At 46.0% G+C, this 213323-nt stretch overlaps 27 protein-coding genes and 1 long non-coding RNA gene across 96 annotated transcripts; 14 read left to right on the forward strand and 14 right to left on the reverse strand.

Annotated features, from left to right (window-relative positions):
• Positions 1-6876: 6876 nt before the first annotated feature.
• LOC6733346 (odorant receptor 43a) lies at positions 6877-9281 on the reverse strand. Of its 2 annotated transcripts, XM_002080367.4 has the most exons (6): positions 8483-9201; positions 8121-8391; positions 7958-8057; positions 7711-7812; positions 7537-7644; positions 6877-7445 (listed from the first exon to the last, which is right to left on the reverse strand). In XM_002080367.4, the coding sequence occupies exons 1-6, from the start codon at positions 8925-8927 to the stop codon at positions 7341-7343; spliced, it is 1131 nt and encodes a 376-aa protein (XP_002080403.2). In that variant the 5' UTR covers positions 8928-9201; the 3' UTR covers positions 6877-7340. The 2 variants fall into 2 exon arrangements, with proteins under 2 accessions (XP_002080403.2, XP_039147437.1); XM_039291503.2 differs by lacking the exon at positions 6877-7445 and having other exon boundaries at positions 7547-7644; positions 8129-8391; positions 8483-9281.
• Positions 9282-15166: 5885 nt separating this feature from the next.
• On the reverse strand, positions 15167-19322 carry LOC6733347 (adenosine kinase). The gene is made up of 3 exons (XM_016167371.3): positions 18721-19322; positions 18485-18640; positions 15167-17926 (listed from the first exon to the last, which is right to left on the reverse strand). Exons 1-3 carry the CDS (start codon positions 18798-18800, stop codon positions 17062-17064), a joined length of 1101 nt encoding a protein of 366 aa, XP_016026251.1. The 5' UTR covers positions 18801-19322; the 3' UTR covers positions 15167-17061.
• A 3476-nt stretch (positions 19323-22798) lies between these two features.
• Positions 22799-24177, forward strand: LOC27206322 (growth arrest and DNA damage-inducible protein GADD45 alpha). Its single transcript, XM_016172165.3, has one exon. The coding sequence runs from the start codon at positions 23071-23073 to the stop codon at positions 23557-23559; it is 489 nt and encodes a 162-aa protein (XP_016026252.1). The 5' UTR covers positions 22799-23070; the 3' UTR covers positions 23560-24177.
• A 3658-nt stretch (positions 24178-27835) lies between these two features.
• LOC120284478 lies at positions 27836-29983 on the forward strand. The gene is made up of 2 exons (XR_005543758.1): positions 27836-28266; positions 28336-29983. It is a non-coding gene; the product is annotated as an uncharacterized LOC120284478 (long non-coding RNA).
• A 2233-nt stretch (positions 29984-32216) lies between these two features.
• Positions 32217-34668, reverse strand: LOC6739281 (inner centromere protein). Its single transcript, XM_002076153.4, has one exon. It carries the CDS (start codon positions 34530-34532, stop codon positions 32478-32480), a length of 2055 nt encoding a protein of 684 aa, XP_002076189.2. The 5' UTR covers positions 34533-34668; the 3' UTR covers positions 32217-32477.
• A 4191-nt stretch (positions 34669-38859) lies between these two features.
• On the reverse strand, positions 38860-44527 carry LOC6739284 (peregrin). Its single transcript, XM_002076155.4, has 4 exons — positions 43106-44527; positions 41781-43039; positions 41452-41723; positions 38860-41210 (listed from the first exon to the last, which is right to left on the reverse strand). The coding sequence occupies exons 1-4, from the start codon at positions 44247-44249 to the stop codon at positions 39593-39595; spliced, it is 4293 nt and encodes a 1430-aa protein (XP_002076191.3). The 5' UTR covers positions 44250-44527; the 3' UTR covers positions 38860-39592.
• A 340-nt stretch (positions 44528-44867) lies between these two features.
• On the forward strand, positions 44868-47915 carry LOC6739283 (inner centromere protein). The gene is made up of 6 exons (XM_016172166.3): positions 44868-45163; positions 45227-45407; positions 45473-46538; positions 46602-46698; positions 46836-47502; positions 47645-47915. Exons 1-6 carry the CDS (start codon positions 45095-45097, stop codon positions 47836-47838), a joined length of 2274 nt encoding a protein of 757 aa, XP_016026253.1. The 5' UTR covers positions 44868-45094; the 3' UTR covers positions 47839-47915.
• Positions 47916-48871: 956 nt separating this feature from the next.
• LOC6733349 lies at positions 48872-66974 on the forward strand. Of its 9 annotated transcripts, none has more exons than XM_039292836.2 (10): positions 48872-49174; positions 49975-50138; positions 52039-52402; positions 62046-64460; positions 64528-64691; positions 64820-64942; positions 65002-65670; positions 65856-66013; positions 66078-66219; positions 66399-66974. In XM_039292836.2, the coding sequence occupies exons 3-10, from the start codon at positions 52192-52194 to the stop codon at positions 66597-66599; spliced, it is 4083 nt and encodes a 1360-aa protein (XP_039148770.1). In that variant the 5' UTR covers positions 48872-49174; positions 49975-50138; positions 52039-52191; the 3' UTR covers positions 66600-66974. The 9 variants fall into 9 exon arrangements, with proteins under 9 accessions (XP_039148770.1, XP_039148777.1, XP_039148771.1 ...); XM_039292843.2 differs by lacking the exon at positions 49975-50138 and having other exon boundaries at positions 62046-63980; positions 64047-64460; XM_039292837.2 differs by lacking the exon at positions 49975-50138 and having other exon boundaries at positions 48872-49239.
• A 10217-nt stretch (positions 66975-77191) lies between these two features.
• On the forward strand, positions 77192-79143 carry LOC6739285. The gene is made up of 4 exons (XM_002076157.4): positions 77192-77317; positions 77728-77907; positions 77972-78247; positions 78303-79143. The coding sequence occupies exons 1-4, from the start codon at positions 77297-77299 to the stop codon at positions 78813-78815; spliced, it is 990 nt and encodes a 329-aa protein (XP_002076193.1). The 5' UTR covers positions 77192-77296; the 3' UTR covers positions 78816-79143.
• A 6168-nt stretch (positions 79144-85311) lies between these two features.
• LOC6733350 (Down syndrome cell adhesion molecule-like protein Dscam2) lies at positions 85312-147684 on the reverse strand. Of its 50 annotated transcripts, none has more exons than XM_039292209.2 (26): positions 147229-147684; positions 143149-143329; positions 133806-134150; positions 128326-128496; positions 126989-127138; positions 125133-125265; positions 113543-114387; positions 113299-113460; positions 108049-108348; positions 97915-98034; positions 96629-97855; positions 96368-96523; positions 95626-96309; positions 95444-95552; positions 95214-95390; positions 94990-95156; positions 91878-92090; positions 90330-90485; positions 89569-89718; positions 88775-89085; positions 88527-88707; positions 88311-88469; positions 88136-88150; positions 87328-87394; positions 87109-87120; positions 85312-86514 (listed from the first exon to the last, which is right to left on the reverse strand). In XM_039292209.2, exons 2-26 carry the CDS (start codon positions 143207-143209, stop codon positions 86433-86435), a joined length of 6153 nt encoding a protein of 2050 aa, XP_039148143.1. In that variant the 5' UTR covers positions 143210-143329; positions 147229-147684; the 3' UTR covers positions 85312-86432. The 50 variants fall into 50 exon arrangements, with proteins under 50 accessions (XP_039148143.1, XP_039148180.1, XP_039148145.1 ...); XM_039292246.2 differs by lacking the exon at positions 128326-128496 and adding an exon at positions 128634-128792; XM_039292211.2 differs by lacking the exon at positions 128326-128496 and adding an exon at positions 128896-129066.
• A 222-nt stretch (positions 147685-147906) lies between these two features.
• Positions 147907-152938, reverse strand: LOC6733351 (kinesin-like protein costa). The gene is made up of 4 exons (XM_016167361.3): positions 152019-152938; positions 151248-151959; positions 150774-151192; positions 147907-150709 (listed from the first exon to the last, which is right to left on the reverse strand). Exons 1-4 carry the CDS (start codon positions 152662-152664, stop codon positions 148887-148889), a joined length of 3600 nt encoding a protein of 1199 aa, XP_016026264.1. The 5' UTR covers positions 152665-152938; the 3' UTR covers positions 147907-148886.
• A 139-nt stretch (positions 152939-153077) lies between these two features.
• Positions 153078-156755, forward strand: LOC6733353 (putative pre-mRNA-splicing factor ATP-dependent RNA helicase PRP1). Of its 2 annotated transcripts, XM_016167575.3 has the most exons (7): positions 153085-153268; positions 153323-154116; positions 154451-154924; positions 154990-155253; positions 155815-155937; positions 155999-156352; positions 156411-156755. In XM_016167575.3, exons 1-7 carry the CDS (start codon positions 153216-153218, stop codon positions 156536-156538), a joined length of 2190 nt encoding a protein of 729 aa, XP_016026265.1. In that variant the 5' UTR covers positions 153085-153215; the 3' UTR covers positions 156539-156755. The 2 variants fall into 2 exon arrangements, with proteins under 2 accessions (XP_016026266.1, XP_016026265.1); XM_016167576.3 differs by lacking the exons at positions 155815-155937; positions 155999-156352; positions 156411-156755 and adding an exon at positions 155706-155783 and having other exon boundaries at positions 153078-153268.
• LOC6733354 (gustatory receptor for sugar taste 43a) lies at positions 156693-159122 on the reverse strand. 6 transcript variants are annotated; one of them, XM_002080375.4, is made up of 9 exons: positions 158721-159122; positions 158604-158658; positions 158106-158238; positions 157877-158039; positions 157633-157776; positions 157437-157577; positions 157292-157370; positions 156883-157234; positions 156693-156820 (listed from the first exon to the last, which is right to left on the reverse strand). In XM_002080375.4, exons 1-9 carry the CDS (start codon positions 158872-158874, stop codon positions 156758-156760), a joined length of 1284 nt encoding a protein of 427 aa, XP_002080411.1. In that variant the 5' UTR covers positions 158875-159122; the 3' UTR covers positions 156693-156757. The 6 variants fall into 6 exon arrangements, with proteins under 6 accessions (XP_002080411.1, XP_016026268.1, XP_016026270.1 ...); XM_016167358.3 differs by having other exon boundaries at positions 157292-157577; XM_016167360.3 differs by having other exon boundaries at positions 157292-157577; positions 158106-158250.
• A 146-nt stretch (positions 159123-159268) lies between these two features.
• LOC6733355 (lactoylglutathione lyase) lies at positions 159269-160614 on the reverse strand. Its single transcript, XM_002080376.4, has 5 exons — positions 160456-160614; positions 160248-160384; positions 160091-160177; positions 159570-159683; positions 159269-159511 (listed from the first exon to the last, which is right to left on the reverse strand). The coding sequence occupies exons 1-5, from the start codon at positions 160525-160527 to the stop codon at positions 159391-159393; spliced, it is 531 nt and encodes a 176-aa protein (XP_002080412.1). The 5' UTR covers positions 160528-160614; the 3' UTR covers positions 159269-159390.
• A 1586-nt stretch (positions 160615-162200) lies between these two features.
• On the reverse strand, positions 162201-172564 carry LOC6733356 (ell-associated factor Eaf). 4 transcript variants are annotated; one of them, XM_016167355.2, is made up of 8 exons: positions 172442-172564; positions 170933-171765; positions 170778-170870; positions 164626-164764; positions 164361-164566; positions 164151-164238; positions 163643-164096; positions 162201-163581 (listed from the first exon to the last, which is right to left on the reverse strand). In XM_016167355.2, the coding sequence occupies exons 2-8, from the start codon at positions 171057-171059 to the stop codon at positions 163174-163176; spliced, it is 1515 nt and encodes a 504-aa protein (XP_016026272.1). In that variant the 5' UTR covers positions 171060-171765; positions 172442-172564; the 3' UTR covers positions 162201-163173. The 4 variants fall into 4 exon arrangements, with proteins under 4 accessions (XP_016026272.1, XP_039147406.1, XP_039147407.1 ...); XM_039291472.2 differs by having other exon boundaries at positions 170933-171790; XM_039291473.2 differs by having other exon boundaries at positions 172478-172544.
• Positions 165495-166290, forward strand: LOC6733357. Its single transcript, XM_016167577.3, has 2 exons — positions 165495-165589; positions 165654-166290. The coding sequence occupies exons 1-2, from the start codon at positions 165514-165516 to the stop codon at positions 166256-166258; spliced, it is 681 nt and encodes a 226-aa protein (XP_016026274.1). The 5' UTR covers positions 165495-165513; the 3' UTR covers positions 166259-166290.
• On the forward strand, positions 166540-167128 carry LOC6733358. Its single transcript, XM_016167579.3, has 2 exons — positions 166540-166668; positions 166720-167128. Exons 1-2 carry the CDS (start codon positions 166644-166646, stop codon positions 167109-167111), a joined length of 417 nt encoding a protein of 138 aa, XP_016026276.1. The 5' UTR covers positions 166540-166643; the 3' UTR covers positions 167112-167128.
• LOC6733359 (extensin) lies at positions 167507-168571 on the forward strand. The gene is made up of 2 exons (XM_016167580.2): positions 167507-167578; positions 167653-168571. The coding sequence occupies exons 1-2, from the start codon at positions 167542-167544 to the stop codon at positions 168453-168455; spliced, it is 840 nt and encodes a 279-aa protein (XP_016026277.1). The 5' UTR covers positions 167507-167541; the 3' UTR covers positions 168456-168571.
• Positions 168673-169166, forward strand: LOC27209169. The gene is made up of 2 exons (XM_016184655.3): positions 168673-168783; positions 168833-169166. Exons 1-2 carry the CDS (start codon positions 168759-168761, stop codon positions 169054-169056), a joined length of 249 nt encoding a protein of 82 aa, XP_016026278.1. The 5' UTR covers positions 168673-168758; the 3' UTR covers positions 169057-169166.
• A 1251-nt stretch (positions 172565-173815) lies between the features above and the next one.
• Positions 173816-174434, reverse strand: LOC6733360. Its single transcript, XM_016167353.3, has 2 exons — positions 174306-174434; positions 173816-174242 (listed from the first exon to the last, which is right to left on the reverse strand). The coding sequence occupies exons 1-2, from the start codon at positions 174328-174330 to the stop codon at positions 173863-173865; spliced, it is 405 nt and encodes a 134-aa protein (XP_016026279.1). The 5' UTR covers positions 174331-174434; the 3' UTR covers positions 173816-173862.
• A 9725-nt stretch (positions 174435-184159) lies between these two features.
• Positions 184160-199345, forward strand: LOC6733362 (protein sine oculis). The gene is made up of 7 exons (XM_016167581.3): positions 184160-184822; positions 188949-189421; positions 189537-189747; positions 189861-189988; positions 190633-190737; positions 190937-190992; positions 198205-199345. Exons 2-7 carry the CDS (start codon positions 189095-189097, stop codon positions 198614-198616), a joined length of 1239 nt encoding a protein of 412 aa, XP_016026280.1. The 5' UTR covers positions 184160-184822; positions 188949-189094; the 3' UTR covers positions 198617-199345.
• Positions 192566-193336, reverse strand: LOC6733363. Its single transcript, XM_016167352.3, has 3 exons — positions 193184-193336; positions 192823-193127; positions 192566-192763 (listed from the first exon to the last, which is right to left on the reverse strand). The coding sequence occupies exons 1-3, from the start codon at positions 193223-193225 to the stop codon at positions 192661-192663; spliced, it is 450 nt and encodes a 149-aa protein (XP_016026281.1). The 5' UTR covers positions 193226-193336; the 3' UTR covers positions 192566-192660.
• A 1630-nt stretch (positions 199346-200975) lies between the features above and the next one.
• LOC6733365 (nucleolar protein 9) lies at positions 200976-203234 on the forward strand. Its single transcript, XM_002080386.4, has 2 exons — positions 200976-201255; positions 201314-203234. The coding sequence occupies exons 1-2, from the start codon at positions 201066-201068 to the stop codon at positions 203116-203118; spliced, it is 1995 nt and encodes a 664-aa protein (XP_002080422.1). The 5' UTR covers positions 200976-201065; the 3' UTR covers positions 203119-203234.
• A 106-nt stretch (positions 203235-203340) lies between these two features.
• On the forward strand, positions 203341-204123 carry LOC6733366 (phospholipase A2). Its single transcript, XM_002080387.4, has 2 exons — positions 203341-203642; positions 203710-204123. The coding sequence occupies exons 1-2, from the start codon at positions 203341-203343 to the stop codon at positions 203966-203968; spliced, it is 561 nt and encodes a 186-aa protein (XP_002080423.1). The 3' UTR covers positions 203969-204123.
• A 9-nt stretch (positions 204124-204132) lies between these two features.
• On the reverse strand, positions 204133-204897 carry LOC6733368 (phospholipase A2 large subunit). The gene is made up of 2 exons (XM_016167351.3): positions 204641-204897; positions 204133-204577 (listed from the first exon to the last, which is right to left on the reverse strand). The coding sequence occupies exons 1-2, from the start codon at positions 204886-204888 to the stop codon at positions 204304-204306; spliced, it is 522 nt and encodes a 173-aa protein (XP_016026282.1). The 5' UTR covers positions 204889-204897; the 3' UTR covers positions 204133-204303.
• A 146-nt stretch (positions 204898-205043) lies between these two features.
• On the reverse strand, positions 205044-206085 carry LOC27207618 (NF-kappa-B inhibitor-interacting Ras-like protein). The gene is made up of 2 exons (XM_002080389.4): positions 205874-206085; positions 205044-205809 (listed from the first exon to the last, which is right to left on the reverse strand). The coding sequence occupies exons 1-2, from the start codon at positions 205985-205987 to the stop codon at positions 205318-205320; spliced, it is 606 nt and encodes a 201-aa protein (XP_002080425.1). The 5' UTR covers positions 205988-206085; the 3' UTR covers positions 205044-205317.
• A 363-nt stretch (positions 206086-206448) lies between these two features.
• LOC6733369 (dihydroceramide fatty acyl 2-hydroxylase FAH2) lies at positions 206449-211841 on the reverse strand. Of its 2 annotated transcripts, XM_016167350.2 has the most exons (4): positions 211702-211841; positions 209674-210035; positions 207223-207450; positions 206449-207158 (listed from the first exon to the last, which is right to left on the reverse strand). In XM_016167350.2, the coding sequence occupies exons 2-4, from the start codon at positions 210022-210024 to the stop codon at positions 206670-206672; spliced, it is 1068 nt and encodes a 355-aa protein (XP_016026283.1). In that variant the 5' UTR covers positions 210025-210035; positions 211702-211841; the 3' UTR covers positions 206449-206669. The 2 variants fall into 2 exon arrangements, with proteins under 2 accessions (XP_016026283.1, XP_039147322.1); XM_039291388.2 differs by lacking the exon at positions 211702-211841 and having other exon boundaries at positions 209674-210278.
• On the forward strand, positions 207769-209672 carry LOC6733370. The gene is made up of 5 exons (XM_002080391.4): positions 207769-207967; positions 208043-208511; positions 208568-208875; positions 209048-209206; positions 209259-209672. Exons 1-5 carry the CDS (start codon positions 207910-207912, stop codon positions 209429-209431), a joined length of 1167 nt encoding a protein of 388 aa, XP_002080427.1. The 5' UTR covers positions 207769-207909; the 3' UTR covers positions 209432-209672.
• Positions 211842-213323: the final 1482 nt, after the last annotated feature.

Below are 213323 nucleotides of genomic sequence, written 5' to 3' on the forward strand. Positions count from 1 at the left end.
GCAATTGTTTACTGGCCCATTAATTAATACAAATATAAATTGGCAATATGAGTGCGTGCTGCTCACACTCGGCCAAAACAGCACGGGCAGCAAAAACAATGAATCAAGCGTAGGCCCGGATCCGGTCCGGTGAAGTGCGTCCGGAGAGCGGGGGATTGGTCGAGCCTGTCGCATAAATAACCACGAAATGGCCGGCAAAAACAGAAATGAAAAAAATATGTACGCATCACACACATATATTTATATATATACATGTATATTTTTATGCCCTTCGCCTAGAACGTTTAATTAATTTTTAGCGTGTTTCGCAGCCCCCAAAAGCCAGGCAGCAAAAAAGAAACAATTATTAATATTTGCCAGGCCCAAAGTCCCCGCCCATTCACCATATCCACCGGTCACGTCCACACTCCCCATTCGGAACCATTAAAGGGATACATCATCATAACTAATAATAATCATGTGCGGACGCAGTGGCTCCCTCGACTTAAAGAGATAGCGCAAGTCGTCCAGCGAAAGTGGGAGTAACTGCGCTCGGCTCGAATCAAATTAAGCATTATTGATGGTGGGACACATGTCCTGGTCGAGCTCTCCGAGCAACTATATCCGCCTGGTATTTATCGCGCCGCAGTCCCTGCAGCCAGCGAGTCCAACAAGTCAGCCATAAAGAGGCAGCCGAGCCGGCACAGTGGGACGAAATCGTTAATTATTGGCAATATATGAGTACCAATGGGAGTACCAATCGTTTCGAAATTTATCCTCACTTCTTTCATCTAGAATTCGGTTTGTGGAAAATCCAATAGATTTACCATTAGATTACTTCCGATAAGGCGATTATACTATAGATATCTGTATGGCACTTTATTCCTCTTAAGCTTACCTCATCCCACTGTAAGAACACTGCCGTGTGTGGAATGTCAATCCGACTTGCCCCCGTATCATTAGCCGAACTGACTGCGTCTTTGTCTAATGTGCAAATCTAATTAAAGCTGCACTGAGCGGAAAATTTGGAGCCCATGTGTGAGTCCCTCCCGGGTGGAGGTGGTTGGTAACTAGCCAGTGTCCCCGCAATATATGCCACAAATAATCATAAAACTAATGTTGCAGACGCTCCGGTTCCCCTTCCTCCAGTTCCCGGGGGCTGCTGGCCAAAACCAGACTGGGGTCTGTTTCTCACTTTGCAGCGCATTTATTGTGGTTATATTTTCCTTCTCCGGCTGGCAGGACTTTATTTGGTCTTGGTCTGGCCACGGCATTTGTATCTGTTTCGCATTCGGTCGTGGCTTTTCCTTGGCTTCGCCTGGGTTAGCCCCATAATTCATTATGAATTTATGATCGGCGGGCTGCAATGTGTTTATTGGCCAAGCATGAGGTGATTTGTAAAATGTTTATCAAATTTAAATCCACAAAGGAAGTGATAAACTGTAGCTTCTTAAATAGAAAAGTTAGGATTAAAGCTTCAGTAGTCATGTTGCATTAAATCACTGACATATGCTCCCACTATTCATATCGAATGTTTCGAAGGCTCTTGCCATTGAAAAAAAGTCCGCAGAGTGTAGCCTTTTAATTAAGTCGGGACTTCCGCTTCCGTTTCGCTGCCTCTGCGCCTAAGTAGCTCGGCACAACAATCTAAATAATTAAAATATGCAAATGCCGCCTAATCCTGCCCAGCGACACGTACACGCAGACACAGCAGTCCGGAACGAAATGGAGGGGATCGACCAGAATGGCGGTCCTATACCCGTTCCTCTGGAGCGGAGCGATTTGGGGAATGGACACGAGGACATTCAGACAGCCAGCGATTTACTTAAATTATTCATGGCAATGCAGTTCGACTCGGGGGGATAACGATGGTCTCAGTCCCACTATAGCAGGTAGTAAATTAAGCAAATGACTCCGTCGAATCGTCGGCGTAACAAAAGTTTGAACAGCACTTTGCAGCAATTAAAGGCCCTCGACGCTCAGATGTATGCTACGATTTTTTCTCTAGCCAGGATAACCCCAAGCTGCCCGCTCAGGTTTTCCATTGGTCCTTCGGTCTGACGGCAGCTGATCCGCTCGCTAAAATATTCAATTATCGAAGTGGTGCATAGGCCTCCATGGTTTTTGCCTAATTGCAAAAGTTTTATGAGCAGCGCTTTTAAAGCCGGGAATTTTATTCGTGTTTTACAACTTTTTCGGCGGCACTTTGGAATGTTTGTTTCCGTTTGTTGTTGCAAGAGGGAAAACATAATTTTTAATTTCGTTGCCCGCAGCGTTTTTATTGGTTTTTAATTTCGCTGCTGCAGACATGGTCCGCTGCTTGTCCTTTTCCAGCGAATGTAAACAGCATCCTTAGAACTTGCCAGCGCAAGGGACGCCGGGAAACGTGCTCCTCGCTCCGATTCCGCATCCTGATGCTCCTGCGGCCCATTGGGCGGCTGTCATAAAGCGTTAGCGTTGCTTTGTGTGCTGCGTCGTCAACGATATCATCATCATTTTCATCATCGGCAGGATGGTGGAATGGTGGGATGGCGGGATGGCCGAATGGAGGATGCATGATGCAGGATGGAGTCCTTCCCGCTGCGTGCAAATATGCTTTGTCTATGGCATTCGTTTTTTAATTTTTGCTCCTTTTTTTTGCTCCTTGCGCTCCGTGTTCCTTTGACTGTTGTTGTTACTTTTTCATTACTTTGGCTTAAAATTGATATGAAACTTTTTGCCCACTCTCGCCGGGCAGAAGGAGTCCTTGCCATCAATACGCTTCGTTTCGTGTTTATTTTGCCACACACACGCAAACCCCTGGGTCCTTCTGTCTGTCCTTCTGTTTCTGCTCGTGCGATTGTGGCCAGTTGTTTGGTCTTCGTCCTTGCTTTCATGGGTTTTTAATTACGACAAGAATAACAATATCATGTGGTCCATGCTAACCGATTCGGACAGGTTCTTAACTTCCTCAAAGCCACATTCTCCCGCTTTAACCAACCGAAATCAATCCAGTTTGTGACTGGATGAATAAATTTCAAATTGAAAGTGGAAATATGTACCTGCGACATAAATAAAATCAAGTCTCCTGGTCTGGGGAGCATAATTCGATTGCCAGGCCGCTTATCTGTAAACTTTATTATCGTCCGCAGACATTCCTTCAGATTTGACTCATTGTCGGCATAGCTAAAATATCGCTTAAATATTTGATGTATCATGCATATGCCATGAGGCCCCTTCCCAGCCGACGACGAGTAATGCACAGCCCCTGAAAAACAACCACTGAGCGCTGAAAAAACGAAGAAAAATGCAAAGTAAACATTGCGCATACGCCGTGATGGCCCCCAAGGCAGCGCAGCCACACTTCTGCCAGCTTTCAGGTGGCGTGGCAAAGCGCTAAACGCTGTTTGCCATTCGGATATCGAAAGTTATAAAGCATGAAATCAGTGCCAGCCACCGCCATGCGATGATGATAACGAGGGTCTGGGATTTGGGCCTTTCCAGGGGGCGTCGAAGCGAAGGTACAACTTGGCGGCATATTTAAATGTGGCTGCAGGGCAGACAAAAGGGCCGGGGTGATGGGGTTGCCGAGGTGGCTGGAGTAGATGGGGCTGGGCTCCGTGTTTGCATTTCGCTTACAGGCACTGGCAGACAGTCAAAAATGTGGAAAATGTCTCCGCAGTTTCCCAGCTGCTCGGGCGGGTGGAATTTTCGGCAACAGGAATTTCCCATTTGCAGTGATAATCAAAGGACCGATCAAGTTGCAGGCCTACGGCAGCCACTCGAAGACGAACTTGGAGTTTGGCCCAAGTTGGGCCACAAACAAATGGAGTTGCTCCCCCATCGTCTGCCCTTCTGGTCCGCAGGCTTTGGCTCTTAATTTTCCGCTTGTGGTTTTTTATTTTTGTAATTTTCTACTTTGTGGCCGCGGGAAAAGGGAAGCGGCCGAGATGCACGGAGATAGTTGCTCGCCTGTGTAATTATCTGCTTATGCTTTCCCTTTACCGTCATTACTGTTGCCTTTGTGGCCATATAAAGTTGTCGCTGTTTTGACGTTTTCCAGAAAAGCTGCTTAGGCAACTCCAACTCCAGCTTCTAACCTAGGCAAGCGGAAATTGCACAGAGGCGGAAGTAATTGGCAGTGGCATCGGGATGGCGCAAGGAGCACCAGGGAAGCCTCTCTAATTTGGTCTTGTAATTAGCGCAGCTGTAATGACCTCTTTCTGGGCCAGCCTCGCAACTCCAATCGAAATGTGGTCGACGTGCGGCGGGAGCAGCTCCTGGCCACACGAAGTTGGCAATCTGTTTGGCTTGCACTTCAATTACTTGTTCCAATGCCGCAATTACCATTCGTTTGGCCAAACATAATGTGTCCTTGTCATCGCTGGCTGCTTCTATGCTCCTTCTGCGGCTCCTGCTATTGCTCCTCCAGCTGCAGCTACAGCTGCAGTGCTGGCCGGGAGTCCTGGAAGGTACTTGCCGTAGACCTTGTTGTTTGCACCTTTGCTTTGGCAATTTACACATGGCAATGGCAATAATAAATCAAAAGTGAAAATGCAAATATTTTCCAGGCACCAGGCGGCAGACGGCCACCAGCAGCCAGACAAACATCCTGCAGGAAGCTAGACAATGTGGTTGTCCATGGACGCGCAGCAGGAGGGGGAGTAGGAAGGACCAGGGTCGGGTTGGGACGGGGCTCTAGAGATTTATAGCAGGTGCCGATGTAGTTGCTGCGAGTGTTGTAGCTGCTGCAGTGGGGGAGTTCGACACAGAGGCATCAATAAATAATTGGAAAATGAATGCTTTGCTTATGAGAGATTTCGCAAATGACCCGACAGACAATGGATGGAATATTTGATGGGACAGCCAAGGGGTTGGCTGCGCATAAGTGATGGTTAGACCAAACACACTCGACGGATGTGCATCCAGTCCACTTTAACTGGCTCCCAACTTCCGGCACTTAAAGTTGACCCTCGCCCGCCTTCCATCTCCCGGAAGGGATTCCAAATTCAGTTCCCTGATTCGACCGCAAAATACCCAACAAAGTCGCAGCATCAACTGTCACCGAATGCCACAATTAAAATGGAAATTAACAGGGAAAGCACACTGTCAATACGACTGTCACCTCTGACAGCCAGTTGACAATTGCAAATGAGCACGGGCCACACAGCCCGCAGAGATCCATGGTGTCCGGATTGCCGGATTGGCATACACATGGACACGGAGAGACGCCAACGAAGCCACTTGGAGGGCTGCGAAATAAACTCATTATAGCAATTTATGCAAAACGCGGCCACCGCAATTGAAAATCCATTTAAAATTGAAAATGCCGCCGAAAAAGTGGGCCACCCAACCCGGAAAAACCCTCCAACCCCCCAAATCCGCCCGTTTGCCATGTTGCGGTTGCCACCCCCACATCACCCACCACTGGGTTTTGTGTTGTGTTGTGTTTGTTGAGCTGCCTTCATTGATGCATATGAATTCAATTATAAAACAACGTAACCTTCGGATGGTTGGTCGTTTGGGCGTCGCAGGGGGCGTGGCAGGCGACCGCGACCACGAACTGTTCTCTAATGAAACAGTTTTTTGCGAAGCGAGAACGAAACTTGTTAATTTTATGCAGCAGACAATGAGGACTCGCAGGATACGATACGCCAGGGTGTCTCTCCTTCATTCGGAGTGGCGCATTTACATTTCCGGCGGCATTTGCATATTGCCTGCATAAAAATCAAAGGACCTGCTGGCAGCGGACGCCAAGGAACTATAGGTCCTATACACAGAAAGAAAAAGGCAGTTAAAATACAAAGTAGTTACATGGGAAATCTATTTGACTCTCTATATCTATTGATCTGGTCCTCGGCTAGACACGTTTTTCTTTAATTTGGTGAAACGAAGTATACATTAATTATTTGAAATTAGTCTTTTCTTGGACTGAATTTGTATGAATTATTAAATTGCAGTATTTTGTTGCCTATTATTAAGTAGTATATAGTACACAACGAATTAGAACCTAGTTTTAGTAGGCATTTATTTATTTAATGAATACCATAAGAACTCTTCTGTATGTGGGGAAATATAAATATTGAGGATTAATTTGTTGCAGTGCAGCAAGAAAAAGTGGAAGCCCAGAGGAAGTTCACATTTTGCTGTCCAGTGGGCGGGGCGCGTAGGCGTTCACCTGCCACCAAATGGCGAACAGCAGGCAACATAAATAACGGGCCAGAGCACAGCGAAGTTCAACACAAAAGGCGTTCGGCCGGGCAAGTCAACTGGTCCGCACTTGACACCTCATAATAAAATTAAGTATACGCCACTCGAGCCGAGCCGTGCGATAGGCGCTCCCAGCCCAGGAGCTCCTCCTCCGGCCGCGCTCCATTGTTATTTATGCGCTCGGCAGGACATCCAGCGGAAAACACAGCGTGCAGTCGTCCTTCTTTGAAGTTTATTTGCGTATTTCGAGAGCGCCTGCCGCCGCTCATTTCAATTTTCGAGGGGCGCCTTCGTCCTTCGTCCTTGTTGTGCACCCGCTTAGTTGTCCTTTGGTGCTGTTGATGTTTATGCTGCTGTTCCTGCTGCCGCCGGCAATTGTTTAACTAGTTGGTGTCAGTTATAATGAATTTTAAATTAAGTTGTTATTGCTGTCGGGCCGGCATTAAACGATCCTGCTCACAGCAGCAGTAGCAGTTTATTTGCATAATAAAGGACATGACTAATGTTAATTAAATTGCAGCAGACAACGACGACTAGTTTTTGGGCATTTTAATTAAAAGCGCAGAGGACGACCCTCGGATATTCAAATTCGATGGGTTAGCCTGAAAGTATGCGGCGCAAATGGAGCAATGAAAAATGCATAGGGCATAAGGCACCAACTAATTCCACTCAATCAATATCAACACTAATTGCCTGGAATACCAAATATTTACTTATTCATATCGCTGTGGCACATCCTTCTTGCCCAAATTGAAAGCCACCGTCGCCGCAAATCCGAATGCTTTGATATTTGTGAATCATACTTTCGGGCATCCGGAGCAAACAGAATGGGCAGAGCCGTGGACCTACTCCACATCCTTTTGACTTTATTCCAAGCACAACATTCTGCTGCAATCTACAATCTATTTTGTGTAACAATCTAAGAAGCCAACTATTTGCATGCCAGGATCCAGGAGCCAGGATGCCGACTCCTTGCCAGCAGTCCGATTAAATCCTTTCAAACGACAAGCATATGCAAATGCCAAACAAGCAGCCAGGACCACAGCCAGCAACAACTTTTTGCATTACCCGGATTGCTGGAAAAGGGATGGGGAATGGGGAATGGGGAAAGGGAAAAAGGAGGAGCAGGGAGAGCATGGAAGGGGCAACCCCGGTTTTTTCGGTCTTTCAGCTCATTTGCCGGTGACGCCACGCAGCATGGTGAAGTAGGAGTAGGATGCATTCAACAGACTCTGGAACATGGCCAAAGTCATGGGGTAAACGTTGCCGACTCTTATCTGCAAGATGAAATGGAGCGCACCGCACCCGGAATGGAAATGGATTACAGTCCTCGCAATGACTCGCAAATGAAATGCACCCAATGCCCACCTCCATCGGGTGTTGTGTTTGCATCAAGAAGATCAGGAGGGTTTTGCGAAACCGAGTTCCTGCCTCGTACCAGGGCACATTGTAAACGGCCTCCGCCACCCGGTTGTTCTGCAGGGATACGAGTTAAAAGGAGTCATGGATAGCTATCAAATTGAATGGAGTTGGTGGGATCACCTCGAGGCATATTTCATTGGCGCGATTGTAGTAGGTGAAGAGAACGTACAGCATGGTGAGGATGTACATCACAATCGAGATCACCTGGGTGGGTGATGTTATCTGGAATGGTAATGGTATTCTTAAAAAGGATTACAGTCTTAGCTGTAGGAGTGCCACAGTGCCATAGAAGACCGCCATCCCAAAGATTTGGTTCTTCCAATTTATGGAGGCTCTGTGGCACCCGCACTCAAAAGCAGTGGCCTACAATGTTCAGACAGAAGAGCAGTGAGCAGATTATCGAGCCAAAAATAATTGCTTCCACCGCCACAATGTTGGCCACCAGTTTGTTGAGCTCCCACACATAGCTGTAATGGAAATGAGCAGCTTAGAGATCTCCTCGACCCCCAGTTCATTCCCTTGCGGCTCACCGCATCACCTGCGTGTGGTACGCAATGCAGGAGGCCAGCCTTTGGAGGCGCTCCTCCTCCGACTGCTCCGCTCCGCCAATCTGGCCAAGCCTGTGCACCAGGATCTGCAGCATGGCCTTCCCAAAGATGGCCAGGCCGGCAAAGAGGCTGACGAAAGGCATGTACATCATGGACAGCAGCAGGGGCGTGGGCAGCTGGGCCAAGTAGATGACCTCGTAGACGGGCGAGCTGGTCATGCTCACTCCTGGTAGAGCTACACCAAAGGGATGGGCTGGAAGGAGGAAACATAGTCGATGCTTATCACGAATATCCTTTCGATTTGGATGACGGTTATTTTAATCCCATTCTGTGAGTGCACTAACCTCGTTCCTCCCTGAAAAGCGGCGAGACCAGAGCACCGACAATGTCCAGGAAGGAGGCACTCAAATTAAGAATGGCCAGGTTCCGAGCCTCCCGTTCCGCCCTCCGCAGGATGCCACGCCCCCACTCGTCGGTGGAGTCGAGAATCGAGTGGAACAGAGTGCCCAGTTGGTCGAGGAACTCCTCGAACTGGCCCCGCTTGATTATGACCAGCCACGTGCGCATCAGGGCGTTGAAAATGGCCGAGAAGAAGAACATGTTCAGGATGAAGGCGGGCAGGTCGCCCCACATCCGCAGCAGGTAGACGAACTGCATCAGATTCATCGCAGTCACCGGCAGCACGAATGCGAACTTGCGCCAGCTGGAGCCCGGAGTGGGGTACAGCACGGCCAAGTGCCGCCACATCCGCACGTTGATGCCCACCAGGCCGATATCCTCGATTGCCATTGCTCCGCACTTTCTATAAGCTCCTTACGGGCAGATCCACTCCAGACTGTGCCGCAAAGTGCTGAGCAAATGTCTTTTATTCTGCACCAATTGTCGCCATCAAGGAGGGCAATCTGCGGGCTAGCGATTGACACTACAAACGGAAGTGGCAATGCGATTCAAAAAGGGAAGTGGAAATGGGAATGGGATTGGGTAGTGGGAAATGGGCATTGGGATTGGGAACTGAGGCCATTTGGCACTTGTCGTCGCGCAGCCTATAATTTAGCTAATTGGCTAATGATGAGTGTAATGTAATTGAAGTGCGATTGCGATTGCCATTCCCATGGGGCACAGAACTGGGCTGATTGGAAATCCAGCCGAAGAGATTTGCATTTCCAATTGCATTAATGCCCTCAATCGGGTTATCTAATAATCGAATTCAAATTAAATCGTTTTTATTGGAAATTTTAGATATTACGTCAGCAGAGCTTACTGCCAGTATTGCTGTTTAAATATTTCATATTTTAAAAATATAAGTAAGAGGGATATTTAAATGGCCTTTATAAGCGTATTAAAGGAATCAAATATGTACATTAAATTTAAATTTACATATACGAGTAAATGAGTCTGAAGGCAAATATAATTGAAATCGTTCTACCTACTCCTTAAAATCGTCATAATTGAATAGATATTTATCCATATACGTATATTACTTACATATATATACTTAAATGTTTACAACATGAGACCATCGGACCATATGAGTGGACATCCTCCCCAGAGAATCCAGTGGCATCTTAAGGCTAGTCTTCTTCACCTCGATGTCAATCAAGTGATTAATTTAAAAACTTAGAATGTTCCCCGCAAAACAGGCTGGTATTGAATTGCTTGAAAATATATATAGATGTTATAAGATGTTTTTGCTTGCTTATAGAGTAAGCAACTTAGAATAATGAAATGTAGAAAGTAATAGAAATAAGAATGATTTTATCCTGATCGTCGTGGTTGTATCCATGGTGTAGTTTGGTTATACACTTAGATACTCTTTAAAAGAGATGGAAAAGTATCTCAGCGACAAATAAATATTTTTACCAGCAAGCAATGAGTCAACCGAGTGTTCCCTTTAAACTAAAGCTCTCGCCGCCGAACGAATATGTAAATCCCCATTTAATTTGGCCATCGATTTTGCCATGCTCCTCCGAGCCCGAGCCGGAAATCCCCGACCCGAAAAGAGGGCTCCATGCTCCGCCGCACAGGCAGTCAAAAAGCCAACGAGCCGCTAACGTTTTCAGTCAGACACTCTGGGAAAATCGGGAGGGGTCGGTCCGGCTGGACGGGCAGTCTGGAGCGCGATGGCCGGCATGACTTATTAAACAATAAAACCGGATTATCCGCAAACAACTGAGCAAACATGCCGGAGCCAAATATTCTGGCCGGTCGCTTATCATGCGGACGAGGACAACAGAAAGTCCAGGAGGGCAGGCGCAGGATCTGAACGGAAACCAGTCCCATTCAGACACAAAAAAAAAACAATATAAAAATCAACAAGCGACCGACCGACTGGCATAACATAATTCAGCAACAATGCTGGCTCAGCAAATATGGCAAAGGAATTAAAATGGGGCAAGGGCCGCCAAGCCACCAAGCCACCGAGATACCAAGCCGAAAAGGAGTCCGATGCCAATGCCAATGCCAAGCCCATAAAGGCACACATTATGGCCACTTAACCGCGCGTTATGCCGCAAAAGGCAAAAGGACAAAACCGAGCGGCAAAGAAGGTTGCCCACTGGCGGCGTATGCGCAATATTTTGTGCAAACATGCTCCACAGAGAAGCTACGGTGCAGGGGGGGACGTGGGGCAAGGGGCAAGGGCAGTGGGAGGACAAATATGCAATGTCAGTTACAGCTGCCCCATTTGGTTGCTCATACGCAGCGTTGCACATAAATCAAATGGGTCGCAAAAAGCTTTTGTGCACTTGCCACACTGAAAGAGAATTATATACTTAGTTCGCTGAGAGAAACCTATTTTAAAATTCATTCCTACATTAACTCCTTGTATTTCAAAGTCTTAGCATCATTGATCATTAAAGAATATATAATCAGTTTTATAAATAATATAACCATTTCAGATAACTTTTCTCAGTCTTCGACTAGCTCTTGTCGAACGCGGTTGTAAAAATTGAACGCTGCGATCGTTATCTTCTGTTCTCTCTGAGAACATTTTGGTGTACATTAGATATTTTCTGTTTTCTTCTTTAATTGTGATATTCGCAAAGGACTACAATCAAACGTTCAAGTGATGCAATTGGTGATGCTGAAGCATCTGCCGTTGAAAAAATGCGTACTAAAAGGAATAAACCACTAGTGGAGCGCCAGAACGAACGGGGCTCCAAGCAATTTACAAATTATTTTCGTCCACTACAAACTTTAGACGATGATAATGATGATAAACCTATTGAAACGGACACACTTGATGAAATAATAATCAAACCACCTCCTATAACATTAATTAAACAAAATACAAAATTTGTACACGAGCTAATGGCTAAAATTAAAACTGATGATTACTTTATTAAAACCATCTCAATTGGAATTAAAATATTTTTACCAAATATGGACTGTTTCAATGCAGCTTGTAACCAACTCAAGGAACATAACTGTGAGTTCTACACGTACGATACTAGATCAAACAAGCCATACAAAGCCATTTTATCCGGGCTGGATAAACTACCAATTGAAACTGTCAAATCCATGCTACAAAACCTAGGATTACAATGCACCGAAGTCAAAATTGTGGAAAAGAAAACTAAGTCTGATCATGAATTATTACTGTACATTGTTTATTTCGTAAACAAAAGTATCACAGTAAAGGAACTGCGCAAAAACTTTATGTATGTCAACCACACTAAAGTACGCTGGGAGTATAAAGTGAAATTGCAGAATAAAATTACTCAATGCTACAATTGCCAACTATTTGGACATGGATCAAATAATTGTTCAGTTAAAACATCATGTGCCCATTGTGCTGGATCACACCAGACTGCCGTATGTATGGACGTAAACAACAAAAAATGCGCTAACTGTAAAGGCGACCATCCATCGACAGAACTGACATGCCCATGCCGAATTTCTTATCTCAATTTACTTTCCAAACGCTCATCACAACGCATTGGAAGAAATAACTTGGAAGCTCATGGAATGAGGAATTCTAAGCAACACATCGCTCCATCTGCTCTCTTTGGAAATCAACCCCAGATCTCATTGCCTACTCAAACTAAGAGAGTGCAACAACTCAACTTTGGTAGCTATAGTAATGCACTCACCAATATTCATACTTTGCCTAATCCCAAAGCAAATATCACAAATGAAACTAATCTCTTTTCATGTGAAGAGATAAATTCTCTTTTGTCTGAATTAATAACAAGACTTAATGAATGCTCCAATAAGGGAGAGCAATTTCAAGCAATTTCTCAGTTAGCGATTAAGTATGTTTACACAAACAAATAATTTTATTGATAATTTGAATATTATGGCATGGAATGCTCGTGCCGTTAGAAACAAACGTATAGAACTAATCAAGTTCTTAGAAAATAATCACATTCACATAGCACTTATAAATGAAACGTGGCTGACTCATAGTGACCGTTTTAATATACCCGAATACACTATATACAGAAATGACAGGAAGGAAAGTAGGGGAGGCGGCGTTGCCATTGCAGTTAGTAACACATTGATACATGAACAAATACCCTGCATTAAAAGTCATGTTATTGAAAATGTAGGTATACAAATCAACACTGACTCTAATTCCAGTCTAAAAATTTACTCTATTTACTTTGCTGGAAATACTTCAAAATGTATTCCTAGTTCATGTGACTTATCTTGGGACCATAATCATTTAAAAAGTTTGTATAGATCTGATCTCCTTAAGATCTCACAAATAAATGGAAATTTTCTAATTTGCGGGGACTTCAACTCGCGCCACAGAGCATGGAAGTGTACCCGAGCCAATGGTTGGGGCAAAATTCTCAATGAACTTTCAGATCTGGGAAAATTCAGTATTTTGTACCCTACGCAACCCACATATATTCCGCATAACCATAAAGCAAAAGCATCAACATTGGACCTATGCCTCACTAATATCCCTAACCAGCTGGCTAATCCAGCAGTAATGCAAGAGCTTTCCTCTGATCACCTACCAGTGGTTATTAAATACTCTACAAATTTTATGCGCAATGTAAAAACATATCCGATTTTGGGAAGGGCAAATTGGGCGCTTTTTAAGAGAATTATAAATGAAAGGCTGATGGTTGAAGAGGTGGTTGTCAACTGCTCACAGATATCGACTTTGGATATTGATAATTTAATCGGCTCTTTCGCTAGAGTAATCAATTATGCCTTTCTTAAAGCAGTCCCTCATAAACCTATACATCACTCCAAGCTTACACTCCCTGTACATATAACTGAATTATTTAAAACAAGAAATATTATCCAAAGACAATGGTTTAGGTCACGTCATCCATTATTAAAATCAAGATGTGATCATTTAAATTACATCATACGAAAAGAGCTTTTCATTTATAATAATGCAAAATGGAACAATAAACTTCAAAAGCTGGATAAATGCAGCAAACCCTTTTGGAATATAACCAAAGCAATTAAAAAAAGAAAACAAATTGTTCCGTGTCTAAGTAAAGCTGATGAAATATACGCTTCTGGAAAAGAAAAAGCGAATATTCTTGCTGATGTCTTTCAACTGAAGCATAATCTGACACATTCATATTCAAACCAAAATACAATTGACCAAGTCAAAATATCTTTACAATCTATAGCTGAAACCCCAAACAACATCGCAGAAATTTGTAGAGTCACTTATCCAGAGGTTTTTTCAATTGTAAAAGCTCTCCATACTAGAAAATCTCCTGGAATTGATGGAATACCTAATATATCCTTGAAAAACCTTCCTACAAGCGCCATTAATCATATTGTTAACATTGCCAATCACTGTCTTCAGGCAGGCTATTTCCCACGGGATTGGAAGATAGCAAAAATAGTTCCAATTCTCAAACCAGGAAAACCTCCTGATAACCCTGAAAGCTACCGACCAATAAGCCTATTAAGCGGATTGTCCAAGATTCTGGAAAAATTAATTAAATTGAGATTGGTGAAATTTTTGGACATACACAACACACTACCAACGGTACAGTATGGTTTTAGAAATGGTCTAAATACCATACTGCCGACCTTAAAACTAAGAAATTATATTAAAGAAAGTATCCAATCCAAACAATCTGTAGGGCTGGTTACACTTGATATTGAGGCTGCATTTGATACTGTATGGCATGACGGACTGTTGCACAAACTAAAGATGATTGGAACTCCCATATACCTCATTAAAATAGTTCAAAATTTTTTGACACATCGATACTTTAGCGTTAATTTGGACAGTAGTCAATCTGCTAGACGAATTTTAAATGCAGGTGTGCCACAGGGTTCTGTCTTAGGACCTACATTGTTTAATATTTTTACACACGATATTCCACAAGCTACAAACTGTGTACTTTCACTGTTTGCTGACGACGCCGCTGTCTACAGTGCTGGTTTCTCGTACAGCGAGATAAATCAATCCATGCAGAGTTACTTAAATGAATTAGACATATATTACAAAAAATGGAAAATTAAAATTAACCCTAATAAAACGAATGCTATATTTTTTACAAAAAGAAGGAAACCTCGTTATCTTCCTGATAGACAGTTGCGAATACTAGACTCTCCAATACAATGGGTTGACAACATTCGATATTTGGGTATAATTTTTGATAAAAAACTAACATTTAAATACCACATCAACAACACAATTATGAAAGTTAATAAAATTATTTGCACACTGTACCCTCTAATAAATCGTAAATCTAAATTATCAATATCCAATAAGATCATAATTTTTAAAACAATTTTTAATCCAATATTAATGTATGGGTCACCTGTTTGGGGTAGATGTGCTCAAACTCATATCAAAAAACTTCAAATATGCCAAAACAAGCTGTTAAAATTAATAATGAACTTACCTTATTACACAAACACTAAGTACCTACATATAAAAGTAGGTGTACAAAAAGTTCAACAAAAAATACAATATTAACAATCTTTTGTTTCAAGTCTTAGTTTTTTAAGTTAGTTGTAAGTCAATTAAGGTTTTTCTTCTCCCTTGTTTTCCTTAATAAATAATAAATATTGTTATACAAAAAACTAAAAACAGGTCAACTAGACATAATTAATAAATATTTCAGATGAAAGCCTTAGCTAAACACTGTAAATACCTAATTATACCATTAGCTTTAATGAAATGTACATATATATATAAGGGATAAAGCACAAATAAATTAAAATTAAAATTAAAATTAAAGATAACTTTTCTTTCAGTGTACTCCTTCGTTGATTACCTAGAAGGCAGCCGCTTCCGAAGCACAATTTATTGTAAATTAAAATGCTAAACAGGGCAAATGAGGACATTTAATTATCACATGCTGGCGAGGATCTTAGTCGAGCCTTGGGATAGTCTGAAATCGGCCATTACCCACACGCAGACATCGAAGGAAGGGGGTCGCCCGAGTGGCTGCTAACCCCGTAAACCACACGATGACATTAATTACGGACCCGACAAAGGACTGGCGTTGGCCAACCCAGTGGCCAGTGGCCACAGCATAGAAGGCAATCGAAGTGGCGTGGAAGGAAGGGTTCTCCGGATGCCTCACAGGCGGTATAAAATTAATATCGAGTAATTAACAGGGCGAGTGCTGAGACTTAAGTAGGTGGGACACTCGATTAGGTGGGTGGGTGTGTCAATATTGACTTTGCCACATTCGCATTGCCACTGCCACTTGACTCGCTTAAGCGGCTCCTTGCCAATTAGCCAGCTCACTACGCTGATCCGGGAATTGGCCTTTAAAGTGCGGAATTGCTTTCGGCCTAAGCCCGGACTTCTTTATGGTTTCGGGGGGCTTCCCATCCACAACTCCTCCTCCGGCAGCAGCTGGCTTAGGCCCAGACCTTGGCCTGCTTACACAAGCATGCCAAATGCGGCTTAGTTTTTGTTAACGATTCGCAAACATGTGGCCCAAACCCCAAGCCAACCCCACTGCCAGCACAAAGGCGGAATTCGCTTTGATGGCATCTGGGCATGCGAGTTCTCTTTGGGCCAAGTCGTCACTTATTATTGACTGACTTGTGTGTGGGATGTACGCGGTCCATATAAGATGGATGAGTAAGCCGGCGTAGGAAACGAGAATCGCTTCTTTGCGGATAATAAAGCATCTCGAGGAATGCGCATAAAGATGTGTACTAGGGCATCTCAGGGGGAATTAAGTGTGTGATAACGGATTCGGATGACGATTCACACAATGCCACAGTCCAGTGGGAACTTCGGCGATCGAGTGAATAACACGGACGTATTAATAAGGCTATCGAGGTCGAACAATCACCAGCTGTACATGCATATATAAGATCTCATTTCTCTGGCGAATACTTAATACGTGATTTTACATATGAAGGTATATACCTAAATAACGACGACCTGTGTCATAAATGATTTATTTATGTTTGCTCAACTAATGAAGTCTATCATACTGAATAGTATATTAATAATTAGTACGCATTCAACCCACTGTGCACAAAACAATTCTCTCGAATCTATATTTAACCATTAAAAAGAGTCTTCCGGTGATTTCATCCCATGGCTTGATTAGACGTGGGCACATTTTTCACTATTTCACTTTTTATCTTTGCGCTCTTGCGAAGGTCAACGCAAATGCTTAGTGGCAATGTGCCACAAATAGATACATATGTACTGGCTTCAGATAAAGCTGTTTCGAAATACATTTAAATGTTAAAAAACAATATAAAATAGGGATCCCTCTATATATATTATAAAATGTGATTGCTGCAGTCACTCAGTATTATTATTATCTTTCATAGGACGATGTATAAATCATTTTTATTTAATCACATAACGACTAAGTTCATTGCTTGGGTGAAATGGTGGACAAATGTTTGACTAAGCCTAAGGTTTGCGGAGATTACCAGAATAATTACAAGCTAAGAGTCTACTTTGGTGCTTTGTTGTGCGCTATCTGAGGTGGCGATGCACTGCGTCCGTCTAGGGCAGATTGCAGCCCACCTGGGTGACGACCTTGGCGGCCACGCTGGAGGCCATTCGGATGCACTCGCCCAGCGAGCGCTTCTCCAGCCAGGCGTGCAGGAATCCGGCCACAAAGGCATCTCCGGCCCCAGTGGCATCCACCAGCTGATCTACGCGTTGCGCCCTGAAGTCCTCAAAGCTGACGGGTCCGGGAGGAGCCAGCTCCTCCACGTAGTTGGTGATCACCTGGACGCCGGCACTGCCGTTGGTGACGAAGATGGCCTTGGTGCCACCGGATTGCAGGAGATGATCCGCCAGTTCGTCGACGTTTCGGAACCCACCCGCAGCCTCTGCCAGCGCCTCGAACTCCTGGCGGTTTCCGAACAGGAAGAAGGCTGCCCGGGCCAGCTTCATCATAGCCTGGTGATTTTTTTTCACAATGTAGGGAGCACTGAGATTGAGGGCCAGGCGTCGCCGCTCCCGCACCAGGTGCTGCACTATGTAGTCGCACACATCACTCCTCTGGGGCACGAAGAAGCCCTCCACGTACAGGATTTGCTTTCGCTCTACGGGACGCAGGAAGCTCTGGCCTTCGTGGCTGACGGCGTGGCTCAGGGTCTGCACCTCGAACTGAGCCGAGGCGCCGATGTTAGCGTACAGCGTGGGGTTGTCCTGATACATGAGGCACACGCACTGCCCGGTGTGCGCATCCTCGACGGTCTGCAGCCTGGCCTCGATGCCGCGATCCCGAAGGATCTGACGCAGCTCCTCGGCGTGCTTGTCGGCTCCCACGGCGCCAAAGAAGAGCGCGTCTGTGCCCAGCTGCTTCAGGATGCGGGCCGTGTTGAGGGCAGAGCCACCCGGATTTGTAAGACATCGAGAGCTGAATTGGATTTAAGTCGGATTAGTACGGATTAGCTTTGTAAAGGCTGTTTATTATAATTTATGTTGGTACCAACTAAACCCTGGTCTTTGTAGAATAACCATGTAACTTTGCCATTTTCCATGTTCTACTTCTTAAAAAGATTTCGTACAGGTAGGGTATTCGAACAATGACGTGCCAAATGTATATACATATCTACTGAATCTTCAGAACTTCCTCAACATGAGTATCTACTGCGAAAACCAGTTTTGCTGCCATTAGGGATTAGAAAGAAGGCCCATTTTACGTAGTAACTTTTTAAGTAAAGATTGATTTTTGTGCACAAAAGTGCTACGTATAAAGAGCCTTTGTTGCCCAAGTCCTATTTGTTGCTCATTCTTTGTATCTTTTCGCAATTTCTATGAAAGGTGATACTAATTATACCCTCAAGACTATAACTATACTACTTATTTGTGAAATCAGTCTAACTAAAGCCAAAACTTTGATCTACTTGTATAATTTCTAACAATCAGTCATTGAAGATAAAGAAACAATCGGGGAAGATACAAAGGTGCTCACCTCTCAGAAGCCTCCGCTGTCAGCTGGTTGAGTTTCTCCATGTCCAGTTCGCCCTTGGAGCCCAGTTCCAGGCCGAACCGCTCCAGGAGTTCGGGGTCCTCGAGCTGGACGAGTCGGTCGAGCAGGACGTTGCCGAAGCAGATGACCTTGCGGGGCCTGAAAGTGGAAAAGCCCAAGGGTCAGGGGGTTTTCTGCCGGGGTTTTCCGCCTCTGGTGCTGCTGCTGCTGATACTCACGTGTGGAAAGCCCCTTGCGTGTCGTCCGTGGGAGGATTGCCCCCGAAGATTTTCTCGTACACGTAGCTCAGGTACTCCATTGTATGCAAAAACTAACGCTTGCTCGGGACTTTCGCGTTCTATTCGCAGTGCTCCGGATGAAACGAAATCCAACAATGATCCGCCGCTTGTCTCGTCCGGCAGAGAACTGAACGCTCGGTCCGGTTTGTCCCGGTGTTTTTATCTCGCTCTCGCCAGCGTGCTCGGTTTGTTTTTTCCCATTTCGGGCAATTAGTTTGGACCAACTTCTTTTTACCTTTTTATCGAGCGGCCTACAAAGAGCAGCTCTTTGTTGTTTTTCTGCCACAACTTCCCATTTCGCTTGACTTTTTCGACTTTTTTGACTTTGCCTAGTTTTTCAATAACACAGAGCTTTTGGCACTGCGCTCAGATTGTGGCTATCGTACTTGTCGGCGGCACTATGGTGATTCAAAGTCGCTCCACAAATGCCATCGAGTTATCATCCCTAATGACTATTTTATAATTTATGCGACTTAATTGTTTAGCGAATTACATAAATATTGCGTGTAATATTCACACGTTTACCAACACTACCGTGCGGCAGAAACAGCTGTGCGCGTGTTTTGTTTACAAGGAAGTAGAAGCACAAGCGAGTGCAAGAGCGTGGGAAAAGCTCTGCCGGCAAAAAAAGCACTCATCGGGTAAAAGCTCAGGCAGCGAGAGAGCCAGAGAGAACTTGACAGAGTTGCCATCCGTCGCGAACAATTCGAACCGGTTATGTCAGTTAGAAATTTCAAAAATGCTCTTTAATAATAAATGAAAATCTAAGTATTTGTAAAAATACTGAGATTATTGTAAATAGATCTTCGAAAATCATTTCTACTTACGCGAAAACGACAAGTTGAGAACATAACAATTGAAATAAATATATAACGAATTATATACATTTTACAGAAATTTGATGGATGGTCTTCTTTCAGTTTCAGCTTTGTTTGCACTCCTTTTCTTTAATTTCACCATGTTCTTGAAACAGGTTTGCCGAGGTGCAAAGAATTCGCCCTGCAAATTATGTACACCTGCCCACCAGCGAGCAGCTGAATCATTTCGCCATAATTTGAAAGGCGCTGGCAAATGTTTCGCAATATTATTTAATGCGAGACAAGACCCAATTATTTGGGAAGAACGTTGCTCGCTCAGATAACCGAAACTCCCTTGCCTAAAGCCCCGCAATAAATAAGAGAATACATTATGGTATCTGGCTTGGAGTGGGAAAAACCACGTATCGACAAAAAACTTTACTGCATTGGGGTTTTTCGCAGAGAACTCTTTTGGAAACTGGGTTTTCCCTGCAGCCAGTCGCAGCCAACTGGGAATTCCCCCAGCATAGCCGCACTGCATACGAAATTGCACCTTGGAGACCTCCAAGCCGGCGCGAGAAATCTCGTTTTCCAGCGTGATACTGGTGCACGTGAGGATTCGGGCGGCATTCGTCGGCCAGATTGGTGGCTTGGTGACCGGTTGCAGGTACTCAGACCGGCGGACTTTGGACCGGCCTGAAATGGAATGCCAGATAGCCGAATGCCGAATGTGGGGGAACTCTTCAAAAACCAGTTCGCACTCTCTTTTGACTTTGACTCACTTGGCTCTTCGCTTGGCATTTGGGTTTCGGTTTGGGCTTGGGCCCAGTTTAGTGCTGCGCCGGCGTGACTCAGCAGTGGGGCATCCGCCGGCGAAGTGCCACCGATCCATGCACGATCACTCCGTGGCCTCCACGATTGCCCCTCGAAATAAGCCATCCGATGTGGTGGCTTCACATGTGCTGGGCGCATGTTGCACACACCACTGGGTGGCATGGCACACACACAAGCAGCGGACAGAGGTGCCATTGGAGTCCCACGCAAAAGGCTAAAAATATCAGAATTCCTTGCCCGGGGAATGGGTTCGATTGTGACGTGCGGATCAAGCTGGATGGAGAACCAAAACTTCTAATCCGCACGTTCGCCGCAGCAATAGAAAATGCTGTAGTGGTGCCCTTTTTGCACTTGTGACAACTCGAATTCCGCGCTGGAATGACAATTCAATAGTTTCATTGCAGTCAATGCAAATGCGTATTTAATAGATACGAATATTTGTAATGAAACAAGCTAAAATTCTAATCACTAGTAGGATTATCTTGAAATGATATCACACGGTTTTTGAAGCTCTTTAATTTTGAAAAAGTATTAAATGCGATAAGCAGTTGCTTAAGTTTTCTATATAAGCAACTTTGTATGAAAAGTCAATGATAAAGCATAACAAATATAAAATATGCTGATTATAATCGGACCTAAGATCTTTGTATAATTACAAGTATTCAGCGATCAGGTGATCGAATCATTCTAGCCGGATCTAGCTAGAAAACCCCCAAATTGCCACTGGATTCCCGCGGTTCATTGGCCACTTTCGAGGCGAATTTGGCGCGCAAATTCGGAGCTGAGTTGGCGATTTCCAGCTTTCAGCACTTCCTCGGCTGATCCACTTTACTACAGGTATGCCCCTCGTAAGCACGACAGTTGTTTATGTTTTCGGGTCTAAATACATGCATAGGTCAGTAATTTGAATCAGCCTACTCTTATTCATAGTATTGTAAAACCAGAAGCTTCTTCCAATTGCATGCACATATGTACATAAATATGTACATACATATATTATTGTTATGATCATGGGCTGATCATCAGCTTAGATGGGTTGAGTTGACCACTGACTAGTTTCACCAACTGGTTAAGGGTTAAGCACCACATCACCTGCCCAAGATGCACAGATAAAAACAAGTGATCTTAACGCATATAGTATATACCCTTTATATTTGCCTTCTCTAGGGTTATATACTCTTCATACTAGCAGCCTGTTGTTTTCGTCGTAAATCTTGCTGAATTACATGCTGCAGCTGCCCAGGAATTGTTTTCAATTCTACGCTGCCCAATCAGCAGTTTGTTCAACTCCAAAACACCAAATCACATACGTATGTACATATGTACATACATTGTACATACATATGTATGTAAGCATCGATTTGCAGGTGCTATTTATAGCCATAACAGAATATTTTGCAAGCCCGAACTATGCTGATTCGGCGATTAACGCAATAATTAATCACTAAAGTGCACGGCCAGCGGTAGTTGAACCCCCTGCGAGTAGCGAGCTGGAAATTCCGCCGGATGGCGTAGTTCGCGGGTTCAATTGATAAAAACTCAGTGGCGATCTCGACTGGCGATTCCAACACGTTCCCACGTGCCGAATGTGCAGCGTGAGGGGGGGGAATTTAAAATTGGAATGCCGCGATAAATTGATTAGCAGCTCCCTTTGTGTTTGGCCATGCGATTCTGTTTGTCCGAACGTCTGGCCAAATCCAAAAAGAATAATGTATCCAAATCCAGAGAGAATAAGATCGTGCGAAGCCTGGCCAGAAATAAAATTCGGGTTAACTTGGCTAGGTAAGGTCATCCGTTAATCATACGCCTAGTATACGCGAGTTGCGCATACGCCGCGTTGGTCGCCGAGATGGACCTGTTGCTCGCCATCGGCCATCAGGTATCAGGCATCATTGAGTGGTCCATTCACGGGATTCTGGCGAAATGTATGTACTTAAATTAAGAAAACCGTTCAAGTGAAATTTATTTACGGATTTTTGTTCGAATTTTGATGAGCAAATTGCGATTTACTCAAAACATGTTCGCACACGATTTTTTCACGCGAAAGATAATGAAAGCGAAGCTCTTACTTAAGGGAGCCACTTTCTCTGCCTTCGCGAGTGGGAGAGCCGAGTTTCCGGGGGAGCCAAGTTTCCTGACCCCATTTGGTGCGTCCAAAACTGCAGATTGCAGTTTCAGTGTGATGGAAAGAAACCCCCAATCTGCTAATTGCCGCGACATCAACGGAAATCTTTCGGATCCCCAAAAAGTAATGAAAAAACCCGATTTGGCCGAAAGAGCGCGAGAGCGGGAGAGCGAGCCCCCCTAAAAAGCTCCCGCTCTCGCATTTCTGATGAAATTCAGTGGAATTCGCAGGCGGCGGAGAGCGCGGCTATAAAAGCGCTCGCTCGCCAACCGAAAGCATTCATTGTGAAATTGCCACTCAAAATTGAAACAGCGCGGACAAACGGTTGAAGAAACGCAGAGCCCAGTGCGAAAAGAATTTCATAAGCAAAAGTTAATCGGGTGCTAAACAAAAACACTCGAAAGCAAAGCAAAGCAAAAGCGAAAGCAACAACAAACAGTGCCAGCTGAAAGTGCCCAAAAAGTGGAAGCCAACGGCTCGAAAATTACACAAAACTCAAAGCAAACGCACAACCAAACGGATAACACCCACAACATGGTCGTCGAGGAGAACTGCAGCATGCACCTGGAGCGCGAACTGGACCTCGAGCTAGAGATCGATCTGGCCATGGAGTGCGCCCCCATCGGACGCACCATCAAGTCGGCCCTTCTGAGGGCCCAGAGCGAGGCGCGTGTGATCGTGGGCCTGTCCGCCGCCATCAACGTGCTCTCCAAGTCGCCGGAGGGATCCCTCTTTTGCCTGATGGCCCAGCCCAAGGACGGCGACTCCGCCACCCACATGCACGAGGTGCTGCTGGAGGCCTTCTGCTACGAGAACGACATCTACGTGATCAAGGTGGACGACGCCACCAAGCTGAGCCGCATCCTCGGCCAGGACTCCGTCGAGTCGTGCTGCCTGGTCCAGAAGGTCTGGGCCGACGCCCCCGAGGAGCAACTGACCAAGGCCGAGAACCAGCTGGTCGACTACTGCGAGGCCCACTGGGACGCCCCCCAGCAGCCCATTGTCCAGCTGCCGGCTGTGTAGGCGCGTGTGAGCGGGACAGCCAGATGTCACAGAATTGAACGGCCCCGCACAGTGGGCGCAAACAAACTCTAATGGAAACCAGTTGCTGGGGGTTGATGGCCCCGAACGTCTTGGAGAGTTCCCGAGGGAATCCGACGTTTCGTGGCGCTGCCAGAAGCCCACCGGCACATGTACACCTACATAGGATATATAGAATACGACATATGTATATACCCTAACCAACTGTATTCAGGAAGCAGGAGAGGGAGGAGGGGAGCAGAGATGGATAAGCCGGCGCCTTGGCGGATAATTGAAACTGAAAGGCGACCTTCGAGGCGGCAGAAACTGCAGCTGAGATACCCGCGGAAGTCGCACACAGATACTCACGCACACAGCCAGGGAGCAGCATCACACACAAGCGCGTGACCAGCTGCCGAACCAACCACACAGATGTGCACATATGTACACAGATCCATACATAAATATAGCCAATTTGTTTCTGTATAATTTTCGCTTTAAGCGTCGCGCAAATTTACTGATAATGACAATTATTCTGTACGCCGTAAATTGTAAATTATACTTAAAAGGAGAGCAGCCAATTGCATGTATACATTAAAGTTTTGTTATGTTAGCTTTTCCCCAAAAACATGAGATGAAAACACACAAAAAAAATGTTATCTAACTTAAGCAAAAAAGAAAATTGAGGTTTTGAAAAAACCGATAAAAAATGAAAAATAAAAATCTTGTATGAAAACCAAACTTTCTCCGTCTTGTTATTTGCCCATCCCTTTCAGCACTCTCTTCCAGCAATCCAAACTGACGTCAATGGGTGCAAATCCCTCGGATTTGGAACGGGAGCCCGCCCGACTCATCAATCTTTGCATAACTGCCGGGGTTTCCCCAACGAGCGTGCCCTGCATATAGAGCCCCATCGGACGTCTTATCAATGAATTCTCGGAACCCAGTGGAATGGAAACCACGCGTGAACGCCAAAATCGGGGCCATCCATCTGGGAGAAGCCCTCGGATGGAAGTATGCAGTTTTATCAACTCAGATAATGGGTGCGAGAATAGTCAGTTTGCCTAGTTAATTGTCGCCATCATCACTGATCAGTGGGAAAGTCAGTTAGAAGTATGGTCATGCTTATAGGGGGAAAAAAGTAAAGCACCGAGCACTTGAGCTAATCAGAGTCGTACTGGGATATTTACGATCCAATGAACGAGGCAATGCTCTAATTTCATACGAGACCCACTTTGTTTCATTTGCGAACACGCTCGCGATCATGCCAATTGACTTGGCCAACCAGACAGATGTTGAGCATCGAGACACGTTAATGTAATCAATGCCAGACATCGCGCAATGTTGGCCTAATGGATGGACCGGCCAGCAGAGACAATGGATAGATAGCCCATCGCACGGAGGAGCTGCTGCCATGCGAGCAGCTCGTGCCGTGGGAAAATCACTGGGAAGAGTTCGCCACTGATTAGGACCATTAGCATGGATCCATGTGGGCAAGACATAGGTCAGTTCGGCGGATGTCTGGACACGACGCGATCGGAGATAATTTGAAACAGTTTAGCGCCTGTTCCAGTCAAATTTTCCGTCTTTCCGAAACAAGACTTTAAAATTTGGTTATGGCCCTAACGTGATAATCATAATCATCCTAGTAGTAGGACCAATAACTCTATTTGGAGTAGCAATTGGAGTAGCAATGCCAAGTCATCTGTGATAATCTAATGTGTTAGCATAATTACATAATAATGAGCAACTTAATCGGTTTTTTCAATTGCATACTTCGATATTTATTGTTCCACTTAAGAGAATATTGTTTAATTAGCTTGTGCATTGCACAATGGGAGAACTGCATCGGTTCGAGGCGGTTTCAGATCGCTTATGCCCTTCTAATTATCACTATTGTCCTATTGTCTCAGTGCATTTCAGCGACCTGGTGCGACATCCAATTGGGCTAATTGCCGGGTGTTCGGCAAAATCCAGGTGATCTGTTAGCGCTACTTACACAAGCCATCCCCACTTAATCATCGCCGCGTGTACTTTACCCCGATCCAGCGAATCGAGCGTGAATTCCAAAGAACGGCCCGAGTGCTCAATGCCAATTCCGATTCGGCCAAGTCATTGCGAGTTGGGTAACGAGCCATGCGGCCATTGACTGGCTTTGGCTTGGGGCCAAGCTTTCCCCGCCAGCTGGACAGCTGGAAAAGGGGAAGTTTGGACCCGCGACCAGACTCATGCAAACATGATCATCTGCGAGCGTGACTTGCCGGATTCCCGGGGGCGGACGGAGTGCAAGCTTCAGAGATTCGCCTCCACCGGCGACGTCGTCGAAGGTAAATATGATTCATATCGATTAATAGCGGTGCTAGCCCCGCCAGCTGGAAATTAGCATAATTCTCAATGCGAATCAAAACGATTCGGAATGCCCCGCTAGATACTCGTACTCATACTCACACTCGCACTCGACTTACAACCTGTTGGCAAACTAGTTTCGGATTCGTGCGACAGGCCAAAGTTTCTGTTTCTGCCGACCTGCACATGTGATTGTCATGAGCGCGTGCTGAAGGCCCAGCGTGAAAACCCCTCCTCCTCCTCCTCCATCTTTTCTAAGTGGTGGCAAGCCGATGCAATGGTGGTATCTGGCCGAGATCGGGAGCAAACATGTTGTCTTCGGCCGAATCGAAAACAAGGCGTTGTTATTATTATTAATTCGATTTACGCGTTAGCTGGCATTTAAGCGCGTTTTGAGCGACGCGGATTTCCCCGTAGGCGGGTAGCACCATGGTTATGCGGAATCACAGCCGCTTATCACTCTGTTTTGAGTTCCAGTCCGGCGGATTATGCGGCGTAGAATTATCAGCCGGGCCTTACGCAGAACCAACTGCGCATGGGAGTGGGACGACGGATGGGCTGGGATAAAGGTACGTGGCGTTCGGGAGTGGAAATCTCCGGCACTCCACTGATAAGTTGCCAGAATTTCCACATTTTCGGGAGCCATTAAGCACATTTGTTTACTGCGTTTCACTTAACCGCAAAAGCATTGAACTTTTCCACCGCCAATCGATTAGATTGATTGTGGGGCGTGGAGGGAAGTCAGGGCTTGTCCGTCCGCTCATGAATGAATATTGCAGTGGAAAACGGGTTTTCCAGCGGGGCTTTTCAATTCCCAAGCTGCTTGGGATATACCTACCAGGCCAGCAAACAAACGTAAACTCTACCCGCTTTACACACTCGATTGTGATTATTGCACAATATTTCCCCCGGAGTCGTCTCGCTGCGAATATTAAGCATGATGTCGCAAAATCTGCCTGAGTTTGCTGATAAGAAGGTGCTGATTGTGGCGCCCGCTTCGTCGTGATTCTAACAGTTTTGAGTAATTGAACTTGCTCGGATTCAAATGTTTAATTGTTCCCGGCAAACTGATTATATTTCAAAGAAACTGATGCAGAGCACAATGACTTCCAAATAATTAGATAACTAAGTAGTATAAGTATATGATAGACTTCAAACATAGTGGTTTGCGATTTGATTTAGTTAGAACCTCGACCTCCAAGCAGTGGCCCACTAAAGTAGGCGATTTTCACACCTATCCGGTTTGGTCTGGTTCCTCACATGATCCGTGATTTTCAGCAGGAGCTCCTCCTCGCACATCTCGGCGGGAAACTAATCGGAAAGCCAAACATAGTTCCATACAACAGTTAAGTAAGCCGCGTAAAACGCAATTGCACTTTCCGGCGAGCCACACCCCCCACACAAACAACAGCCCCCGCCCCGAAATGGGTTAACTATTTACACAAACATGTTGGCGCGAAATTAGCGCCTCAATTATAATTGAACGGCATAGACAGGTACGGTCGAACTCCAATATTTAATTGCTGTTTATCGCGGCCATAAAGCGAATTTGATAACGCTCTCTCTCTCTATCAGAAGGCGCCCACCTCTGTTATCTCTTTCGCACGCCGATTGGCTCTCTCTCTCTCTCTCGCTCCGACTCTCTATGGGAAAGTTAGCGCCGACTTGGTGAATTTCACAAGAACGCAGACTGCCTTTTTTCTCTCTTTTACTTTGGATTCTCTCTATATAGAACATGAACCGAAAAAAATTGTATAACCTATGAATAATATGTTCCAAAATATATTTTCTTTTAAATTTTAATTAAGTATAACATACCTTTATTTTAAAAAAATAGCTATGATATTAATACATTCAGTTTAATTACCATTTACTCCAACTATAATCAACTGTATAAACAAAAGATATAATTTTGTGGTACCTAGTAACTGCTCTTATCAACTTTTTTTCTTCCAGTGCACAGTCCCCACTCAACGCGTGCCGAACGAAGCTGATTAGATTCGCTGCGGGGGATCTCCGACCGAGATTCTGGTTGGAAGGGCCAAGTGCACCTGGCGATTCGACCGTCGACGTGCTCGAGCACGTTTCGTATTGATACGAGTAGGAGCTACATACGTACACACACACGGTTGCGGTTGCGCCACATACCTGGCGAACTTTGGGGCCGCATGTCCTCCGTCTCCATCTCACCTGCTTACGTAAGTAGTGCGGCAATCCGTCGCTCAGCGTGTCGCCGTGTACCGTTATGGTGCCAGAGCAGCGCCCCGACACCCAAGCACCCTTAGGCACACCACCCACCACCTGCCCCCCACCCGCCCATCGGAAAGCTGCTCGAGTTGCGTCAAAGTCGTAAAACTTTCTCACGTAAGTCAAAGCCCAGAGTCCCGCTATCTTGTCAGCCGAATCTGGGCTTATCCTTTGTTGCAACTGCAGCTCAGCCCCCAAACGGCGAAAGTGCACATATTCAGATTATAAATACGAGTTTATGGCGGCGTAAAAAATGATTCTTAACGATCCCCAGTGCTCATAATGAAGTTATCGCATGATCGACGCTCGGAAACATCCAAACATCCGCGCACCGCACCGACTGATCGGAAAGATCAAGGAGGCCTTGCCGCCCACCCAACTCGCCCACACAACGGATTGTGTATAAAAATAATATAATTATGCTCGTGTTAGCCAGTGCAGCCGTAATAGTGACGAAGGCGCATGTCTTTGTGACGTCAGTCTTCACGGGAAACTTCTTCAACTTCTGGCGATAGCGCAACAAACGTGGCGCACCACTGACTGGACTCCGAATGGAAGCGTGTGGCAAATCTGGAAAATCACATCCAGCGAGACTTATGCTACGCTTCCCACGCGTGGATGCTGCGATAAAGTTCTGTTTTCGAAGGAGCCTCTTGTGTTGTTTACTGTTTAATCTGATTAGGAACACACTTTCCTTGTGATTCAGTTGCTCGGGGGTTTCCAAGCCGAGCAAACAGTATTGAAGACAACTGGAAGTGAGTAAGCATGGTACTGCTATGGTATGGGCTGGAAAATGGAATAGTTTTGGAAAAGACGCGTTGATATCTAGTTTATTATGTATATAGTACTCATGACTTGCCTGTAATCCATGCCAGCGCTGCTCCACTTGTTTGTTATGGGATCCGAAAACTTTATCGCAAAACGTGATAATCGCACGCATGTGACAATCATGTCACGTTTTCGCTTTCATAAGCCGTTACTAAGTGGCTGCCCAGAATTTTTTGGCCTGGCAACAAACTTTTAGTGTCACCCAATATCTCATATATGCAAGTGTATTTATGGTATATTTATGGTATATTTGTATATTTGCGATACTAGCGGAGGAAATAATAAAAAACTTGAACATATGGAGCACCGCAGACAACAATATCAATTGGCTACGGTTTCAGGAAGGGAAAGTGCCTAAAAATAAGTGATCGTTAAATATGGCGATTTACTACTATTCCCCACTATCTTATCGGTTACGTAGTGAAAACATTGAAAACAACCCGTGGTGTCGGGGTGAAAATAAACCAAGGTCCGCCGAGGAGAACCCTCCTGCTGCAACGCTCCTCCACCTGATGAGCAAGACCCACTTTCTCGCCTTATCTTCCCAATTGGACTTATCGCTAATTGGATGTTCTAGCCGGAATTTGCGGGCTTATAGCCAAAAGCGCTTGACAGTTGCTTGGTTGGATGATCGGCTGACAGGAGCACGAGTGCTTCTTTGTCATTATCGCTGGCGGCGCACTAACCGCGGTCCGAAAATAACCCGGAATGTTAAAAATAACTCGCCGCCCTGCTGAAATTGCCGGCGACAATAACAATAACACATATTCTGCATAAATATCAAGGCAAATAGCTGTTGGAAAATTTGTATCAGCAGTTCTGTTTGTTTTTCTGGGCTCTCATATTATCGCTATCAGTACTTCCAAAGAAAACAGAGTTTAGGCGACAATGGCAGAGACTGCGACTCCCAGCCATTTGTTGGCTCGCCACTTGATGACTTGATGGGGGAACTACCGGACTGACATTTCCTTTTATGGCCAAGGAGACGGCTGAAAGAGGGGTGTTGATACTCTATTTATGGCAAGGTCGTAAAGTGCGATTTGATAGGGATTTCTGGCGAAATCAAGCACTTGCAGAATGGATTGGGGTTGTGGAAGTGGTTAGGTGCAATTAACACATGTAGTTATAAAATAAATGTGGTTAAACTATGAATAATATACTATAATGTCTTACAAACATTCTATAGAAGGCAGTCTGATAACAAAGTCAAGTATTTATTACTTAATAGCCGAAATAGATATTTGGGAATATTTGTAACTGAATTTTATACTCATTGTTAATAATCACAATTAAAAGGTAATTGAATATATAATTGTCCAAATTATATATGTAAGTGTTTTTGAACAAAAATCCCAAGTTAAAGCCACTTTGGAATATCCTAAATGAAGGCAGCTATAAAATCCCCCACGCAGATTTGGTAACATTGATGCTGGAGTCCAAAGCAGATGAATCAAAGGCATGATTCCCGGAACTGGCCATCATGAACTAGCGAGCTAATCCAAATAATTATGCACATATAACCAGGCGCAGGAATCCCCGGGCATTGTATTTATTAGCTTAAGCAATTGATGTAGCATTTTGGCAACACATTCTTGGCCATTATTTGTGTTTGAAATATTTCCCGCTTCGGGGAATTCGATTCGAAAGGTGTTTCGGCCAATCACTTCCCGCTACATTGTTCCATTGAGGGCCGCCCGCCTGCAAAAGGTAAACACAAGCTCCAATTTGCTTAGCGGTTGCTATAAATACGCAGACATAATTCGCACATAGCCGGTCCAGAAACTGCGCACTTGCCTAACTCTCGTTTGGATATCGTTGGCCCTGGAACTGGTGGAATGGCCCAAATCCGCCGAGTTATCATTGCTCCGGCCGTAACCCCATCATTTACACTGTCTAGCCGGCGCAGATCCAAAAGTTGCATCAGCCATATCAGCGCTGAACAGTGAAGGGTTCAATCAGAGCGATTGATTCGATTGGCATTAGATAAGCCAGCCCCAAAGGAAGGTGGAGGGGGGTGGATGTTCCACACAAAACTCCCCCTCAGACTTTGAACCGCGCCAGCGAATAATCATGTGACCGATTCGGTAGCAGCCACGTTCCGCCCCCAAGTGTGATTCATGGGTTGGGTGAAGTGATCTTTGGACTCAGCAGAAAAAGCGCATCTTGGAGCGGGGCAAATCTTCTGTAAGTGTGTGTCTTATCAAGTGTCTCCGCATCCGCCACCAGCGAGCACAGATATCAGATGCCATACATATGGCCATGGCTGGAACACATCTTCCGTTGCCACATTAGTCACTTTCGCCACGCTTCCATTACTCATACGCCACGTAATCGCATGGAGAAATCTAATCAGGTGGGCGGCTAGTCGGAAGGGGTGGTGGGGTGCCAGTCTTCGAACGGTAATTTCATCAATTCCAACGGCGATTAACGGTCGGCTGGGTTCGGTGGGTTCGCTTTGCGATAGGTCAGTAAGGACGCTAAGTGGATGGCGTTCTGAATTGATTGGAGGAGCATTTTCATAAGCCGCTACGCGGACCGCAAGGCTGCGGCAATTTGTCGGATTTATGGAGATTTGTGTAACGGGCCTAAAGAGGCGGTGCATACATATGGATCGCCGATCAGGGTCAATAGCGGAGTTTGTATAAACAGCTAGAAGTGTGACACCATTCGCTGGCTGCAGTTACCAAATTTGTTATGCAGATTGGCCGGCGAACTGTCGGCCTTATTTTGAATTATAGCTACACTTTCTTGGTGCTGAAATGCAAATATCACTTGCTATTTGCAGCATTGAAAATTCTAATTTTAGGCTTACCTTTACCTAAATATGCCCGACTGACTGGCTTATCGCTGCGACTGCACTCGGAACTCCCGTATTATCCGATCATTCAGATGGTGATCCCCCGTAGAGTATCCTCGGGATGGAGTATCCATCCCCCTCCCCCTGAAAAACCCTAGCCATATAACAGCAACTTGTTATTTATGCGTCAAGTGCTGAGAGATCTGAATCGATCAGAAACGAATTCGAGCGGATCAGATAACATCTTCATCTGTGCCAGTTTGCGGCGCATTTTAGCATTTTATGCGCATTCTGATCGATCCGACAATCTGGCGACTCGAAATTAGCATGGCAAGCATGGCAGCGTTCTATAACAGTAAAGTCGAGAAAGCCATTTCCTTTGTTCCGCCCCCTTTGCCCCACCACCCACCACCAACCACCAGCACCACCCACCACCATTCCGATCCCACAGTCATTTGGGCGCTGTTTTTTGCGTTGTTTCTCAACTGAATGCATTTTGAATCGGGAGTCGGCGTGAATCGCCAAGCTATGTATACAGGTGTACGAGTATGAGTATGAGTACCTATGAGGGGTGTTATGGATGTACGTGTTGTGGGTGAGAGGAGGGAGATGTGGGCATGTGATCTAACCTAGGGCAATGCAAGTGATTCGAATTCGTGCTCGGATACGGGGGTTTTCGGGCGGAGGAGGACTTTCCAGCTGCCTAGTGCTGGCAGTCGGGGGTCCAGGGGTTCCGCAGGTTGGCCAGACGCAGCTGCTCCAGGGCGATCTCGTGGGCCCGGAAGTGCTCCCGGGTGGCTTTGTCCAGCTCACTGGAGGACGTGGAGCTGTAAGTGACCTGCTGCTTCAGTTCGGAGGCAATGGGAGTGGGCAGAGGCTGAAGCGTCTGCAGAGGAAGCGGCACCGCTGCTGACTTGGTGGTGTATCGAACCAGGAAGGGATTGGAGCCCGGCTCGGCGAGCACTAGGCCAGGAGTGCTCACTGGCACCGGGGATGGCTGGATGGCGTTGGGCTGGTTGGTTTGGATGCGCAGGAAGAAGCCATTTTGCACCTGCTGCTGCTGGGTCACGATGTTGGGTTGCTGCTGGGGCTGCACCTGGTTGTTGATGACCTTGAACTGCTCCGCCTTGCGCAGGTATTCCGGAGTGTCCTTCTCGGGCACGGTGGCAGCGAAGGTGGCCTTCGACTGGAGGAGCTCCTGCTTTTCGCTCTCCAACCGCAGGCGATCTTCTTGCTCGATCTTCAGACGGTCGGCCTCCAGAATGCGGATTTCCTCGAGCCGACGATCTGCCTCCTTCTGGCGCTCTATTTCGGCTTCCTTCTCCTCCTGCTTGCGCAGTTCCAGCTCCTGCAGACGCTCCTTCTCCGCCTCGCGCTCCTCCAGGCGAATCATGTCGGCAATGTCGGCCACCTTGTCCTCCGCCTGTATCTTCGCTTGGTTGAGGAGCAGCAGGTGCTGCTCACGGGCCAGCTTGACTTCCGGAGTGTCCTCGACGGGCTGTGGTACCTCGGCAATGGGGCTCTTGAAAATGGGTTGAGGAGCAAACGGAACAATGGATGCGGTTGAAAGCAGGGGCTGCTGTTGGATGTCGACTGGCTGTCGCAGGATGGCCTCGTTGAACTGCTTCAGATGCTCCTCCCGAGCGCGCAGAACCTCTGGAGTTTCCTGGATAGGTTGAGGAGCTTTTTTTTCTGGGAAGGTGAAGGCTTGGGGCTGATCTTGCTTAGTGGTCGTCGTCTTCAGAATGGTTTCTGCTGGGGCGGCTGGTTGACGGAGGAGGGCCTCATTGAACAGCTTGAGGTGCTCCTCGCGAGCTTTCTTCACTTCTGGAGTTTCGTCAATGGGCTGTGGGGTCTGCTGATCTGTGAAGCTGCCTCTTTGGAAGATTCCTTGGGGTTGAGCAGCTGTCTGGGTCTCAAAGGTGGTTGTGGTGCTCTTGATGATCGGCTGATGCTGGCTCGCGATTGGCTGCTTAATTCCAGGAACGGCCTTAAGGATGATGGATTCCTGGGCAGGCTGTCGGAGGAGGGCCTCGTTGAACTGCTTCAGATGTTCCTGGCGGGCCAGTTTCACTTCCGGGGTCTCCTCAACGGGTTGAGGCGCATCTTGAGTGGTGGTTTTGATCAGTATGTTCTCCTGGCTAGGGACAATCTGCTGCTGCAGAGGCTGGGCGTACATGGCAGGGATCTTCTCCTTCTTGTACTGATACTCCGGGGACTGGCCGAGCAGCTGCTGAGCCTGTTCGGCGCGCAGCACCTCCAGCCTGGCCTCGTTCCAGATGCGTAGCTGCTCATCCCGGGCCCGCTGGACCTCCGGCGTCAGTCCGGGAACGGCTTCGAAGGCGGAAAATTTGACGATCTGCTCCAGGGGCTCGAACTGAGCCAGCATGCTGGGTGTGGGCTTCAGACCCTGGGCCTTCAGGCGATCCAGTTCTACGCGCATGGCCTGGTAGCGCTGCTCGCACCAGGCACGGAACAGGGCGATCTGTTGGCTCTCCTGCTCCTCACCGGAGCGGACTAGACTAGAGGTGGACAGATCCCGGATGCCGTTCAGCGGTTCCGGGTAGTTGTAGGGCAGCAGTCGCTCTGCTCCCGTGCCATCGTAGTAGCGGACGTAGCCCTGGGCTAAGCCACTCACCACCGGGAACTCGCCTCTGGCCGGGGCGTAGGCCACCAGTTGCGGATGCGGCTGGGTGCGGATCACAGAGAAGGCCCTCGCGGAACCCAGGGCCAGCAAACCGATCAGGAAAAGCCGCATCTTGCTTGGACTGTGCTTGGGTTGCTTTCAACTCGTTGGGTTTGACTTTGGGTAGCGACTGGTAGGACTTCTGGAACTCGGGTGCTCCAAAACTTCGCTACAACTTCGACTACTGCTGCTGGAAGACTGATGCTGTTGGACACCGCGTCCGAGGGCTTTTATACCCGCATCCCGGCGAGTGGAAAAGAACCGCAAGTGGAAGCGGTTGTGGATGTCCTTGGACGAACGGCTAGCCGGCCCTACAGGATGTGTCAATAAATATTCTGTTGGCCCAGGTCGCTGGGATTCTTTATCTCGAACTTAATTGGCCAGCGGCCTCTAGCCCCTCTCCTGGACCATGACCACCCCGCCCCGCCCCCTTCCTCCCAGCGAAACAGGACCAGCCTTCGGTTGGCTTCTTCCGTTATGCTCCAAGGTCGAGTCTGGCTTTATTTTTAGCCCAGGCTGCTGGGAATTTATGGCCATTGGCCCGTTCCGATCGAGTGAAGGGACTTTGGGACCCTTGGAGCTGTGGGGCTCCAACGCCTGACTATCGATTCATCAATGACACGCTCTATGCGAGGAACAATTAATTGAATTTGTCAAAGGAGCTCAATAATGGTGGCACTTGGCTGGCTCGATCATCCCCTTCCTGGCTGCCAAATTTGGCCAGCGGGAGTTCATTTGTATTTTTGTACAGTCGCCGTCTGGTCGCGCCTGAAATCGATTGTGTGGGTGGCCAAGGGACGGATCGGGCGGGCAGAGGCAGTCACTCGATATGGCCCGATATGGAGCCCCTTCTTCAGCTGCTTCCTTCAACCGGTTTGCCGATCCAGCCGCTGCCCAATAAATTCAAGTTAATTCCAGTCGGCGCCGTTATATGGCCGATCCAAGGCGCTGGACGGAGGCAAATGTGCATTAAGGTTAAACAATGTCAATCAGGCAAATTATATCACTGCTCGCCGGCATTATATCCCAGCACATTTTTGTGGTTTCGCCGGAGGAGGAGTCGCCTCCAGTTGCGAACCAGCTTTTTATTTAAATCAATTCGCAGGCAATATAACATATATGGGAAAAGAGGCTCGTTTGGATGTAGAAAGGAGCTACAAAGAACTGCATTCCCCAGGTGAAGATATATATATTTGGATTCTCATCGCAGAGGACTCACATCTGGTGCTGAATCATATCGGGGCGGTCAGTTCAAACAGTTGGGAGTTCCGATTGGAGAACCTGTTTTGTGGGTAATTCAAATGGGTCTAAAAGCTTAGCTGGAATTTCGCAACAGTATGTTGCTTATATTCACTATTCGGACTAATTCATCAGAAAACTAGTGGTTGATACTGATACGTCTATATAGAAAAGAAGCATGAACTGATAATACTAATACATGTAGAACATGAAGACCGACTGTGCTGGAACTATCTCATCGTAAGAACAGTGGCTTATCTTGGCAATACTGATTATTTTCTCCGTGATGGCAATTTCCAGTCGGAAAGAGTCATTCATTAATCACATGCTGGCCCAATTACCCGCTCCATTTGCTAGACCTCGCAGCTTGTCAAGATTTTCACAAGCAATTCACCTTGGCAGCTTTGGAGGTTTTCGCATTTCGCACTCCGAGGAAGGAGCGTGGCTCCAAAGTCACACGGCGCCCAACTTTCCCGATCCGCAATATATATATATGGATTTCATAACATTCCGTGGGTGCTGACATAAATGTGGGGACTAATATCTTGTTGCCAGGCGAGGCGAATGGCGACGTCTAGTACCCATCGCTTTCTTTCTTGAACTGACCACAGTCACGTTGGCCATGTGACGTACGTGGGTCTGCTGATGAAGCTTCTAGGATGATGATGATGATGATCATCGGGCGGCGAAAGCATCATCGCCACTTGGCTCTTTTTTTTTTGGGGGCTAGAGATGTCGGCGCGTGCGTCAGGAACAATTGATTCGATTCTTTAATGATTTTGTTGATAGCAATGAATGGAAACGGAGGCACGTCCGCGCTAATTAAAGCAGCTCAAAGTGCTAACGGCCGGCTAGCCACGTTGCTGCTTATCTTATCTGCCGCACAGAGCCATTTGCATACGAAACTGCGGCGAGTGGGTATCGGTGGCGGATACGCAATCTGCGAACGCTGCACTCATCAGGTGTTAATTGGCTGTTGATTAGCGCGTCCCGGTGTTCATTAAGATGTCTGAGCATGGTGTGGCACCCATCACGCCACTGAGAAAGATACGAATTCAAACTTTAATATCTTATTGAGTGCTAAGAATATGTTGGATCCCAGCACGATTATATCACGATGGTTTCAACTGTGAGTCAATAATTCCCAGAGCTCAAACACAGCGGCTTGGCAACGGAAGCGAGAGACGAAAGTTTACGGCCAACAAACGCACTTGAACCGCAGATCCGCCGAAAATTCCAAAACTCCAATGAAACCAAGATATTCGGTGCACGCTGGCCAAATCACGTGCGAGTGGTGGCGTGGAAATAACCCAAGACGTCATTTCATCTGGGTGCGAATTCAAATTAATTTACCAGCGAAAACCCAATAGCTGTCCAATCGACGGCTTGCGAACTGATTGAACTACGTTTTCGCTATTTCGATGGTTCCTTTCATCACTTACCAACGTCAGCGAAAATGTATGGCGTCCAACGCAAATACTTTGCTGGTTCACAGTCAAGGTGAGGAAATCCAATCCCCGATCAAAATTGCTGAGCAGCTTATGGAGGCCAAACTGGAGCAGAAGCATGGTGATTCCTTGTTGTATATATAAAGAATCTGAAGCAAAGAATCAAAAGCCTATTATTCATCTTACGTTCTTTCCCCAAGTCTTCCGAATATGCAGCGTATGAGACTAGCTAGGATTTGGAGCAGTTTGGAGTCGAACTCCATGGAATGTTTTTCCTCATCATTTGATGCCGGCACTCATTGAGCAGCCAGCACCAAGGCCGTTTATTTCCAAACCGCAATATTCTTTTTTTAAACTCTTTTATCCAATTCGGAGCAACGTCTTTGACGTCACATGGCCCCACATACGGAATCCGGTTTGTGGGAACTTCCCGCGCGGCCAGTTCCGTTCGAAGGGGCCAATAGATAGATAGTAATTATGCGCGTAATGAAAACATCAATTGGTGCGCCAACGCAATGACCTACACCAGGCACTTGGCCAACTTGCAGTGGTCCTCCAAGCCGGATAGTCCAGCAGGGTTGATAAATATGCATTGCTAATTGAGGTCAGCAGCTGGCCGTTTGGGCGTTCTATCATCTACAGTTAAATTCAAATTGAGTTGTTTAATAGCCCCTCGATTGCCGCCAATGAACGGTAGCTGTGAATAAGCCCGGTCTGACAACTTTGAGCCGGGCTTAGCACTTGAGTTGTTTGCGAACTGTGGCCCAAACACAATTGGCGCGGTTTCTCAAGTCTGAGCACGTGAAAAATGCGTAGAGAATATTTCAAGATTTATTTTCGCTGTGCGTTGCAGTTGTCACGCAAACAACTTAATTTTTCACAGAAAACACTTTGTTTACGCCGTGCTTTGACCGTCTATTCAATCGCTTCGCTCAATCTTATGGGTTTGTTTGCTCCTCAAATTAATTGGCCTAATCATGTCTCCGAGCCGTGACGTGTGGGTTTTGAACGAAAGATACCATGAATACTATGAATACCCATATGAATTTAACAATTTATGGCTTAACATTAAGCTGCATCTCCAAGTTTGTACAGTTTGTTGCAGTAAATCAGATACATGCAATCTATCTAAGATTTCATAAGAGTGTTTAGCCGGACTGCTGGGATGAAATCGAAAGCCAATTACCGGGGAGATCAGGTGAATCACGTGTCATGTGCCCGGGCTAAAACCGTACTGCCGAAAAACTGTAAAACAAAACATCTGCCGGGGTGATAATTGATGTGGGGTGAATATGACACTGTTAGCGGACCCCTCAAAACCCGGTGAACGAACTGGGGATACTCAAAGTAAATATAAGTCAATTCCTGTCGAACTCCACTGACGCACTTTTGGTGCGAAGCGAAGCTGCCAAAACTGTGGGCCAGTCGAGTGCATCTCAAACTGACGAGTACAAGGGGTATTAAAGGTGAAATTAAAGTGAAATCATTTCGTTTAAAACATTTATTTTTCTGCTTTGATTTACCATTAGGTTTAAACAATGTTCGATCTTTTTAAGGGACTGGTGAGGATTGAGTTTGGGGTGGCGGAGCTGGGGGATATGGGAGCCAACTACTTCAATACTTAATTGTCTACGCGTTCCACTTAGGCATACGAAAGTGTTGCATTAATTACACACAGTAATTATAATAATAATAATAATAATCCGCATCTCTTTAATACATCGCAATAATCAAATGGTTTATTTGTTCATGTGGAAATCAAGACGTACACTATTTGCATATAGATTTATATCGATTTATGGAGACTCACGCGCACACACACACACTCACATCTATACAATTTGTAATGCTATTTGTAAATGTTTATAATCATCTCTAGTCCCTCAAAATAGCGGCTAGTTTTTACACGACTTTAACTTGAGGCGACTGCTTGCTTGGTTTTAGCGGTTGGTTTTGTGCTTATTATGTTGATTCCGGGCTTAACAGTAGAGAGCTTAAAACTATTTAACTTAAACATTGATTTGATTTCGCGTGAATCGTCTTGAGGTTATAAATTCCACGTTGCTGTAGTTCGAGCGATTCCTGGATCTACTTAACATTTCACAATCGAAGTCTCAAAAGCCAAATAATGTACAAAGGGGGTAGGATCCTCCAACGAGTTCGCCAACTGCGCCTATTACAAAAACTGTACTGTACATAATGGTATAGGGGTAAACGATCCTTGCTGACTTGGCTGGCCAACAAACGAAAATAAAGACACTTGCAGTGCAAATTGGAAATTCGCCAACGAAATACTCTAGTGGAGGGCCTTCTTCAACTGCGTCATCTTCGAGTATCAAGTAACAACAACGAGATATAAAAATACGGCGATCCCTTGTGGGGGAGCTAACTAAATGGCTGAATTCTTTCGAGTGGCGCCTACAGTTGCAATCGGGCCATCAGCTTTCACATGATCGGATCGGGTCCTTGGCCCTCCAAGTCGGAGACTTGGCTCTGGTAGTGTAGTGCGTCCTGGTACGCCTTCTTTACGGCCTTCCGCTCCGCCGGCTTTCGCGACTCGACCAGCTTTTGCTGGTCGAGCTGCTTGTCGATCCCGAGGATGTCCAGCTTGTTGGCCGGCAGCCACTGCCAGGTGCGCTTCACGTCGAAGAAAAGCACCAGGAACACAATCTCGTCCAGGCAGTTCTTCCGCAGCGCCAGCACATCGGTGGGAGGGGCGGGCAGCGGCACTCCGTTGTACACAAATCCCTTGGGCGTCTTGGGATCTAGGATGAGTGCGGGATACCAGGGATAGCCGCGGCACTTGGCCCAAACCAGCTGAAGCGGCTCCAGCGCCGGCTTCTGGCCGTGCGAGTGGTTATTGTGCCTCTCCGACGAGGCGGAATCCTCACTGTGCTTGCTGCGGTTATTATTCGTGAGAGGGGCACTGCCAACCGCCGTGGTGTTCCTACGCGCCTTGATGTTGTTCACCAGAGGAGAGGCGTTGGGCGTGGCCGACCGCAGCTTGCCAGCTCTTCGCAGTGGCGGGGGCGTGGCCGTGGAGCTGGTGGACTCGCTTAGATTGTTTCGCCGCTTGCCACGTCCCCGTCCGGCTGACAAAGCTACTGCTCGTGCCATTGTCGTAGGAGTGGCCGTGCCTCGCGTTCCCACCTTCAACGACTTGTTCTGCCGCGCGCTCAGTGGCCGCTCCTCATCCTCGTCATCGTCGCTGGAGCTGCCACCACTTCCTCCGCTGCTGCTGCTAATGGCCATGTTGCCGTTGTTTCCCTGAACATTGTTAAGGCTGGCGTGCTGCAGGTCCATGGCGTCGGTGGTGCCCTCCTGAGATGTGGAGTCCCTCTCCTCGCTGCGACTCCTTCCGCCATCTCTGTCAGGATCTCCATCCGCATCGCCTTCGCTAGCCTCATCGCTGTCAAAGTCGGAGCAGCTGCCCGACATGCTGAAGTCTGAGCAACTGCTGCACGGACTGCTCGACTGCGAGGGAGCGTCGTCGCTGTCACTAACGTCGCGCTGATTGTTGGCTCTATACACCCGAAAGCTGTCCGGTATTCGTTCAAAGGGTAGGGTCTCGGGAATGGGTAGCGCCTGGCTGACTGTCACCGCCGGATTGGGCGACTTCTTTGGTGACATGGAGGAGCTGTGCCTCACTTCCGGCACCCGACGATAGCGTCCTGGTCTTTTGGGCGACTTGACAGGCAGATTCGCGCTTAGCTTGCTGTTCATTGCGAGGGCCGTAGAGGTCAAGCTCGCCGCTGCAGCGGCTCCCGCTGAGGACGACCCTCCTATTCCAGGTCCCGATGCCAGAGCGCCACCGCCACTGCTGTTGTTCTGCGTCAACGCGAAGCTGGAGACAGTTGGCGGTGCGGAGGACAGGACGTGATTCAGGGTGCCCGCTCCACTTGACGCGGCCGTGGCCGCCGTGGTGGCGGAGGATGAGCTACCGCTGGTGGATTGCGTGTTGGACGACTGCGAATTGTGCTGCTCCTCTTTCACAGGCGTCGTCAAAGGCTCCGACGGTCTCTTTAGGGCAGCCTGTGCCTTGCGCGTTAACAATATGGCGGTTCTGAAACGGATTTTAGAGATTTTAAGTATTGGATTGTGCACCAAATAAAGAATATTTAAAATTGAAGAGCATCCATCACTGATAGCTAGAAACCTAAAGGTTACGATTTCGACTGGAAAAACTCTTGTATGCTTATTCACCAAGACTATTTGCCTGGTGCAAAAGTACCAGGAAGGTCAAGGGTCGAGTGACTTATTAATTATTCTTGTAATTTAACAGGTATATCCATCAAGTTACTCACCTTCGATTGATGCCTACGGGAGAGCTGCTGTTGTTTAAACTCTTAATGGGGCTGCAGGGCGGTGTTTGCGTGGAATTGAGCAGTTCCTTAGACACATTATCCTCACCCATTGAGTCCTCATCCGAATCCTCTTCTTCATCATCATCATCGTGCCCCAGTTCCATGTCCACCCCACTGCTATTGAATCGCTTCCGGGTGCGCTTCTTAGAAGGTGAACCGCCCAAGTTGTCTTCATCGTCGCTTTGGGATTGGTTAGCGTGCGAGGAGTGACGCTGTGGAAAAATACGAATTAGTATTGGAACCATGTAGGGAAGAACACCAATACTCACTGATGCGAATCTCGCCTTCTGGAGGCTTTTGCGCATTCGAGAAATCTCCAACCGAATCTGCTTTATTTTCTTGGTGCGATACGTCGGGTTTTTCAGCACCTGCGACTTGTCGGCTAGAATGAGCAGCTTCTGAACGATGTCCTCGCTGGCCGGCGCCGCCAGCAGCAAGCGTAGCTCCTGTTCCACCTCCTCTTCTACGTGGTCGACGTGGTAGCGCTGTGATCGCGCCAGCAGGCCATCCCGCTGCAGCTCCTTCCTTACCTGGACAAAGAGCGGCGCAGCCTGGTCGCGCATCCGGATTCCAGCACGATAGAACACCGTATCCTTGTTGTTGTACGCCAAGCAGTTCTGAATCATCAGGTCAAAGTCAGCTTCTAACTGCTCCAGCGACGTGTACTGACACTCCTTCAGCTTAGCCCTCATCGTGCCCAGGTCCATGGGTTGTTTCACAATGTCGGTGTAGTCGGGCACCTCGCTGGTGTCCACCGGCTCTCGGAAAATCTGCATGCTGTCTCGCGCCTCCAGAGCATCGAGCAGCTTGTTCAGTGCCGCCTCCAGCGGATTGAGCTGCAGCATGACCACCTCCTCGGAAATGCGTACAAAAGCCACTTTCAGCTTCTCGCGCTTGCGCACCAACTCGCACAGGAGGCGCGCTCGCTCCAGATCCTGCCGAAGGCACTGCCAGTACTTAAGCTGGCGGTACAGCTCGCCGGTGTCCGGCGATCCTTCAATGCCGTTGCGCTGAATCACGCCGTGGTTGTTCCCTTGGCTCTGCAAACGTCGTAGGAGGGGAACCCCGTTGCGGTAGTGTCGCTTAAGCGTCCAATAGGCGATAATGCGGTCAAGGAACTCCTTCTTGCGCTGCATCGTCACCATGGTGGCTATCTCCTGAACGCGGTCCGGCGGAATAGTCGGAATCAGCACCACGGGCGCTGTGGAGCGCTTCTTGGCCAAAGCCTTGCGCGCCTCCTTCATCTTGTGGCGCGTGTCCTCGAAGTCAGGCACATTCATCTTCAGCTTGGCGTCCGCCGGCGTGTGGGCGTGGCAGTAGGCAAACTTCTGAACATGCATGGACGAATCGTTGTGCCCGTCCTTAACCGTGTCCATGGTCATGTAGAGGCCCGCTTGCTGTGCGCATGTAACGTGGAAGGCGGCGTAGCAGCTGTTCCGGTGGCACTGGATGCAGGCCCCCAGGCCCTTCTCCTTGCACACGTAGCAGGTGAGTCGCCAACGAGCGGGGGGAATGGTCTCAATTGAATCTACAAAAAGAACTCAGCTGTTATATGGAACTGGGATCAAGGAAACTGGGAGATCGAGCTACGCACCTATTGGCTCCAGGAAGACGGTGTTGGCGAACCGCACTTCCGGTATCCACAGCGCACACACCACGTGCGCCCACTGGCCGTGGTCCGTCTGTTTGAATGCGCCGCCCGCATTGGGACAGAGCACACAGTTCACAGGCTTACTGGGTGACTGCAAGCATCGGCGGCACAGCCACTGGCCCTCCGGGATATAGGGGACACCGTAGCAGTCCTGGTGTACCGCCAGGTTGCACATGTCGCAGAAAAGTATCACGTTGGTGTTTTGGCACTCGCCGTCGAGGCAAATGCAGCAGACTGCGTCGTCGTCCACCTCGACGCCTGTGGGTGTGCCGTTGGCCGCCGCCTGGAAGTGCGACTCCTTCTCCAGCCGGTCCATCAGCAGCTCCATCGTGTCGATGCCCACGGCGTTCAGGCCGAGTCGCTGGCGCTCCTCGTTCATGTGCTCCAGCCAGGCGGAGTCCTCCTCGTCCACGTCGTACTCCACCTCGCCGTCCAGTTCCTCCAGCGACTTCTCGATGAAGCGATAGTAGGCCAGCGGGCGTGGCGGGGCGTCGGACACTCGGTAGTCCGGAATCTCGACCACCCTGGCCACGGGCACCTGGACCCTTGCCCAGGGCGCGTTCTCCTCCAGCGGTGGTGCGTCGGCATTCAGAATACAGCCCCTGGCCACCAGGGCGGCGAACTCCTCGTCCTCCACAAGCGGCAAGGCGTCGTCGATGCCCAGGCGCACGCTTTTCCCGTCCAGATTAAACGTCACCGTGGCCTCCTCCTCGTTGTAGGACACAAGAGACTCTGGATTGGCGTACTGCCGGGCGCTGACTCCGCTCGCTGATCCACCTCCTGCGCTGGCCGAGGAGCATCCGTTTCTGGCTTCAGCTCCGCCGCCACCCGGCGTAGGGTGATCCTTGTGCGGACGAGGCGTGGAGTGGTGGCCGCCGGAGCGTGAGCGCGCCTTCTTGCGGCTCGGAGTCAGCACGGGCGTGAGCGGCTGTGGGTTGTCGTGGTCGTACTTCATAAGATGGTACTGCAGACCCATGATGGTCTTGTAGCTGCGGTCGCAGCCGCGGACGGGACAGGCGAAAGGCGGCTGGGACTGCTGGGTCTTCACCCCCTTGCAGTACTCCACTGCGTCGAAGTCGAGGCCCATGATCTGGATCTGCGGCGCGATCTGTGGATCTGCTGCAGCTGGCTTCTCGGGGTTTGGCGGTTCGCTGGTCGCGGATCGCGGGCACTGTGTCTACTCCGCGGCACGGGTGCGCATACGTATGTGCATCCCACGGTGGTCGTCGCAGAGCGCGCGGTTTTGGCTGTCCACCGTTCCTGGTCGATTTTCGTTGGCTTGTTGCAAATTTTTTAACAAATGTGCTAGAGATGGGCTTGCTGCTCAGCTCGTCATGGCGATACTATCGTCGGCGGTGATTGTGCAGCACTGGACGTTTACTGAAACTTCTTTGAACTATTTTCAGTCATTTACGCATTTAATTCGCTTTGGTAATCTATATTTATAATTAAAAAGTTCTTTTTTATTCTTTCCCTAACCGATTTCCCCCAAATTTGTTTAGAATATGTTTATTGGGGAGCCTTGCAGCACTGCTTGCTAGAGATGGTAGTGGCGGGAGCGTAATGGAACTGGTTCACCTTATGTTATACGTTGAAAATTTACAGGGCCATAAATCCAGTACGTAACTATTGAAGTAACCCAATAATATTATTTTAAAGAATTCAAATAAATATCTCTCAATATTCACTCAAAAAACAAGTTTTGGTTGTGTTTTTCATTTTGCGCGGGAACTTTATCGCCCGTGCAGTGTTGGAAAGCAGAGGCATAAATGCGCCTTACAGCACCCGATGCGCTGTTAACTGTCAACAGTGCGCAAGTAAAGGCATGTTATCAAATGCTGACGCGCGTTTCAATTGCCGCCATTTGAAAAAAACGATAAAGTCGAAGGAACCGAATCCGGATTTGCAGTTTGTCAGATACAGTCGCTAGATATGGAGGACATCTTGGGCGTGCTGGGCTCGCTATCGGACCTGCGCAGGGAGCTCGAGGTCCTGCGCAAGGTAAGCCAGGATCAGGAGGCGAAATTCCGACACAGTCAACATGGCGTCATCTGTGTTTTTTAGGCCCACTTTGAGGAGCTGGACCACCTCTTCTACGGCACAGGCCAGCCGGAGGCGGAGGTCAAACCTAGGGACAGTGCTCCGGCAGCGAAGAGTCAGGAGAACTCATCGGTGACGCCGCAGCAGACGAAAAAGCGCCCCAAGCGACTCACCTCACTGGCCGAGGATCAGAATGAGCCCGAGGGTGAGTATCCTGGCCATTTTAAAGCGTTAACGACCAACTACCCCTGTGATATTCCATTTGAGCAGCTCCAGACGCCACGGCCAACAACACGTCGGCCCGTCAAAGCACTCGGGTCAGCAACTCCCAGCTGCTGGCTATCGCCGAGGACGAGCACAACTCTACGGCTTCGCTGATGCCGCCTCCGCCTGTGCCCGTCTCGGCAGACACCACCTTCGGCTCCGGAAGGCCACAGCGCGCCGCTAAGCTGAAGACTGAGAAATTACTCAAGGAACCCTCGCTCAACCGTAAGATGCGGCGGCCCAGCAGCGAGGAGCTCGTAAAGGTCAAGGTTGAGAGCGAGCAGCGAGTCTCCCAGTTCAACAGCTCCACCAGTGCACAGGCGTCAGAGGAAATTAAACTGGCGGAGCCAGAACTAGAAGAGCCAGCAGAAGCCGCAGAAACCGCAGAGGAGCAAAAGCCTCCGGAGGAGGCCTCAGTCACAGAGGACGTGAACACCACGAAGACACTCCGCGTGAAGGTAAAGCGCGAGAAACTCAGCACCGAAGCAGTGGCCCCGTTAACCAATGCGGTCTCCGCGGCAAATGTGACCACCGTCTCCTCTGTAACAACGGAGGCAGCGCGACCGGACGATACGGTGGCCAGCAACACAACAACATCCACGGAGGTCTCCAAGAAGGTCCGCAAGAAGAAGAAGGACGTGGAAAGCCACCGACCGATCAAGGTGGAACGATTCAGCGACCTGGACAAGAGCTCACCAGTCTCGTCGCGCACGCGCAAGTGTAGCACCGATTCGCGAACGGTTCAGGAGCGATCCATATACAAGGACGCACTCGAGGATCCGCCCGTTGCAGAGCCCTCAGTGGCTGCAGTTGCTCCGCCTGCTGTCAATGAGACCGTGACGATTTCCAACGCCACCCTGGTACTGGGTCCCGCACCGACGAGCGATAGTCCCATAGGACCTGCTGGAGATGCCACTTTTGAGGTGCACTCCAGCGACAAGAAGCAACCTTTGAGTAAGCAGGACAGCCTTCTAACGGAGGACGAGTCAGTGGAGGAGAAGCTGCCGACGACCAAGCTGCTCTCGAGCATCAAGGCTATAAAACTGCCTACCCGTACACATGAGCTCTTCAAGTGAGTAGATCCCCTGCCTCTTCATGCAAGTGATCCTTCTAAACAAACTTCGCACTTCTACAGCCCACTGCTTCAGAGTCCGGTGAAAATGCGCGTGGAGGCGTTCGAGAATGCGGCAAACGCACAGAACAGCATGCGCCCTAAGCGGGGAAAAGATGTGGTAGGTACAGTATAGTTGCACCCTATAGCAAGCAGAATTAGGCTAAACTATTCACAAAGACCAATCCTGTACCAACTGAGGCTTTCTTAAAGTGTTTGATAATTTATTTATTTATTGTTCTTTTCTTCAATCTTCAGCAAAGCACGCCAGGATCAAACAACACTCCCAAGATTGGCAAGCTGCCTGCTCCGACTGTTGGACGCTTTTTCACGCCCACTCAAACGACCAGCACGCTGCCATTAAGCTCGGCGCAGCCCAAGAAAGGACCTGCCAGTGCGTCTAAGGCCACTAGTCTGCTAAAGACCGCCACCGGTACGAACCTAAGGTCGGTCAACTCCACGTCCACAAAAACGCTGTCGCGCGAAAACAGCGGAGACGACTTCCGCAAGGGCCTGCATAACCTGGCGGAGGAGCGCAAGAAGCTGCGCGAGCAAAAGCACCAGCAGGCTGCGCAGCAGCGCGAAGCCAAGGAGCGGGAGCGGGCAGAGCGTATGGCCAAGCTGGCCGCCGAGCGCGCCAAGAAGCAGGAGGAGCGAAAGCGAATTGAGGAGCGCAAACGACAAGAGCTGGAGGAGCTGCAACGGAAGATGCGCCAGCAAGAGGAAGCCGAGGCGCTCAAGAAGGCCAAGCTCAAGGAACTGGAGCAGCAGAAGCTGCAGCAGCTAACCGGCGCCAAGCCCAAGAAGATGCTGCCGCCGCCGCCGAAAACCAAGTACACCTGGGAGATGCTGCACGAAGACGACTCGACAGACGACGAGGGAAAGGTCACCCACAAGCGTCCCCCAGCGCCCACCTGGAGTCGAAGTAAGTTGGTGGATCATTTCGAAGAGTTGTTTTCGAGATACCTTTTTATCGTAAATATATACAAGTATATTTCCACTAGGACCTTTCCTTTTCCTTTAAGTTCTTGTAGATAGATTCTGACTAACGATGCGTTTATTTGCAGGCCACGTAAGGGGAGAGGCAATTGCCATGCAGAGCCACTGCCCAACCGACATCATCGACAGCTTCTTCTCGGTGGCGCCCACCACCCCGGACCTGAAGCAGATATTCCCGAACATCGATCCCAGCCAGCTGAAGCGAAACTCCAGCGTGCTGTGGTCCACGCCGCCGCGCTATTCCGAGCTGCCGAAATACTAGCCAAGTAGTCCTGCTCTCTTCTCCCGTAAATGCACATGTTTATGATCGAATAAATAAAGTTAATTGTGAAAATTAAAGCGGAGTACCGCTGCGCGATTCACTGCGACTCTGACACTAATACCCAGCTGCTTTAGAACTATTAAAGCCGCCAGCGTGCTCAATTAATGGTTCGCTAGTGGCTGCTTGCCGATTCCATTAGCCAAGCTGCCCAACAATGGATACGTCGATTCGTGAAAAGTGTGAAAACGCAGAGGAGGCAGGTAAACGAAATAAAAGAAAACAAGCCCGGCAAACACAATTTCACTGGTCATGGGGCATGGTTTTGTGGCATGATGCGCAGACGATCGAACAGACTGCCTCGATTCGATTCTCCTCCATCATGTTTCCATTGCTGCTAATCCCACTTTTCCAACGAGCCATTCTCATTTTCAATCGAAAGCCGAAATCAGCGGAATCGGCATGGGCAATTGGCACAGTAATTGCTGCTGATTGGAGTCGACTCCACCTGAAAGTCGCCGCGGATGCACCCGTGAATATGATTCGATGGGACCATCCTAATCCGCAATCTAATTAAGGCGCGTACGCTCCCCAAATTGCCACTTTCAATTGTTACTGTTTCCGTTTAAGTGCACTCTGTTAGTAGCTCCACTTCCCCCACGGATCCAAGTCGCTTGGGGCTGCATCTATGTGAATTCCATGTGGCACATTGGATACTCTAGAAAAAAACTAAGGAATGGGAGTAACTCACCTAATGTCATTTTTATGATGCATCACTTTGCAATTCTTTAGAAATTTCAGAAAAACGAACTTCTATATTATCCGATATAAGTCTTCAACCTGTGCTTGAGTAATAGTAATATTACTATAATAATATATAATATATAGTAATTTATTATATTTAGTTAATAAATCTTATGGGTATTACTGCCCAACAGAGTTGCCATCCTCATGCAGAGTAAAAGAAACTTTTTGCTAAGTATTGCTTTGCACTGCCAAATCAAAAACCTATTTTGAAGAATCGAACTGAAGACTGTCTGCGGCGTCTTCCACTCGCGGGCACTCTTCCGAAGAGCGGCCAAGCGAGCTGCGGTTTCTCGTTTCTTCGGCTCTGCGCGTAGTCTTCGGGCTTCGCACGAGTCAGTTTGAGTCGAGCGTTCGAACGGTGCGCACCTGTTGACGGTTTTCGGTAGGAGAGGAGCGTGAATTGTGGCCAGAAATTGAAGAAGCCATCGCCGGGTTAGCCGACATCGCGGCCGTGTGCGTGTGTGAGTGCGTTCGAGTCTATGAAAAGTGAATAAGTTAACTTGGGAGGCTCAGGCCAGTGCTGCGCATGCGTGTGAGTGAGCCAGAGAAAGAAATGAGTGTTTTTCTCGAAGTGAAGCAAACGGCCAATATGTAAACGTATGCCGAATAAATGATATTTGTGCGACGTGCGTCTGTGTGTGTAGACAAGCGAAATACATACATACATGCATATATATGTATAGTACGAACCCCAAGGCGGCAGCAACGAAAACTTCAAAAACTTTCTTTTTTTCGCGCTACCTTTTTGCTCGGCTGGCTTAGTTGGTTTTGTCTGCGGCCTTTGTTTACTGGGCTGCTGTGAAATTGCTTGCAAATTTATAATTTGTCCGCCGTTTCACTCCCAATTAGAGAGAGCCACTCGGGCCCAGGAGTGCCGAGCATTAATTGGGCTCTTTTCGCCCAAGAATCAGCGAGGCTGCGCATCGCACATCGCGCATCCGCCAGGTTGCCCCAACCGGATACGTGGTCCGCTGCAACCTGTCGGACGGCCTACACACGTCCGTCGACTGCAACGCGACCCGCTACATTGCTCCAGGCCAAGTCCAAGACCAAGTCCAAGTCCAAGACCAAGTATACTGCCCACTCCCGGTTCCCGTTCCAGCACTTGATACTGTTAGTTGTGCCATTTCGAGAGCACTTGTGCCAATTTTCCAGGGGGCAGCTGTCGCTTGATTTTGCTTTTCGATTATTCAGAGTTAAGCGTTTTGCATTCCTCGAAGCCACAAAACCGCATTTCCACTGGGTTACCCGGTCCGGTTGGGGCCGAATCCGAAGCTGGATTTGGCTGCGTCGGCCAGATCCTCAATTCGGTGTGCCTTGTCGTCTTTGCAGTTTGCAGCTTGCAGTTTAGGCCGCAGCCAACTGGTGAAATTTTCCATTATTGGCGTTATTTATGTGCAAAATCTAATTGAAAATAACGTGCATTAGCGTTGCACGCAGAAACATCAATCAAATCTCGGGGATTTCAATCGTGTGATTAATGGTAACACTTTGAGGTGAGTCCGAAATGGAAAAGCCAGATACTTGGTTAAAGCAGTGAAAAGAGTCTTGCGGTGGGAAATGGGCAGTACTAAAGGATGTAGCGCACAACCTTCCGACAGTCGTAAAGATCAAGGCTTATGCAATTTTCGATTTCTTGACTCGCACACTCTCATTTTCTCTTTCTCCGTCGATAAATCCCAACTCCCTTTTTCATATTTACCTTTTCTTACACCTTCACCTTCCTTGGGCGCTCTGCCGGCTCAGAAATCGGTTACGCAACGGACGAGCTCCGAAAAAAGTGGCTTATGAAAAATCACATGAGTCATTTAACTGCAGAAGACTGAAGAAGGCGAAAGAAATGAAAACTAATTACCAGCCGCAACTTCCGCTGGGAGCTGGGAGTCCAAGGCCCGGGCTGAAAAGAAAGCAAAGTTGATAAAACCAAAAATTATTCCAATGAAAATGTAAACAACCGCCTGCGTGGGCGAGTCGCTCAATGGAAAAGCACAACAATCCGCTGAAAAGTGGAGTCGTTTAATGACAGCCCAGAAAGCCACAGAAACAGAGACACACAGCAAATAGAGTTTGTTGTGGTTTTGCTCTTCTGGCTGCTCACGTTGAACTTTCTATTTCACTGGGATTCTTCAAGCGTACAGAGCAGATATTTCAAGGTTCCTTGCGAGCCCGAAACGCGGGGTAAACAAAAGCAAAGGCCACAAGCAAAGATCTGCCAAAATATCAGACTCAGACCTGGACTCGCGTCATGACTCAACTGCAGGCGGGCTAAGTCCGACCGGTCCGATGCGATCCGGTCTGAGATCACGTACACATATACTCGTACGTTGTATATTCACTCGCATGCTGCAGAGGCAACCTTTACCTTTCCTTTCCATTCGCTACCTCCGTCGCCGCTGCTCTGGATGCTTTCACTTTCCATCTAATGCCCGGCAATTGCCTCAGTTACTGCGGTTTGCGATACGGGCCTGTTTTGGCTTCTGATTAGCACGCCGGCCATTGGGTAATCTCGGGCAGCTGGCATCGATTAGGGCACGGACAACTGGCGACAGATTATCTGCTCCAGTTGATAGCGCTTGTGCTCCGTGCTCGCTGCGGAATTTCACTTTTGCTTTCTGGCACCTCGAATTGAGACCGGACTTTCGCTGCAGCCAATTTCGGAGCGTCTTGGACATCAATCAAAATTATCATTTCAATCAGCCGAGTTCGGTTAGTTGCCTGAATGGAACGCTTCAGTTTGCGTAACTGGCAAACAGATCCGAGGTTTTTCTGAAACTGTTTTCTTTTCCAGCCGTTTGAATGGCCGGGTTTATTGACTTACTAAGTCGCTGCTTATGTAAATGCTAATGCCACCATTGTGGAGTACTGCTGGTTAATGGGGGTTCGACCCATGGCTCTCTGACGCAATTTAGACATCCAAACCCGTACATTTAACTTTTGGAGCCCTTGAAGGGCGAAGCGATAAGACCTATGTACATATCTATTTCCAACGAACAGTGCAAAAAAGATGTTCCGAACTAGAATACTTCATACGAATAGTGCTAAAGATTCCACCAAATCAAAAGACTTAAGGCACGAACTTTATTATTATTTTTGAATAAATGAGTGAAAGGGCCATACATTCCCCAAGAACAAGTGCGAAAACTCTTCCAAATCGAAAGACGTTAAGCAAAAACTTCAAAGGCATATTTAACTTTTGTGTGTGATTAGACAAAAACTAATTCCCTACCATATTTGCCGCAAACAAAACACTATAGCCACAAAAAGCTTAGCATTTATTTTAGTTTTTGTGCTTTTTGACTGCCAACCGCTCTCCTAAATCAAAAGACTTAAGGCACAAACCTTAGAATTATTTTCGACCCTAACGTCTCTGTTGACCACCTTTCTCCTTCCTATCAGCATAAATACACTCGGTCAAAGCAAAACATGCCTTGCCAAAGCACGGTTGATCAATAAAACAACGAAACACCGAAAATAAATAAAGTAAACGCCTGAAAATAACCATAAAAAAAGAAAAAGAGTGTGCCCGCGGAACTCGTAGTTTATGCAAACATGCGACGAAAGCCACAGAACTTAACACACTCTATAGCATCGAGTAGAGGCGGAGACAGAGGCGGAGGCGGAGGAGGAGGCGGAGGTCGGGGCACCTCCCGGCCGTCAGCAATTTCCAACAATAGAATGCCAAGAGACCATCGACACTTGATGGCCATGATTGTGTCGACGTTGCCACTGGCTCTTCTGCTGCTCCTCGTTCAAACAACAGGTAAGTCTTGGCCAGAAGGGGGGTACAGTCAGGGGAAAGGGGGTGGGCAGCACGACAGTGACATGCCCAACAAAAGAATTTCACATGCATTCAGTTAATAAATTGAACTTTAATTGTGAGGCCTGTGCCAGCAGCCAACTTTCACGGGTTCGAACAAAGTGGGAGGATGAAAGTTGAGATAAGGCCAAGATCTTGTGCTGATATTTGCATAGATTTTTCAATTGACGCTAAATTGACTGGATATGTCCTCATTGGAAATTGCCCTATTGGTTGGGAAGTTATTTAGAAACCAAATGCACTCTTGTGCAACAAGAACCCACTCCATCCTGCGGTCATCTGAATCGAATCTTCCCACTTTTCTCCCACCTCTGCATCATCCAAGCGAATCTCTCGCACTTGTTCTCAGTGGATCTTATCTCAAGTAACCATATGTTTTCACCGAGGGTTCTGCTCAAGCGAGCATTTAGTTATTACAAGCGAGCAGCTTTTTCCACACGTGAGCATAATTTTAATTTTTAATTTGATACATTTCCGAGGAATGTCGGTTCACAAAAAGCACAAAATCAGAAAGAATTCTCCCGACGTGCCAGCACTTGATGAAGATGCTCCAGGCAGCCACAGGCATTCCTCGCCAGCACTCGTACGTGATTGTTCTTCTCATTTTCGTCTGCTGGCTTTTAGAAAGCTTGCGTTTGCTGCATAATTTATTAGGCGTTACTGAGAATGCATAGTTTGGGGGGGAATCGGATGGGTACCTGGTACTTGGGTGCCTACCTGCCTAACTGTGCCAAACGTAATGAAGTGTGCTAACTGTACTGAGTTGGAGGTGTCAGCACCCCCGCACAAGTGCGTTCAATTGTCGAGCACGCCAAGAAGTTAGCTGCTTCTCTTTTTTTGCCACTGAAATACGGGCTTGACCTACTAAAAGCCCAGATATGCCATCTAGGTGACACTTTTCAAACGGCTTTGCAGCCCTCAAACTGGGTCGATCGCATCTGCAGCTGGGTTTCTAGTGAAGATCGAATCTGCGCGGCTGTGATTCATTGGCCAGTGCCCACGGAGGGTTAGCTCGAGTTGCACAATTGCGATTATTCATACCGGATTCATTGACTTTTGCCGGGGCTCGTCTTGGGTTTTTTGCCTTTGGTTTGTTTGGCTCCACTTCGCTTTGTCGCTTACGAAGTGCGTGACGTGCGTGAATCGAAGTTAATTAAAGTTTATTATGACTTGGGCTGCGTGGCTTATAATCGTTAAGTGACTCGGAGCTGAGCTTATGCAATATGCGAAAATGAAGGCGTCATCAGGCGCTGTAATTGGGCACGTAAAAACTAATTAGAATGATGGAGGGTAATGTAAATATCATGCATTCCTAACCAGAATCTGCAAAAACCAGAATGATAAATACACAATTAGTTGGATGACATGACTTAAGCAAAGTGGACACTATTATGACAATTCTCAACAATTAAGCATTTTAAAGCGATGTCCATTCTAAGTGAGAAACAGCTTGTAAATATAATTTGATAATTCGATAAGCTCATAAATATGTGTAGATTCTCTACAGCACTTTTTACAACGTTTGCTACAAAAATGCATTATAAAATGAAACATTTTGAACGGTAGCTATTCAAGTGAAAATAGTGGTGTGTATTTTGAATAAATAAAAGGCATTTACTACCACGTATTTGTGGTTAAAGCTTTGCTAGGATTTCATTGCTGCTTTGTTGTTTGCTAAACTGCATTGAGTGCCTGCTTCCCATGTGAGCTGTACAATTAGGCCCAAATGGCCCTAACCAGGAGTACAGTGGAGTGGATTCCGAGGCACGGCTGCCATATACTTATGCATTCCATTGAATACCTGCTATTTCCTCCGCCAGAGGGAGCCACTCCACTGAAACCGCTTAATTGCACGAATCCGGCCAACTGAGGCGGGCAGCTCTCGGCGGTCTGGAATCAATTAAAGCTAACTGCACTGTTTACTGGGCCATTTGAAGCCGGGCCCAAACCTTTCATGCAGCTAATAAGCCGCATTAGCATGGGGAATGGCGTATGGAATTTACATAGAGCCGGGCGGGAAAATTGGGTGAAGTGAAAATTATTTTACAGCAAGCTTAATTAAAAGAAAACAGAATCTCGCGGCGCCGGACCGCTCAGTTATGGCTTAGTGAGACAGAAAGAAGCGCAGCAATGCCACGGTTAACAGTTACACCCAGTTAACGGCTTTTCGGGGCTTTCGATACGATACTCGCAGCGAATTGAGCCACTGGAGGCACTGGAAAAGTGTCAAAGAAAGCGCCATGAGTTGGAGCTTTGCGGCCCGTCTTCCCGGGTCCGCACTTCCAGCATCACTGAGTCAGCGAATCGCCGCAGATCGATGGATTCGATCGGGTTCGGTGGGGACACTGTAACCATGACACCGTAGCTATGACACTCTAACCCGCTGACTTACTACCGCAGCCCGATGGGTTTTTCGATTTCATTCCCCTTTTTCTTCTGCGCGCCCCCTTCCCGGAGAGCCCCTCTTCTCACGCAGCTGCTAAGCTGATTAAGTTTTCAGATTAGCTGGTTCCACGAGCAATTTTCCCTCGCATTTTTGAGTTCTCATTTTATTTTTCGGCACATTTCGGTTACATGGCCCACTTGCCCCAGGTGGCTCCGAAGAGCGAGAGGTACGTATAAATAATCAAAAATCCACTGCCCGATGCGAAAGAGGTGGAAGAAAGAAGCCGCCATCGTTGCAGGCTGAGCAGAAATTTATCGCTTGACTCTTAATTGGGTCAAGAGGCAGGTTCGTTCGGCAGGTTTCTCACATATTCTCGATCTTGGCTCGAATTTCTGGGGGTTCCTGGTGGCCTGTTCACCTGTTCACAGACTGCCAATGCTGACGCAATTAATAATTGAATTTTTCGAACGCTTATGAAGACGGTACAGAAAGATGGTGGCAGCTGCCAGAATGGTCGAAAAAAGGTACTGACTGATTGGAAAGCAGTTGGTTTTATTTTTGTATGTAGTTCTCTTCAGTATCCATAATCTTTAAGAACTCATTGGCATACCAAAAATAGTAATGAACGAGGTTTCAGTCTCAGAAGAAACCAAGCTACAACAATATCACCAAATTTCATTTGGCTGATTTTACATTTGGTCTAAACAGACCGGCTTTATAGCTTTGGAGTTTTTTAAGCTTCCCTTCTCACCCAGACTATATTGGATGCTCCAAGTTCGTAATCAGCTCACATGCTGATCGCCAATAATCAATTTACTCCAGCTCTTCCCCACCCTGACCTGAGCATTCAATTAGAGCCGAGCACCGACTGATCTTGAGCTGGGTTCCGATTGCCCAATCAAAGCGTGAAACCGAAGCCGTATCAATAACTGCGTACTTTCCCTTTCCCGTGAGAAGAGCAGTGGCTCTCCGATCGGGATGTCCAAAATTGTACAATGAAATTCAGCACATCGAAAGTTGCCAGGCACGATCGCACATTCAGACACACACCCATCGGCAGGTAAAGCCAACTGAACCCACAATTTATCTCGTTTTGCGTGTCTCTCCTCTTTTATTTTATTTCTTTGGCCCCCTCCGATCTTCTTTAATGGTCGTCCTGGGGCGCTGTGAACCCATATTAAATTGCGGTGGGCTGTGGGAGAACAGAGAGGCTGGCCGCCCGAAAGGGGGTGGGCTGGGGTCCCTTACCTGGTGTCCCTCACATGTTTTGGCGTGGACTATCAATGGCAATCAATGAAATTCTCTTTTTGTACTCTTACAGTATTTTATTCGGGAGACCGCCGCAAACCGGTTCCCAATGGAATTTTATAATCGCAGACTCTCCATGATTTTGGACCCAGCTAGTGAATTTGGCCAAAAAAAAAGAACATGAAACCCATGTCACAGGAAATGTCAGACAAACAGCCGTTAGGGATTTCATATGATTTACTCTTTAACAGGCAATATTAAAACTATAAAATGTAAAAGAACCTAACAAAATTACGTAGGAAACAAGTTACAATTATACAATAGTGGGTAATTAATATTTTTCCAGGCTTGCAAGAGCTACAAAGATTTTCACGTACATATACTTCCCATAGCAAAATCGAAAGACTTAGACAACGAACTTGACCACTTCAAGCTTGCAGAGTATATAAATTTCCCTACACATTCCAACCTCAATTAATAAGCCAAAATAAAAAGAAATGACAAAAAGAATCAAGCATAAAGTCCGTTAAATGGGTGCAGTTAGCTGACTATCCAAACAAAACAGAGACCCGAATGACACAATAATACCCACGCTCACTCACACTGGCGCAGCTCCCCCTTTCTATTTGGCACGCAGTTGGAAATAGTCCAATAAAAAGCTGGCTGACTGACAGTTTGTATATAAAGTGGCGTTCTTCTGTGCAGAGAGCCGGTTCTGATGACCACTTGTTGTGGACTCTTATTTGACACACACACACAGGCAGTCCTGAACTTGTCACAGACCATTAAGACCATATTGGCTGGCAACTAGTTTCCGTTTGGCGACTATACTTAAGCCGGCTTCTGTGGGTACAATGACCCAGTTTCGCTGGAGCTGTAGAGATGAGAAATATTGCTATGGGAAAACGCATTGAGAGAGAGAGAGGTATCCATTTACCTTTCAATCAATATGTTTCCAGCTCGGCTCAACTCGGCGTTAAATTTGACGCGAATGTTGGCCAGCGTTTGCCTGGGGCGAGACCATCATCTGTTTTCCGACTCTAATACGCTATTACATATCCAGTGCTCCATTTCAACTCTCTCAAGAGAATCTCTACAATGGATTATTGGGATCTTGGGCTACACCACCTTTCGTAGCACTGGGTTACTGACCCAGGCCAAGTTATTGACTGCTAAAGTATTCTCATGGCGTGTTTAGGGGGCTGCACCGAATGCGATTTCAACTATTTACCAGCATTCCCCAGGAGATCGTGCAGATCGCTTATCGCCAGCTAAATTGCAGCTAGTTACAGGGCTTAGTCTGGTTCTGGCCCGGCTATTAGAGGCCTCGGCTCCGTTCGCTACCACCTGCGACTTAATTAAACATGTGAGACAATTAGATTTCATAAGTGGAGGCCATTAAATCGGGCCTGGGATCCCTGCGCCTGCCCCGGATTGTCTATTGATATCCGAGGATTTCTTCCAGCTTCTTCGCACTGCCGCACTATTAAAGCCAGCAGAGCGCGTCCAGGCTATAAATTTCCCCGTTCAGTTTGGGATTTCGGCCTGGCTTAGACTCGGCCCGCAGCAGGCAGCAGAGCGAAACCAACTGCAACAGCTGCATCTGCGGAAGCCTGACCAAAACAGAAACGCAGCCGGACTGCAACCGCCTTTAGCTGTGGCTTCCACTTCTACCACGACTTTGGCTTCGTCTTTGGCTCCGAGCTTAAGGCGGTTAGATCAGAGCTAGACCTTGATTAAGGTCATTCGCTTTGGAGCCACGTCTGAGGGGCTAATACAAAGGATGCAGCCTGAGCACCGAGAGAAAATCTATGGTCAAGTGGGAAGATCAAAGAATTAAGAAATATTCCAGGGAGATACAGTTTCAATTTGGCTTCGTCGCACGATTATATAAATTATTTCTCAGTGCAAACAAAAAATGCACTTGGATAAAATTGTTTAAACATTTCGAACTGGCATTCACGCGTGCAAAGGAAAAACGCTCGTGCAGTACCAAAGGCCAAACGTCATGGTCACGGTGGCTGGAAAAGAAAAACCACAGAATATGGATACGGAAAATCGGTTTTCCAGCGAAATGCTTCAATTTCACCAGACTCTACTTTGGGTCGAGTGGAGTGCAGGCTGTCCCAGGCTGCCATGTGTCGGTTGTCGTCGTCACTTTGTTAATTGCAGCTCATGCATCTCGGCCCGACTTCCCAGAGACGGAGAAAAGTCTGGCCAAGACGCTCTTCAAGTTCTAGCCTGGCCAATTGTTGGTGCCGACGACTCTTGAGCAGCAACACCAGCCAGTTGACGGTTTGATTGCACAAGTGTTCGGGCCCGGGCCACAGATACTTTATTTGCTTTGCTAATGAAAAGCGCGAGGAATGACTCGACAGCTCCCACGGATCGGACGAGGGCAATCTGGACAGGTCGCACTAGAACCCACTGCTCCACGGCTTTCCCTGGCCATTGGGTTTCACTGGCGACCACTTCCTCAGCCTTGGCCACGACGCCCACAACGAAAGTCGAACGCCCAGGAAATCAATTAGCACTAAATCAAATTTTTAATGCTCCACTCGGACGTTAGAGATCGTCGTGTATTGGATTGGATTCAGTTCAGCCCGTCCCGGCGGTTCTAGAGCTCTCCATTCGGGGCGTGGCTGGTGCGATGGCATTCCGAGATAAGGGACTGACCACATCTCTTCTTTAATGGATGTCTTCGCCGCGGGGTCCGCGGAATTCACAATTGGGCGGCTGAGTTATGTTTACGGGCCAATTCAAAAAGATGAAAGAAGCTTAGGATGGAAAAGCATAAAAATAGAGAGGTGAGAGATGTGTTTGGGATTTCTTTCGATTTGTTTCCTTAGATGGAAAACAGTGAGCTGGGATGGGACTGAATGTAATAAAAGATGTGAATGAATCAGATTGTGTTCGGATTACTTGAAAAATGCAAATCACTGCATAGATGAAGTTTAAAATAGGCATATCAAAGCCCTTTTTACATATTATAAACAAAAAGTATTCCGACTTTATACCTTTCATTATTTTATGCCTTATAGAAATGACTTTTAAAGGTAGGCCCTTAAAAATGTTAATAATAAAACGCTAAATAAGAGTCACATCATGTTTTCCAAATACATTTTATTCTCATTGAAATTCGCCTTCCGGCACAACTTCTTCATTTAAAAGCAATTACATAATTCTATTTATGGTGAAAACATAACGAATTGTCGCCTCCCTTCCGAGCAACCCATTAAGTGATATCATTGCATAATCGAGCCAGCCTTCTACGCCTGCGCAATTGCACACCGAAAGTGGCCAGGGCATACATGTCGTATGCGCAACGTTTTGGGACGTGTGTTAAACTCTGAAGTCAAAACGGAAAATTGTCGTATTTCATAAGCAATTATTTGCGCCAGCTTTGCCCACATTAGAGGCGAGCAGGCGGACTTAATTTCTGTTTTGCTTTTGGCCACGTTGGGAAACAGTTGAAAAGTGCAGCGAAATAGAAAGTGATTTCTTGTCGGCGAGTTGGAGGCGCTGAAATCGCCAATTTGAGTGGAATTGGAATTGGAGTGTCGTGCTTGGCGTTGGCCCAAAGCAGAAGGAATGGGCGCCCGTGTGGGTTGGTCCGGAGCTGGAAGAGCAGAAAAGAGCCCGAAAAGAGACGGGGCACAAGTCGTGCGTCCTCGCCGGAGTAGCAATCGAGTTAGTGTGGGCAAGCACTGGAACTAATGACGACTGTTGCTGGTGTCCCCATGCCGTTGTCAGATCGGGTGCATTCAACCCAGCCCGTCTGGATTTAATGGCCAAGAGATCCGGACGCCAAGTGGTTTTACTTTCGTTGCGGCCTGGCCGTGAAAGTGTTGCATGCCCCGCTCCGAAATGGAATTCAATTTTCGTTCGCCAAATTGCGTTACACATTTAGCCAGCTTTGTCCATGTCTGGCAGTTTCAGAGCCGCCGGCTCACTTTTACCGCCAGCCCAATCAAAATCGCAATCCCAGAGCCACTCACTTAGGCCCGAAATCAATAAAATCAAAAGGAAAACTGGAAAATGAGCAATTCAAGGCGAGGAAAGTGAAAACTGTGTCGCCGCCTTTTGTTTTTTGTTTCGCCTGCCCAAAAGGAAGCGCTAATTATATCAAAATCGCAACAAATAGCTGGCGCGAAGAAAGTGAAACAAATATTGTGTATTTCAATCAGGGGCGAGCCAGTTTAGCGACAGGTGAAAGTAAAATCTGTGCCAAACTTAATCAAAAAACCTCGAAACTCACCAAGAGGCCCCAATGCAGCTCGGCAATTGGGTTAAGCTCAATAGCTAAACGTGTTTCTTCGCGCGAGTGTGAATTATGATTGTTGTCCCAACCTAAACTGGTTCTGGCCCAAAAGATGACATGCACCTGACACCCGAAAAATGGGGGAGAAAAGTACAAAGTCGTAGAAAGCCAACGGCAAATAAATCTCATCGGAAGGTGTCAAAGAATAGCTGGGTCACACTCGAGTGCTCAGTGAGATGTGAGTTTGTTCGGGAGGAAAAATTCACAGCTTGAGTGCTGATGGATTCAAATGCGGAAGCAATAAAATGTTTCACTGTGACCTCGTTTACTGGGAACCCCTTGTACATGTACATGTACTACTCCTGGCCATCTATAAGTCTTTGCATTCAATTATAACTTATAACCAATGCAAAGAAGACATGCAAAGTTACTTCGATCTGATCGTATAGATTGCACACTCGATGCATTTCTCTCTGTGTGATTGGCGACTGGATGAGAGTGGAAAATTGCAGTAACGATGCGATAAGGGGTGCCCATTCGCGATCTCAGCTATCGACTAGGTGGGTTTGAGTGCTTGTCCCCATTCGATTGCCATCTGCATTCTACAAGTCAACAATCTATATTTAAGTTGCTTGTGGCGGGCTCTGCTCATTTATCTGCCATATCCGAGGAAATGATGAAAATCAGGCAACAACAACTCGGCCTGGCATCTTTTCAACGCTTGACGTAGCAATTTGTGAAATTCTTCCTAGGCTGCCTGCCAAGCGAGTGCAGATCTGGCCCGAGGCCACCAAACCAAGTACGAGTATCTATGTGGCCAAGAGCTGGTGCATCTGTGTGCGCCGCGCACCCAGGGTAATCAACAATATAACCCTAGCATTGTGACAGATATGCAGCCATCAGCTTGCATCCACACACACTGGGTGCGCAAACCCACAATTTTGAAGGAAAACAAACACAATTATATGCAAAGAGAGTGAAAAGAATCCGAGAGGTGGGGCAGAAAACAGACAAAGACTGCGGCTCAGACTTGACATCGAAAACAAATGATGCCTGGCAAGCCTGCGACAGAGATTGAAACTGATCCGAGCCGACTTTGGATGGGCTGGGCATTGTTTCCCCCCACATGGAAATGAGTCGCGTTGACAATGACGGAGTGGCAGCTGGACGGGATCGGGAGGCAGCGCGAGGGAAAGGGCAGGTGCATGGGCAAGTGAAAAGTGAAACCCCAATGTGAAGATTCTGTCGATGCGATGATGGATTCGAGGGAAAACGAACGTCGGAATTCAACGCTCTTTTCACTCAACTCTTTCCCTTTCTTCTCGTTTTCTTGCGGTATAGCATATTGTACCCATATTTTGAAATCGCTTTGATTGAATATTTTGAAAAAGCGGCCCATTAAATTTGATTTCTTACTGGTTCGTAACAAGTGTGGCTCTCTTTTACGATCGAACATAACTTTTAAATATGCATGTTCCATAAAGATGTAAATATCTCCAAGTGATTGTATATTAAGTAGCAATCAATTATATTTACGGTACAGGATCAACGCCTGATTTTAAAATAATAATACCATTGTATGATCGTCTCGATAAGGAAAGGTATACTATACTTAGTATACAAAATTGTTTAAAAAACTGATTTTAGATTGGTATCATATTATCTAACATATTTCCTATCAATTTTTCCAGCTGGTCAGCACGAGAGCGTCTCACAGATCTCGCCGAAATCGAGCAGCAACCGCAGTCCGGACCGTCAGAGGATCGAGAGCACCATGGCGGACTCCGTAAACGGTCTGGCCGAGGGCCAATCATCGCCCCTGGACGTGAACGATAACGAAACGCGGGCGGAGCGAGTGGAGCGCTCGGCGTCGCCCATTCTGCATGACCGGCAGCCAATCGGACCGAACGACGTGCACTTTCCGGAGGATCTGGAAAAGGACGTGTCCGCCGGACGGTACTTCCACTACAACATCAAGCCCACAGGCACCTTCGACAACCAGGATGAGCAACCGGAGCGCACGCACCAGGGGATCAGGGCTGGGAAGACCCTGTCGCAAGGTGGCAGCAGCTCAGAGCAGTCTTTTTTAGGGCGGGGGGACCTGCGACCGCTAGTGTCGGGGTCCCCGATTCGGCCGAGTCCGAGCAGTACTGCCACCTCAGCGACGGCAGCCAGTGCCACCCAGGCGCCGCATAGTCCGCGCCAGAACGGAAACCCCGACATCCAGGACATCATCACAGGCATCGTAAAGCTGCTGAACGGCAATGTCAATGTCCACGCCAATACGCAGGGCATTAGGCGTCCCTCGGCCAGCAGGATCAATAATCGAGGTCCACCGCGAATCTCCGAGGCCCAGAACCTGCCAATTGACTACGAGGCTCAGAAGCCCGGGACTTCGATGCGTCCGCCGCCATATCCCTTTGATCGTCCGGAACGACCCTTCATTACCGGCGTGCCCATTCCCGAGCAGATTGTGCCCGTTCGACCGGGATTCGTGAGCAATCGTCCGCCGTGGTACCGCAACAAGCCACGCCCACCCATTGCCACTAGTGTGGGCGGCAATCGGAGACCCCTGCCCCAATATAAACCTCTTCCAGCTCCGCCAGTGCAAGCGCATCTTCAGCCGCAGGATCCACTGGATAGAAAGAACGAGCAGGAAAAGGAGCAGAATCATCAGGAGCAGCCGCAACCAACTGATGATGCTGTGCTGCCCACCGACACTACTTACGACTCGGAGTTCTCCAATGAAGATGCCAATGCCCAGTACATCGAAGTGTCCGATCAGGATACGGATGCCACTGGCGGAGAAGTAGAAGACGAACTGCAGCCGCCTCCTCCTCCACCGTCCACAACCAACAATCCACCAACTCCTCCAACAAATCCCCCAAAGAAGAAGCACAAGCCAAAGCCAGGAAGCGAGAAAAAGAAGCTACCAGAGGAGTCTCCACAGGATGAGGGCTTCAGCACCATTATTGAGACCAGTTCCGTGGTGCACACCGTGATGGGCATGTCCTCCACTTATGTGCCCATGTCCATGGACAGTTCGGAGAGCCTTGGTCTGGATCCCTCCACCGAGGAGGTGATCTTCATGACCGCCAATCGAACGCCCACTTTGGAACCAAGTGTCACATCCTCGATGGGCACCTCCTCGTCCTCCAACCCGGCCTCAGCCATTCAACCTACGTCCTCCAAAGAACATACCACAACCACCACTACCACTACTACCACCACCAGCAGTTCCACCTCAACCACAACCTCAACCACTACCCCGCCATCTACTGAAAGTGTGTCGCCTAATAGTTCCAATGCTAACACCAATGCCACTCCGCCCGCCCCCTACCATCCCCGTCCTGGGATAGTCCTCGATGATCCCGAGTTTAAGCCCGGCGGTCGGCCACGCCCACCTGTCCAGCGACCGCCCGCCCAGCAGACCCTTCCCTTGCCAGCGGTGCAGCCCACTCGCCAGCATCTGCCCCCCGGTTACGGGGAGATCTTCGACGTCACCCTGTCCGCCATCCAGGGACCAGGTCCCAAGGGCAGTGGATCCCAGCAGACGATCAACATCAAGCCATACGGAAGCTATGCGGCGGGCGGAGGTCAGGGCGACATCATCGTGTCGGCATCAGGTGACGACGGCTTTGTCTCGATCGACGGCAAGCGCACTTACATCAATCTCTTTGGTGACCCCACAGATCCCCCAGCGGGCGCCACAACTCCAGCCACGCGCTTGCCCCAGTTGCCGGGCTCCGGATCCGGATCAGGTTCAGGAGGTGCATCCACGCCGGGGGTTGGCGTCAGCAGTGGTGGTGGTGGTGGTAGTGGTTCCTCCATCTCTCCTGCTGCTCCTGCCAACGCTGTCACCCAGAGCAGTGGTGGCTACGTTGTGCCCGAAACGGAGGTGGTGGACCTTCAGGGGCACAGCAAGCCCCAAGGCGGAGCGCCCACAACGAATGCCGGACCCACGAGGCCCCACTACCGTCAGAGACCAACGCCGCCGCCGGTGAGGATTGACACCTGTATTGTGGGCGATGATTCCACCTGCGATCAGGCGCAGCACGAGCGATGCAAGACGGACAACGGCGTTTCCAGCTGTCACTGCAGACCAGGTGAGATCCAATGCGAATGTATGGAGTTGGATGATCTAAATATGCTTATTAAATTGGAATTCTTTAGGATACTCCCGGCGAAAGCATCGGGAGCCGTGCCGACGGGTCATCTCCTTCCATCTGGGCATGCGCGTGGACCGCATCTACGAGCACCGAATTGTGTGGGACACCAAGCTCATGGACAAGCACAGCGAACCCTTTGGACAACTCAGCTACGAATCAATAAGAGCGGTTAGTTATTGCATATACTTAAGTAAGCTGAATCTACAGCTGAGGACTGAATTAATCAATAAAAGCGATCGATTGCTTTACTTAATACTTAAAGACTTAAAACATAACTTAAATGTAATCTCTTCCAGCTGGACTCTGCCATGTCCATGACGCCCTACTCGGATGAGTTCATGGAGGCGAAGGTGAACAACATCTACCGGGGCGATCCCAATCTGGGCGGCAGCGGCGTCTACGTGAACATGACCATCAAGGTGTGTAATCTCTAAGCAGTGCTAATGGAATCGTACTGATTATCTTCCTCCTTCTCCAGCTGGATGAAAGTGTGGAAACTTTGCGACCCAATCTGCGCAGTGACGTTCAGAAGCATCTTCTCGGTGTGCTCCACCGGCGGAACAACAACATCGGCAACTCCGTGCTGTACGTGAGTTCCCCGGAGGGCGCAGTGTCTGCTCTGCAGGATCTGGATGAGTGTCAGTCACCGGAGCTAAATGACTGCCACTCCGGCGCCAGTTGCAGCAACACCTGGGGCAGCTTCCGCTGCGCCTGCGAGGCGGGACTCCGTGATCCGTGGGCCGACCAGCCGGCGCGGTCTGGACGCGAGTGCCAGGCCTGTGCCGACTCCGTCTGCAACAACCACGGCACCTGCAGCTACGCCGAGGATGGTGCTCAGCTGTGCACCTGCGACTCCAGTCACTATGGCGCCCAATGCGAGATCGACGGCGAGGTGTTGGGCGTGGCTATTGGCGCCTCCGTGGCGGCCATTATCATCATCGTCCTGACCCTGGTGTGCCTGATCATGTGGTCGCGGCGCTGGCAGCGCGAGCAGAAGAACGCCATGGGATCACCTGTGTTTGGATACATGAACACCGCACCTCTGAAGTCCGCCGGATTGCCACAGGCGGGTTACCAAGTGACCTTGGAGGACCGCATGCGCTGGGCACAAATAGCCGATGTCATGGCGCAGACGAATCACTACGGGGTAGGTACCTGCCACTCAGCCATGGAGTGAATCTAGATCTTAAGATGTATCCGAATCAGAGATTCTGAAAATCTACAAATCTTACCAAATCTTTTTGCATCAAGAATGTGAAGCATCCTGATAACTTTTGTTTGCTAACTTTTGCCATACGAATATACTAATTACTATTCCATATTCTGTACCAGCAGGCTGAGCCCATCGGACCCACTAGACCTTCGTCGGCGATGTTTGCCTACCCGAACCTGGGCGCCATGGGAATGGGCACCCTGGGCGGGATGTCTCTGCAGAGCACCATGCAGATGCACCCCAGTGCCACTCTGGCTCCTCCAGTGCCATTGCCCAGGTATGAATCGCCGTGGTTAACCAACAATCGTAGCGCCTACTGAGTATGCTTTTCTTTGACTTAGAAGACTTGGCCTGGGTCCCCGCTCGAATGGAATGCGCACACTGGAGAACTCCAGTTCCAGCGAGGAGGAGGATCGCGCCGATCTGCTGGGACGCAACTTCCAAGTGCCACGTCCCAAGAGTCGCAGCAATGGCAGCATAGCGGTAGGAATCTAAGCATTACCTCCAGTTATCCAAATAGAGTAACATATGTATCGTGACTTGAACTTCATTCGGATGTCATTTTATATGTATTAAACTACTGGAAATATCTTAAGCTCCTCCAAATCATTTTGATGTACCCCTACTAATTCTTCCTCCTCTGTTCTCTCCATTTCGAACAGAACCAATCTGGCATCTACTACGATGTGGACTACGAGCCGTCCGGAAATGGAATCGGCAACTCCAGCGTGGACCACCTGTACGGGTCGCAGAATCAGTCCGTGACGCACTCATCGGGCCACAGCCACATCCCGGGACCCCAGGGCATCCCGATGAGCACGTACACCTCCGGGCGAGCTCCCAGCAGCTACTACATGAAGTGACCCCTGGCCGAAGAGAACCCACAACCCCAACCTTGTACATATGCAATCTAGATCTAAAGTAAGGCGACTAAAACACTTTTCCACTGCCAGTCCCCGCGGCGACTGCAGCTGAGACGCGTTTTTGAGGATGAGAAAGTAGACTTAGGACTATACGTAGGCTCCATCTAGGTTTAAGCGATGCAAACAACAACTAATCATTACATTTAAAGCTATATTAAACGTTTAAATTATTTCACTGCTGTCCACTCGAAGTCAAGACCCGTAAAGTAGCCTAGCTTATTTCACTATGTTAATATCTGTAAACTAGTTAAGTTCGCACAGTAGGAATGTCTATTTATGTATATAAATGAATAAAAGATCAAAATTTACCAACGACATGGGCTTACACAGTGACTGCAAAACTGTGAGACATTGCAGTGCATGGCTCTATCTCGCTCTAACGTGGAGTCTTAGTGCTGCATAAATCAATGGGCCTGCTAGAGCGGGACGACTACTGGTTGAGTGAAAGAACGAGACAGCTATTGTAGTGCCACAGTTGCATTGGCGCGCACTTTTGAATCGTAAATTCAAAATTTGGAAAGTTCAAGTTTAAAGAAGACCCTTTGTGATATCAACTATTTAAATTTAGAACAAACATTTTCCGAATGGGAATAAAATATATTCTCTTTGGACCTTTTGGGCATTAAATTTCGTCATATAATTTAAATATTGGGAATTAGAACCGAAATTATATATTAAATAGATTAAATTGCTATTCTGAACATTTACATAACTTTTCGCACTGTTTAATACGTCGTTAATTTTTATACCAGTTATTTTTATACTGGGTGGTAAAAGTATGTAAATGGTAAAAGAACGCCTTTCCGACCCTACAAAGTTTACATGTTCTTGATGAGGATAACTACCCAAGTCGATCCGGCCATGTCCGTCTGTTCGTCCGTACGAACGCAGAGATGTAAGGAGCTATTAAATATAGAAATAACGCAGATTGCAATTTGTGTCCTAATTTTCCTGGAATTTTGCAAGTTCTTCTGATAGTCTGATGATCTCGGCAATATAGTTTTATCTTTTTCTTTTTTTAAATTGAAGTCACTTCATGACATGTGTTTGTTTAAAGAGCTACAGCACTTTCTTAACAAACTCAATAAATTGTACGACATACATTTATATGAACTGAACTTTTCTTTTTTTTTTTAATTACTTTGTCGTTTCTCTTCTTTTTCATTTCTCTCTTCCTGTTTGAATTCTCTGGCAAAGGGTATACCTACCTCTATATAATAATAAATAATATATATAAAAAAAACAATCAGACGCGTATTACATAGCTGTTATAGGAACATTGGGAAATTAAGTTAAATGGCAAAAAATCATATTTTTTTGTATTTGATCATAAAGTGCTCTTATTAAGTTTGTTTTATTTTAATAAAAATTTCAGGGTATATAAGCAACGACTTGACGAAGCTAGCTTTCATCTTGTTAGTATATGAATTTTCACATTTTTTGAAGAAAGAGAAAAGTCACGCATTAATTTATGACAATTTTCAGTCGCTGTCTTCGCCGCAGTTCACACGCATAAATAAGTTAAGGTAGCTGATAGAATGATGAAAATAATGTTTGTGCGACTGCGTGAGGCACATTGACCATTTTGACAATTTTTTGAAGAAATGCGGAGGCGTTGAAGTCTCCTTATGCAACTCATCAGTGGTTGTGGTTGTGCCTCGGGTCGAGAAGCGGATTGCCACTTAAAATGGGGATTTGCGTTGTGAAGTGTTGATCCAACATCAAGTAAAATAATTAATGAGACTATTTGGGTACACATATGTAAATATTTTTAATTAAGCTGTTCTTTGGTTAAGTTGAATTAAGTTATGAATCATGATATTTTGAAATGGCAATACAAAATTGAATATCCATCCATTCCATTGCATTTCAGTAGTCTTAAAAAGTGATATCTATCGCATGTTGCGCTAGTCGACGTGTTACAGATATGTCACTCGGCTTGCTCCGAAACCTGCGGGGGGCAAATGGACTTGACAAGTCCGCTGCCGAGGCAAACACTTCGTCCGCCGAGAGATGATCATCAATATTTGGCCATTATGTGACGCTAATTCGCGCGTGGATGCGTGCGAAGTTCAATGCCGCGCGGGGCTTCAAAGTGGCGCTGCCTAATTAATCGACATTCGCCAATTGTTGCTGCCTTTTTGGGAGGTCGAGTCCGTCGCTCTGGGCCAGCGGCGCCTCGAATCGCTTTAATTACGCTTATTTAATAATTATCCGTTTGCGGTGACTAGTAGCGAATTGCACAAAAGTGGGCTCAAAGCGATCGTTTCATTACATCTGCATGTGCAAATGGTGCTCCACCACCACGGCTGACCCATTTTCCTTTCTTTTCACTTTTACGCGCTGCTTCTCCTCTTTTCGTAGCAATGACGCTGCAATCTTCCAGTTCGTGCCATCCGCCATCCGGCCAATCCATTCATCCATCCACTCAGGCGCCGTGCCAAGCAAATCACGTAGATGTAAAAAATGAAATAAAATAGCTCGCTCACATTCCATTAGGTTCGATTTGCCATTGTCGGTCAGTTTTTGGCCATTTGCGCTTGTTATTGGGCCACATTATGTCACGGAGCCAGCATTTATTGATTGCGAATCCACTCGGCCTTCGCGCCAGCGGAGGTGTCAATTCGAAAGATACCATAGCTACGAGGAGGATTGCGGCACTTGTGAAGTTCTGATGCGGGCTAACACCTCTGCAGTATGAATATTCATGGGGTAATCCGCATTTTGTGGTCAAGAGCAGTGGGGAAAGATCATCCATTTGAGGCATTTCCTGGTAAGATGACTGGCAGGGAAAGATAAAATGCTTGGAATATTTGTAGTTAGTATAGTTGTGTCAAAAAGTTCATGATTGAAAGGTAATATTAACATTGAACCATATAAGAGGAATGTGCCATAAATTATTAAAATAGCAATTGAACTAAGCAAATCAACTTTCCGTACAAGCAACTAACTTTACGTCCAACGTCCATACTCGCAAATTTCACGAATCAATTAAATTGGACTGGATCTCTGTAGCTTTTCCTACCCATAAAGTGCATTTAGAGGCAGCCCAACCAAGGCAGTATTCCCCGATTTGCCACGCCCACTTTTTGTGTCGCATGCCTTTTAGAGGGGCTCCTGGCAAACGGCGTCTGCCGAATCGCTGTGCAGAATTCCACAAAGAGCGCCGTTAAGGCCGCAGCCGCATAAAGACGGCAATTACCTGTTGACTAGGGGCTGTTACCCGGGGCCATTCGGAGCTCCACTTACATTGTTGCGTCTTCGAAACGGCAATGACAATGCCGAAAGTCCGCAGGTGTTGCAAGCAATAACTCAATGCCTCAGTTCCTCAAATCGTGTGGCAAGTAGGGGGGCTTCAGCTCCGTGGTTGCGCCGTGGGTGTGGGGAATCCCCTCCTGCTTTCGCACCGCAGTCGTTTGTCATATTTGGGCGCGCGTGGAAGATGCGCCTCCGACTTCCTTGTTGGCATTGCTGGCATTGTTGTCACTGGCCGCCAGTCGCGGGCTGTCATCATGTCGCCAGCCTGTCAATCTGAGCCAAATGAGCAAATAGCCGCAAAGCGCGAAAATATCAAGAAAATACTTTAAAAATGTTTGACAAATAGAGCTCATTGAATTTGAAGTAGTTAACCGTTCAAGGAATTTGAATCAGTTCAAAATGAGTGATTTTAATAAACAATTCTCATCTTACATTTTAATGTAGCTTATTATGTTAGGAATTTTGAACTTTTGCCTAGTTTTAGAGAATAAATAAGTTAACAAGTCTATTGCGACAAGTATTATTTCACCATCGACGTAATACTTTATTTCCTTTATAAGGCTGGTTAAATCAAGCTTTTGGGATACAATAATTCATATCCGTCGTACCATTGTCAGTTCTTGACCTCCAACAGAAGCTGCGTGGTTTCAATTAGCCAAGTCAGCCCGCACTTGCTGGCATCCATAGTAGCCACAACCGGACAGATCTTGACGGCAATTCACAGGGCTAACAAGTGGAAGTTCAGGCCGCATAAATTTGCCACAACGCAAACAGATCTCACATGTCGTTATATAAGGCCGACAAGCTGGTGGCGGCGGAGCGAGTGGAAAGTGAGATAATTGGTGTGGAAAACTGGGAAAATGATTGCGCGGCGGAGGAGGAGTTATAGTTACACAGACCCACTGTGCCTGGGAGACTGTCTTTCGGCCCGAATCGGTTTCTTCTCTCTTCTATGTACCGTCTTCTGCAGGCGGAACAGCCGCAATGACATGCCTCAGTACAACGAGGCAAGAAAAAAGCTCCTGGGCGCGCGACAAAATCCAAATGCAATTGCAACTGCAACCGCAAGACAAATAAAAGCAGTAAAATGAATGCATTTACGTATTAATGAGCAAAAAGAGATTCGCACGCATGCCAATTACTTTATTTTTTCATAGCCTGCCACTTGCCGCCTGCCACTTGCCACTTGGCACTTCCTCTACGCCCACCTGGGCCATCACTCATCCGCCGTGGGGACATTCAATTGGGCAGCTCGCGAAGAAACAACGGCGATTAATGTGGCTGTGATCGTCAAAACGACGATGATAGTACCCAGTGCAAGAAGAGTGAAAGGGGAGCTGACGTAACGCGGAGGCATCTTCTCTTTTGGCCCCTCCATTACCATCTCGGTCCACCTCAAATCGATGGGTAAGTCACGGCCCGATTGCGCAATATCTAATTGTCTTGCAGGAAACCGAAGATGTCTCCCCAGCAGTTCCGCCTTGATCGAGTCGACCCACCGACCCGCCGATCCGCCGATCCGCCGATCCCGGCCGCTCCTCCGATCCCGTTTCATCTCGCCCAGCCCGACGATGGCCCACTCTTGGCCAGTCGGCGGCCAGGTGGCAGCCAAAAATGCAGTTTAATTAGCAATATTTGTCAAAGTGTTATAAAATACTGCCTAGGCAGGTCTCATTTCGCGTGTCGGTGTCTTCATCTCAAATTGCAGCTGAGCCCCAGCTTACCTACACTGCGCGAAAACGGAGGCAGTAGAGTATTGCGGCCGGGTCAATCTGGATGGGTGAGTATGGGCCAAGAGGTAGCCATATCCTTATATGACTATTATTTAAAAGTCCTTAAGTGAGCCTTCCAAAAAGGAAGGTTAATGTTATCCTTTTTCTAAAGAAATTTTATCTATACCTTTTTTTAAAAACTAAGCTGCTTAAATTGGGTAATACATGTAATACTTGGAAAGCGAGTCATATATCAGATGATGGTATTACTTAACACTAGCAATTTTTTATTTTATATACAGATGTTTTAAATAAGAGAGTGGGCTTTAGCAGATTTCCTCGACACATTTCAACATTTCGTTGTCATAGCAATAGAAATTGGCAAGTCAAATAATAAAATGAAAAAAAAGTTCAATACATTTTAAAAAGTATGGGCGCGGCAGCTTTGGGCGGTGCGTGGACGTTAGAGTGGGCGTGGGCAAAAATTTTCGATAGATATTGGCAAGACAAGTAATAAAATGGGAAACATTGACAAATTTTTTAAAGATGTGGGCGTGGCAGTTTTGGGCGGTTTGTGTGCGTTAAAGTGGGCGTGTTAGTCTTCTAAGTAAACAAGCATTGCGTCTATGCTTCTACAATCTGTATATTTAGTCTTAACTTTCTTGCTTTTATACATAGTAGTTCCCGAGATCACAGTGTTCATGGACAAACTGACGGACAGACGGAACTACAAACGGACACGTCCAAATTGACTCAGCTGCTCATCCTGATTAAGAATGTATACATTATATGGTCGAAAACTCTACCTTCTAACATATAAAAAAATGTCTTAAATACCAGTTACTGATAAAGGTTTATTGTACAGGCAAGATTGTAGTTTATGTATTACTTAAAGGATAAAATGATCCTCATTGAAGGAGAAGTTAACGATAACCCCTTGAAGTCTCCTGACCATGGCACCATTTACCCCCATTTCCTGTTCCCCCACACACTTAATATCCAAGTCAGAGGTCAGGTGACATGCAAATATTTTTTGCGCCGTGTAGCAATGAGGAAATCAACTGCAGCGGGTGCAGCTGCCTACCTGACTGTCAACTTGGAGCAGGCAATGGCCAACAGCAAGCGAAGTTTGGAGCAGGAGTGGGCAGCATCTCCGACTCCGAGTCCAACTTTTGCGACGAGTCTACGCAAATTGGAATGCGAGACCTCTGACTGTGTGAATAAAACGGCTGGCTGGCCTGGCTTAGCTTCGCTTTTTGGCCAGAAGTTGCGTAACAGCCACTGAGCCGGTTTCGGCCACACTCGGCCACCAAATTGCACATACGTACGAGTATCTGTAGCAAAGGACGACTGGGGATTGGCCACAATCAATGTTCCGTCTGCAAGTCTGCAAGTCAGCATCTTCTGGCTTAATGGCCATTGCAACAGAGCAGCAGCAACAAAGGCGCACTGGCTGTGGCCATTAATAAGCGTTAATACCCGTTGGCGGTGTCCAACATGTTGTTAACTTGCGGCCGGATGACCTTGGCGTAAGCAAGTGAACGAGGTGCCGCTCATCTGCCGATCGGATCTCGAATCTCGGCCAGCTCCTCGACTCTTGGCCACCTGCTGCTTAATCCAATGTGGCCACTGGGGCTAACTGTGCACGCACTTTCAACTCCGATTACCGGGCCAATCAATTTGGCGTTCCGTTTAAGCCGACTAAACGCACCCACCGAATCGAATGCGTGATGCAACTGCAATGAATTCAATTTACCTGCCTGCAATTAGCGCCGCTTCATTTGCCATGCAAGTGGGTCAGCTGCACCGTGGCAACAATGACATTAACGTCGACACTCGCGCACCACCTGCAGCTTCAGTTTCGGGTCCAGTGCGGTCCAGCTCCACGCAACAAATTGGAGCAGCCCAAGTGCCAAGTGCCAAGCGCCAAGTGTCGAGCGGCAGTGAAGAAAGCCACAGTCAATTACCGCTGGAATGATGACGGTGACGTTGCAGACCGCCGTGGAGAGCTCCTCCTCCCAGCCTCCCGTCGTCCGCCTCGTTCGGATTAGGCCTGATCCACGAGAGCCTGATTGAAGGTTAGCCATGTGTGAACGTGAGTGTTTTGTTATGGCTTATTGTTCGGCGGATAAGTGCCTGCTATTTCTAGCTGTCGCATTGCAACAGCGTCGCGTCCAATGAGGCGTATGCGCAATAAAATTAAGCATACGCCGCCCGCGGATGGGAAATGCATTCGACTAACAAGAAATGCATTAAAAGTGAAACAAAGAATTTGTGAATCGTCATGAGGCTATGATTAAGCGTATAACTGCAACTCAAATTGGTCTACATGACTTGCTTTAAGTGGGATTTTGTACAAATCTCTTACGAAATAAATCTAATCTTAGTGCCATAAGATCTATAAGATACATCTCGAAAAGTAGGTGCTAAGCAAATTATTTCTAAGTGTAAGTACAACTTATAGCTTCGAAATAAGTTGCACATAAGACTGCTATTTTTAGATATAAACGTGTATGTCATACGTTGCGAAAACAAATCGATAGTTATAACAATAAAACTTTGACCTGCATCTACACTCAGGTGGGACAACCGATTTGTTTCCCTTCCTGATTGTAATTGAATGTACAGATTTATGGGCCATATAACCCTCGGCTCCTCCGCAGCCACCATAAAATCTGGCCATTACGGGATTAGTCGAGGGAACTGTCAAAACATTTTAAGCGAGTCCCATCAGACCTTTCTCTCAATTTCATTTTCCTTCCTTGCAGCTCGGCCTAACAAGTTTTCCAGCCAATTTCACACGCTTCCCTTCCGCGCAGCGGAAACCTGTCTGCCGATAGTCATAATATAAGGCAATGCATAACCTACATACTCCCATAAGCGTCCAGATCAATAAAGAGATGCCGTAAATTATGCAACTGGGTGAGCAGGGACAAGACAACCGCAGCGAAAGGTGTTTCCATGGCCTGCAGGCTGCAGCCCGCCATCCATCGATCGATCCGTCCATCCTGGCATTTAGCTCCAAAGGCAACTCGACTCGACTCCAGCTCCAGCTGCAACTCCATCCACGACATCTTCGTCGGGAAGCCAAAGCAAACCAAGCCAAAACCAAAACGCAAACCCAAACCCAATCCCAAACCCGAATTGCCAGTCGAATGTCGTCGCAGATCTGCTGGGCACGTTTCAGGAATTTCAATTTCATTTTGCACAACAAAAAGCGAGCTAAAATACAAAGATACGAAAATGAAACAAAATGCGATCCGGCGCAGCGAACGAGCCTGTTGCACATTCTTCATTATATTCGTGTTTCTTTACCTAATTTCGAGTTTTGGTTTTTTGCTAAATTGGCTTAACATGTTGGGGTCCGCTTCGTTTTGTCTGTTTCTCCTTTTGCAGCGCTGCACTGAAGGCCGTCTGACCGCCCCACCGCCCCCTGCTCCTCAACCGCACTATTATGCAACTTCTGGGGCGACCAGCCTGTCGGTTTCAATTTCGGCCTAGTGTATTATTTACGATCATATCGGATCGTCCCAAAGGCCCAACTTCAGCCAGCGAAGTGCCCTGTGTCCAGTCCAAAGGGTCAGACACCCAAAACTGCAGCTTGGTCCGATTCTCGGGTGTTAATTATGGCCAACTCTTTGGTCTTGGCGCGTTCATCACGGACTAATGCCCAATCTATCCGGGCGTTAAAAACTCCATTTGGCCCCTGGCGCTAAAACGCACCACCAGAAAAGCACTGAAAAAAATACCTTTAAGTAGCTATAAATTTAAAATAAATCTATTTAAGTACTTAGCTCTCAGCATGTACGTATCTTAATGTTAAATAAAAAATCAATAAAATCATATTAAAATATATAAAATATATATCATTTTTATTATATTATGCTACGATTGTCTATATCATGAACATCCAATTATAGCATGGTATACCAGTACATCTTTTGGATAAATCGTAGGAACAAAGTGGTGATTTATACTAGTCAGCGAAGGTATTAAGCGTAATTTCTTTCAGTGCACAGACCGCGATCAGTGGTGGCTGCTCAACATCTTCATGCCACGGAGGTCGCCTGGCCATTTGAGCGCTTAGGTCGCCGCGTCCATAAATGGCATTTGTTGTATTTGATTTGGCCAGCCGGACTGCTCCGGCGATCGTTTGGCAAGCCACTGGACTGCTGAACTCGGTCGTGCTAATTGTTTGCCACTCAAGTTCAGAGCAGGGAGTCGGACATGGTTAATCGGGCCATATAAAATGCGGGCACGTAGCCCAAATTGCTGCAGCTTAAGACTACTTAGCGTCTTGGCCCAGTGTAACAACACGCCCACAGCAATTGACCTTATCAATAGCTTTTTTTTGGCCGGAGGTGAGCCACTTTGCACGGCGATCGTTTGATTGATTGATTTTCGGGGGTAGGACTCCTTCTATCCTATTAACTCGTTTGAGGATGATGGTGGACGATGATTAATAGTGCATGCGCAGCTAGATTGCCGGTATGGTAAAGCCAAATTACTACAACGCCCCATAATCAGAGTGGTAATCATGGCAGTAGTTTTGCTTTATTTTATAACGTCTTGCAAAAACATTCAATGATAATTAATTTTGGGTACCCACGCAGATTACTAAGGTACGGATTTAATTTGTTGCCAAATGGTCATTTACAAGACCTTGATTGTCATCGTCAGACTAATGGCGATACAAATTATGTTTTATTTTGGCATACAATACCGCTGTCTGTTAAGAAATTTATTTATTTATAGATCTCTATTTATATACAAGCAAACTTCCGCTAGCTACGCCTAAAAAATATCTTACGGATATTGCATTTATAGTTGAGCTATCACCCGTCGTAACGCAAACTGAATAATTAAGTCAACAAATTCAGGGTTGACAGTCCCCAGAAGAATCACGATCTAAAAGTACATCTCTTAATTTTCAGCTGCGTAGGATGGGATGGCGTTGCACTTGACCACTCGCCGATCACTACGGCGGGGTCTTCTTCTGACCAAGTCCGTCCACTCCGCGAAGACGGGTCTCAAGTGACCCGTGGGTCCACTGGTCCATGGGCACATGGGTCCGAGCTCTCGAGTCCAATGGCAGTACGAAATGGCCGGCCCACAGTACGTATGCGTATTCGTGGTCTTGTTCGCATTGTTTTGAAGCTGCGGCGTTACCTTGGGAAAATCCGCGCAGTCATCGGCGGTCCAAGAGGCAGCCTCATCAGCTGGCGGGCCGAGCGGTACTCCATTCCATTCCACTCTCACTCTCTGCGGTTTTCGATTTCAGTTTGCTTTTGCTTTTACTATGCTTTGCTCTTGCTTTTGCCGTGCTTTTGCCTTGCTTTTGCTTTCGATGGGACGTCGGCAGCGACGCGGCGCCGCGGCTGCGTGCATTTTGCACCTGGAGCGACCCACCTGGGCAGAGCGGCCGAGCGGCAGAGCTTTGGTCCGCTGGCGGTGTGGATTTGGCTCTTCTTTTGTTTTTGCCACCGCCGCTGCTCTGCCCACGGCGACTGCGACGCCGGAGTTGGTGGCTCGGAGACGAGACCATTCAAAATATAAATAGATGTGCATGTAGGGAAATGCGAATAGTGTTCATAGAAGACCTCAGAGGAGGCACATATCAGCTCCTTCTGTTTTGACGCGCTGTTGGTGGTGCAAGGGATACCAAGCATGAGATCCCTAAGTCTGTTGGTCAGTGTCCGAGAAATACGAAAGATACCAGATACTAGATACCATAGTGCATCCTCGAGAAACAATCATAAAAACATTTGTGGAATTCGGACATATATACAAATGAAGTGAACATAACTGTGCGAAACCCAAACTTAATAATAAAAAACACATAAAAATATCACATAAAATACCAAAGTCGCGTTGAAATTAATGCCCACATAAGGTTGAAGTTTATGTCTTGGCACTTATTTTCATAATTACAAAAATTATGAAATACGTATTCAATGGCCTTTTATCCAAAACACAAATCTTCTGATCTAAGCATCTTTAATACGGAACAGAATCATCAGTTATTCAATACTAAAATAGATATAAGCAAATACATCATGGACTCAACGAACATCATTACATTCTAATTTCTCCCACAGCTACTCAGCGCCAGCTGCGCGCTAATCCTAAGCTTAGCCTACGCCCATCCCCCCGAGGGAGTGTGGAAGAAGAAGCTCACCTGGAAGGAGGATTGGGTCCAGGTGTGGAAGACCGTTAAGAAGGAGGCGTGGGAAACCAAGTGGAAGAAGGTTTCGGTCCCAATATGGAAGGAAGTCAAGGTATGGCAATGGTTCGCTCCGTTTCAACTGAAGATCTTATGAAACATACGTGGATATCCTTCAGGTTCCCGTCTGGAAAGAGGAGAAGGTTCCCGACTGGAAGATCGTGAAGAAGCCGAAAATTGAGGAGAGAGAGGTGCCTGCCTGGAAGGAGGTCAAGGTGGCCGAATGGAAGAAGATAACGAAACCTATTTGGGTGCCCACCAAGGTCGCCGTCTGGAAGGAAATCCAGGTGCCCATCTGGAAGGAGGTTCAGGTCCCGTACTGGAAGGAAATACAAGTGCCCATTTGGAAGGAAGTACAGGTCGCAGACTGGAAGCAAATGTTTGAGCCCCAATGGGTAGGTGGTTTCCCGATCTCCGTTGAAATATGAACTAAGTTGAAACTTTGCACAGGTGAAAATGGGCATTCCCGGCGAGAAGTTCTTGGGCAAGGATCACGAGGGCTGGGAGTACACCAGCCACGATCTCTGGCGCAAGAAGCTGATCTGGAAGCCCGTGTGGAAGAAGGTCTGGCGCACCGAGAAGAAGCAGGAGTGGAAGACCGAGAAGAAGCAGGAGTGGCGCACCGAGAAGAAGCAGGAATGGAAGACGGAGAAGGTGCAGGAGTGGAAGCAGGACAAGAAGCTGGAGTGGAAGGACGAGTGGATCCAGGTGTGGAAGCCCGTGAAGAAGCAGATCTGGATCAAGGAGAAGCGCGAGACCTGGGTCGAGGAGAAGGTTCAGATCTGGCGCACCGAGAAGCGCCAGGTGTGGGCCACCGAGAAGCGGCAGGCGTGGAAGGACGAGTGGCAGTCGGTCAACGTGCCCGTGTGGAAGGAGGTCAAGGTGCAGGAGTGGAAGAAGGTGTGGAAGCCCGTCTGGGAGAAGGTGTGGGTGCCAGTGAGCCATGGCCACGGGTGGGACTAGGTCCGCGGCAGGGGTCTCCGCTTGGCCACCAGCCAGGCGACAGCACTGATATCTGATAACTGCTCCCGCTGATCCTGCCAATCCCTTGGGGTTCGCCCCATCCTCCGCAGATCACGATCCCCGCTCAAATTGTTACATAGACTTAATGTTGTAAGGCATCCCACTTCCTCCTGCATTTTGTACAAAACACCTTTCATACCTTTCGTTACCTGTTGGAATTACCCATCCCCCGCCTCCTTCATCGCCGTCTCCCACAAGTGTACAAATTAGTCATGCGCGCGTTTGTCTTTAAGTTATACGAAATTCAATAAAACAACAAAAACAATAATGACTCTAGGGATCTTTCCATGGGCGAAATGTGGCAAAGCCGGGCCGCGAAAAAATTGTTTTGTAAATATGTACTTAAACTTAATTATAATCCCCCTACGGACCACAGACACGAAAATTGATGTACAAAAACATTTTTCGAAGAGCTGAAACGAAATAAAACTATAACTATAAACATAAACATAAAAACTAAATGCTTTTAATTACGCCTTGGATGGTCATACCAACCTGGCGCATCCGCGGACGAAGCGTTGCTCCCGGCGTGGATGTGGATGAGGCAATATCGGTAGTTTCGGCGATGATTCAATGGCATCAATTCGGCGAAGATGCAACTCATAAAAATTCGATTCCGACCTACGACACCCGGAAGTTAGATAAGTGCCGAAAAAACCGAATAGGCCGAAGAAGTCGCCACCATCGTTCGTTCAGCTGGAATTGGCAAAAAGGCCATGAGCCAAAGTCAACAACTGCAGTGGCGATGACGATGGCGATGATCATGGTGATGATCATGGTGATGATGACGACAATGATGGCGATGCCTTTTGCCTAGATGCCAAATAAATCTCAAGGAAGCATCTCTGCGTCAGATAAGCGGCAACAATACCGCTGCCACTTCCTGTTGCCAAGTTGAATGCTGAAGCTGTATGCAGCTGCCCGGGCTTCGGACTCGGATTCGAATTCAGATGCAGTTTCAGTTTCAGTTTCAATTTTAGATGCAGTCTCGGTTTCAGGGAGTGCGCGGCGGTATCCCACCTAACGGCTCCGCCATTCGAAGTCACTCGGTCGGTTGCCACATGTTGCCTTAATTGACTCCCCCCGCTTTCGCGCAGTGTGTCTGTGTGCCATAGAGCGATGCCCGCATAAGGTTAGCAGAGGAAGCCAACTGTTGCAGTTGCACCGCTTGCAGTTGCAATCCGAGCCTGCGGAGCTGCGCCGATTAGGTAACTGCCGCAAAAAGTTCGAGTTCAAGCAAACATTCCGTTGCCAAATCTCAGTTAGTAGTGGCTGCCTGCCTCCTAATGATGTTGTTGCAGATTTCGGCAAATCAACAATTGGCACGGCTGCCAAATGAGTTTTTCAGGGGGTGTGGATGCGGCTGACAGGCGAAAGATGAGCGTGATAGAGGCACAGATGCAGCACATTGTTAATGAGCACAATGGGCTGTCCTCGTTCCGGGTATTTGCTTGACTTCGGCTCCGGATTTGCCCCTATATTCACTATATTCAGCATGTAGGGTTCTTTTTTTAACGAAACAATTAGCGCTCAATTAAGCCAAGGTCGCAGCCCAGCTCTATATCAATCTGATTGACATACAATTTCGAGACCATTGTGCCACTTTTGTTTTCTTTGTGGCTCCGCAGCAGGTTACTTTGTCACAGGCAAAGAAATGCCTATCAATAGATTAATAAATATGCAACTGAAATTGGCTGGCGGTGATAGCCAAACGAGGTCTGAATTGCATTCCGCCTGACTTTTATGTAACCAAACAAGTGTCATGCGAAGACTGGAGTTGCGGGCCACAGAAATGATAACCGAGCCACAACAACCGACACTTAACGCATTCGAGTGAAGCACATTAAGGTTGTTGTTTTAATTATTGAGGCAGCAGAAGCAGCAACATCCCATTCGCATTGCACAAGCCGCAGCCACAGCCGCGGAGAAACAAAACGAGCCAGCCACACAGACCGAGTGAAAGAAATTGAAAAATGTAATAAAAATAAATTTCAGCCAACAAAACAAAAATTAAAAAATCAAAACAAAACAAAAGCGACAGAAATATTTGATTGTAATAAATCTTTTGTTCGCGCCCCGCAACGCAGCAACACCCAGCTAAAAAAAAAAACAGGCAAAAAGCGGCAGCGAAACATTTCTTGTACAAATAACTAGATGTAGTGGCTCAGGTTCAAGACGCCAGCCGCAGCCGCAGCCACGGAGCACGTGATGAATGCGGAGCGGACCGGAGCCCGCAGAGCGTGGAGGAGCTGCAACTCCGGAGGGGTTATTGCTCGCCAGGTGCTGTTGACTCTTTTCCAGCGGGCTGGCTGTAGATGTAGATGTGGGTCACAACGCAGGCGACGGAGAAGTGGAGCGCAACCGCAGCCTCCGAGTGGGTGACATTAGGCAAGTGCAGGCGTGTGTGGCAAGGTCGCGCCGGCCAAAGTTGCTGATTAAAAGCGGGGCAGCCGCGAATTAGCGGCAGTCTGCACGAGGAAAACGAGCGGTGAGGCAACTGAGCCACTAAAGCCATGACGCTGCTGAAATGGCAAACGAGATGTTGCAAACGGGCAGACGTGCGCTTCGAGTACTAAGGCTGCAGGTACTGGCAGCTGGGGGCCGTAAAAATGATTAAAGGCGGCGCCGAGATTGCGTTGTCAACGCGCTTGTCCCGCATCTCTAATCTATATAAATGCCATTTTATCGCTGACCCGACTCCGCGCTGCCCGCCAAACAAAAGACTTAGGCAGCGAACTCGTTTGGCCATCTCACGAAAGCGCAACTGTTTCTTGTCGAATTCATTTGATTTCGCAGAGCGCTGCGACAAGTTTTCCATGCGTAGCTGCATTGTTGAGATTTTTTTGATTTGGTATCTTGAATTATATTTCCCTTACCCACAGTCTGGTTGTACTAACGTTTAATTATCCTATTAACGACCGATTAAACGAAGTTCCTGCTTCCTCTAATGATTATACACGCCAGCGTATAGATAATAGAAATTTCATGTTTCTTTTTATGAACGCTTGGGCCAAGTTTCTCGGCTATCAGATACCCATTTCGCAGCTGGTGGAAGTGCTGGAAGTTTATTTTAAAACTCCTTAGTCATTTCTAAACAAATAAAAGCTCTTTGAGGCTTGTGACTAAACTGTTATTGAAACTAGCAGTATAAATAATAAAATATAACGATTTCTCTTGGTTCACACATCATACAAATTATACACATAAAAATGAACTATTTTAAGAGTAATAAACACCTCATAAACGATTATTGGCTTACCGCTACATATATAATGCTCAGGACTCAACGGCTTTTGCCCAATCACCTAATTTTTAACGCTTTATTAACGTTTCTTCCCTACTTCTCATGACATGTACTAAGCCCATGCAAATGGTGCCACCATGCCCCCTTTTGGCCTACTTGCTGCACCTGCTGCCACGCCCCCCGTAACCAAATGTTGGCCACGCTCGGCGCTCAACGTTTCATGCCGTGTTTGTTCGCTTTTGGATTGCATGCCCCATGTGGCTTCCCCAGCCGTTCAGATGCAAACGACTTGATTGTCAAACATTGTTATTATTTCTCGCTCTGTTTTTATATTATTTTGCCTCTCTCAGCTGGGCTTACCTGCCCCCCTCCCCTCTCGCCGTCCATAGATTTATGGCCGTGTTCCGAGACAAGTGCAGTTTACGACTTCCCTCGGAGTTCTGCGACTGATACGCTAAATGATCAATATTTGATGGGGGTATTTGTCATGTTGCCGTCGCCAGTAGCTCGCAGGCCGTTTAGCGCTTAAACGCTCAATTTCCCGACCCCGCCGCACATCCATGTTGAAATTTCTGTTATGCAGCGAAGACAATGCACAATTGTTGGAAGTGCCGGGCGCCAATCGCAATTGTTTGCGAATAATTTTCATTTTCATTTTTATTTTCACTTTTTGCCGCTGCCCAACTAGCGACCACAACATCCACATGGATATATTAGGGAGGCGTTTACTCGGGGGCATGGTTGCGTGGATATATATTTAATGAGCCGCAATTAGTTGAAAATCATCGGATTTCGCAACAATTAATTGTATTACGCAAGGCCTGCGCGGGGAGAGTGTGAGTTGTGATTGAATTGGCAATCACTGGACGCCTTCGAATGCAAATGATGATGATGAGCGAATCTTGGGCAACCACTGCGGATCTGGAGCTGTGCATGTGCAGGTGTCGCTGTGAGTAACGAATGCTATTGGAATGGCCAAGCTGCAGTGTTTGCATCAGCACTTGTTCTTTGCAGAGAGCTTAGCCTGCAGACGCTAACTGGATGTGCAAATCCGATGGCCAAACATTTAAGTGCAAACAAAGCGGCTGGAATGGCGGGTTTTTGTTGTCCCAAATTTCAAAATTTGCACCGGACAAGTGAGTGTGTGAGCACATAAGGCGTTGAATTTGACTAGAAAACACAATAACCTCAAAATTTTCGAACATCTAAAAATAGCCGACATCTATCTGTTTAATGTTTATAGATAGTAACATTTAAGATCAATGAGAGTAAATGTTCTCAAATGCACCTTAATAAACACATTGATTAATGTCATTTGTTACTTATTTATACAAATATAGTTAAATTTAAATAGAAGGATTTCGGTATTAACCTTATTTAAGCTTTATTTTTTTATAACGCTTCTTTTGAACTATGTAAATTAGCTTACTTGACCACCTTGACTGACAACAATGCCTAAAAGTATGCAGTGACATTCCGAAATCAGAAGAAAAGATGAACATACTTCTCAGCATTCTGGCCACTTCAATGATTTATCTAATTCTAATAAAGTTTTATATTGAATAGCAAATGAAAATAAACAAGTTATTTGGTTTTATCCAACATAAATTGGCATTTATTTAATTTTAATTGGTTTCTGTTTGACTTGTATGACACTGAAACTGGAAACTGACAAATTTTCTTTCTTCGCTGGTCGGACATGCAGAGTGATCGAGTTTTGGGCGGGATTACCAATCCGTTCCACGTGGAGTGGTTCAGGTTAGTGAATCCCGGGCATGCCGACTGTTGTCAATTCAATACATTCAATATTTAATATAGTTAATATATGTATGCTTTCGTAAATGTAATTAGTAATACACATATTTGTAGTATTCAATTTGGGGTTTACCGTATATGCCGCGCTTAATGATTACGAATGTTTCCACTGGGGTATTGATTCTCTCTTAATTTCGTATAATATTCGTTCTGCTAAGAAGGAGCGAGTGATTAGTATAAATGCGTTTTAAACTGCCTGTCCACTTGGTTACAGAATTCAAATGTGTGCTGATCGTGCTTAGTTATCCTCGATGTCGAGCCTGATGTGCGTTGAAGTTGAATGTCCTTCGTGTGAGAGTGTGTCTTGGGTTTAGTGTCTGACCCGCTTGGTTAATGTCTCTTGGGAGTTGAATTTTGATTAATGCGTTTTATGTAAAGTTAAGTAAAAAATTATCTGTATATGTTTGTATATGCATGTTCGCTTATCGCTTAAATAATTACAAGTATGAAGCGCGTCTAATGAATTCAAAACCACAATTTTCGCCATAATCCTTTCGACAATGAAGAAGCAACTCAAAAAGCATCCGACTCGGATTGATTTGAATTACGAGTATACATTATTCATGCATGATATATAGTATGAAAAATGGATTATGTTATATTAGCGTACTTAGCCTAAGTGTTTTCTCTTTCAAACCACTTTGTTTAAGTTTAAGTTTTCTTTTTAATGCCAAAAGTTTTTGTTTTGATTTTGATTTGCCGAAAAGTTTATAAATTTTACGAGTGTAATTAAAATCGTGTTTGTTCGTTACAATTTGTGAAATCCAACGTTCTTTTGACTCTAGAATATTGCTTGCTATTTTAATTACTTGAAAATTTGTAGGTGTATTCCTTTCGTTTGCTTATTGATTAAATGCCATTTCCTTTACTATACACTACTTAATATTTGTAGTTCGTTTGCCATGAAAATTTGTAGTACACTCATATAGGTAAGCAATCTTATTTTTTCACAACACTACATTTATATATTTATATACGTATATATCTATATAAAACTGGTATAGTCTGGGTAAGAGTGAGTATTAGTTCGGATAGGTTAAGTGGGAACTTAAGATTGAAGTGAAACAATAAGTCTGACCATAACTCTCCCATTGGATAAATGCAGTTCGTGATGTGCTTAAGGGACGAGGATCAAAATCCAGTTCCGATCTCGTGGCAGTGGATTCACCCGGAAATGCCCTGCTATTCTACGTGATGAGCAAAATACTGGATATTCTGTAGCTCCATTGCATCGGTTTCATCCTGCAAAACTTGGATTGATCCGGCTTCGTTTCTAGCTTGCATTAGTCAGTCTTTGAAGTGTTGGTGGTATCTCCACGGATTTCTGGCCGCAATGAGCGGAACCCCAAAACAAAAATCAAACAAAAGCGAATGTAATAAGTTTTAAATAAAATCAAAATCATATATTTAGCAACTTATGAACTAATAACTTAGGATAGATCAAATGAAGTGAAATAAACAATTTCTGGTTCTCTTAAAGCTTCAAATGCGTATAACTCATGTTCAGAACGGTCTATATCAGAATTGGCTTAATAAATCGTGCTTGAGTGTATCTGTGTTTCGGGTTTGGGGTTTGGGGTTTTGGGTGTCCTGGGGATCTTGTATAATACATTCAATTGTTGTGGCTGCGATTTGTGCATTGAACAGTTTCGATTTGTTCTGTTGGAAGCGCATTTTTGAATTAAAAATAAGGGCGAACTAAATAAAGAACTGAGCGAGTGTTGGGCACAATTTTAGGTACCCACTCACACGGCTCTGTAAATTAACAATCATCACAAGTCAACGCAAAACGCAAACAAAACTCCAAATGTGCGCTGTCCATACGAATTACAAAATGCATAGGAAGAAATCATACGATTCGCATGTGTTACGACTAAATATATCAATTAGACGAGTTAATATTATGACTTTGACTTAGGCTAGGCAAAGATGAGTTTTCTGCTCCTGGCATAGATGGCAAAAGTTTACACAAACAGATTTCGAATCATCTCCTCTTACACACAAGCATCCATCTCAGTTGCTGTTGCTCTGATATTTCGGTAGACACCGCTTAAAACTAAAGTACATTATTGAAAATTAGTTCGAATACGTAAGTATGATCTTGATCTTGAGATTTCGTTTTCTGCTCCTCTCGAATAACTTGGGTAATTTCCTTTGGTGCCTCCAGCACTCTCTTATAGTAGTTATCCATTGAATGTACTTATATACTTTATGTATGTTTGGTTTGCTGCTTGCATAGACAATATAAATATGTTTCTTGAAACTTGCATTCCTTCGCTATAATTACTCGAAGTAGTTGAATATTTTACGTGTATATGCGGTATATAACTCCCTCTCTCTCGTTCTATCTCTCTATCTCTTTCCTTGTGTCCTGATGATCTGTCTGTGTGTATCTGTGTGTCCTGTGTCTCTGAGTGTCATTCAACTCCCACGCACTTCATGCACCTAAAACACTAAGCTAAAATGCCACGCCCACCGCCGCTGGAGGCGCTTACAAATTACACTGCCATAGTATCGTAGGCTGTGAATCCTGCGCCATTTGCTTGTTGGAGTTGGAGTTGTTTTGGGCCGGTTTCGTTTCTGCACGGGAAGAGATGAATCTGATTAGTACACATTGGAGCATTGGAAGCGGGACTTGTTGGATTATGTTTATGCTGCAACCAAAAGCATTGCAAGGGTCGAGATGGGATCTTTCGGGCGAACTTTGAAGTATTTTCCAAGTATCTGTATCTTTATCTCCGACCTGAACCCATCTCGCCCCATTGGCCGTGTCTTTATGTTCTGTTCGTGGCTTAACATGGTTTACTTCTGGTTCTTTTTGATTTGGCAAGCTGAGGCCAAGCACAAAGCTGCAATAAAGTGTTAATACGAGTATTTATGGAAACACTTAAGTATTTCGTGATAGACAGATATGTGTGGGTCTGCTTATCGCATGGAGTAGTTTATCAAAAGGTTTCAAAACATTCAACTGTGATTTGCTGTCGAACCGAAAACCAAACGAAAAGATCAAAGATTAAAGACAAAACCAATGTAAAAATGAATATACGAACTCAAGGCGGTTTATACATAGACGTGAGTACTGGATGCACTTTGGGTTAGTATTGATTGGTGCGTGGGCATGCAGGATAGTCGTGGGTGCTAGTCACATTGGTAGGTTCCTTATTCAAGACTTACAACTGTCGTCGACTAGTGTCAGCGATCATACCATTCAGAGTTAGGAAAGTGGGTAAATAAAGACGGGGAAGATTGTTAAGTTGCGATTAGTGACAGGGGAACTGCACCAGAACTACATATGTATATCAACTTCTGGGCAAATGCTTTAACATCTCGTTAATTACGTGTCGGGTGGTAAATACATATGTAGGAGGGTCAGGCCCATTGGCCTGGTCTTACCTTTCTATCAGTTTGCGCATTTCTTCGGTGGTGCGCTGATCTTTCGGCTGTGGAGATCGCTTCACTGCTGCGAGTTCAGCATTTGGGGTTCGGAATATGGCAAAAGAAATTGGTTTGTGTTGCCCGAACCGATAGAGTGGGGTAGTATAAAAATTTAATAGGGTTCCATAAAAGAAAGTAGAAAGAAAAATTCGGAATGGAGATAAAATGATAAAAGTAAAACCGGCTTAGATCTAAATTAAAAACCATCGAGTAGGCGTCCAATCGTGCAGCTACTTTCAAAATAAGTGCTGATCCCCGGCATCATTACTCATTTGGACCCTCAAAGGGTCATCCCATGCAGATTTCTAGTGGCAATTCATTCGAATTGACTAGTTGTGATTAGTTACAAACATAAAACATAAAACATTGATATGCAAACGGTGTGCTCTATGAAGTGAAATGATATGTAAGTGTGCGATAAATTGGATCTTAATAATAAAAAAAACCAAAACCAAATTTAAATCGTAATAACTTAAAACTGTTACACTCAAAACACTGATGTTCTTTAATAAAATTTAGCAAAACACAGCATGAATATTTACGCATGAACGAGATAACTGAAATTCGCTGAGAAATGCGAGGAGTTTCGATGATAATGACGGTCTTTCAATGATCGTTGGATATATCTTATGAAATACTTATAGTTGATCATGAGCAAGAGAGGCGAGGGGTTCGTGAGGAATCGAAGTATGAGATGTGATCGGTTTTTCGAATGATGATCGTGAAAATCACACAAACTAACTCAACTTCGGATAGGATCACTCACCCTCGTTGGAGTCTTCTGATTTATATTTACACGAAATTTCGGATAGAATTGAAAAAGATGGCGAATTGATATTGTTAAGATTAGACCGAGCTCTCGAAAATATTACGCGTTTGTTAGGTTGTAACTAACACTAAAATTTCCTTTCATCAGAAAATAATTCATGTGGCCAACTTACCTCCGTAGTTTCCGCGTGGTCCGTGGTCACGATCGCACTCTGCCTCTGAGATCTCATTACTCTCCTTGGAGTCGTTGAATGAGGAGTTGCTCATGTCGTGGTTGCGTGGTGGTGGTGGTGGAGGCTCGGGTGACCCATTGCCGGGATTGCGAGCGGAGCCTGTGGATCAAGTTGTGCGTTAATCAAGTCTTAAATCTTTCAAGCCTCTTCACTGACCGATGCTGCGACGTCCCATGGATCCCCGGGAACCGTAGTGATCATAGGGCTGTCCATAGGGTCCTCCGTACTGGGAACCGTACTGATCCTCCTCAGGGGCGCAGTTGGCGGGATCGTCGTATTCGGGTCCGGGTCCGGAGTACAGGCTGCCGCCTTGCGAGTTGACGCGGGTGTATCGACGCTACAAGAACAACAATATAATGCATCAGTCATTCCACATTCCAAATCGGAATTCAATGACTACTCACATATTGGTCCTCTTCGGCACAGTTGGCGGGATCATCGTATTCGGGAGCTGGCGTGTAGATTGAGGACTGTCCGCCCTGGCTGTTCTTTCGCTGGTATCGATTGGCCCGAGGCATTGATTGCGATCCGGAGCGGGAGTGCACGTGTCCTGGATGTCCTGGTGGGAGCATAGTGCCCGCGTGTCCGGGAACTGGGCCGGCGTGTCCGTTCTGGTGGGGGAAGGTCTGGAAGTTCATTGCCTTGGTGGGGTCCATTTCCTCGCGGAATCCGAGAAGGTGGAACGTGGCATAGGGGCAGATTTCATCTTCCATGCCTTGCGGGAAAAGAGATCGATTAGTACGTGTGTCCACTATGAGAAATGATGTGTTGTTCAAGTGGACTTGGTTTAGTGTGTTAAGTATGCTGCGATGATACCTGGTACCCGTTCGATTTTCCTTACCAAGTAATTACTTACTAGTTTGTTAGCTTTAGTTAGCTGGATGCGACCAGTTGTTAGACTTTTTGTTAGAGCAAACAAACTTAAAAATAATTAAATTAAAGGAGAGATCGATTTTACAGGATGAATTAAATTGCTGGATAAAGTTAATCCATAACTGTTAGAGATGGATCTTGATAACTCAAAAGGTAGAGGCAGTGTGGCTTAACACCGATTATAAACTAACTAATCCAGATATATTAAATCCGTAAGTCGATCAGCTCCATTAAAAAGGTGGGGTGGGTTAGTGAGGTTATTGATGGGGGACTAAGAAACTTAAATCCGTAGAAGGGAGCGGCTGCTCCTCTCCACTTCGCCTACCTGGATGCCTATAGTGGCACTCGGCATTGCCGTGGGCGTGGCCGTAATGGTTGCCGTGCATCGGCACTGGCGGGGCCTTCAGCTCCTCGTACAGGTTGGGATTGCGCCGAGGGTCCCAGGTCGAGTGGTTGGACCGGAGGCCACCGCGGCCTGGACATGTCGTGGAGTGTTTATGTGTGGTTCGGGGTGAGGTGTAGTAGATGGGTTCGTTTCGAGTGTGGTGTTTTTCAATTTCCAATTTCGTACAACATCAATGATAAGTCAACGGAAATCATAATCGAATTGAAGCAACCGAAGAGGTGCGGGATTTGGAGTTGGTGCGTGGGGAGCGAGAGGATAAAACGATAAGTATACTCGGATTAAATCACGTCTGGGACCATCCCAGTGCAAAAAAAATGTATCTAAATTAACAACAACATTTAATAACACGGTTCTTTCATGCCAGGATTGGGGGCGGGTCTTTGGAGGAACTGAACAGGAAGCGGCTTAAAAAGCAACACTAAGAATTTTTCGGGTCCGGAAAAGCTTAGCTTGAGTATGGTATGTGGGTAGAGATCTAGAGATACCCTCAGTTTGTATGAATGCAAGGCAACGCAAAATACTTTTCGTATATGATTTTCGTTCGCAAAGTAAATGGAAGAAAGAACTAAGCCCCCATCCATGACCAGGAACCCGAGATCCGGGGATCCGGGCATCCGACACGGGGTGGCGGCATTAATAAATGTTGCATTGGAAATTTAGATGCTTACTTATGACTGTACCTCGCTTAATCCGGTCGCAGGTGTTGTAGTTGGAGCCGGGGACGGGGGGCAGCTTCCGGTTGGGCGGGGCGATGTAGCCGAGCTCATCCCGCAGGTCCGGACGACGCTTGTCCAGGGTGGCGCCGGGTCCCATTGTCTGATTGTAAACTACATCGTCTAGAATTAATATATGATATCGCCAACTCAATATTGAAACACTGAAGATGCTTTTCCTTCATCATATGCCGCTCGCATTCAATCAACTCGCATACTTTACTTCTGTTTTCGACTCGATCTCGACTTGTTCCGTCACTCGTTACTGGTTTTAAAATTAATTTTGGATTCACTTGTTTTTTTTTTGGTTTTGGTGCGGCATGTCAACACACTAAATGTGCTATTTGGTAGCTCAAAAATACAAGTTTACAAGTTACGATTGCGAAAAAAGATTCCAAAAGAGGTTACGTGAAGTGTTCAGGTTATTTGTTTTCGATTTCAAAATATACCAACTGGTCAACGATTACGATTACGACTGTTATAATAATGATATGAAATGAGCGATGAACTTAATTTTGGATTTACTCGACTTTTCTTTGTCATCGATCAAGGATCTCGATGGTGATTTCAAAAAGCATCTTAGTTTTGGTTGTTCATAAGGGAAAAATACGGAAAGAATTCGGAACTCAAAAATGATAGATTTGAGTTGTCTTGTTTTGTGGAGGATATGGATTTGTAAATATATATATATAGAGTAGTATTTGATTGTGAAGTTGCTCAGTTCATAAGCAAAACGTATGTACAACAATGGGGCTAGTATAGATATATCGCTTACTGGGATTATTCTAGTATTGCATATAAGTACAGTCCTCCACAGAGCCAATAACACCAACTGATAAATAAGTTTACAACTCGGTCTGCAAACTGATCTATTCTTCAGAAGTTATTGGGTGCTTCAGTACAACTTTCAAGTCATGTTTGGCAATTGAAAAACCAATTGATTTTAATGACGATGAAGTATCGATGATGGTTTTCGTATGTACACACAGATATTGACACTAAATATATTATATTGATATATGCTCGTATTATATTATTTGATTGTTTGGTATATTTTCAGTTTCTTTGTCTGTCTGTTGGTATATTTTTGGAGTGAGAACTTTTGGTATATTTTTGTGGGTGTATCTTGTATCATTGAGTTTGGAAATATAAGTAAATCATGCAAAGCCAAACTACACAGTGACATTCCATTAAAATATTATTATATGGTATCAAAGGATTACAAACCGACCATTTTGACTTTTGGAGTGACGGCTAAATTTATCGACATGTTGGCTAAACTGTTTTTTTTTTTTCAAAATTCTCAAAGAAAATCTTTTAATTGAATGCAAAATAATATCTTTGTTAAAGATATGATACAAAAATGATAAACATTTTTTAAGGAACATTTAGCCAACATGATGCAAAACAGAAATAAGATATCGATCTACACTCTACAGTAAGCTAAAAATTTGGTTAGGATTCAAGAGAAGAGGTTGCGCTTGTGAGGTGGGGAGTCCTTGGGGAAGAACCTACAGTACACATCCTTCTGGCCGCCGCGCATGTCGTCCGCTCGCCTCCGGGAAAGGGCCACGCACACCACGCAGATGCCCACTGCCACCACGACCACGGTGGCGATCAGGGGCACCATGAAGTTGAGATCGAGCCACTCGGGCATCCAGGCGGGCAGGCGGATGCGGGTGTGCACGTTGCCGTGGCCGGATCCGTCGTCCAGGGGCGCAATGGTGCCTTTCGGGGTTTAAGGGGGGTATACAAACCGGATGCGCACATGCAATAGTTGGTTGGTTGGGTCATAGACAACAGCAATATGGAATATGGGCAGGCAGTACAGGCAATATGGTATTTTGATAATTTGGTATTTTGGATTTTCGTGGCACAAGCGCAAGTGTGGGGTGTTGCAGTTTCGTGGTGTTCAGAGAGAAGTAGAGAGAAACCGAAAAAGAACGAAATTCTTAATTAGTGGTCAGCATAGATACCTTTGTGGTGATTGCCCTTGCTACGCAGTATACAAATAACAATTATCGCTATGATTATGACGAGCAGAGCCGCCACGACGGGCACAACTAAGTTTAGGTTCGAGAGGATAATGCGGATCGTGTCCTCGGCGCTTAACTCGGGTAAATCTCGCGAGGGTGCGATAGTGCCTGCAACAACAATAACAACAACAACCAAAGGGTGGTTTTGGGTGGTCAGTGGGTGGGAGCAGACAGTGGGTGGGGCGGTTAGAGACAGAGACACATGGTGCGAGAGAGACAGAGAGACAGAGAGAGAGAGAGAGGAGGATCAGTTACACGTTGTGACCTCTGCTGGCACATTGACCTTTGTACCGCGCGCACATCGCGAAAGCACTCAACACATACATATACAAATACAGACTGTGGCGAAAAATTCAAAGGTTAAACTTGTCGATATGGAGTCGTTTTCGTTATTCATATGAGAGAAAAGTAAGAGTATTAAAGAGTATTGGTTTTCGGTTATTTTACATGGCGCAGAACTGAAGCACGCATCAAAATGTGAGTAAGTTGATATGAGAACTAGTTAAACTATTCCAAAATTGTATATGGAAATTGTATAAAAAACAGTTTATTTTACTTTTTTAAACACTAAACGCAATGCAATTTGTTTGTGATCCGCTTAGAGCTAGTTAATGATGTATGTTATTAGATCGCTAAGACTGCACGAAACGAATGGAACTGCATTCCAGAAGGAGAAACGTATCCTTCAAATAAACCAACTAACTTAGGTGGAACTCAACTGTAACTTGACATAACTATAACTGAAACGAATCGAATTGAAATGGCAAAAACCAAAAATGTCTGAAAATGTCTGCGTGTGACTGTAGTGATAAGTGATAAGTCGAACCATAAGTAAAAGTTTAAGAAATCAACTCTCTCAGCTCAGACTCCCTGGCCAGGACTCCCATGGAACAGGATTGAGATACTTTGGTTGTTGTGCTTGATTGTCATGTTATGGTGGCTCTGCTCGATTCATCGGATTGAGTTTCACACTTGCTTTGTCTTTTCCAAGCCTCTGTTAAATGAGCACTTTCATATTTTTAATCAAATGAAAAGCAAATCAAGTTAGCTAAAATCATAAAAGTATCGTTTTTGGTGGGTGAATCGTTTCTGTGACCAGTTGTGTATGGGAATATCTAGCTCTTGCAGTTGCATAGGTTCTGGAATATGGATCATAGCCGTGAAAACATCTAATTGGCGGGAAGTTACATCGATTGGAGTTCTGTACAATCAATAGATTCGGGATTGGTTCGGCGGGTATAACAACATCTAGTTAATATGCTTAAAGACGACAGCTATTTGGTCTGCATCGATTTTCATATTCCACACCGCGTGTATATTTTACAAATTCTCTTTCACAGACTGGGCACAGAAATGCAAAAAAATAAATTCATAAATAACTATTCGAAATGATAAGAGGACGTTCCATGTCAATAATAAGTATTTAAGTATTTAACAAGAAACTAAAACGATAAAGCCGAATGCCCGACTATCAAATACCGTTGCTCAGCTAATATTAAATAAAACGATTTTTAGATTTGGAAAAACTAATGAAATAACGATAATCATTTTCCGTTTTATACCCGTTTAACCGATTTCTTTTTATATAATTAGATTATCTTTAAGTTTCCGTGCTGCAAGCCAGGATCCTCGACAAGCGGATAAACGGACAGATAAATAAATATACGGACAAACGGACAGGCGAACATAGTTAAGAATATATATATTTAAAAGGTTCGACAACGGGTCTAATATCTCCTTTAATCTACGAGTATCAGATGCATTTAGTTCTAATATTGTTCGTTGTTCAAATTGATTTAATTTGGATTTTTTGTTTAAACTTAACGTCGCATAAAATAAAAAGTACTTTAAGTTAATGTTTTATTGACAAGGATGGTCCCACATTCATATTCATACTGTGATCTAGAGCACTACGATGCTTGGGTCTAGTTAAAATTATAATAAAATTAAAATCGTGGCTGTTTGGTGAGTTAGTTAACTATTCAGTTATGTACATATGCATATACGTTGCAATAGCTCTTCACTGGGATTGTTGATAAAAACGGAAGGAAACAAATTGCATTTACGTAAGAAAAATCATTATTATTTTACACTATTCGGGTGCTTCTGCGTTCAGAGTTCTGGCAGTTAAAAACATAAAGAAGTGACTATTTTCCAAACTATGAGACATAAACGAACTGAAACAACTATATCGACAAGCTTGGTTTGGGCAACAAAAAATAGGAATAATATAATTTTATATACTGTGCAATTTGTTCACATTGAAAAGCAAGGAAATCATAATTTGCTCATATTTTTTAAAAATATGTCATAACTTTTCGTGATTGGTAAAGACAAAATAAACTCAATAATTGTTTTGTACAACATTGTATAGCTTGGTGCTTCTCATCTTGTTATTTGTATATGGACAGTGTTTCGGGGTCTCGATCGCAAAACCAACTCTCCGGACAGCCAGGCCCAGTTAATGGGCTTCTTGGAAGCCTTCGGAGCGGTATTTCCAGCATCAGACCCCGAAGCTGTCAACGTAGAGTACTCTATGTACAAAAGCAATGCAGGAATCAACTGGGAATCGGAGAACAGATCATAAATACCTCCGGTAACCGTCAGGGTGGCAAAGTCGTATTCGGCCACAGTGAAGCCAGCCGAGTTGTGGGCAGTGATGCGGAGGTTGTACCAGGTGGCGGGTTCCAGGTCCAAAACCACGTAGTTGTTGTCCGGCTTCACGTTGTTCGAAATTTGGTTCCACTCAATTTGATCGCTGCAGAGGTAAACAATCTTAGATCGAGTTCATATGCCTGGTTAAGGTGTGATCTACCGCTTCTTGCTCTCCACCACAAAGTGCGACATGGGGCATCCTCCATCTTTCCAGGCCTTGAAGTGCAGGGACACGGAGTTGGAGGACACTTCAATGAAGCGAGGTTTCTCGGGCAGCTTGGGCTTCTGTCCCTTGGTCCGGGTGTTCAAGATGTCAGAAGCTTCGCCAGCTCCAATGCTATATTAGTTTTAGAATTAGGTTTATCTCTCTCTGGTTATTAAAACACTCACTTATTGAATCCTGTGGCATAGACCTGATAGCGGGAGCCGCACAAGAGTCCTTCAATATTGTGCTTCTGCGAGTCGACAGACACTTCCGATGTTTCCCATTCTCCGAATTCTAAGAGTGAGGATTATAATTTAAATGTTAGAAACGAACTAATATGTATTTATATCTAGTCAGATCCACCCACCTGGCTTGTAGTGCAGGGTGTATCCATGCAGAGGAGCAGTGTCTCCCTCATGGGGCTTCAACTTGACAGTCAGGGCATCAGTGGTGGTGGCCGAGAGTGTGACATGGGGCGATTGTGGTGGAGCCAGAACAATCAGTTTGTGCGTGATGGAGTCCTTTGCAATCGAGTTCTCGGCGTGGCAGGAGTAGTCTCCGGCATCCTGGCGATTCACCGACTTGATCAGCAGCGATCCGTCGGGGAGAAGGCGCATGCGATCGTTGGCACTGAATTCGACGCCCTTGATTTTCCATGTGATCTCGGGTTGGGGAGCTCCAACGGCCAGGCAGGGCATCTTGGCGTCTTCCTTGAAGGTGGCAGTGAAGGTGTCGTCGAAGGAGGCGATCTTGGCGGGCACCTGGTCGCTGGGCATGGCCACTATGCTCTTGGACTGCTGGCCTTCGCCAATGGTGGTGCTAGCTGTCACCCAGAACTCGTAGGGCTTGTTCTTCTCCAGTTCGGTGGCCTCGAAACTCATCTGGTAGTGGGGAACCTTCTGGGTCTTTGTCTCAGTCTCAGCGCCTTCGGCCTTAGAGTATACGGTGTACTGGGTGATAATGCCGTTGGGCTGTGCTGGTGGGCGCCAGGATACCAGGATAGCGGCGTTACCCATAACAAGAGCCTTTACATCAGTGGGTGCTTCGGGAACTGTCAAAGCAAAGAAGTTAGAAGTTGCTATTCTAATATAATCATGGATATGAATCACCATCGGGTTCAGTTTGGCAGTGAATGGGAACGCTGCGGACTCCATCGCCTCCGGCTGTTGTGGCCAGAACCTGCATTGTGTAGTTGGTGTACTTCTTTAAGCCGTGGAGAACTGTGTCGGAGGAGGCCGTCTTCTTATAGTGCCGCTTGGTCTCGTCTAAAATGAAAAAGTAGAGTAGCGTTCATAACTATTATCCTTATTAAGATTCTTCTGAGACCTTTCAGTTGTGGAAGTTCCCTTATTTGACTTTAATCTACTTACCATACCACTCGTCACTGGGGGCATAGACAACCTTATAGGTCTTGATCACTCCGTTGGCGGATTCCAGGGGTGGGCTCACCCATCCGACGCGAATGGTCTGCGAGGTCAAGGTGGTGCAGGCGGTGTCACTGGGTGGCTGGCTGGGTGTTCCCTCGGCCGTAAATTGCTTCTCCTCTTCGCTCAGTGGACCAGCTCCGATCTTGTTGAAGGCCTGGATCACCACGGAGTACTGGGTGTAGACGCGCAGGTTCTGCAGTTCCAGGTTGTGCTCCTTGCCCTCCTCGGTGATGAAGTTGATGGTCTCGAAAACGTAGGATGAGTTAGTGTTGGATAGCTTGTAGCCGACGTAGTAGCCCAGGATCTCTCCGTTCCACTCGGTGCGTGGTGGTGGCTTCCAGGTGACGCGCATGGTGGTCTGGTTCACGGGTTCTACCTTGATGTTTTGGGGCTTTCCGGATGGCGCTTCTTCCGCTGTGATGATGGTCACTGCTTCGGAGGATTGGGATGTGCCGATGGCGTTCTCGGCCACGATGCGAATGTTGTAGGTGGTGGCGGGGCTGAGCTTCTGAACTTGGGCTTCTGTGGTGTGTCCGGGCACAATGACGCGATCGATTTCGCTCCAGGAGGCACGGGAACGCTTGAACTCAATGATGTACCTGTCCAGAGGGGAGTTGCCATCGTAGGGTTGCGCCCAGCTCAGCTGCACGGATCGTCCGGATTTGTCGAGCACCTTCAAAGCATATGGCATCTCCGGAACTTCCTGGACAATCATATTTATGCTGGCGTCATCGGATCCGAAGGCATTAGTGGCGACACAGGTGAACAGGGCGGAGTCGGACCTCTCGGTGCGCTTGATCGACAGACTGGACATAACTCCGGTGGAAAGGATCTCCTCGCGAATGGTGTAGCGGTTGTCGTTCTTGGGGTCCAGTCGCATGTTGTTCATGTTCCACAAGATGCCAATGGGCTTCTCGCCCTTCGCCTCGCACTGGAGTACGGCGGGTTCTCCTCGTCGAGCGGTCTGGTTTCGCAGCTTCTCCGTGAACTCTGGAGGGGCCTGAACGCTGATCATAATCACTGCCGAGAGACCGGAGCCAATTCCATTGATGGCCTCGCACAGATAGTAGCCCTCGTTGGTCTTTTGGATGTTGTCCACATGCAGAGTGCCCTCTTCCACGCGGATGTTGTCGCTCTTCTTCAGATCCTTGTACTCTCCGGGGGTGTCGCCTGCGAAGGAAATCATTTTGAGAGGGGTTTTCCAGAGGATTAAACTGATTTGTACGTACCAACTGCTTTCTTCCATGTGACTTGGGGTTTGGGGAAGCCATCAGCTTTGCATTCAACCTTGGCATCGGATCCCTGGGCGAAGGCCTTATCGGTGGGCTCGAGGATCCATCTGGGAGGTACTGTTGATCGGGTTTGATGACGCGATTGTGGAAAGAAAATACGTTAGTTGAGCTATCGTGGTTTCTAGCATAATGTGTAGCATGCAACATGGTCAAGAGTATCGGCGGAAGCGGATGGACGGACTTAGTTTCAAGCAAAGTGAAATGATCATTTGAAGCACTCAAAAACTCTCATTTAATTCGATAAATGTGTTATAAATGTTTTGGAAAAATAATTTATTATCATTTCATTTTTCTTTAAGTATGGAAATATTTTACTGCTCTCTCATTCAATGCAAAAGTTTAAGTGTTGATTGAACATCGTCTTATGATACACAATAGAATATTTCCACACGATCGCTTACAATCGAGATTAACTTAAAAGGCCAAACTACAACAGAAACATTAGCACAATTAACCAAGGTGATAATAGGACAAATGAAAGTGGGGCATTAATAAAACTCATGTTATACCAAACTAAAGGTTAAAGTTCATGCAATCAGTGCAAAGCGAAGTCCTGGTCAAAGGATATCTTCGTCATATTATGTTTCCTTGCCAACGGACTTCGCTTTGTGTCTTAAGGTCTAGGTAAATAATGATTAATAAACAAGGAATACTTAATGAAGGATTGGATGGGGATGTGGGTTTCTTTTTGAGCTGGACAGATCAGGGCGAATTGTTTACGTTTGTGGAAGCGCAAAGAGTCAGTCTCGTTTGGTGGAGGACTGGGTTCCATGGTTACGATTAAGTTTAAGTTTAGTTTCGGTTAAGTAGACAATTAGAAGCGATTAGGATAGTAGATAATAGATCTTGCTGTTATTGGTTTATTCGGTGTTGGAGCATGAGCCCTGTGAACTTGTATTTTACATAGAAACCATAACCCTCTAAGAGTCACTCGAAATCGAAGGCTGTGAGTCGTATTTCTGAGATCTTCTCAGAATAAGTGCTATGTGTAGTGCTGTGTGTGTGTGGGTGTTGCTGTGCATGTATGTGTGCAGGGTCAGATCTGAGCTGTTTTGACATTTATGGATAACAATCGAGTAAGCCGATACCCAGTGGGACCTAGGTTAGATCGTGGCTAACTTTGCCCGACGTTGGTTGGTTTACTGGTGCAGTCGAATGCGGAGTTTTAACTTCACATATTTACACAAACTATATAGTATAGACCTTGATCGACTTGGTTCAACTTGGTCTTTGGCCTACGGATGTGGAATATTGATAAATTCAGAGAAGTCGAGAAAAACTGGATTAGCTGCAGCAAGAGGAGTTGAAAGTAAGTTGGAATTGGCATATCTGATAAGCTGATAACCGCCCATTTACCATTCACAGTTAGCCGGGTCCGGCGTTCTGCCACGCCCACCTGGTTGATCGCCCGACAACTGTAGTTCCCCGCATGCCCCTCCCCCGCCCTGTTGATCAGCAGTAGGCTGGTGTGCTCGCCCACTGTGGCCTGAGTGACGTCATCGTTGCCGTCATCGTGCACCTGCCGCCCATCTAGCCACCACTCGAACAGAATGGGCGTGGCCCCCCGGCTGGCAATGCACGTGAGTTGCACGTAGTCGCCGACATCGCAAACGGAAGCGGAAAGCAGCAGCGGCGAGAGCACAGGTGGTTCTTGGGTTATATTTGGGGGAATAGGAAGGAGCGCCATTATTAGGAATCAGGTTTATGGGAAGATGAGTAAGTGCAGTCAACTAGTTAAGTCATCGATGATCAGTGATATGTTCATGATATGACTTCATCATTAATCCTCAGTTTAAAAAATCTAATCCTCTGCCTATCAAATATCGAATTCTTTGTATATGCTAGCTATATGATTCCCATACAAACTGAACTATCCCGCTTTTAATTGACATAAATTTCGATGTTTTGGATGGACTCTAAGGAGAATAACTTTGTACAAACAGAAAAGGCACAATTAAAAGCTATATACACGACGGAGTACCCTTCACTTTCAGGATGGACCAGCGACTGGCCACGCCCGCCGCGTTGCTGGCCACGCACGTGTAGTTGCCGGAGTCACCAATGGTGGTCTGACGCAGCGACAGGATCAGGGTGTATTCGTCGATCTTGTGGTAGATGGAGCGCAGCAGGGGCTGTCCGTCCTTCAGCCAGTAGATGTCGATGGGCAGGTCGCCGGAGGAGACCATGCACATGACCCGCACCGCCTGGCCGCCATTCACCCCGTTGGCATTGAAGTGGAACTGATCGACCTGGGGCAGCTCTGTGAGCGGGTGATAAGAAAGCCGTGCAAGGGATCAACACACTGTACAGCGAGGGAAGTCCGAGAACCCCCAACTTCAGTTGTATAATACAGATAATACAGGTTCGTGTGCTTATGCAGTACCAACACCAGACAAGGAGGCACAGACAGAGAGTGGGGATTTACAGATGCCTTGGTCCTATTCTAGGATTCCAGTCTACGACTAAGACGCCACCCCCAGCTAGCGATTCCTTAGGAGTAATTCGCACAAACCCTTGACACTCAGGTGGGTCTCTGCCGTGGTTTCGCCCGCCCGGTTGGCGCCCTTGCAGGTGTAGTTGCCCGCGTGGTCACCCCCCACGCTCTCGATGTTCAGCGAGCTGCTGCGCCGGCCGTGCATCAGGATGGTGACCCCGGCCAAGTCTCCGGCGGGCTCGTTGTTGTAGTACCAGGTAATGTTGAAGGGTGCGTCGCCGTGCACCACCGCGCACGTCAACTGGTAGTAGTCGCCCACGTACAGGGGTGAATTCACGGGCAGGGGAGCCAGTTTGGGGGGCACTGCATTGGATGGTTCCAATAAAAAAGGGAGAAATAAAAGTTAAACATAAAATATAATTCGTTTGACGAAGAGCCCTATCTCATTCCCATTATAATTTGACCTTACAACTTCCTTTCGAGAGGGAATCTTTTAAGATTTGTAACCAGTTGGGATCTCGAGGAGTCACCTGCTTTAGAGGAAATTGTGCTAGTTTCTAGTTTTTGTATCTCTGAAACTTAACCTATTCTGGTCAGAACAGTTCAGTGCAGTCTGGGTATCATACATGCAAGCTTTCAGTGTGGATGTGCGTCAGGCCATTCCAAAGAGGAGTGATGTGTCTAATTCGGTCAGAAAGACGGAAGAATAAGTCAGGACAGCAGCAGAGACAGATGGTCATGCAGCGACGCAGGGTTAGTAATCGGCCACAAAGAAACTACTCGAGCGACCCAATCCCAGAGAATTCCTAACCGTAGACGTTCAGCGGCGTGGTGAACTGCTGATGGCCCGCCAAATTGCGGGCGTGGCAGGTGAAGTTGCCCGCATGGGAGGCCTCCACGGCCTCGATGGTTAGCACACTTCCACGACGACCCACGCGGGCCGTGGTTATTCCCAGATCCTCCGAGATTGCCTGACCATCCAGCGTCCAGTCGATGTTCAGGGGCAGATCTCCGCCAGGAACGGAGCAGTGCAGTGTCAGGTACTGACCCACCTGGGCAGGGCCCTCCTCGAAGGCGAAGGGTATGATGCGCGGAAGAACTGGATGTGCATTTACGTTTCGGTGGTGAGATGTGATGGTAAAACAAAAGGTGCATAAAATTAAAACATAACCGCATCAACGAAAGCTTCTCTTAAGACTAAGGCGCTGGGATGAGAACCTATCACACGCAGCTGGGTGCTGTAGGTGGCACGACCGGCGGCGTTCTCCCCGTGGCAACTGTAGTTGCCCGCGTGACGATCTGCCACGCTTTCGATGGTCAGAACACTACTTCGACGACCCATCTTCGCTATGAGGATGTCCTGGTCATCGTCATTGAAGAGCGGCTGGTTGTTAAACGTCCAACGGATGTTGAGGGGCAAGTCGCCCTCCGTCAGGGTGCACTGGTACGTTATATACTGGCCCAGATGGGTGGGCTGCGAACCGGTGGCAAAGGGCGTGATTTGTGGCAAGACTTGCGGGATACACAAAACAAAAGCAGTCAACTCAACGAACAATCAAGGAAAAAAATGAAGACAAATAAGGTGATCTCTATCTACGGTATATGCATATGGATTTGGATCTCTATCCCACCGTTGACAATCAGGGCCGCAGTGTACTCCACCATTTGGGCCTTGTTCCTTGCCCGGCACGTATAGTTTCCGGCATTGTTGCCGTTTACCGAATCAATGGTCAGCACATTGACCTTCTTGCCGATCTTGGAAGAGGTGACCCCGTGATACTCGTTGATGGCATAGTCATTGAACAACCAGGTGATGTCCACAGGTAGATCGCCCTTCGAAATGGTGCACTGCACGGTCACCGAGTCCCCGAAGTTGGCTGGCTCATCCCCGAACTCAAAAGGACTGATATGGGGAGGTACTTGGAAATAGATGGGCAATCAAAGGGTATTGTACATCTAGGGATCATGTCCATCTTAATCCTAAGAGTGGATTGATATCTCCGCAGATCCCCAGCTAAGAACCTTACAACTAAGCTACAAAAGCCAAGACACAAAAGCCAAAGCAAACATGCAATCTGTATATGCGTACTGTGTGTGGGAAAAACAGGAGTGGGTATACAAATAGAAACTAACTAAACCAGAATGACACTGAAGTGCTGTACAGAAGCTCTGACTTCGCAGGCAAGTACCATTGACTGTCAACTGTGCCGTGTAGACGGCGGATGCCCACAGATTCCTGGCCTTGCAGGTGTAGTTGCCCACGTGGCGGGCACTCACGGCATCGATCATCAGCACACTCAGGCGCTTTCCCATCTTGGAGGTGGATATGCCCGAGTAGTGGTTGATGGGGTAGTCGTTAAACATCCACTCGATGTCGAGCGGCAGGTCACCGGAACTGACCAGGCAGTTCACAGAAACCGAATCCTCGAAGTTAGCCGCCACTTCGCCAAAGTCAAAGTGTGCAATTTTGGGGGCAACTAGTGACATAGATTGGGAAAGCTACAATAAGCTTGGGGACTTAAAACAAAACACCAAAATGAAAACGATAATAATAAATATTGCAGGTACATAGGTGGGAACGTATCCATCAGTACCATTAACTATGAGTTCAGTGCTGTAGTTGACGGCTGCAGCGTAGTTCTTTGCCCGGCAACTATACTTTCCCGCATGCCTAGCCTGCACGCTATCGATGCTCAGCATACTGTTCCTCTTACCACCCTTAACTACATTTATTCCGGAGTAGGAGCTTATGCCGTACTCGTTGAAGAACCACTCGATATCAATGGGCAAATCGCCGGAGGAGATTAGACAAGTCACCGAAACGGAATCCTCAACATTGGTGGGTTCCTCTCCGAAGTCAAAGGGCGTGATTTTTGGAGGAACTTTGGAGTGAAGGTGGTTTTAATAAAAACGTGAAGAAATTAAAGAAATACCTTACACTAAAACTGAATTTATGAAATATGTAGGAGTACCATTAACTATTAGTTCGGTGGTATAGTTTACAGCAGCAGCGTGGTTCTTAGCCCGGCAACTATACTTCCCGGCATGGCGAGCCTGGACACTATCAATGCTTAGCATGCTGTTCCTCTTGCCACCCTTAACTACATTTATTCCGGAGTACGAACTAATTCCGTAGTCGTTAAAGAACCACTCGATGTCGATGGGTAAATCCCCATTGGAAATCAGGCACATGACCGAAACAGAGTCCTCCACATTCGTCGGAGCGTCACCGAAGTCGAAGGGCGTAATTTTGGGTGGAACTTGATTCAGTTTAAGTGGGAGGAAATAAACGATAATCTTAAATGAAAGTGGCAAACAGGAACGGATTTATATAAGCATTATCTAATGACCATTGACAATTAGGGCCGCCGAATATTCACTGCTGGCCGCCTTGTTCTTGGCCTTGCAGCTGTAGTTCCCCGCATGTCCTGCATGGACGGAGTCTATCGTGAGTACACTAGTCCTTTTGCCACCTCGCAAAACAGCGATTCCCGAGGCGTAGTTTATGGATTCCCCGTTGAACAGCCACTCGATGTCAATGGGCAAATCGCCAGAGGAGACGAGGCAGCTAACCGAAACGGAGTCCTCGAAGTTAGCAGGGGAGTCACCAAAGTCAAAAGGAGCTAGTTTCGGTGGGGCTTTTGTGTGAGTTGAGTGCAATATGGGGGGAGAACAGAAAGTAATCTTTAAGGAAAATAAACTCTATTCTATTAAATCTAGTAACACAAGTGTACCATTCACAATCAACTCGGTTGTGAAGTTAACCGCAGACGCGTGATTTCTCGCTCGACAACTATATTTCCCCGCGTGACGAGCATGGACATTGTCTATGGTCAGCATGCTCGTCCTCTTTCCTCCTCTATAAACGGTCATCCCGGAGAAGGAGCTAATCCCGTAGTCATTAAATAGCCACTCTATGTCGATGGGTAGGTCTCCGCTGGAGATCAAGCAGGTCACCGAAACCGAATCCTCCACATTGGTAGGTTCATCGCCGAAGGTGAAGGGAGTGATTTTTGGGGGAACTATGGGTTAACCAAAATGTTGATAAATACGCAAGAATACACAAAACAAAGCTAATCCATAAGCCCAACTAATTATGTGTACTTCAACTAAGTGTACCATTCACAATCAACTCAGTGGTGTAGTTGACGGCTGCTGCGTGGTTCTTTGCGCGACAACTATACTTTCCCGCGTGACGAGCATGGACATTGTCTATAGTCAGCATGCTGGTTCTCTTGCCACCTCTGAGGACAGTCATTCCTGAATACGAGCTGATTCCGAAGTCATTAAACAGCCACTCGATATCGATGGGTAAGTCTCCACTGGAGATCAAACAAGTCACAGACACTGAGTCCTCCACATTGGTGGGATCCTCGCCAAAGGTGAAAGGTGTGATTTTCGGGGGAACTGAAGGGATTGAGGGTAATAATAGTTAAAGGAACTTAAAAATTATAATCCTAATTTTAAGTTTTCCTCTAAACATTTCCGAGTACCATTCACTACGAGATCGGAGGTGTAGTTGACTGCAGCTGCATGATTCTTCGCCCGACAACTATACTTTCCAGCGTGACGTGCTTGGACATTATCTATTCCCAAGACACTACTTCGCTTCCCTCCCTTGACAACGGTGACGCCAGAGTAGGAACTTATGCCGTAGTCGTTGAAGAACCATTCAATATCGATGGGCAAATCTCCGCTGGATATGAGGCAAGTGACCGACACAGAGTCCTCAACATTGGTGGGCTCGTCTCCAAAGTCAAAGGGTGTGATTTTCGGGGGAACTTTGGGTTGTAAAGACATAAAATTGAACGAAAATCATACTAAATGAAACGAAAGACTTAATATTAGTTGAGAAAACCCTTAACCGATATACCGTTCACAATCAGACTGGTGGTGTAGTTTACGGCAGCGGCATGATTCTTCGCCCGACAACTATAGTTTCCCGCATGACGAGCTTGGACACTATCGATACTCAATACACTATTCCGCTTTCCTCCCTTCATAACCGAAATTCCCGAATAGGAGCTTATGCCGTACTCGTTGAAGAACCACTCAATATCGAGGGGTAAGTCACCGCTGGATATAAGACAAGTGACTGATACAGAATCCTCAAAGTTTGTTGGCTCATCTCCAAAGTCAAAGGGCGTGATCTTTGGGGGAACTTGGGGAGGTAAATTAAAGTCAATTTAATATGAAAAATGAAGGGAAATAATAAGCGAAATACTAATTTTAAATGATCGAATACCGTTCACAATTAGATCGGTGGTGTAGTTAACAGCAGCGGCATGATTCTTCGCCCGACAACTATAATTTCCCGCATGACGGGCCTGCACGCTGTCGATGCTTAGTACGCTATTCCGCTTTCCTCCCTTCATAACCGAAATTCCCGAATAGGAACTAATGCCGTATTCGTTGAAAAACCACTCAATGTCGATGGGCAAGTCCCCAGTTGAGATGAGACAGGTCACCGAGACAGAGTCCTCCACATTAGCGGGCTCTTCGCCAAAGCTGAACGGAGTGATCTTGGGTGGAGCTTGTTAAGAGGAGGGAGGGAATAGGGAAAATAAAAGTCCAAAATTCAAAACCCAAACAATTATATAACTTGAGGAAGTAAAGGGTTTCCCTGCCAACCGTTCACAATCAGGGCCGCTGAGTACTCGCTGCTCGATGCTTGGTTCTTCGCCTTGCAGGTGTAATTTCCCGCGTGACCCGCGTGCACTGAATCTATGGTCAGAAGACTAGTCCGTTTGCCCCCTCTAAGGATTGCAATGCCTGTAGCAAAGTTGATTGGCTCCCCGCCAAATAACCACTCGATGTCGATGGGCAGATCGCCGGAGGTGACCAGGCAGTTCACGGAAACCGAGTCCTCAAAGCTTGACGGCGACTGACCGAAGTCGAAGGGCGCAATTTTCGGTGGTGCTTAATGGGAATCAAAGGATGTGGGGGGATTCAAATTATAATCGAACGTGTAATATGTAGCTCTTTGTGATCAAAAACCCCCCCTCAATACCATTCACAATCAACTCTGCCGTGTATTCCGCTGAGTCCGCATCATTGCGAGCCTTGCAGGTGTAGTTCCCCGCGTGTCCTGCGTGCACCGAATCGATGGTCAGGATGCTCGCCTTCTTGCCACCCTTGACTATGGACACTCCAGTATACGCGTTTATGTGGGCCCCGTTGAACAACCAAGTGATATCCATGGGCAGATCTCCCAAGTAGATCAGGCAGTTCACGGAGACGGACTCCTCAAAGTTGACTGCATGATCGCCGAAATCGAAGTGTGCGATTTTGGGGGGCACTTCGGGGAATGTGGAAGAGTGGGGAGTGTTAAAGGATAAATAAATCAAATCAAAAAATGATGGTGTACATTAAAACTGATTGTCAAGCTGTTGGAAGTACCATTCACCACCAGTTCGGCGGTAAAGTTAACGGAGGTGGCCCGATTGACTGCCACACAAGTGTAATTGCCAGCATGGTGATCCCGCACAATATCAATGGACAACGCGCTGATCTTCTTTCCCAACTTAACCATGGATACATCGTATACGTTCTCATTGATCTCACGTCCGTTGAAGAGCCAAGCAAAGCTAACCGGAAAGTCACCCGAGGTGACCAGGCACTGAACACTAGCCGATTCACCAAAGTTTGAGGGCTCATCTCCGAAATCGAATGGGGCAATTTTCGGAGCCACTTTACAGGGATGTTGTTTGGGGGTTAGGGAGGTAAAACGAAAGAAAAAAAACGAAAGGACACTTTAAATATTTCAAGAGTATTAACCATTAACTTTCAACTCGGCCGTGTGGTTAGCGACTCCAGCCTTATTTTCGGCAATGCAGGAATAGTTCCCAGCATGTTTGGCCGACACCGCTTCGATGGTCAACTCATTGATGCGTTTGCCGCGCTTAGTGGTCAAGATTTCAAGGTAATCCTCGAAGGGCTTGTTGTTCAAGGTCCAGGTAATGTTAACGGGCAGATCACCACCCGAAATGGTGCACTGTACATTCACAAACTCGCCGTAGCTCATGGACTCCTCGCCAAAGCTAAAGGGACTTATCTTTGGCAGTGCTGAGATAAGGTTTAAAGGATACTCAAATCAACGAAAGCAAACATAAATCATAAATGATGTGTAATATTCTTAGGTCTAGAGGCGATCTCTTCGCTTGGCTAACCATTCACGATCAGCCGTGCCGAGTGCGCCGTGATTCCGGCCTTGTTCTGCGCGTGACACGAATAGAATCCGGCGTGATGTGCGGACACGGACTCAATGGAGAGCACATTGATCCGCTTTCCGATCCGCGAGAAGGAAATGTCATGAAAACTATCAATGGTGGCGTTATTCAGCAGCCAGGTGACATTCATGGGCAGGTCTCCACCCAAAATGGTGCACTGTACTGACGCAGGTTCTCCGTAGTTCAGGGGCTCTTCCCCGAAATCAAAGGACGCTATCTTGGGTGCCACTTTTGGGGGATAGAAAATGCAGTTCGAATAAGTAAGGCCAATATGCAAAAAAGTTCACAGTTCGCTCAGTTAGATAGATAGTTAGAGAAATGGGCTTGGGTTTGATTAGTAGCAACGTGTCAAGAGATTTAGTAACCGCAACCACTAGAACTAAACCATGACACACTCAATTTCAGTACCGTTCACTGTCAGGTCAACGCTATATGTTGTAGTTCCAGCCCTATTACTGGCTATACAGGTATACCGGCCGGTGTGGGCGGGACTGGCACTGGGAATGGAGATCATGCTCGTCTTGTCGCTGATGCGATTCGTGCGCATCTGGGGCTGCACCTGATCAAAGCCGTAGTCTCCAGCGCTCCGCTCGAAACTCCAGTGCACCTTGATGGGACGGTCGCCTTTTTGGATTTGGCAAAACAAATCTATCGAGTCGCCCATATTGATCAGATCCTCGTAGGCGAAGGGCACAATTTGGGGCAGAACTGGGAAGTGATTGGGACGGTGATGGGTTTAAAATGATCGCAATCAACAGAACATTAATGTAAGACTACGAAAGCTAATGGGTAACCATTGACGAGCAGCTCGGCGCTTGAGCTCACGTTCCCCGCATTGTTGCTCGCCACACAGCTATAGTTTCCGGAATTGGCGGCCTTGACCGATTCCACCGTGAGCAGGCTAATCCGTTCCCCGATCTTGCTGGCCATCACGCCCAGGTGCGTGAAGAGGGGCAGACCATTGTGGGTCCAGCGGATCCTCAGCGGCAGATCGCCCTTGGCCACGTGGCAGGTCAACTGAACGCTGTCGCCCTCGTTGGCCTCCGCATCAAAGCTAAACGGATGGATGCTGGGCAGGACTGGGATGGTTGGGGGATATCGTTTAAAATCATTCGAAAACTAAACCAAAATATAATGTATCTTCTAAGTAAGAATCTATGGGTAGTAACCGTTGACTTTCAACTCCGCACTGTAGCTGCTCTCGCCCGCCTGATTGCGAGCCAGACAGGTGTAGACCCCACGGTGCTCGGCGGCTATGTAGTCGATATTCAGGGTGCTCGACTTGCTGGACATTCGACCGATCACCACGTCGAGGTCACCACTGTTCAGGGTGTGATTGTTGAGAACCCACGTAATATTGATGGGCAGATCCCCCTTGATCACCGTGCACTGAATGCCCATGGTTTCGCCTGAGTTGGAAGCCTCGTCGCCGAAGTCAAAGGGACGAATTTGCGGAGGCACTGGACCATAAATGGCGGGATAGGAGTAGGGGGAGGAGCGGGTGGAAGAAATAAAGACATAACTTAAGTCTCATATCCTTGTTCAGATATTAACCATTGACCATCAGCTCAGCACTCTGCTCAGAAGTCCCCGCCGCATTGGTGGCTATACACTTGAACAGTCCCCGATGTTGGCCATTGATGGCGTCGATGCTCAAGGAACTCAGCTTGGGGGACATTTTGATGATTCGTATACCGACGTGCTCGTTCGTTATCGGCTGTCCATTGAGAGTCCAGTGGAGCTGCAGAGGAGTGTCGCCCTTGAAGACCATGCATTGGACCGCGGTACTGTCCCCGTAGTTGGAGGGTTCCTCACCAAACACAAAGGGCATAACCTGAGGGGGCACTACATACAAATGGGCAAAGAGAATGCGGTCGTATTTTATCTACCAAAATGACAAAACAGCTCCTCAGAATAATTCTGTCCTAATAGTTATAGTACACCTCATTATCCTGATTTATATGACATTCAGCACAAATATCATATAAATGCGACTGCTCCAACACCAAACACCGCAAGCAATACTAAGTGAAAACAATATAGACAGTAAGCGTGCTCTTATTTCTCCTTATTCAATATTTCTTGTGGGGACAAACCATTAACTTGTAATTCAGCTACATATTCACTGGTCCCAGCCGGATTTGTGGCTATGCACTTGTAGACACCGCGATGGAAAGCATTTAGGGAATCAATGTTCAACAGACTCGTGCGCTTATTCAGACGCACCAAGGTAAACCCATTTTCGCCGTTCACGATTGGAGCAGAGTTGAGGGACCAGCGAATCTCCAGGGGCAGATCTCCCTTGGGCACCACACAGTTGGCACTGGCAATATCGCCGACATCGGCGGCGGATTCGCCGAAACTAAAGGGCAAAACCTGGGGCGGCACTTAAATGGACGGGAAATAAGTGGTAAATTAAAACTCAAATAAAGAATAGAAAATAGAAAAACGTTGTACTATGAGTATGATTTGAATAATGACCATTCACGTGCAATTCAGCGCTGTATTCAGCGCTGCCCGCCTTGTTGGAGGCAATACATCGGTACAGTCCGCGATGTCTGGCCTCGAGTGAGTCGATGCTCAAGGAGCTGGTACGCGGATTAAGGCGCGACAGGGAAAATCCATGTTCACCGGTGATGATGGGTGCTGAATTCAAGGTCCAGCGGATCTCCATTGGCAGATCGCCCTTGGGAACCATGCAAAAGCCACCCGCCATTTCCCCAGTATTGGCTGGTTCAGAACCAAAGTCAAACGCTTGGATTTGGGGAGGAACTTCAGAAGTGGAGATGAGGTGGAGAGAATCAAAAGTAAAGTAAGTAAAAGATGAAATCAAATACAAAACTTAAAGCACTACAAATGGTGATAAGGTCAAACAAACCGTTGACATCTAGTGTGGAAACGTATTCAGCATATCCCGCTGAATTGTTAGCTATGCATTTGTAGCTACCCCGATGGACAGCTTCCAAGGAGTCAACATTCAGCGAACTGGTTCGCTTATTCAGCCGCACCAACGTGAATCCCATTTCACCATTCACAATGAGAGCGGAGTTTAGTGTCCAATAGATATCCAGTGGCAAGTCCCCTTTGGGAACCACGCAGGTTACACTAGCCACTTCCCCGCGATTGAGGGGCTCATCACCGAATGAAAAGGGACTGATCTGTGGTGCCACTATGAGGGGAAAATCCATTTAAAGCTCGAGACATAGACAAAGCTCTTAGCCACCAAATAAACCAGGATCGTGTTAGTAGGAAGCAACTTTACAGGCGGATACATAGAGAGATCCAACAGGGAGTTTCACCAACCATTGACTTGCAGGTCAGCGGAGTAGATCGCTTCACCCGCCTGATTCTGAGCCACGCAGCTGTAGGAGCCGCGATGCTTGGCCTCCAGTGCATCCACACTCAGGTAGGTGGTACGTTGATTCAACTGCATTACCGTGAATCCATCCACACCTGTTTTCACAGGCTCACCATTCAAGGCCCAGTGGATTCTCAAGGGCAGGTCCCCCTTGAGGACAACACAAGTGATGCTCAAAACATCTCCCATATTAAAGACTTCGCTGCCGAAACTGAAGGGCAGGACATGGGGAGGTACTAAAGATTTCGAAAGGTGTAAATTAAATTAAAGTAAATAAAATAATAATAAACAAATAATAATAAAGGAGCTAAGAGTGAGGTCCCTGGGTCCGTGTACCGTTGACTTTCAGCTCCGATGTTGTGAAACTTGACCCTGCCTTATTTTCGGCTATGCACTTGAAGACCCCGCGATGATCCTGCTCCACGGCGGCTATGTTCAAAACACTTGTCTTGGGAGACAGCTTCAGTATGGTAATTCCCTCCTCGCCGTTGATGATGGGCCGGGAATTCAGCGTCCACTTGATGGTGATTGGCACATCGCCCTTCTGGACCATGCACTGCACTCCGGCATTCTCGCCCGTGTTCACAGGATCATCGCCAAAGGAGAACGGCGCTATCGACGGTGGAACTGCATGGCATTGGAGGGAACGAATGGAGTGAGGTAAAGGGTCATAACGAAAATGTAAGAAACAAAAGCAAATCTAAAGAGATCGACAGGGATTAACCATTGACAGCTAGGATGGCGGACTGCCTGGTCTCGCCCGCATTGTTGGTGGCCACACAGGAGTAGTTCCCAGCATGTCGAGCCCGGACGGATTCGATGCTCAGAACGCTGATGCGTTGACTATTCCGGGTGACTATCAGACCATCGTTGGTGTAAATACGACCGCCGTTCTTGGTCCAGGCTATGTCGACGGGAAGATCCCCCCGGTTTACGGTGCAATAGGCGGACACCATGTCCAGTTCGTTGATCACATCCTCGCCGAAGTCGAAGGGCATTATTTGGGGCAGGACTGGTTGAGCCGGGAAGGGAAGGCAAAAAGCAAAAGAAGGCAAGGAAAACTTAAGAAATCGACTCCTTATCTGCTGGACAATAACCATTGACTGCTAGCATGGCGGACTGGGTTATGGCCCCCGCGTTGTTGGTCGCCACGCAGGAGTAATTCCCCGCATGGCGCGCTCGCACGGATTCAATGCTCAGGACACTCAGGCGCTGGCTGTTCCTGGTCACAATTAGACCATCGTTGGTGTAGACCCGACCGCCGTTCTTCGTCCAGTAGATGTCCACGGGCAGATCGCCCTTGTTGACCGTACAGGAGGCCGAGACCATGTCCAGCTCGTTGATGCTCTCCTCGCCAAAGTCAAAGGGCACGACCTGGGGTAAGACTGGGATGGGGTTGGGTTAACAGAAGAGAACCAAGGGAAAATCAAAAACGATCAAGTGGCTATTCGATGCTATTAACCATTGACGGCCAGGACTGCCCATTGCCGAGTTTCGCCTGCATTATTGGTGGCCACGCAGGAGTAGTTCCCGGCATGTCGCGCCCTGGCGGACTCAATGCTCAGGACACTCATGCGGGTACTGGTCTTGGTCACCACAATACCATCGTTGGTGTAGACTCGGCCGCCGTTCTTCGTCCATGCCACATCGATGGGCAGGTCGCCCTTGTTGACCGTACAGGAGGCGGAGACCATGTCCAGCTCGTTGACGGTCTCCTCGCCGAAGTCGAAGGGCACGATCTGGGGCAGAACTGCGGAGGAGGGCGAGGAAGCGAGGAGGGTCAAGAAAACAGAACTCAAAAACCAAGGAACTAAGCACTCTACGAATCGAAGGAGGCCTAAGCGAACCGTTAACGCGCAGCTCTACCGTGTGGTAGATGACCCCGGCCGCATTCCTGGCCACACACGTGTAGTTCGCCCGATGGCGAGCATGCACGGACTCTATGCTCAGCATGCTGATGCGCTGCGTCGTCTTTGTGATCAGAATACCATCGTTGGACATCAGGCGACCCACTCCCGTCGTGGGATCCGGAGCCGTTGTCCAGTACAGCTCCAGGGGAGTGTCGCCCTTGTTCACTGTGCACGTGGCCGAGACCATGTCGTTCATGTTGATGGTTTCCTCACCGAAATCAAAGGGTACGACCTGCGGTGGAACTGAGCGAGAGGTTTGGGGATTCGATTGAGAGAAGGACGAACGACCAACGATGAGGCTGAAAAGTTTGACCCACCCAAGAAAGTAGGATCGACCAGAGCATTCCCCTATTCTGGGGAACTCTGGGAAAAGCATAATTTTTAACTTACCCATGACTTGCACTTCCAGAGATCCTCGAGCGGAGTATCCTTCCTGATTCTTGGCCACACAGGTGTAGGTCGCTTGGTCTGAGTTCCGTTCCACATTCTCGATAATCAGCGTTCCGTTGGGGAAGACCTTCTGTTTGCGGTTGATGGGCAGGGCACGGTTATCTAATAAAAGAATTAAGGTTTAATAAGCAAAAGCGAAGGAAGTGAAGGATCCTTGTTGAATCAAATTAAATACTCCACTAACCTCGCTCCCAGACAATCGAATCGATGGGGTAGCCAGCGACGGGACATGTGACAATCAGGGTTTCTCCAGCAACAATAGCCTTCTTCTCCATTTGTCGGATGTAGGGCAGTCCATACACATTCAACTTGGCCGAGTGTTCAGCCACGCCCACTTTGCTCTTGGCTATGCACTTGTAGAGACCGCCGTCGTTGGCGTGGACCGAGGTTATGTTCAGATAAGAAACCACATCTCCGTTGACCGTCACATACTGTCCGACCTGATAGCGATCGTTGTTGGCGATTTTCTTGCCGTCGAGTTCCCAGGAAATTTCGGGCGTGGGGTTTCCGCCGGCGACGCACTTGAGAAACACACTTGGTCCGGGTTCCATGGTCTCTTCCTGGAAGGCCTGCCGGATGACGGGGGGATCGAAACGGCCTCCGAGCTTCAGCTCAGCACTGGCCTCCGCCGATTCCTGGTCGTTCCTTACGAAGCACTGGTACATGCCCTTGTCCTCCTTCTTCACGGATTCAATGCGCAGCACGGGTTCGCTGTGTCCGATGGCCTTGCCGTCCTTCATCCAGCTGACGGTCTTGATGGGATTTCCAGTGTACTGGCAGGTGAATACGGCGGGGCGTCCGAAGTCCACTGTCTGGGTGGGGGGATCGATCTTAGCGGATAGGGGGGCAGTGACGGTTAGCACGGTCTCCACGCTCTCGCCTCCCACGGAATTGTTCACCACGCACAGGTATTTGCCGGAGTCCTCGACTACTGCGTCCTTGATAATGAGAGTACCAGAGACCTGCTTCACTCGGTCATTTAACACCACAGCTTGTTTACGGGTTGTTCCTTCGATGAACTTGTACCATCTGGAACGAGAACGTGGTGTAAGTAGGGAACTCCGAGGTTAATGGTTGGCATCGGGATCAAGTGGGCACAGAGTGAGTCAGGCTATTTTGTGAAGAGCATTGATGTGAAGAGGAACTACTTACCTTTCCAAGCCTTAGTGACGGATCTTACTTACCTGCATAAGTAATATATTTTACATTTAATTTAACCTGCTTATTCTGTGCACCACTTTTGGGGATTTGGGAGAACCTATCCTCGTCCTAGAAATGGGGGACCCTATTATCTACGTATTGCATTCCCTGTCCAACTAAACTGCAAAGGCACTTTCCCGCTCTCAGTGCTTTTAACAGTGGAGTTTTTAAAGTCAACTCAACCATTTTTTAATATTACTCCCTAGAAGAAAACCCGACTCTCTGTACCTAAACACTGGATGGGGATACGCTTGTCCCTGGCAGAGAATAGAGAAACTGTGGCCCAGCTTCCGGGTTTGTTCCTGCAGACGATCGCCCGATATGGTGGGAGCTACACTACCAATGGGTTCTGAAATCAAATCAAAATTCTGAAAGATCCCTATTTGAAATGCTATTTGCTGCCTGAATGCTGGCTCTGATAAATAGCTTTCATTACCTAAATGCGGGGGTGGGAAACGATTGTCCCAGGCACAATATGGCCAAGTCACTTGTCGCTGACTTGGTAATTTCCTGCAGCCGGCCACCGGATATTTTGGGTGATACACTACCCACCGGTTCTGGAAATAATCACAACTTACGTGAAGATGGCCCCTCTGTCTAATTGGATATGCCCGAATGTTGGACTAACCTGATAATGGGTACTGGAAAAGCCTGCGCCTGGCACAAAAGCGCGAAACTAGTGGATATCTCTTTGACAAATGTGAAACTCTTGGACTCGCCAGAAAACGTGGGCGCTTTGGCGCCAACTGGCTCTACAAAAGGAATAACAATATGCTTCTTATGGGACTTATAGATGTTGTAGTCTTATGTCTACTTATTGGCTACCTTATCAGGGGCACTGGATAAGCCTGCGCCTGGCAGAGTAACGCGAAACTCTGACCAAAGTGGCGCACAAAGGTGTAGCTTTTCATATCGGAAGCAAAAGTTGGTCCCTTGGCACTAACGGGTTCTAGGAAACAAGAAAGAAAAGCCTTCTAAACTGCCTGAACTGCAATTACCGTGTGTAGGGAACTGGAAAAGCCTGAGCCTGGCAAAGTAGCACTATATCACTCGAACTCGAGCCGAGTAGACTGGAAATCTTCGAAGCCGTAGCAAAGGTTGGAGCCTTGGAGCCCACGGGCTCTGAAAGTTCGAATCAATCTTGAAACTTAGGAGTGTTTTGAGGGATAAATCTTAAACTGCCTGAATAGGTTTGGGTTTGGGTCTTCTAGTACCGCATAGCGGGAACTGGATAGGCCTGAGCCTGACAAAGTAGGAAAATACAATTGAGTCCGTTGAAAATGTGGGAGCCCTGGCACCAATGGGTTCTGAAAACAATGACTTGTGACTTTAGTTTTAGGGATTTGTACATGGGAAAACTGCCTGATGCTAAATAGTTCCTATATCTAACCTCATAATGGGAACTGGATACGCCTGAGCCTGACAAAGAAGAGCAAAGCTCTGACCCACAGATCGTGTGTAGGAAAACGAGTTGGAATCGGTGGAAAAGGTGGGAGCTCTGGCGCCGATGGGCTCTGCAAACAATATTAACCAATTTAGAAGTGACTAATCTCTAGGAAAACTGCCTGATTACGCCGGGATCAAAGCTAACCTCATTATGGGCACTGGAAACGCCTGCGCCTGGCAAAGCATCGCAAAACTTTGATCAACAGCGCGGGCATAGGAGAAGGAGTTGTAGTCGGAAGAGAAGGAAGGAGCTCTGGCACCAATGGGCTCTGCAATGTTTTTAAAGAGGATTAACCTAGAAGCCTGTTTACTGAAACTTGCCTAATGATGGGAACGGGAAACGCCTGAGCCTGGCACAAAAGCGCAAAACTGGCCTTAATCGACCGCTCGAAGATGCTGCCCTTGGAGTCACTCGAAAAGGTGGGAGCTTTCGCTCCAACGGGCTCTATAATAGATAAATGTAATATGTCTTTGGGATTCATTTCTATTTAAACCCTAACAGAACCAGTTGAGCAGCGTTGGATTGAATCGAATTACCTAAATATTGGTACGGGATAGGACTGGGCTTCGCAAGTTAGGGCCAATTCGCTATTTTTGGGCGACTGTATGGTGAATGTGGAAGCTACGCTGGGGAAACTGGGCGCCTTAAATCCCACAGGTTCTAAAGAGTTGACATTCATTAATAAGGAACTTATATGAAAACTGACTGAATTTTTGGGTTTACCAAAGTAAACAACTCGACTCATTTCAACATAAAGAAGTGGAGAATATTTAAATGTCAAATACCTATAAATGGGCACCGGAAATGCCTGAGCCTGGCAAAGCATTGCAAAGGTGAACTGGATCGGGACATTCTGCTGGAAGGCAAGTACTCCTGTGGGAACAGCTGGAGCCTTGGAACCAATGGGTTCTGCAAAGTTACACGTACAATTTTAACTCTAAAGAATACAATTCACATCTAACTGCTCTGAGTGCTGAAACTTTGGGCCTTTCTTCATCCAAAAAAACGGAAGTTACCTAAAAACTGGGACCGGAAATGCCTGAGCCTGGCAAAGCATGGCAAAAGTGGAGAGCAGTGGAACCTGTTGTTGAAAGACCATCACGCCTGTTGGAACCGACGGAGCCTTGGAACCAATAGGTTCTGGGAAATTTTAATAGGTTGGCATTATAATTAAGTTGTGGTCCAAACATTATACCACTAGTACCTTACTAACTGCCTGAATGTGGGGCTTACCTAATGATGGGCACTGGAAAGGCTTGGGCCTGGCATAGTAGGGCAAAAGCCGTGCCCTTTGACTTTTGCACCTCGATGAGCTTGTACTCGAGGGAAAAGGTGGGGGCCTTGGCGCCAACGGGCTCTGTGAATTAAGTCACCCATTAATTAAGCTAAACGCAAACAATAAACTGACTGAATGTGCTTGGGGGTCGACGAGAGTCATCAAATACTTTCCATTTAATGCGAAGCAACAAACTTTCACTTAGGCAGTGGACGTGACCCCACGAGGTCGCGAACCTGACCCGAATGGCGCGGAAAAACTTTAGCAACTAAGTGCAAAGAAAGAAGAGGGCGATAACTAATGCATATTTCCTTTCGGTCAAAGTTAAGGCCACGGACATGCGCAGAATCGCGCCCTCGAACACAAACAGCTGAGCGCGCAACAAGTAGAGGTCACCAGCGCCCACTCCGCCCCCTTCTCAATGTCACTCGACCTTAAGAAAGTGGCACAAAGCAACGGTTGTTGACCCACAAACGTGCGTTCATTCATAAACCGGTGTGCGAGCGAGACACATGCGATCCACAGCAGTCTGGGAGGGGTAATTGTTTGGGAAATTTCTGTGGATGCCAAGCATGCGCAGTGGCGCACTGCTCACTCACACCAGTGCACAACGAAAAAGGGGAAAGGGGAAGCACCCACACATGCACAGCCATGTGCACCGACTCTCCCTCTCTTTCCAGCTCTCTCTGTTTATGGTTTGTTTACGTAGCTTACTTTTCTGCGTACGGGAGTGTGGGGCAGTGCGCCTATTTTGTTTATGGTTTGCTTTGGTTTGCTTTGCGCGCGCATTTTTATGAATGGACCCTCCGCCCCCTCGAACTTCACCCTCCCCACCCAGTGTTCACCCACACAAAGCAACAAGAAATCTGAGGGCAGCAGTTCACACTTCTTATGCATAATTAATGTCACGTTGGAACGCTCGAAAAAAGAGGTCCGCCAGAATCTGCTAACCTGCTAATGGGCACCGGATATGCCTGAGCGGGACAAAGGAGCACTATGTCCATGTCGCGGTGCCTCTCGATCCCAGACCACTTGGTGTCCACCGCGAGCACGGGCGCCTTGGCCGAAATGGGCTCTGTGGGTTGATGGTAGTATTAGAATCTATCGTGGACATTGGAAGAATGTATGGGATAGGAAGTAAGCTCGCTATAAGGGATCTTCCTACGTGGTATTTGGTAAGCCCTTTAAAATGAATCTGAAAGGGGCAAACAAGAATCTTACTCCGTAGATGAGTAAACTCCTTAACAACCCTTGAGTTCTTAAGTTCACATAAGCGTAGTTTTTGAGTTCGGCTTACCGAAAACTGGGGGCCGGGAATCCCTGAGCGGGACAAAGTAATGATATTGTGTGCGCAACCATCAGTTCCAGCGGTTTTTGAACCAGGGCTGGAGTTCTGGGAGCTGTGCTCGAAATGGGCTCTGTGAAGAGATTACAGTGAAGTATTTATTATGGATCTATATCCTCATCTATAGCCTGATGTTGGTCTAAGGGCTGAACAGTACCCTATTAACTCTAAAAAAGCAGCTATGTAGCTGAAGCCTGCCTTTTAATTATTGTTATGTTCTTTTTCAGTCAAATATATATGAATAGCTGTTATAAATCGAACCTAAAGGCGGGAACTGGAAATCCCTGCGCGGGACAGAACAAAGCCAGATTGGTGGACAGCATCCGCTCGATCCAAGAGCGCTTTATGTCATTGGAGAGCAGAGTGGGAGCCTTACCGCCGACGGGTTCTACATATATGGATTTAACTTGTTGTAGTGTTATGTACTATGTTAAAAGAAATCGAAACCCAAGCCTGATGTTGGTTCAAGGTCCCCTACAGGAACTACAGAACCCACCTAAAACTAGGAGCTGGATAGCCTTGAGCGGGACAAAGTATTGCGGTGGCCGCCATGGACTCCACAATGTTGGGCTTATAGGTCAGAGCATTGATTTTGGGCGGACTACTGCTTACGGGCTCTACAAAAGTGAAAAGTTACAACATTATCAAAGTCCAAGGAAAGTAAGTGCTGGGAACTGTCTGAATGTGGGAATCACAAGAAGCAAAAAAAGGTATTTTCCTATTTTGAATGAAAACCGACCTAAAACTTGGCGCGGGATAGCCTTGAGCCGGGCACAATATTGAGAGATCGGTGTGACCAGGAACTACCAGAGGTCGAGATTGGAGAGGTGGCACCTTGGGAGCAGTGCTGGAAACCGGCTCTGCAAAAAGATTTCAATATGTGACTATAGAAGGTTCTAACCACACCTTACAACTGCCTGAATATTGACACTGATTCCTAATCTTTCCACTTTGATTACCTAAACACAGGCACCGGGTAGCCTTGAGCCGGACATAGAAGCGCCATGGTCGAGGAACCTGAATATGTCTTCATATCGAACTTCGCCAGAGATACCACTTTAGGCACTGTACTGCTTATAGGTTCTAAAAAGGTTAATAACACCATTTTACCAAAGGAAAACTATTGTGCATTGAAAACTTCCCGAATGTTGGACCTCACCTAAAAGCCGGCACTGGAAAACCCTGCGCAGGACACATTATAGAAACGATTTCGCCCAGCCGTACGTATTCTATATTGGTTTTCTGAATGAGAGCCACTCTGGGAGCAGCACCACTAATGGGTTCTGAAATATAATTCATAATATTCTATATTTCCAACACCGCCATAATTGAAAACTCCCTGAATGTCTGAGCAGAATCACCTGAAGAATGGTACCGGATAGGCCTGGGCTGGACATAGCAAGGTCCCACTGCCTGCTAAGGATATATCCACGTTCCGGGTCTTGTCACCGGAAGTGAGTCGTGGACCCACACTTCCCACAGGCTCTATAAAACAGAGGATATACAACACTAGAACTAAGTAAACCGGAAAACTGCCTAAAATGCGTAGGGATTTACCTAAAGAAGGGTACAGGATAGGCTTGACCAGGACAAAAGAGGGTGAAGGTGGAACCATTGCGAGCCTCGGCATTTTTCAGACGATTTTCTACACTGATCTTAGGCGCAACACTGCCCACAGGTTCTAAAAGAGATTGCCCATTTAGTAATACATTTGAATATTAAAAATTTAGTTTAAAGTCTGCCTGAACTCGGGATTACCTAAACGCTGGTACCGGATACGATTGAGCTGGACAAAAGAGGGTCAGGGTGGACTTGGATGCGGCACCAGCATCCCTAAGGCGTTCGCCAACACTAATTTTGGGACCTACACTGCCAACGGGCTCTGAAAGATAATGAATATTGAAAGTGCCAGCTAACCGAAGTCCAATGAAAACTGCCTGAGTGGAAATGGATGGGGCTCACCTGAATGCAGGAACCGGATAGGATTGGGCGGGCCAAATTTGCTCAAGTCGCCGTGCTTGGGAACCTCGGCGTCCTTGCGACGCTCACCCACACTGATCTTGGGCTGCACACTGCCCACAGGCTCTGGAAGCAATGGAAGTGGGGGTGAGAACCGGAAACCCGTGCTGAGATTGAAAACTGCCCAAGGAACTCGACACAATTGGAATCCACCTGCCCATTCAAGTAAGTTTTGCAGGGGAAGGGGTGATTGTGACACTGAATGGGTTAAATCGGGTGGCAGATTTGGACACAAAGCTAATTAGAGTTTGAAACCAATGAGGCTTGAGCACCGAGGCTGAGCTCTCTTGTAATTGGAAAACTTTGGGCATGCCGCACAATTTGACGGCAACAAGTCACTATACCTATAGAAGGGCACGGGGTAGGCCTGGGCAGGACAGAAAATGGCTATTGTCCTGTCCTGGCGGATGCTGTCGTGACTGAAGCCGTCCTTTTTATTGACACGTGGTGCCACGCTCCCCACGGGCTCTACAAATTTAAGATGGGGATTATGATGGGAATGAACTGCCTGGACTGCCTCGAAAGTATTGGATGTAAAGAGCTCGACAATGACCAACCTATAAACGGGCACTGGAAAGGACTGTGCTGGACATCGAAGGGCCACCATTCCGCCAATGGCAATACGATCGTGACTGAACTCATCGTTTTTATTCACTTTTGGCGCCACACTCCCAACGGGCTCTGAAAACAGTGCCGATTTACATAAGACCATCACAGCCTATGAAAACTACATGAATAAGGAAACCAGGGCACTCGACATTACCTATAAACCGGAACCGGAAATGCCTGAGCTGGACATTGTATGGAAATTGTCTTGGAGCTCTTTATGCGGTCGTGATTGAACTCATCCTTTCGATTTACACGGGGAGCAACACTACCAATGGGTTCTGTGGGATGTTTTGTCTTGGGTTAAATCAACTTAAATCTTAAGTGTTTACCTAAAAGCTGGGATTGGATACGATTGAGCTGGGCACAGCAAGGCCAAGGAGCTATTGGATTTGGCCACAAAGATGCCCACTTTATCCTTAATTTCAACCTTTGGTCCCACACTGCCAACGGGCTCTGAAATTATATTCTTATATTGCTTCTAAACATTCTACGGAATGGAAAGCCCGACCTGAAGGATTGTACTCAATGTTATTACCTAAACACTGGCATTGGATAACCTTGAGCCTTGCAGAGTAAATTCAAAGAGCTATTTGCTTGTCTGATATTCACACCAAACTTATCCTGCATATCAACTTTGGGCGCCACACTACCAACAGGTTCTGTAAGAAAGGTATATCGAATAGATACAACTAATGATCCCAATCTCATGAAAACCGTAGCCTGTGGGATGTACTCAGCAATGTGATTACCTAAATGCCGGCATAGGAAATCCTTGTGCCTTGCAGAACAAGTTCAAAGATCTATTCGAGCTCCTGATGGTGAAGTCCATCTTATCGTGCATATCAACCTTGGGTGCAACACTGCCCACGGGTTCTGAAAGGTTCAGTAAGAACTGCATGTACCATAGCACACCTATCAGCTAAAGGAAACTTTGAAAACTGCTTGAAGAAGACAGGGGAGAGATATTCCTACCTATAAGCTGGCATGGGATAGGACTGAGCTGGACACAGCAGACTTAAGGCTTGGCCCATAGGCTTGTCCAGCCAAGTGATGCGGTCTTTTACATCCACCTTGGGCGCTACACTGCCCACAGGTTCTGCAAATGGTAATAGTGCCGAATTCAATCTCCAAAAACACATGAGCATAAGTAGTTCTTCAAGAAAACTGCCTGAAAGCTTACCGAGCGCTTGGCATTGGAAAGGACTGAGCTGGACATAGCAGATTCAGGGAGATGCCCTTGGGCTTGTCGACCCACTTGATCCGATCGTTGGGATCCACTTTGGGGGCCACACTGCCCACAGGTTCTACAAAGATTTAAGGGGAGCTTGGTCAAGACATCACCCGATTTAGATTAACTGCCTAAGTGCTGGGACAAATCCTGACAGCTAGTACTCACCGGAAGGCAGGCACTGGATAAGACTGAGCTGGACAAACTATAGCTAGACAGCGATCCAGGCTCACCCGGGCGTAGTTAATCTCATCTTTAATATCAACTTTTGGGGCCACACTACCGACGGGTTCTGGGAAAAATTGACTCCTTAGTAGGCCATGCTAAGAAATACCTGAATGTGGGACAGGGGCATTTACCTAAAGAACGGCATTGGATACGACTGAGCTGGACAGATGAGAGCCTTGGAGGCCCCCATACGTGTCCTGGCAAAAGTAAACTCATCGCGAGTGTCCACTTTGGGAGCCACTGAGCCTACGGGTTCTGGGTTTAAGATAATTTCAAATTAATGCTTCTGCATACAAAAATGAATGTTGGAAGAGGGTAGCGAAACTAACCTAACAATCGGCACGGGGTATGCCTGACCAGGACATTGCATGGAGAAATCCTCGGATAGCCTCACTTGCAGCACTTGGAACTTGTCGTGCAGACTGGTTATTTTGGGCGGAACAGATCCAATGGGTTCTGGTTGTTTGAAACAATACTATTAGGGGAAATATTCCTCAAAAATCATCTACCTCGAATGCTGGGATAGAATGAAACGACACCCACCTAACGACCGGAACTGGATATGCCTGACCGGGACATTGCATCGCAAAGGAGCTTTCCAATTTAACCTGCATCAGTTGAAACTTGTCGTTGATATTGTTGATTTTTGGTGGCACTGAGCCAATGGGTTCTGAAACATCAAGTGTAATGAAATCCTCAGAATGTCCCAATTAAAAAAACAGTCTGAATTGGTGTTGGGATGGGCTACGTATTACCTATTAATGGGTACCGGAAATGCCTGACCAGGACATTGCATGGCGTACTTGGTGCCCAAAGACACCTCCATTGTGCGAACTCTTTCCAAGAGATTCAACTTTGGAGGAACCGAAGCAACAGGCTCTGAGCGAAACATATGCATGAGGCTTTAAAGACTGTGTACTAAACCCAGGAAATCTGCCCAAATGTTGGAAGCTGAGCAAGTAAAGACTACCTACCTACGTATATGCGGGAATGGGATATGACTGGGCTGGACATTTGAGGACAATCATGGGTCTGAGCTGGCTAAAAAACCACATCCCAATAAACCTAATAGAATAATCACTTAAACAGCAGTGTCCTGAATTCGAATACCGCCCTGTAAATTATAAATGTTCCCAATTGCTGGCATGCAAACCTGTGGGCTGGAATCGGATATGACTGCGCCGGACACAGTAGGGCGATTCCGATTCCCCGGGAAATCTCGCGTGTCTGCAGTTTGTCTTGAACATTTATTTTCGGCTTGACAGAGCCAACGGGTTCTACGGGCAAAACATGAAGGAGAGTCACGGAAAAGCAAGGAAAACTGTCTGTTGATGTTGTTAGGAAGGGGAAACCCACCTGAAGGACGGGGTGGGATACGACTGGGCCATGCACAGGAGCGAATAACTGCTGGCCAGCTCAACATCTATGAACTGGTGCTTGTCTTGGGGATTCACTTTGGGTCGGACACTGCCCACGGGCTCTAAAATTTAAAGATGTTTGCCCTTATTGCAACTGACTGAATGTGCTCGGGTTTTAATTCAAAGTAAAACCTCACTGAATCTTACTTGAAAACCGGCATGGGATACGCTTGCACCGGACACTGAATGTTGAAGCTAGTTCCGCTCTGGATCTCCATCATCTTAAAGCGCTCTAAGAAGTTCAACTTGGGCGCCACACTGCCAACGGGTTCTATACAAAGTCGTAAATTAGCTATCCCCATGTGGAAGCAGATATCTTTTTCTTGAATGTTGGGCCTAGGAGTTGAAAGTTACCTAGATATTGGCTGTGGATACGCCTGGGCCGGACATAGCAGACTCAAGCTCAGCAATCTCTTGACCTTCACATGCTTCAAGTCATCGGAATTGGAGATCTTAGGACTGACGCTACCAATTGGTTCTGCAAGGTTAAATTCGTTTCGGTTTCGTACAAGATTCCTAACCCAATTGTAAACTGCCGAAGTGGAAGTCAGGGACATACTTGTGGAGCATTTACCTAAAGAAAGGCTGTGGATACGCTTGAGCTGGACAAAGGATACTCAAGTCCTGGCTGCTTTTTCCCTTAAGATGCTTGAAGTCCTCACCAGTACTTATCTTCGGGCTGACTGTGCCAACAGGCTCTATAAGGAAGAATAGTTCCGGATTGCTCAAACCACTACAAGATCATTTTGTGCCTGAGATGGGAAGGGACTGACTGAATTAAAACAGCTGATTTTACCTATACACCGGCACGGGATAAGCTTGAGCTGGACAGAGTAGCGTAACACTATCCTCCTGCCTAATCCTCACCGTCCGCGAATCGTCGCCTGACGTGAGCTTTGGCCCAACGCTGCCAACGGGTTCTTAAAGGAGGTTTCAGATATAAGTTAACCTTTTAGATTCTAAGCCCTGCCTGAAGTTGGGCATAAAATGCGTAGGATTGTTACCTAAAGAAGGGCACTGGATAGGCTTGAGCCGGACACATCAGCGTAACGCTACCCATCTTGGGAACCCGAGTGAGAGTTATGTGCTCCTGATTGCCATTGCCACTGAGCTGAGGACTTACACTGCCGACCGGTTCTGTCGAATTCGGGGTATTAATAGAACGGAAACATAATCTACATGTGTAAGCCTAAGTGTTGGGTTGGGTTTACCTAAAGAAGGGCACCGGATAAGCCTGAGCCGGACAGAGAAGAGTGGCACTTGCGGCCAGATACACCCGGAGGATTCGCGACTCATCGCCGCTGGTCAAACGGGGTCCAATACTGCCAACAGGCTCTGGGAATTCGGAAAAGGTAACCCAATATTTAATTCTCGAAAGGAACACCTTCAGTTGGGATAGGCAGATGGGCGAAAGTCTTACCTAAAGACTGGCACTGGATATGATTGAGCTGGACACAAGAGGGTGCTGGCTTGGCCCGCAGAGAACTGAAGCACCTTAATGTCATTACCAGAGAGGAGTCTGGGCCCCACACTCGCAATGGGTTCTTGAAAGAGGGAGCGGGTGGATTAAGCTAATAACTGGCATATTACTCAGGTGCAATCTCAATTGGAAACTGGCGCAAGTTGGTCTGGGTCTGGATGGATATTAGTCCTACCTAAACAGGGGAGCTGGATAAGCCTGGGCAGGGCATAGAAGGGTTTGACTAGAGCCTTCGTCTCCCGTGAAACTGCTGCTGGTCAGAGTATTGGGAAACTTGGGCGAAACTCTGCCAACTGGTTCTGTGAATGAAGCGAAATAGTTCAAAGTTAATAGCCTTACATAGTACAATGCCAATACGATATATGGAAGATATGGAAGTATGGAAGGACTGTGAAGTGACTTACCTTGGGCGCAGTTCAAAGGAGAATAAGAAGTGAAAGTTGCCAACGATTGGGACTTGAATTATTTCTAAGACCTGGCGTTTCAGTTGACTCGGATATCTTAAAGAACGGACCACACCTACTCTATTTGGCTTTGTTTCAAGCTCTCAGCATTGTCGAGTACCCTATCCCAACATTCAGGCAGTTTTCAATTTAGACTTAGGCTACAGCAACAATTCTTTTCGGAAATATCATTTTAAATATTTACATTCTTAATAATTCAATATTATTTATTTGTGTTGTACATATGGCATTTGTAAGTTTAAGGTACGCAAAGAAAGAGATTTTAAGCAAAAAATCTTTTTGATTGCATTCTAGAAAAAGTCAAGAATTGTTGCGTGCTTTTTGTTCAAGTTAAATTTGTTTGGAAACTGCAATCAATATTTTGCTTCAAATTGCATTACGTTATTTGAGTGCAAAATCCAAACAATTTGACATTAAATTTATGTGTTCAAAAATATTTGAAATATGATAAGTTTTAAATTTTTTTACGCTAGAATTGCTTTTTGTTTTATCTTAAGCAAATATAAATTGAATATTATTAAAATGCTTAATATGTCAATTTTTCAAATACTTAGTGAACACATGAGAATAGAAACAAATCAATATTAATAATATTTATTTTAATACTTGATTTGTATCTTTTCTCTTTGAGCTGCACATGAGAAAACTCCAAAAGATACAAATTGTATTGGGATAACACAAATGTTGTATTTCTCTAATAGTTCAAAGTTTACAAATTAATTTAAACTTTGTATCTTTTGAATTTTACTCTACAGCAAAAGAAACTTCAGTTATCGATGATGTTGCAAGAATTTTATATGAATGGAATTTGTTGCGTAAATATTATTATTAAGTGCCAAATTGGTTTGAAGAACACAATAACTGAAGTTTTTGGTTTGGGCTAGCATTATCATATTGGCCAACCAGGCGGACTTACCTGTGATGACCAATCGTCCTTTTGTGGCACTCAATCGGGTTTCTCCGGTCAGACGATGTTTGGTTCGGCACTGGTAGCTCTTGTATCCATCCTCGGGTCCAACCTCACGGATGTGCAGCTCTCCAGAGGGCAATACCAGATACTTTCCATCTGATATGTCGATAAGTGCAGATAGATAATAAAGAATATGTTAGTGATGACTTGTCGGCTAACTTAACTTACTAGCAATACAGTACGGCAAACAAAATCAATTGACTAGCATGCATTCATGCAATTGAATTAATTCGCTCTACATTTAAAAGCCACATGGCTGGTAAACATTTTTTTTTTTTTTAATTTTTTTTTGTTATTTTTAATTGTGCAAAAACTGACTTGCAACTTGACCATGCAATGTGACTTTGAAATGATTAAAAATAAGTTAATATCTATAGACTAAATGAGAAGCCCTTGTAGTTATTTCGCACATGTTCGATTAAAAATGGAATTTGTAATTAATTTGATTCATTTTTGTTATTTTTGTAAGCAAGTTTAACTACTAAGCTTTTTAGGATCTCCTTTAGTCTTATTTTAGGAACTGTGCTAAAATTTTGATTTCAATCGAACTTGTTTTAACAAAGTTCCATAAACATTTACTATACACCAACAATGCCAAGAGTTTGTAGTATAAACAAACAGAATCGAACCGGAAAGATTGATTGCAATCTATTTACATTTCGAATAGAGATACATTTTTACAATTCAAATAGTTTAAGTTGATTCCTTCGATCGCGATTCTCCAAATTCCATGGCATTGTGCTTAATTCTAGGCATGCGTGAAACAAAAATGCCAATAATCTTAGATGAAATGCATGTTACACATTATATATACTCGTATCTTTATGGTATATATATTTACAGCAATGTTGGATTATTCGTTTGAAATGATATGTATCTACAAATTGTTACGTGGTCAATGGGTTATTAGCATTTTTGCATTTATTTACACTACGCTACTTTATCAACGTATCTACGTTCAACTACATGAAGGGGTTTCGTCTTCTTTTGGGCAAGTCAGGAGCGACCCATGGATTTTTGGAGGGGAAAACTAAAAAGGGTTGGGATGGGAAAACAAAAATAAAAAGAAAAAACATAACAAAAAAAAGGCGGACAGAAAGAAAGAAAGAAAGACACAAAGAAGGCCATTCAAAAGCCTAAGCAGCGCTGAACGTGGAGAACTTCTTTTACAGAGCTCTAAAGCAACCACATCGAGACCAGATCGAAGCGAACCGAATTGGATGGGGGGCGCAGGATGTTACGGAGGAGTGGGCAATGCGAGAGCTCTTAGTCTGTAAATTTACCGCTTTCCGCGATATCCTCCTGGGGATAGATAACTCGCTCCTCGTCCTCCACCCACGAATCGACCACTATGAAATCGGCCACAAAACTGGGAATGTGGCACTTTAGGATGGCGCTATTGCCGCGGAGTATGGACTCGTCCATGACATTGACGGTGTAGGATTGTGGCACAACTGCAAAGTGTACGAAGACATTGATTGAGTGAGTGGGACGTGGGGTTAAATCATAAGGATAAAAGAGGCGTCTGAAAGAGGATCCCCATTCATGTAACTGAGCAAACGGCACAACTCTACGAGACTCGGGCTCCTACCAGTTATGTTCTTCGTGAAGACCTCGCCCTCGGTATCGATCCAGTCGGTTATGTCTATGTGATCCGCCACAAAGGAGGGCGTCTGGCACTTGAAAATGGCCGCATTGCCCTTGATCACATACTCGTCGTAGACTTGCGACTCGAAGAACTGCTTCACCACTGCAAGACGGGAGGTGAGAAACTAAAATCGGGACTGGGAAGGGTCGCTGGGTTGAAGGTTTCGTACTCTAACTAAGCTAATGCCGAAAGTCGTATTGATTACCAACGGAGTCGTCCGGGAGGGGCCGCAGGATCTCCACGCCCTCCTCGTCGATCCAACCCTCGACATCGATGAAGTCTGCCACAAACGAGGGCACCAAGCACTTTAGGGTGGCGGAGTTGCCACGCAGCACAAACTCATCTATGACCCGTGTCTGGTAGAACTGGTGGACAACTGAAGGAAATCAGAGCGAACTTGGTGAAATAATAACTGAAGTGAACGGGGATGGGTTTCTGGATAGCTATAGAGGAGCCTGAGAGAGCTACGGCAAAGAAACCTGGCCAAGTACCCGTCTCCGCGGCATTGTTGGGATAGTAGTTGCGACCCTCCGAGTCCAGCCAGAGATCGACGAACACGAAGTCGGCCACGTAGGAGGGAATCTCGCACTTCATCACCACTGAGTTGCCCCTAATGACGTACTCATTGTCCGCCTCCGATTCATAGCTTTGGATGACCACTACGCCGATAGAAAAACAAAGGAATAACTTAGTGTAAAAGACGGGTTTGGGGGTTGGGAGTCAAGGACGAGGAAGTTGGGACCTAGTGCTGCACTTAACCGAAGAAGTATGTTTTGCTTGAACTGTACCATAGGCGTCGGTGGCATTGTTGCGCCACAACTCCATGCCCTCCTCGTCCACCCAGGCCTCAACCTGCACGAAATCGGCCACGAAGGAAGGGATCTTACACTTGACCACCGCCGCGTTCCCTTTAATTACGTACTCATTCTCGGCCTCGGTTATGTAGAACTGTGAAACGACTTTGAATCGAATAAAATAATAAGTAAATGGAAAAGAGGGGATCACTGGGAATGGAGCTGGTGGAAATTAAGCATAAAACTACTGGATGAACATCTTTGCCTCGCACCGTAATTGTCCGAAAAGGACAAGACATTGCCCTCATCATCGATCCAGGACTCAACTCGAACAAAATCAGCCACGAACGACGGGATGGAACACTTCAGAACGGCAGCATTACCCCTGATAACATACTCGGTCATAATCTCCGCCTCATAGAACTGATTGACAACTGCAAAGGTGTGCAATAACGAAATATAGAAAAGGGTGAGATAGGATGGGATAGGAATGAAACCCCCACAAAGCGTTGCCGTTGCCATAATTTTTGACTCTGCGGTAATACCATAGTTCTCAGAGGGACGCAGTTCGGTGCCCTCTTCATCTATCCAGGACTCGACACGCACAAAATCGGCCACGAACGACGGAATGGAACATTTCAGAACCGCCGCATTGCCCCTGATGACATACTCCATCAGGATATCGGCGCCATAAAACTGATTCACAACTGCGATTCAAAATGGGGTAGAGTGGTGAAATGAAACAGAAGCTGAAGCAAATTGAAATGGGGAAGGAATGGGATTGCTGCTTAGGACTAACTTTTTAATAGTTTCAACGGTGCGGAACTGTACCAAAATCCTCTTCCGGAGCGTACTCAGTGCCGTCACTGGCCACCCAGGCCTCGACCCGCAGGAAATCGGCCACAAAACTGGGAATAGTGCACTTCAACACCGCCGTATTGCCGCGGATAACGTACTCGGAAACAACCTCAGCCTCGTAATACTGATTCACGACTGTAAAGCAAGAGTTTTTATGAGGAGGAAGCAAAATGAAATGAAATTGCTAATGGAAAGAAGTGGGGTGGGTGCGGGATGGGCTCTGGATTATCCTACATAACCATTAAGTTTCGCTATGGTGCATGTGTACCCGTTCCCTGTTGATCGCCTAGCGAGCCGTAGAGCTGACCCTCTTCGTCCTGCCAGGATACGACCTGCACAAAGTCCGCAACGAAGGATGGAATCGAGCACTTCAGCACCGCTGCATTGCCTCTTATGACGTACTCGTTGTTGACCTCCGATTCGTAGAACTGCTGCACAACTGGAGGTGAGTTCACATAGCCACTGATTACATAATGATGCGATGGTACGGAGGGAAAGATGGGGAATGGGGCGCCTACAGAACCCAAGTTTAAGTCCAAGCCTTGCGTGCGGCGGGCGTGTGAAAATGTGAAGCTAGCTAATTGAAACGAGAGTGTCTTCTAACAGTGCAGACAATATCGCGGAGTGCACTTAATGGGACCCTAAGCGCAATCAGCTCGCGAGCTCCGCGCTTCCCTGAGAAAATCTCCGGGCAAGAGGTTAATAATGGTTTTGATAACATGGCTCATCAACACGCAGTCACCCGAGATAGCGAAGATAAACGCATAAAAGTAAACATAATAGATGCAGGAGGGAAAATGGTTAGGTACTTATCCATAATTCTTAGGTGGCACGCAACTGTACAAACCCTATGTATAGCTAGCCCAAAATGTAATCAAAAAGTTGGCCAACAAACCGTATTCGCTGCCTGGCAGAAAGTCCTCGTTCTGATCGGTGTGCCAGGAGACAACGCTCACAAAATCGGCCACAAAGGAGGGGATTTCGCATTTCAGTACCGCCGCATTGCCGCGTATAACATAGGCCTTATTTACATCGGTGTCGTAGTATTGGGCAACGACTAAAACAGCAATGACAGCAATCAAATAAATGCGTTTACGTAATAAAACCGAAAGGAAATCAAATTCGGGTAGAACTGAAAACGAAACTCTGACGAATTGTGAAAGCTACGACGAGGGAGCGAAGGATTCTCAACTGGTTTCTGCCTAGCCAGTGTTGGTTAATAAGTTATTCTTTGAGTTCGGTGTGTTGTATATTTTACAGGATTTGGTAATTAGTGTTGCAAGTTTTCCCGTTAACTGCCCTTGCACTGTGCACAAGTGTTTCTGTGAGTTTGGCTTTTTTGCAGTGTTGTACAGTAGTGGTTAAGGTAGTGCTATTTTTCTAAAAGCTCACAAACAGAGACAGTTCTTCTAGTCACACACCATATTCAGTGCCTGGATAGAAATTCTCTTGCTCGTCACTATGCCAGGATATAACATTCACGAAATCGGCTACAAACGACGGTATATCGCATTTCAATATGGCGGAATTGCCGCGGATGACAAATGCCTTGTGTATATCTTCTTCGTAGTGTTGGGAAACGACTAAACAGGTAGGAGAAACGATAATAGTGGTGAGATTCAGATTAAAATAAGGAATGAATGAATTATGGAATGCAGGGATTTTCTGTGAAACTAGCGGAATCGCGACCCCAGCATGCTTTTAGTAGAGCAAAACTACTCATGTATCCTATCTGCATCTGCAGCTCGGATCGCACCGTATTCCGCGCCCGGGAAGTAGTTCTCCTCCTCATCGGTGTGCCAGGACACCACTTCGACGAAATCGGCCACGAACGATGGAATCAGACACTTGATGACCGCCGAGTTGCCTCTTATAACGTGCTCCTTGTTAACATCCGCCTCGTAGTACTGGGCAACAACTGGGAAAAGGCCGATTATTACCTACTATGTCCAAAACATTCTCACAACCTTGAAAGTGCTTAGGAGCTGAGTTCCTGGAAAAATCTGGCTTTGTATACGACCTTCTGGTCGGAAATTCATTAAACGAAAAACCCCGAAACTATCATCGCGCCGCTGCTTGACAGGCAAAAGTTAATTTCAATTAACCAAAATATTCTTTACGCCAGCCCGTGTTCAGGGTGTAGACCATAACTCATTTCGGCCAACTAGCTGCGGGCCGGCCGGGCAGAATGTTTTCCTCGTCTGCGCCTTATTCACACATAAGCATACTATAAAATGATAAATTCCTCCGGTTAATAGCAAGCGAAAGCAAACGACAATAATGATGTCAGGCTTCTGGAACGGGGGGCGCATAGGTCGGGAGGTGAGCTGAGGTGGTGGCTGGGATAGGTGTGCTGGCTAATTGCCAGGGAACACGTCAGCCGGCGATGAGTAAGCGGGTGGCATGGCTCCGTCATAATTAGCTAAAATGTGCTCAAGTCTGGCCCATTTAGGGATGGCTCCATGGAAGCGGAAGTGACTGATATCCAGGGGAGTTGGGTCTGGTCCATAACTCGATCAGCTGGCAACCCGTCAGCCCCACGGTGTGCGCTAAATAGACTGACAGTTTCATCATCTTCTTCATCATCGTCGTCGTCGCAGCTGCCACATCTTCCAGAGGAGGTGTTAAAGGTTGCTGAACAGACATGCACGGGCATGACAGGTACAGTTGCCGACAAAACATTGCAACAGGAAGTGAAGCAGCGAAAACGAACCGATTAAACTGAAATGCCAACTTGCATTAAACTCCCCTAAACGTTGCAGAGTTCGACTAAGAAATGTGTGAAAATGAAAGCGTGCGGAAAACTTTGGCAATTCGCAGAGCATTCGATGGAAATCCCGTGAAAACTCGGTTTTAATTGCCGCAGCCGGTGCAACAATAAGTCAAACACAAGGGGTTAAAGACTGCAGAGAGCGACTTGGCGGCACGCAAAGGCAAGCGGCAACTTTTAGCTATCAAAGTGCCAAGTAGTGGAGATACGAAACCAACGCAGATGGGTCTTCATTTGGGTGAACCTGTAAAAAGAAAGGTAAACTCAGGGCAGTGCAAAGTCACCTGTTGGTTTCCTAATTCATGAATTTAAATGAATTTAAAATTATATTTAAATGTAATTTTCTGATTACTACATTTCACTTTCTACCGACTTTAAAATAATTAGTTATTTTAACTCGCAGCATTTGCAACTCGTATTGTTGATAGCAAATTTGTATTAAACATCTGTTATATCTACACTCCAAATTTAATTAAAAGATGTAAATCAGACAATATTTGTAATATTTTATATATTAATATATAATATTTTTTGAAACATTAAAGATATTCTTCAAGAATTACTTTCTTTGTCAATAACTTTTTTATGAACACCAGTGAAAACATCGACTTATTGTGCTTATAACTGGGATATATCCCGACCAACATTCACTTTGCACTGCCCCTGGTTTACCTCAGAACCCTGACAACTTACCGGCTCGCACATGGACGTCCCGGGAGATGATGGATCCGAACTGGTTGCGGGCCAGGCAGGCGTACACCTGGGCATGGACCTCCTGGCGGTAGTCCTCGGCGCGGAATGGGGGGAAGACCAGCTTGCCGTCGGATGAGATCTGACGCAATCCGGGCACATCACCCACGGCGGTACCGTCGCTCCTGATCCAAATAATCTCGGGCATGGGGTTGCCGCTGGCCTTGCACTCGATCTCTGCACCCGTGGAGTTGGAGAAGTCAATGCGGTTGGTGGGCTCCTTGAGGAAGACGGGTCCTTTTTGGTCGGCATCTGGGGGATTGGCAGCCAGGGTCTGACTACCACAAGCTAAAATGTAACAAAGAGCAAAGCGACCAATAAGTAAATATATGTACTATTTTGTAAAATGTTTAGATTTGAACTAATAAAGTAGATTTAAGCTAGTGTTCTTCGTCACTACGTGGATTGTGGTCCGCAGTGATATCTCTAAATCTATTTGTATTTCTACATATATTTCTAATTTGATGTAGTTGTCAGCCATCCCTGCATTTGATCAACAAACACTGGCCTACGCTCTATGGTCAGAACTTCCGCAGCGGAAGTGCATTCTCATATTCATGTCAACAGTGTGGCTATTGTTCCATCCATGGCTGTTTGACAATTGAGGGCCATGGATCAGTGACTCCTCGGCGCTGCACGGCCAACAAAAGCTGTGTTCCATTCCATAGCTTCTCTGCCAAACCAGCCACAGTTCCACCTCCAGTTCCACCCATCGCCCCTGAGGACAAACAAAAGACCAGCAGGCTGAAAATCGTTCGTTGACACTTTGCAGACTCCACCCACTCCCCCACTGGGTTTCATTTGTTGATGCCGTCACTTTGCATTGGCAAACGATTCCAGACCTCGTGTATGCATCGTCATGGCGCTCGGAATTTCCCCCATCCTCCATTTCCTATTACCACAAGGTGTTGACAAATTTCTCTGTGGTGACACGCCCACCCAACGCCCCTTCCCCATAAATATTGTTCGGATGCAATTCTCGGTGCGTATGGATGCAATTTGCCTACGGCAAAAGCTATTGTAGGCTTAGCTACTTCTCTGCAAGTAATTTGTATGCTTCGTTCAACTTAAGAACCCATATATCAACTGAAGAATATATGTTTAGAATGCGGAAAAACATTTCCTATAACTAGAGATATTCCAATTAGCTCTAATTATTTACATCCATTTATATAAGAATGCTCAAAGGCATAGAATAATTATAGTTCAGTTTTTAAGTAAACTGAAACCAATAAAAATCGTATGAAATTGAAACATAATATTGTTTATTAATTGTTAATTGAATAATGTGATTGTAATGAACAACTGAAAATTCGAATAGATTACTATCGCAGTATCTAAGTGTTGTAAACGGAATAACTAAATCAATTAATATCATTTAAGATTTCAGTTAAGTGGAAAATAAGGAAGCCACTCCGGAAACGTTGCTTTCTTATTTAATTATACTTAATTTCCTTCCGAACAATACAAATTTTGTATACAGTGCAAGCATGTTAGTAAGTGTCATTTGAATGCATTTGTTAAAAAAAATTATTGTGTGTATATACTTTTATCCCTAAAGTAAAAGTTTGAACCTCACTTTTAAATAAAATATGAACCACATTTTTGACTAAATATTTCCTAATAAATAATAATAGAAATACAATATATATTTTAAATGCAAGCTGAACTATAATTGCAGAACAGACTGTATCGGCAAACACTCAAAATTACATAAATATTTATATATATTTTCCAGCATATGGTGGCCATTCGGAATACAGATCGTAAAATCTTGGATGGATTGTGCGAAAAAAAACATCAAAAACAGTGGGTAGTATAGGGAAAGGAAATAAGAAACACGCAGAGCAAATTAAATATTGCAACTGTTGAGCAGAACTGAAATCATTTAAAAGGAGATACTAAAATTCCGGAAACTGCATCCTTTATGTCTCATATCCAATACTCCACTTCTTGGATTTGATTTTATATAATGTTCTCATTTAAGTTACACCTGCTCCCAGTTTTAGTTTTGTTTCGAACTGCAGAAAAAGTAGCAGGTGTTTTTTATTTTACCTTTTTTCGCTTCCAAGCCCAAAGCTCTGCGAACAAAAACACGCAGAACGAAACCGGTTAGGAAGCCGGCTTTAAAGAGCAAAAAAAAAAAAGTAAAGTAAAAAAGTAAAATAAGGCAAATCATAAGCAAAAGCATTTGGTGGCAAAAGCAGAACTGCGATGTCAACGGCGGCAAAACTCAAGCTAATCAAGCACTTGAATTTTTGTGTGCTGAATTCGTTAAGTTTTTCGCCTCGCAATTTTCCACTCAAGCTGGCAATTTGCAAAATGCGATGATAATTCTGCCGCGAAGATGAAGATAATGGTGAATCTAAGGTCACTTTATCAAGTTTAAGAGGGCGAGTGACTCAGCGTGAGGTGCTCGAATTTATATCGTATTTAACTAGTAAGAAAATCAACTGGTAAAACTAATAATGAACTTCAGGTAGAGGAGTGCCTCAGAAATATAGAAATAAAGATAGAAACACGCACTTCGAGAGGTGCAAACAATTACTAAGCTGCGTATATTTCACACGCATTAAAAACATACGTATTATTATCGATATGTATTTCTTCGACATCTAAGGACCACAGCCCACCTAATTAACTTATTTCCAAAACCCATAACACCCCTTAAGCTAGGAAATTGGAAGCTAATAACATCCGGCTAAACAAAAACAAAGGGCCTAAAAGTTCAATAGGCACACACGCATGCCCCGCCCATCGAAATGCGTTCACATCACGCACTCTTGTCATCGAGGTCAGGAATGGAACTGAAAGGAACTGCCCAGGATGGATGGATGCCTCCCACCCCAATCGAATGTAGTATACCCCTTCCAAAAACCCAATGAATCTCGAATCTTTTTCACCGCGATTCCGACCGGTAAAAGACAGAAACATCTGCTCGGGAGCGCAGAAACCAGTTCGACAGCTGTTCGGCGGAGGAGTACAGCGGGATTGGGAGAACAGGTATCGCTATCGGTGTCTCAATGCCAGCGTTACCCACTCATTCATGCGAATCGCACGGCATTTACCCCACACACACACTGCTCACGATCAGTCACAGTATACAAAACATTACCTACTACTGGTGTGGACATATTAATGAAAATACAATTCAGCTACACAGGGGAAAATCGATTAAAATGTAGGTCTACTAAACATACCAGTGTTAATTAATGTTATATGAAGCAACCGTGTTCAGTCTCGTTTCAAATGTAACTAATTTTCCAGTGCACAGAAACCAACTAATTGTGTAATGCGTGACACACTTAAGTGCAGACGCACTGCCCACGCGATTCTAACAGGTATCTTTCTGGCTGAATAGACGCCTCCAACTGCCGGCAAGTGCAAGTCACCCGTGGAAAGGTCCGAGACCGCAAGCTGCCCGCAACTCACCCGTCCACCTCGCAGGCACTCAAAAGATGACAGGGAGTCACGGTGACGAAACGCCGCACTCGACAGAAGCTGACAACGGGAACACCGGAGGCTAGGGAGCAGTGAAACCGCAGCCAGGTGCGAAAACCGGGAGCGGAGGAAAACGCCGTTAAGTCGACAGGAGGCAGAAGTGGGACGAACTGGAGCAGACCACGCGGAGTATGGACACACTTCAGGGCCAGACGGAGGGCCGGGAGTGATGATGATGCGGCTGATTCCAGTGGCACTAGATGCCAGGCCACAGTGGGTTAAGGTTGTCGTTATGACAACAAAACATTTTATTCTAATACTTTAAGCAATTAGATTTAATATATAGATTCGTTGCTTCCTTAAGTCAATGCAAAAATTCCTTTGAGCAACCGAAAATAGCGCTTCAAATAAAATATCAATGAGAATGCCCGCGTAGTGACGAATCGCACCGAGGTGGAATAATATGATATATTTTATTTCAAAACATTTCTAACTTAGTAGTAAGTTACTAGTACTTTTTACTTGTTCACACTTGGTCTCAATATGTAATAATAACACATAGTTTTATAAATATAATTGTATAAATATAATAATATGTAATTTCAATTTTATAGAAACAATCTCAGCTCAAATACCACTGTCTTCTGAGAGGGAGAGTCTGTCATCAGGGGCTGCACAATGGAGCCGAGAAAGAGAGTAGCAGAGAAGGGAGAACTTGGGGGTGGATTTGTTGTCTAATTGAAAGCGTTGCAAAACATTAATAAAAAGAAGAGAAAAGTAAAGCAGAGCGTACACGTGCATCATTTGCAGTAAGTATAGGAATTTATCTCAAAGATACAGAAGTGTCATCAAGAAAAAGAGCCGTACAATGCGAATGAGAAAATATGCAATAGTTTCATACAGGTGTAAAAGTAAAAGTTCAAATCTAAATAATCTACGACTATTGAGATCCATTTTAGAAATCTATTATATCTACGTTTCCTATCTTTAAATACCACTGTTTGCAAACTTCCTATGGTCAGATAAAGACAACTTGAACGACAGAAGCGTTCAAAAAATATATACACACATTATGTACCCCTGACAAAGGGAAGACCAACTGCATACGTGTTTTGCATATAAATTCGAGTTGAGTCGTCATCGTCTCGTGTGCATTAATTAAGACTTCGAGCTACACAGTAAAAGACTGTTGAAAAGTACGTATATACATGCATGTATCTACAATTTAGGTTTAAACACTTTTTGTCGCATGCAGATTATGGAGATGGAATGATACAAATGGGTTGAGACTCGGCAGCCCCAAAAAAAAAACGTGACTCAGCAGACATGGGGAAGGTGTATGGGGCCTCCAATCAAATCCCGCCTTCGAAATGCCTGGACGTGCGCGATCACATCCATAGATGATGTGTGCCGATAAGTGTCAGATCGCCGAGGCTGTTGGACTGGAACTGGGATTGGTGGACGGGTGGATGGGTGGGGCCACGAACATATTTTACAAATTATTATGACGACTTGATTTCGTTCCATTTTAGGGGGCGCCAAAACGATGGTAATCCCCTACCCCTCGTCGCTCGCACTCCAGAATTTGATTTTTGAGATATCTTCGGTTCGTATCTTTCCGCATAAGAGATTTCTTTTCATTTAACGCCACACAATTTATGGTGTCTTATGTGCCGAAACTAAATTCTTAGCCACTGTGTGACTTGAGGAACTCGAAGCAATCTACGAGTTTGAGTTAAATTAAGTGTATCCCCATAACATACAGTTTATTTTTGAGTGATCCAAAGAGTCGAAATAAAGAGGAAATTTACGAATATTTGTGGCAACAGAATATTATATTTATACCCTTGGGTTGCATAGTGCAAAATGGCAACCACATGTGCACAACCCTTCCTTCCTTCCACCCACGACGCCCTTCTTGACCGACTAACTCGTCGCCAGGGGGGCGCTGCAGGGGGAATCCCACGGGCAGGAGTCGCCGAGTGAAGTGCGGCAACGGCGCGTCGCTCGAATTCAGCTTGTCAGGCAGGGAGACGTAAATAAGTATAATAATTTTCCAGAGGGTAGGACACTGTTTGTCATGGAGGAGGTGGAAATGCGTGCCGCCAACGTGGCCCTTCGTCATTACAGCTGTTCGAGGAGAACCTGGGGGTGGGTGGCACTTTTCTCTCTTGCCGGGCAAATGAAAAGCGTGTGCCGTGTCAAGCATTGGGAGCAAATCTTCGCTGGCAAACTAAACAAACATTTCTCATTTTTCACAACTTATTCTCTCCACCGCGAATTAGGGGTGTCAGCGCCAGAGGAAGAGAGCCAGCAGACAGCAGACCTTTGGGTTTTCCACCAGCCGACGGGGTTGAAAAGGAAAACTTTATGGCCGAAGTTTTAAAAGTCTCGCTAAGAGCGGCATTTACGCTACACCCACTTAAAATTGTATCTTAAAATAAATTCTGGCGGGCCCCACGAATTCTTTCGCTGGCTGCAGCTTTTAAAATATTTTGAGTTAACTTAATACTTTTTACACATGCACATGAATCCGAAAGTTTCTCAACTTCTGGGGGAGCACTCAATGAGCTCGAATATATGACAAATGCTTTTAATGGGCCAACAAACGCTTTGATGCCCCGAGATGTCGCGACTTCTCGCTGGATTTGTTAAGCGTTTTCGAAAAGTGAGCCCGCCTAGATTCTTCTGACATGCATTTAGCTCCGCATTGCTGCCAACTTTCAGCATCGTTATCAGGCAATTATTTACGCAATTATCGAACACTGGCTCGCAGTTTCTGATCCGCCATTCTGCAATCCCCATTATTGCCCATTCGGGTTGACAAACGGCTTTGAACTATTGCGAATGGGTAAAAAATAGGCTGCAACGGCTCATAAAGCAGCAAACCGCATCGTGACGTCACAAGCAAATAGAATGCTTTCCCCTTTCTCCTGCCACAAGTCGCATTCCACTGCGATGCATGTAATAATAAGTCAGTCGGGCGAGAGGCCATTAAGTATTGAACCGTCTGCAGTTGCTGCTCTTCCTCTGGCAAGGAAAAGTTGCTTGCACTCAGAAAAAAGAGTGATCTTGAAGCAAGGGATATCGAAAGATATGCCTAGAGCTCTATTTGTATGGATGGAATGGGGAGGCGATGGGCATCCCCTTGGAGTTGCTTCAACAAACCACGCGTGTGATGTGCCTCAATCGTCGAGGTATCATAACACATACTGCGAAGAGGGCGCAGAAAGTGTCAGGAGGGGCACATCAATCATCTGTAATTACGGAATGCATTTCCCATCTTGGACAGCCCCACTCCATCCCCACATTTCGGCTCCTTTCTTCCATTCTTCACCATTTGGCTTTGTGTAGGAACGGAAATAGTTTCTCCTAGAACAGGCCCTGGTTCAGTGATCTCCCGGATGATCTCTGTCATATTTACGAGTGCTTTGAGTGGCATGCAGTGCTTCTAATTGGTTACGAAATCTCTTAGGCAGAGATCTCGACGATTGCAGTTGTGACCCAGTTGATAAGTGGCTTCCCTTATCAGCAGTAAGTAAGCCCATGTGAAAATATGCTCCTATCAAGCTGATATTATAACTTGTACAAGTTAGGGAAATAGCTGCGAGAAATAGATATACAAAAGCTCTATATATATAACTCAATAGCGAACGAGAAGCATGGAACTATGCTCTAATTAGAGCTAGCAATCAGATAAGTTTTTAACACACTTTTTTTTTAATAGAAAATGACAAAAAGCATGCTTTGGAAGCATAGCCAGCCCATTCCATAATGCCATATGTGCCATTTGATTCGCACATACATGTGCACACAAATTGACTGCTTCCTGTTTATTTGCTTTGTGTTACATGCTCACTTTTTGCTTTTCGGCTGCAGTGTTTTGAACCCACTGTGGCCACTTGTGAACTTTAAGCTCCATTACAGTGTCCGTAGTCGTGTGCGAGCTGAATTTCAATTGAATTCAATGAAATTGCGAATTAAATGCAGCGGAGACAGGAACAACAACATAAACATCACATTCCGACTTTCCCATAACGTAGGCCGCACAATAAATCCACTTTATTGTTTAAGTCTGGCCTTAAATGTTAATGCAACATGCAACATTCGCCACAATAGCGAAACATATAATAATAACAAAAGTAAAAACTGGCGCAAAATGTTTTTAATCAATTTCAATTGAATGATGACCCGCACAATCAACGTAAGACGCTCACTCAAAGTTGTATCTCTGAGATCTTTCCATTCCGACGGGCGAATATTTCTGTACTCACTTTGCATAATGTGTTCTTTTAATTTACGATATCATCTCTGCAGATCTGCTTAGCTCATTTCAAACATAGTATTATTACTTTTTGCTTTTGCTGAAATATTCCGTTCCATTAGCGTTTATTTATTCGAAATTCCAACAAAGTCTGCCATCACGCGATTCCCATTTAAAAATGTAATTCTTATTCCTGACTTCATCGACGGAGCAAATTTTCTGTAATTCCTAATCTATTTATATGTTTGCTCTTTATTTCTATAGCACGTTTTTTATGATGTTATACACGAAGAATAAACAAAATACACATTCGCAAACTGATAACATAAATGGAAGCAGTCCCTCTATAAATTCGTAATATAAACGAATGCTTTATTTGGCGATGGGTCAAGAATACTGGCCTCCTAATTGATTTCCATTTAAGCTAACATAAGAGGTAACTTGAATAACAAAGATAAAAATGGCTGAGAACGTATGAAATGTATTGGTGTTTGAGAAACCTACGTGATCCAATATCATAATTGTTTGTATAATAAAAAAACAAGTAGTTCGCATGTACAATTTATCAATTATTACGATAATGGGGCAAAGTAAAATCCATTCATAAGAAATTATGTCCGCAGTCTATCTAGAACTGGAATTACTCATCTACTCGGCGGACTGACTAATTCCCAATCTGACCCACTGATGTGGCACAGCCCCTCCAAAGTCCCCTCTCCACCCCGAAACAACATTTTCCGGACAGCAGAGGCAATGAACCGCACGTTTATCTGCTCCCCACACAAAAAGATACAAATGTATCCGTCCAGACGCACACTCGATCCACAATATCCAACTGCAAGCAACCGACAAGCGCAATGAAACAAAAAGCGAAAGCCAAAGTAAATGTAAGAAAAACAGAATCAGAAATGCACAGAAACGTTTGGGAAATCCACAGAAGCGGCAGCGGGAAAAGTGGGTGAAAAGTTGAGGCGCATGTGTCAACAGAGATAAGAAGCGTAAAATTAAACTGAAAATGAATCTGAATTAAATAACATCCATGCCACGACAAATTGGCAATTATTTGGAGTTAAAACGAAATTTTTATATCTTTCAGACAGTTCAAATTCTTTACAATCCAATACTATTATATGTATAATTCTTTAAGACTCAATTAACATAAGTACCCACAGGTGCGCAAAGCTTCAAATCTTTATACATACATATCTTTAAGATAAATTTCGTATTTTCCAGTACAGAAATGCTTGTGCATATACATATAATATGCTGGCTCCATCTCTGCCTGAAGGCATAATAACTTAAAGTGTAAATATATGATTAATAGGTATCTGATAGTCGTGACACTCGACTAAAGCGAATGCATTGCTTCATCTCTGCCTGGAGGCATAAGGTGGTACTAGATGAGTAATAGGTACCTGATAGTCGGGGCACTCGACTATAACGCTTTGCTTTCGTAAGGTTAATTTTAAAAAGGCCGAGTAAGAGCAATAAATATCAAAGTTCTATAGTTTCCGGATTCTACAGTTCACCAGTTCGGTATGCCTTAAACACGAATGTATTGGGCCAAGTGCAATTACTCACCAATGAGGGCAACAGCTGCGAACAGCATTAGCCACTTGAGGCGTTCGTTGGGCATATTCATTCCGTATGCCGTGTTTCCGCTGAGCGGGTTGTGTGAAGTTGGCAGTAGAGAGCGGGTCTATCTGACTATCGATTTTACGCAAAAATCCAATGAAAAGCACCCTTGGCACGTCCGAATTATCTGAAAAAGGGGAGAAGCATTGTTTCAATACTTTATATTATATTATGTTTATATATTTTTTTATAGGGGCTCTTCATTTTGTGCTTATAAATGGCGAGTTGAAAAACTTTTGCAAAATGTCCCCCTTTGTTTATTCAAGTAGAAGTAATTTGATTAGGCAAACCACCCTCTGCAGTAAGATAGAGTTCCCTCATTTTAACCATTAATGACTACCTAAAACACCTGCAGTTGGGTGAATTTTTAATGGAAAAATCCTAAATACAATGCAATCCTCAGCACTATAATATATTCATTCATTCTTTTCCAACACTGTGAGGTTAATTCTTCTGATAGCTGTGTTTATGGCTCTTCAAGCAAAGTTCTCAATTCCCAAGTATCTGTCATAGTGTTGTTTATGGAGCAACAATAGGAGCACGAATCGAATAAAGAACACTTAGCTGACTCTGAGGTCTATCCCGAAAAGTGTCTCCAACAAATTTCCAGTAGAGAAGCCCTGTAAAAGCGTTTAGCAAATGGAATAAAAAATAGAGGGAACCACACTAAAGAGGCAACAGTGGGCGGTGGAAGGAGGGTTCCGCGGATGGATGTCATTAATTAAACCACAAATGGCGATAGAAGAAGGAGGCAACTACTTTTCGTTTTTCCGCCTTCTGCTATCCATAAAATGTCACGCGCCCCCCTTCCCCGCCGCCACCACCGCAGTTTGGAGGAGAAAAAAAAACACTTTATGACAGGCAGGAAGTCACGATTCCACATTTCTGTCTGTCTGTTTGTCCCCCGATCCCTCGACGTCTGCAACTTGACATCGGCCCCCAGAGATCCAGCTCCTCCACATGGCCAGCGACTTACTTTAATCCACGAGCTTGCCTCTAATTGTTCCATATACACATTCTTGTGCAATGGAAATAGATTGAAAAGCAAATTGCTCAGCTTCTTAACGCTTAATTAACTCTTAAGTGGATTCCTTCATTTGTCGACGAAGATTTCGTTTTTTACTCCGCATTCAATTCAAGTTGGATAATTCAGCTAGATAGCTAGGGCTTATCTACGATTTGGGTTTGTTTGCTCAGGGGGTTGCGCAGGCGTATAGAGCGATCTATGCCCCTTTGGAATAATAAAGTAGGTGGTTGGTGGAGGGTCCGCTGTGCCCGTGTTAGCTTTTCAATTGGCCTAATGAACTAGCTGTCGCTTGCAGCGAGGGTTAACTGTCTCCAAGTTGAGCAGCTTGACTGGGAAACAGCTGCCTCAAAGGCTCGGGGGTGGCCAAAATATTCCAGCAGGGGTGTGGCATCAACCACGAGTTTACTAACCGAAAAATCCCCTTAAGCTGCCTCTACTAAGTATTCCAGAAAAGTTGAGAATTAGAGAGAGGATTGACATTAGTGGAAAATAGTTATATATATTAATTAGTTTTGAAATGTGTTTGCTAATCAAAAACCGAAATTGAATTTAAGATGTCGTTAGCAAGTTCCAGCAGACGAAGGCGATTAAATTTATCCACTTATGGGAATGGTTGTAAATCATTATTGAATCACGTACAAGCTTTATGCCTCCATAACTTGAAATGGTTAATAAAGTAAACAAATTTCTTTAAGAATCATGTGCATTTTCCTAACCAAGCAAATAAATAAATTAATTCGGTTTCTTGCTTTTAAAAAATAAGTTAATAAAATATAATTGGAAAATTAATTTGTCCAAAATTTGGCGAGCTAATGACTCATCAATACATTTCTCCTTGAGCTTTCAGCTTAGAAATTGTTCGCTTCCCATCCCGACAACTGATGCTCGACTGAAGCAATTTGGAGAACATCTGGTAATCAGTCAACGGATCCAGGCATCCGTATAGGCAACATATGTGCGGATACATCTATACCATATACAATGTACCTACATAAAGAGATACAACCCTCGGTGAGCGGATCCGTTTGGTCAATCGCGTGGTAAAATCAACGAATCAAAAGCATTTTAATATTACTCATGCTCGCATTTCGTATACTTCTTGTTGCCCCGTCTGGCTGCATGTGTAACTTTAAATTGGGGTGACGAGCCAATAAATTTAGGAAGGGTGGTGCCGCAGCAATGGTCGGTTGGGGCACAGTGGGCACTGAGGGCAGTGGCCCAGTGCAGGGTCGTCGGCGGAGGCAGAGGACACACATCCATTGTCCAGAACCGCTGCTGTGACCCATTCGCGCCCAGAGCTTCCGCACTGCGGCCCTAATTGAGATTCAAGTGCTCTCGGCGGCAGTAGAAACAAAAGGAAATATTTATTCGGTCCTTTGTTCACTTTAACCTTTTCCGCTGTGTCATGTTGCTGCCCAAGTGGAAATCAATATTTGCCTTCACAAGCGACCCGATGAGTGCATTCTCATCAAATCGATGAGAGCGGCCAAAGGGAATTTGTTTAAACACCAGTGTGCTGTGTATAAATTAGTTTAGTGGTGGGTGAAGTAACCATCACTAAAACAACCTAGAACTTATCTATAAAAATGGGTGAATAAAATGGCACACTATTGGATTTATTTATTGATTTTATTGGTTGCCAAAACTCGTTTAGCACTTCGCTCAACAGAAGCATTTGCACTTTTAGACATGCATATTAACGATTATAGGTAATTTCCAGGATCTATTCAGTACATTTAAAAGGAGACACCAATAGGCAGACTCCCAGGAAGGAGTTCATTAGTTCTAATTCTTAAATGTGAAACAAAAATATTTTGAAATATTAAGTTATTGTAAAAAACTTATCAGTGTAAACAGAACTTAAAAGATTTAATCAATAGTGCCGAAAATCGTGTTCAATAATATTACAGAAATTTCATAGGTGTATAGGTAATTCACTGACTTTTTTATTGCTCTGAAAACAGGGAGTCACATGGAAAATTGGCACTAGTCCAACTGGTGGGAAAAACCGCCTAGCAACAGGATGGCGAGCCGACGAAAATCCAGAAAAAGAAGCAGGAAAATAAAAAGTATATCGCCGGCAGACGGAGAGGGAAGCGGAGGAGGAGGGTAGTGCAACACTTGCAAAATCAAATAGTGGAAACTTCAGACACACCAGCAAGGAAAGGACGAAGGCAGCTGCACGGGATTTCAGAGATTTTACAAGCAGGGGATGAAACAACACTAACATCAGGACTCACACACACATACATATGTGCGCTGAAAGGATCACGACGTATGTGTGCCACATGGAAACTGCGAGGAATTTTAAGAGGTTCTTGAGAATGAGGCGTTTTCAGTAGGGAAAGCTGAAAACTACCTGACGGGGACAAAGGACCAAGGACCTGGTGGCAGGAGGCACAGGTTGCACACACACACACACACACTGACTGGCACACACGCATGGACGCACAAGCGAATACAACGGTAATCGCAGAGTTGCTTTTCTGCGGTTCCAAGGGCGCATGCGCCGAAAAAAATTCGCTGAAAATTTAGGGACTGCAATTATTTCCTCTAAAAGTCGATTTATAAATAAAAAGTATCACGAAATACATAGAAACTACCTAGGTACTAAACATGACATTCGCAAATGTATTATTAAACTTATTTGGGGGTCGTAAAACATGAATTTTCCCTCCCTCATGGCCGTACATTTTCACACCCTTTTGCAAGTGTGTGTGATGTGATACGGTGCATAAAGTAACCGTTTTTGCATTCCCAAATTGGAAAAACTTAACGTCTGGCGAAAAATCAATAGGAAGACCAAAGACTTTTATCACCTAACCGATATAATATCAATCTACAGCATCCTGCAGTTGATTTCGCAGTCTAGCGCTACTCGGTGGGCGTGGGCAGGACTCACGCACACTTCCGCACCCAACCTATACATACACGACGGGCACAAAGAAGTTGCCAGACAACGGTGAAAATTTCCCAACGGAACCGCCGACTTTTCTTACCGTTATTGCTACTGCGGCTGGCCAAATTGTTGTTTAAATGCGATTAATTGTTAACACACACACACACTTGTGAGAGTGGTGGGCTATTTGCAGCAGGGTGCCACTAATCCACGGGGGTGGCGACTCCGCACAAAAGCACGGCACACACAAACACAGATACTTTGCTCTGCTCTTGATCTTTCAGATACTTTGCATACTATTATTCACTTCTTTGTAGGGAGGTGCACTAGCACCGCTGCAACCGGTTGGCGGATTGCTAAACGCGTACCGCTGCCGAATATCCGTGTATCCGTACCCGTATCCGTATCGGTGTCCCAAAACAACGCTCACACGTACACACAAATACACGCACGCTCTCGCGATTCGCCGACTAGCGCTGAAATCCGGTTCTCGATTGCTCGACGGTCCAAACAAGACTGAATCGGATGCTCAGATACTCGCCATCGGATTTAGATACGCCGCTCAAACCGGCGCTCTCTCTCTCTCTCTCTCACCCCCTCTCTTTACGTTTTCCGTGTGTGTGTGTTTCCGAAGGGGCGATTGTTTGGGAAATTTCTGGGACATTTTTCACCTGTTGCCTTGTGGACTGTGTTTGCTTGGATTTCAGCTGCAAATGTAGAACTTAAGTATCTTTTTTAGTCGATAATAATTTTATTTATAAAATAAAACACTTTGTGATTGATTAGTTTAGTTTGTATATATTTATTTGCTTAACCAACAATATCCACACAAAGCCATGCCGAGCGATTTGGCGGAATATGTATGCTTACAAATGTGTTTATAATTTTTCACACGTTGAAATTGAGGAAACATACATACATTAATATCAATTTAAGTTACTCGAAGTACAGTGCAAACTGCATCTATATCAATGGACAATAAAAAATACGTTATACACAACCAATAAGTATTGAATTTTAATGTAGTTGGTGCAAAATGAGTATTATAAGTTTTACAGAGTAAATGCTTTTGATAGAGTATTATTGGGTTTGGAGTGCGTATGTTGTAAGGTCAATTAAAATTCGAGGGAAGACACAATAGTGTTTACAACTAAGCTAAAACTAACAAAATCAATTAAAATTAAGTGGTTACCTAACAATTATTGTTATGTACAAGTTAAACAGTGCGGAGACTTAGGTCAACACTTTGAGCGAGTTTTGTGTACGGTTTGTCTTGCGAGTATCTTAAGTAGCAGGTCAAGTCTTTACGGTTGAATCTCATGAGGATAGTTACTTCCATATGCTAGGTGTATGTACGCGTGAGGGTTTCTAAAATAAATGCTCCCCAGCTAAAGAGCCAGAATGAGAACCATGTGTTGTAGTCTATTTGTGTCATGACTGTGGACGAGACTTGTTCAGTTCTTGTTGCCAGGATCTGAGCTCTTGCTTCACACTTAAAAAGATGTCGAACTCCAGCCACTTCAATAACTTAAACGACAAGCAGTAAACTAATAAATTCAAGCTGTTATACATGTCGGACTATTGATTAAACTGTATGCATTTATATGGGAGTAATCTAGCTGTTATACATTTTTAAGCATTTTTTTATATTGTCACCTTAGTTATTAAAGTGGCTGGACTTCAACTCATGGCTATTAATTGTATATGGCTATTTGGCTTAACCTTATAATATCGTCCTGGAAATGGTTAAATTCGTATTTAGTTTCGACGACTTGCGTCCTGGATAATTATCTTGTTCTTCTGACGCGTCACTTTCGTGGCCGTCGGCGCTGGCATCAGTCGCTTCAGCTGCTCCGGCCTGAAGCTGACCAGGGCCTTCTCCTTCACTTTTCCTACGGCTCCAGTGGTGGTTGTCGACGTAGTGGTTGCCGTGGCCGTGGTGGTTGACTCAATCAGCGCCGTGGATTCCTCGGCCGTGGAGCCTGAGCTGCCGGCTGCAGCAGCTGACGCGTACCTGGTGAGCACATGGAACTTGGCAAAGATGTTGCGCCCGCTGCGTTGCTCTTTGTCCTTGTATTTGTCTAGCGCCGAGCCGGTGGGCATCGGCTTTGGCGCTTTGATCAGTGCCTTGCTTGGATTGCCGCCACCTTTGTAGAAATGATCGTAGTCGAAATCACTACTGGCCTGCACCGGCGAGGCGCCACAGGCTGGGGCCAAAGCTCGTTCTCCGTAGCTGGCCGAGCTGGCCGACGTTTCCTCCGCCATGTGACGCAGCATCAAAGTGAGTTTCATTTCGTGCTGGCGCTGCAGCAGCACCGCATTTCGTTCGCCCTCCAGTCTAGCCTGGCGCACGGCATTGGACAGAACGCGCTCCTTCCACTCCCAGGCATCCCGCTCGCGTTCCAACTGCACCAGCTGCAGCTCCAGCTTTCGTGAGGAGTCGCGCAAATCGATAACCTTGGTGAAGTATTTGTACAGAAGTGTTCGCATCTCCTCCGTTGAGAGACGATTTAGGCGGGCCATCAGCATCTGTTCTCCCTTCTCCCGCTGGATTCGCTCGCTCGTGTCGATGGAGCGGTGGCCCGTGATCATCTCGTTCTTGAATTCTATGGCCGCATCTATGGCCTCGATGGCCTCATCGCACTCGAGCAGCTTGCGCTCCTCCTTTTGCGTCAGCACCTTGTCCCGCTTAAGTTTGCGGTCCAAATGACAGCGCTCTTCCAACAACAAGTCACGAGTGCCGCGCAAGTTGCGGATCTCATGACGCAAGCTCTCCTGCTGCTCTAGTCCCGGCTGCTCCTCCAGGTTATCGGACTTCTCGCGTAAAATGTGATTAAGGTGCGTAATCCTAGCCTGCACTGCCTTTAACTGGCGGCCCTGCTGCTCGGGAGAGCCTTGCGCCTTCACTAGCTCTTTGCCAGTTTCCCGGGATTCTCGCAGTTTGGCCAGCTCCGCCTCCATTTGGGTGCGCAGCTTACACTCCTTTCGAAGCTTTTTCTCTAAATCATCGGCCTGCTTTCGCGACTCGCCCACCGATTGCTGTAGCTTCTTTACCTTCTGTCCGCTCTCACCCGCAATATGCTTCATGGAGCTCAGGTCCTCTAGTCGACGCTCGAGATGTCCGATTATCGTGGTCCATCGCTCAATCTCCGACTGATCCCGGCCTTGAACTAGCGCCTTACCTAACTGCTTCTTGGCCTTGTCGCACTCGGCCTCCAGTTTGGCCCGTTTCTTGTGAAATTTTTGCTTTGCATGGCTGCGTGTATCGCTGTTCTTGACCAATTCGGCGATTATGTTTTGTTTTACCTGGATTGTCTCTTCGATTTCACGTAACTGTCGCTGCTTGCCCTCGATCTCGGCGACCAGCTTGCGCAATTTTTTCTGCAGCTGTTCAGTTGGAGCTGTGGCAGCGGCCGCTGCGAGAGCAGCCTGACGAAGTCCTTCGCCCGAAGAACTTTCTAGAGGATCGACGACCGACTCAGGATCGATGGGCGGAGGCGGCTGCTGGGAAGCTACCCGATTAAGCATGGCGAGCTCTGCAGTACTTAAGCTAGCACCTGGCTGAACACTTCTCCTGCGACCTGTTGGAGGAAGAAACCAAAATGTTACTGTATAAAAAAAGGTTATTCAAGGCAAAAGACTTACTGCCGATGCTGACTTTGCGATCATCGCCATTTTCTTCTGGCGGCTGTGGCTCATTCTCGCGGTCTTGGCTTTGCATAACCGCCTTCGGATGCTTGGATAGATATTCTGCGTGTTTTTCAAGGATAAGAGCGTCTGTTTTGTCGCGAAACTCTTCCATTAGACTTTCTATCTTGTCGTCCAGATCGGGCCGATGCGACTCATTGTCTGTGTCGTTTTCGTTGTCGGAGTTTGGCGACTCCGAATTGGCTGCGTCAGAGTTCAAGTCCTCGGGCTCCTCGGCCTCCAGAATGGGAACCAACTGTTTTTGCTGACGCATAGCCTCTGTTGAGCTGAGACACTCCTCGCACTCCTGCTTAAGGAAGAGCCACTCCTCGATTTGCTCCTTCTCCACTTCAGAAATCAGCTTGGAGTCAATCAGCCTATAAATGTCTTTGTCGTCAAAAGACCCACATCCGAAATAATGTGTACACTTACTTGGAAAATAACCCCTCGGCGTTGGTAACTAGTTTGGACCATTGGCTCGCTGCGAATTGTAGGCCAAAGTTGTCCCCTGGTCCCGCCTGTGCCAAAGGTCCAGCAGAGGAATTGGATACGGGCACAGGCTCAGCCGGCTGAACGATCATCGTGTTGTCGTCGGAGTAGGTGTTCATAATTACAAAATTACGTACGCACTGCACCTTAAAGGCGAACTGCAGGTTGCCCAGAGTTTCGGGCAAGTGCTCTTCCAGCGGTGACACGCACAGGATCACGAGCGTCTGAGCCCGTCCGCCGAACGAGTCCTTCAGGAGAGTGGTGAGCGTAGTCTGACCGTACGGAATGTTGCCATTAACCCCGTACATGAGGCCTGGATCTGTGAGAGTGCTGATCACCTGCTCCAGCATACACAGGCCAGCATCGCGAGGACATCCAGGTGGCTGGTCGCCACATCGCTCTGTGCCGCAGAGATCCGAGAAACTGGCCGTGGACAAGCGGTGCTGCAAAAGCCCCTCCTTGGACACCCACTGCTGCTCCAGGGTAAGCGTGAACAGGGTGTGCGCCGGCAACGATTGGCGGGCCGACAGACCCACCTGCAGCCAGTGGAGGACGGCATCTACGTTGGTGCAGTGTATGTTTCCCATGCCCAACAAGTCACAGACTTCACCTCCGCAAATTTCCACGAATCCCACGTTGATGGCATAGGTGCGTTCTTAAAGTGAAAGTGGAAATTGGATAACTATGCTTATAAGATCCTTTTAGTAAACCCACCTGGGTGCAACGATATGTGCGAGAAAATGTCACGGACACAAAGTTGGACGACTCCTTCGGTGGAATCCGTCAGAGTAGGGTCCTGGACGTTTCCGTAGAGCGTGTAGCTTTTGCCCTGGCCCCGCTGTCCATAGGTGACTACAGATGCGTCGAAGCCTTCCAGGAACAGGGTGATGAGCGGAAAGACCGTCTGGTGATACACTTGCTCCTGGGAGCTGCTGCTGGGCAGGGCGTGGGTGACCGGAACTGTGTGGGGACCCACTTGGATCAGTCCGGCCGCAATGCTGTCCATGGGATCTCCGCCTGGCAGGGCACTGGGCAATCCCAGGGCCGACGCGCTGATGGGAATAGCCTGAACGCAATATGCGGAGTCCGGGTAATCCTTGTGACCACTGTCGTTGCCATTGGCATCTGGAATTGTATTCGAATCGGTCGCACTGTCCTGCTCAGCATTCCCGTTTGGGTCCGTCTCTGCCGGATTGTCCTTCTCAGCCGCCGGAACTTGAGCCGCGGAGTCCTTGGAGTCCGCCCCCTCATCCTCTGCCTGCGCATCCTTTTCGGGCTCTGCGGGGCCGAAGCTTCCCAACAAGTCCTTGAGCTCTCTATGCGGGAATATGCGCACCGCTACCTGAATGGGTATTTCCATGTTGGTTAGGCAACTAGTCCTGGTCTCGGAGGAGCTCTTTCATTCGATATCCTGCGCTTTGTTTCGCATCTTTGCGCTTTCAAATACGTGCAAAAATTCAGCTCCCTCCGAATCGATACAATGTGATAGTGTGGCCGCAGCTAGAGCGCCAACCCAAGCCGAAGATACCGAATCCATGTAACAAACAGTTCGTTGCTCTAAAAATCAAAAGCATTTTCCAATCAAATTGCTGTCGAAAGTCAATTTGAAGCCTGTGACCTCACAACTAATCTTCAAACATTAGGAAAATTGAGTTAAACCGATACCCATAGATAGATTCTCATCAAAAGGCTTGAGCTTGAACTGCAAAAATACCAAATTTGCTGCCGTGCTGTTGGTTGTGATCTCTGCTAACCATGGATTTTTATGGTATACACAGAAAGTAAACTTTGGTATTTTAAAAGTTGCGATCAGCATGGTCGGTATATGCTAAAGGTCTCACTGAGCGCGTGTTTTTTTTGTGCTAAACGCTTTGTTTTGAGAATTGAGTGCAGTAATCACCATAAATCAGCATGTCCAAGCGTCGAATCGAAGTGGGGGAGACCTACGGCAGCAAGGCGAAGAAGTAAGTGTGCCAGTGCCAGCATACGGCAGTAGTGTAACGCTCCTTTCTCACCAGGGACCCGGAGGCGTCCTCCTCGTCGGCGGCAGCCGCTGCCGGCACAGTGGCCCAGATCCTGGGCGGATTCGTGCCCAACAAGCAGCCGCCCACGATAAACCCGCTGACCAACACGCCGTACTCGCAACGGTACCAGAATCTCTACAAGAAGCGCATTGCGCTGCCCGTGTTCGAGTACCAGGCGGACTTCATGCGGCTCCTCAGCCTGCACCAGTGCATTGTGCTGGTGGGCGAGACGGGCTCCGGCAAGACGACACAGATTCCGCAGTGGTGTGTGGACTTCGCAGTGTCCAAGGGGCGCAAGGGAGTCTCCTGCACACAGCCACGTCGAGTTGCCGCCATGTCCGTGGCCCAGCGCGTTTCGGAGGAGATGGACGTGAAACTGGGCGAAGAGGTCGGGTACTCCATCCGTTTCGAGGACTGCTCCACGGCCAAGACGCTGCTCAAGTACATGACCGACGGTATGTTGTTGCGCGAGGCCATGTCTGATCCCATGCTGGACCAGTACCAGGTCATTCTGCTTGACGAGGCTCACGAGCGGACCTTGGCCACTGACATTCTAATGGGCGTGCTCAAGGAGGTCATCCGTCAGCGCAGCGACCTTAAGCTGGTGGTCATGTCCGCCACACTGGACGCCGGCAAGTTCCAGCAGTATTTCGACAACGCACCGCTCATGAAAGTGCCCGGTCGCACACATCCCGTGGAGATCTTCTACACGCCCGAACCAGAAAGGGATTACCTAGAGGCTGCTATTCGCACGGTCATCCAGATACACATGTGCGAGGAAATTGAGGGTAAGTTGGTGCATGGGTTCCGCTTGAAGTTCATTTAATGGCTTGTCCATTCATCGTTCTAAAAAGCAAAACAGTTTAATTATAATTAAAATAATCTTGATAGTGTGTGCATTTATCGATCATCTGTTTACAATGCAAAAGTGCCAGGCAAAAGATAAATTTTCCAAATGCCGAAGGGCAGTTCTTAAGTTTCAATAATATTTATGCTTCGTATTTGCTTCGATGGGATTGTAATCATTCAAGTGTTTACGACATGATCCTATTCAATGCCAGAAATACCTGCATACACTTTTTCCATTGTAAACTAAATCCCAATTTTATTTTGCAACTCTAGGTGATATCCTAATGTTCCTCACTGGCCAGGAGGAGATTGAGGAGGCTTGCAAGCGCATTAAGCGCGAGATCGACAATTTGGGCTCTGAAATTGGAGAGCTGAAATGCATTCCCCTGTACTCGACTTTGCCGCCCAATTTGCAGCAGCGCATCTTCGAGCCGGCCCCACCGCCAAATGCCAATGGCGCGATCGGACGCAAGGTCGTGGTGTCCACCAACATCGCCGAAACCTCACTGACCATTGACGGAGTGGTGTTCGTGATCGATCCAGGTTTCGCCAAGCAAAAGGTGTACAATCCTCGCATTCGAGTGGAGAGTCTGCTCGTCTCCCCCATTTCGAAAGCGTCTGCGCAGCAGAGATCCGGTCGTGCTGGACGTACGCGTCCTGGCAAGTGTTTCCGTCTGTACACGGAAAAGGCGTTTAAGAACGAAATGCAGGACAACACCTACCCCGAAATCCTGCGCTCCAATTTGGGTAATGCCTAGATCCTCTAGAAGGATTAATCGATTTCTAATACCATGTTTCTTATTTTTGAGCAGGCACTGTGGTTCTGCAGCTCAAGAAGTTGGGCATCGACGATCTGGTGCATTTCGATTTCATGGACCCCCCTGCTCCAGAGACCTTGATGCGTGCCCTGGAGTTGCTCAACTATCTGGCCGCCCTGGATGATGACGGCAATCTTACGGACCTGGGCGCCGTTATGTCCGAGTTCCCTTTGGATCCGCAGCTGGCCAAGATGCTGATCGCCAGCTGCCAACACAACTGCTCTAATGAAATACTTTCCATAACGGCCATGTTGTCGGGTGAGAAAAAACACAAATCTAAGAAACTGTCTTCGATAAGTTAGGGGTCGCACTTATACTTTCACGGCTGCCACTTTTCATTTTTTAAGTGCGTAAGACTTGTACCTAATTTTGATTTGTGCGGATGCATACTCGCATTTGTTTCCGTTCAAGTGGCAGCCGTGATTCATTTCTTCATTATAAATTGAAAGTCTGAGGTTTTGGGGAAGAATTTTCGATATTCTTGAAAGAATTTATGTAATTTCTTAAGAAACAATGCAAAGGAAAAAGTTTTTCAATTTATTTGTTCTTTGCATTCAACTCGAAAAAAAGTTGCACATGCGTTTAAAAGTCCAAGTCCATTATTTGAATGGATTGATGTGGGAAATATGCCCAAGTAGATAGTGTTTTCATCTTTTAATGTTCCGCGAACGCACTTGCAACTCACAAATGCAATCAATCTTTGAATCAAGCCTCTAGATTGCCTAGCTGACAAACTGTAAGCACAATCTATTTGTTTATGTTAAAAATTGTTTTGAACTTGCGCTTAATCGAAACCAAACCAATTCAAACGTGCCAAAGTTCCACAATGCTTCGTTCGTCCCAACGAGGCGAAGAAAGCTGCCGATGAGGCCAAGATGCGATTAGCCCACATTGACGGAGACCACCTGACCTTGCTTAATGTCTATCACGCCTTTAAGCAGAGTAAGTAGACTAAACCAACCCCTATTCGAAATGGAAACAGAAAGACGTATGTTGCTTTCAGACAGTGAGGATCCCAACTGGTGCTACGAGAACTTCATAAACTTCCGCTCGCTAAAGAGTGCGGATAACGTGCGCCAGCAGCTGGCTAGGATCATGGACCGCTTCAGCTTGCGGCGCACGAGCACGGAATTCACCTCGAAGGACTACTATGTAAACATCCGAAAGGCCCTCGTGCAGGGCTTCTTCATGCAGGTGGCCCACCTGGAGCGCACTGGCTACTATCTGACCATCAAGGACAACCAGAACGTGCAGCTGCACCCGTCTACGTGTCTCGACCACAAGCCCGATTGGGTCCTCTACAATGAGTTCGTGCTGACCACAAAGAACTACATTCGCACGGTGACAGATGTGAAACGTGAGTAGCAACTTCCGCACTCCAGGACCACTTTTGTAAGCATTTCTTTCCTTTATAGCTGAATGGTTGTGCAGCCTGGCGCCCCAATATTATGACTTAAACAACTTCCCGCAGTGCGAGGCAAAACGACAGCTGGAGTTGCTGCAGCAGCGGATGGAGACCAAGCAGTACCAGAAGGGTTTCTAAGTCCCCAGAGTATGGCTAGGTGTAATATGATGGAGAAAGGATCATGGATATGAGTGTGTGAATTTTAGCAAGTTACAAGAAAAATAACCCGTTTGCTTTTTATTGTTTGCTAACTTGATTCCAGCACATAGACACTTTAACAGATCAATAATATGCAAGAACTCCGTTTAGTTAATAGTGTTAATAAAAAACAAGCCACTTTTTGTATAACTAAAAACTTTAGCCATTGGTCCGTTGAAACTGAATGAGAATCACGAGATAGGTGGCTATGGCCGATGCAAACTGCAAGCAGAGAACATTAGAATAACACATTGATATTAGTTAAGTGCAGTCTAAATCCTTACCGATGTCAGAATGGTGCGGTTCACGCGGCACAATCCGCAGGCGGAGAAGTCGGCATCTACGACGAGTAACTGCTGCCAAAACTTCTTAACCGCCTCCGCGAGAATGGGCTCGTGCACTTTTCGCTCGATTTCGCAAACAATCTGGATCGTTTTGCGCGACTCTCGAGCAGCCAAGTGGCACGGCTCCACCACCATGAGCAGTCGCAGGAAGTGAAAGCAAATCCAGAGCATCTGCACCCACAGGTAGCCGTTGTCCCGCTTGCTGAGCAGTTCCAGAAAGAGGAAGTAGGCCGTAGCCACAAGATGCAGCAGACAGGACACCAGGATGAAGAGAACAGCAATGCCAAAGGAGCTGTCAAGTGCGGAAAGGGTAAGAAGAGAGCAAGCATGGGGTATGGAAAAACTTTACTTGGACAGGAGGTGGACACATTTGCCCAGCGACTCGTGACTGTCCGCCAGGGATTTGAGGAGCAACCCCTTGTTCTTGGCTGGAAAATAACCCAATTTGAGTAACTCCACGTTGAGGATTAGACTGCGTGCGGCTGCCTTGTCACCTGCGGATTCACTGGGCAAGGTTTCGCCGTTCAGCTTCGTCAGGCTCGCGTGGAGTGCCGATGGCATCGCTGGCCGATTTACGCTAACGTTCTTCACGGTGCTAACCTTTTGCGGTTTGATGGCACTGGTTGCATTGTTCTCTGTTGGGTGGGTCACAACTTATCAATGATCCTGGAAATGAAAAGTACCACTTACCTGCAAGAAAGCTGCTCGAAAGCATCCGATTCAGGCGGCCAAAGCGCCTTCCTAGTCCATACGCCGTGTTGGCAAAGTTGACCTGCAAGCCCGTGAGGATGAAGTAGAGACTGTAGAATGGAATGTACCAGTGCACATTGAGCTCTGTCGAAGGGATAATGAAAAGGTGGATTCAAAGATAGATATCTTCCTTTTTAAGATTTTTTTGGTCGCTTATAAATGGATATATTAAAGCGCTACCTACCCGTATCCGACTGAGCAATGTTCATATCCTGGGCAATGCGCATCCACGTACCTACATCCAGGCCGACCAGAAGGGAAATGGCCACCAGGGAGATGGCAGCCATGCCCAAGGCTCGCCATCGATCTCTTCGAAAGTTGTTGTAGGCATTTAAGGTGTTATCGATCTGGGGTGTGGTCACAGGATTATAGCAGATGAAAGGAGGGGGGAGCTTCGATTGCAGTGATCTCACCTTGTTTAGTCGATCGTTGAGCTCGAGGGTGTCGTTCAGGCTGAAAAGGCCACAGTAAACACCGGATACAATGGCCATGACCACCACAGACACGTCCAGGGCCGTCACCACCTTCGACGTAGCCGACTTCATTCTAAAAGATGCACTTTTGATTTGTTGGTTGGTTTTGTTTGCAGTTTGTCAGAGCAATTAATTGGTCAAGATCGAATGTGTTTAGAAGGGAGCAGAGGTGATGATTAGATAGAGAAAAATCGAGAAAAGTATACACACAATTAGGATCAAAGTAATGACACCCTTCTTTTTATCAGGAAAGTGCTGATTATACATATCTGATGAGATATGGGTTCTAAAAGTGAAGGATTCCAATCCCCGAGTGTCACTACTTTAAAATCCTTGCATGGGACAAGCACGTAAAGATTAGTCAAAAAACCGCACAGAACTGGGACCTTACAAGTAGAAAACATAGATGAAGCTACAAAAGTTCCAACAAGTACCTACCGCACGGGAATTTCGGAGTTGGCATCGAACAGGAGTCCCCGATACGTGAGAAAAACTACGCAGATGTGGATAGTGCTTAGTCAAAAGGAAGTCAACGCCTTTGGATGCCCAACTCACCCATGACCACCGTCAATGTGGCCGAGTATACCGTGAAGAGCCAGCTGCGACTGATTTCCACCCTGCCCTTGGAGTTCCGGACCGTAGCATATGGGGCCAGGGCCAGCACTTTGCTGATGTAGAAGATGCCGATGCTGGGCTGGGATATCTCCATGGTAATTCCGAACGCGGGACACTCGCAGTACGACCTCCGGACGAGAACTGTTCTCGATTGGCCAAATACAGGACCTTAAATTGCAAAACGCCATATTCGACACCAAGCAAATACTGCGCTCCCATATTTGACTATTATTAGTGGCCACCACCCACGCCCCACACCATGGCCACATGGCCCTCGCAGACCGTCTGGGCAAACACCCCATGTGCGAGTGAGTAACACATTTGCTTATCAAAAAGCTCGGCTGTCCGCGATGTAAATAATAATTAGCGTGTGAAAATACCAAGCCGGAAAAAGGACACAGGAGCAGGAGCCAATTATTTTGGGACCGGCGTTGACAGCTGCGGCAGCTGCGACAGGTGCACCCGAGTGAATGAGGTCCACAGCCTAATTGTTACACAATTTCGCATTTATTGTTGCGACTCCACTCGACGGGCCAGCCCAGTGGGGATCGCTTTTAAGGAACAGTGGCAGATGCGCAATTAATCAAGGTAAATCTATCTGCCAGCCAGACTAGACGGAGTGTGCATTGAAGATCTCGATCCAGTAGCCGTCGGGGTCCTTGATGAAGGCCAGTCCCTTCATGCGGCCGTCGTCGGGCTTCTTCACAAAGTCCACGCCAAGCTCCTGGAAGCTGCAAGAAAGATTGAGTCTTTGAAAAAGGACAGAACTTTCCCATAGACATTACTTACCGCTGGCAGGCGGCGTACACGTCGGGCACCATGACTCCAATGTGTCCGAAGCCACGTGGATCGGTGTTGCCGGTGTGGTAATTCTGATCCGGATCCCTCTCAGTGCCCCAGTTGCTGCGGAAAAGAGCAGAAGATTATACGTATTTTCTTTATATAATGGAGGACCTCTAGTTAAGGTGTAAGTTATTATTAAAAACAAGATGCCGAATTAAATTGAAAATAATATAATTTATAAGTAAACAAATTCCAGGAAATAACTAAATCAGCATGGTCTGTTCAAGTAAATGGTTCTCGAGTTATAGTTGGAGCTATCATATCTATAAAACGAGTTAAGAAATGTAAAAATAGAATATCCACATGTCCTTTGAATGAAATTCCATCCGATTGCGGAGGAGTTTCTGTTGGAAGTGTTCTTTGTAGATGATATCTACATACATATTAAGATTGGAATTGTACCGCCACTATGTACTATTCAAATAACCTTTTCCTTGCCAATTGCATGCAAATTGAAAACCACTTACTGGGTCAACTCAATGGTGGCCTTGCGGCTCAGCGCCCAGCTTCGTCGCTCCTTGGGATCCTTAGGCACATCAGTGGCTTTCTCGTAGCTGGGCCAGATAAAAAAGCGATTGTCATTGTATCAATATCATCAAGATAAGCCGGAGCAATCGACCTTACCCCAAAAAGTACAGCGAGAACTTGGCCTCGGGGAAGTCCAGTTTCACCAGCAAGGTCATCCCGAGGACGCCCGTGTAGAAGGGCAGCGACTTGCGTGGATCCTTGATGCGGTACATGGTTTGCTGGAAGAGGAAGTCCTGCGACGCCGACAGCGGGTTAGTTGCGCTGCGTGATGATGGCGCGGTCTGCCCGGCTGGGACCCACTCACCTTGGTGGACGAATCCGGCTTCTGGCACAGCTCGTCGGCCTGGGCATTGCTCAGTCCTGTCACGTCGCCCATTTCGATGCTTTAAGCCAATTAACCAACACCTGTTGAAAAAATCCGCGAGGGAATTGTCAGTGTGACCCTCGCTCGCCCGGTGATACTTACCATCGGGAGGCGAAAAAGTGCACGCATTGTTAGCGCGCAAAAAGTAAGGTGGGGTTGCGAACCAACTAATACCCTCGCATATATAAATTATATCAAGCCACCCTGAATTATTGTGTAAAACCAGAAATGCATTTCTGTGCATAATTCTCTCTCTTTAAAGTGCCAAGTATATAAAACAAAATGTGCCTATTATTATTCTTATTGAATAAATAAAGAAACACCTAAAATATTCTCCAAGTAAAATGGATGGATTTGAACTTTCAAAACAACGAAACTTTTGTTTCTTTGCTATTATTTTCCATTATTATACCCGTTACTCGTAGAGTAAAAGGGTATACTAGATTCGTTGAAAAGTAAGTAACAGGCAGAAGGAAGCGTTTCCGACTATATTAAGTATATACATATATTCTTGATCAGGATCAATAGCCGAGTCGATCGAGCCATGTCCGTCTGTCTGTATGAGCGTCGAGATCTCAGGAACCATAAAAGCTAGGTTTAGCATAGTTAAGAGCATACAGATTATAGAGACAAAGACGCAAGTTTGTTTACCCATGTTGCCACGCCCACTCCCGCCCACAAACCGCACACAAACCGCACAAAACTGCCACGACCACACTTTTTCTAGTCTTGTAATTTGCTTTCGATTTGCAAAAAAAAAAAAATTTTTGGCCACACCCACTGTAACGCCCTAAAATCTCCCAAAACTGCCACTAGCTCAGTAACGGGTATTTGAAAGTCGGGGAACTCGAATATATCATTCTCTCTTGTTTACAACTTTTGTCTAAAATGTACAAATAAATAAGTAAATACAATTTTCGGACAAATCCTAATTTCCATATCGAAAGATCATATCTATAATAATAGTAAACCGATTATTTCCTGATAATTACTATTTTTATTCCCACTAAATAAAACGCAGCATTAAATATTTGTAATTGATTGTTGACTGTTTAATTGTCGGTATTATAACTAATTTAACTGAAAGTAATATTCTTATATGCTTTGTGTATAAAGTCGTGTACATGCGTGTTTGTATATAATATATATTTTATATTTGCTTACCAATTAGACTATTTTACTTGCTGGATTTCATTGTGATCTTAGGCATTTCCGGACTCTATACATAATTAGTTATATAATTAGATCTAGATTCTTTGCATATGCATGAGCACAATCATGATTATCTCAATCATTTTGTTGTCGTTAAGTTGCTGTTGATTTGTTAATAATTTGTTGTTGGTGCTGGCGGTGAATGTCTCAAATACTCCTCCTAGACCAAAAAACCCTTTAATCCTAGGCGCATTTGCATGTACAAAAACTAATTGGTATTATCATCATTTCGCTTTTCCTCAGATATTGGTCGTTTCTCTCGTGGATGGTACTTCATAAATACAATTCATTGTTGGCTTGGCAAATCAAATAGTGTGTTTATCTCAGTAAGTGTATCTGGACTTCGCGCACGCTCACTTTTGGAAGGAGTTGTGTTTTGTGTGAGTAGAGTATTACTGCTCGCCAGTGTAACAAATTCTTTGGACATTCTGGGGGGAATACAAATATAAACAAAAATGGCTTTCACCGGCCGGTTATTTCGTTTCACATTTATTTTCTTTCGTTGCGTTTAACTATTGCAAGCTCATAACAAAATCGTAATAATATAAATTAAAAATTAATTAAAAAACTACAAATAAATTCAAATAAAACATGAGCTAAAAACACAAATGTCTTCATACCGCACAATTATGTGACTAACAAAGAGAGGGGGCTAAAAAATACATTCGTGATAAATATAGCTAACAAATTAATAAAAAACGAAAACTCAGATAGCTTTTACTTTTCATTAAATTAACTAAATCGCCAACGATTAAAGTAAGCTTGACTACAAAGATGAGCGAAGTCAGGGAAAACAAAATAACACTTGAAAATATCTTTTGAAATATGTTTCTTTGCGCTTTTGGTATCTGAATATATTAATAAGAATTTAGGGCTTAAATTAAAATGCGTAATTAATGGCAAAAATCCGAGTGGTCACTTTTTTCTGTAAAACTTAAAAATATTTACTTGATTTGCAGCATTCTTATTACAAACTAAATAATTTCCTCAGTTGCATCCTCTACATCGTTCGTTTTATCTCTTGGGTATTTTTTATAGTATAAATCTATGTTTTATTTGCGTGCGATCTATTATTAGTCTTCCAACAAGTTTTACATAATCATTTGTTTGTATTAAAAACGAATATGCATTGACAAATATAGGTTTAGATTGTGGTATATGATTTTGTTTTGATTGATTTGATTAATCTTTTTTCGATTTAATTCAATGTTTACCAGCACATTTGGAAGGTCTAAAATTAGTGTTTAAAATTAATTAATATATTTTTGTGGATATCTTGGTGTAGAAATAAGAATTTATTTAAAAAAAATTTCACTAGCAAGTAAAATCACCTCTCAATAATTACAAATTAATTACACGCATATAGACAAAATATCAATAATTGTTGTTGCTCTTGTTGTCGTTGGTTTAGTCAAAAGAAGGCAAATAAGATCAAACTTTAAACGGCTAATCGTCGTCATCGTCGGACGAATTAGACGACAACTGCAGATCGTTTTGTAGGAAATCGTTTGGAAAGCCACCATTGGACGCATAAATGCCGGACTGTTGCTTCTGTTTCTGTTGATGTTGAAGCATCTGCTGCTGATGCTGCTGTTGATGATTGCTGCCATATGCTGGTGATATGGATCCGAGGCCCAGGTTGGGCAGCTGATTATGGTGCTGCTGCGTCACCTGCTGTTGTGTGTGGTTGTGATTCTGATAGACCTGATGCTGCTGCTGGTGCTGGTGATCCTGCTGCTGGCCCTGCGTGGAGCGTTCATCCTCTGTGCTGTCATCCGAGTCGCTGCCGCTGTCACTGTCGCTGGAATCCGACTCCGAACTAGAGCTCGATGCACTCAGTGCACCGCCAATTTGCTGCAAGAAAGCAAACCCCCAACTTAGCAATGCGCCATACCTAACCATAATCACAACCCACCTGCTCCAAGGCGGCAGCCGCTTGCGCCACGGACTGCGATGTCAGTTCATGCTCCCTGCTCGAGTCCACGTCCATGCTATTGTCGTGGCCATAGGCAGAAGGACGCTGCCGCGGCGGCGAGTTCCGTTGCTGCTGCTGCTGCTGTTGTGCGTGGTTGTGCCCACCATTGTAACCACGCCCATAGTTCGATGGATGCTGTTGCTGCTGCTGAGCCATTGGTGGGCTGAGGCGCTGGTGCATCTGCTGGCGCTTTCCATGGCCGTGCGGAGGAGCCTGCCGCTGCTTGCCAATGTGCGTGGACGAGGACGTAGAGCCGAAATCCGGTTGACCTGCCGCGGAGCCTGACGTATTCGCATGTCCGCTGTTGTGCAGGGCCGCTCTCAACCCAAAATCGTCGTCGTCGGTGATCAGGGGAATGCTGGGCAGCGTCTGCTGTGCATTGTTAGCATCCCAACTGAAAGATAATTATATTAATTATATGACAACGAGGACGGTAAAAGTAACATACGCCGGCGCAGATTGGGGACTGCGGTGGACTGGCACTGGTCGCGATGGTGAGTTCTGTTGCATTGGCGAATTGCGCGGCTTGAAGTCAACTGAAAATGGTAAGATAAAGAAAAATTAGAGCAAACTTATTTAATTTATGTTTCCTTTATCTGGTTTTAAGTTATCTGCACACCTACGGTGGTGTAATACACAGTTTCCTCTTTATACTTACTAATATTGTTTCTACGGCTGCCGGTAGAAACCTTCGTCTTGGTTGAGATTCGCATGGTGCTATTCTCCATTTTGGGTGCCGTTCCCGAGCCCTGTCCAGGTACTGATGTTGGCGCCGGTCCCGCTCCGTTCGCACCCTGATGGTGGGGCTGACCCTGGCCCATGTTCTGACCAGGAAGCTGGACTGACTTGTGGCTGACTTCATTCCTGCAGGAATGTAAGTTTAAGCTTGCTGCTTCAAAATTCCCTAAGATTAAAGCACTTACCTGGTCTTCTTTACTTGAATATTGTGGTTTAGCTTTTCTATGGTGATGGCGCCCGTCTCCTTGTCGTAGATCATCAAACACTCCTTTGCATACTCTCTCTGATTTCCCTTATAAACTGTATGAGGCACTCCGGAACTTTCTGCAAGTTAAATAAAATAAAGGTGTGAGGGTATATTAATTTTATTCACATCTTTGCAATGCATTGCAAAAGACATTTACGACGACATAAATTCGATATAAAGTACACAAATTCCTGATCAGTATCAAAAGCCATGATATATATTTTCGAAGAAAACATCTAGCAAACTAATTGTAAATATAGTCTGTGGCACTCCCCCAAGCATGGGGGATGGATTTACTAAGCATTTTAAATTTAAATTTTAGTAATTTCCGGTATCTATTCATGGAACAATATTGTTACATTTCTTTTTGCCAAAAAAAAATTTATTTTTGATTGTTTTTATACTCGAATCTAAATATTATATTTGAAAATTTTTTATAATTACCTTTAAACTAGGTGACTTTTGTATTTGAAAAATAAAACTAATGACTAATAACTATGACTATTATTCCTGTACATAAGTCTGCTTATCGAGAGTCTGTAAAAAGTGGATTCCTTCCCTATAAGTCAAACAAAAGTTTCTGGTAAAGTTTTGATAAAATATTTTTAATGTGTTTATTCAGAATATTACAATATTGATTTTTGGAGGTAGTGAGTTTTTAAAAGAAAATTTAATAATACTCACTAAAACTAGGGCTACATTTAAAGAACGACTATAACGCTTTCAGGAGATACATATTTTTAAAAACATTTATAGACTAAATTGAAATGTGATCTGGTACCAATGGATTATTCGCGGCTTTTTCGCGAATCCAAGCTGCGCACATATGTTTCTGCCATTGGACGGAATTAATTCAGTTCTCTTTTTACAACCCACAATGCGGTTTTGTACGATCGCTTTGGGTGAGTTTGCAGTTCCTAAAGTTGGTACTACCCGAACAACAATTCCTATTTGTGACATTTATAGTGCTGCTCAGTGTGCTCCACGTCTCAAATCCGAAGCCATTTTTACCTGTTTTTGAAAACATCCACAAACACTTCGAGGATAAGTTCACAATGATAAACCAAATGTTCAATGACAACGGCGATGATAGCTCCGCACCGGAACCGGAACCGGAACCGAAACCGAAACCGTCACCCCCGAAATCCAATACACATTCAAATAAGAAGGCAAATACTAGCCCCAAAAAGGACGAAAGGAGACAAATCTTGAACACACTGGTCAAGCTTTGCAGATCAGAAACAGGAAAGGACGGGAAAACTCCCAGCTTTGACGTTTCTCTGCCCAAACAAACCGTCAGTAATATTAACACGATCACGAACAACATCAGCATGCCCGAAATTCAATTGCCACCGATTACGGTTGTCATCGTGAAGGATGAAAAGGCGCTGGCCAAATACCAAGAGAAATCTAACAACGGGACCATAATAGTCAAACGTCGTAGCAACGCCAAGGATCCCAAACCTGCCCCCAGAACGGGATTGGAAAACAGGACTGAGAAAGGATTGAATGCGGACATTAAGAAGTGCGTCCTCATGAAAATCAAAGAACTTAATATTATAAAAGCGTAACCGAACTTTCTAAATTCGAATTACACATACAATTTAAAATGTTTCTCATTCAATTAAAACAGGAACATTTCATAGTTCAGGAAAATCATTCTTTAGAGAACATTTAGGACTGTGTTTTCCGAACTGCCAGTGCAGTCCTAATCACAAGTTTCTAGCTCCTATAATAATAGCCTAGATCATGATGTTCCTACAAACAGGACATGTGGATCATCAATAATTTTATGCTATGGATGCATTGGTAGCGCTTTAACACCTGACCACTGATGAAAATCAGGGCTACTGATCTTTTCGCTACTTTGGCGACCAGGTAATGTAAAGTTTGACTAATGGATTTGTCCCATGGAATATAAATGGTAAAATCCGAGTGTTATCGCTAGAATCGAAAATGCGACGGCTTGCTGTACACATTGGTAAGTCCGAGGAGCTTCGATCCAGAACCAAAGTAAGACTCGATTCTCTAGCCATTCTCTACCTGTTTCAATGGGAAATAGGAGCGGTGCAGAATAAAATCAACGAACTGAAGTCCTGGCTCGACCAGAACGTAAAAGGGCGCCAGGACTCGGACACGATTGACACACTTATAATGCTGTGCGTCATAGAAATGAAAGATGGAAAGAAGCTCCCAGCTAAGATTGCCAACTTTCGGATAGCCAACAAGAACACTGTGCGAAACTACATAATCCTCCCGACCATTAAAATTCCAAACATTACCATCATCTTTGCGGATGAAAAGTTGCCTGTATCAGCGCGATCGAAAAAACAAAATATAGAAGAGAAACTAGATAAACGAATTGGATTTCTTAAAGACTGCATAACAAAGAAAATAAACCTACTGGATATCTTAGAGGAATAAAAAAGCTAGTGCTGCATTTTTTCGTTTTTGTACAATGCCAAATATATTGGCTCTATTATGAAACTTATTGATTGCTTTAAAAAGCTTAAAAATCAATGCTTGAGATCGGAAGTTTTTACGGATGTACATTGGGCTTATAAAAATTGTCCATAAATCCGTTTAGTGATAATAAGCACCTTTGTTCATCCTTTTAATTGCTTTTTATGAGTAGTATTTAACCCACTAATTTTAAACTTTTTGAGCTTAAAGAAATGACACAGCTGTTTTTCGCAATGTTATTGTATGTGTTTCACTCACGTATATTGAGTGTTGCCTATTTGATTAAATCGCAGCATTTCAATTTGGGTCTGCTTAAAAAATATGCAAAGAACTAATCTACTTAAGTATCCATGTAAGTGAAAAAAGTTGCGAGTTTGGCAAGTTGCTCGAAATGAACGAAAAGTTTCCGCTTTTGCTGTTCATGATATGTAAGTTTGTGATACGGATTTGAATGCCATATTGGGCCGTTCCGAGATATAGGATAATAGTATCCACTTGGCAGGTCTGCTGCGGGCGCAGCCAAGTTGGACGCTGGATTACCTCAAGCTGAAGAAACTAACCGCGGATCTGGTAAATGCCATTGCGGAGGCTAACTCAGGAAGGAAGTACGGAACCGAATGGGTTCCGTCGCTGGGACAAGCCCTGGAAGAGGTGCATATAACATCGTCCAGACGATGTTTCCTATTTAAGATATTGACCAAGAAAGTGGAGCTTCTCTGCCCGAGGCCTCCCCCATACCGTCCCCCTTCCCGACCAAAACGGAGACCATCGCCGACGCCACCGCCACCACCACCTCCACCACCACCACAAACAACTCCGTCGTTTCCATTAAAGGCACTCGGTACAACTACAACTACAACTACAACTACAACCGAAGACCCATTTATGCCCCCGTCAGCCCTCTCGGATGGCCTGGAGTACCCCGATGGTTCCTACTTTCCCTGGTGCTATATGCCGCACTGCCCCACGATTTGTCAACCACCCTACTGTTATCCGTGCAGATCGCCACACTGCGATCCCAAATGCGTCCCGCCCGACTGCTATCCACCCTGCAAGGAACCGGGCTGTACGCTCCCACCGACCTGCTGGCCACCCTATTGTCCGAGTCCCTGCACTTCACCCTTGTGTATTCCCGGAAACCTGGGCAGGATGGCAAGCTGCCTGCCTCCCTACTGTCCACCGCCCATGAATTGCCAGAAGCCCTACTGCCCGAAGATCTACAAGCCGCCACAGGCCAGATCGATTTTAGGGTTCGGAGCGTGTCCCTTGCGTGACATAGTCTCCAGAACGAATCGGTGGGGATAATCGGCCAAAGTGAATAGATCATAAGTGGATACTGATATTCGCTGATTATCTGGCGTCAGCATAGATAGTATGTGCATTAAATCGTTGTATTAAACAAGAATCCATTTGACACTCTACTAAAACGCATTTCACTTATTCATCTCTGCCCTCTTGCTGCTCATCCATGGTAGCGTGATATTCACAGTCTGGCCTGGACGTTAATAGCAATTATCATGCTTACTATATAACTCGCTATGGGCGTCTGGTTCTGGTTGCAACTGACTTTAATAACCTGGATTCCGTCGTCAGCGAGAGAAGTCTACAATGCGGATCGGAGTTTTAATCGTTGGTGAGCATCGTGGCGAACGAGCAGAGATCATACTGATTTAGGAACATAGTGCTCTGCCTGCAGGTATTCAGTGCCTTGGCCATATTGCCCCTTCTTACGGAAGTCAAAAGTAGGCTTCTGAATTCTACTGCAGAAAAAATCAAGCAGGCCTTTTCGTGGACCTATAACATGGGAACATTGATGGAGATTTTCGGGGACAGTCGACGGGGAAATGCATCCCTGGACAAGCAAACTGAAATATTCAAGGCTGGCTTACACTTCCTGCCCAAATAATCAAAGGAAAGCGCTGGGTGTATCTTCTCTTTTTAAACAGCCAGCTTTACTGAGTGGAAGTTGTCTTAGATCAACAAACACAGTTTGCAATAAACTTTCGTTTCATCGTATCGTCTCGTATTTATTCAGGAATCTCTAGTGGCTTAATGTAGTGTGGTCTGAGATGACCTTGGCGTGGTTTCAAATTGCCGTATCCAAGCGGTTGAGTCACCAACAGGGCGGAGCTTCTAGCATCATAAAGTTCAGACACGGAGATAGGGGAAATTTGTGAATGCTTACAAAAATAGGCTTTATCATTGTAATCTAGGATTCCCAAACACTAATTTGATATCAAGAGAGAATAATAAATATGAATCAAAGCATAACAATGTATTACTTATGAGAATACTGCTGGATTCAACTGAGTCGACTACCAGAGACATCTATGCTGGATTACTTAGATTACTAAGTATTACTAACCATATGCGGAATAACGATATGGTTATTGTTGCTATGGTTATTGAAGCACGCCAAAAGTATTCCATTGATAGGCTGGACGGGAACTTGGCTGTGGCCGGTGCCAAACTAGAAACTAGTTCAGCATTGTGCGCCTTTGGCTGCACCCGTCCGATTCCCAGGGAGGCGGCAGAGATTGGTCAGTTTTCGCACTTACCCACTTCAAAGGCCCACCACTCTTGACCAAATTCCGCTGCTATTGTCGCTGTTGCCACCACCGCCGCCGCCAAAACTCTTTGGCGACTCGGCGCTCGCAATCAACGAAGCGTTACACAAGCCAAGTCGGCCGCAATGGGGCCCAAAGCAGCAGCCCCACCACAGCCGACGGCCCACAGACGATGACGATGACGACGACAATGTCTGGCCACAAAGAGCATAGCGGAATAATACCAGTATAGAGAGGCCGAGGAGAAAGACTTGAACGCTTGGCTGCATTTTTCCTGACTTGATGTAATTTGGTGTCTTTGCTCTCCAGCGCTGGCCTTTTCTCCTCTTGCTTGATTCAAATAATGCACAGGGGCTAGCCATTAATGTGTACCTTTGAATAGGCACTGCCACTGGTTCGTCTCGTCTAATGGATTATGCATTATGTCATCAGACAGACGATGCAGATCCAACTAACCACATACAATAAGCTATAGGCAGACACCTATTTTATCCGAGTTCGAAAGGGTATATCAAAACTTTGGTTTCGAGTTCTCAATCGATAGCCCTATCAACCCAGCTATGTCCATGTCCGTTTGAAAAAGAATTACATGTTGTGTTCTTTTTAAAAGGGATTTAGTCAAATTAATTTTAGGAACAAGAAGTATAAATATGTACATTTTTCTGAGCTGAAGTGTATCTGAACTTGGCTTGGAGCACGCGTTATTGATTGCTCCAAGTGATTTTTATGAATCTTCTGGGCGAGATGCACATTCCACCATTCAACCAAGCAGGTGCACACCAAATTTCACCTGCTTATTCCGGACAATCGTAGTATCGCTAAACGTGTATAGCTTATTTAGTAAATATGAACTAGTATAATACATAGTTCCAAATATCTTGACAAATTCATTGGTATAGAAGTTTGAGCTTTGGAATTAGATTTTCTTGTCTGAAACATTCAAACTGTGCCCTCAATTAAGACTCCCAGTTTAAATATACTTATTTAATGATGCTAAAAATCTACCTCCACAAAAAACCTATTTCAAATTCAACGCAATGCTGTTTCCGACTGCACTCACCTGAATTTGGCACGGTAACAGTAACTTGATTGTTGGAGCCGACGTCCACAGATGCCATGCGGCTGGTGTCCACGCTCGCTGGCTTGAAGTCATCTGCAAGACGAGGCGTTTGTGGTTGAATTCTTAGTTCTGGGTGTCCCCTGGACAGCACTTACATTTGATAGTGTGAAAGGCGGTCGAGGTGTTCTTCGGGTTGAAGGTGGCGCCCAGCTTCAGTTCCCGCGCCTCCTCGCCGATGTTGAGGCGCTCGGCCAGCGAATTCTTCTGTTTGGTCATCATCATCGTGTTGGTATTGCTGTTGGGCTGATAAGGCAGGTTGGTGGTGGTGCTTTGTGGGTGGTTGCTGTTGTTGGAGTGTTGGTTGTAATTGGCACTGGTGTGGTTTGACTTTTGATAATTGTTATTGTGGTTGAGGTGGCTGCTGCTGCTGCTGTTGCTTTGATATGACTTCTCGGCCACATCCGCCAAAGCAAACTGGGGCTCCTCGGCGGCGCCACCGCGTTGATGGCTCTGTCCGCCGTGGAGCGCAGAGGATGAGCTCCTGTCGCTGCCCTCGCTGTGGTTGCCGTTGGACGCTGCCGCTGCGGACGAGGACTTTCTATAGGTGCCGCCGTAGTGCTGGCTCGCAGACGCCTTGGCCTTGAGACGCTGGAGCTTGGTGGCCACGGACTTGGGTATTGTACGGCCGTGCTCGTCGCTCCACGTGTTGCTCTCTTTTGGAACGGTGCAAGACTTCTGCCACAGAGTATTGCACGTCGCAAAAGAAACCACGTTCTCGAGCGGAGGGTTAAAAAGTAAACGAAAACGAAATGATAACAAATCGGGGGGGTGGTGATGGTGGTGGTGGGTTGACCTCGGAACACTTTCTTCTGCTTCCTCAGGGCGGCTGGTGTGTTTCGGTTGTTACATTTGACATTGGAAATGGTTCTCCACGTGATTGCTTGGCGCACTTGGTACACCTGGCTTGGCCTTCGCGTGAATCTTCAATCTGCGGAGTATGGCGAAAATATCAACTGCGATTAATATTTATTTGCTGCCATATGTTTGCGACACACACACACACACGCACGGAGCATTGCAGCGCTTTAGAACACTGCATTTACACCTGCTGCTTGCTGCTGCTGCTCTTTGACACACATTTGGTTGGCTTTTCCTGCGCTTTTCACCGATCCGTGTTATTCTTAGCGTCACACGATTTCCACACGAAAATGACGGGAGAGCGCGGGACAACTGGAAGGCGACGGACGAGTAATGTGCGTGGAATTATGCGAGATTTTGCGTTTGTAATGCACGCTTTGCACTGCGAATTGGCACGCGAACGTAATACGTAAGCAAGTCAAAAAGTGAGCGGCTGCCAGCGGAACGAAAAGGGGTCGGGACGCGGGACGGGGGGCGGAGGGGCCGCGCACAGCTGAAAACAAGTTTGAAATAGCCGAAAAACAGCAACGCGAAGGTGAAATTTCCGAAAATCGAATTGAAACGTAGACGAAAATCATCAGTCAATATGTGTGTGCACTCTGGCTGTGTGTGGGTGTGCTGCGTTTTCCACAACTGCGTTGCGACCTGCGAAATGCCAATCGCTTTTCCGGCGCACCAATCGCACTTGATTCGAGCACAAACATATTAAAATTGCTGCTCGACTTTACTATATTGCATTGTCTTACATTATTTACACCTCACGCTGTTGCTTCTCTTTTTACTTTTTAACGATTCAATGCGGCCGCACTGCTGGGAAATGCCAAAAATACCAGTCCTGCGAAGAAAAGTTATTACTATCGAAAACAGAGTGACCGTTGCCGTAAAACGGTTCCTAACTCGAGGTTGAGCACTTCGCTGCTGGCACTTAGCCAGCACTCCAACCACGTGATCAAATTTCAGTTAAAGAGTTTTTTAAAACTTTCTGTTCATGGATACTCTTTTAAAAGAACTTGCCAATTTAATTTAGAAACTAAAGTATTTATTTTCATATATATATATAAAGAATAGTACAATGAATTTAGAGCCGTTGAATTATATATCTTCCAGAATGGTCCGATCAAAACCTTTAATATATTTGATAATTTTGGAACCGCATATTGCATATTAAATGGTTTAGTTTGGATTAAATGAGGTGAAAGATAGAAAATTGGCATTTTAAAACGATATATGCAATATATTGTGGGTCTTTTCGAAATAAAAGCGATCGTGTTCTTCTTATTTGTCTGTCGGCGACTTTGTCAATCACTATGAAATCTTCGTTGGGTCAGAATATCATAAATCAAATTACATTTTGGTAATGGTAATTTTTATTTATTGCTAATATAAAACAATAAATATATTTTGCCTATACTCTATTTTTTTTAAATTTATTGCCCTTTTAAATATACGATTTAACTTAACCAAACACACATTTTAGAAAATATTGATAATTTCTGGACTTTACGTTGGTCAAAACCAGACACTGCTATTCTTATGAACAGCCTAAAAGTTATGAATTTGCTCAAGAATATAAAGAAAAAAAGGCAAAACTAGCGGGATTTTCTTTTTTACTATCTACACATTCCATTTTACAAAAATAATTGGAATTAAAAAGTCGATTCCGAAAAGGTACAGGGAAAAATACCTCTATAAAATACCTCTATATCAAAAGAAATTTTGGCCGCGCCCACATTAAAATCTGTCACGCCTATAATTTTAAAATGTTTGGTTTTTTACTACTTTTATTTGCCAATTTCTATTGGTTTGCCAACCAATTGTCGTTCTCTCTTGCTCTTATCCTCAATTTTTTGGAAGCTCACTAAAACTCTAGATCTAAGGATAGTTTTTTTTATTTATTTATTTAGAAGCGATGAATCCTTACAATGCAGTAACAGTAACATAACCGATAAAACCAAACCTCGCAATACGCATGTGAGGACTTACATCTAAGGATAGTGAAACTGATTTAATCTTAATATACATAATTGTACAAAAAGATCCAAACCTATAATTCATTTGGAACTATACAAAAACTTTAACTGGAAAAATCCCCCCTTTTAGTAGTTTTTGCAATTTTATAAACACCAAAAACAAAAAATTTCTTTCAGAAGTTAATTTTATCTTGTGACTAAGATAGTGCCTTAAGTTTTGCAAGAATACATTCCTTAAAATGTGAAACTAGTTTCTCCATTTCCCGTTCCTTATACTGACTCCCGCTTCTCGCCCTCTTGGACAACTCATCTTCCACGATGACAATTGTAATGTTCGGCATTTTGATGCTCGGCAGCTTGATGAAGTTTTCCAAAGTATTCTTATTCGAAATGTCGATATTGCCAACATTTATCCGATGTTTGCTGCCCCGCATCACTTCCACGACGCACAGTTTTTTCAGTGTGTTGAGCGTTACCGGATTTTGCAGCTGCTTTATGTTTCCAAACCAGGATCGTAGTTCTGTTTTCATAGTATCCGATATGGAGCAGACTTCATATTGAAACAGGAAGATTATAGCTGAGGAATCAGGAATTCATTTTGATATAAAGTGGGTTTCTAAATCAAGCAACTCGAACTTACCAAAGTAAACTGGAAAAAGTCGCATTTTTGACTCTGGCGATAATACTCGGATTTGATCTTTACATGTCCGCGCTTATATAGCGAATATAATGAATCTATTAGTCAGACTTGACTTTAATTGGTCATACCTAAGGAAAAGTACACTTGAAGCAATTTGTGGGCAATATAACGATTATATAATAAAGATATTACAAAATTTATATAGTATTGAGATAAACAACAAGGTAATACGATTTTTCGCTAACTGAAGTTAGAAGCTACCTCTCTTGTTACTAATACATTTTATATTTATTATCATATATATTTTTACTCCCCTAACAAGGTAGTTACTAAGACACGAAGTATGATGGCACTAATTAATTTCGTATCGGCGATTATCGGGTCAAAGAGAAAACAAACAGACTGAAAACCGCCCCGATCTTCACACCAGATCGAGTTTTCCGGGCTGCCATGGCAAGCGGCAGCAGTAGCACACCCACACTCAGGCAGGGGATTCCCTCGGAGATCGGATCATCATTAACATTTGGGCAAATCCTCAAGGCGCCGTCGGCCAGCTACCGTATTCTTCGGATTGGCCTAGGTCCCGCGCTCAAGGATGCGGATGCAGCTCCTCTGTAGGGGCGTTAATTACTTGAGCGCCGTCTCTGCCCTTCGAACCGAAGATCGGGGCTTTAAGATTTCGAAATGCCGAAATAGCGCGCCTCATTGCATTCTATTTATATTTCCATTTTCCATTTCCATTTTCAATTCCATTTCCATTCCCTTTGATACTGCTCCTAATCTGTCCCACTGGCGATGGCAGGCATTTGATAAGCTGAAACCGATACTTTTGCTCTCTTTTCTCGCTGGAGTGCGTTTCCTTTGAGGATTCCCATGGCACACAGGTACATGTGTACCCACTTGCGGGAAATGGTGGGCCATGGTGGGTGGTCGTCCGAATGCAGCGGAAAATGCATAAAGTTTCTAACGGTCTCGTGGCGTGTCGACGGCAATTTGTAGGCCGACTGTTGCCTTTTAGCCAACTTCCTCCTGCCCCACTGCCTCCACTACCATCCTCGACTGATGTCCTTGTTTTCCGTTTTCTAATCAAAGAGTACTGCTGTCTGTTGCTCACTTTACAGTTTCGCAGTTCGCTTGCCCATTTGGCGGCTAATTTAAAAACTTTTCTTATCAGTTGATGGAATCTAAAATTGCATTTTTATGGCACTTCCTCTGGCTGTTGTTCCGTTGCTTCCCTACTTTCCTGCTTCCCTGCTCCACTCCTTCGCATCCTTGGGACCCTCGCCAAATGTGGTTCCGCCTATCGACACTTTCGTTTGAAAAGTCGCCTAAATATGCCTGCCAAATTTTTCCTTTTCCATTATTATTACCCAGTTCTGGCTCGAACCCAATTACCGTTTTGTATCTGAGAGTTTAGCTACCGACGTATCGGAACGTCTGCAATTAGTGCTCAACTAGTGCAATACAATGCCGGACTGATTGAGTTACGGATTTCCCAGGCACAGGCAATTAAAGCACACCGAAGATCGCTGACAAATGCGTCGGATCTCCGGCATCTTAAATCAATTAAAGAAGGCATTGTTTCCACGACTAACGAACCACTGACCCCCTGACCCTTTTGGCCTTGTTAGGGGTTGTCTCAGAACTGGGCCATCTCGAGCACTTCTTCAACTTCGCTGACGAGGGTTCGTCCATCGAATGTCTGGCTACCTGATGGGAATCACTGGAATCATACGAAAACAACAAGCGGCAGCTGTCCCCCCGAGCCACGCCCACCGGCGAATATGTGCGCCCCCTATGCAAATTTAATTAGCGATCGTGAGTTATGGCCGCATATATATAATATATAGTCAGCCCTCCCACTCTCCCTCCCCCGCCCACCCTCTCACCCGAACAAATGCGCTCGATCAGGCGGTCATAAATCAATTTAAATGGCCATCTCAGCGAGCTGCAGTGCATCCAGCGGGCGCAGGGGGAGAAGGTGCTCCACCGGCACGACGGTGGATGCCTGAAATTGTCTGTAATTATAGTGAAAACACTTGGCACACAGCGCAGCACTCCCCCAGCGAATTTGATTCAAAATACTCCTGCAATCGCGTTTCCCGAACCATTCAGATGCACATCCACATGGACATGTGGATATGTACCACATAGTTTGTGGCATCGTGGCCACGTTGTGTGGCCATAATTCAAAATTTATGTCTTTTGAAATTATTTTAATGTCTCTAATGGAACTCCCTCTCCTCTGGCGGCGCGACCATGGACCCCCAGTTAGGAAAGATCAAGGGACCTGCCCACCAGTAATGAGCATGTTAATCTCGCTGATGAAGGGAAGTTGCAGGTGTGATATGATGAATCCACCTTAAAGTTTGTGAGTAGTAAGGATCTGGTTCTTAAAGCATGTGATTTAACGATGCTGATCAAGATATTGTATCTTGTAGCTGTTTAGCGCCATCAGACTTTAGTTTTATGATTTTAAACAATCGCACCTAATTGCGGACCGAACATCCACCGTAAGGGATCATGGCCCAGAGATTGGACCTCATGTCGTGGACACCTCCAATCGGAGCTGGAATGCCACCTAACCGTACGACCCGTGGATCCAACTCAATCTGAGGCGATAAATATCGCTCCGTGGCAGCCACGAGTTCAGATCCTCCATTAGGTGGCTCCATGTCGCGCGTTGGACTGTCCATACTGCCCAGCCTGTCCAGTCTGTCCAGCTACAACATCGATTACAAGATCCCATGTGGAGCAGCCCAGTGAGCTGGGCACGAGTCGTGATTGAGACTGGTCGATATGGGCAGTCGAATGGGAGTCATCGCAGCCGGAGTCTCCATTTCCATTTCCAATTCCATTTCCGATCTGATCTGATTAGGCCCAACGCCATTCCCAGCGTGTCTGACCCTCCTCCGGGGTCAGCAATGCAAACAAATTCGCAGCAAATCTCAATCGCAGCCACCTGCGCAGCTTAATAAATAAATTGGCCAGCTCCTCCAACCGCATCCACCCGATCCTCCACCGATTTCCCCACCGGTCGAAGTGATACGAAAACAAATTGAAATTGGCAACCCGCTTGTTGAGCGCTAATTTATTAGCCGCTCGCCCGGTGAGCCTAGAATTTTAATTGAATATTAACACCTTTGGCAGAGGATCTCGCTGGGAGTTTGGTTACGCGGCTGCTGGAGCGGATTAGCCGGGCAGCCGGCTGGCGGGGAGGAGGATGCGACCAGTGGTCAGTGGTCAAGTGCCGCGGGCGCTGCTCACAATTCAACTGTGTGTGTCTTTGTGGCATTGATTTATGCAACAGCCTCGATTCGGAACTCCCCACGATCCCCGGGATCCGCGTGTGTGGGTTCCCAATCGCCCATCGACACCAATTCTGGTAGCGAGAGGAAATTGGTTATTTATAAGTGTCAGCTGATGATTAAATTGGAATAGGACTCGCATCGAATTAGTTCCCTGAATAACGCATATTTTGAAATGATTTCCGATTGAGAATACATTGTAACAGACCCCAGTGAGGTCACTTTGAAATCCAAAGGTGTACCCTATAAACTTAAGGTTCTAGGTCGAAGAATTCTATACAGTTCATTCATCCTGGAATGCTTAAAGAGGTATTTATTCTCTTATTCATTGCAATACTGCTCTAATTTACGCTTTTGTGAATACTGACAAATGAATTATACAATCTAGACTAAATCCAAACTAAATTAATTGAATAATAATTGAAGAATATAAATAGATATAGGGAAACGTTTCGGATCCTTTTTATTACAGATATTCATAAAGCTGAAGACTTGAGATTAAACACATTTAAATTCTGAATCTAAAATATATTGTTGCTCACTTTCTGACAATACAATGTTTTTAAAGTAGTTTATGTAGCATCTTAGCATATTACACTTGCTCAATTCTTAGTAGCTCTACCAAACATGGTTAATAAATAACCCTGATAATATAATATTAGTACAGAATTAACCGCTCTTCACATTAAGCAATAACAAATCAAACTTCACAAGACCATATTTCTGAGATACACGTGAGATGAGATACAGAGTATGATGGGTGACTGGAATCTTTTCAGATCGTGTCAACACACGCGATGTCCGAAGATGGGAGTCCCAAAGCCCCAAAGCCAATTGGCCACCCACGAGGAGCAAGGAGGGCGAATGTGGCAGCCCCACCAGATCAGATCTGCAAATTGGACAGGAACCCGCTGCGTCGCGTGCCCCAAGTTCATTTGGCATGCCGCTGACCATGTGAAGATTGTTTTTAAACTGATTAGTTAATAGAAAAATTATTTAAATATGCCCGACCACAGTCCTCGGCCACCAGAAAACAAAGACGCAGCACTGCTCCAGACGTACGTATGCCGAGAGGAAGCAGCAGGCGATGGAGCACGGCAATCACAATCTAATCTCGGCCAGCGATCGGAACGAGATCAGTGAATTCCGCACCATCGGTAAACTTTGGGGGGCTGGCCGCTATTATTTATTGACACTCGAAACCGAGCGGGAAGATGAGCCTCCGCGTCCCGCGAGGAGCATGGGGCGGAGTCCCTCAAGTGGCCAGGATGGTTGGCCAAGGCGTCGCCGCCTGTGACAGCAGATGGTGTCGGCATTCCAGGCACCTTCTCCCTCGACAGTGCCTCCTGACCCCTCTTCTCCGCTCTTCTTCCTAACTCCTCTCTGCACGCGACTCGTCGTTTAGGCCAGGGGAATCCCACTTGGAGGAGCGGAGAACTGGGAGACCCGGATCGGACCGGACCGGACCGCCCGCCTTGCTCCTCGACACTCTACTCGACTGTTTGATTTATGCTCGCGTAATTGTTGGTTTAAACGCTTTTGCACGCTGCCCGTTTGGCAGGGGCAGGGGGTGAGAGGGGTCCGGGGGAGCGGGGTAGCCGACGTTATGACACCCCAGTGAAATGTGAAGCATGTCCAGAGTTGTCGAGCCAACCCGAATTATGTGCAAGAGCAAAGAACTTAGGATAGGTAGGGAACTTAAGATATTTCCTAATTTATATTCTACATTTAAGTTTCTAAAATATTGCAAACTTTTACTTAGGCAAAAGAAGCAGGAAGATGAATCCGTGTGCACAATTAATTTGTTATGGCTTCTCAATAAAATGTTTTTCAACTGCCAATTGTTTTGACTGTTCCACATTGGTCTAATGCCTACTAAACCACATGATCATTAATGGGAAAAACAGATCAGCATTAGCTTCAAAGTACCATTTAGTTATTTTAGTTGAAGTGGCTCGTTTTGAAAAGTAAAAACTGTGTTAAACGTGCCTGCGTGATGCTATCCCTTTTACTTAACAGTTAATATACTTATGATATAAGATAAATGAAATCTGGTTATCATAGTTAAAATGACTTAAAGATTTTTCAGTTCGTTATAGTTTAATATTTGTCAGATAACGATAACATAAAACAAATTAACCCTGAAAGACAAATCCATTTTGTTAATGTTATTTACTACGACAACTCTTACAAACGACAACTCAGAATAAAGCCTGACAACCCAGACAAAAACACCTGACAAAAGCTCAAATCATCGCTCTAGTTAGGAAGTTTCAATCAATTAAATCCAACATTAAGTTGATAAACCAACTTCTAAAACATCATCTCCGACTCTCAAGAGATAACATAAGATCGAATTCGAGTCTAAACTGCAAATAAGAATTAGTTTCTATATAGTTTCAAAGGACTATTCCAATGATGATGATGCCTTACCCATAACTTAAATATTACAACATATCTATAAGAATGTGAAAAGCACAACTTAACAAAACTGGCGCTAAAAGTGACTTTGATTCGATTTCGGTACCACTTGGCAACCCTAATCAGCGCCTATCTCGGCCATAAACATGTGTATCCAGAGTGCTGGCCTTAAGTTTCAGCCCGGCTTCTCACGTCACACCCCCGGGACCACCTTGCAGCTGCTGCATTCGCTTATTTTCGTTCGTTTGTCATCATTTTTTCAATAAATTTCAATTTCCAGGTTGCAGGCCGGGCTCCATGCGAAGAAGAAGAGGAGAAGGAGGAAGGGTGCCTGGAGTGAGTCCGTATCGTGTCCTCCGTATCCAGATCGACCGCCTGTGAAATCCGAAGTGTAAAATTGATTTAAATGGCTCGTGAGTGAAGGAGATAATTTTCAGTTGTCAGATGCTTGTAATATTTATGTGGCAGCGATTATTATCCGCCGTCCACTGCCCGCCCCCGGATCCTCCAACTGGGATCGTTTAAAGTTACCTACGCGTGAAAATTACTTACTTGTCGGCCGCCGCACCTCTCCCTTCTCCCCCCACCCCCCTTCCACATGGCACCCGAGGCGACGCTTAACTCATTTTTAATATGAATAATTGTGGCAAATTACAAGGCAATTGCATGTGGCCATTCCCCCGCCCACCCGCCACCGCGAAGGCGACAGCGAGTGAATGTAAGTCCGTAATTGAATTGGCGGCCAATTATCGGAAGGAGATTGCCCGGCGATCGCCAAGGAACGCGTGAGAGAACTTTTAAATTTCCGGTGGATAGTTGGTGGGCAGTGGTGGTGGCAAGGAATAGCTGCAAGGATTCCCTTTGCACGGGGAACTTGTGGGTTAGATGGGGTCAATGCATGCTATTTTCTAACAAACCAAATCTTTCGAAAGTATGATAGTTTGGAATTCAATTTGACTTGAACATAGTTGGTATCAAGAGACCCATGAGTCATGTGTCATGTAAGTCCCATCCTAAACGTAAAATATTTATTTTCCTTGATATCACCTGAATAAGGCTAATCATGTTCAAAATTTAGATATAAATCAATTTAAGGTAAAAAAGAAAAGAGTAATAGTCGAGTTTTCCGACTATTACCTACATACATCCACATTATGGGTTCGGAAAAGCTTCATTCTAGTTAATCTAGTTAACTGTACTAATAAACGTTAAAACTATAAAATAACTTCAATAAATATAAGTGCGTTTCATTACAACTTAAAACAAAGTATTGCGTTTAGCTTTTATAATATAATATGAGAATAATTGATACTTATTATAGATATAAACAAAAAAATATGGAAATAATAATGGTCTCTTCCCTGTTATTAAATGGTAATAGGTAATAAAATACGAGAAATTAATTGCTCGTCCAAAAAAAAACCAACCACATTGATTTTTTTTAATTTAGGTTAACATGTAAGTATTCCTAAAAATTCACTTAAGGATTTCACCTTGATTTTTATAGATTTCGACCTTGTTACTTTGATTTATTTTATTTATCAGGATGAATGCAACGTAATAATAATGGTTTTCATACAAAGCAACAGAAAATTTGAAATATATATTATCACAGCCTATTTTGATTCCAGATAGTAAAGCAGTATCATCGCCCCAAATTTATGATTAGCCCAGCAAATGAGCAACTAATCCCGACGAACTGAAAGCTAATTACCCACACGTACCACAAAAGGTCTTCGATTCACGCAGTGTCGAGATTTATGGCGCAAAATTAATAATAATTTCAACCGAATTAATAACGGCCAGTGGAGGAGCCTGCTTTATGGCCACTTCCAGATGATTAACAATGTGCGCACGATCCGGCATGGAGGACCATAAAGTTCAACACGATCTGGCTGTTTGTTTACCATTTCTAATAAGCAGCAGTGGTGAACCATAACCCAGCCCGGCTCCTCGGGCGCCTGTAGTCTGGAGTGGGGAGTGAGGAGCACCGGGTCCGGTGGAAGAGTGGAGGAGGAAGAGGAGGAGGAGGCTCATTGTTTGGTCCGCACAGCAGGTATCCGGCGGAGAGTTTAGGGGCGCGTGTGCCAGCCTCGTTATTGTCTTCATTCTTAACACCAATAATGAAGTTCGGAGCATTCGGGTTTTTTAGGGCCCCCCATCAGACAGATGACTTTCTCCATCCCTTTCTCCGCGGAGGCGGGGGTCATCTCGAACCGCAGAACGTGGTGTTGATCGCTGCATTGTTGTTGGGCTGCTTGCCTCGTTTTTCTCATTCATGTTGGACAAGATTTTTATCGCACTTTTTCATTAACATTTTGTGGCATCCCGTATCGCTGCCCCTCCATCCAACTTTGTTTTATGGCCATCTTTATGTGTTCTCTGGTCCCTCTGGCATTCCCAACTGTTGTCGTTGCCGTCTGTCTTTCTAATTCGATTGAAATATGATCTGTTATTATGTAAATTTTACGATTTCCTAATTTTTTAACACTTATTTTGGCTATCGATGACTGTCGAGGCCTGGCGCCAAAACCTTATCGATCGCTGTAAACGATACTGAAATCGCCAGCGGGATGGATCTTCACTTCATCTGATCTGTGTGGGCAGTTGCCTATCTTGATTAGGTGCACCGGCCTGGCGCCCCATTAGTCCATCATCTTTGTAGGGCTTCGATCGAATTTCCCAGCTCCGTTTCCGAATTTGCATTTTGGGTGGTCCTCGATGCGATTTTCATGGCACACGCTGAGATCGAGCTACCGATAAATGGGACAGAATTTTAATAAAGAAGTGCTGAAAATAATACCATTTGCCTAAGCGGTTTTAAAAACAGGTACTTTGATTAATTTCTACAAAATTCACTAAGAAATGTAATACTCTGAGACTTAAATTTACTATTTGTATTAAAAAAGATACTAAGGGATTCTGAACACATCCTAGCTCATGTAAGTAGCTTGAAATTAGATTAGATTCAAGTTAATTTAAGTCATGTATCATGAACAAAGACGGGAAGACGAAAGGAGCCTGTCGAATATTAGTAAATCATTAACATAATTAGTTGGCTTCAATTACCAAATGGCTTCATCTCCTTCGGAATCATTAAATAATACAATGCACACTGCAATAATGCGGAAGGACCATTAGGCGGAGTTAAGCCAAAAGGTGGAGTGAATGAAGATGAGAAAAGGCCAGTAATTGCAATTATACGAGAGATGCAAGGAACAATTGCGGTGAGTAATCCAAACGGCATTGCAGGATGGCAGCTATTGCACCGGGCATCCTTTCAGCCAGGATGAGGAGTTCCTGGGGAGGAGCAGCGATGCAGTCGCAGTCACCTCCGATTTCCGCCTTTCAATATGGCGCCCAATGCGCATGCCTTTTCGCTGGCAAGCGGCTTCGCTGACCAATCAGCACGTTGTTGTTCCTCCAGTGCGCCGGTGTGCGTGAGGGCATCTCCGTGTGTGTGAGTGTGTGCGAACAGGTAAGCCGAGGGGGCGTTCTTTCGGCCAACCTGTTTGTGCGCTCTCTCGCTCTTTCGCACGCTGCCCCTTTCGCAGTGGCTCTCAAACTGTCGTCGGTTGGCCCCGTGGGTCAAATTCAATAGCTACATGTTGAGATGTACAATCTTATTTTTTATATATAAAATTACTTGTCCAATTTTTAACTAAATATGTAAGACACCTATAAATATATAAAGCCATTTTTTAATGTTTTTAAAATACATTGACCTATAACCCAATAATGTAATAAGTCTTACTACGAAGACATAGAATACAAAATATAAGCACTTGTGAAGACAAGACATTAATAAAAACTAAAACGTAGTGAATTCTGAATTATAATTAGCTCATATGTATATGTATAATCATTGACTGTATGTGCAAAGTGGCTTTAAAAAAGTCTGTGAATGTATCTCCCCCTTCATTTGATTCCATTATGTTCCTGTTATGTTTATTGAAAAGTGCCGCACAAAGTGTCGATACATCCCACTGTGCAGTTCACCCCCTTGGTGCTCACTCACTCACACACTCGCACGACCAGTCGGCCATCTCGCTCTGGCGCACGCACACCGCCAGCGGCACCAACCATTTTCTGCCTTTTGTCTCGGCCGTTTTCGGTTCGATTAGGTTTGAGAACCGGAGAGTTCTCAGTTGTTTTCGAGATTCCGTCGCGTGCGGTTCGCTGCCCGATCTCTCCACGTCGCTCGCTCAGTAATCCAGGCCGGATCCGGCGGTCTTTCGACGTCCCGCGCACAAAGTTATATTTAATTTGCGAGTTTCCTGAATGAACGCATCAGTATCGCGCTACGTAAACGCACACGAAGCGAGAGAAAAGCGAGTAGAATTGAGCTAATCAATCCGGGGGCGGCCATTTTTTGTTGGCACTGTCTCAGTGCTGTCGTCGCAGCTTTGCACCCTCAAATTTGCAGGTGCAATTTGTCCGCGTCGCGCAGGACAGCGAAGTTTTCGCGAAAAGTAATTTGCAACACGTGTTCGCACAGTGCGTATGAGCAATATTCGGCGGCAAGCTAGTGTTAGTTAGTGCCCAGTGTGATCGCGACTAAGAGTGTTTGCGTGCACATGGCTTCGATTTGAAGAGTTTTGGCCAAAATGCAAATCGTGGAAAAGCCGCACGGCCTAAATCAGCGCCTTCTTGGCCAACTCTAACATTTGCGGATATAGCACAAGTCGATTTGGAAAGCCAAGCCACAAAGCACAAACCCAAACAAAGAGTAACAAACAAAAACTAACAAACTCGGATACGTATCAACAATAAATAATCAAAATACAGGTGAGCTGCTAGATTCTGTTTCCATGCTGCCGACGGCAAAAGTATACTGTGGAACACTAGAGAACCCATGGCAAAGATATAGTTGCCAAAGTAGGACGGATATTCTTTCACAATAATAAATACGAATGGTATATGGGGGATTAATTTCATATAGGGCACTTCAAAATCATAAAAACCGTTCTTATTAGTTTCTTACTATATAGCAGCAAGCTGTTATTGAATTGGCGTTGATTCATGAAAAAGAAGATTTAATAACTATTATAAATGTCGGGACGATTGCTCCTGGAATATATAGAATATAGAATATTTATATAAATATATTAGATTATATATTAGATTATATAATTTAGATTATATATATTAGATTAATATTAGATTATACATTTCAGTATTGAAATAAATATATACAATCGTTACAGAAAAATAATAATTTCAATAAGGCAATCTTAGCATAAGAAGATATAGATAAGATCATAAAGCATCATTTAATAAAAGCTCTATTAGGGTTAATCGGAACTTATAGTCCTCAGAGAAAGTATCAAGTTCTTTTCCAATCACTTTTGAAGACATAATTTAAAGATATTTTGAGTGCTTTAAATAGCCTTTAAAACGTGTGCAGCGAAACCATTAATGCAGTCCATAAATGTCAAGACGTATCTCTATCCGCTTTCTAATGGATCAATCTATCATCGAAGTCCATAGATTCACAACGTTGGTCCGATTTCAATGAGGAGAGCTGAGAGCCAAAGTGCACTTCGCTTTTTTGGCGGCGTGGCATTGGCGAATTCCAAATGGCCAAAAGCCATCGGAAAACCAACTCGAGGCACTTGAGAACCAATTGTGAGGGAATCGAATCGATGGAAAAAGCACGGGAATTGCATGTTTACTTATATTTGGAAAGGAAACTTGTTTACACACCAAAAGCAAAATTCTGTTGTTTTATTCACCGCTCAATTGCCGACTTCCACGTTTCCAAGTTGGCCTCTCAACGGCCCACCCACCTAAGATGTATTTATTAATTAGAGGAAAAGTATGAGATGGATTTGATCCAAAGGAAAAGTCGTTTCCAGTTGTCATTCATTCATCGCAAAGGCTTTCCTTTCCACCCGTTGGTGCTCGAAACCAACGCACATAGTGTTTATTTATGAAACCATTTGGCTTTATCATTTCGATTCTCGCCACAAAATTTATGAAATTATTAACTATAGCGACTGTTTCGCTGGGAACTTTTGCACTTCGTGCGGGGATGAGTGGGCGTGGACCGACTTTTGTCCGGCTAAATTCGATATTCGCGATATTCGGGGATTGGAAGCGTTAAACGAATTGGCCAACGCGTGTTTGTCGTCAGAAGTCGAATGATTAATTGAGTGCGGAGATGGGAGCAGATGTTGCGTACGGTTCTGGTTGCCTATTTCGGATCATCAAGATACCAGAGCCATGTGGACTCCATCTCGGAAGTGGCCAAATTGACAAATTTGCGCATTCCATTCGCCGAGATTCGGGACTCGGGCAAGTAGATACAGATACAGAAACAGATACAGATACGCAAGTTTGGCCGCAGCAGCTTTGATCATTTTACGCACCGGCGTGCAGAGTCCGCCGTAATTTGGGGACGAGCTCCCCACCGACCAGTGCACTTCAGTTTCATTCAAAGTTTGGCAAATGCGGCGCAGCAAGGCGAAAAGCAGCCGACATGCAGATACAGATACAGATACATTCGGCTGCGGAGGCAGAGGCACATGTGTGTGCAACCCATTAAATTGACAAATTTCATTCATTGCGCCGCGCTCTATTCGATTTCTTTGTGCGTAGCTCCCTCACGCGGCAATTAAACGGAAAATGTTAAAAATAGTATCTGGCGGATAGCAGCGATTGTCTCGGCGCTTACTAATCCCGCCCAGCGGCCAGAAAGCCGTTCGAATTACCCGGAACGGGGGCTGGCCCACAACAGGTTGCTTGGCACACGTCTTCCCAGTCCCCAGTCCCAGTCCCAGTCTCAATCCCATACCCAATCCCATTCCCATTCGATTACATTGTATAAACACAGACGCCGGAGCAGATGATTTCGGTGTTAGCCGCGAGGAACAGGCGCACTGTTTGTGCTTTTTGCGATTGCGATTGCGATGGCACCATGCTCCAAGTCGAGCTGGGTGCTCCTCGAGCTGGGGGGCACTTCACCTGCAGAGTTACCGGAATGCACTGCCTAGGAAAGGGAATCGAATCCATCAACAAGTTGATCGTAAGCTGACTTTGATTACAAACTAATTAGGGGAACAGCCACGGCAGCTCGAACAATTCAATTTGATTAACAGCCCAATAGAGTTAGGTGTCCGCTTTCAGATTTCCAGAGATTCCCCCCCGACACTCGAATTAAAATCTTTTGAAAGTAGGGAGAAGCACAGGGGAATGGAGGGCAAACACGACACAGAAACAGGAACAGAAACCAATAGATAATAAATTACAGAATTTGTAAAATAAATTAAATTAATTTTATTCGAATGCCACAAAAGTCAGGCAGCTACAGGCGCGCGATAAGAGATCTCCCACAAGGCGAACTGAGGAGGCAGCCAAAAGATACAGATAGAATATCTCTCGAGGCCGCTGCTGTCGTAGCTGCTGGTGTTCTTCTTCGTTTTGGGGCATGGACTTCCACTTCCACTTGGGATCGTGCAACGGTACAGGCCCATAAACCCTGGTATGCCAGTATGCCATGGTCCAATGTGGCTGAGGAGCTCAGAATCTAATAGTTTGGCATTATGTCCGATGCATTGTGTCCATCGAATTAGCCACTTGTGAACTGAACTGCTGGAAAACAGATTGAAAATTTATCGCGTATTGCGTTTCACGTTCGCATTTTGCTTGTTTACTTGCGTCAAACATGAAACAGGCCAACGAAAATTGAAAATACAAGCAGCGGAGAAAGAAGAATCGCAGCGAGCTGAAGAAATCGAATCGATGGAAATCTTCGGCGGGCGGCGGCTGCGGGGGATCTGGCTGGCCTAGGCCGATGACTCAAGAGCAGCCAACTTGGCGTTGGTATTTTCGTTACAGCGGCAGCCAGAACGAATCTCTATTTTCTTGTTTCTTATTCCTTGTTTTGTATATATAATCTGGCCGGCACACACGAGAACTGAAACCGAAAGCAGATCCAAGAATATCTCGACTCGATACACGAGAATCTGTGTGCATATAGCCCGATCTTTAGCTTTAGCTTTAGCTGTAGCTGTAGCTTTAGGGGGGCAGCTATCCATAAGCTGATATATCTACATGTATCAGTTTATTCGTACAGATCGATTGCATTGTTTTGAAATGTGAAAACATCGTCTATACCTCATAGATATTCTATCTGGGGGATACGTTCGCGCCTCTCGCTCGCTCCCTCGCGATGGCGGCGGCATGGTCGTCGTCGCCGCCGCCGCTTGGTAATTTTAGAAATATTCTTAGAACCGAATACAGAAATGTGAAATGGGAAATGTGAAATGTGAAATCGGAGGAATACCGAAACACCATGCGCCCCATATACACGTACTATATTGTGTAAAGAGTTTATTTTCGTAAGAGATCTCTTGGTCGGTCGGGTGCGGACAGGTTAGAGAGCTCCCCCCGTGATGGCGATGGCCAGCCGTATTTCCGATTATCGAGCATCGAACATGCCGCATTAATAATTGCCCCCGGACTCGGTTAATCATGTTTGACAACATGGGGTCGGGATCGAGGTTCTGTTTTGATTTCGATATCAATTTGGATTTGAATTTTGAATATGAATATGGCAAACCCATGCAGACGCGCTTGTTTTGTTTGGCATTTGTTCGAATCACTTGCCATTCAATGGTGATTTTCACAGCTTTATGTGTCTCAATTAGAGAGCTGTTTAAATATTAATCGAGCGGGGTAATAAAAAGATGAAAACTAGGGGGCTAATTACTGCGCAGAATGTGGCGCGAGTTTCCCCAAAAATTGGGTGTTGCAATAATGGCTTTTAATGGTTTTAAGCAACAAAGATATAATCTATATAGTAGACAGTTGAATCTTAAGCCTATACACACATTGTTCATATCGTTATCTTTGTATTTTTAATATGCAAACATTAACTTATTGCGATTTTCTATTACTTTTATCATTGCAGCGCTCAAAACACCAAAGATTTAGGAAACTACTAGTTTAGGTTACACCATTCACCAGTTCGACGGAACGTTCCCTTCTGTAACTTGTTGGGGTGTCCTTGCAATCCACCACACCAACATCCAGCCAGGCTCCCAAGTCCCGCAGAAAATGTTACAGCATCCCGCCACAGATTTCTACGACTTGGCCGCTGCCAACGCGGCTGCCGTTCTCACCGCCCGTCACACGCCCCCCTATAGTCCCACCGGTCTCAGCGGATCGGTGGCCCTGCACAACAACAACAATAGCAGCACCAGCAATAACAACAACAGCACCCTGGACATCATGGCGCACAACGGTGGCGGAGCAGGCAGTGGCCTCCATTTGACCAGCGGCAGCAATGGCGGCGGCGGAGTGGTCAGTAGTGGTGGCTCCGGCGGCAGGGAGAACCTGCCCAGCTTCGGCTTCACCCAGGAGCAGGTGGCCTGCGTCTGCGAGGTAACCACAAACTATATGTAATCATAAGTAGAATGTGTGCTTGAATGATGGACCGTAGACTTAGTGAAATATTTAGATGACATTATAATGCATATCCTTACCCGGACACCTTCAGGTTCTCCAGCAGGCGGGCAACATCGAAAGACTGGGCCGCTTCCTCTGGTCGCTGCCACAATGTGATAAGCTGCAGCTGAACGAGTCCGTGCTGAAGGCCAAGGCGGTCGTCGCATTCCACCGGGGACAGTACAAGGAGCTGTACCGCCTGCTCGAGCATCACCACTTCTCGGCCCAGAATCACGCCAAGCTCCAGGCCCTGTGGTTGAAAGGTGAGCCTCCAAGCCCGCGATCCTCCAGCTCGCTGCTCTGCCCAACCCCAAATCTTTGGGGCCAGAAACGCAACCAAACTGACTTCCCCCTCCTTCCTTCTCCACGACTGTAGCGCATTATGTGGAAGCCGAAAAACTGCGCGGAAGACCCTTGGGTGCTGTTGGCAAATATCGTGTTCGCCGTAAATTTCCATTGCCCCGCACCATCTGGGATGGCGAGGAGACGAGCTACTGTTTTAAGGTGAGTTCGGGCCACCAGTTCCACGTCGTCCTGGCCGCTTTCCACTTTAATTGTGGCAAGCGCGGAAATCGTACAAATGCCCGCTCGCCTGTCTGATTGCATGGACTGCCTGATTGCGCTGGGGTGACGCCTTTCGGGCTTATCGGAGGCACATCCTGGACGGGATTCGCATTGTTTGCTCTCCGGCAGGCTTGCAGTTGCCTCAAGTAGCGTGTGGAAATGTGGGCTGAGTCCTAGTTACGCCCCACGAATCATCCAGATTTGACGCAATTTGCAAATAGGAAGAAAGGAGGAATCATTCAGTTGGGTAGTAAACGGAATATCTTTTTGCTTTTTATACAATCTAGGTTTATTATCAAATCTTAAAAATCTTGCAGAACAAAATAAATCCCAAATTAAGATACAGGGGGTGTCAATATGTTCGGAACTGTAGGTTCACAGTTCAAGTTTGTTCGCTTTTAGACATGTTTCTACTAGATACAGAAGATTTATGGATAAGTGCTTCCACTTAACTTGTATTCATATTAGTTACAAGTCAATTTGATACATTGAACAACATTAATGCACCTTAGTTGCATTAAAGAGACTTTAGAATGGACTTATCTCTCTATTTATTGATTAAACTGACACAATTTCATCCGCAGGAGAAATCGCGCTCCGTACTGAGGGACTGGTACTCGCACAATCCGTATCCATCGCCGCGGGAGAAACGCGATCTGGCCGAGGCCACAGGACTGACCACCACGCAGGTGAGTCGATGGCGATGCCAAGCTGCCAAGATGCAAGCGGCTGAAGTGAAATATAAATGTCAAACGCATCTTTTGACAAATTTCAATTGAAATTCCTCGCAGATGCCGTCTTCCACATGTTAATTGCATCCCATTAATCATGGGGCGCAATCTTGCGAGTGCCTACAAATGTATCTAAGCTATTTCTGTGCTTTTACAGGTTTCCAATTGGTTCAAGAACCGACGACAAAGAGACCGAGCTGCCGAACACAAAGAGTGAGTTGCACCAAATCACTAATTACTATAGATCTAAGCTGATTGCCGTCTGATTCACTCACCGGGGGCAACTGAGATATTTTTGGGCGTACTCCAAAGATAGATGGATATATCTGGATTGCTTATATCAGTGTTTCATGAGTATATTTATGCTTTATTTGCGATACATCTGACAAGTGTCAGCGCGTGCAAGGCACGGCAAAAAATAATATATTAATTTGCATTTAAAATTTCAATTACAAAAGCTGACGGCATTTACTTTCAAGGTCGCCGAGTGGGTGGGTGGTGGTCAATGGGGGGCTGGCTAATTAGTGCCAAGGACAACACGCAACTGACACACGACGAGATGTGGTAAATGCCGAGGGAAAGAAAGATAGAGTCGCTGACAAAGTCATTAACATGTTGTTCCAGATTCCAAAATGATCCTATATATTTATTTTATTTGTATTTCTATTTGATTTGTTGATGTTTGCCTTCGGTACCACGCATATCTCCGGCATATGTCTCGCAGGCCTCGTCACTAATTAAAATCCCCAGTCCTTTCACTTCCCTCCACTTCCCTTCCGCCACCCGATTTCCCTGAACATCTGCATTTCCGCTTAAGCAAATAGTTTCGGGCAGTTGAGTTGAGCCACTCCTTTCGGATGTTTCCACTTTGAGGCGGTGGGATGGCGTAGATAGGAGTTCGATTCTCAAACATTAAACATCCTTTGGCCGCCGAGCATCCTTTTGTTTGTCCTGCGATCCGGCTGGAAGTCATGTGAAGTGCAAACAGCCGAGCGAGTGAAAATTCCAATTTCTAATGGAATAGTGGCCATTCCGCCGTCTTTCTAGCCTTTCCAGTTGGGTGGGACGACCATCATTAGCCGGGTCAAATTGACAAAAGTCCCAAACTTTCGCCAGGATAGTTCCATTATGCTAAATGGTATATCACTTACGCTCAGTTTCGCCGCACGAACGGCAGGCGAAAAGCGAGAAATTGTCGTAATAAAAATGGAAATAAAAAATGGTAAAACAGAAATAATGCAAAAAATATTATAAATTGGATGCCGTGGCAACCGCAAGGCACACTAACACACTCGCACACTCGCACACTCGTCGTCGAAAGTATCTCACAGATACACGCCGTTCGTTCTCTGCGATAGTTTGCCGTACTACGGACTGCGTAGCTACATACCTCCTGCTCCTCCTGGAGGTAACCTGATATATGTTTATGGCTGTTGCCTCGATGAGCAACTCAGTGTGCTGCTACTTTAACTTTTTCATATTGTTTCCCCCGCTCTGCCCCTCTCCTTTGCGCTCTTTTCGTTTTCTGTTTTTATTTTTTACTTTTGCATGAGGGTGTGTGTATCTATGTTCCATGCAGCTTTGTGGCAGCCAGCAAACCACAACGGCGCCAAATCTGAATCTAAAGCGGCACTTTGAACGGCCCAGCAACTGGCAAAGTGGTTATTGTTTGCATAGGCACTACCTTCGCTGGGCCAGAAGAGAATGGAGGACAGAGTGCTCAAAGACTAGGTAGCTGGAACCAAACGATCCATCCCATAGACATACCCGTAGACATACACCTTTGTCGGATCACACATGGCTCAACTTTTAATTGGTTAAGTTCTTCGTGTAAAACAGTTCCTCCCAAAGTCCTAAAATTATCCACTCCAAAGGCAGTTACTAAGCCAACTCCTCCTCAAGCAGGACTCGCAAGTAGGGATCGAGGGACTCCGGCTGCTCGCTCAGCTGAAGACGAAGCACAGCGCCATGCGCATATAGTCGACTGTCGAAGATATGGCGGTTATAACGACTCGGTAGCGATCGATGTACATGGACACGAACAGGAGATACTTCCTGTTGGTCACCTCGAAGTGCCACAGCCTGGCGGCGGCGCCCAGGAGGTCCCACTTCTCGGGCGTCTCCAGTCCGAAGTGCTCCTCCGCCGCGTACTGGAATATGCCGTAGTAGGAGAGCAGGACGAGCAGCGGGTAGAGCATCGGAATCATGATGAAGAAGATCAGCACCCAGCTGTAGATGAACTTCAGGAGCGTCGGAAAGGGCAGTGGTTGCATCCAGGTGTCGAACAGGTGCTCGACCAGCGGCTGCATGTAGTACACCAGCTTCCCGGGCTTGGACACGCTCCTCCACTGAAAGGATTGGGAATAGTGTCGCATGCCGATGCATTATTACGTTCTGAGCTCACCAGCTTGCGCTTGTGGAACGCCTTGTTCCAGGTCTTGTGCATATTTTTCTACGAAGAATTTTGAAAATTTCGAATTGAGTTGAAGGGCACTGCTTACTGGGAGATCGAAAATACGGCCAATAACAATATCGGGTTTCCGTCGCATTGATTAATGCAAAGTTGGGTGAAAAGTTTTGAAGAACTAACCCAAACAATCTAGCCGTAATCCGATATTTTCCTATCAACTTTCCAACTTTTACAATAGCATTCTGGCATTCTGGGACTTTCGGCTGCATAAATATCCGATTAATGACCCAAGGTTGAAAGGTAGCATAAGCCAAATGCCAAACTTTCGTAGAAAATACATGAAAAGATACTTTTTGCAAATCGAATATGTCATAAGGATGTACAAATTAATAAATATTATACTTTTTCAACACTGTCCTAACCTTAAATCCAATATAGATCACAGAAATTTCATCGAAATACTTGGGATTACAAGATATCATCCATATTTCCAAACCGTCTATCAGAATAGCGATCCTTTAAGCAATGATTTAATATCTAACCCCAGACCGAGATGCTCCTTTGCTGTTTCAAGGAATCCTTCTTGTAAAAGAGAAGAATTCAGGGACCATTTGATTGATCTGCCTGGCATTATGAGCCATTTCTCCGGGAATCCAGTACCTTGAGCGTTCTTCCCTCCCTCTCTGTTGCACACAGACAGTCCCAGTTGCAGACGAGCTTCCCCTGCCCCTGCTTCTCCATGTATGTACTCACCACCGAGGCGACCCAGTCCGAGTTCCACTTCCAGTTCCAGTCCCAAGTCCATCCCACTCCCCTTCCCTTGCCCTTACCCCTGCCCCTGCCCACCGAATCCGCATCTCCCCCAGACATCGTCATCATTTTGCGTTCGTCGAATGCCACGGTTGGCTGGAGGGTAGCTGGCCAGGGTATCGGGTTACCACAAAATGTGCGTGTGTTCTTTATTCGTTCGCCCTGACAACCCCGCACTCCCCGCTGCCCGCCGCCCGTTCCTCGCTCCAATCCCCGCCAGCACGTTATTCATTTTTATTCGTTTTATTGTACATTCTGTTTTTATTATTATGTATTTTGCGCTTTTGCCCGTCGGAGGGTCTGTTCTCTTCTCTGCTCTTCGCCTTTGTGTTTGTGTGCTCAGTTCCCCAGTTCGGTTCCCGTTCCCAATCTCGCTGCTGTCCCAGTTCATGCCCGCTCCCTCTCCCTCGTCCGATCCGTGCTCCGATGGCGTTGATAATGATGTTGTTGGTGATGATGGACCGGCTGGTGGTACGGAATCGCCCGGAGGCGCTTGCCATCCGCACTGACAACCGCTCATCGCGCTTTTCCGGGAGTGGGTGTCAAGTGTACACTCTCTTGACAATAATTAGATCTCATCTGGTGCAAACGAGGAGTGTGGAAAGCTCCCGAAAATGAAGAACTTTTATTGCATTACTCAAAAAGGATGATTGTTTATTTACATTAATATCATTACTAAAAGCTATAGAAAATGAAATTAGTATTGTGGTGGTGCAATTTCGATACATTACTTTATTCGTATTACCTGAAAAAGGAACTTCAATTAAAGTTCAGGTGTACTCAGTACCAATTCCTTTGTTAAATCTTTGCGTATCCAAGGGGTTGAGTTACAATAGTTGAAAATCTATAAAACAAATATTTGTTTCTTTATGGTGCTTAGCTGCTCATTCGACTTGACCTGAGCAATTGCTTTCCTGGGGCTTCCTCTAGGTGCTCCCACGAAAAGTCTGTAAACCTCAAAGTGCTGAAAAGACTTGGGGATTACATAAAAGTTGGCTTGCCATCGGCGGGGGGCCTGGGGACGCGATTAGCTCTCCTCGGGAACCAGCCGATTTACCTCGGGCCGGGCAATTAAAAGGCCACAAAATTATAAGAAACTGTCAAAACAATTCTCGGCCAGCATAAAATGCTCCACACGCCACACAGGCTACGTACTACTTTCCACCTTCGAGTTTCGGGATCTTCGGCGGAGCGATAATAAAATATCTTATAACGATGACAGCGCTCGGCTCGGACTTTGGGTTAATCTTTGGGATCTTACATAGTTGTAGACAATGCCCAACAATAACCAGCCAGACGTCGGCTAGACGAGCAGGAGAACCCCAAGCCCCAGCCGGTCCAAGTTCCCCATCCTCGCGAGCGTTTTCGAGTGTCAGAGGGTCGCCACGAACATTAACAACAGCCACACACATGCGTAAATTAAATGATAATTTATGATCAACACCTTTTCAGATTCCACTTATGGATCGCCGTTGCCCGTTTAGTTGGGTGTCCTGCTGAGCACACGTCCCGAGATTTGTGTACCGATCGCGCAATGCGATAACTCAACCTGTTCCTTGGCCCTGCCGATCCTCCCGATCTTCCCGATCTGCCCGTATCTCTCCATATCCCCATCTCAGCGATCTTGCAGAGGCTCAGGGCCTCTTGTTTGTTTGTTTTTTTTAAGGATTTATTGGCTTATAATTTTTATTAGCAACGGAATTCCTTGGAATCCCCAGTCCTCTTCTCCACTCGTTCGTGTGAAAGTTGGTTGGGGTTATGTCATGGGCCATCCTCAGTTCTTCTATTTTCCCAATCAATTGACCTCAAATCGATACGAAAGATGTCTTGCCAAAATGGTAAATACCTTTATAGACCAACTCACTCACGTGGCAAACTCGTTTGTGGACCAACCCACCGGCTCACCCCTCACCGATTCCGTTTCCAGTTAAACATAATCCGATCATGCATTATTACCAAGCTAATGAATCTGCTTAAGACAGAGCCCGGCTACAAAAAACCAATTGGGCAAACAAGTAAAAATTAATTCCCCCTCACTGGGCACAACTCTGGACCCAAAAAATGACAAAGAGTGCGGGAAAGAAAAGCCGGAGGAACCTTCAGCCAAAGGGACCACACACGCGGACGGAGACCCAAAACCTGCTGTTCCTCAGCGGTTGCCATTCCATTTTGTTATAAACTATATGCGACACTCACTCCTGGCCCAGGAATTGTCCTTGAGACTCGCTGCTCCCGTTCGGTGCCCAGGAAAACCAAACTGGACCGAGCCGAGGCATTTTTGTGTGTTTATAATGCAATCACTGGAAATGCGGACAGGGATGTGGATGGGACGGGACAAGAGTGGGCGCTGTCCGTCTGTATGTGTTAATAAGTGTTGCAGAGCCGGCAGAGATGGGGGGCAGAACTACGAAACTCTGGTAACTCGATATCATTGTTTATATGCTTCTGCTGCCCTTTGTTTGCTCCCCACTTTTCGCTCTGGGATGGGCCATTCCTCATGTTTGCTGTGCTTAGGCCATCGATTTTTGCCTCGAACGGAACGGAACGAAGCGGATCGGAACGAGCGTCACTTTAATGTCCACCAACTCGCGAACTCGTTTTCGGAAAATTGGGGAAGTAGGGAGCAGTGTCCATCACATGTCACATGGTCTTGCGCCCACCTCCTCCTCCGCTGCGCCTCCGATCGCTGGAGCAAGTTCAAGTTCATGCAAACGCTGCAAGAAGTAATGGCATGCCATCGCCGTTGGTGGCTGCCACTCGGTGGATACAATCTACAATTACACGATTGCCGATATCGTACAGCTGCGCCGTATGTGGGCTCCTCCTCCTGCTGCTCCTCCTACTCCTGCTCCTCCTACTGCAGCTCCCCCGCTCGGAATCGTGGATTGGGGATCGGGAATGGGGAATCAGAAATCAGGAATCGGAATCCGCGGCAGCTGGGGAAGTGGTGTATCTGCCGGCCAGCAGATCGGTCCTGTCCTGCCCTCCGTCTCTGTCCCATTGCCCGCCAGATCGAAAATTTGTCGAGTGTGCGCTTAAATGTTTCGCATTGCCCCGAACGATCCTCGTTCCCCCTTCCCTCCAATAACAATACCCTCGATGGGGATTGCTTCGCTGACCAAGTGGATTTGTCGATAATACCTTTAATTCGACATGTGTTTAGTGGCCAAGTGTCTCTTTATCCATTAAAGACTTTTAAACATTAGATCTAATTGGAATGGCTTTAAATGGGTACTAAGACATCATATAATATCTTATATACTATTAAGTATGTAAGAGGTATCGTTATCAGTAGGGTATTCAAAGTTTGGTGGGCCCAATCCTCGAGGTGCCCCATGTTGTTTGCTGATGTTGCTCGTGGCTGTCATCAATTTCTTCGCAAACTGGTTCCGCGATGCGGCTGCTGATAACCGATTACTGATTGTGCTCGGCCATGCAATTGGCGACAAGATTAACACTTTGCCGATGATTGCCGGCGGAGTGGGTGGGGTTGGGGGAGTGGGATTGGCATTTGCTCGAGTTTCGGTCTTGTTATGGCCTGGTATTAGCCATTAGTGCAGGGGGCAGGAGTCACATTAACCCCAAAGTGGCGTTCGAATGAATCAGCCACAAACAATAAAAGTCAGCTACTTAAGCTGGAAGGGGGAGGGGTGTGCAGCACTCGCACCCACTTGAAGCGAACCCCTGGAAATGTGGAAAGTCATCCTGGGACTGAAATCAGATGCTTCATATCCGAATGCCCCGGGGAGTGCATGCCGTCCCCCTGCCACCGGCCAGCCATCTCGCTTCCTCATCTCGCTTGCTCCTCACTCCATTCGGATTCCCTGAGGCGACACCTCAACGGCGAACATGATACCATTTATAGAAACGCGAGCGGCAGACGATTTCCTTCCGGAATTCGTTTCAATTGCTATGCCTGCGCCCCTGTCATTTGTCATTTGTTTATAAATAAATTATGCACTGGAGTGCGTTTGTGTGTTGACAGCACTAAATTAGTTGCAGCAATTGACACATTTTAGCGTAAGCGATGCTGACATCCAAAAACCATATGCCACGGGTCACGTCTTCAGCCGGCGGAGCAGAGGGTTAAAACGATTATTTCTCTTCGATATAAGGAATAGATGGGACCTATTAATACTAGTTGTAGTAGTATACTAGTAGTAATAACCTCTGCTAACCACGCAACCTGTCCATCTCCATTGCAGCGGCTCCACGGACAAGCAGCACCTTGACTCCTCCAGCGACTCCGAGATGGAGGGCAGCATGTTGCCCAGCCAGGGTGCGCAGCACCAGCAGCAGCAACAGCAGCAGCACTCGCCCGGCAACAGCAGCGGCAACAACAACGGCCTGCACCAGCAGCAGCTGCAGCACGTCGCCGCCGAGCAGGGCCTGCAGCACCATCCGCACCAGCCACATCCCGCCAGCAACATCGCCAGTGTCGCCGCCACCAAGAGCAGTGGCGGCGGCGGTGGCGGAGGAGGCGTGAGTGCGGCGGCCGCTGCCCAAATGCAAATGCCCCCACTGACCGCCGCCGTGGCCTATTCGCACCTGCACAGCGTGATGGGCGCCATGCCCATGACCGCCATGTACGACATGGGCGAGTACCAGCACTTATGATTCTAGTTGGAGGCGGCCGCTGCCGCCGGCGGCACTGGCGGGGTCAGCGGCGGGGTCAGTGGCGGCAGCAGCGGCAGCTTGAGCGGCAGCAACATCGCCTTGCAGCAGCGACAGCGCCACCAGCAGCAGCAGCAGTGCGAGAGCTTCTACTTCTGAGGTGGTGGGTGGCCACCAAGCAATATTGCCGGACTCCTTCGGCACAGCAGCACAAACTTTACATATCGCCCGATTGCTGAAAGGCTGTCATGACTGGATATTCAGCTTCCAAATGCTTGGCAAGTGGATTCTAGCTGGCGATCCGATGGAGCACTACATGGCTCGGGAAACCATATCAAACCGCAGTGGCAATTGGGTCAACCCAGGTATCGGACATGACAGTATTTTAGCCAATTGCCGATATGCCATCATAGCCCCACACTTTCCGGATAACTTGGCATTTCCGCAACCAGAGATAGAGATATATAGCATTGGAGCTGCAGCACAATCTCCTGGAAGGATTCCAGGGGGCAACTATGAACTTTCAACTATGACTTCTGCATCGATCTGTGTAAATAGCTAGGCTTTAGTTTTTAGTGCGGTTGGGAGGCCGACCGAAATGCAAATCAAATCGAAACGTGCAAAAATTAAATGTAAACCTACGTACATGCATAAATTATACACTTTTAATTGTAGCCCCTAGTAATTCTATTTTTGTTAAAAATAAATTCTATTAAATTATTTTCAAATGCACTTCCCCTCGATGATGTCATTAATTCTATATGCTTTGGTACTTGAGAAACTCCTGGTAAGTTATAAATTTAAAATATAATTTAAAAACCATACTAAATCAGCAGAATGTAATTTTCAACATCGAAATGGTTCCTAACCATTTCCTCATCGAATTAGTGTTTCCTTGATCACTTAGGCAATGTATCTTTAACGAAAACAGGGCAAGACGCTCATGAGATACATTTTCCCACGCCTTCCCTGCGATCAGTACCTGTGGAATTAGCATTAGCATTGGCTGACCACAACAATGCGAGTGGGCCGAGGGTCGTGGGCAGGATGACAGCACTAATCCGCGGCGACAGGTAAGCCTGCCCGTGCTAATGGCCATGTCTAATGGACGGCGTCGGCGCGTGAGTTACTCTCCGTCCGGCGACCCACACGCGTCCTGCCCCTTCCAGGATTCGGGATTCTGGACTCAGGCGCGCCGTGTCGCGTCCCGAGTAATGAGTGCTTCGGTGGCCAGGATCGAACAGCTCCTGGCAACGGGGCGGTGCCTGGCAACCCCGGAGATTGCGCAAGGTTGCCCCAAGGGGTGGATGCTGTCTGACTGGCTGACTGGCTTGCTGGAGGAGGGCGGCTGCTCTTTGATTTGTTTATTGATACTGTAGTTACACTCCGCAGACGTCACCACCCCCATTATCCTGCGGATTCTGGGGTTGCCAGGCGGAGGAGGAGGACGTTGCACACGTGTCTGGGCGAGATTGATGGCACGTCTCTGGTTACAAAATATTTTGACTTCTTTTATCCGGCGGCGGCTTTTTGTTGATAATTTAATTAACGACTGTAAAGTGTTGCTTCTTTAGCCCATGTGAGTTTAATGAGGGGCATGGTAGTTCCCACCTTTAATTCGAGATTATTTGGCTTGACATGTGGAAATAATGTGTGCTGGTTTTCTAAGAAAATCCAAATTCAAAAGGCATTCATCTTGAGCGGTTTTAAAATACACATGCACTGTCCTTCCGCTCAAAGAAAATCTGCGAAACGCCTTCAAAGGACACTATGCCAACCACAAATTTGTGTTTTTTGTTCTCCCATTAATATTTCCTAATCCTCTGCTGTCAATGCCCTTTTGGCAGATTCAATGACCATGACGGATTGGTAAGCCTGGCATATGAGCAGACTAAGAAGTGCTTCTAGCAAATTATGGTTTTCAAACGTCTGCCATAATTGCTCTTAAATTAAGAACTAGATACGTGTGATCACAGTTTTCATAAATTCACAGGAAAATTAATTCCATATCAGAATCAGTTTTCATAAATTCACAGAAAATGAAATTGAATAACAGAATGGTCAAAATAGGTTTTATATTTATTATTTTATTTTTATTTATAACATTTTAATGATTTGTAATGCTTCTGTGACGTCATTCTATAGAAGAGTCAAGCTTCCAAAACTTTCATAGCTTCCATACCGAAACTAAAATATGAAAAGAAGCATACATTTTAGTTGCCTGTTTCTGCGTTGATAAAATAATTCACTTTCCTTAATGCGAATTTAAATTCGACCGCTAACTTCTAAAATGATCGATTCATCGCCAAAATAAATCGATATTCTTTGAAGCAGTATGACCTTTTTGCTTATAAAAATGGTATATTTCCATTGGGTTGGTATTTTATTTTTACAGCGTGTTCTGGCGCACGTTGGAAGTAGAATTTAATTTTTATTATTATATTAAAGAGGAATGCAGTCCGAGGGCGACTCAAGGCGGAAGCGACCCAAGAAGAAGGGCAACCGCTTCATGCGGAACGCCAAGGGGTTCGCCAAGCAGGGGATATTCGGCCGGGGTACGCACATCGACGACGAGCAGTTCAACTACTTCATCAACATTCTGGATGCCATGAAAGTGGGATTCGAGGACGTGGAGGAGCGAGGTGAGTGGTGGCGAACATAACATGGACATTGCTTTACCAACACCCTTTATCCCTGTAGTCATCATGGCCAACAATGTGTTCGAGCAGACCCACGATCAGGAGATCCATCTGGCCTCCAATCAGATCGTTTCCAAGGCTCTGGAGTCGTTGGTGGGCTTCGTGGACGACGTGCAGTTGGAGCGCTTCTTTAGCAAGTTTGGCGACAACCTCAGGCCCATGTGCTCCGATCGGTTTGCCTCGCACGTCCTTCAGAAAATGCTTGAGATCGCCTTTCTGCGCGGAGTGGGAAAGTCAGCCGTCCAGGATACCAGCGATGCAGCGAGTGCCAACAAGAGGGCTAAGCCGGATGCCGCCCAAGAGGAGGAGGAGTACAACCTACAGGCGGACTTCACAGAGGATCACCGCGAGAAGTGCCGGCAGTTCGTTCTTCGCATATCAAAGTTCATGTTGAACAATCTTGAGGACTTCGTTTGGGACGCCTGTGCCAGCCACATCATGCGCACAGCCATTCTGTGCCTGGTGGGCATGCACGTTCCCAAAATCGCCTTCGAGAAAGGTGGGACTGAGATAGCCAAGCACAGGAAGATGTACTCGGTGCCGGATGAGTGGCAGGAGGTCATGAAGGAGTTCCCCCAGCGCCTGGAGATGTGGCCCCAGTTCGGCGACTTTCCCTACCAGGATCACTCTTCAAGTCTGCTGGGCGTCATCTGTTTGGCCCTCAGTGTGGTGGACAAAAGTATGCTCAAGCATTTTGCCAAGAAAATCCTGACGATCGGTCTGCTGAAGTCGAACGAAGAGGAAGAGGAGAAAATGGAATTGGACACCAAAATCGAAATCAAGGATGAGGATGATGATGATGAAAAGAAGGATAAGGTGGCGAAAGAAGCAGAGGCTGACACTGAGAACAAGCAGGAAGAGCCAAAACTACCCAAAGTTTTCCACCATCAAAGCTCCGTCATTCTGCTCGAAACGATTATGAGCGTAGCGGGAGCCAAATTGCTGATCCAGCTGTATGCGATGCTCTTCTGCAACCGAATAGGTTACCTAGCTCGGCAGCCGGGAACGAACTTTTCAGTTCAGCGTCTTCTCCAGCACATCAAAGAGGTCCCTGATTTCGAGTCCGTCTTCACCGAACTCCAGCCGCATGTGGAGGAGCTGCTGAAAATGGGATACACCGGCGTCGTGTCAGCCCTCAGTGCCGCCTGCTTGCGCCTAGCCACCAAGCAGTCTCAGATGATAGCCGCTTTGCAGAGTGCCCTCCACGTTAGCGGCGACAAGGAGAAATCGAAGCTTTTCCTTACATGTTTGATTAAGTTAAAGCCCTTTGAGGTCGTGACCAGCGACGAGTCGGCCTTTGTTCATCTACACGGTTCGCTTATTACTCAACACCTGCTGCAGTTCAACAAGCCAATCTTTCTGGTCAACTGCATCCTCGATCTGCCCGCCACCCAACTGGCTCAGGTCTTCAACACACCCAATGGATCACACATCGTGGACGCCTTCATGCAGAGCAAGTTTATCGGCGAGAAGTCTCGCGAGCGTCTGATCCGCCAGTTGGATGGCTTCTACGTGGACTTGGCCATCACTCGACATGGTTCCCGCGTCTTCGAACAGTGCTTTAAGGCCGCCCAAGATGCGCAGAAGCTGCGCATGGCCAAGGAACTGTTTTCCAAGGCCAATATGCTGAAGGGCTCACCCCACGGTCGGATCATCTACACAAAATACCGCCTGGACACGTACAAGCTTTCACCTACGCAATGGCAGGAAAGTTTGTCCAAGCACCTTGACGTCGAGCAGCCAAAGGAGACGAAGCGGAAGACGGCCAAGACAGCCGCCGATGCTTTTAAGGACATACTTAGCTAGTATATAGATTGTTTAAACTAATAAACTTTAGAGCCAGTTGTAAATTCAACTTATTCTTAACTAAAAGTATCCTGAGTTTATTAGACCTCAATAATTACCTTGGAGTTACTAAAGTACACCTTGCTTGCTTCATTTGTTGTTTGCCGCCTTATCAGCCCGAGCAAAGGCATCTCAAGTCAACGAAATCAAACTTAGTTGTGCTGCGACCGCCGAAGCTGAGACATGTGGCTGCTGCGCGGAGCGTTCTTTTTTGGGCTACTGGCCATGGCTTGGGCCTTCGGCGACGAGGCTATCTTCGAGGACGAGGACATCTACAACCAGGCGCTGCCACCAGTTCCCCACACCGGCATCACGGTGCCCGGAACCAAGTGGTGCGGACCGGGCAACACGGCGAAGAATTTCGAGGATTTGGGCCGCGAACGGGAGACGGACAAGTGCTGTCGTGCCCACGACCATTGCGACGAGATTATCGAGTCCCACGGAGCACTCCACGGACTGCCCACCAACACAGACTGGTTTCCCATGTAAGCGTTGGCTCCTTTTAAGTAACTTATCGATTTTGTGCACATTGACCGCCGTTTTCCGATTTAGCCTTAAGTGCACCTGCGAGCAGCAGTTCATCAACTGCCTGCAGGCAGTAAACAGCATCACCGCCAATACCCTGGGACGTATCTACTACGGCAGCAGGAGCAGGTGCTTCGCCAACGGACATCCCACCACCGGATGCAAGCAGTACCAGGAGGGCACCTTCCGCAAGCGCTGCATCCGCTACCAGGTGGACAAGTCCAAGGCCAAGGTCTGGCAGTTCTACGACATGCCGTTCTTCACAATCCCAGCGTCGGCGGGCTGACATGAGATCAACGATTTGTAGACAAGATGATTACATTACCTGATACCCTCATCACATTAATTATTACTTATTAAATAGCTGGGTGATTTATATTTGGCGTTATCACTCCTTTGCCATTACAACTCACCCTTTTGAAATATAAAAAACTTTGGATATTTTCGTGGTTTATAAACAATTGAGCTTCCGAATTCAATTTTTACTATAATTCCAGGCTAAATAGCTTCGAGAATTGATTACACAAATAACCTACCGTCAAAATCCTAATCACATTAGGTTTCGGTCCCCGCACAATCTGTTTTGTAAACAATTGAGGGCTTATCGCCGGACGTCGAAGTTCAATCTCGGGAGTCCTCCTCGCTGCCGCTTACGTGTGTGTAGAGGGCCAAGTCGTAGAACTGCCAGAGCTGCGGCTGACCTTCGTCCACTCGGTAGCTGAGACACCGAGTCTCGAACAGGTCGGCCTGCTTCTCTTGGCAGGAAACGATGGGATGTCCGTAGCCAAAGCACATCTCCTTGGTGCTGAAGTAGATTTTGCCAAGGGCCAGGGAGTGTCCGTTTCGCAGAGCGGTGAGGCAGCTCCGGAAGGCCGACTCGCAGGCACACGAGAATCTGCGGGGAGCGCACGATTATTGATCCCATGATCATCATGTGTGCTATGGAATCCACGCTTACATGGGGAAAATCCCGTCGTTTCTCAGGCCAAAGGCTTCCTCCAGCGGCAGAATCTTCTCCTCACAGTTGTCGTGCGCCCGGCAGCACATGTCCACCTCTCGCTCAGTGCCCAGGTCATCGTAGTTGGCTGCTATGTTCCCGGGTCCGCACCACTTTGTGCCCGGAACTGTAATGCTCAATCCCGCAGACGCATGGCTGACACAGATCAGCGTTAGGAGAGCAGTAAGAAAGGCGGCACGCGAAAGCATTGCGCTCGAGGAAGGGGCTAGCACACGACTGATCCAAGGCGATTTCCGCAGAGCAGAAATTCGGCATGGTTATTTAATCACTACGCGTCATTTGAGCTGCGATTGAGCAGTGAATACTGATTACGCTTAATTCTCGCGGAATGAGAGACGACATGTGGGTGTAATAAATAGTAGATACAATTGGACACTCACAAACAGACATAAGTACAAGTGGCTCGGGCTTTGGCCCACATATAAGCACAACAGTTAATACAAGGCAAGTAGACTCTAAATGGATCAATACGAGTACGATTGGGGAGGTCCCGAAAATCTCTTCAACTTAAAGCGAAGTCTGTGGCATTCACAACTACTTTAAGGTCTCTGAGATTACTGGGACACTCCCGAATAAAACTTAAATTATATCTCTTCCCTTTCGTCCGATCAGAACAGCTAGGCCTCGCTCTTCTGCCGGTTCTGCATGACCTGGCGCAGCTGAGGGAACGTGCTCTTCGTCTGCATTGGATGGAGCCGGGCGCAGAGCGAGGTGAATGGCTCGTAGAGGGAGGGCCTCTCCATGGCGTTCACCGTGTAGTGCTTTATGCGCTCCCGCTGGCACCAGATGTTGGCGCGGTCCATGACCTTCTCGACGGGATTTGGGGCTGCCCGTGCCCTCACGTTGGCCAGCACCACAACGGGAATCTCCTTTTTCTCCTTGTGCTTCTCAATGTCAGCCTTGATGTCGGCCAGCATGTCCAGGCTGCGCGGATCCATGGGATCGTAGACCAGAACGAATGCATCTGGAAACTGAAGGTAGTGGCGTGGAAGCTGCTGCTGCTCGCCCTGCAATCCGGCCGTGTCGTAGATGCGCAGGGTCTCTCGGGCTCCACCCCTGCCAGTGTCCACGCTGGCCACGTAGATATCCTCAATGGTTGGATGCAGTTCCTGCAATAAACTCCTGGATATGAGCCACCAGCTTTACTTTGAGCACTGCCAAAGGCCTTCTCACCGTTTCCGGATTGACGTGGCCGTAGACCAGCTGCTCTATAAGCGCCGTCTTGCCCACGCCCTTCATACCGCACACCAGTACTTTGCCGACCTTGCCGATCTTGGCATTTAGCATTATTCCAGCAGGAGAAATTGGGACCCAAAAATATAAACAAAACTTTCGCTGGATTCTTGGTAGTGTGACCAAGCAACGCCAATAAGAAATTCCACTTAGGACAGATCTTAAATAATGGGGATAGTCTTCTTTGCTAATAACTAATCTTAAGCTAATTTTATTTATAAACTAACTTGAACTAGTTGTACCAGATTTGCATGAAATAAATAAAAGTTGTCTGTCTGCTTCCTTGTTTATTTGATTTCAAAAAATATTTAAACGCTCAAGAGACATTATTTGGGATTAACTAAAAGAATTAAAAGTTTATCAAAGTAATACCTCTCATATATAGGTATGGTACAAAACTTCTAATGTAAACGTTTGTGATGCATCGTGAAGTTTTAGAAAAATGTTTGTGTTCCCCCAAAATAGTTCCAAAACCTTTGATTGCCCCAGTTTTCAATTTCAAAAAGGGGTTTCCGTTTGTTCTTTGGTATCATTGGAAGTGTATTCCTGTTTAATAGAAATTGGTAAAAGTCTTACAAATAATTCTTAAGCCTAATGCTCAGTATTCAGCCTACACAAATATGCTAAAAACCAAATTTTCGATTTGATTGAACTATTTGCTGCGGCGCAACTCTGTTGCTTTGAAAACTGAATGTAATTTGTTCTATAGTAGCACTGTATTAGCCATTTATTGCAGCTAGGACCAGCGCAGTTGGTATCTCAGCTTGCGGAGATGGATTCTCGTTTTGAAGACGACATCCCACAAGGGACTGCTGATGCCGTAGCCGAGGGTTTGGTGCGAGAAGTGGTGGTGGTGGTGATAGCGCTTCATGTGCACAAAGGCCCCCAGCGAAGGGTTCCCATAGTGCAGGTAGTAGTGCATCATGTCGTAGCACAGATAGCCGGCCAGAGCTCCGGACAGGACCACTCGAGGATGGGACAGGACGAAGCTGAGCGGGGTGTAGATGATTGCGGCTAGCACTGCGCCGGGAAGGGGCGGAAACACCAGTCGCATCGGATCAAAGGGCACCTTGTGGTGCAGGCCATGGATCATGAAGTGGAAGGTGCATAGCCAGCTTCCGCTCTTGCTGCTCAGCTTCACGTGGAACACCCAGCGGTGCAGTGTGTACTCCAGGAAAGACCACAGGAGCACGCCAAACAAAAAGTAACCGGTGAACACAGCCAGCTGCAGAATGAAGATACTTTTAGAAGATCGTGTCCAAGGATGCGAAGACTGAGCGACTACTCACCTGGTTGCTATCCTGCCAGGCGCTGGTGAACTCCTCCAAGGCGCATTTCACGATCACCGGTATCCAGAACAGGGGCACCAGCCACCAGGGCGTCTTGGTGCACATCTCCAAGTACCAAGGCTCAAAGAGACGCAGTGGCCTGTCCACCGGCTTGTGCACCCACTCATCGTAGCAATCCGTTATGTTAGCTATCTGCGGAAGCATTGCCTTGGACCAGTCCACCAGGTGCTGGAATTCATGAATTTACAATGGGTTAGTGAATATTAATACATTATGTAAAACCATATATTGCTTTGATTTATTACTAATAATTTCCATAGAAAAATATTTATTTAAATATTTATTAAAAATAATTTATCTATTTTTTAGAAGCTGTGTACAGTAAGCTACAGATTTATTTGAAATTTACTATAATTGGAGAATAGTAAGAATTTCACAAATTTTTGGCTAGCTTTTTAATTTAATATATACAAAAGGACATCACATAAACCGCCAGCCGCGCATCACCGAACCGATAGACAATGTTATCGGGCATCGATGAGCAGGTACAATCACAAGCAGCTGGTTCAAAATTGTCATTTGAACCTGTGCCTTACTTCACACAACGACGCAGTTTCCACTTGTCGTAGACGAGATCACATTTCTGGAGCCCCAGCCGCTTAGTTATAGTTCAGGAGTAGGTGGAACATGTCGAATACTTCAGTTCGCCCGATTCCAACGCTAAAGGGCATCTTTTCGGTGCCGCGTAAGATTTCTTTTCCAAACAGCCGCTTGGCCATGGCAACCAGTTGGTAATTTGTTTTGGTCTCCGTTCCCACAGGCGTCACACAGTCCCGAAACTTCCTCAAGGAAAACAAGGTGAGCCTGCGCTCGCTGGAGAAGTCCACCAGCCAGAAATTGGCAGCTAAGGAGCCAGCGCGCCCGAAATGGATGCCCCCGCTGCGACGCACTTCCTCCGAGATGGGGGACTCGAAGGCAGAGAAACCAGTAGCTAAGGGCAAACCTGTAAAACAGAACTCGTTGCAAAATGGCCGCAGCACCTCTCGCTCACAGCACCAACTGGCCGTGGCCGTTCCGGCGGAGGGGGAACGCTTCGATGGCCTGGAGGAGCGCAATCCCATCTTATATGACCCATCAGAGGGCTGCGAAGCCGAGAATCTTCTAGAGCCTTCGTTGGATACAGACTTAGATCGCTGCCAATCGTGCGGCACGAATCGAAGTTCCACCAGCATAGCCATTCAAACTGAGGACATTACTGACGAACTCTATCTAACAAATGCTCTGAAAAAGTAAGACTTTTTGCACCAAACTCGTAGGTTTTCACAAAGGTTTTTCTTAACCGCAGATGTAACTTTGATGCCAGATCTATACTGGAGGAATCCGCTACAAAGTACGGGGAAAACTACAAGCCCATGCGATATGAAAACGAGGAAGACTTGGAACAGTTGCCGCTTTCGGCGCGTTCGAACTCCTCGAAGAAGAGTCGTTTCAACATGTCCGAAATGGAGGCTATGCCCATGACCGAGGCCGAACCCGCAAACTACGGCGCCTCAGACGACGAGGCTCCACTCAGTGCCCGTAGTCGCTTCACAACGGCCTCCAATGTCACCACCATTAGCTCTAAGTCAAAGCGTCGTGAGCATAAACTAGGATGTGAGTTTATCCCTTTATTAGTAATTGTGGTCAGCGAGAGTAATGGCAAAGTTAAATATCTTTCATAATTGCCTGTATAGGCTATCCGATATTTTGAATATATTCCGTCCTGATGGCACTAAAGTAACTATCTATTTGATTTGAACTAATCATGAACTTATACTTTTTTCAGCCCGAGATGAGGTGCGCTTGCCGCGTTACCTGGAAAAGCAGAAGCGCGAAAAGGCGGTGGCCAAGCAGCTTGCGGAATCGCTGGATCCCGACTGTCCGCGTGGCCATGTGTTGCTCAGCGATCAGGACCGACTGACGCACCTCACTAATGCTAAGAAACGTGAGTTAATGTTACTACTATAAGTTCGACATTTGCTAACGATACTTAACAGGCTACGAACAGCTGGTCAATGAACTGAACCACATGCCCATGACCGCACAGACGCTGAGGGTGCGCAACCGCAAGGCGGAGATCGACAAGGAGCTGACCACCGTGGAGGAGGACATCCGCATATACTCCAAGGCAAAGGTCTTCGTGCTGGCCAGCAAGTCGCGTCAGTTGTGAGATCTTATGTAGCTCCCAAAAACATTGAAACATTCCATCGACTGACTGACCGAGCTACTGGAATCTTGGACTTGCAAAACACGCGTGTTCCTTTCAACCATGCCTTACGTTAATTATATATTTTGTAGCTGAGATTTGGATCGCAGACCTACCCCGATAGCATTGTGACCAACTTAACGTGCGATCCGATCCGGTCGACCAGCAACTAGAGTTACAGATTAAAAACCGCTCATCCAACTTACCTCCATACTCTCGTCCACCTGGTTATTGTTTTTATCCTCCGTTTCCCTGGGCCGTTGTCGCAAGGTCTCATCTTCATCGTGATGCAACGTTTCCCTTTGGCTCGACTTTGGTTTCCGAGAGTCCTCTGGATCGATTTTGTACTCCCTCATCAAGTACATGGCCGCATCCGAATGTGGCGGCGCCTTCAGGAAGCGAGCTGTCATGTCCCCGCTGTTGAGACCTTTGAGTGTGTTTATGCCTCCCGGATGCTTGTGCATAAACCTGGACAAATCGTAATACTGCTGGCGATACTTCACTATGAACTTGTCGTTCGACTCCGCTTCCTTTGGCATATCCATGTCGACGGGCATCAATTTGGCAACTGCAGTGCGAAAAACAATCGGATAAGACTTTGTTGTTCCTTTGCGAGCATATTACTGCCACTGATTATCTTCGGAATTAATTACTTTGCGTGCCCAGCAGCAACACGATGTCATATAGTATCAGACACGCTCAATTAAATATATAATGCATTCTATCAGTCCTCTTAGCGTTATTTTGAACACAGATCAAATCGATCATCCCCGAAAAGTTTTTTAAAACACCCTCATTGGCGCAGCTAAATTAAATTTTAAGTAGATCTCCTTAACTATATATTTTTCAATCAAAGATAATTGGTTACGAATTTATGATTTTAACATTAATGTTTATGGTATTTACATAAATAAAACGACAATGAATTATAAATATGGACACTTAAGTGCTCCTAAGGCGAAATAGTCCTGGTTTTATAATTAGTTTCTGAAGGAATGTAGCATTTCCTACGCATTTTGTATTTAGTATTTGCCATTTTCATGATTCATAAACAAATTTCACAGCCAGAACTACGATAGCGTAATCTATTGAAACCAAAATATAGGTATAGTAAAAGTATCTGCACCTATTATCTGCATTCCAAGGTATCCATTTAAGTCAAAGTTTTGCTTATCAGTTAACTGCTATCCGATTTTTAGTGACCCTAAGGACTTATTGTTTTGTCTCGCTTTTAGTTTAAGGAATCTTGGAATGATACCTTCTAGCCTGGCATTGAAGTTATAGGATTCCCTAGATGGGTGTGGGAAAGACTTTCGATGCACCACACTTGCAGAACATTTGTTTAATTGATTCGGTAATAGATGTAATTACAGCGATTAGGGCGAATCAATTGCAGGTCGTAATTGCAGCCTGCAGAGCAATGTTGGAAATGCACTGGAGGCATTTCACCCAGTGGCCGTCAGGGGCTCAAGTGAACTTGGCATTCCCGAAGTGCGCCAGATGTTTCTTTCCGATGATGCGTGCCCATATGGGATCCGCACAAACATTTCCATTCTTAACGGCCCGGGCACTTTGCCTTTTGCCTACGCGCCGCACTGAGCGTCGCCATTCCACGGACGAACTTGCTCCGTCAATAGTTTGCCTTATCAATGCTGATAGGAAAGCCTGTAAGCGCGGGGATTTGCTTTGGACGAGTGGGAGTAGACGGCTCGTTTGTCAAAGTGGCAAGTGGTAAGTCCCCAATCGGGGTGCCACGTTAGGATTGAGGGTGGAGCAGGTGCTCTGACTCAACCCCGGGCTGGGGCTGCGTCACATTGATTAATAGTGTCTACCTGACACATAGGCACATATGCGGGATAGGCTGGGCACTGTCTGCCCGTCCTCTAGCACCTGTGCACCTATGGTCTGGCCTGTCCATTGGCGGAGCCATCAAACGAAGCCCAGCACTCGTGTTTACACGCGGCTAATGGCGTTTGTTCGGGGAGTGATAGTGGCAAGCAAAGCTTTATCTATCCGGGTTAGCAGTGCCCCGAAAACCTGTGGATCGGATACCGGGCTGGGTCGCAAGATATCTTATCGCGGGTGATGACAAAGTATCGAAGACACATACATAGTATGGCTATCATGCTAAACCATGGGCTAAGCTGCTTGCCACTCTTGGTGCTATTTGCTATTTGCACCCAGGCAATTTGCATAATTTCAGACCCTCGGCTACCACGGGATTATTTATTTACCGAATTCGCACTGCTCAGATCAAAACACTGGGCTCTTGACTCCAGACCGGGTTCCCAACTGTCGGCGGAGCCTCTGACCGCACGCAACGCAACGCAACTCACGACTGAACTATGGCCCACCCACCCAACACATCCACATCCGTGGCGTCGACGCCGACGCCGCTGCCTAGTGCTATCTTGTGGGCTCTAGCCGGTGCTAGTTACCGGCACCTCTAGCCCTAACCACTAGCCATCGGTGCTCCTGACGAAGCGGACCACGCAGCGGCTACGATAAGATAAGCCCGGACAAGTTCCAGTTGTAGTTCCAGATCCACGAAGAGGGAGGACTGCCGGTAATGCTTGTACCGATCCGAACTCTTATCGTCCGATTTGCAAGGCACCCTAAATGTGGCTATCGCTGCGTGTTCCAATTTTGCCTAACAATCCTGACGTAGATCTCGCTTGCGATTAACGATCTGCGGATAACTATTGCTGGAGCGCTTATCAGGATTCCCATACAAATGCTTTCCTGATGTGTCACCGCGGATCGGAGCTCTGATTTCGGCAGTTGGTAATGAATCACCCATGAACATCGTCCTCGGCGGGCTTCCTCGGTGCTCACCACGATATGGAGGTACTTCTTCGCATGAGTAGGTACTCCTATTGGGTACTTGACTCTCGAATCAGTACTGATGTTCAGTACCATTGCCCTCATGTCAATAAATAATATTCTGTTGCTAAGTGGGCCCATATAAAATCACGAAAATGTTCTCTAAGCAAAAGTTCACAGAAATATCACCTATAAGTTCAAAAAAGTCCTTATATCTCATTTTTTAACGCCAATAACAGGCCATTTTTGTAAATCATGGAGCTTGTAATGTATATTAATCCATTTTAGGATAATTTTTTTAACTTAAGTATAGTAAAAGAGTAAAATTTATCATTTTTACATATGCATGTACATTATATACAACTGATTAATACTTATGGTAATGAATACATGAGTTATGAAAACATCCATGTATTTTATGTAATATATTATTATATATATATATTATATTATATATTATATTATAATATTTGTTACTGGTTCAAATCATAAAAGAATCCATTGAAAGTTAATGCCTGTTCTGCACCCTATTTCAAATTTAAGATTGAAAGTTTTTGATTAAGCCCTCAAAAAGGGTTTCCCGATAATGTTGCTGATAATATACGTATAGTTTATTAAATATGGCACAAAGCATAGTTACAAAATTAATTTAGTACATTTCATTTGCCAGAAATCGAAGCAACAAATCTTTTACAATTATTAAACAAAATTCAAGATGCCAGTTAAGTGCCTGATAGTTTTGTAATACTCAATCGTCTTTTTGTAGTGAAGTCGATTGAGTGAGCAACAGTGAAGCCTAACTAACAGGTTTAGATAAGCCACAATACATCAGTTCAAGCCACAAAGGTGATTTTGTAAGGCATCTCAGTGGGTTGGAAAACCGCGGAGTAACCCAGTTATCGTTTGTATTTGTTTGTTAGTATAGCACTGGGTTTAAGTAGACTAATAGTTTCTTATAGGTATATATAATATATTGTTTGGTCACTGAATTAGTCACTATTGTAGCCACTTTTGCCCTAAGGAAACGTCAGTC

Source organism: Drosophila simulans, chromosome 2R, assembly GCF_016746395.2.
Source record: "Drosophila simulans strain w501 chromosome 2R, Prin_Dsim_3.1, whole genome shotgun sequence".
NCBI lineage: Eukaryota > Metazoa > Arthropoda > Insecta > Diptera > Drosophilidae > Drosophila > Drosophila simulans.

Bases quoted from the DNA above. Each gene is read 5' to 3' on its own strand.
- LOC6733346 (XM_002080367.4), bottom strand. From the start codon at position 8,927: ATGGCAATCGAGGATATCGGCCTGGTGGGCATCAACGTGCGGATGTGG. The intron at 7,813-7,957 runs GTAGGCCACTGC...TTACCATTCCAG, and splicing joins TGCTCTTCTGTCTGAACATT to ATAACATCACCCACCCAGGT. The intron at 7,446-7,536 runs GTGGGCATTGGG...TTCATCTTGCAG, and splicing joins AAACACAACACCCGATGGAG to ATAAGAGTCGGCAACGTTTA.
- LOC6733347 (XM_016167371.3), bottom strand. From the start codon at position 18,800: ATGGAGTACCTGAGCTACGTGTACGAGAAAATCTTCGGGGGCAATCCT. The intron at 18,641-18,720 runs GTGAGTATCAGC...TTCCACTTTCAG, and splicing joins ACGCAAGGGGCTTTCCACAC to GCCCCGCAAGGTCATCTGCT. The intron at 17,927-18,484 runs GTGAGCACCTTT...AATCCAATTCAG, and splicing joins ACAGCGGAGGCTTCTGAGAG to CTCTCGATGTCTTACAAATC.
- LOC27206322 (XM_016172165.3), top strand. From the start codon at position 23,071: ATGGTCGTCGAGGAGAACTGCAGCATGCACCTGGAGCGCGAACTGGAC.
- LOC6739281 (XM_002076153.4), bottom strand. From the start codon at position 34,532: ATGCGGCTTTTCCTGATCGGTTTGCTGGCCCTGGGTTCCGCGAGGGCC.
- LOC6739284 (XM_002076155.4), bottom strand. From the start codon at position 44,249: ATGGGCCTCGACTTCGACGCAGTGGAGTACTGCAAGGGGGTGAAGACC. The intron at 43,040-43,105 runs GTGCGTAGCTCG...TTCTTTTTGTAG, and splicing joins CGTCTTCCTGGAGCCAATAG to ATTCAATTGAGACCATTCCC. The intron at 41,211-41,451 runs GTGAGTAACTTG...AATCCGTTTCAG, and splicing joins CCCGTAGGCATCAATCGAAG to AACCGCCATATTGTTAACGC.
- LOC6739283 (XM_016172166.3), top strand. From the start codon at position 45,095: ATGGAGGACATCTTGGGCGTGCTGGGCTCGCTATCGGACCTGCGCAGG. The intron at 45,164-45,226 runs GTAAGCCAGGAT...TGTGTTTTTTAG, and splicing joins AGCTCGAGGTCCTGCGCAAG to GCCCACTTTGAGGAGCTGGA. The intron at 47,503-47,644 runs GTAAGTTGGTGG...GTTTATTTGCAG, and splicing joins AGCGCCCACCTGGAGTCGAA to GCCACGTAAGGGGAGAGGCA.
- LOC6733349 (XM_039292837.2), top strand. From the start codon at position 52,192: ATGCGACGAAAGCCACAGAACTTAACACACTCTATAGCATCGAGTAGA. The intron at 52,403-62,045 runs GTAAGTCTTGGC...CAATTTTTCCAG, and splicing joins GCTCCTCGTTCAAACAACAG to CTGGTCAGCACGAGAGCGTC. The intron at 64,692-64,819 runs GTTAGTTATTGC...AATCTCTTCCAG, and splicing joins GCTACGAATCAATAAGAGCG to CTGGACTCTGCCATGTCCAT.
- LOC6739285 (XM_002076157.4), top strand. From the start codon at position 77,297: ATGAGATCCCTAAGTCTGTTG. The intron at 77,908-77,971 runs GTATGGCAATGG...GATATCCTTCAG, and splicing joins CAATATGGAAGGAAGTCAAG to GTTCCCGTCTGGAAAGAGGA. The intron at 78,248-78,302 runs GTAGGTGGTTTC...AACTTTGCACAG, and splicing joins AAATGTTTGAGCCCCAATGG to GTGAAAATGGGCATTCCCGG.
- LOC6733350 (XM_039292209.2), bottom strand. From the start codon at position 143,209: ATGAATATGCCCAACGAACGCCTCAAGTGGCTAATGCTGTTCGCAGCT. The intron at 114,388-125,132 runs GTAACAATCCTA...TTCTCGTTCCAG, and splicing joins TATCCAGTGCCCTTCTTTAG to ATGGTACAAGTTCATCGAAG. The intron at 89,719-90,329 runs GTACAGTCATAA...CGACATGTCCAG, and splicing joins CTGCGACCGGATTAAGCGAG to GCCGCGGTGGCCTCCGGTCC.
- LOC6733351 (XM_016167361.3), bottom strand. From the start codon at position 152,664: ATGGAAATACCCATTCAGGTAGCGGTGCGCATATTCCCGCATAGAGAG. The intron at 151,193-151,247 runs GTAAGTGTACAC...AGACATTTATAG, and splicing joins GCCGAGGGGTTATTTTCCAA to GCTGATTGACTCCAAGCTGA. The intron at 150,710-150,773 runs GTAAGTCTTTTG...TTCCTCCAACAG, and splicing joins TCGCAAAGTCAGCATCGGCA to GTCGCAGGAGAAGTGTTCAG.
- LOC6733353 (XM_016167575.3), top strand. From the start codon at position 153,216: ATGTCCAAGCGTCGAATCGAAGTGGGGGAGACCTACGGCAGCAAGGCG. The intron at 155,254-155,814 runs GTGAGAAAAAAC...AACGTGCCAAAG, and splicing joins CATAACGGCCATGTTGTCGG to TTCCACAATGCTTCGTTCGT. The intron at 156,353-156,410 runs GTGAGTAGCAAC...TTTCCTTTATAG, and splicing joins CACGGTGACAGATGTGAAAC to CTGAATGGTTGTGCAGCCTG.
- LOC6733354 (XM_016167359.3), bottom strand. From the start codon at position 158,874: ATGGAGATATCCCAGCCCAGCATCGGCATCTTCTACATCAGCAAAGTG. The intron at 158,251-158,603 runs GTAGGTACTTGT...ACAAATCAAAAG, and splicing joins AACTCCGAAATTCCCGTGCG to TGCATCTTTTAGAATGAAGT. The intron at 156,821-156,882 runs GTAAGGATTTAG...CTCTGCTTGCAG, and splicing joins ACCGCACCATTCTGACATCG to TTTGCATCGGCCATAGCCAC.
- LOC6733355 (XM_002080376.4), bottom strand. From the start codon at position 160,527: ATGGGCGACGTGACAGGACTGAGCAATGCCCAGGCCGACGAGCTGTGC. The intron at 160,385-160,455 runs GTGAGTGGGTCC...TCGGCGTCGCAG, and splicing joins AGCCGGATTCGTCCACCAAG to GACTTCCTCTTCCAGCAAAC. The intron at 160,178-160,247 runs GTAAGGTCGATT...TATCTGGCCCAG, and splicing joins TTCTCGCTGTACTTTTTGGG to CTACGAGAAAGCCACTGATG.
- LOC6733357 (XM_016167577.3), top strand. From the start codon at position 165,514: ATGTTTCTGCCATTGGACGGAATTAATTCAGTTCTCTTTTTACAACCC. The intron at 165,590-165,653 runs GTGAGTTTGCAG...TGACATTTATAG, and splicing joins GTTTTGTACGATCGCTTTGG to TGCTGCTCAGTGTGCTCCAC.
- LOC6733358 (XM_016167579.3), top strand. From the start codon at position 166,644: ATGCGACGGCTTGCTGTACACATTG. The intron at 166,669-166,719 runs GTAAGTCCGAGG...TCGATTCTCTAG, and splicing joins ACGGCTTGCTGTACACATTG to CCATTCTCTACCTGTTTCAA.
- LOC6733359 (XM_016167580.2), top strand. From the start codon at position 167,542: ATGAACGAAAAGTTTCCGCTTTTGCTGTTCATGATAT. The intron at 167,579-167,652 runs GTAAGTTTGTGA...TCCACTTGGCAG, and splicing joins GCTTTTGCTGTTCATGATAT to GTCTGCTGCGGGCGCAGCCA.
- LOC27209169 (XM_016184655.3), top strand. From the start codon at position 168,759: ATGCGGATCGGAGTTTTAATCGTTG. The intron at 168,784-168,832 runs GTGAGCATCGTG...TTAGGAACATAG, and splicing joins GATCGGAGTTTTAATCGTTG to TGCTCTGCCTGCAGGTATTC.
- LOC6733356 (XM_016167355.2), bottom strand. From the start codon at position 171,059: ATGATGATGACCAAACAGAAGAATTCGCTGGCCGAGCGCCTCAACATC. The intron at 164,567-164,625 runs GTAAGTGCTTTA...ACATTCCTGCAG, and splicing joins ATTCAAGTAAAGAAGACCAG to GAATGAAGTCAGCCACAAGT. The intron at 164,239-164,360 runs GTAAGTATAAAG...TACCATTTTCAG, and splicing joins CAGCCGTAGAAACAATATTA to TTGACTTCAAGCCGCGCAAT.
- LOC6733360 (XM_016167353.3), bottom strand. From the start codon at position 174,330: ATGCGACTTTTTCCAGTTTACTTTG. The intron at 174,243-174,305 runs GTAAGTTCGAGT...CTGATTCCTCAG, and splicing joins ACTTTTTCCAGTTTACTTTG to CTATAATCTTCCTGTTTCAA.
- LOC6733362 (XM_016167581.3), top strand. From the start codon at position 189,095: ATGTTACAGCATCCCGCCACAGATTTCTACGACTTGGCCGCTGCCAAC. The intron at 189,748-189,860 runs GTGAGCCTCCAA...CCACGACTGTAG, and splicing joins CCAGGCCCTGTGGTTGAAAG to CGCATTATGTGGAAGCCGAA. The intron at 190,993-198,204 runs GTGAGTTGCACC...TCTCCATTGCAG, and splicing joins CGAGCTGCCGAACACAAAGA to CGGCTCCACGGACAAGCAGC.
- LOC6733363 (XM_016167352.3), bottom strand. From the start codon at position 193,225: ATGCACAAGACCTGGAACAAGGCGTTCCACAAGCGCAAGCTG. The intron at 193,128-193,183 runs GTGAGCTCAGAA...CAATCCTTTCAG, and splicing joins CGTTCCACAAGCGCAAGCTG to TGGAGGAGCGTGTCCAAGCC. The intron at 192,764-192,822 runs GTTCGTGTCCAT...TATCTTCGACAG, and splicing joins ACCAACAGGAAGTATCTCCT to TCGACTATATGCGCATGGCG.
- LOC6733365 (XM_002080386.4), top strand. From the start codon at position 201,066: ATGCAGTCCGAGGGCGACTCAAGGCGGAAGCGACCCAAGAAGAAGGGC. The intron at 201,256-201,313 runs GTGAGTGGTGGC...TTATCCCTGTAG, and splicing joins CGAGGACGTGGAGGAGCGAG to TCATCATGGCCAACAATGTG.
- LOC6733366 (XM_002080387.4), top strand. From the start codon at position 203,341: ATGTGGCTGCTGCGCGGAGCGTTCTTTTTTGGGCTACTGGCCATGGCT. The intron at 203,643-203,709 runs GTAAGCGTTGGC...TTTCCGATTTAG, and splicing joins AACACAGACTGGTTTCCCAT to CCTTAAGTGCACCTGCGAGC.
- LOC6733368 (XM_016167351.3), bottom strand. From the start codon at position 204,888: ATGCTTTCGCGTGCCGCCTTTCTTACTGCTCTCCTAACGCTGATCTGT. The intron at 204,578-204,640 runs GTAAGCGTGGAT...CGCTCCCCGCAG, and splicing joins AACGACGGGATTTTCCCCAT to ATTCTCGTGTGCCTGCGAGT.
- LOC27207618 (XM_002080389.4), bottom strand. From the start codon at position 205,987: ATGCTAAATGCCAAGATCGGCAAGGTCGGCAAAGTACTGGTGTGCGGT. The intron at 205,810-205,873 runs GTGAGAAGGCCT...AGTTTATTGCAG, and splicing joins GCCACGTCAATCCGGAAACG to GAACTGCATCCAACCATTGA.
- LOC6733370 (XM_002080391.4), top strand. From the start codon at position 207,910: ATGTCGAATACTTCAGTTCGCCCGATTCCAACGCTAAAGGGCATCTTT. The intron at 207,968-208,042 runs GTAAGATTTCTT...CCGTTCCCACAG, and splicing joins GGGCATCTTTTCGGTGCCGC to GCGTCACACAGTCCCGAAAC. The intron at 208,876-209,047 runs GTGAGTTTATCC...TACTTTTTTCAG, and splicing joins TCGTGAGCATAAACTAGGAT to CCCGAGATGAGGTGCGCTTG.
- LOC6733369 (XM_016167350.2), bottom strand. From the start codon at position 210,024: ATGCCCGTCGACATGGATATGCCAAAGGAAGCGGAGTCGAACGACAAG. The intron at 207,451-209,673 runs GTAAGTTGGATG...CATGAATTCCAG, and splicing joins AGGTGGACGAGAGTATGGAG to CACCTGGTGGACTGGTCCAA. The intron at 207,159-207,222 runs GTGAGTAGTCGC...TTCATTCTGCAG, and splicing joins CCTGGCAGGATAGCAACCAG to CTGGCTGTGTTCACCGGTTA.